The 288,358-nt window shown below is 39.7% G+C and overlaps 2 protein-coding genes across 5 annotated transcripts; one reads left to right on the forward strand and one right to left on the reverse strand.

The window, feature by feature from the left end:
* The first annotated feature begins 3,242 nt into the window (after positions 1-3,242).
* Positions 3,243-18,916, forward strand: IRF4 (interferon regulatory factor 4). The gene is made up of 9 exons (XM_048310251.1): positions 3,243-3,495; positions 5,071-5,365; positions 5,838-6,024; positions 6,781-6,869; positions 7,424-7,565; positions 9,319-9,426; positions 10,727-11,080; positions 15,018-15,130; positions 17,067-18,916. Exons 2-9 carry the CDS (start codon positions 5,162-5,164, stop codon positions 17,208-17,210), a joined length of 1,341 nt encoding a protein of 446 aa, XP_048166208.1. The 5' UTR covers positions 3,243-3,495; positions 5,071-5,161; the 3' UTR covers positions 17,211-18,916.
* A 26,787-nt stretch (positions 18,917-45,703) lies between these two features.
* On the reverse strand, positions 45,704-229,819 carry EXOC2 (exocyst complex component 2). Of its 4 annotated transcripts, XM_048310287.1 has the most exons (35): positions 229,372-229,819; positions 229,143-229,284; positions 204,608-209,320; positions 199,352-199,438; positions 197,429-197,602; positions 194,965-195,086; positions 182,645-182,836; positions 180,965-181,028; positions 159,723-159,878; positions 154,862-155,038; positions 153,304-153,430; positions 142,596-142,709; positions 138,033-138,157; positions 126,361-126,441; positions 122,323-122,468; positions 122,144-122,225; positions 121,538-121,640; positions 118,410-118,528; positions 106,684-106,809; positions 103,398-103,522; positions 100,000-100,068; positions 99,579-99,736; positions 96,387-96,508; positions 92,752-92,813; positions 90,419-90,499; positions 89,445-89,504; positions 88,532-88,593; positions 87,567-87,633; positions 85,440-85,556; positions 81,429-81,570; positions 56,608-56,663; positions 53,433-53,555; positions 51,104-51,165; positions 49,213-49,272; positions 45,704-47,278 (listed from the first exon to the last, which is right to left on the reverse strand). In XM_048310287.1, the coding sequence occupies exons 9-35, from the start codon at positions 159,838-159,840 to the stop codon at positions 47,185-47,187; spliced, it is 2,778 nt and encodes a 925-aa protein (XP_048166244.1). In that variant the 5' UTR covers positions 159,841-159,878; positions 180,965-181,028; positions 182,645-182,836; positions 194,965-195,086; positions 197,429-197,602; positions 199,352-199,438; positions 204,608-209,320; positions 229,143-229,284; positions 229,372-229,819; the 3' UTR covers positions 45,704-47,184. The 4 variants fall into 4 exon arrangements, with proteins under 4 accessions (XP_048166244.1, XP_048166226.1, XP_048166233.1 ...); XM_048310269.1 differs by lacking the exons at positions 204,608-209,320; positions 229,143-229,284; positions 229,372-229,819 and adding an exon at positions 200,710-202,444; XM_048310276.1 differs by lacking the exons at positions 182,645-182,836; positions 204,608-209,320; positions 229,143-229,284; positions 229,372-229,819 and having other exon boundaries at positions 199,352-202,444.
* Between the last annotated feature and the right edge of the window lie 58,539 nt (positions 229,820-288,358).

The raw sequence follows: 288,358 nt of genomic DNA on the forward strand, positions 1-288,358 counted from the left end.
CTTTCTGATGTATAAATGACTTTCGAATTCAACCCCATGCCTCAGAGCTGTTGACTGAAGTGTGGTGTTGGGAGGCTTTAATAGTGCCCCTGTTTGGGGTCTGAGTTGTGCTGCTGCTTTGGGTAGCGGGGGACATCCTTCCACAGGGACTTGCAACTGTGGATTTGCAAGGACTTCTAAGGGAAGAAGACCCTGTGGTAGAAACCTGTGCCACCAGCAACCTCCATCTCAGGAAAGGGGTTTTGGGACAGCTAAAGGTGTAGACAGGTAGCTGTGGGCTTTTCAAAACTATTTTTAGGGGTTTAATGCACTTCTGAAAATGTATTTACCAATGTCATTTGCCAAGGGCTTCAGCACCAAGCTTTGCTGGGTTCCTGAAGAGCCCTGGTCAGGGTCTTCACTCGAGAGGAGAGCTGGGGAAGGAGCTCACTTGCTGCCACGCTCCTGCTCACCTGGGTCTGCTCTGGGCTGCAGCCAGAGTGCAGAGGGCCAGACCTTTACTGAGCACCGGGACCTGCCCCCACGAGCAAACTCCCAGCAGAGCCACAGGCAGATGTGATGCCATGGCAGCCAGGGCAGTCCTCCCACCCCGGGGCGGAGCAGTGCCAGGGAGTGGGCGCCCCTCACTCCCCTCTGTAGGTTCCTCTTCTGCACCGCGGAACTCCCCCTGTGCTGATGCCTGAGGGGATTTCATGGTCTCCAGTGCAGAGAGGGCCCCTGAACAAGCCACAGTCCTCAAAAGGTCTCTGCTGCCAGACATACTGCCTCTGGCATATCTCTAACAGGTCCCCCTGGCTTAGAGACTGAGTTCACTCAGTGATATTTTAGGGAGACAGGAGACCCTTTGTACCCAGAGAGGAAGGAAAAACGTTTCTGAAGAAAAGGAGGAGTGAACTCCTGGGTGCAAGAGCATTTAATATGTGTGCCCTGTGGCTCAGCACTGCCCCTTTCTGTAGGGACCCACTTCAGAGAGCCCTTGGCAGCTGTTTTGAGGTGACATCTGTCTCTCTTTGCCTTTGTACCTTGTGTGCAATTCCCAGGTGAGTCAGCTGGGACTTCAGAGGGGTTTGGTGAAAGCAGAAGCCATCTCTCTGTGCGTTGAGGGCTTGTGAGCGACTGTTGAGAAGAAACAGTCACTTTTCCTGGCATGCCTTTAGTCAGTGTGACCTTAAGAGTGTGAAAAGCAGGGGGCCCGGTGGTGACTGCCGTGGTTAAACAGCAGCAAGAGCATTTTCACAAGAGGACTTCAGTCATTAACTCAGAAAACTTCCATGAAGGCAGCAGGGCTTTTGGGTGAGGTTTGAAGAGTCAGGCACTTGCAATGGTGTGGAAAATGCCAGAAATGAATGAACAGGCTGTGAGCTGCTGGAGTGTTCGTATCACTAGCAAGGCTGGCTGGGGAGGAGTTGTGTCTTAGGATATGCAAAAAGCACCCAGCGATGCAGCATTTAATGGGGACACCACAGCCGTGTTCTTGATCAGAGCTTTCTATTTTGCAGACCAAAATGATGGTCCTACATATTTTTGCCATCTTAAATGGAAATGGTTGATGTCCAGAAACCCTGAGTAACTAAGTCAGCAAAGCTAATGAGATTAGAATGTCTTACTCATGAGAAGACTGATTTGCAAAGGCCGAGTGTGCATGTAGGGGTCTGGCTTTAATCATCTCCTCTAACATTTAGGCAACTGGAGATAGTTTTGTAATAGAGTTCTTGCTGCACAAAGCAACCAACCACTCAGCCAGGTAATTTCCTACATATGTACTCTCTGGGGATTTCATGATTGACTTTATCTTCTCTTAATATGCAACTTATCTACCTCTCCATCTATACATGGATTTCTTTGGGCAAGAGCAACTTTTTTTAAAAAAATATTCTCCAGCATTTGAGAAAGAAGGTTTTTATTTTTCTCCTGAAGGGTTTGACCTAGTATGGATCCAATCTGCATGTTTCACCCTGGCCCAGAATTTGCTGGTTTAAGAACCACAAAGGAGAAGACACGAGAAGTGTTCCTTTTACAGTGATATATTTCAAGATGGTTTTATACTTAGTCAAATTACAGCTGGCACCCTAAATACCACACAGTCTTAACCCTGCAAATTGAAATTGGATTTTTAGAAAGTCTTTCAGATGCCTTTTGGTAAAGCTGTGGTTACTTGTCTTGATTTATGGTAGCAGTCACCTCCCATCTCAAAGATATATTCCAGTGTTTCAAAGGTACCTTGGCTCATGACTGAAAGGATTTTGTACTGGCCCTGCCAATGCTTTTTTTAGAGGATGGATGGTGTTTTGCAAACCCAGTACCTGAAGACGCCTGCACTTCTCACTTCTCCCTCCAAACGTGGTGATAATTACATTTAAATTTCAGAAGATGGCGTTGAAGATTTGCAATTAATATCCTACACCGTGCGTGTGCCCGGCTTGCCGGCGGGCTGCCGGCGCAGCGCGGTGACAGATTCTGCGACCTGAGACGTTGCAGCGGAGAGGATGTGGATGGAGGTGCGCTGGGGACGTTAGAACAGAACAACACCACCAGTGCCGCGGCACGAAACACGTGCTTGAAACCCGAAAAGCGGCAAGAGAGACTTTCATGCAAGCCGGGAGCTTGCTCATTCATCCACCAGCTCCCACCACGCTAGGGCAGGAGGCTCTGAAGGCAGGCGAGAGAGTGGGTTCCAGCCTGGTGCCTCACGATGGGCTTTGCGGAGGCAGCATCCCCTGGGCTCAGCGGGGCGGGAGTCGCTGCCGGCCGGAGCTGGCGGCTGGCCCTGATCCCGCTGCTGCCGCCCCGTCGGGGCTCGCTGCCTGCGGGACCGGCGCCGCTGCTGCCCCCCTACCTTGTCTCCCACTTCACACCTTTCGGGCTGCAAAACACGGTGTGGGCTGGACGGGTAGAGCCCGAGCCCCGGGGGGAAAGGAGGCGGGTGTCTGTCTCATGCCACTCCGCGATCCCGGCTCTGTGCCCCGGGCAAAGTGGGGTTGGGTCGCAGAGGGTGCCGGCAGGGGGTACCGACCCCGGGCAAGGCGTGGGTGGGTGGGCGGATGCCCCCGCGTCTCCCCGAGCATCTCGGGGGCCCGGCCGGCGCCGTCTAGGACGTTTCTGGTGGGTGTAGCGAGCTGGGTCTTTACAGTAAAAGCCGCCCGGCTCTCACTGGTAGGAGTTTCCCCGGGCTATTTATGTATGTCCGTCTGTCTGTAGAGATTAAAAAAAACCCAACCCAGCGGGGACGCGGAGAGGGCGCCGATCTGCACGCCCTCCCGCCCGCACCGTGTTTACCAGCAGCGGTATGTGTCACTGCCTCAGATGTTTTCCAACTCGCCAAGTCCCCGCTCCCCTCCACCGGCTCCACCTCCGGGCCCGCCTTTCCCCGCCCGGCACGACGCCCTCCATCATATAAAGAAACTTCCCGGTGCCACCGGCCCAGTCGCCCTGCGCCCGGTCTCAGCAGCCGCCCGGCACCGGCGGCCCCTGCCCGCTCCCAGCGCTGTGACAGAGGTAAGCGGGGGGCGGCCGAGCCGCCCGGGACCCCCAGCCCGGGCACAGCGCTCCCGCCGCAGCACCCGCGGGCCGGGCAGGGAGGCGGGGTGGGCGGTGCGGGCGTCTCGGCTTCCCCCAGTCGGGGCTTCTCCTGTGGCTGTCGGCACCTGAGCGAGAGCTTTGCCTTTTGGTTTTCTTCTTTTTTTTTTTTTTTATTTCCCCCCCTTATTCTATTTTTTCCTTAATTTAAAGCAAAAAAATAATACCCGCCCGTTACCTGCTCCTGAGGTGACGGCGTGCACCGGCCCCCAGCCCGGCCGGTTTCCGCGACCCTCGGGAGGGTCGCAGGAATGTGTGGAAGGGATCCGCTTCATGCACAGTGAAAGGGGGGGAAGTGACTTTTTTGGGGTCTTCGCAGAGACTCCTGCGGGCTCCGCGCTGGGTAGCCGTGGTCTCGAACCCTTCCCCCCGCAGACGCGCCCATGTGCAAGGGAGATGCTGGAGGACCGGGTTTGGTGTCCGGGGCAATGCTGCCCCTGCGGAGGGGTGTAAGAGGTGCGGAGCGGTGCTGCCCATCTGCCCACAGTAGTGTGCACCTGTCTGGCAAGGGGCTTGGGAAGACTCCTCGTGGGTAGGGGCAAAGATTCCCGGGTGAGGAATCACTTTATTTTGCTAGATGTAATAGGGGGAGGGAGTGAAGTGGGAACCCACGAAACTAAGATTTCGGGCATTCAAGCATTTTTCAGATTGGTGAGACAAACCTGAGGCCAGGTCCCCATCACTGGTGCCGGTGTCCTGGCGTTTGCACCTTCCCAGTGGGCGCCCATCCCTGCAGAGCCACGCCGCTCTCTGTGAGCGCCTGCACCTCTGCGTGCAGCTATAGGGCTCTGCGTGGTGGGCTGCAAGCTCCCACGTCCCTGGGGGCATAAGTGCCCTTATGCCAGGCTCTGTGGGTTGCTGTCTTTCCACTTTTAGGTATATGCAACATATAGATTTGAGCGTTGCTATGTGTGTGTGCTGGGAGCAGTTGGAGGGGTAGATATGTATAGGACATCATGTGTTCAAGTGTGCCTTGCTGAAGTGAGCTTGTGGAAACTAGTGTGATGTTACAGATAGATGCCATATAAGTCATAACTGCATGTGAAGCCCTCGGAATCGTGTGCGTGTGTCTGATATCACATATGTGCACGATCATATGCAAATACATTTTAATGCAACTTTCCTCTTTTGGTTGAAAAGTAAACCCCCAGTTGAACTCTCAGCAGGACAAGGGAGTTGTGCCTTAAGTCACTTGCAATAAAAATTTTAACGACTGATGTATGTTCATGCAAAAGAGTGTCGGGACAGGGGGAAGTCTGTCAAAATCTGCAGCACAGGCAGTGCCTGGGGAGGGCTGTGGGGGGCTGTGCCCAGTTTCCTGAGGCTCTGTACCGTGTTTCCCGGGGCCCCCAGGGCCCCCTGCATGCCGTGGCTGCTGTTTGGTGTGGTGTGTGTGGCATCAGGGACCGGGCACCACTGGTGTGTACTTTGCCCAGCGCTTGACCTGCGGGTTTTCCTCTCCCCACATCCTGCCCATTTCCCCCTCCCCCGCAGCCTCCCAGAGAGCCGGTGCTTGGACGTGTGCAGAGAGGTCAGCTTGGTGGGGCACCCCAAAACTCCCTGCCCAACCTCTGACACAAGTGGCATGAACTTGGAGCCGGGCGAGTGCGGGATGAACTCGGTGAGCTGTGGCAATGGGAAACTCCGCCAGTGGCTGATTGACCAGATAGACAGCGGCAAGTACCCCGGGCTGGTGTGGGAGAACGACGAGAAGAGCATCTTCCGCATCCCCTGGAAGCATGCTGGCAAGCAGGACTACAACCGGGAGGAGGATGCTGCCCTCTTCAAGGTAAGGCTCAGCCTGGGCTTGGGATTGCGGAACACTGGCAGGGCAGGAGGGATGCCCCTCCCCATCCCATCCTTGCCACCTGCCTCTGCAGGCTGGTTCTGCTGGTTGGCTGCTGCTGGATGCTGCCTGGCTGGTGGCGCTGGCTGTGGCCTGGTGTCCCTGTGTTTGAGGGACAGCCCACCCTTCCACGCTTCTCTGCGTGGAGTGAAATGCTTTTGGGACTGCAGCACATCTGTTTCCACACTCATTCCCCTTTCTTATGCCCTCTAAACTGTTTTTGATACCTTACCATGCTGCTTTTTTTTAGCCTAAACCTGTAGGGAGTAAATTCATGCACAGTTCATGCACATGTAAGCACACACACATATGCTGTTTCAAGCATTGTGCCTTGTAGTTGATTCTTTTTTTTTTTCTTTCTTTTTTTTTTTTTTTCCCATTTTCCTGCTCTTTTGATTATCTGAAATGTTTCCAGGCTTGGGCTCTTTTTAAAGGAAAGTTCAGAGAGGGCATTGATAAACCAGATCCCCCTACCTGGAAGACAAGATTAAGGTGTGCTTTGAACAAGAGCAATGACTTTGAAGAACTGGTGGAGAGAAGCCAGCTGGACATCTCAGATCCCTATAAAGTGTACAGAATAGTGCCAGAAGGAGCCAAAAAAGGTAAAGCATCTTAAATTCCCTGTGTAACAGAATGTGAATATGGCTCATTGCAAGCATATGAGGACTGAGGTGTGCTTTTCTGGAATGGCCCTGCAGGCTTTTTAAGTCTTTTAAGGGACAAAAATGAGGGCTCAAGTGCAGCTTGTTCTGATGGCTAGAGAGGCTGTGTCTGTGGGAGGACCGCTGGCGTTTGAGTCGGAGCATTGAAAGGGAGCACTTGCAGGAAGATGCAGACAGGCGTCTGCACATCACTGGAGGAATTGCTCTTTTAGCTGGAGCCTCTCTGCCAGTTCTGTGTAGTGAGAGCCAAGCAGGCGGCTCAAGGGACAGGCAAAAAAAAAAAAAAAAAATTACATGCTGGATCTAGGTTGGGAATACAGGGAAGAGCAATTTTGAGGCAGACAGTAGGTAACTGCCTTGAGGGGGAGGAGCTGGGAGTGAGGGATGCCCAGCCTGCAGCCTGCAGGGCAGGGGCAGGGCAGTGCCTGTTCTCCAAGGAGTCCCTGGTGCCAGGCAGGGCCTGTGGGAGGCAAAGGCTTGGCATCACTGTGCACTAGGCTGGGCACTGCGGGACAGACTGCTTCCCGGAGCTGACTGCGAGGGGGGCCAGGGAATCCAGTCCCAACTGGGCTCTGGAAGGCATTTTGGTCCTCTCTCTGTTCAACAGCAGGTTGTATGGATTTATCTTTAATGTGCCGATTGCAGATTTCCTTAAGATGTGGTTGACATTTATTTTCATCCCTCTGGTGAACACAGGTGCAAAACAGATCAACATGGAGGAGCAACCATTAATGATGAACCATCCCTTTCCAATAACATCTCCTTACACTGCACTACCATCCCAGGTATGGCATTAGTTGAGTGTTTCGCTTGGTGCCTCTACACTGAGCAGGACAATTTCTGCGCTCTGTGCTGTCTGTCCTTGCTGGTGGGGCTCTCAGGTTCTCTCTGTGAAGAAACTTCATTATGAAAAGTGAGAAATTGAGAAGCAACTTTTCTTATGTCAGATGAGGCCACAGGGCAGTTGATTTCCCTTGGTGTTGTTTATCCCAGGGTAATAGCTCTTTTCTGTTGGACGACAGTTCCTAGTGCACTGCCATTCTGTTGATGCCAGAATGCAAGCATCCAATGAAGCCTTGCTCTTTCAAGCAGACATTTAGCAGCAGTGCTTTGACTGCCTTTTGTTATTCCACTCCACTTATTGTTTACACCAGTGGTGAGAAACTCATTTGAAAGCCTCATTGGTGGTGGTGGCGGAGTGCCATCCGTGTAGCCTGGGCTCAGACCTCCATGGGCTTTGGCAGGGAGAATCAAGGAGCTGAGATGAGAAAGCTGATGCAATGCACAGCATTAGTTTTGACAGCTGCCTACTAAAAGAATACCTCGTTAAATTGAATAGGTACCGAACTACATGGTGCCCCATGAACGGAACTGGAGGGAGTTTGCCCCGGAGCAGCCGCATCCTGACATTCCCTACCAGTGCGCCAGTGTCCCCTTCGCCGCTCGCGGTCATCACTGGCAAGGGCCCGGCTGTGAAAACGGTAAGATGCCCCTGTCTAGGGCTGCTTGCTGAGGCTGGCCACCTGGAGGATCCTCAGGTTCCAGGTTTATTATTTGTGGCTTTGACTGGAATTAACAGATGTGGATGGAGAGGAGTGGTGGGTTCCCTTCAAAGACAGCCACCTTTGTCCTGGCTTTTGCATTCACTGCCACTGAATGTGTGGTGTGTGGGCTGTACAGTCCTCTGAATTGATAGAAATTAGCCCCCAAAAGTCCTCAGCTGTCTCAAAAGCCCTGAGCAATAAAGAAGGCAACCAACCCTCACAAAAACCCCAAATGGGAACTTTAGCTTTTCTCTCTGATTTTGGACTTTTTGAGGTACACACCAGTGAGGTTTTCCCTCCAGCCTTGTGGGTTAGACTGGCATTATTCTCCCTATAAGAAAGCTGGAATTATTACTTTATTTTAGTGCTGTGGAAGTGGGACAGCTTGTCATGGATTGAGACTCTCTTGGGGCTGGTACAGCAGAAACAGAATAAAGGGATGTTTCCTTCCCCAAAGATCTCGCAGTACCAGAGCCTAACATAATCATGGCTTTCCAATATCTGCATCCATAAGAAAAAGCCCAAATTGTGAAAATCAGCAGTGCTGAAGCCTTCAGGGAATAAAACATAAGAGAAAGGGAACTGTGTCCTGTAGACCCTTGCAGGATAGCTCACCTGGGGATGCAGGCATTTGCTTTGTGAAGAGAAGCAGCTGGTTCAGTAGGGCAGGAAAGGATGGGAAGTGAGAAAGGACTCCAAAGAAGAGATGCTGTATTTTCAGAGGACAGCTCTCTACTGGTTTTGATGCAGAGAAATCTTTGGATCTGCTAAAAAGTAAATGCTCATTGCACTGCAACTTTTGCTGGCAGTATTTTGGAATTATTAGGCAGAATGCTTTGCTTTTAGTTGAGTTATTTGCTAATAAAAAAATCAAGGTTGCAAGCAGAATGAGGTCTGCCCTGAAGTACATCCTCTGCAGCAGTTAAACACATTTGGATACTTGGCTGAATTTGTAGGCAGTTGTTAGTGGTTGATACTGGGTTTCTCACTGGGCTCTAAAATGTGTCAAGAGATTGAGGGTGTTTTTTATCCGCATTGCTCCAGCTCCTGATTGTGGTGAGTTCTGCCACTGGGAAAGGTAACGCGTGCTTGTCTGCAAGTCACTTGCATCATCCTCCAAAGGCTTTTATTGGCATTAAGAAACAGAGGAAAACATCAATTGCCCGTGGTATAATCCACTTACTGAAAGGCATCTGTTGGAACAGTTTAATAGTAGTTCTGCTAATAAAACCCTAATAATCTCCTGCCATGAATTTTTATTTACCTACATTTAAACAGTGTTAGGCCCAGCTTTATTGTTACACCCGTCATTAGTAAAATTTCTTGTAAAAACAAATTGTTTTATGCTGGTGACTTTTAAGAGCACTGTAGTCTAGTTAAAAATATGAATTATTTCTCTAATGGAATAACATGTTAGGTAAGGAAAAGGACTAGGGGGAATATTGAAGTGCAAAGGGACTATTTCATGCAGACCCAAAGAAAAATACAGTCCAGGTAACATCTGGAGTGACTGGTAGAGTTGGCCTGCCTGGAGGAATTTGGAAATAAGACCTTTTTAAGAAGAAGGGGAAAGAGAGAGAGAGTTCCTGTTGGGGCCCAGGAAAACTCGCTTTTTCATTGCTGTGATCTCTGCCCTAGCTTTTCTCTTAGGATTTAGGCTGCTGTCACTGACTTTTGTTTGTGAAAACAGGTTGTCAGGTGACAGGAACCTTTTATGCTTGTGCTCCTCCTGAGTCCCAGACTCCTGGCATCCCGATTGAGCCAAGCATAAGGTCTGGTGAAGCCCTCGCTCTGTCAGGTAAGGTCCATAACCCCCCAGGCTTCCTGGGGAGCTTGAAAAGAGACTCCCACTTCCGACTTGCCAAGGCACCATCCCTCCTTTCAAATGAAAGGAAAAAAAGAAGCAAAAAAATAAAAGTAACCTCTTTAATGAATGAATTTGGTGTATGGTTTTAAGTCTCTGTTTTCCAGGATACTTAAGCACTTCCAGCCCCAGCTCCAAGGGATGGAGGTGGTTAAAGTTAATGGAAGTGCTTCACTGGCTCATCGTATTAGTGCTGAAGTGCTCTGGTGAGACACCAAATCAGGCCTTCCCAAGGCAAATTAGGAGTATCTGTGACTTAAGGCTTAGGTTTTCATTTAGGGAGGAGCCTAAATGGGTACCTTGTAGTGCTCCTGCTGGTGCCATCTGGCTTTGCTCTGCTTTGTTATTCCTGGTGGAAAAAAAAAAACATTCAGGAAAGGAAAGGGAAGTTATTTCAGCCAGGTTTGCAGATGTCTGGATGCTGGGGAACTTTCTAAGTAACTCTGGGAAAAGGTGTGGGAATGTGCTTTTTACAAAAATAATGGATAGACCTGTAATGTGATACTTGGTGGGTTTCTTAAGTGGGATTGCTCTCCTGAATCAGGGTCAGTGTGTGTGTAGATGTGTGTGCCTTTGTGTGTATGTGAACATATATTGTACACACATGTATATATTTTATATATATATATATATATTCAGTGCTGTGTGAATTCGTAGGAGTCAGCCAAGTTGACCAAATGGCCATTTGAAAGCAAGGCAGGGGATATTGGGTACAGCCCTGTTGGAGCTGGAGCCAGCAGTCACTTCTCTCCAGGCAGCTGAGTGCAAGTTTGCAGGTCCCCTGTGCAGAAGCCTTTTCTATGCAAAGTCTGGGGGGAAACACAGCTACTTCCTTATTAAATCTGAGGAAGTGCACTGAGCCGGTGGGTTTAATTGTGACGTGAACTTGGAAAATGTGACCAACATCAACTTCTTGTGTGCAGATTTTTCCTTTTAAATGGAAATGTGAAGTTTGTGGGATTCTAGTTCCTACCAAATTCCCATGCATCAGTAGCCCTTTCAATAAGATAAGAGAGCATTAATGGTACTGTGCCCCAAAAATTTTAGTATTTATATTGTTTTATATGTTTTTATATTTTTTACTAATATGAGCTTTTGGGTGGTGCTGACCATTGGGATCAGAAATCTCATGCAAACTTGTCTCTTGGCCTTAGCACAGATCTGAAACATAAAACATCCATGCTAGTGCATCACAGTGATTGTTTTTTGTTTGTTTGTTTGTTTCTCCTTGTAGACTGTCGACTCCACATCTGCTTATATTACCGTGAAATACTGGTGAAGGAGGTGACAACTTCCAGTCCTGAAGGCTGTAGGATATCCCATGGCCAAAGCTACGAGGTCAGCAGCCTGGACCAAGTTATCTTCCCTTATCCAGAGGATAATGGCCAGAGGAAGAACATAGAAAAACTGCTGAACCACCTGGAACGAGGAGTAATTCTATGGATGGCACCCGATGGCCTCTATGCTAAGAGACTTTGCCAAAGCAGGATCTACTGGGACGGGCCTCTGGCACTCTGCAGTGACCGGCCCAACAAGCTGGAGCGGGACCAAACATGCAAGCTCTTCGATACTCAGCAGTTTTTAGCAGGTAATTCCCACCATGGCTTTGATACTGTTTTGGAAATGTCACCCTGTGGTCGCTGTCCACATCAGCTCTATGGGAGTGCTCTTTTCATGCTACTTTATGAATTACAGTGAGAATTGCCCTTCAATATTTCTGGGCAAATGCAGCCAAGGAGTACTTGAATCCTGAGTAATCCTATAAATTTCTGTACTCTCTGCACATTCAGTGCCCCTGCACAGACCAGCAGGAGTGAACTGAGGCTCAGCTGGTGACACCCAACCCCCTACATTTCTATACGAAGCATAAAGAGGAACCTAGCAAAATAGTTTCTCCATAAATTGACATAGAAAAGTGGATGCTGATCTTGGATTTGCTAGTCTTAAGTCCTGGATAGGTCTGTGGTCTGCACTCGTGCTCCTCTCAGCTTGACCCATAAAAAGCCTGAGGTCTTGCCCAGAGTATAAAAATTTCAGTAGCAAGCCTTCTTTTCAGACTGTGCCAGTGTCTAAAAGATATCTGGGAATTGAAAAGGATTTCACAAACTCTGGAATTTCAAGAGTGCCTAATATTCTGAGCAAGGAGGTGCGTACCTCACCAGAGCTCTCTGGGAAGGTCTCATTTTGCACAAGGCAGTGCAGAAGGAGCAGGGGAGTGCTTTAGGACAGTGCCTTCCCCTTCCAGCCCATGAAGGGAAGGGACAAAGCCTCAACCCCACTTCCGAGCACACCTGAACAGTTAGAGAGAGGAGAGCTGTCCACCCAGAGGAACTGGTGGGAGATAGTCATTGTTCCAGAGGACAGCTTGGGCAGCAGGAATAGACATTGGCTCTTCTTTGATATTTCTGGCATCGCTTAGAGGTGAACTAAGTGGCTATGATTTGGTGTGTTTTCTTACTAGAACTGGGCATCAACACTGGCATGACACTCTCAGGGGAATAATGCCTTGCAAAATTTAAAAAAAACCCATCAAACTAAATCCAAATCAGCAGCTTTAGCATACTTTATATTCCAAGGTTGATGTACTCTCCTAGAGAAACAGTCAAGAAAAAATGTATTTAAAGAGAGAAATCTTATATAGATGTGAGAATTGACAGTTAGAAAGGGGAATTTGAGGTCAGGGTGTTGGCTTGTGCTTCAATCACATGCTAATTTAAAGATGTATAATTCTGCGCCCAGTGATGGTTTTGGAAATCCCTTTCCCTTTTCTTGGGTGGTTTTTTAGGTGTGCTCTGGGTTCTTCCAAATGGTTGACAGGACATCTCTTTTTAGACACCTAACCCCGAAGATAAGCTCAAGCAATAGTTATTTTTCACCCCTCCTAAATTACTTATGCACCAGTGCCTGTGCAAACCCAAGTGTGTGGTTGCAGTCACAGTCTGTGGCGTGTGCAAAGTGAGTTTTTGCATGTGATGATGCTCAGTGAAGTTTGTAAGTGACTTGCCGTGGGCCTGTCACCTCTGCATATTAATTGAATGTGCTGAGGTCCCAGCCTGCAAGCAAGCTCAGGGATTCCCCTACACTGGGAAACTGGGGCTCCTCTGGGTAGAGAGGCAGGAGATCTCTGCCAGGAGAGGGAATCTTGAACAGCAGAGAAAGGGACAGATGCAGAACTGCTATGGACCAACCACAACTCTTGGGAAACCACTGAGGAGCTGAGCCCTGCAATGAAAACTGCACTGGAGCATCGGGGCCTGTGCTGAGAAGCCTCTGCTGCTGAGAAAGCTAAAATGGGGCAATAAATCAGAAATCAGGGGAATGGTCTCTGTGGAGAGAGATAAATGCATTGTAAATGTTGTAAATTGGGCTGGCTGGAGAGTAGGAGGACAGAGACTTGGAGTTCGAGGGTGGCAGCCAGAGAATGGTTGGTGGGACAGAAGGAGTGGCAGCTGGAGCCAGAGTATCAGGAGATGGGAAAGGTTTGGGGAGGCACATGGGGAGCCCTTTGGTGTTGGAGGATGCACTTGGGCCTGGAAAGGAAGACAGAGCAAGTGGAAGGTTTTGGAGAAGCGCTGGGCTGACCTCAAGCCATGATTACCCTGGTGGTGGGAAAGAAAGGGCTTTCTTCTCCAGGTCTGTGCTATGGGCACTCCCACAGGTATTCAGGACTTGGAGAATTGCTGAGGCCAAGTAAAACAAGGGAAAGAGGAAGTTGAAAGAAGTTGCACATTATCAGTGTGGTTGGATTGGGCTTGGGTGGATCATCCTTCCCTGTCCTGTACCAGCACAGAGGGAAGCAGGGTCCCATGGAAAACATCTCTTCTTTCTTGCCTTATTCCCAGAGAGCTCATGGCACTCTTCAAGGGTTTTTAGGGAGACTTTGGGGAAAGCTATGCTTTACTCCATGTTTTAAGTGAGATGCCCATTGTTCTACTTGTGTAACTGACCCTCTCAGTAAAACTGGTAGTCCAAGCAAGCGTTGGGATGCTGTTGTGGTAGCCACTGAATCCACCTTGGTCTGAACAGCTTGCAGTTAGAGTAGGAATGGCAGGGGTGTATTTTGGGAAAACATGCATTTGTCATGTCAAGTTCAAAGGCTCTCCTTTCCCTCTCTAGCAGGGAGGGTGCTCCATTATAACACATTGGCTTTAATATTAATTTCAGCTTTTTTCAGAAAGCATGAACAGGGTTATAAATGAAAATGATATCTTTATCAATCAGCTGTGTAAAAATACGGCACTTAACACAGACTTTAGCAAGGATATGTTAGATGGAATGTTCTCTTTTCAGGATGGAAATGCAGTGTCTAAACCACAACATTTGGTCCACAGCACTGGAGATTTTGGTTTGAGTGGAAGTACCTTATAAATGCCTGCCCTGCTACCTTTCACAGGGGACACTGACTATTAGAATAATAATATAATTTGACCATTTCACTTTGCACAAGGCTGTGGGTTAGTGAAGAGGGTGCAGGAGCACAGAAGACACAAAAGGCTCTTTTGCTGGCTCAGTACATGGCTGAAGTGCAGCCCTTCCCCTTTCCTTACCTCAGTGTCCTGCACCAGGCACAGTGATGACAATGGCTGGTGGCTAAACTTTGTGCCTGGCAGTGCTTTGTGTCTCTGGCCGCTACCAAGCCATTGGTTTCAGTGCTGCTCTTCTGTGTCTGCTTGGATGGTTCCCAGTTACCACTAGTGTCTGCTCCAGGGGCTCTGCTGGCGGGGTCCCACAGTAGTACTGAGAGACATGTTGGTTTGTGCATATGAAATTAATTGTGAGACAAAGCAAACAGAAAAATTGCAGTGTTGTAACTAGTTCCCCCTGACCCGAGGGAAAGTCTCCGAACTCAGTGTCTTGTGCTTACCTCTTGTCTTTTTCCTGACCTCACTCATCATCCCCTGGAGTTACTTTGTCTTCTCTCACTGTGCTCCAGGGTCGTCCACAAAGTCTATCTTACTGGCCTATACTGGTTTTGACTGGGGCAGGGTTAATTTTCTTCATAGTGGTCCATGTGGTGCTATGGTTTGGATCTGTGACCTAAACAGTGCTGATAACACAGGGACAATTTAGCTGATGTTGAACAGTGCAAGCACAATGCCAAGGCTTTCTCCGTGTCTCACTCTGCCCTCACAGGCCACAGTCTGGGGTGACCAAGAGTCTGGGAAGGAGCACAGCCAGGGCAGCCAACCCCAGCTGAGGGATATTCCATTCCATATGACCTTGTGTTCTGCAGTAAAACAGGGCTTGGGGGAATTTGCCAGAGGTTGCTGTTGCTTGGGCACTGGCTGTGTGTAGGTCAGCTGGTCATGAGTGATTGTTTTTTCCAGTACTTGTTTTTCTTTGTTTTGTCTTCTTTGTTTTTTTCTTTTTACCATTAAACTGTCTTTATCTCAGCCCATAATTTCTTGTCCTTTTGCCATTCTGTTTTTCTCTCCCATGCTGGAGCTGGGAGGGAGTGAGTAGCTGTGTGGTGCTTGCCTGTCGTCCATGATTATTCCACAGCACGGTACTTTCTCTCTTCCCAGAGCTGCAAGCCTTTGCTCACCATGGACGTCCACTGCCAAGATACCAGGTCGCCCTGTGCTTTGGGGAGGAATTTCCAGATCCACAGAGGCAGAGGAAACTAATTACAGCCCATGTAAGTAGGATTTCTGCCTTACCTAAAACAAGCACACTCTTTGGCAGATATGAATCTGCCAGTCAGGCTTTTGTACCTCATGTGTATTATGAGGGAGGTAACAAACTGTTGAAAGTGCAGCACTTTCCAGAACAGGGTTTAATCCCCAGATCTGCCAAGGACTGGTAGCCCTCAGTAGGGCAGAGCACCTGATTTTCCCTCTCTACAGAGTGTGTCATTTGTGATCTGTTGCAAATCCCATCAAACCCTAAAGCTGAAATGTACCGGGAACTGCAGGGCCGTGTTGTTATCACCAGCCCAGATGTGCAGCTCCTTGGACTGCCTGGCCGGTGCAGGATGCGGTGCTTTTACACCCACTGCACCTGCAGGGGCTCCAGAATCCCAGCCTGCATTTCCAGGACCTCAGCCCTTAACGGGACACAGGGGCTGCCTGTGCAGCTTCAGGGCTCAGTAGCTGTCAGGCTCACGGGCTGACTGACCACAGTTCACACACACTCAAAGCTGCTGTTTCGGGATGCTCTCTGAGAGAGGGTGATGACAGAGACTGAGACCAGGTACTTTCTGAATTGGCTCTATTGGTCCATAAAACCACAAGACAGGTGGTAATTCACACATTAGTGGCAGGGCTTAGCTCACTGCATCCTTGATAAGAAAACTGGTGTCTCTTTAAAATTTTTTGAAAGCCCCTTCAGTAGCAGCACAGGTCCCAAGTCAGACTTTTGCCCTAAGCTGTGGCCTCTCCTCAGCTGTGTAGCTTTCATGCTGCCACACTGCTGCCTAGCAGGTCTCTGGGGTGGAAGTTGAGAAGCTCACAAATCCATCCTGAGCTGTACAATGACTAGTTAGAGATAGCTGCCCCTTCCTGACTCTCCTTCAACTCTTTTCCATTCCTCTTTTGGCTTTGCAGCTTTCCATCCCTCCTTCCTAGCATCCTCTCTTCAGTCCCCTATCCATCTCCTGTCCTGGTATCTTCTCTGTGAGCCTGTACCTCCTGGTCTTTCCAGAGCTTTGCTTCCCCTTTACCAACTGCTCAATCTCCTCATCCTCTTGATCTGTCCTGACTTGTGGGCTGGTGGGACTCTACCATCCCACCAAAGAGTTATGCACTGGAAGCTGCCTGGCTTAGCTGTCCCACTGCCTTCCCATCTCCACCATCTCCTCCAAAACAGTGCCTGTGTCTTTTAATATGGAGGGATTGGCTGACCAGCAGGAGAGGATTGTGGACAAGTGTCATCCAGCCTGTCCTCCACTGAGAGTAAGGAGAGCTTCAGGTGTTTGTTCTCAGTGTACAGCTCAAATATTTACAGTCAGAGCCCAAAGCCCTGAGAGGGAGTGATGGTTTCTGAAGAGACAGAAGTGAAGGCATTGTTAACTCATACAAATCCCACTTGGTGGTTGATCAAATTCCTCATCAGAGCTTGAATGAACAGAAACAAGAGTAACCTTGATGTTAGGTTGAAATCTAACTTCAGACACAGTCATTTGGCAACGTATCTCAGCTTACCCAAGGGCTCCAACATTTCAAGTTAAGTCCTCAATGTGCTTTGCAATGCAGACAAGACTCTTGGTGTGTTCAGTATGTGTTTAAACACCTCAAGTGGCTGTGGACATCTGTGTCCTGTGGGCATTGCTCACATCCTGGGGCTGGCTAAGGGACTGCAATTTTTGATACATCATTTGTGTCACTACTACAGTCCCTTTTAAATGAAGGCAGTGAAGGTAAGGAGTGGGAGGCACTTGGCAGGAGAGCTATGCTAGGCTAGGCAAGACCTAGCTTAAAACAGAGATTAGTGAGACTGCTGAAATTGTGTTCCCATTCTGGTAAGCAGAACTGTTTTGTCCTGTCTTGGTCTTAACTTAGAACCACCGTAAATAACTAAGATAAGGAGTGTGAAGTTTTGTCACATGTCTGATTAACATTTTGTCTGTTCTTAAGGTTGAACCCATGTTTGCCAGGCAGCTGTATTACTTTGCTCAACAAAACAGTGGACATCTGCTGAGAGGCTATGATTTACCAGAACTTGTGCCTAGTCCAGAGGATTATCACAGATCTATTCGCCATTCCTCTATTCAAGAGTAAGACCCTCAGAAAGAGTTGTTTTAAAGGCACTGTAAAGATTGTGGAGAGTGGAAGAGCAGATCTGGGTCACGATTTGGAGATCCACAGTCCCAGCTGGATGTGTTCAGGGTTTCAATGATAGGAAAGTGAACAACTAGAACAACTGTATTGTACAATAAAAGTGACGGGTCTTCAACATTTGGATGCTACGTCTCACATAGGGTTCCACTGTTGCTGAGAATAACTCAAAACTGACAAAATGATTGCTGTGTTTACGTTTGCTTTATGTTCTCCTCGGCTTTTGAGGACTGATCCTTACCGAAGACTTAAATCCAGAGTTTACACTGTTACCTTTGCAGGGCTATTTATTTTGGATTACTGATCTCAGGGAAAGTACATAAATTTGTGGTGTTCCCAATTTGAAACTGTAGCTACTGTAGGTGGGTAGCAAATGTAGATGGTTTATTGAGAATAGCTAATACATGTAAGTGGTTATAAATTTAGATTCATAAGTGTGATGCCTATATTCTTGTATAGAATATTTCAGTGTATTTTTTGAAAACAATGCAATTCTTCAGAGACATATTTTTTTAATGCCTGACTGACATTTGTCTTGACAATTAATTCTTTTGCTGCCATTGTTGTTATTGGATTAGCCTCCATGATAGCAGTTTTAAAGTGATGCATTTATGGTACTGTGTTAAGAAAAGTGACCGTTCAACTCATATTACCTGTGAATTTAGTGGATTAACCACTAAAATTCTAGAGTCCCAAAGAACAGGTTTATAAATAAATTGCATTTTTCTTGTAATTGTAAGCTACTATGTATGCATTATACATACATACATATGTATGTGTGTGTGTATGTATGTATGCATTAGAATGAAGTTGGCAGACCTTGCAAATAGCACAGGAATGGTCCCACTGCCCCTTTTTTTGATGCCACATGCATGAGCCAGCTTAAAATAACCACCACCTCTGACTTATACAGAGCCAACTCTGCTGTTTGTGTGCACTCACAGCTTTGTTCCAGTGGTACTGAAATGAATGTGAAGGGAGAGCTCAAGGAGAGCAGCATTTGGCCTCCTGTACTAAGACAGTCAAGGAAATAGTTGTTTGAATGTAGAATTTGATGCAGTTTGTAGCTTTCAGTGATAGGGTGCCGTTAAAAAGACCAAGAGGAGAGGTCTGGTGGGTGTGTGTGTCAATGAAATTTCCTTGCTGGCAGGCAGACCATGTGATCTTAGCAGCTTTCACTCTAGAACGTGATCCCCCTGTACTTAGCAGACATACTTCACTTGACTTCCTAAATGAGGAAGAGAAAACGGTACTTGGTCTGGCAGCAGACTTGTGTTCTAGGGACTTTGAATTTATACATCTTAGAGATGCATCCTCTTTTGGGATATATTATCCCCCTCCTTCTCCACAGTGCCAAGCAGAATGAACAGATCAGTTCTACTTTGTTACTTGAAGGATTTTTTTTCCTGGCTTAAAGATTTTTGTAGGGGAGACCTCTTTCTTAGACATTAAAAGCAATGCTCTAGGTGACCTTCTGAGCTTCGCCTGTGCTTTTGTCCTGCACATACATTTTACTGAAAGGGACTTCTGTGTTCAGACTTAACTGGTACAATACAAATATTTGATGTGTTTTTCACTTTTTTTCTAGTGGTTGTTGCTTCATATGCTCATTGCTTCAGCTCACGTCTTGGAATAAAGTTCTATTTCCCTACCAACTCGGTGCGTATGTGTTGCTTTCAGTAGTGGGACAAATCTAATGTGTGTGGTTCTGCACTGTGAGCCTAGGCAGTGCTGCTGGCTGTCTATGGGGAACTCTGTTCTAAGCCAAAAGTGCAGAGAAAGGTCAAAAGGTAAGGATTTTTGTTTACGGAAATGTCTGCAATATAAGCCACAGGTAGCAGAAAAAGGGAAAATAGGGAGGTTCCCCTTTGGCTGTTGGTTTCCAGGTCCATGGACATGGCAGCAGAGCCCTGAAGCTGGGGATCTGGTGCTGCCATGCTGTGCTCCTGCCCCTCCAGGGCCTCTGGGGCTGGGGACCAGGCTGGTACCCTCCTGCCCAGCCCAGCATGTGGGGATCCTCTGACTGCCACTTAGTTCCTGGTTTGTTACAGTTTCCAGTGCACTTTCAAGTGAGTAAAGCTAGGAAAGGGTGAGAAGGAGGATGGTGAAGTGAACTAAAGTAGTGAAGTTGCAAATAGGAGCGAATTTACCAGGTAGCCTCTCTTTGTTGGAAACCAGCGTCCTGAGAGGGGTTTTCGGGTGCAGATTACAGAGCAAGCAAGGTGTGAAATACAGTTACGAGATCTGTGAAGCGTCTGAAGATGGGGGGGAGAGTATTTTTTCTTTTTGTGCCGACTCCTATTGATAATCTAGGTGCATTATCAGTTTTGGCTTTGGAATAAGCTTTTAATTATTTTCCTTGAAGTAGCATAATTTAGGTCTAGTGGCTGTGGAGAGGGAGGGAGAAGAGCACCATCTAATATCTGGCCAAACACAACTTGCTTAATTTGAATGCAGAGAGAGGCAGGTGAAAGGCTTATTTTAACTGGGCAAAGAGGCTGAGATACTTCCCTTGGAGCGATGGTGCAGGGGGGTGAGTGGAAGGAAAATCAAGCTGTTATTTGTACCATAAATTGTTTTGCATGTGAGGACTTAAAAGCTGCATTTACTTTTGTGATGATTTCTTACTGTTCAAAATAACTATGAATACCTAAAGTGGGGAAGAAACAAAAAACAAACAAACAAAAAAAACCCCCTGGAAACATTTTCTCCTTTTAGTATCTTTTTTACAGTCACTACGTGAAAGCATTTTAGGTACTTCCTACCTCTGTTAAATTCTGTTTATAGTTTCTGAGGTCTACTTCCTTCCTGTTATGATTTCGGTGGCGTAAATGACATGTTTTACTCCTGTCAACACTGAAGGCATAGCTGTTTGGGTTTTTTTTCAAACGTTTCTTGTGTCATTATTGGTTTTTCTGATTTTAATCCAGCCACAGTTGCAACTGTTTCTTGAAAGGGCTTTGTAGCAGAGAAGCACCTATATTCCAAACTTGATTCTTCTGAGTAGTTTTGCCTGATGCTGTAAGCTGTATTAGCCTCAGAGGGGTTGTAGGTTAACCAGAAACAAGGAGATATATTTTAAGCTGAACTACAGTGCAATGGGGTTTGTGGAAAAAACACAGGATTCACGTGAAAACCCCTGTGGCCTTTTAGACGGGGGAATATGCATGGTGTTTACATCAGCATTTGTCAGCAGCGTGGAGGTGGGGAAACACCACCCTCGGCAGAGGGCTTTCAGGAAAAAGTAAAGCATTTTCTCTTGCACGCTCTCAGATCACTGTCTGTATATACTTGTAGAGAGGTGGGGGGGAGGGAGGGGGAAGGAAGAGAGAAAGAAAGAGCACTCATCGAAAAGGCCAAGCAGATTGAAACAATTGTATCTCTTTTCCCAGGCAGAACTCTGTGTCAATTTTAGATTAACTTGGATGGCAAGATATTAAAGGTCTCCAGGGTGGTTTTTATGTGAACTCTGATCTGGCTGGTAGTAGGGTGAGAGTTACTGATTTTTGATTTAATGCTTGTGAGTTTGGCTGGCTCTGAAGAGATGTCAACAGGTCCCTGTGACTCGGAACAGTTGGGAGGTAGCTGGTGTGCAGCCATCCAAGCACTTAACTTCCAAGTGTGTACTCAGGGGGGCAGATCCTTGTTGCATCCCAGGGGAGTGGTCACATCCACTGTGACCCACAAGCAGCTTCACTGCTGAGCTTCAGGAGCCAGCTGGCCCAATGCCTGCAGAATGCTCCATGCCCTGACCATGCTGAAATGACAGTGAAGGAGGAGCTAACTTAGGTGTCTCAGAATAAGACTCTTGGAGCTACAGACGTTAAATAACTTATGAATTGATTGGATGGGTTGTCACTGTCCTTTTGGGAACTGGCAAGAGGAAAATGCAATCACCTGTGCTCAAGTGGAAACTTAAAAACAGGCCAGATGCCTTGGTTCTGGGTTTGGACTTGTTTTTCTGCTTGGCCCTAGCAGAGACTGACTGGAAAGCTGATGTCTGAGTGGCTCTGCACAGGGTGATGTTCTACAAAAAGGCCATTGTCAAGAATGCATAGAGCCCAGTCCAGGTTTTCATCTCTTAGACAGGAGTAGCTTCATGCCCTGGCAAAAAATGGCAATGGAACACAGGACTTCATTTTGCAAATGCACTTTTATTGTTTCTGCACAGCACGGCTGCCTTGCATGTCTTTGCAGGCAGCTGGCAGCCTCCTGCCACTCCAGCTTACAGTGCTGCCAGCTGAGGCCAGACCTGGTGTGCTGGGCACTTCTCTTAGATCAGTCTTCCAGGCTTCAGCTATCGTTTCCTGCTCCCTTCAAAAGATAGGTCATGAATTATGCAAAAATTCTGTATTTTAATCTAAGAGAATGACAGATTCAGGTGACTTTTCACAAACCACAGATAATGCATGTCCTCCATATTCTTGGGAAGCGTTTTCATCTTTGACCCTTGGGATTTCTCTGTTTTGGTTTTGAGACCAGTTTCTGAATTCTTGCTCTAGGAATGTCTGAAATCCAAAAACTTATGGTCTCTGGTTGTCCTGTCTGCTGACCCCAGCCTTTAATTCCTTTCCTGGCCAGGCAGAAATGATGTCCATGTAGTATTGATGAAACCACCTCCCAGAGGAAGTTCTGTGAATGTCCATGTGAGCCTGGTGAGGTTAGAGCAGACACTTGCATCTTACTGGAAATACGCTTTCCAAGCTCTCTCAGCTGCGTCAGTGCAAGCACAGTGTGTACATCACCACATGCATCAAGCACCTTTCATCCCATCCTCACCATATAGTTCATCTTTCTCCTTCTCACTTTCTTTGTGAAGAGCAGATGTTTAAATGTGGATTTAAAGCCCTGATTTCTTCAGGTCTGCAAGATGCAGATTTTCTCTCTAAGCTGGGGATGGCCAGTGCAGCACAGGCAGTGGTCAGATGCTTTTAGGTTCTGCTGCTTGTCCAAAATTCATTAGCCTGTCATTGTCCATGGATAAGTCCTACTCATATATCAGGGACTATTTATGTCATATACATCAGGGATTGTTTATCTCTCTTACGCCTCCTCTTCCTGGTCTAATATGCCTTGGCAAATGGTCATGAGGAAATTTCCTTTTTTCCTAGTGGTTGCAGCCATCTAGTAATGTGCATTGCTAGGTACATTGTTGTGGGTCTAGCTAACCCTTTTGGCTCCCTCTTGGGTCCTCTATCAGTTTTCCTTTGCACTGGCAGTACCTCTTATTTGTGCATGCCAAGCATGCTGGGGCACAACCTTTACAGTTTAGCCTCTAGACAACACCACGATTTCTATAACTGTGAGTAGGCTGTTCTTGTGTCTTCCCAGTTGTGATTCTGACCCTCAGAATCATGAACTGCTCAGCAGAATATAATCATGGCAATCATCTATGCTAGGCTTTCCCGTAGGAAGCTGGTGTGCAGCTTCTCTCCACCCGAGGCACCACATTCAAATTACATTTTCTCGAGGAGGTGATTGAATCAATGGTTTCTCACGCTCCTGTCAGAGCCATTCATAACTGTCTCATAAAAGCAAAGGCTGAGCATTTCTAGTTTCTAGCACAGAGCATATAGACTCCAATAAAATTGCTTTTAGAGCTGGATGTCCTACTTTTTTCCTTTCAAACTTCTGGGTTTCACGATTTTATATCCTCAGAAACCAAAGTTATGGGTCAGGCCCTGTTACATCTGCAATAGCTCATTTTCATTTCCTTTTTTCACACATGATCAAGAGGTTTAGCCCTCTTCATGACTGTCCCCTCCCACAGAAAAAAACCCATGCAAGGAGTAGTGAGACAGAAAGACTTCAAAAACAGGGTGAGTGACCTCATCATGTATCTGCTGTGGAGACGTCAGTCTCCAAGAAATAGGAGAGCAAGGGGGTTTTCACAACTCAGCTGAAAAACCCAGACTGGGTCTGAAGAGTTCTTGGTGCCCTCATCCTTTATCTCATCTTTTCCCAAACTCTTTGGTGACCCTCCATCCAGAGAGGTGGCTGCTCTGCGGTTTTTAACATGGATTACCATCCTATGTTCCATTACTTAACATGGACTTTCCAAAGGAAAGTGGTGAAATAAATGACAGATTTTTGCATGGGAATATTGCAAATCCTTTTTACCCTTTTAAACCAATCACATTGTTTTCTTAGAGCTTCTTCCACCCCAGTATAACTGAACCCTGGAAGTTTTAATTGCATCATCTTAAAAACTTTATTATTTGAACTAATTAGCCGGTTTGGTTGCTGAGGTTTGTGCAGCAGTCTGTGTGGGACAGAGGCGGACAAGCCCTCTCGGTGGTGCTGGCAGGAAGCCGGAGGAGCTGGGAGCTGTCTGTGTCCCTGGTGCCGCGGGCCAGGGACAGGGTTTGCCTGGTGTCACTGCGTGTGGATGCAGGTCACCCGTACCCGCAGACAGCGCCAGCCTGAAGGATGACTCTGAAGTCTCACTTTCCTTTAAAACCATCACTCTACAAATAAAATGGCTTACCTACAATCCCCACACAGTTACAGGCACTGTTTAAATATAGCAAGCATCGATGTCTATCTGTAAATTACAAGGAAATGAATAAATCGAGGCGACATCAACCGCAAAAAGGAAGTTTGAAATCAGCCTGGAGCTGTTATAGGCCGGCGTCTGCCGAGGGACCCGGCCGAACCTGCCCCATCCCCTGCAGTGACGACGCCGCCGCCGGCCCTGGCCGGGCTGTCCCGGCTCCCCGGCACATCCATGTGCTGCCGCTCTCCAGGGAGCTGGCCCGCGCAGCACGGTCTAGACCTGTGTCCCGGCGGCACCTGCACCCCCGCAAAAGCCAAAGGCATCCCGGGCACCTGGGGTCCCTGCGCAGGGAGGGGACGGTGCGGCGTTTTCTGGAAATGAATGAGTTCATTTCTGGGAGGCAGTGGTGGGAGCTGCTCCAGCACGCAGGGGAGTGCAGGGAGGACGAATGCAGGAAGTTGAAGCATGACTTCTGTGCTGCTTACCATCCTGCAGCCTGCTAGCTGCAGATATCTGGCAAAGTTTTTTGGCCTGGCTTCATTTTTTTATTGCGAAGGTTGATTACTTCCTTTGTTTGCAAAATTTATATCAACGCCAGAATCATTAAGTTAAACACAAAGGTATTGCATACAGTGTGTGTGTGTGTGTGTGTGTGTGTGCACGTGCAGCTAGCAAGCCACTCTCACCCCTCTCTAATAATCTTTTACACAATTGGCAGGGTTTATTCCCATGTGACTGAGGTGCTAATGACACCCTAAAAATTTTATGAAAATATTGGGCTGGGGAGAGGAAGAAAGATCAAGTGCAAATCAGCATCTGCTGCAGACTCTCAAAACATATTAGGCACTTAATTTTTCAGACTCCACCAGGAGAGGAGTGTCCTTTGATGCCTTGTGCCTTATTAACTGCTAGAGACTGCACTGCAGGACATGGCCTGCTAATTCTGCTGCTCCAGAACTACATCTTACCTGCAAGGTGTTATGGAAAACAAACCACATACCCCAAGGGCCCAATAAACCCACTTCTCCTCCTTCCACATGCTAGGTGTTCCCAGGATGAAGGTTGTAGCTCTTGGCACCAACAACCCTTTCCCCTGGCCAGCAGCTTGAGAGGTATGTTGACTGTGGGCAGGGGAAGGTGAATGCTCATGTGCAGCCTCTTTTTCCAGCCCCTCTGGCACACCCCTGTGGATGGGGTAGTACTGAAATTAGTCTAGCAGGAAGCAAGGATTATCAGCATTGCTCTCTACCATTCCAGCCAAACCGTGTCTTCCCCAGGAATAACTCTTCATCTTTGGACGGGTAAGGCAGAGGACAGTGGCTGCAGCCATGAACCCAGTGAATGCAAGGAGCAAAGTGTGAGGAGGGCAGTGGGTTGAGGACAGTTCAGTTGCAGGTATAGCTGGGGTTCATTAGGGCCATTTAATGAGTTCTGCCTTTCACAAGGGCCTGATCTGAAGTAGAGAAGTGGGTTTTGGCCAGGAGGAGAAGTCAGCTTGTTCTCAGAAATAAGGCAGCAGGTGCAGCATGGGGAGCAGGGAAGCCATAAAAACATAAAAATAAAAATCAATGCATAAAGACAGGTCTCCCCCTCCAAAAAAAAAAAGAAAAAAAAGAAAAGAGAGAAGCTAAATCTGGCTGGAAAAAGAGGTGGACAGGTATGAGCTGCTGCTTGTGGCCACACCGGGTCAGTTATGGGGGGGGGGTGGGTGGAATGGGAGCTGTTAGGAGGGCAGGTCTGGAAGAGCTCTGTGAGAGTTGAGAGAAGGATACCACAAGGGAGTGGACCAGGAGCAAGCCTGGAGACCATCCTAGGGGAGGATGGAGGAGGGAAAAGGGAGTGAAAGGGCCCTCCAAGGGGCAGCAGTGTGGCCTTGGCTGTGAGGGAAGGTGACAGTGGGGCTGCTAAGTGTGGGTGTAAGTGGAGAGCAAGGGGAAGTTTGAGAAATACAGTATAGCGAGTCATGGTTGGAATAGGGGACGGAGCTTGAGCAAAAGCTTGGAGGGAGAAAAGGAGCAGAAAACCGCACAGCAAGAGGGATGCTGCAGCCACTGGTGCTCTGGCAAGCAGGGGAAAGGAGGCCAGGAAAGAAGAAGAAGATGGAGGATGATGATGGTCAGAAGTAAGGAGCTGGCTGTGTTTAGGGGAGTAAATGTTCGGTGTGTGGCTGGGTCTAAAAGAGCTGGAGGAGAGGGTTATTGGAAGGCTTTGCCAGGAGGCTTTCATCCACTCTTGGATAATGGGGTAAAAGCAGCTCACGAGCTGGGATAGAGACAGCCAGAGTGAACGCAGTGCTACAGAGATAAAATCAGGAGACTCGGAGCTGTTGGAGAGGTCCTGAAGGATCTTTGTGCAGAAGGACAAGGGGATGCTGAAAAAAAGCAGCAAAGCCACAGCCAGTGATACAGCCGAGGTCACAGTAAGGCCAGGTGGAGAGACAAGAAGATGATGCTGAGGGAGAGACAAAGGTGGCCATAGAGAAGGAACTGAGAGCCCAGAGATCAGATAAGGAGCAGAGCATAGCCTGAAGAACATTTTTAAGAGGAGTGAAAGTTAGCAAGTGGTCCTGATGTGGTGAAGCCTTAGTGAAAGTGGGATGTTGCATATTTCCTCAGTTCCTCAACAAAGTCAAGTGAAGCTTCCTTGGCTTCAGGTAAGCATCTTCCCACAGACACCCACGTGCTCCTGCTCCTGCCCAGCCATCTCCAGCTCCATGTTTGAAAGTAGAAAGAGTATTACTTTTGGAACAAAGACAGCAGTTCCTGTGCAGTCCACCAGGGAATCTCATCAAGACTGCCAAGGGTTTAATGGGTCAAGAAGGCTGATTTTAAGTAGTGAATAGTTCAATAAATCATTGATTTTATGGCCGATGATGCGAAAGTACCAGCTGCCATTGCTAGTCAACACTTCTTTTCTTGAAAGCCCAGCTCCTTGGACTGGCAATGCCATGACCATGCTCCCAGCAAGAAGGTGTTGCTGCGAGCTGCACGGGTGCAAGGAAGTGCCATGTTCCCAGAATGCATGGGATTGCTCTGCATCACTCAGTCCAGCAGAGATGTTTCCCTTTCCATGAGCATGCAGCCGAGCCTTACACATCAATTGTCTCCATCTCCCCTCAAGCCTCTTGCACTCCTTCTGTGGGCTGGGCTGGGGGAGACACTGCTCCTCTCCCCCATCCCATGGGTGGAGGGGAGAGGCTAAATGCATCAGGCAAATGTCATTTACTGGATGCTTGAGAAGGATTCGTGCTGACAGCAGTGCCTGTAAAACCTCTTCAGGCTCACAGCCCCTGTGTTCTGGGTCTTGTACAAACATGGGACAAGGTCTTCTGCCTGGCAAGAGGGAAAGTTAACCTGCCCCCAGTGTGTGTGGGGAAACACCTGCTGAGGTTTGCTAAGGGGCAGAGAAAAATCTGGGGTAGGTCCAGTGTAAGCCCATGATTAAAGGCTACCCAAAGCCATCCTTCCACCCCTAAAATAGTCCTGTGCTTTGTGAGAAATCATTTTGGTTTGCTTTTAAACACACTGAAGGCAGATGAGTTTTAAGATAAGTACACAAAGCAAATGGGCCATTTATCACTTCTTACGCTGATGATTAGAGCAAAGGTTTTCTTTTCTCTCCAAGGAATATTGTGAGCTGTGTGCAATCATGTTAATGACAACAGTAACAACAACAGAATAAGCATTATTTTAGTGGAAACTGAGGTGTTGGTGAAACACAATCTAAGAAGCTGGAGCAGGACAGGGCTGGCGTAGAGGCTCAAAATCCTTATTCCACTGACTTTGTGGGGTGAGATGTCACCCCAGAGAGAAAAGTCTGTTTTTTAAAACCAGAGATGACTTCAGTTATTTGGGAGTGGGTCTGTTACCTAACTGTTGAGGACATCCCATGAACCTCACAGCTGCCTGCCTGTGTTTTGATGGCCAATTTGGAACTGAAGCAACTGATGTGGTGGAAATAATTAACTCACCATCTGATTTAGTCACTCCGGCAAGGTGTTTGCAGAACGTAGCTGCTTTGTATAGGATTACAAAAAAGCAATGGGCTGGCTAATTCAATTAAAAGCAAGTAACTACAGTCTAGGCACTGACAGCATGTGGGAGGAAGTGGTGTTGTTTCCACTGTGACTGGCAGCGAGCGACTAGCGAAAACAAGGTGGTTTGAGGAAGGCTTGCGTGTTAATGGCATTTCCCTGTTCTGTTTGTCAAGCAAAGGTGGGAATATAGTCACAATTTACTTGAATCAGTTCCTTTACAAGAATAGTTGGGGCGCTTCCATGGGAAAGGTGCCGACTCACAGGCAGCCCTGAGCTCTCTGCACAGTGCCGTGAGTGTGAGGGGCAGGTACTCGAAGTCGCTGTGGGTGAAACAGAGCAGAAGACACCAGAGCTGTGCACAGGGCAGGCAGGAGATGGTGGTCTGTCTGAGCTGCTTTCTCTCTGACTCTGTGGCAGCAGGCTCCCACCGCCTGCTGTCAGCTGGAGCCTTCTACCTAGAAAAAGTCTGCCTGTGGCGTGGCTGATTCACTTCGTACTTGCAGCAGTCGTAGGCCCACGCTGCAGCCACGGGCTCAGCAGTCTGGCTGTGGTGTTGGATCAGAGTTTTCCAGAAGTGAATCAGACTCTGCCTGATGGCTGTATCAGGTGTGATAACCCAGAAATGTCTAATAGCACCTTCCTCTGTCTCTGCCTGTCTGTGTTCACCTTGCCATCCTTACTAAGATTAAAAGGCTGCCTGTACTGATTCTGGGTGCTCCATCCTATAGGACAGCCTATGGGATGTTAATTCCCTCCTAACCACCTCAGATGACTTTGCATGAGGAGAAAATATTTCCGTATCAAAACTCGCTCTAAAAGAAAATTGCCCATAAATAATTAATTTCAGCCTTTCAGTGGATTACTCTTTCAGGCAGTGTCTTGAGAGAGAGACAGAACTGAGGTGCAGCACAGAGAGGGACAGTTCCTGGGCTCTACCCAGGGAGGGTGGCAGTAAGCAGCGATGGCAGCTCTTGCCCATCACAGGAATGTTTTGGATTCCTGGTGTGCTCCCCTCCTCAGAGAGCTGTCTTCCTCCTTCATTGTCCTGCAGGGACCCCAGCAGCTACCTTTGGTTTGGCAGGAGCGTGGTTCCATGATGCACAAAGACAGCAAGCAGTGATGGAGACGACCCTGATGTGCATGGGAGGGAGCACTAGAGAATGCCCTGAAGGGTGAGCCTTCCTCACCACCCACCTGTAGCAGTGAGGGGACAACAGACAGTGGCTAGCAAGTCCCTCACCCCTTGGCGCCCTGTGGAAGCAGCACATACGGCAGCCAGGGCTGTAGCTTCCTCTGCTACATCTGATGCTAAAGGAGTTACACGTCTCCAGAGAATCGAATGCATGTGTGCAGAGGAGGGGGCAGGAGCTTCTCAGCACAGAGATTTGGCTGTGTTTGACAAGGTACGAGCTCCCAACTACATGATGCCTCTCGCACTGGAGCAGGGTGCTGTGCTCCTACTCACAGTGCTTACTCTGGTCTGAAATCTTACACACCTGGCTGGTACCAAACTCCTCACTGTAGTTCAGGCTCAGCCTTCTAATAGGTCTTGTTTCTCCTCAAATGCGTGACAGCAAAACTAAAAAAATATGTAGCTTCTTCCCCTCCCACACCAGCTAATCTATTTTGTCAACAGAGGGATATGCTCCAGACTTAGCTCTGTGATTTCAAAGTTGTACAGAACAGCGTAAATCTGGAAGAGCTCAGGCTTGAGCTGGCATTACCTCTGGCCCGTCCTGATCTTCCTATGTTGGCTTTGGTGAGTTTTTTGTCTGCGTCTCGTCTTGGTTCAAATCAGACCACAAGCTCTCTGGCACAGTGCATGGGCATTTCTCTGGCACTGAGCACTAAGATGAACTGGTGGCTCCAGCTGGGAGCTCTGCGTGCTGCCACACTACCAAGACCAGGAGAAGGTGGCAGGGTGAATATAACAAATGCAGCCAAGAACTGGCGTTGCAATCACACATCTTACAACACACAAAGCACCAGCACACGCTTGCTGGCATGCTGTAGAGCACAACCATCCTGGGCATGCTGGGTGCCTTGGAAGACAGAGCTTGCAAGCGTGTCCTGCAAAATCCTCTGCCATCAGCCACAGGGGCACCCCCAGGAAAACAGTGAGAGGAGAGGCAAAGAGGCATTGCATCTCTGTGCAATCAGACATGCCTTAATACCACTAAATGAGTGCCCAAACCTCTCCAGGGTGTTAAAAACCCCCATGACAGCATAACCCAAGGATGTGCCCAAAGCAAAGCTGACAAGAGCATGGCTGTGTGATGCACATGTTTACACTACACAGCTCCAGCTGTTCCAGGGCTTTGCAGCCCCGTGTACCCAAACCGTGTCCACAGCTGATGATATTGGATGTTTTGTCTGTCTGAAATGGTTTCCATTTCCAGCTTCCCCTGGGAAGGGCAGCTCCTGATGATCAGTAATGGGGATTGCATGAGCTGGGCACTGCTAGGAGGGACCAGGATGCTTCACCTGCAGGTAAAACTCGTATTACTGTTGGGGGCCTGCCGGAAGAGAGAACAGCTACTTGACCACATTCACTTATACAAAAGGGTAGTTCCTTTTGTTCTGTGGTTGGCACCAGGAACTTCACGCCAGTGATTTTTTTTTAAAAGTTGTTTTTTTCTCTTACCCGGTTTGAATGGGGCTGCCTTCTGCTCTTTGTTCCCCACTACTCGTTTATTCTCACTCACTGCTTCTGCCTCCCTGTAATTCAGCAGCACAGGCCGAGGAGGGAGGCAAGGTGGCTCACTGGTGTTCATTTTTTTGCAGCAGCTACATTGTCTCTGCCTGTGCTGGTTTGGCTTTGACAGACAGCAAAACAAACTCCTTGGCGTTTGCATGGCCTCGTGCTAAACCCCTCTCCAGCCCCATGGCATGTGGGTGATGGGAAAGTCTCTGGCCCCACGCTTCCCAGCACCTCGTGGCTCTGCAGCCTGGGCAGTGCTCACAGCAGCAGTACCTTGGGAATTGAGCTGCATCTCAAGTGGAAGTGTTTGTGGTTTTTCTTTCTTTTTTGCCTTTTTTTTCTTTCCCACTGCTGCAACAGGTCTGTCTGCTTTGCCTCTGCCTGTCAATAAGTTGGGGCTGTGGGACAATAAGAATTCTGTTTTGCAGAAGAAACAGGGAGTTTTTTGACATTTGGAATTTAGGCTTTTGTTTGTTGTCTAGTTTGTTTTTTTTTTTTAAATTCAGCAAGGGATGGGGGGAAAGCAAGATTTTTCCTGGGGAAAAAAGCCTTCAAGAAACAATAAAAATAAAATAAAATATAAAATAAAATAAAGTAAAATAAAATATCAAAGGGAAGCCATTCGAAAGTACTTCACACCAGTAAGAAAGTCTGAAATCAGGAGCGGGGGTCTGGCCCAGTCCGGTGTGGGACTGTGTGCCTGCTCTGGTGTGGACACCCGTGCCATGCATGGATGCAGGTGACTCAGCAGAGATATTGAGATACCCAGACACTTCTGTCCCTGGAGGCAGCAGCCAGGGATGAGCAAAGGAGGCTTGAACTCGATGGAGAAGAGGCTCACTGGTGGGGAGGACACCTCTTCACCCCTGCCAAAGTCACGGGGAGTCCTCCTGGCTCTCCAGAGCTGTGCTCCATAAGTGCCCAGAGAAAGCCCAGCAGAGGGGATGCCTCCCCAGGAGGCGGGGCTGGTCCTGTGTGATTCAGCTGGAGTGTGGTTTTGGGTGCTCGCAGCGAGGCAGGGTCTGGAGCAAAAGCAGCCCCACCGCAGGCGTTCATGGCAGCACAGCGGGGCTGAGTCGCTCAGGGGCTGGGTGTGCAAAGCTGGGCTTCTTCTAAAAACAGGAGACTTACTCAGAAGCAGAATCGAGGTGCCACTTGCCTTTACTTCAGCTCTTTTATATATAGTCCCCGTTTCTCCTGATTTTACTTCAGCAGTCGCTGTATGAATTGCAACTTTGAAGTGTGTGTAGGGGGGATGCAGGGACAACTGAGTGCTACTGGCCAAGCTGGAGCTGCTGGTTTGCTGCTGGATGTGGGGTTCCCTCTGCAAGGGCTGTGCTGGAGAGCAGACTTCATCCTCCAGATGGTTGTTGGGGGCTATGGGGGCTTATGTCACCTTAAATGAAAGTGGGGAGTCTTCTTTTTCCCCAGGGATAGACCAAGAGTATTTTTATTAGTGTTTTCCTTCCCGTTGCTCTTCTCTTCTTTCTTCCCCCCCCCCCCTCCCCCGCCAAACTTTTTAAAGAAACATAGCCAAGCTGCAAAACTAAGAGGTTTGTTTCCGTGCAATGCAGGATGATGCAGAGCACGGATTATTCTTCCAGTCTTTTCAAGGGAGGTGTCCGATGCCAGGAAGCATGTTAGCTCAAAACCTGTGCTCAAAGGGAAGGGAAGAGAGCAGTGGTGGTTTGACCTTACCTCCAGGAACCCTGGTGCTGGAGATGGCAATAGGACTCTCAGTTTGGCTGAAACTCAGAAGATCCCCAGATCCACCAGCCAAATGTCTCGAGGAGCTGCAGCGTTCCTGCTGCCCTTTCCCAGCACACGCCATGGTGATGTGAGCTGGTGCTGCTTTCACTTCAAGGATTCCCAAACCAATTAATCCAGGCCTCGGTTTATGACAGCAATTCCAAACACATAAATGGGAGGCCAGCTCCTTTCTCTCTCGCCACTTTTACAAAGCTATGGCAACAAAACCAGGGGGTCGTACCAGCCAGCAGAGAGCTCAATGGAGCAGTCTGAAGTGTTTTCCTAGAAAAGATTCACATAGACATGAGTCTTTGGCCTACATGATTATAAGCAGAGATAAACAGAAATGTTTATCTCTTTTTAAACATTGAAGCTGCCCTACTTGGATTTAGGGAATTTAAAAGTAAGGGATGTCTTTCCATTCTGGTCACTTTAAAGACTTGAGTTAATTTTCCTTTTTCCAGCAGTAATAGCGCAACTTCCAAAAGAGGAGCATGTCCTGTGTGAAGTTTCCTACTTTGATTAATAGAAACAGGGCACAATGAGCACACATGTATGAAGAAGACACACACAGATCAGGTCATCATGCTGGAGTCAAAACAGACACCAAAAAACCCAAACCCAACAAAAACCCTCAAAAAACTCACAGGTTTGATTTCACCTTGTGGGAAGGTGAGCTTGAGACCATCAAAAAAAAACTTTCAGGCATTTGGTTGCTCAATTTTTATTAATGCTCTCTTCTGCTTTGCTGTCTAGACACCAAACCAAAATGAGGTTGGCAGCTGCAGTAGCTTTTAATGAGTGACATTTCTTGCCCTCAGAAGCTTCCTGTCTAAGTCAATGGGGCAAGTGGCAGAAGAATGGAAACATTACTAACTAAATTCCTCCCCCACCACCTTTAAAAAGTGATACCATGAGCGGTTGATAAGAAAAATATTATGGTTTTGATAGTTGAAAAAAAAATTTAAAAATATGGACAGCATTTTTTGAATGGAGTCATATGCCTACAAGACCTGGAAATCACACCATGGACCCCTTTACAGTCTTAGGCATGGGACCTGTGTCTGCCCTGGGTACTCAGGGCTGCTGCAAGGAACCCTCAGGGTGCCCAGCTCCAGGAAGGCTCCATAACTTGCCCTCATGAGCTCACATCTCAGATATTGCCCTTGCCCAGGTAGTGCTGTCCTAGCTGGTGGTGAAGGGAAAATTTCCAGGAGCTGGTGCTGTTCCCTGTTTCTCCTTGCTCACTGCCAGATGAGAAATGAAGGACCAGGCACAGCTGCAGACAGGGCTGGCAGGAGGCTTTTCCAGCCCTGCTTTGACAGTCAAGGTCTCAACACAGTGTGCAGAGATGTGGTGTTGGTGGGGAGCTTGTGGCATCATTTTACAACCTGTCACTTCCCCAAGGACTCCAAGGTGCTGGCTGGACCAATGGTGGGATGGTGCCTAGTGGCTCTGTGGTGGCAGTGAGAGGCAGCTCTCAGCCCAGGGCCTTGGAAGTTGCTTTTGTCTGGTCAGAGTAACCATCAATACCTACCAAAAGTAAAACCAACCAAACCCAAGCCCTAGCAACCTATTTCTGTGAGCAATTGGATCCATTATCGTAATTAAGAAAGAAATTCCAGGATTCTGAATAAGGATTGGGATTGACTGGAGTGATTACCCACCATCTCCTCCCAGTGGCAGGTGCCTCTGTGGGTGCAAAAGGAGGCTAAAAGAGTTGAATGAAAGCGTAGCACATGAAAGGTCTCTGTCAATCTAGGGAAAAAGAGCAGAGATAAGGGATGGTTTTGGCACAGGTCTCAGAATATAGAAAGGCCTCATGGCCCATGATTCAGAGGTGCTGGTCACCACTGTAGCTGCGTCTGACGTGGTGGGTGTTCAGCTTCTCAGAAAGTCAACCCTTTGTTTACAAACCCATCACTCACAAGTCTGCTTATTTACAAAGCCTTGAACTCTTGAAGGAAATCTCATTAATCACAGAAGTCTCGGATTGCTTCTTTGCTTTGGGTTGGTTTTTCTTTTATTCCTATTTTGCACTTCACTTACAGTATTATGCAGACAGAGGAGAATATTATGAAGGCCACATGGGCAAATTGAGGAGATGTCAGCGTTTGACTTGTCTGTGCGGTGCTGGTGTGCCTGGGTATGTGGTTCCCTTAGCTTAAGGAGACAGAAATGGAAGGGACAGCAAACTTGAGCAACAAGATGGGATTCCATTTTATTGGACCCTTTTTGGCTGTAGCCTGATGCTGCACCTCCTAGAGGTACTCTGAATTGCCATCCTTATGATCAGTCTTCATCCAGTACGTCCCGATATGCTCCAGGCACTTGCCCCTTTACTGCTTCCCTTTCCCATCGCCACCAGCTCTAAGGCACAGTTCTTCCCTCCATCTCTCATCCCTCATCCCACTCCCAGCTCCTGCCTTGCCCCCAGCAGCTCTGGGGCTCAGGCTGCTGCTGCCAGCACTGTCGGTGGTGGGACCTTCCTCCTGGGTGAGACCCCAACAAGACCCACTCCCTGGTGCTGCAACACAAAGTTCCATGCACAGGGACTCAGGAGCAGACCCCAGGGGGCTCATGGGGAGCCCTGAGTCTGGAATAAACTAGGGAGGATTTTTTAGCTGTCCAGCTCTAGAGAGTGCTTGTGAGCAGGATGATTTATTTCTTCAGAGGTTTATAACTTGACAAAATTTGGATGGAGGTTTTTTGCAGGCAAGTAGCACATTCCTGACACACAAGCCAAAACCCTGCCACATTTCAAGTCCTCTTTCCAAAGCCTGGGGACATGAGGAAAAGGTCACCAAGTTTCTTGAAGCATGGAGCAGGGGAGAAAGAGTATATTTTCTTCCAGCTAAATGATCAGCAAATACTTAAAATTTCCAGGCAGAGAAAATATACTGGGGCAGGCTCCAACCTGGGATATTTTAGCCCAAAATTACAGGCAACTGTAACTAGGAAGCAAGAGGCAACTGATGGATTTCCTTGTGCCCCATTTTTATGTTTTTCGAACACTAAAAGTTGCTGTGCAGTGTGTTTGCTATGGTTGGGAAGAATCAGCACCCTGCTTTGCTTCCCCCCCCACCTTCCTTTTTTCTGAATGAAAGTGTTTTACAAATGAAAAATGAGGTTTCCTGAAATGAAAGGTTGCCTTTTATTCTGAGTTGGCTTCCATGAAATATATTTGTGAGCCTTTCGTCCTTGTTTCTGAACTTTCAGGGGGGTGACAAGTGACCATACTGTCCTGGTCAGCTTGGACAGGCAGAGACCAGCGGGGCATTTGAGGAGGTTCCGGGCAGCCCCAGGGAAAGGCTTGTCACTCTTTTTGTTGCCTGTCCCCACATTCAGAGTCAAACCTCGTCTACCTCTGTTTCTCCTCAGGGTGCATTGGACACCTGGGGAGGCACAGGCTGCAGGAGGGCTCTGTCCCTGTCACGCCACGGGGTCACAGTCCCAGCCAGTGCACCCTCCTCATGACATCCTGGGGAAAGGCTTGGCTGCCTGGGTGGCATCACCCACCCCACTTGGTCACCAAAGGGTTCTGGTTCCCCAAACCACAGCAGGGGAAGATGTTCCTGGACTGCTCACCAGGTATGACCTTCACTTGCCCTGAGTGCTGCTGGCTAAGTCGCTCTTCCTTACACTTTCTGTCTCATCTCCATCACTTTTCTCCAGGTCTTTACTCCCTCTATCTCTTCAATGACCTCCCTTTGTGTCCTAGTCCCTCTTTCTCCCTTAATTGCTACTTTCCTAGAGTGCCACGTGGAAGGGTGAGAAGTGGTAAGGAGTCCCATTCCCTGGAATAAGAGAACAGAAGTGTTTCCAGAAATGCAGCCTGACCTGCATGGCCCTCTGGGCAAGTGACGGGGTGAGGAGGCACTGGGTATGTATTGGAGAGTGTGGGCCAAGGCCACTGTGACTGTGCCTAGGAACAGCTGATACTCATGAGGGAAGGCTCCATATGGGAATGGCAGCACCCCAGGACACTTAGAGGTACTCGATAACACAGTGAGCACCAAAACTCTCCCTCCCAAGGAAAAAGCAATGCAACTGTGTGTGATAAACTGTTGCATGGGTTAGGATAATAGTCTAAATGGCACATGAGCACAGGAGTTAAAACTTGTAAAAAATCCCCAAACTTCCTCACTCACTCTAATCTGTGGACTCAGTGCCACAAAGCATTGCTGAGGCCAAAGCTCCACAGGAAAATTAAAATCGTAGTAAGTCAACCCCTTGCCCCTCATCTATATGGCAGCTGGGAAGAGCACAGCAGTACAGCAGAGGAAAAGCCATCTTGGTGCATTCTTGTGCAGGTGGTAAGAGCTGCAGGGATGCTGCAGTGGAACCTTCCACCAGGTATGCAGGAAGGGCAGATGATGGTCCATAGAGCTGGAGCACTTGCTCCTCCTCATGCTCAGGAAGGCATTGTGCTTTTTAGAGCAATCCTAGCTTCAGTTTTCACCCTGTGGGACAAACATAAAAGCAAAAGGATGTGTATTTGTGTCTGTGAGCAGGGGTAGATCTACTGAGGAGACTGAACCTTTGCTCACCCCTATCTAATTCCTGCTGGCCTTGTGCCCACCACACATCCTCTTCTTTCCCAGGGCCAAAATGGAACAATTTCAAATGTGATATAACAGATTGTGTATAACAGATTCTGTTTTGCCAGAGAGAGAACCTTTGTTATGTTGAAGTTAAGCTGAAATAATATATTGGTGAGAAGTGCAAATTTTTTAAAAAAAGGAAAGATACTGCCACTGCAAAATCCCCTTCAAGTAATGCCCTGCTCCAACAAATCAAATACATAAAAAAACCTCTTCCCAATATAAGACCAAGCAAAACACATGAGACACAAACCCCCAAAGGAAGAACCAGCCCCAAGACTCTGACAAAATGGCAGCAAGTGCATTTTATTGGAATACAAGGAACTGAGTAGATGAAAATGCAAACAAAATGCAGATATGGAAAATAGGAAGAAAACACACAAAAAACTCAACAAGATGAAGAATAGAAGGAAATAAACACTTGGGGCATCATTCCAAAAAGCCCACACTTCGTGGTGTGAGTCACTTCAGATGATGCTCCACCAGCCCACTGTGTCTTTGTTCTCCTCCCTGCTCTCTGCAGCATGATAAAAGCACAGGAAGGATGTTCCATGGCAAATTGGCCATCGGCCACTTTCAAAGGGGAGTCATTTAGTGAGATTCACTCATATTTGTATAGGCTGAAACAAAAAAAAAAGATCAACATGTGCAAAGCAACCAGACTGATCTTGCAAATACACTTCATCTTGGATCTGGCTGATGGGAAAAACACTCTGTTAGAGAGAATGTGACACTATGAATACAGAGAACACCTCCCTGCAGGCCTTAAACACCTATTTCTAGATGAGTATTTACCACCATGTGGTCAATCATGGCTGACCATGTCATGTACGAGTCTGGTTATTACAGCCCTAGTGTATTAGTTTTACTTTTCTTAAATATAGGCCTGTATGGGAGAGAGGGGGTGGGTGTTTGACTCGCCCTTCATTTCTGTAGCACAATGGAGCTGTCAAGCTTAGACCAAAATCTGTGAGCTGTTCTTCCCAAAGTGGTCAACCTGATAAAAAGGCTCCCCAGAAAGGTGGAACCATTTTTATCAGTGAGTGTTTATCACTCACTATTGTTGGTAAAAGCTAGCTAGTCAGACTGAAGGTCATAAGAGACAGAGGAAACCCACAACATTTCTTCAGTTATTTGAGTGACATGCTGCTCCCGGAAAGGCTGAGAAAGCTTTTGAAGACTGAGTAGTTTTTCATTCATGCGAACTGAGTTGGTTTTTTTGTTTGTTTGTTTGCGTGTTTTGGGGGGGCTTTTATTTTTTCTTTCTTTTTTTTCCCCCCTTTTAAACCTGTCTTACAGATAAAACTTGACACAATTCACCGCAGGCAGGAAACCCTGGAGGGTGCGGTCTGCTGGGTAGAGGAGAGGCTCAGGGCTTTGAGTATCTCACTTCCATCCCTGCCACTGGCACGGACTCTGGCTGCTGGGGGTGAGTCACCTCCTGGCTCCACATCTCCTAGGGACATGGTGGCACACCTGATGGGACAGCTCTGCTGTTCAGGACAGCCAGTGCCAGGCACATGATTTGGGGGCTGTCGAAGCTGATGGGGTGGTGTCTGTTGGGTTTCACAAATTCTGGTGTTCATTCCTGCAAACTGCACTCGGAGTCAGAGATCAAAGGCCCAGTGTCACAAGAAGCTACGCTGGATTTGTAAATTGAGTTTTCAGTATGTTCACAGATTGCATGTGAGGGTGGCAGAGGAGTGAGAGCACTGCTGCCTTCAGTGTAGCATCAAGCATGTCTTGTCATGTATGAGCCACCCTGACGTACCATGACTTTGCTCCAGGAGGACTTCAGGTTCACGTCTCTGCTCTTGCATCAACGCGTGTGGTCACAGGGGAGGTACCAGGGCTGATCTCATGTCAGGAGAGGAGCCTTGGGCACTTTGTCCCACCTCAGGCAGGGCTGCTCTTGACCCATCCAGCTCTAGACCATGTGTTCCTTGTCCCAGCCCTCTTCTTTGTGCCAGCCCTTGTGTTTGGCAAGCATCTGCTCAGTGATCTGATGCAACTAATGATGAATTCGAGGCAAGGGTGGAGTGCTTGGCCAGGGTGGCAATGCAGTAGCCTCACACTCCTCAGAGCCATGAGGTGAAGTGTTTTTTTCCAGCCTTGCAATTCCTCAGTCCCACAGCAGAATCCACTCTGAACACCATAAGAAAAGCACGAAGAAGTGTCTCAAGAGCACATAAGCTGCATGAAGAGGCACCTACACAAGTTGTTAGAAAGTCAGAAGTTCATGTTTAAACAATCCTTAGCTGTAACACTTCATCAGTCTTCAAAACTGAAATGTTGACCTTCACCTGTCCTCAATTCTTACTTTGAGCACCAAAACATCACTTGGCTCCTTTTTTCTGACCAAAAAAATCTTGAATTCATGGACTCAAACATAGAATGGTTTAGGCTGGACCTTAGGCCTCATCTAGTTTGAACCCCCTGGCCATGGTCAGGGACAGTTTTCACTAGACCACGTTGGTCAAAGCCCCATCCAATCTGGCCTTGAACACTGTCAGGGATGGGGCATCCAAAACCTCTCTGGGCAACCTCTTCCAGTGTCTAACCACCCTCACAGTAAAGAATTTCTTCCTAATATCTAATCTAAATCTCTCCTCTTTCAGTTTTAAGCCATTCCCCCTTGTCCTACCACTATACATCCTTGTAAGAAGTCCCTCTCTGGCTCTCTTGCAGGCCCCCTTTAGGTACTAGGCGGTGTCTCCAGAGCCTTCTTTTCTCCAGGCTGAACAACCCCAACTGTCTGAGCCTGTCTTCATAGAAGAGGTGCTCTCGGAGGAGCCCTCTGATCATCTTTGTGGTCCTCCTCTGGATTTGCTCTAACAGGTCCATGTCTTTCTCACGTTGAGGGCCCCAGAGCTGGATGCAGTGCTCCAGGTGGGGTCTCACCAGAGCAGAGCAGAGGGGCAGAATCCCCTCCCTTGCTCTGCTGCCCACGCTGCTTTGGATGCAGCCCAGGGCACCATTGCCTTTCTGGGCTGCGAGTGCACATTGCTGGAGCTTCTTGTCCACTAGTTCCTTCCTGCACAGCTTAAACCATGGGAATCAGGGCTCCTTACCCTAGCACAACCTACAGCAGCCTACATCCCATCTTAGGCGTCCAAATCTGCTTGTGAAGCTGGGCGCATAAAACGATGGGATCAGTACTGGAAAAGTAAATACAGAAGTTCACATATGCTATGGGGTGGGTTCCCAAGTACATTCAGGAGGCTGGACTGAAGCATGGGTTAACACAACTCAGGTGGGTCTCTGCAATGAGTACTCTCAGGAGCAGAAAACCACACACACACAGAATGTATTGCACTGGCACACAGGCTCCCCAGGGAGTGGAGTTTATCAAGGTTTATAAAGAGATTCAACATCCACACATATGGGACCCTAAGAAAAATTGCATATTTGCCCATGAACTAATCCATGAACCACCTGGGTTCGTAAAGCTGTTGCTGACTACACGAGCTAGAAATCAGTTTTCCCGTTTGACTCAACACTTAAATAATGACCCAAAAAGGTCAACCTGGGCAATGCTGCAGCACAAGGGTAAAATGTGCCTGTGAGAGATGTCTTCCTCACAGATTGTACCAGAACCAGTCCAGTTGTGCTGCTGATTTTGGAAATTTCAAAATGTAGAGTAGGTTTTATCCTTGTGAGACAGAAAATTTTGCTGGGGTTCATTTTATTCAGTTTTGTAGCATTTTTAATTGTTACAAAGAATCTCACCTTCCGCACCAAGATATCACCTTCTCCTGTTCCCCAACACGGGTGGGTGGAGATGTCTGAAGAGACAGCGATGGAGATTCCCTTTCCTGTGCAGGCTGTACCAAAGAGAGCTAGAACAGGTGTCTACCAACATTTTTTACCCAAATGGTTCAGAGCTCTCTCCAAATTTATTTTCAAACCTATGTCTGCCTGTAATTGTACCAGGTTCTAAAAATACGCAGCACCGTTAACATTTTGAATTTTAATTATCTGCTGAATATCTAAAAAGATAAGCTGGAACGGGAAGCCCCTCTGTGAGCAGAAGTACAATCTAGTTAAATGAGTGAAATTTATCAGAAAAAATGAGTAATGAGCAGTGAGAAAGACTGTCTCATTTTGCTAATTTTACTTTATAAATTATCTGATTTGACATTCTGTGCTAAAAATCTGCTTACGAACCAAGAAAAGTGAGGCATGTGCTCCACTTGGTTGAAGCAGAATCTCTGGCTGCAAAAATTCTGCTGCATTAGTACTGCAGCATGAAACCCTGTGCCACCAAAACAAGGCCTCTCGTGCTTGTTTCTAGATCACCGTGTATTTAGAAACAAACACGTACACCGGGCTTCAGGTTTGAGTCTATGCTGAGCCCCCTGGTTATCTGCAGTCACATCAGAACTGCAGTAATTTCACCACACAGGTGTCATCAAAGCACAGAAGCATGCAGCAAAGCTCTCCTTTCCCCTACCTGCACCCCATTTCAGGAATAAAGGAAAAGATAATTCTTAATCCTTAACTTGTATTTAATGCATTTTTCATGAGCTATATTGAGACCATCAGCCCATTCTATTTGTGCACTTTTGCCTGGGAATGGCAGTGAACTTTTAATATTAAAAGTTTTTTCCAGAAGAAAGAGGTGAAAGGCTGCCAGAATAGGCTATAAAACTAAGCATGTGTTAACAGCATCTGTTACAAATAAGGCTGGATTCCACTTTCCATTGTCTTACTCCTTTTTCCTCAAGTTGTTTAAATTTTCCAATTCAAAAGGAATTTGGCTGAAGATTTCCCTTACTTGGTCTTGAGCTCAAGGAGGGCTGCTTGCAGAAGAGTCGTACAAAACCTATTACAAGCCTTTAAATACTGAGGGTATGAGAGGAAACGAATACAGTTGTCTTCTGGGATGTTCAGACTAGAAGTAATTAGGTACAACAAAGAAGCCCACCCAGTCCCCCCATTTGTTCCCCAAAAACTCCCACAGCAGATCTGTCGGTGCTGCTGCTCCAAAAGCTGTTCTGTGCAGTGATAAATGTCGCCAACTGTGGCATTTAAGTTACTCACCAAGGCACATTATTTTAATGGACTTCAAGGTTGCACTGGTGATTCTCCAAAGGAAAGCCCCCTTGGGTTGTCACGTAATACTGAAAGGAGTATATAATTGACATGTATATGTAGTATATAATTTACATGTTCTGAAATAAATATACCATTTTGGACATGCCCTCCTAATACCTTCATTAAAGACAAGGTTTGGATCTCTGCAGCTCAAAACAGCACAGGAGAAATGGAGCTGAATTGCACATATCTCCTCTTTAACCCTTGGCAGTACTATATAAAACCAGAACTTAAAAGAGGTGAAGACAGAAATGGGTACCGTGTTCCTTAATGAAACTGTGTTCCCTGTTACTCCCAGTTTTGCCTTTCATTTCATGCCAAAAAAACTCTAGCAAGCGATGCTAAGTTAGAAAACAGCCTGTCAACCACATGAAGCCAAAATACACTTAACACGTAACACAGCTTGTGCAAAATTATTTTTGCCTATAATTAACCATCTAGCTCCCTTCTTTCTGGCTCTCTTTAAGAATGCTGAAAGAAGCAAAGTGTCCTGTGTTAGCACTGCAGAAGCATTCCTAACTACAGCCAACCTCATGTGTGCACACTTCGAACTAATGTTTGACACAGAAGAACAGCAGAACTGCTAATGAGGACATGGCAGGTAAATTGAACCATGTCTTTATCACTATATGGACGGGCTGGAACGTAACTAGGCATATTTTTATCCTTGAACAGTAAACACACCAAATTCTCTCCTAAAAATCTTTTAATGGAATTTACAAGTTACAATTATTTTTTATCTTCAGGTGTGGGTAGTCACCCAGAACTCCCCTAGTTACACAGCTAGACCAAAAATGCTGGAAGTCCAAAGTTGTATTTGAAGTCTATCACTATGTTTAACAAATTTCCAAATACTTCAATCTATCTGGAAGCGTGACTAATTCAAATAATATTTGCATCTTACTAGTTAAATAATGCATGTGCTATGGCTTGTTTTGACAGTAGTCAGAGTCTATTACTAACTCCTGACTGATGCTAAAATTTTAAGTGTCATGCAGAAACTACAGTTCCTAAAAACCAGAAACAGATTGCAGATACTGTATATCCTCAGGGGTCTCTCCTTCTATCCCTGGATAAGATGCACCTGATCAATCAGATCCATAGAGCCAAAACTTTACAAGGTTAAAGATCCAGACGTGAATTCTGAATCTCAGGCTTCTGCAGGGGCACTGCATTCAATTTTCAGATTCAATGTGTCCTGATGAGATCTTAGATCTTTTCCTTCTAATTTTTATAGATGTTATAGAATGAAAAGAGCAAAATAGCTGTTACGTTTATAGTGTGGAAAACATGTAAACCCCCTCATTTCTAGTGAGTCCAGAAATCTGCTTGGATACAAAGATCAGTATTTGCACCCATTGATACAATCAATATTGTACTATTTAATATCATCAGGAAAAACACAGCTAAGAGTATTTTAGCTGGACATATCCAAAGCTGTTGTCTGGAGTTGACTTAAATATGGTCTGGCAGTAGGTTTGGAAGTATAAATCCCCTGTGCAGGACTATCTCTGATGATCATGGTAACCATGGCAAAGGATTCTTGAAGCTTCCTTCTTCATGAGGCCAAAACTGTATCTAGGAAACTGCAATCTTCTACCTTCTCTTGGATTAGAAACAGAAAATGTCTATCAGTACCTCCAACATTAAGGAGGAGTTGAATTTCAGTACATTCAGTGTTAAAAAGGAGTTGAGTTTGTAAATACCTTTACAATAAATTTCCTAGGGCACTGCTTAGCTAAGTATTAAGACTTTTGCAGAGGAGGGATTTTGTCATTTAGTAGGTTCAGCAAAAAGCTCCACAAAATTCTTCTATCATGATTTAAAAAAAATATTGCCATTATACCTGCCTTTATATCAACAATCAAGACTTACTCTTTTTTTTCCTGAACATACATAAGAGCATTTTTAACTTAAGTAGAATCAGAATAAGCAATAATTGTTTTCCTTTTTTCCCCAGCCTTATGTTCTGTACAGTGTTACACTAGTTTTTATAGGCCTATTTTATCTGCATCAGACTACTTACCAATAGAGCAGGGAAACATGCTGTTGCTTCAGAAATGTTTCCTTGGCTCTGGATGGCAAAAGTCTGCCTGTGTAGAAAACAAAACAAAAATCTCACCTTCACCATAAAGTACTCTCTCTTCAGGGAGACGCAATAGTTTTGGCAAAGGTTGAGAGATTGGACCTGTTTTACAAAGCCAACAGTCACACGTTATTGAGCAGCCATAAGCCCCCTGCAAAGCACAACTGCTTCTTATTTCCTTCTTTGTTGCCATACAGTGAAATTAAACTGGCAGAGTCCTGGGAAGATGCAAGGGGTTTAGCACACAGAATACAACCTGCCTGATCCTCAGTCATCTCATGCCTATTCTCATCCTTAAAATTCAGCACAAGCATGAAAAGTAGCAGGACTGTGGTTCCTTCTATATTACTAAAACAAATGACTTTTAAAAAGCTGTAGGAAGATGTTTAACTTGGACAATGACACACTATGAGCACATTTCATAAACAATTTCTAAAGAACGTCAATGAAAAAAAACATTTTGTGAGACAGAACAGAATTTCTTCTTTCATGCTACTTATTTGAGCTATTCCATTAAGTTAACCCCCAGATATGTAATGATTTTTCCCTATTTTTTTCCCATCACTTTTATGGGGGATTAAAATATTTTTTCCTGTGTTGTTCCCTAATTACACTGATGCAGCATTTGTTTTTTATTTCCTCTTTGCCTACCTCTTGAACTACTCATGACTATTCAAAATACATGTCAAAATACAGTAATAGAAGAATGCCTCATCATCTCCAGAGGCTGAATATTTCAACACAGCATATTATGGTTGAATTTTCTTGTAAGTCTTTACCTATTTTTAGTAAGATACATTTTACAGCCTTATTACTTCCTAAATTTCTCTCTTATATGAGAAATAAAGCTCTCTAGGTTTTTACTTCAATGACAATTTTTTCCAGTTTGTATCTACTTTGGATTTTTCTAGAGGTTCAAAGTTAATGTAATAATTCAATTTATTTTCCTTTGTACTGTTTTCAGCATTTACCTTGCCTTAAATGTCAGAGCCTTTCACTTCTGTTACTTTGATTTCCTTGCAGTACCTCTTCTCTGCAAGCCGTAACTGATGATGTATTCTGGTGTGGTCTCCCCATCTTTTCCCACTTTCAACAACACTTTTTAAACCTAATTGTATCTTCTAACAGTTTTTTATTGCAAAACCCACACTGACCACTTCTTGTTTTTTGTAATCTTCTTGTCAGAGGAACTGCAGCCTGCTGTACATTGGCTATGAAGCCTCAGCAGTCCCAACTCCCCTTCCACGCAAGGGATTCCAATACCTCCTGTTGCAGCATGATGCTCGCTGACTTCCTTAATCCACGAAGTGGATTTATTCAAATGCAGTGCTCTGACTTGACTGATGGAATTCAAGGAATATTTTGATCGATTCCACGTTATTCTCGTTGCCGTCAATGAGATGTTCTGAAGTGTAAGTTACTACAGAGAAGCAACTACACAGAAGTCTGACTTCAGGTTTTAAAGACAAGCAACAAGCTGTTGTAATAAAAGATGAGTAAGAGAATGATCTTACAATAAAGAGATGTCTGAATGTGTGTTAATTCAGTATAGACAATAGAATAGGTTTTCAATACTTAGAACATGTCTGATACGAATACAGAAATGGTAGATTAGCAAAATTCAAAGAAATCACATTATTTTGGGAAGTGAGGGACTCAAGAAGAGCTTATGACCATATTTCTTAATATTTTATTATTCTGAAGTGAAATCTTTTACAGAACTGGATGACTATTTCAGTTAATACCAGCAGCTGGGACCATGACCACCTTAGAAAGGACAACAATTAAAACAACATCGCTCCAGGTGCTTAATGATAATAACATATATTTGAAGTCTCACACTTCCATTCAACATGCTGCTAATACTTACACAGAACTTTTTAACAAGTGACTACATGTGCATCAAACTTTCTCCAAAATTACGTATTATAGGAATTGTACACTGTATTTTTAAAGCACATAACTTAACTGGCAAAAGAAAAGAGCTAACACTAAAAAATTGCTTGAAAACTATGCACTATTCATGAAATGATTTATTCAAAATGACTTTAATTACAGGAAGAATATATTATTACTGCATTATTTAATTCCCAGCCATGATATCGGTTATAAAATTAAACTGACTTGTTACCCCCCAAAACAATGGCAGCCAAACTGTTCTTCTCTCCTGAATCCCTATTTCCCCCCATACAAATCCAATAACTAGTGGTGAACAGAGGAAAAGAGGACTGACTAACAAGAGGAAGACAGTGGTAGTAAGCCTGTAAGAGCAAGAAAAAACAAGAAGAGTAAGAAGGAAGAAGCAAAACAAATTACATATTGTGCTCTCCTTACTACGTGAGAAGCTATTAACTATTCTACTCCTTAACACCAAAGAATATTTTACTTGGACATTTTTTCTACTAATCTTATAAACTCGGAGTGCTTTTCTGCTAATTGCCAATGAAAGTAGAGCTTATTTCAGATGTGATGGTTACCATCAATATTCCAACAGAAGGGAGAAACAAGAGAGGCAGCAACATGTTTAATTAGAAATAAGCAAGAAAATAAAAGCCCCCAAGAAATCAGACTTATAAACACTGAAACTGTAGATGAGAACAGAAAAAAAAAGTTATCATTTTTAAATGCAAAAGAAGCAGTGTACTTAATATGGTATCTGGACAGTTTTTAGTCAGCTCTAGGGGGCAATGCTCATTACATACTTCTCAATAGTTTATAGAATTTAAATCTTCCAGTCACTTCAGTATTACTCTACATCTAGAAATTAAGATTGATACACTGAACAACATGAGTAATACTCAAATTTAAGGTGACATTTGCTAAAAATACATTTCAATGTATTATTAACAAGTGAAACTGAGACTGAAGAACAACGATGAATATTTCTTCATGAACAAGTGTATGTAAACAAAATTGACTTAATTCCCTCCACAAAGCGAAATACAGTAGACAGAAGGCCATTTTATCGAAGTACATAGGAACAGAAGTCTCACTCAGCAGGACATCCCATACCATTACTGAAAAAGTTGTATCTCAATTTATTTTCCAGTGGAATTCCTTTTGTTTTCTTTAGGGTGTTCAAAGGAATTGAAGTAGTCCAGAAAAAATGGACAATGTTTAAGCACATTTGTCTGCATTGTGCTGTTGTCTATGTTTTCATCATGGCTGATGAAGAAGCTTGAAAACAGGTCAGTTGCAAGTGCATGCTGCTTTTGAATTTGTTTAGCAACTCTTCTAGTAACCTGTAAAGGGAAAATAGTTACAACTTTAGGAGATTCTGAAAAGGGAACAATTACTGTGAGTTTTGACTATTCTGTCTGGGACTTCAGGTACACTGTCTGCTTTTCTTCTGTGTAGCTGAATTGCAAATTTCAGTTCTCAGCCTTGTCTTTGGAAGTTATTTTGTAGATTTCTCTTAAGTATCATGACTGAAAGATCAGAGATAGTATCACTGTTCTAGGAGAAACATTAATTCACCCCAATCATGTGGTTTTGTCCCTAATAGATAAACTGTGTACGAGTTCATTTGGAGGCATAAAAATGGTTAATTTAGATCTACTGAGCTGTCAAGAAGGTACCTGGTGCAGTGAATAATATTTATTATAATCCACAAATGACAGGTGTAGGAGCAGTGGTATTGATGGGCCTGTCGTAGAAAATATTTACTGTAACAGTGGAGATGCATTAAGTTATTTTACAGTCTTGGCTGGGTGTTTTATTTTCTCCTTTTTCTAGGGAATAATGTGATCTCTGAACTTTCTGCCCCATTTCAAAAACAAGCCACCTAGGGCAGACATGTATCACCTGAACTCTTTGGCATGCTGCACTACTGAACAGCCAGTAAGAGAGAGAAAAAAAAATTACACTGTGTGGTAAAAAAACCCCAAACTAGCCCAAGAATAACAACTTAAACCAAAAAATCAGTATCTGCTTCCTCAGCGGGTCCTCTGGAAGATGACTGTGTCCACATTCATCACTTAGCATCATAGCAGTGATTGTGAATGAACACACATAAACAGCTCTCAGAGCACAAATGTGTTATTTTACACAAATACATGTAGGTTACAACGAGCTGCCTGGAACAATGACAATTGTCATGTTGTGACCTGGGAAACAGAACAAGTTCTGCACTCTGGGACTCAAAACTCTGAGGCAGATGTAATAATGATGCAGTTCTTGATTCTCATCTGTCTCATGAAGCTCAGATGCTTGTAACTAAGTGAAAAAAAAATTTCTACAGGTGTTTTGGAAAATTTGAGTTAAAAGATCTGTCCTTACTCAAAACTGATGTCTAACAAAGCACAAGAGCTAAGTAAGATGAGGAGGTATCTTTAGACTTGTGGCTAGTGAAGAGTAGGTTTGACTAAACAGACAGAGGACAACTGAAACAAGGCACAGCCCACAGACCATGAGCTGCACAAACAGTCTCTTTATGTGTCGACAAAATATTCTAAATTCTGACTGCTAAGCGCAAACTGATTTGATGCAGGAAAGTGCAATGAAACCAATATCTAATTCAAACCATTTATACTTACACTACTCTGCTCATTACAAATCTGTCCTAGTTTTACCATACTACTCTTTATTAAGCTGTGCTTGTAAAATAGGCTACCAAATACTAGGCTGGATGCAGCAATGGAACCTGTTCGTCAAAGGTTGTTATAGTGGAAAAGGAAGAACCCAAAATTCCTCCTCCTGATGTTAAGAAAGAGCCAAAGACCTTCCTTATTTGTTTTTAAAACAAAACATGCCATTTCTGTGAGTTCTCCATGCATCAGCTTGCAAAAGCCTGACCTTTGTTCTCGGCCATTTTTTTAATTACTGCTAAATTCGGTAATATAATACAATGGAACTCAAAGAAACCTTAAGATTAACAAGGAAGGCTAAAATAGACTGATACTACAAGACAAATACAAAGCTGCACTGAACTGATAAGACTAGGATGGGCAAGCAGGATATGTCACAAAGCCATTGGCTCTTCTGGGTAATTTAATAGCCCATGAACAAGGCAAGGACTGAGCTTATTCTTTACTCTGTCGACAGAGGCCTCTGCTCTGGAATTTGGAGGGGTCAAATACAGTGAAAGTTAACCCTCCTATAACAAAGTTTTCTTACAAGTGTAAAAAGCAATGGCTCCAAAGACCATAAAGGAAACAAGAAGGTGTATTGTACTCACTTTCTGTCAGTTCCACTTGAGAGCTGAGGCAAGGCTTCCAAAGCTTGCTTAAAGCTTGACCTGCAAGGAAGACAAAAATACTCATATTCTGCTAGTAAAAGACTCAGCATTTATGGTTTCCCTCTATAAATTCTACAGAGAAATGCTATATTTTATCCATTAATTTTTTTCAATAAATTGACAGAATATTTACCTGAGACCTGACATTCATGTGCAAATTGAACATGAAGTAGTGATGGGGTCAAGCAAGTATCTTGACATTCCTAATGCGATGTACATCATACATCAACAGGAAATGTTAAAACAGCAGCCGATTTAAGACTGTGCTTGACATCCTGGACTGTTCAAGAGTTAACAGGCAGTGGCCAGCCTGCCTTCTGCCTGAAGTGACCACCAGTGTATGAAGAACAGATAAAACATTGATTTTCTCTTTCTGCGCTTAGTAGGGCCACTGCATTCTGCCTTATAGAAAGGTGCCTACAAAGAGAATTACAGTAGGTTTGCATCAAGGTAACACAGAGTCATAGAACAATTTAGGTTGGAAGGGACTTCAGGTCCAACCCTGATCTCAAAGTAGGGCCGATTTCAAGGTTAGAGGAGATTTCTTTGGGCCATTATCCAGTCAAGTTTTGAGTAACTCCAAAGATGGGGTTACCACCCCACTCTGGGCAACAGATGTGGAACGGAAGTGAGGCAACAATGCAGGACCTGCATAGATAGGTAGAGTCTTGTCAGCAAAAGATTAATATGGTGACCTGTGGCAACTACTACTAGTGACAAGTCCAGGAATAAAAAAACCTCTACAATGCTCCATCTTTCAGGGTTCACTGTGCTTTGCCCTCCGATGATTACAGACAATACAGTTTCCATTTTATCCAACCTGAGCCAGTGCCAAGTAGTGTTCTTTTAGAGGCCTTTGTCACTATCAGACACTTAGAATAGGGAAGTGAGTACTCCGAGTTGGACTGCAGTGACACCACAGGACACCGACACTGTGAAGACACATTAAGACTTGCAAGATCTACAAAACTGTTGATTAGGTAAGATGACCAAATTGCCCCCTGCAGGGACATGTAATGCAAATCTTAAAAGAAGTGAAGGTTATTAAAATAATGAATGAATCTGCCCATATCCAATCCTCACCATAATCACCTAGAAATTTCAGTCAATCAACTTTACTCAAAACTTCTGACAGCTATCATAGCCTGTTTTCACACGCCTTGGCTGCATCAACCACTATTGGTGCTAATGCTTTTCCTTCCCCCTTTATACTAATGTGTGTGTGTACCCCACACTATTTATCTTTGGTCTTGCCTCAGTGAGAAATGACAAATTGCTGAAAGCCTTTTGAAGGTGTTGATTCTAGGAAAGAGTGTGAACCTGAATTCCCTTTCCCTGATTAGGTGTGTGGAGAAGGAGTAGGGTATTATATAAGCCTATGGAGAGCCCTAATTCTCCATATCCCTATAAGGGGACCCTGCCAGTGTCTGGATCTGTAACCTCTCTCATGCCTCTGGGCAGGTTATTTGTTTTATGCTTTATGAGATTGCTGTAAAAAACTGGATAAAACTCATCAACAACATCTGCTTGTGTCTGGCTTTAGCATAATTATCCTCAGCAGCTGTGTACTGCTGTTAAGAAGTTTTACAATTTTTTTTGGTGGCAAATAATAGTTTGTGTCTAAAAGTCCAAGTAAAAAACAACAAAAAAGTAACAATTTTCTTTCAGCTTATAAAATCTTGCTAGTCATCTGTTCTTCGTATATTTACCCAGTAGATCACATATTCTACTTGAAGCAAAATTTCTTCATTCTGAATTTACATTGTGTGTTTTTTGCATGTTTACAAGGATGCCATTACACTGCAAAAAGTGACATTACAGCACATCTTACTTGCTTTCAGGTGTTAGGTATATGGCCACGGTATCCCTCAATGCACAGATTTCAAGTTTTGCCTAAAGACAGAAATACAAAAATTGAAACAATGACACAATGGCCTTTCACCAAGTGTATACCAGTATCCCAGAGCTTCACCTTCTTGAGAGGCAAATACTATTGCACACTGCAGTTGTAAGCAGCCTTGGCTTTTAACAGGTTATTTCCTGTATTATTTGTTGCCATGCTGCTCTGTCAGGAGACTGCTCAAAGGAACAATTTCATACTTTTGATTCAAGCCAAACTGTTTACGTAGTCACTGTGTAGCAGTCAAAAAACACTGGTTTGTCTTTCAGTAACAGCACTAAATCTTCAATTCTGTTCCACCTTCTCTGTACTGTGATAGAAAGACAGAAGGATGCAACTTTTGGGTTTTTTTTGTGAAATACAGTGAGCTTAACTTCTCACAGCACTGCTTAGCCAGGGAGGAAGGAAATACAAAAGTACAAAAATCTGTCAATACACATTTTATGCTTGCTTCTTGTGTTGAATTAATTTTTTTCCATCAGATGAGGAAGTAGAATGATTGTACTTCGTTTCTTGTGTGTAGCCAGGTGGGCACAAAAGTTTGGGGATTTTATTCCTGTACTGTACTGCGTGCTCAAGTATTAATTTTCACTTAGGCAAACTGTGGAGGAGCCTGAACTCAAAGATTAAACAAATTTCATAGATCATCCTTTGGTCTTTGAAGAGCAATCATTATCATAATAACTTTTATATGAAATACAAACATTCTGCAAGAGATCATTAAGTAATTTCATTTAAAAATATAAAGTGAACTTCATAAAAATTCACATTCTGTTCTTTTAAGCAGAAAGATGAAATTTAATCCAGTTAGACATTACAGTAACTGATCTACATTTAGACACAACTAGTGACATTAATCTTCCAAAACAGAACTTTTAACAATGCAACACAGACAACTAATTCCAGTTCTAACGAAAGCCTTTGACTTCTAGGTATTTTCCTCACCTCTCCTCCTAGGTAGGAAGACAGCTAAAAGTAATGGTTTTTTAGAGCCAGAACTTTCTGGCACAAAATATAACATAGCCACCCACCAACTCTATACTCATAACTTTTTGAAACGCAGAATATTTTACCTCTTTTTTATACTGTGCTCCAAGCTCAAGAGTTTTGGACTTTTTAAAGTCCTATACCTAAGATTCTGGAGTCTTTTTTACATTTTAGGAGGTACCAATACCCCATTCTCAAGTACCACAGCCTAAGTAAACCTGGTGGAAGGGCGAGCCTGGCAAAACTGTGGGTCATGGGATGGGAACACAGAGTGAGGCTTGATTGAGAATTTTTTGTTCAGCCTGACAAGGCTCTGGTGACTCTCACACTGCTGCTGTCTGTCAGACAGGATTTTCCATGTTCAGAGGAACAGAAAATGACCATGAGTGACAAACTTACAGTAAGGAGAGAAAATCCTTTCAAATACGGGTTTAGGCAGCAAGTCCCTACAGTGGGTTGTTTAGTCAGACAAAAGGGATGTATTCATAGCTTTGTTGTTATTCATGGATTTGTTTTAAATAGGGAGTCAATCTTACTTGGCTGCAATCTTCCTATACTAATTCTCTGTCCAATGCCATTACTACCAGCAACTGGAAAATAAGGCTTACAACTGGATAACTATTTTCCCATCATAATGCAAGAATGCTGTCATGTACAATGAAAATAGGGAGTTTGCTCTTTTTCTGTTACAACCATAGCAATCTGATTCAAAGGGATTTTTTAAAAAAAGGTGTTTTTCTTGGAGTCCTTTAAAGCTTACTCAACAGCAAATACAACTACCAATCTAGCTGTAAATAAAACAAGCAAAGCTATTCTACCCATGTTACAGCAACAAGGTATTGTAGAGAGAATATAACAAGTGACTAGTTCTGCAAAGTCTTACAAGATCCTACTGCATCATGTTTTCAAGATTTTTAAATCTCAAAATATCACTACATTTTTTCTTTTTTTAAAGTGATTTTTTTATGTCAGGCCAAAGAGAGTATTTAACAACATTTCAAAGAGATACCATTATGATGCTTTTTATCTCATAGGATACAGGTAGCCTTTTAATCCTGTCTGACACAAAGATAACTCTAAAATATAATCAAACCCAAGAACCAGTATCCCAAAGGGTATTCATCCATGAATCTGAAATAGGTTGTAAACTAATCCTTTTTATCTCCTTGCTTTCACTGCTACAATAAATCAAACAAACACCCAGATGATACCTCTATCTGTTATTCTCAGTTTTCTAGATTCAGATGTTTGACAACACAAAGTATTCAGGTACCTGTAAAGCTCCATTTTTGCTGAAGGATGAAACACACTGCATCAGTCGACTCAGTTCTTCAGAGACTGCTTCTACAACCCTTGACATTACCCGAGGAACTAAGTCTTTGGAAATGGTAAACACCTAAGTTTTATGAAAGAAGAACCATGAGCACAACATCTACATTAACAGAAACATTTTCAATACTAACATTTCAATAAAAAACATAAACCTCTTTGACTGAAAGGTCTCCTTCATTTTTATCAATGTACAAAAAAATTTCAAAAGCAACTAGAATATGAAGGATGTCTTTTGATGCTTGCCCTGCACTTGGACCAATCCCCTCTGTTAATAGCAAAGTTGGCTATATGATATGTGATAACCTTCTTGCAACACCAAAAAGCAGCTAAACTTCAAAATATGTGCTCTTGTCTGACGGATGCAGGTAGTCAGGTGGCTGTCTTGACTTGATAGATTGCTGTCTTGTAGATAGCACCTTTAATTCAGAGTTGTGTGACTGACTAACACAATTACACATTCAGCTACTTTTTACCCATATATTTTGCTATTTCTTCTAGACTCCTTTTTATTTGACCACTGTTGAATGGCTAGTGTTGTTATGCTCTGTGGCAGAGATAAACATCTGACAGCCTGTGGGAGTACCTGAGTGTCAATGGATTTTCATTTAGATTCTGCCACTGCTGTCATTTATTAGTTCCCTGGCAAAAAAAATTAAACCTTACTGGCTTTCCCATGCATCAAGGCCACCTTTTTAACTGCTTATTTGTATAACTTTTTAAAGTGGCACTTTCAGAATAGTAACTGCAACACAAAATTATTAGATCTATGCTTGAAGCGAAGTATGAAGAGACCAATCTTCCTTAAAGGGAGCTTTACAGAAGCGAGAAATTGTTGGTGGATTAAAAAAAAAAGGGTATGATTTTTCTACACAGAATTGGGGAAAACGCGGGCCAAGAGGTTGGAATATAGGAGGAAGTGAGATTATAGGTTAGACACACCAAACTTGTGTCAAAGCTTAAAGGTGATGATAAAGCTGCATAAAAGTGCACAGGGCTGGGAGAGAAGATGACACAAGAAGCTGAAGTGATGTATGGAGTGGTGTATGTAAGCTGAAGTGTGTGACTGGAGCAGTGCAAGAAGGAAAATGAACGTATAAAGTTTTGAAACACTTCCCCAGTTTCTGCTTTGAAATGGTCTAAAGAATTAAGTAGTGGAATGATTGTTTTGCTAGAATATGTTTGCTTTTACGCAAAGTTTAGATCTCATGTCTGACAAGGACATTTAGTGACTGACAGAAGATACCAATACATACGTGTAAAAATAAATTAAGGAAAAAAAAACCCGAAGAAAGAAAGATTCCTACAGAGTTTTCAGTGATTAAAATTAAGAATTGTGTACCAGGCATTCCATAAAGCTGACCATTCCAAAAAGCAGGTCTGCACCACAAGCTAAGTACACTGACCACATAAATGTCAGCTACCATCTGTTACCAGTGCTGGAAAGGGGTTATCTTACTCAGCACCAAACACTGCTGACCAATTCAACACAAACATACCAGGAACATGCCCAAAGATCATCTACTGAGAAGAGAATATTTCTGCCTGCAATGAGCACTCTTGAAGTTACTTTACAGAATCCAGGAAAAATAATTCTCAGCAAGGGTGAATCATCACAAATTTGCAATAAGAAGCCCTTATTTTGATTTCAGCTAAATTTGAATTCAGCAGTAGAGAAACAATTTCCTTTCCATTTCAGTCTATCCTTGCTGTTCATCTGATGGTTAATTTTTGCTGTTTCAAACTACAGAAACTTGCAGCCTTGCTAACTAAACTTAAACCTGACCCAGCTTACAGAATTTCACCAGTCGAAATGGGAGTTTCATCTTGACACACGTTCTCATATTTCTGTAATATTTTACATCTAGAAATTTACAAGGCAATGCTATTTAGGCCAGAATCAGTATCGGTCTCAATGAAGAGAGCACAGCAACACACCCTTCTGCTGCAGCATTTTAACAAGTATGAATGTTTACAAGACTAGCTCAGTAAGTCACAAATGCCTCCGAATTTTTTAAAGCAAACTCTCTGATTTCCATTTTAATAAATTTCCACTACCCTGTAAAACAATATTAAAAACTATTACCATGTTGGTATATGTTTTTAGTGTTTCTTATTCCCTCATTTGGAAGTATTTGGTAAAATCACGATGCTTCTGTGTAAGTGCTTCTGCTATAATTTAACACTGAAATTGTATCAAAAACACTGCAAAGCAAATTTGAAGTTCCTGAAATATTTTGCTTTATATGAATCCTTGTAATTTAAGAAGTAATAAGATAAGTAGAATCCTCAAGTGAATCTCATTATATTTTAATTACAGGGAAAAGGTAGAGCAGCCATACTTGTGGTATTTTGGAAGGTAAGAGTAATATTACTACCAATGTTTCTACCAGGAGCAACGGTAATCTGTTAACACTCTTGATGATTAGAAGGAATGATTATGTAAAACACAGGCTCTGATATAAAGAACCATAGAAAATTCCTGCATATTATCACAAAAGGCTAAATAATTGCAGCTCCTCCAAGCTTATTACATTATAAGTAATGTTTTAACATGCACTCCCTAGCCTAGGTATCCATTACCCATCTTAAGTATTTCAAGCACTATTTGTGCTGTACAGAGACTATAAAACTTTCTGGGTTTAGCTTTCCTATTTCCATTGTATGTAGAAGACTGACATATATTGGCTTTTCACTCTGAGTGGCATGTGTTGAACATTTCTTTCAAGATAAAACAGAAGTTCATTTACAGATGTTTTGGAAAATAAAGGTAATCAGAGAAAGAGAGCATCATAACTACCTATATATCTATATATTATCTGCATGGAAAGGGAGAATTTAGCTTTAGAATTTGGCTTTCCTCTTTATCAGATAATGGAAACAAAAAGGTGTAATGGAGTGTTACTGAGGATAAACAGGAACTGCTCATCTCCTTCTGCCCATAAAAAAAAAAGTTATCAGCTGCGTAACAGGCTGGCTAAACCTAATCTAAAACACATCTGTAATGAAGACACTTCAACAAAAGGGTGGAAAACCCTGGTGAAAGGCAGGATTTAGCAGGAAAAATACAATGAAATCATATGAATATAAGCACGAAACAATCTGAAGTTTCTCCTCACCTCTGCATGCACAGCAATGATATTCACTAGTGCTTCTTTCAAATAGTTTCTGACACCTGAAACAAAACAAACAAAATAATTACTTTCATTCTGTTGTCTCAACAATACCATAATATTCTGCTGTTCAATACTGTACTTTTTATTTTCATTTTTTACTACTACTTTTGCAATCAGAGGCAGAAAGAGAAAGTTCCATAGCCACACCACCAGTCTATTTCCTTTTTCAAATCAAATGGAGAAAGGCACATTTCCTTACAGCAGAAGGTTAAAGAAAGTCAGTAGGTTCCTGTTTTAGTATTCTTCTCTAGCAACATAATTTCACCAACTTTGCAATTTAATAAAAAACTAGCATTATTAAAAATATATTCTGGATGTTTTGCCATGGCAGAGAACATGCACCACAATTTGCTAGGTTCTAAAGAACAAAGACAAGGGGCTTTGTTTGTGTAACAGTCTTCAAGATCTTATTACTTTATCAGCTTCTCTATCTGTGAATTATTATAGATAGGAATAACAAGGACTTGTTTCTCTGAATGCGGTTCAGAATATATTACTCATGGCAGTTTATAGGAGATGTCATGCCTTAGTAGAAATTTCCTTTTGGGGAGGGTAGAGAAGTCAAATAAGCATTTTCTTGCCAAGCTTATGAAATGCTTTTCAGTTTATACTAAGAAGTGAATTCTAAACAGAAGAACATCCAGCAGGGTGTGCTTTAGTTAGGACAGGCTCTTAGTACTCTCTGCTGCTGTAATTCTGTAACTTTCCCAGCCCGTACTCCAGTCATCCAAGATTTAAAATAGGCAAAAATCTAAAACTGCCTCACTTGTTTTTATGGCCCCTTCACTTTGTAGGCAAAGGAAAATTAGCAAGCATTTAACTCATTAAAGCATGCTGGAAGTACAAAATAATGAGAAAGGGTTACTGATCCACATGACCTCAACTTCTGATTTTGATTATTCTAGCACAAATCAGAGAAAGTGCAATGACCACATCACTCCCTTCAATATATTCAGTTGACAGTAAAATATGAGAATCATGGACAAAGACTGGTGAAACCACACAGCTTGAAGATCACAGTGTGATTAAGGCTGCTGCTATAAAAATTACAAAGTGAACCTTTAATCAGTTCATCTTACTTACTCCACCTTTCCTCAGATAACACCAATGTAGCAACTTAGTCCTGCTACAAAAAACAGCTTTAAAAGGGGTTACCCAAGATCATCAGAAGGAGTTATTCTGTGAGAAGAGTAATGTCTCACAACTGCCACCTCAGTCATGCTCACATCTTTAACCATTGGTCCCACAACTTGCCTCAAGATCTAAAAAGGTGACACTTCTCTTTGTTAGACAATTACAGACAAACATTTTATAATAGTAGGACTCAAAGACAACAGGACCCTCTTGCATGAGGAACAAACATCTAGGATGTGCAATGGGACATAGCCTGGGCGTTAGAAAAATACAAGCTTTTCTCCACACATTCCAAAACATCTCTAGTGCCTTTTCTCTTTACCTTTATTATTCTCCTTGAAAAATCTCAGTAGTTTTTTTCCATTTAAATTAACCCAAAGACAAGTCAAACAGTATTGTACACTAGGCTGCAAACTTAAAATTTCTTTCATCTTAGCAAGAAAGTGAGGGAGGAATAAAGCAATACCAGAAATTTTATGAAACTGACTTTTTTTCTCCTGCCCTGTAACCTTGCAAAACAAAGCAAGAATGGTACACACCAATACTTGAACCACACCAAAAGATCACAGGTATATGTGGAAATGCAACACCCCCTTCCTTTTTCCTCTTCTACTGTTTTCCTTCTTTTACTTCAATCTGCCCCTGTTTAAGTCCCCTGCATGCTTCATATCACAGAGGGCAAAATTTCTATCACATCCCAGAAGCAAATACAACTTGACCAGACTCTGAACAATGGTATGCAAATCACATCATGAGGTACAGGGTGAATCTGGGAGCTGATTTGCAATTAACCTCAGGGTGCAGAGTGTTGCTTTTGGTCTGTAAACCTATGCGGTATTCAGCTTTTGTCTGCCTACCAGCCTCATCTTGTGACAGTGGGATCTTTCATGTGGAAACTGTGATTTTACTGTTGCACAAATGCTGCACAAAATTAAGACTTTGACAGTCTCCCTTCTCCAGGAGCACTGTCATAACATGTTCCTCAGTCAAACCAAATTTCAGTCATGACCTAAGCAGCATTTCTTTGGCCCAACTGAGTGTTCCCTAATGAAGTATCTCACTCAAACCCTGCTACTGCTGGGGAAAGTACAGAGAAGGGGCTGCCATGTCAAACAAAGAGGGCACGTGTGTCTCCTGCAGAGGTGGGCAGCAGGCTGAGCTGGGAAGAAGTGTTACCAAGGAGGTAAGTGAAAAGCCAGAGTGGATAGAGACTGAAGTGGGTTGTGTAAGAAAGAGGGTGTTGTGATTCCAAGGAAGAATCCTCATTTCCCACTTATCCCACCTAAACCCCCAAGGTAGGGTGCCTCTTCTCATGCATTCACGCAACTTGGCTCAGGGTAGGAGCTGCTAATTCTGTTGGCTGCTGTGAGCACCCAAATTAAACAGCTTTTGGCAGTACTGGTAAAAGTTGGCTATCACTATGTCTGCAGAAACCTTCCATAACATATTTCATAAAGAGTTAGTCACTGAGTTACCATAACTGTTATAACTACATAAGAACTGTTAATTTCTAAAAGCATGACATAATAATATCAGCAACATTAGCTCCAGGTGTTGAATGCCGTTGTCTGATGGTGCACAGCTAAGCTAAAACGGTTATTTATGTCAGAGCTCAGAATGAATAGAGTAAGTGGAATGGAGATGGACGCTATGGTAAAAATGAAGTGACAGTAGCTTAGTATTGCATATTGCTAGCCTATCCCAGCTGCATGATAAAATTGTTAACTTAAACCTCAGTGAAAGGGCATAAGCAGACATATTTTATCTTTCATTCTTGTACCACACACAAGGACAAATGGGTGAACTAAGAATTTAAAGGAGATTAGTGCTACTGGGATTGCAAGAAATAAATAGGGTTTTCCTGACCTTTCATAGAAGGCTCAGTCCTGCAGTGACTTCAGGATCAGGGATCAGTACCAGCACAAACATTGCCTCAGTTTCTTAGACAAGTTTTACAATTTAAGAGCAAATAATTCAGCACAAACAGTGCAAAGCTATGCAGTTTAGAGACAGTCCATGTATACGAAATCGTAGTTGCCTTAATTGCAGCATTTAATAACCTGAAAGACCTTGTCTTGGTAAGCTAAACAAGCCAAAGACAGAAAGAACATGCAACTGCACTCCAAAAATGCCAGTTAGGGGAATCAGACAGGGAAAGAAGGGAGAACTATGCATGTTGAAGAACAAAATAGGCACAAGAAAGAAAGAAAGGTATAAATGAATTGACCATCAGTGGAGTTAGGCTGGAAATTATGTGGTTTTATGACAACCATTGCTGTCGGGGAGTCAGTTTCCTACCATGAATAGAATATAAGCAAAAAGGGTATTTCCCAGCCCTTCTTTTTGTCTTATTTGTGAAGGATTTAATTTTTGGATGTGGAGACAAAGCCAAACATATCAGAATGTCAGGACCTGCAGGCATAGTTAATAACCGTATTATATTTTGAAAAGTTACGATTAAAAAATATCCAATTTCTGATTTATATCACTGCACTGTTTGTGGCAGTCTTTGTTGAAGCAAAGTATTACTTTTCTGGAGTATGATTCACTGGAAATACAAGCAGTGGCATCCAACTGTGAATTTGTTGTGAAATTCGTTTCAAAATGAAAAAATTCTGTCTAGAATAGAATTTTTGTGCAGCTTTCTCTACAACTGTTCAGCAGCCCACGCGATTACAGTTTTTGGGACACCATGCTGCCAGTCCTATTATACAGCACTGAAAGCTAATGCACCATGTAACTGTAGGTAGCAACTATTAGGCTAATCAAGTGAAACATAACATTCTTAAGTCTAAAATACCTCTTATTTAGCATATTGAAGCACAAATACAATGCCTTTCCATTGCTTCTGACAGAAATGTGTTAAAGAAAGTCTCAACAAGCCCTTGCAATTTCTCTGAGGAAAATGTTATTATTCTGTTACAACATAAATGCATTCCACTCCCACTCTATTCTTAATACCAAAGACTGACTTGCTGGAATTCTAGCTGCCACTAACAAAAGCCCCAGCATTGCTCTAAAGAAAAATGGATGAGAAGACTTAAGACATAAAAATGAAGGACAATTTCAGCCATCAGCTATCATAATGGCAGACAGAAACTTCAGAGTAGCATCTTCCAATTCTGGACCTTCCACTGTACTTTTTACTGGAGAGACATATAACAGAATTATACACTAATCTCCAGTTTACACCACCTACTAATTTTATTCCTTTTTTTTTTTTTTCCAACTTAAATATGTCAGTCTACATTTCAAAGCAATTTTAGCAACACTGTAAAGCCGTAGCAAGGATGACTCTGTGAATGATGGGAAAAGCAGAAGGGAAAAAGGTTTGTGGTTCTGAGGAGTAACAGAAACCAAACTTTTAGCTTGCCAATAGAGGAGTATTCAGGAGATCTTCAGATGGTGTAGTGCTACCAGCTGTCCCACTTGTAGTTCTCAGAGATATGTTTCCCCCAAGTACTTATATGACATCTTTATACTACAAAACCCCCAAAGTGATTGAGTAAGCATACAAGAGCTGGGACTCCAATACCACGTGTGTAATTCTAAAACACAGAGAGGCTACAAAAACTTGCATGCAAGAAAAGAGCAAAGCTTGCACACACAGTAAAACGGAACTCATCAGGCTGCTTTTTCTGTGCCAGAAGCTAACATGGGTCTTCAAATGTTCCCAGTCCTTCTACAGTAAATTGATAGTGAGGGAAGATATGAGCTTCAAACATTTTTTTAAGCCTTCTGCAGACTCAAGAGTTCAAAGAATGAACTGAAGTTCAGTGAGGACAACTGAAACACAGGAAATTTTAACCCAGGCATACTGGGTTTGGCATATTTTTAACTCTTGTGAGATTGGAACCTCATTTGAGTTGGGCTACTGGGAATCCAACCTTGCCGCTGCCTCTCACCAAATCAGCCTTTTAGCTTGCCTCTCGTGCAAGAAGGAGAGGAGGATAAATGCACAGAACCATTCAGAAAAAGCAGGTGATGTCAGCAGGTACCTCTGCTTACCAAGCAGTAAACCAGACATGAGGATGAGATGCTATGAAGAGTTAAAAGAAAAGAAGAAAGTCCTGAGGTAACTTTGGTTAAAGAGAAATCATGCAGGATTATTGAAAGCTACTGCTCCTCTGTGGAGGAGCTAGAAAAGCCATCCACAGGAAATTTTACAGTTTGACAGCTGTCACTCTTTCTTTTTTTTTTTTTTTTTAAATAAAGTTGAGAAGATTGAACAGTTCTTAATACATTGACTAAGCTACCAGTCCTGTTTCACAACTGAATTGACTGACTTACTAGAAATCTAAGCTCTGAGGGACTGAAACAGAAATGAGTGTTGGGTAGGCACAGAGCCACCAATTTAGGGAAAAACAGAGAGCATTCTGTAGGAGGTCAGTACTCAACTGGGCAAGCAACTGCTGCTGGTGGTAGCAATATCTCTTAGTGCTTCTGAAAAGATAGCACTAAAATTGTTGGCTTTGAGGCTTGAACATGACTTGGTAGAGATAGGAAAACTGATGCCTGGGAGTTTGAAATTTTGCATTTTAAAACACATCCAATTGTATGCAGTATTTTTTACAATTTATTGTTCTGTTTGGTGGGTTATGCCAGTAACAGTCTGAAACCTCTTTTTTTCATGATTACTTTATAATGAAAACTTTCCTGAAAAAATAATAACATACAGAATTTGGTGATGCAAACAGATTAATATTTTTCATACTCAGCTGCAGAACACCAATACTTGCATTTTCCTGGACATTTCATTTGCTACTCTGATAGTAAATTTAGAGGAGGGTGAATGCAGAAAAGTATTTAATCTGTTCTGTTCTAAAGGAGGAACTGGCTTTATTTTTTTTTTTTTAATATATATTCTTTTCAGTTACATTACATCCTATTGCCAGATTTAAGCAAATCAATATTGGAAATGTTAATTTCCAAGCTTCAGATATATCATGCCAAACTTTACAGCAGCTCACACATGCAGCATTCTGAACTGTATGTCAGTTAAACTCCTGCAGCTCTTCTGTAAGTTTTTAATCTGCTATGTGAAACTGCTGGAAAAAAAAGCTGCACACATCTACTGCAAGTCGTTAATCAGTGCTGCGTAGTGCACATTAAAAAAGAAACTAATGAATGGCATCCACAAAGCCATGTAACTTCTTTAAACAGTCTGATTCTAACTGTTAAATTTCCTCTAGGTTCTGGCTGCATCACAGCTGCAATAGCAGTATTTAATACCTGCTTTAACTAAAATGATCCTGGCACCATTTCTAGTGTGGTCACACTCTTCCTCAACGCACCTCCTGTTACAGAAGCAGTGCTATGGGCTAGCAGGATTCCTTTTGGGATGGCAGACAATTATTTGTATTTCTGCAGCTCTTGAAAAGGCAGACTGTGCTCTGCAACACACCAAGTGAGCACTGTCCTGCCCTATGCAATCCATGTGGGAATTTCAAGCTTAGATGGATGCCTCCTGACAAACCAAGCTGCCCAACACACACCACAGAATTCCACTTTTCAGTATAACCTAAACAATAACTTCCAGCTAAAATCAAGTAATCTCTTTCTGAAAACCCAAAATATAAACAGGTAAGGCAGAAGAGGTGGGAGGGGGAAGAGGTTCTACAGAGTATAACACTAAGGTCACAGCAGGTCAGTACAGCAGTCAGCACTGCCTCCATTCAAAAGCTGCTGGAACAATTTTAAAAAAGGTTATCTGTGCAAATGTGTCTTGGTATAAAAAGTTTAATTTAAGAGATTTACAGATAACTCCAGGCTTCCCATACTTATGGATGAGACACCTCCAGTGCATGGTAAAGATCTATCAACTACCTTATCCCAAGAAATGAACAGGAAGCAGCACAGACTAAAAGTGAAAATTCAAATGAACACCAAAATATTTTTATTTTTAGGGTGCAGGATTCCAAATAAACATGACTTATAATGTACCTTACACGTAAAATATTTCAGGACTCAGGCTACTGGACCGTGAAGTACATATAGCAAAAACCAGTTTACACTGTGTTGGTATTGTGAAGGTATTTATCAAGGAATATTCCTTATATGAAGGAATAAACATATTACTTGAATTCTTCTGAGCACTTAACTTGGATTTGAAAAAAAAAAAGAATACAAGCAATTTGGAAATCAAATCAAGCGCTCAGGATAACATGAAACAGGGTGACATCTGCTATCTATGAGGACCAACAGCACAGCACACCTGAGGCTGCATTAAATGCATTTGAAATAAAGCGTTGGCCCCCAAAACTATTCAGAAACTTAATATTTATAACCAGGGAAAGTTTAATGTGACTGACAGTCTGTTAAATTTTCTATGTTCTCAGAACAACAAACTGTATTTGCCTCATTAGAAAACGCCCTAAATTATTTAATGTTTCTGGAAAATTATTTTAAAAGCTAGCAACTATTTGCAATTACTACAGTAAATGTGATACCTCATTTAGAAAAGTAGTCTTTTAATTTCCAAGCAGCCTACACCTCTCAAGATAGTCCCCGAACCATGGAATAGACAGAAACCTAACTTGTTTGCAGGCATGAGCCTTTCATGAACTACAGCACTGGTACATGAGTATGTCATGCTATTTTACTGAAGTGCCCCCACCCACACAGTGATATCATCTAACCTGACACCCCACAGATGTTAAAAAAAATATATATTAAAAAATGTAGAGACGTGACTTGGAATTTCCCCATGGACATACCAAAGCAGCTCACCTCTGTTCTTTACAGCAACACAAAGGTTTCTCCCTTAAAAGACAGTTGATAGGAAATCAGCTTCAGATAACAGTACTATGAGTGGCATGTTTTCTAAATTAAGGCAGATAGACAAGCCTGCTTGTTTCTTCCTAATTACTAAAAATACATTTGCTATCATGCTTTGTTGTTTGCCCTGGATAAAAACATTTCCAGAAAACTGCTTGCAGGATGCTTAGAGCAGAACATATACCTGGCAGTAGCTCTAAAAATACAGGAGCTCCACCAGGTCACAACCTTTACCACCACCTAAGTGGCTTTATTTGTTTATTATATTCCCTCCTCATTTTGCCTCACTAATATTTTTCAAGTTGATTTAAAAAAAGTTAATAATTAGCAGCTGTCAAAAACGAAATAATAAGCAGTGCAAATAATGACTTTAATTTACTTGTTACTTCTGCTTTGCCCAAAGAAATACAGATACCACCTCTAAGAGAATTAAATGGACATTATCATGTTCAGTAAATTCCTTACTTCACAATAAGATTTATGCAGTCTGATTAATAACATTATTTTTACAACCTTCAAACAGGATTATATGTATTTTTAAAAATGTGTGCATAGTATATTAACAAATAAATACAGCACCATATAAAATAAAAAGGTAAGTTAGAGGAAAGTAATTATTTAAAACCAGTCTAGAACAAGACATAATTACAGCATTCACAGAGTTTTATGGATCCATACGATACACCTGAGCCAAGTTAAATGTCATGCAACTGCTCCATTGTCATTAAAGCAGAAAAAAACCACTTGAAAACAGGGACTCCAGAATCTCACTTCAATTTAAACAAGAATGTAAAATTTCTCACTAGGCCACTTCCTGCTATTGCTGGAAACATTCCCTCCTTTAAACGGAGATGGATTTCAAGGTACTGTACTTAATGTTGTTTTGAAAGTACATTAAGAAGAAAATGTGAATGTGTAGGCAAACTGGAAACTCTCTGGAGAGATTACCCACTTATTTAACCACATTTCCTGTTTTTTAACCCATTTGTCCTAAGTCAGTCCTTAGACTGCTGACAAAAATAGATAAAAGTGTGCTATAAATAGTTCATTAGCAGGTTTTTCTCGGTAAAACTGAATGTTTTGATAAATCTATTGTTCTTACCAGATCCATACTAATTAAACTGTGAATCAGATTAATGTTTTCTTGAAATTCTTGTCTACATAGCTCACAGTAATTATAAATATAGAGTGCCTTAGGAATCTGTGAAGAAGTCCCAAGAACTAATAGTGACCTAAAAAATAGCTATCAGTAATTGAAATTTAATGAAGAAATTACTGTTAACCTATGTGGGGAAGTTCTGAACAACAGTTCTGAAGCAAGGGAAGAGGCTGATCACGCAAAGTCAGAACCTTCCTAAATATTTTGAGATCTGAAGGCCAGAACGTTACATCTTTGAATTAGTCATCTTGCACTTAGTTTCAGCCATGGTACTATGTTGATCTAACACAGTCAATGTCATTAGAAGGACCTGACATAAGTAGCCACAAAACTGATTTCTAAAAATATTAAATGTGAAGGCTTTTCAGACTTATGTTACCTGTAGTCTTTGAACTATTTTAATTCAATCAATAGAAATTATGCCATGACATACAAAGAACCTGAAAGTTTCTGTTTCAGCTGCCTTGGAGTAGCAGGAGCTCTAAAGACTGCCAATACGGTGATTAATACCGGTGCCTATGCATGAACTTCAGTCTACAAGAGCAAAACACTAAGAGAGTAATACTGGTTCTGTGCCTTCTTGCATAGCCCAAACCAAGATGTCTTTAAAATTGAAGCTGCTGAGGCTGTTCTGAACTTTCTGCTACCCCATTCAAACCACACAATGATCTGAGGGACAGCTGAAGAGGTCTGCTGCTTTCCTAAATCCCATGGCTTCTGGGATGCGATAAAATATAATTTCCTTTATTATTAAGAAGGAGCAAAATCTGTAATTGTGAAAGATTGCAACAGAAAATACAAAGCCCAACAGTGCTTCACTTGGGAAGGAGAGTAATGTGTTAGCTAGCATCAAATATTTAAAAGAGGTGCAGGTAGCTGAAGGCCAATTTGATATGTACGCATGTTTTCGGGAGAGTTTTGTTAAGAGATGGATTTATTTTCACTTCTTCCACCAAACAGCAAAAAAACATTTTACCAATTCAGACCTGAAGGTCTTGACCAAAAGATGCTGCATATCATATTTAGAATTGAACCATAAAGACTCTCCAACTACTCAAATTATTGCAGAATCAGCCAAATTTTGACCCACTAACCTGGCAACAAGAAATGTAAATGGTGAAAGAACAACAAACAAAAAGCCTCAAACCCCCTTAAACTAAAAACTCCAATGCACTAATGTAAAAAAAATACCTACTTTAGAGGTTATAGCCATTCACACCTCTTCACCTAAGCATACACAGGTATCAACTCACCCAAATCACCACTGGTAAAGAAATTCATTGATGATCCTTAGATGAACCCAGTACTTGAGATATATGACCCACAGAAATTTGTCTATTTCTTGTTGTCATTTAAGTAATAATAACATGGTCTGGCAGAGCTACAGCCTTTACAATGCTCTACAAGTGCAATTGCCCCACCAATGTGTGGCTGTAACCCATAAAAGCAACCTGGTGTCAGAACAAGAATACAAACACTTCAAAGCCAACAGTGTGCTCCCCTATAGATTTAGCACTACTTAAAAAATACCTTACCATTTCTACTTCAGCATTAACAGCTTTGGGGATGATAAGTCTTTTTTTTCTGTTGTTGAATTAAAGTGGCTATATGCTTGACTTAAGGGGAAACCCAACAGTATAAATTAATTACAACTATCAGATATTAAAATAGGTGGTTTGAGGCAGATGAAAAAAGAATTGCACTACAAGAAAAGCCATTTCACCCAACTAAAACGTAACATCCAAACCAAACCTGAATGGAAAAAAAAAAGGTTCTGAAGAATGAAATACATGCTTGAGACACTAAGATATAACAAACCCTCCTTCTTGACACGAAAATGAATACATCTAAGGATGACTCAGTATTACCTGAACTTTATCAACCAGCAATTCATTCGCTGTAGGATGCAGCTTCATTTTCCAGAAGAAAAATTTTTAACAAATTTCTTCCCTCTGCTCCCTTTGATTTTCAGTATATAATAGTCATAGCATTATGTATCTCAGTTCTACTATCACTAGATTTCCACTGTAAGAATAATTTTAATGCTAAAGGATTTTCTTTTGATAAAACAGAGACTACCAAAAGCTAACAGGTAAGGTGCTGAAAACAGGGCACAGTGCCTGGTATGACTAGGCTCCCCACTGATTTTAGCAGTTTGTGAATTCTGTGTGTATCCAGGAAACGTACCAGAGTAGAAACTTAATGGCTCTTTCCTGGTCACAGAACATTCTTAAGTTTCCAAAGTTTGTGGGCAAAAGAAACAGAGGCAAGACACAATATTGCACATAAGAGGGAACAAACTACTAAGTATATATAAATATTTGCTATGTATTGGACATATTTTCAAATAGCCATGTGCATCAACAGTTTTTCCATGAAATAAATTTAGATTATGCTGATCAAGAAACTGCTCTGCTGCTTAAAAGCTCTCTTCCTATTTTTTTTTTCAGAGTGAAAAAAATGGAGAAACTGCGAAACAGACCAGCTGGTGGGTGGTAGCCAAATGAAGAGCATCATCATCTTTTAAAACTAGTGCCTACATTCTTCTGCAGCTTGGTACTCATATAATTTCCAATACTGTAACCTGTTTCCATTTATTTTCCAAATTCTTCACAAGTGAGCCTCTTAAGAAAAAAGAAACCAATTGTACCCCTTTGATATAGGCTTCCAAAAGTCTGAGTGTGATAACTTATCACACTTGGAAGTCCTTGCCACTCCCAGACCTCTCTCACTTTACAGAAGTGAAGTCACACATACAGTGGTGTCAGTGTGGATCAAAGTCAGCAACATGGATTAACCCCTTCAGACGGCCCCCAGAGGTCCCCATACAGGAAGATTTACATCATGACAAGAATGCCAATTTAAAAAGGTGTTTCACAGACAAAAGAGTGTAGCTGTATGCACCCCATGAAGATACAGGATGACCAATTCAATGGGAAAAGCAAGTCGCTTCCTTAATTGTAAGGTAGACTAAAAATCAACATCTCTATCAAAACTAAGAACAGTTGAATCCAAAAATCTCAAGCAGTATTTCCTTTCATTAACACAAACCAAGCATAGTCTGCAGGAATATTCATTTATTTCTTTCAAACACATCATTTTTAAGGCACCCTGAAGGTGTCCTTTCATGATTTTATAAAACCTAAAATTATTAAAACCTTTCAAAACACAGACTCACTCAGGAAACTATGTGTTCTTCTCATAATTCCTGAAGTCACTGGTACTGTAATAATAGCCTGTCAAATGCAAAATGACAGCAATTTCAAAAATGAAGAATGGGCTTAGAGATATACTATGTTTATGAATTTACTTTGGCTGTCATTCAAATATTATTATCATAAAAAAATGAGAAAACCTAAGTCAATTGATCCAAAAGAGACTAATTTCACAAATAAAGTATTTGGAACAATACAGACACTAGTAATTTTAGTGTCCAGTTTTGCTCTGCATCTCTCTAACCTTCAAGTTACTGAAAAAATTTTAATTACCCATAAAACATATCCTGCATTTATTACAGTGACTTAAGACAGATATACTTGGGTAAGTAAAAGAAAAGGCAAAATTGGCAAGAGAAAGTAGAGTATGGACATTTTAAAAGATTTTTTTTTTAAGTAAGCAACTTCCAAAGTGGTGCTTTGAGAAAAAGCTTATGATCAGCATTAAGATGCACAATTTTCATGTTTTCTACAGTACGTTTTGTAAGTAATAATGATGATTTTTTTGGAAGTTGCTATTTCTATTGAATTATACAAATGTACAAGGATAACAAGCAGGAGGCAATGCATAATAAAAAAACCCCAATACTTCTGGAGCCTGATTCTGCAAAGGTCTGTGATGCTCTTAACTCAAAAAATGCAAGTAGTCACCACACTGAAAGAAAGCACAGAACCAGTTCTAAGTATTTTCAAATACTTTCTTCCATATTGCTTTGTGTACCAATTGTACATGAAATAATGAAAGAGCATGAAATTTTTATTTGTCTTTAGTAACTAAATTCAGCAAATTGGCAACCAAATCAAAGCCACTGTATTAACTTATAAACACTAATAGGGAGCAGTAATTAGCAGGCATGATGGAAGTATCGAGTCATGGGAAAAAGCTGACTGCAGAAAGGGACTGATTTACAGATACCGTGGATTCTTTGGAAGATGTAGTAGGAGGTTGTGCTCTGCTTCATTTCACCAAATTCTCAAACTTGATTTCTATGGTAAAATCTAGTTGTTGTTTGTTTGGATCTTTTTCCACAGACTTTGCAACTTGGGATGACCTTGAAGGGGTAGTCACCATTTTGACTTTCAGCCAGTCCTTACTTCTACCAATGTACGTATTTAAAAATGCAACACGTACTGCAGCCAAATGCATGTAGATCAGCATATCAGGAATAATTACTCACAGAGTATACCTTAAATTTATGGCAAAAATTACTCTAAGTTGAATTTTATGTATAGCTTTATTTACCTGTCTGCTTAAATAACCAGTGAGTTGGAACCAGATAAGAGCAGCTTTTAGATATGTTACTGCAGAAAAAGAAAACAAAACAAAACCCCAGAAACAAAACCCTCCAACAAAATCCCAACAATCAAATAAAACAAAAAACCTTACCCCACCTTACTGGCTTCTAGTCTGCTATGAAAAAGGAGAAAATGAGAGAAAATTGTTGCAAGACACATATAGTATTTGGTGAGATCCCATATTAATCCTATTTATTAGTATGAAGGTGAGAACTTGCACTGACTTCCAGTTTTACTATTTAATTTTTTTCACTTCCAAGCTTTACTGAATCCCTACAGCATTTTGAAAAAGGCATGGATTTGAAATAAAGAATGTTTCTGCATGACCTGAACAATAGATTCTTAAAATTATTTAATCCAAAATCAACATTTGGAAGCTATCTTGACTCAGGAGTGACCCACAATAACTGGAAAGCTTAAGATTTTTCACACTTCAAAGTAAAGGCTTTCAATATTTTTGAATTACTTCAACTGCTGAACAAGCCCAACACTAATTTCATCCACACATCAATAAAGTTTAAGTGTTTCATTAAATTTAAATTGCTATTCGTTGTGTAAAGAAATTTTAAGCTAATGAAATGTTTTTTATTACAATGGATCTGCTGTACTGTTAGAAGCCGATCATATTTTCCCACTTAAAAAGTAAGACTTCAAGAGCTTGATAACTTGGCTACTGAGAGAATATGCTCCAGGCTGAATTTTGTATAGAAGTTTTGTATAGAAAGCTGAGGCTTTCTGTTACACTAGAATTTTTAACTTAAAAACATGCACACACCCCTGGGCAGAAAGTGTTATGAAGTACTGAGGAGACAGCTATTTTCCCACTGTGCTAGTAGGCCTCTGCAAGTCTGTCCAGTGTCAAGGTTCATTTTAGAGACTGTATTTGCATCAATGTTTTTAAAATGTTGAAACGACAGCATCCTTAACTACCGCATACATTCAGCGTTTAGAAAATAATAGCTTTTACTACTCCTCTTTCATCTTGAAATCTGTATTGTTTTATGCTTGACCATAGACCCCTTAGGCAAAACTTCAAAGCATAACCAAGAATGTGAACTGACCAGTGGGTTCACTAAGGGCATCAAGGTTATCAACCTGCAAAGTTGTCTGGGGCAAATTCCAGATGTTTTAAGATGATTGCATCTGCACAGGAGGAAGTATAATACTGTATTTTATATGGCCCTTGAAGAACCTCCACCACAAGACACTAAGCACCTTTATCAGGGGAGATCACTCATGGTTATGGATTGTTTCTAATGAGTACCTACATGCTAAAGGTTATTAAGATGAAACCATTCTCTAAGCACAACACTGTGAATTACAGAAACCACACAGGCAGGTACATGCACAGAAAAGTCTGGTTATTTTGATAGAGCTTAGTTTATTTGGACCAATACCAAAGTTTTAACCTGGGACTTTCCATTTAAATATCACACATAAATCTCCAATCCTTAATAATTCGAGCTAGAGGACTATGACTTAGCTACAAACAGCTGCAAACCAACCTCTACTAGAGATCGACCTTAAATGAGGGCCGCATTCACCTATGAATAGGTAACAACACCACAATTAAATTTCCCAAATATTAATCATGACCAATAGATGCTTCTTGATCTCACAGTGCTACCATGCACACTGCCTTCTGAAACTGTGACGATGACCCCAGTACCATCTGTGTAAAGATTGCCAGAGGGACTTGGAAACAGTTCTGGGTACAAGAAGAGAGCAGTCCCAAGATCTTTTAGCAGCTAACACTACCCAACTGCATATTCTGAGAGAAAGAGAAAAGCATCTACAATTAGCACATCTGTGGAAATAAATCTTTGAAGGAAGAGAATAAATCCAAGCTAAAAAGCCTAACCAGGAACTCCAGAACAGAGCTGATACCACAGTTTGGGACTACAGCCAGTTCTACTTTTCATGTGACTTACCTTCCCCACTCCACTAGTTTCATTACACCTCAGTTTGTTAAAGATTGCCACAGAAACTACCTTGAGAATTACCAAGGTAATAAAAAAATCTGGTTTCTAAGGGTAACAATTGAAGGAGCAGTCTAATACAGCCCACTCAAACACCTCATTCACAGCCAAGGTTTGAATGCATTTTGGCTTATAACCTAACTAGTAATCAAATAAAACCAAATAATAGTAATAGCGACTATTGACTTGGAGTTCTAAGCTTTTTGGCCTATGATCTTCTCATACCTCCCCTCATCTCCCTAGTCTTCAGTTCTGGCTTTCAAACACCCATGTAAACCAACCCCGTTGAGTTCTTCCTCTCACACATGTCCATCTACTCATTTCTGTTCAGTTATCTAACCTGCAAATCCAACCTGCCTGTGCTCCAAAACTGCTCCCTGCATCATTCCGTAACATTGGGGCACCCAAAGTAATCAGTAAACCTCACAGGAAACAAAGGTGCCATTTGTGCCTATCAAATACAAAATAAACATGAGAACATTCACTATGCCAACAAGCTAGAGCACCGAGTATTGTTTTGGTGATGATACAATTTATTACTACTTTTGTTTTATTGAAAGGGTTGAGGCAGTACAAAACCTGTGTGGATATACCCTCATTCATGCTTGTAAATAAAGGGTGCTGGAAGAGGGGGGAAAAAATGCTTGCCCTTTCTCCTGTATGCGTTATCATTGATTCCAATCTCCAATTAGCTTTCCGCTTTGAGCAATGCAGGGATTAGATCCTGTTATCAAAGACAGTCATAAAAATACTAAATGATATTAGAAGATCTTAAGTGTTTCTCAAAGGGTATGCTTCAGGGGCTAAAAAAAGTTTAGGTCTCCTTGTAAAAAAATCAAAACAAAAAAAGATTGTTGACATTAACACATCCTCACAGAGACTGACCGCATAAACTAGAAAATGCTGAACTGATGACAAGTATCATACAACTTCCTACAACTGTCTAGACAACAGAAGAGACTTCTGAGTTGTCAGACATGTCTGATAAATAAATCCTCTGAAGTGGCAATAACTATCATCTCATTCAGGTATTAGAGTGATGTGTAATACCACCAGTTAGAACAGGTATGTGAGCAGACACAATTCTCAAGCTACAAGACTAGGCTGCCATCTGACCAAGGAATCACAGCAATACTTCATTTTAGAGATACAAAGATGTTGCACTCATGCTCTTCCTATCCCTAAAGCAATATAAATGAAGTCTGGTTTAGGTCTTCAAACTTTTCAAATGAGACAAACACTTTTCCCAAATACGTTATTTCCCTTTTTAAAATACACCTTGCTTAAACAGCCAATTTTCAAATTTGCAGACCACTTTTATTTTGTAGTTTGAGAAGAATGCAGATTTTCCAACTTTTATTGAAAAAATACCGAAGATAAAATGTTTTTTGGAGCTTAATTCATGGAGCTTAATAGTTTTTAGCAAAGCACAGACATATAGACAGAAATGCCACAAGGTATCCTATCAGGAAGTCTGACAGATAAAGCCAAAGAGAAGCTGGAAGAGTGATGGACAGCAGTCTAGTAAACAACTACTGATAGACTTAATAACAGAAAATGCCATAAATCAGAACTGTGAGTGAAGGCAGATCTGTGAAAAGCAAGAGGAAGCATAAGGTATAAACCAGTTAAGTTGCAGATAAACTCTACTGCATTCTTGTACATGTGGAGTCTAGAGGCTTCTGAGACCAGCCAACAAAAACTTGAATCAAAATCAGCAGCACAAAATCTTGCATGCAAGAAGTTGGAGAAGCACAAGAAATTGGCAAGCTGAAGGGCCATTGCCTTCTCCTGTTCTCATCTTCTGCAAGGACATAGAGGGTACAACGTGCATTCCATTTCACCACCTAGAATAATCCTTAAAATTTACAATTCAGACACCAATATAATATGACAACACAATGTTGACAGAAGTGAGAAATAGAATGAAACCTGAATGCCTGAAATTGAAATTCAAGAAAAATTTCACGTTAAAATCGAATAACAAAAATGAAGGTATTTTGAAACATGCATTGAAATTTGTGCTTATGTTTCAAGCAGCAAATTAATTTTTTTTTACAAAAAATGGCAAGGCTACAATATGAGGGCCCCTGGCTTTACAATTTTAGTACATGATTCTGCTCTGTGAAGAATTGTGTATAGTAAAACAAATGCAAGAACTGTAGTCATTCAACACATGGATTGTTACACTTGCTGATTGATCGGTCATTTAAGGACGAATGAATTCAACTCATCCTAATACAAATTTAATTGTTATTTGGTTGGTATTTCCTTACCAGAAGCATGAAACATCCATTTACTAATGTATGTTGCATGAGTAGTTAGCTTGAATGAAAAATAACATATTTTAACTGGACTATTTAAAGACTACTATGTGTTAGAATCCTTGTGTCATAAACAAACTACTGGTATTTTGTAACAAAACCCCCCAAACTGACAAGACCTTTAGCAACTTCATTTGCCAGTGCAGAATACTCTTCTTCCTTAAAATTATATGCAACAGACCTGCAAAACATCATTGTTTTCTTTCTGTTCACGTACATAGTATATTATATCCCTGCATCAAAACACCAGAATTTGGCCTTACTAAAGCATAAAAAGTCAGACAATTCCTAAAGAGAGGACACCAACAGTTTGAGGACTATTGGAGTTCAAAATCATCTACTTTATGTAAGTAAGATAATTCTGAAGCCATCCATTTGAACGGTTAGGAGAAATCTAAAGGGTTACAGAGATTTCAAACAAAACTATTTTGCACATTTCAGTCAAAAAGTAATTGCTTATTTCTAACAAAAAAAAAAAAAGGAAGAAAGAAAAAGAAAATGATTTGTACTATATCCAAATGTTTTTAAGATGTAAATGCACTTGTCATCTTTCATGTAAGCAGGGTGCTGGTGCCCCAAATTAAATAAAAGAAGAAAAGTTAGGGTTGACAAGTATGTCACTGCGTAACTACAAATTAAATATGCCTTTTGATATTTAATTTTTAACTGTTGAGTACCTTTTCATCAGGCTATTGCCATTAGAAGTTTTTTATTAGATTAATAAATTAGACAAATAACAGATAAAAGATGTGACAAGTATAACAAATCTGATTTAGCAGATCTGACGCACTTAATCTTTTACTGTAATAGTGGCATTTGATATATTTGAAATGTTTCAAACAATGATCCCTTAACACACCAAAGAAGAAGAAATTCAGATTTAACTCTGCTATATTCAATTTATGCCAAGTACAGAATGAATATCTAAAAACCACAATCAACTTTCAGTTGAAAGTGCAAAATCACCTAAAACTTTCAAAGCTCTGTGAAATTTTATATACTACAACCCCCCTCCCCAACATCCGACAACACAAGCGAAACACAGAAGATACATATTTAAACGAGATTGCTAGAACAGCAGCTGAAAAACTGTATGCTTGTGAACTCTGAGTGAATGCTGGCTAGACTGCACAGCAGCCAGCATTTCAAAATAAGTTATGAAGAGATATTACCGTATCTGAATTCCTCAGAAAAATAAATGAACATCAACCTTTTGTGTGGTAAACAAATCCTCACATACTACAGTCTTTCATAAATTAATATAGTAGTTGCATATGTAAACAACTTAAATACAATCAAGCTTGCCATATTATGAAAAGTAATTTGAGATTTGCATGCAAAAGCTCACATTAATAATCAAAAAGACTGAATGCCTACATACCACAACTACCTTTGCTTGTATTGCACAAACAATACACAAACAAATTTCTTCTATCCAAATTCAGAGCAACCACCTCATTCCTTCTCCAAAAGTCTACAGCTTTGCAAGTAAAAAAAGATCAATTTTTACTATAAAAAAAATTATGTAAAAATATAAACAAAAAGCTGCCTAATTTTGTCACATGAATAAGACATAACTTATGCTTTTTAAGCTAGAAATAAAAAAACCCCAACAAACACAATTTACTATCAAAAAAGAGAAGTATGAACAGGAACAAAAAACCCCCTTGTATGTTAAACTATCAGATTGACCAGTATACACAAAAAACAATCTAAAAACACACTTGGCAACTGATTAACACTATGTTTCCTATTGTTCCTTTCATCTCTTTTAATTATGTTAATAATGTAGAATAAATTAGAACAATGTTTCAAACAAGAGAAAAGAACTAAACTAGATCTCACTGTTGCTGCATGTTAAAATTGAAATCTGTTGTAAAGACTCAGAAGTCTACATTGAAACTAAAATGAAAACTTAAATGAGTTATTTATTAACAATAAATCTAATTAAGCTAATAAAACTGCCTTCTAACACCAGCAGTCACACCTTAGATCAAAATAAAGAGCCAAATATAAAATTACTTTGTGCACAAGCTCTGACATTCAGATCTTTCATACTGAAAAGAGCATGCATGTTGAAAAACTAAACAGTAAAAATTTTAGCACATAGGCTAAATGAAAATTTGCCCCATGCAAACAATTGATCCTTTTTTTATACTTAAAACTGTAACAAAAAGCATATGTATAAGGAAATATCTGATAATTATAGGACAATTGCCTAAATGAGCAAGGCATAAGCTTCTTCCACACTGACAGAAACATGGTACCACACTTGAATAGTATATATTTTTCAAAGCTTCCTCAAAAGACATGCCTCTTAATTTTTTCTAAATTCTCCTTCAGAACTGTTCATTTAATGTTCTTCTCATTCTTGTATTTTCCTATGAATTTTATGATGCAAGGAAGTGTTGTCCTCAGTACTTACAGACTGATCCCTGCAGAGCTGCCAATGATAAATAGTGTCAAGGTTTTGGGATAAGATTTTTCTGAATGTTCTATACCTTACAAGACTTTAGCTAGTCAAATTAACCATGAATGTTCAAACTGACAGGATTCAAAGAAGGCATTTTAAAGATAAAGACAAAAACGCTTGAGTTATTTACATGACATAGCAAACTCTGAGGACAGAAACCTACCTGAACCATTTTTCCCCTCCCAGATTATGCTTTATTCACTTCTCAAATGCTGTAACAGCTCAGGATAGATTTTTGCCTGTATCAGTTCCACATAATATAAAAACCAGCTGTATTTCCAAATCAGCTGTCATTTTATGTAGCAAGTCAAGTGCACTCATGTGGGAAAAAATATTATTTAAAGATGGAATTATAAATTATTGCATTTGTGTAGTTCTTCTTTGTAGATAATTTTTACTGATATGGAAAAGAAAACAAACAAAAAACCAAATTGGAAAACAGGGAATTCCCTTACTGCATTGGTCTACATGGCTAAACAACAATATTGGCAATAAATAGATGTAATTTCTGTACCGGAAATTTATGTGGATTTGATTAATTTTGCTGATGATATAGACCTTGACTTTTGAAGCCTTGATTCTCAAAAAGAAAATGTTGATAGTGCTGTCAAGGCAAAACATTTAGGCTATTGCTACTTAGTGGTATTGCCTATATATAGCATTGCCTGTAGTGATACTCCAAGTATATAATAATTCATACATAACTTCTGTAAGCTGTGCAAAGAAAGTAATCAGTAATACAAATAGGCTGTTATCCCTAAAGGATGAAAGTGCAAGATCGAGGGGATTTCTTCAATTACACAGCAGCCTCTGGTAAGCTCACTTGTCTAGTGAATATCAGATTTCTCTGTCCTTTTATTTGCACTTCAAGCCTGTCTCTTGTTTGAACAGTCCCGTGCAATCCATTAATTTATCTAAATAAAAATGGATTAATTAATTTCATTTCTAAATCCTACCCTAATTTACGTTTTTAACTTGCTCATCCAGTCCCAGTTTCCTACCTTGCTCCACCTCCATTCCTTACTTGATACCAGTCTTCATGACAAGCTTTTTGTTCCAGTCTCTCCCTCTCTTGCAGTTACACTATTTCCTATCTCAGCATTAGCATCCTCCCCTGAATTATTCCATCTACCCAAAAGCATTACTTCCAATAGTCCAGATCAAGTGTCCTCTGCAGACAGCTGTTCAGAAACAGCCATAGTCTTGAAGCTCTGGACTGGACAGCAAATTCATCACCAGAAAATTCTTAATCTTGCTCTTAACCAAATCATGAGTGTTTTCATATGCACATTTTCAAAAATGTCCTTTGCAAAAGATGTATCATGGCATCAACGTGCTCCCATTCTGGTGAGACTTTCAGTGGCCAGATGGGTGCTTGAAAGTTTCCGACTGAATCAGGGAAGTTATTTGTCTTTACCTTACCTTTTAAATATGTGAGAATTGGTGTTTTGACCTCTCCTTTCCCTTCAAAAAAAAACCTGATCTTGTCAAAATTTCTCTTTTTACTATCATTAGTACTATTTGAAAGCTAATGCAGAAACAACACATAAAAAAAATCTTCACTCCAAACTCTAATGTCCCAGCAATCATCCAGTAGGGATGCAACACTACACATCACAGATAGCACTACTCAGGAACACAACTGAGGTCTAAAGAGTTTGCCTTGCCATTCTTTTTTTTAATTCTATTTTTAAAAATTAAGGCTATGAAATTCAAGTTCCAAACCAGGCAAATTAAACAAATCAAATATTTAAATTTTGCAGTTGTAAAGATTACTGAAAACAGGTAATAGTTTCTAATATACGATTTTTTCTTAAGAAATCAATATGACACTCTTTAACAAATCCTTGAGTGAACGATGTGTTTGGCTCAAGTTAGACCCACTCCCAGTCATATGTATGCTATTTCAGTTTAATAAAGTAGGTATTTTTCATGCTCTTGGAGATTAAGTGTAACATAGAGCTTTGTTTGTTTTGGGTTTTTCTAAGAGGAAAATAAAAAAAAGATAGCATGTCTACTGCAGCATTAAATGCATTGTTTAGATTATGTACAAGTATATTTTCTCAATTAAAATCTTACTGTACAATTTAAAGTTGTTTGTGACTATCAGTTTATTGAAAAAATCAATTATATGGCTGTTGGGTGATCTTTTTTCTTTTTTAAGTTGAATACTGGAAAAAGCCTGATTCTCATATGCCTCACAAAGAGGCTTTTTTCTTCCAGTCCTTTTCAATAATGAAATTCCTCTACCTGCATGAAGAGGTCACTTATTACTCACTTACTAACTTTATCTTCAGAGCACCAAATATTTCCAGGGTCAACGAACCATTGCTATAATCAAACAAACTGAAGGTACTCAAAGTAACTCTTTGTCCAGGTTTTGGCTGGGATAGAGTCAATCTTCTTTCTAGTAGCTTGTATAGTACTGTATTTAGTATGAGAATAATGTTGATAACATAACCACGAATCAGGTGCTGCTGAGCAATGCTTACACTAAGTCAAGGACTTTTCAGTTTCTCATGCTGGCCTGCCAACGAGTGGGTGGGGGTCCACGAGAACCTGGGCAGCTTTTCCTGACTGGCTAAAGGATATCCCATGCCATATGATGTCATGCTCAGTATATACACTAGGGGGAAAGCTGGCTGGGGGCAGACTAGGCATCGGTCAGTTGGTGGGAGTGACTATTTTTCATTTGCATCACTTGTCTTTCTTTCTTCTTCCTGGTGGTTTATTTGTTATTTTCCTTTTCATTAAAATTTGTTATTATTATTATTTTATTTCAATTACTAAACTGTCCTTACCTCAACACACTTTTTTTTACTTTTACTGTTCTGATTTTTTCCCTCACTCCACCAGGGCAGGAGGGGAATGAGAGAGCAACTGTGTGGTGCTTAGCTGCTGGTTAATCATGATACTTTCATACCAATAGTCAACAGAGTACATTTGACAGAGGCTAATTAATCAGAAAGGTAGTTCATCAAGGTGGAGAAGCACAGAAGTGTCTATATGTTCCTTTTTAACATGTCTAGCTTGGGGATTAACAAAAAATCCCCAAACAACTTTTCTACTGTTTTGAATTGGCCAACACTATCATATGTAATCCTAAAAGGGTGTCTCTAATATTCACTGTCATCAATTTTTGCTGGGAAGTTCCAGAGAAAGTATGTAAACCAACAATAAACAGGACAATAAGAAGGCTAAGGCCCACCTCTACCAGAAATTCAATATTCCCTTTAAACAAAAAAAAGACTACAAAATAATCCTAAAGGCAATGTGAGCCTAGTAAATACATGCCAATGCACTAGATCAAGAAATGAGAATATAAAAAGCTGGCACAACTTCTTTGTCTTGGTTAGCTGGTGGGAATCCAAACGTGCCAAGTGAAAACATACTTCAAATATGATGATAAGTTATGAATTATTCAGACACATTTTTGAATGTGCAAGATGAGTATCTAAGTTATTTCCACAGTACATTGTATCACAGAGTATATTCTGAGCACAAAAGTACTAACAAGAGATGGAAGAGACTTTTCTCTAAAGCAATAAACTCTAAGATCCTTGTGGTTTTAAGCAAACAAGCACCTGCAGCTCTTGATTCGCAGATTGCCAGTGTGCTTCTTGTAATTACCTCCATATCCAATTTTTAAATACAACAGAATTTTTACTAAGTCTGCCATAGACAACTCTATGAAAAAATCAAAACAAGAATGTACAAATTGATTAAGACAAGATCACCTTCAAAATGCCATGTACTATGTCACTGCAACTAATTTCTACTTGGTATTAACCAGGCATATATGCGATAGGGGATTTAAATGTATCGGTTTTACATAGGACAAATTACATGTTCACAGGACCTAAGTGTGCAAAAAAGGCAGACTTATTTATATTATGCTTCCTCAAAATAGAGGATCTTAAAGAATCTGAATAATGACTAACATCTCAGTCATTTTAAACACCTTATACCTGCCCTTCAATGGCAGTTTGCTGAACTACTGTTATAATGTGCATTTTCTCATAATTTTACCTTTTCAGAACTGTAATTACATCTATTATCAAAGTAGCCAGATTCTATTAGAAAATATCCCAAACTACCTCAATGAATTTCATTAGAAAATAGCAAAGATGGCTTTTATAATTCTTTCTATTATATATAAGCAATGAAGCAAAATAATCACAATAAACAAGTATTAAAGAGATTATCAATAATGAAAGCAGCTTTAATCATTTGGGGGTATTTGAAAAATGATTTAGGAATTAAGTAAAGTCTGTGAGAAAGAACTCATAATGAGAACATGTCAAAAGTTAAAAACACCGACTAGAAAAAAGTTTTTAATTGTACAGTATATTTTAGCTCCTATCAATCACTGTTAAAATCATTTGAGTTTAATAAGCAGGTATTTACCTGTTGGAATGAGACAATCTTTCCAGTCAAAATATCCTGCATAAATGCCAGGTTCTAATGACCCAACTATTGGATCTGCCTTGAATTCAATGTACATTTCAAATAGTCTTTGATCCAGCTCTTTCAAGGATTCCATACTAACCTAAAAGATTAAATGAAAAAAAGGAAAGAGAAAGAACATGGTAAACAGTCATTAACTAAAAGAATTTAATCACACGCCCAAAAAATTTCCTCATGTCTTCTTTAATTTCAGCAAAAGGCAGCAATTATTGACACATTTCAATTCATAATTATGTACATAAAAACTTAAGAACTTCCATATTATCTGTCCATCCTACCCAGTATAATTTTTTTCCTGATTGTATTCAGCAATAGACATTTTCGTGAAAAACACAAGGAATGCCTAAGCAGGCAGATATCTACTGGCATGATTTTTTTTTCCTGCATGTCAGGAGGTCCTTATCTTGCAAAGTAAACAACTGAATTTTGTGAATACTTTAAAATATTTAAAAATAAAAATTTCTGTCATTAAACATTAAGATTTTTATGTAATACTTCAGATCTATAAATTTTAATTTTACAATTTCTCAATGTGTTTAAAAAATACATGATTTATTAGGAGTCTCTGTCTTCTGAAACTGAACATATGGACTTCCCCTCTCTACTTCAACAAATCTCTGTACAATAGAACCATAAGCTGCATCACATTAACATCTACAGAATTCTTCTCTTTGACAGCTCTCCATGCATTTTTTTGTAATTCACAGAACTCAGCCACTCTGAAAGCTGAGGGGATATGGATAGTTTGTTAATTGTATCTGAACAACTTTAAATTTTATACAAGGCTTTTTATTAAACACAGCTTCTACAAAAAAATTCTGTAACGCAATGTAGAACATCAGTACCTAAATACAGTAATGGATGCTATATGCAAATAAAATGAAATTAAAATTAAGATATAAATATCATGTGACTTCTGCTGAAATGTATTTACCTATATAAATAAGAGCTGAAGCAATACAAAAATAAAGCTTTTAAACTAGTGTTCATTTTCCTCAGCAATTAGGGGAAAAGGCACACACGCACACGCACGCATATATATGAACAATAATTTCCAGAAGTAAAGGGGTTCAAAAGTGAGGTCTGCTTTAAAAGCAAGTCTCTAGATCAGACTGGGAATTCAGAAGAAGAAAAGACTCCTTACCATTCCTTTCTAGGGATTTAATACTGCAAACTGCAAAATAAGGGTTGAAACTTATTACTACAGGCATGTCTCTAAATTGTGTTCTATTCTGGCATGCCTACATTATTAAATGAAGAGAAAAAGGAACTGCAATATTTGAGTCAGGAACAGAGGCAGAGAAGTCTTCAGGAATGAGATCACAAGGGTAAGGGAAAACAGTTGTTACTGATGAAAGTTGATGTTAGGAAAGTTGGGATGGTGAAGTAGGTGCTCAGAAACAAGACACACCACAACTTTCCTGCTTTTCTAGGTGATGAACCTTCTTTGATTTGTACACAAGAGGATCTCTATCCCAAGGCAAGCTTTCTATAAGGCATGAGAAGATCAAGGCTATTTTCTTCCTCTTTTCCTTCTACCTGACTGCCATTTTAAAAGAAAAACACATTTTAAAAGGTACAGAAATCTTGCTCTTTTTTCCTCTTACACAGGTTTCAAGACATTTGTCACTTAAATTTCTTATGATTAGGGAGAGTAACAACCCTTAGACCATTCCTATTTAGCTTTGAACTAGGGGGGGAAAATAAGTTTGAGTGCCAAGTCCCTGGAAATATGCACCCATTCAAAGAATCTGTAAAACAACTGCTTCAATGTTCCTTAGCAAAGTGTTTTAGAATTAAGGAATTCCACCGTCCACTTCTGCAGCCATTCACTACAAAAGATCATCTGCACATTCAGTACAGGTTTTTTTGTTTAATACAAGTTATCCTCAACCTGTTTCAGGTTCAATACACAATTAAGATAGTGGTAACCTGGTTTTTCAGCTGGTGGAAAGATTGCAAGAAAGAATGAACAATTAATCTGAAAGTATTTTGAGCCCAGGACTGGGGGAGAGAAGCAGCAGAAGTCCTTAACATCAACCATCTACACCCATTTTCCTGATCCTTAAGTGGGTTTAATGCTCACAAAAATTATACGATTCTCACATTGTTTGTCTTTCTGCTATGAACATTCCTGTGATTACAGTTTTCAATTCTTGCATTAAAGTCATTCTGAGCCTCTATCCTTCTACCTTATCTAATTATCCAGAACTGTGGAAACAATTTTATTCAGAAGCTTAATCAATAAGCTTGGATGAATTTTATGGAATATATCTTTTTTTCCACTTCCTAATTGAATAAACTGATGATAAAAAGTTGAATTAAAGAATCTCCACAGAGAAGTACAAGAGTCATGAGTATGTGCCAAGGTAGCATGTACTAAAAGCACAGTGTAATGTTTGGCTGCTTTATGTAATTTTGTATTTGGAACACGAAGAAAAAAAATTGAAATAACCATATAGAATGTAAGGAAATGTTCTTGGCTACCATTTTATAATTTCTGTACTTCAGAATATTAGATAATAATCACTTCCCTACTAACAAAGGCAACTTTAAAAAGACCAACCCAATGTAAGAATAGATAGTTTTTTCCTAAAACACAGTACAAAATTCACTTTAAAATTAAATTTATAAAGCTGACAGAATTTAAAAGTATAATTTAATTTCAGTCTTCTCAGATAAAAACTAGTCTTTAAAAAAAGTTTGCCAATTCTTTATTACAATTTTTTAATCTAATATTTAAATAAATTAAAAACTTTCAGAAGTTTAGGTGACAGAACAAAAAACTGAAACCATCAACCCACCCCTCTAAACATCTGTGAGCTTCCATTGTCATTAAAAATAAAGGGCTCAAAAATTGCCCTTTTGTGATGACTATCTAATTAATCCAAACCCTCCCAGCTGGCATTACCAACTGATGTGTCCCATACATGCAGTATTGCACCAGTCAGAGCTTTCAAAGGGTTAACAGAGACTGGAAATTAATCTGCCATTTCAACACCTGAATTTGGTAATTTCTAAACATACCAAACTTTTAGTGGCACTACTTTGATGTGGCTGTGCAAGGCAGGGTGTTGAACACATACATAACAGATGTCTTAGCTGCTTATATACACAACACTAACTGTACCGAGCTCAACTCGGTAGCAAAAAATGGCACTATCCAGAGTAATTTTTTATATTGTGCTAACCATACAAATCACAGCAATCCCTTTCAAATGCTATTCAAAACTATTTAGGCTGTAGAAATTCAAGCAACATTCAAGCATAATGGGATTAAGTATGTACTACATAGTTGAACAATCAATTTGAGTGAAATACTGTACTCTGTACTGGAAAAGATAACATTTTACTTCCAATCAACAAATATTTCTGTAAATAAACTAGCTTTATGGTCCTAAGGATTAAGTCACAACATTTCTCATAAGAAGTGATTAATCTTTACAAAAAGGCAGGAAAATGAGACAGCTACTGCCACCCACTTCGACATTTTCATTCTTTGAAAAAGAAAAAACAACAAAAACCCCCCCTAAAACACAACAAAAAACCCGTGAACTAGTTTATGAACAAGAGCTATCAGTAATGCAGATTTCCAGAAGAAATAATTTATCAAGTATATTCCTGAGATAACAATCTTTTACTCTCTGCATTGAGAGAACACAGTGACATTAAACAGCTTTACTAAGAAATCAGATAAGCTCTGCCATTGAACACACAAGTCCTGAACAAGAGCTCACATTTTCTACACCAGCTACTTAAGCCCTGTAAGAACACACAGAACCATATCCTTGTTGTTGTTGTGTCCAACTGATGCTTGGAGCCCCACCCATTTATGGAAGGCTCACCCAAGAGTCATTTTGGATGTCTGGACACTTGCACCTACTTTCCACAGAAAGTAAACCAAATAAAAATCTTCAAGCAATGCTACTTCATTCCAGTGCTCTCACTTACTTGAGTTATTTTATCAACACCTTGGAAGCCATGTTTCTCAAAGTGTTCAGCTATATTTAGGAAGGTATGACGTTCCAGATAACGGCAGTTACTAAGCGCAATTAAAAGTCTCTGCTCCTAAACATTTAAGAGAAGAAAGAGTATACCAGTTAAAAAAAGAAGTATCAGCATAACCAACACTGTAAATGTATACAAAGTACTTTACTGACTCTCTGTGCATAATAAACATCCTCATAAATAAAGTGGGGTATGAAAATACTTTTGTCAATAAACTACTGAGAACTGAATGAGTATCAGGTATGATGACTGAACATGCTTCTTCTTATAGGATCCGGAGCATTCATTGGAACAGTTGTGACTAATACAGAATTGTGGTTAAGACTTCTTTACAAAAATTAGGTTTGGACAGCTTTCCAGGAAGCTGTTTCTGGATTTTACTTTGTTTCAAGAAATACACTAAGAATTATGACCATCATAAAATCAACTGAAGATCATCTTCACTTTCACATGAAGCTGGCTATAACAAGAGAAGCAGGTACTGAACAAATGCACTCAATGACTCTAAAATACTAGAAGGCTCTGAAGTACGTTATATAATTTCAGCAATTGGAAGAAATTCTAGGTGGTTATAACTTAAGTCTGTTCTTCAATGATTTCTTTAACTACAAGGGAGGCAAATACATTCTGGAGTTGAGATATCACAACTGTCTTTCCCTGATCTTGATATAACAAGATACAGTTTCCAAGCAAAGAACCAAACAAGACAGAACAATTTAAATAGGTTGGGTCTTCCCTCTTCCTCTCTCCTTTTGATTGCAAACTATTTTTCTACCTCAGATAAAAGTTAAAAATCAACCGAGAAAATATTTTGAAAACAAAATTATCTGACAATGAAGTCACCATAACAGCACTGATCTGATTAAAAATGGTATTGGTTTTCAGACCCAGAACTCCTGACAGTTTTGTATTTCACTAATATGATGACTAGGACTGAGAGTTGCCTTCTACTCTAAGTTATAATCAGTCAGTATGCAGACTATTCGAAAAATGAGAATTTAAAAAATGCAGTGACCAATCTTACTCCAATCCTTCACTTTCTCTGTTCTCATTCAAGAAAGAGAAGACAAAATGTCTTGTGATTTACATAAGAAAATGATACCATGGAACCATGAAAGCCAGACATTGTCTAAAATGATAATTTCTTTTTTTTTTTAAGTGTTTGTACCTATGACATATGGGAAGAAGCCACAGCCACAAGTTAACAATTAATATCAAATCTTATGTGTTGCAAGAATAAAATGATATAAAGAACTAATTATTATAGTCTACAATTATTATATTATATTATACAATTATTGTATTATTATAGTCTACAATTCAGAAACTTGCCCAAATTTGGCAATCTGTGATTCTTTATTGTAGCAGAAATTCTTATTGCTCTTGTAAATTAGGCACAGTTGGGCTTCTGACAACATTTAAAACCTGTACTAAGGAATATTAATTTCAGAAGAGGTTCTCATAGGTTTCTTGCAGGTGAAACCTACATTTTTTCATCAGCTGCTTAACTGGAAGAAAGTGCATTCACCAAAGTGTCAAGAATATTAAAAATCTTTTTCCAACTTCCTAAAACCCCAAAATAAAACAAGCCAAACAAATAACCAACACTTACTCTCAGTAAATTTTCTGGGGAAAACTGTATTACTGAATATCTGTATCTTCAGGGGTTCTAAAAAGTAACTAGTAATCAGACTGATTCTAATCTAAAACAAGCTCATAAATCAAAAGTCAAATCCTCAGCTGACTTAACGCCAGTGCAATTTTCACTGGTTTCTGTGACACCATTTTAGTTTCTGAGGACTCACTTTCAAATATCATTTTCATGAGTTACCTTAACATAGTACACTAAGATACCATAAAAACCAGTGTTTTCAATATGAACCTTATAGCCTTGTATTTTCTCATGCTGATGTGTCTAGGAAATGCCTATAGAATACAAAATTGTTCTCTATAAAAAAGGAAAACGAAATAAACAATATTTATAAGAGCATAACAATAAAAAAGAGCTACATCCCTGTATCTCTGAGAAATACTTTCACACCAGCTTTTAGAAATAAAAGCCAAACTTACTGAAGAAAGACTTGACTCTTCATGAATGCTTCCAAACAAATCCGGAGACGAAACATCAACTGAAAGACTAGGAATATTGGTTAAAAAGTAAGCAGTATAGTGCTTTTGATTATTTGATACATGGTGGATTCAAATGAACAGGAATGAAATGGAATCTTGTTTCAAACCCCTCTTACAATAGATAACAAAGCAGCCCATGTTCAATTTTTCCAAGATGCCCACAAAGCCTGCAGGAGGAGCTTGGTGGTCTGATAGTACCATTCTAGCTACAGACCTTTCCATTCCTTCCTAAAGCATTTTTCTTTTCTATAATTTCTCTGTTTTGCTACAGATTCTGTTTTTACACCTACCCAGCCAATGGTCATCTGAGTAGGAAGAAAAAGAAATTGCATTAAAACCATAGTTAATTTGCCCTTTCTAATGCATATTGCTCTATTTGCCAAGTCTCTGGCTTTTCACAAACAAATGTTTGTAACTCCTGGAAGCTCAGGCTACTCTGACTTGTTTTGATCTCTAAAGGAAGTGGCACATAAGCATTTATTGAACAAACAACTTTCATGAATTTAGCAGAAATACCAATAGAATCAGTAAAAAAAAACAAGGGAAGAAAAGATAGGCAGGGGATGTTTCACCATGACTGGACGTTACTTAGTGACAAGTGCAACTGGTTCCATGTAAAGTCACGTCAAAACCAACACATCTGCTTCAACAGCTTCTGTCACTGAATAAAATGGTATAAGTACTGTAATACTGATTATCTTGTACAATCTTTATTACATGATGCCACACAACTTTTTTTGACATAAAAAGTACCTGCTCTTATTCCAAAGCATCACTACTCAGAGGCAAAAGCATTCACAAGAAATATGAAATACAGAAAGGATAGAACCACACCCCACTGAAATTAAAGACTTACATCCACAATTTCAGAATACTACACACAAATCCTGTTTCTTTTTACTTACTGTGATGTATCTATGTCACCATCAGGTTTGGTGCTCAGTTGTTCCAAACAGTCTATAAAGCCCTAGGAAATAATAAAGCACGATCTAAATTTTTTGCCAGAACTAAAAAAAGTTCTTAAATTCACTTTTACTACAGTCAATAAAAGCAGAATAATCATCACCACCTTTTTTTGTCTTAAACCTTGCATAAATACAGTAACATTTTAGTTACTACTTTTGAATGCGTATTTTCTATTTTGTATGCATCATAGTTTACTTGTAGGAAAACACAGTAATTTTCAATACTGGTAAGTCATTTTCATGATGCATGTCTAAAATGATGCAGTGATGATCTGCTGATTAGCATGGTTAACAGTTTTCACATGTTCAGTCTGAACAGTGGATCCCAACTAAAAATTGCAGAAGCCTCACTAGAATCCTTTTATTGCTTTGGCTCATGATTTCTTACTTGAGGAGACTATTAAAATGCTTGAGAAACCGAAAGAATGCTATTACCTAATTTCAAATCAATTAAAAAAATCCGATTATGTTACAAAGAACACTGTTTTCTGATACAAAAATTAAAAGCCAGATCTTCAGCTGATGAAAATCAGCATCTCTCCTCTCACTGCAGCATATAGATGTTAGATGGCATCAGGTCAGCACGTGTCAATTGTCAGTAAAATCTTGAACAATCACATTCAGTAAAATACTTGAATATGTCCTTACCCTCAGAGGATTTGCCATCACCAGATTTAGCTAGTAAGCTCTACCTACTTTTAAAGTCAAACATTTCTCAGCATGCCTGAGTGTACCAGAGGAATAACACAGTCATCAACTTAAGATACCTTTCGGGAGGTGGATAAGGTACAACGCACACATTTTTGATGGTCATTTGTTTTGACAATTTCATACTTCAAAGTACTCAAGTTACCTGCATGATCCCAATGCTTAGCTGGCACACATCCTCCTGTGTTTTCTGCTGTTGGAAAACCTGCAGATGCAAGCATATTATTTCAGCAGAACAGCTTCACATGGCATTATTCTCAAGGAAGGCCTGAGTAACTTATCCCTAAAGAGATGACACAATTAAAGGAATGGCTGCTGGGACACTGTTTTCTTATGCATCAATTTCAATTTTTCTCCATCCTAAAGATGGGAGAGAGAATACAAGTCCCAGTAAACAGTTTGATAAGCATGAGGAGATAACACAGTAAAAAGAAGGAAGAGCTTGTACACGTGATATGTGTCATTGTTGGCTAATGGAATTGCAGCAAAAACTCCCAGGATATTTCAAGGTCTTTATGTCCTAAAAAGAAGGATTCATCACGCAGTTAAATTCACTGCAGATTCTTTTCAATAATGTTCATTAAGAAAATAGACAAGCTAGTCATAAAGATTAATGTGAGGAGAGAGAAAAAAAACCAAGAGAGTTTGAAAAAGTGTTAAACTCCCTTACAACACTGAAACCTGAAAGAAAACATCAATGTTTCAATCAATCAGGGCCTCAAGGCACTGAGTAGAAGGGGACAAAAAGTTGAATTTAAGTCCTTCAAGTAATTTGGATCCAATACTGAGTGAAGAGTAACTCCTAGGAATGGCCTCTCCCTTTTTTATTTTAGATTTAATGTCTACTGCTATCTGAAAATAACATGAGTAGCATTTTTTTTCAAAAGAACAGCTTTAAGGATTTAAATATAGCTTCAATATGCCCCATACACACAAATTACCCTTAATAAAGGAAGCACAAACATAAGTCTAAAACCTAGCACAAGTGAAAAGGTGTACATGGGAAAAAAAATAAAGAGGAAAGTTATATCCTTGGATCATTCTCTGAAAGTTCTTTTAATATAAATTACTACTGGTTTCAGAAGAAGGACAAAAATGAAACCATAATTCAAAACTTACACTGGCTTCTCCAGGTTTGCAGTCCAGCACAGTTTTAAGAGATTGCAAGGAATGAATAATGCACTGTTCAAACTGGGATGGCTGAAAGTCAAACAAGTTGTTAGCTGTAGATATGCATGCTAAATATACACTACACAAATACATAAAAACTTAAAAGCTATATGGTAAGCTCTCTATTTCCAAATGATCCCAAATAAGGGGTGGGGGGAAAAAAAAATTCACACTTCATATATTACCAGAGGATCCTTTCATAGTGATACACTTCTGTAAGTAAGTTGTCTACAGAATTATTACCATAGATCAATGTACATTTTTTTATCCGAATGACAGACTTTAACACCAAACAGCCTCATATAAAAGGCTCATGAAAGCTTTTTAGAGCTGTTTGTAGCCTTACAGATGCCTGTTGACACACTCTTTCCTCCACTCCTTGATCTGAGCTGGGACAGAATTTTACCACAGATGTGCAGTATTTCTGCGTTGTATTTCAGCAAAAGGTTTCTAAGAAAATTGGACTGAAGCTGCTTTCAAATGGAACAAAAAATGGTTTGAGGGGCTGTTGTTTACCCTCAGGTTTCCAAACCTGAAATATGAGTGTCTGGATAACATGTATCAATTTCATCCTGAAAGAGCCAACAAGTTCACAGAAGAGTCATCAGTCACTTTTTCCTTGTCTTTCTCTCTTCCCTGATAAGTCACACTTTTTTTTTTTTTAATGCATCTGTCTGCTGGTATTGGGCAGGGACCTGTTGTGCAGGGCAACGTGAAGAAGTCACTGCTCCAGAAGAGAGGCATCATCTTACTGGATTTGGGTCAAAGAAGTGGACAAAAAAGTTTGTAAGTCCTGTGAACTTGCTTTTCATTCACTAGATAGTTTATGGCATGCCACCAACTTCAGGCTTAGGAGTAACTTTTATTTCTGTAAATAAGAGGTGGAGGTGGATTGTGAAACTGATGCTCACATGGCAAAATGAAAACCATGAAAAAAGCCACTAAGACAATCTGTATTTAGTATTTTTGGATCCCTTAAAAGAAAAAGGCCAGTAGTAAAGTGCTGCTCTTGGGTTTTCGCTTCCACACTATAAAATACCACATCTCAAGAGAGGAAAGCTGTTTAGACATGTGATTCCTTGGACATTATGAGGCTGAGAAAACCTGGTTCTGTGTCTCACTGCATCTTTTACCTGGAATATAAATTATAAAGGGGTCCTCAACCAGTATTTCCTGCAAACTTAAAATACAGTTTCTACCTCAAGCCTAAAATGTCCCCAGAGATACTGCCTGGCCCTTTTTTATACTGTTGCTCTATTATTACCACAATGAACTCTACTTTCTTGCTATGACAAAACATAGTCAACTTCCACCTTTAAAATTTGGCATGTTTCAACCATGGCCTCAAAAGGTATCTAGGGAAGTGTTGTATACAAGGAATGAATGGATGATTTCTAAGTAGAAAAAAGTCTTAAGCAGTTTTTTAATAAAGATGGGTCAGGATACAACACAAGCATAAAGAAACAACACTTTTGTGGAAGAACCTTCCCCCTGCCTTCATTCAGCAGATGAACATAGTGAAAAACAGAAAAGTTAAGGGACTTGCCCATGGCAGCAGCAACCGAAATCAAGACCAGAAGCTGTAAATCTGGTTATAGTACTACAATTGACAACAACACTTCTTCCTACAGTATGCATATTGTGACTGCTTAATGTACTCCTACTCAACTTCAAACACATATTTATAGAAGCAAATAAGAAGAACTAAAAAAGTCTGTGGAGCATTCCCTTAGATAACATACACAAAGCAACTCTCCCTCCCACAGGCCTTTTCTGCTTTCACAGATTGTTTTTAAGTCACACCTACAACATACTTGCTGTGTTTTAGGCATTACTCATTACTGTTTATTTCCAGAAAGCATCTCACTAATTTATCTGAATTTGGTTTCAAGTCATCGGTTGTTTGCATGTAGGCAATCTCCTAAATTAGTTGCTTTTCAGTTCAATTTCTCATTATAAGTGACCTATTTATTTAGCTACAGACCAGTTCCATGGTAGTGTGCCTACTAAGTTTTGAAGCATTTTGATGTGAACTGAACTTGTGACCTCAAGTATGATTTTTTACTTTGATAAACCATTCAAATATGTAACCATTCAAACAATTAAAAACATTTTTTTAGCTTCTCATATTTTCATATTTTAATAAAATTACAGACACCAGTCTGCACGCATACAGATGAAGTCCAAAGTAATTTAAATTTCTAAGAATATAGAAATCATTACACATGCAAAAAAAAAAAATCCAGCAAAGAAAGTGCGTACAAGACACGAAATATACCCACCAACGATGTCAAACCTTCGTTGTCAACAACCCAGTCCTCCTTTTCAGCTAATCTCTTTATATCTGTAAAACAGAGTAATAGGGGAAAGATGGGATGGGTGGGTGGGGAGAGAAGGTATAAATTTTCATTATTAAAAACTCCTTGAACTTGAAAAGATAAACCACAGACACTGGGACTGCAATGACTAGGCATACAAGCAAATAGCACTACAAGCTTCAAAGCCTTCAGCATTCTCAAATGACTAAGAATGGAACTCACACATGGTGTGCTGGTGACTCCACACAGAGAAGCACATCTATGATACATGGCAGGACTTGCATGAAGCCCATCATTTACTGGAAAGCTTAGAATTCAAGGAATATTGTGAAGGCTTTGGTTTGTTTTTATTTTGTAAATTTTTAATCACAATATAAAATACTTCATCTAAGAATCCAAGTCTCTAGTCTATTACACTCTAGCTCTTAATTAAAATGAAAGAAAACTGACTAGCATTTTAGTAAAGACAGAAAGGACAGCATATAATTCATATTCAGAACTGTAAAAGAGGCACGGGGTCCCCACGCAGGATCAAAGATCCACAGTGCCAGATTTTCTTCAAAAATACATGAAGAGATATGCAAAAAGCACTCTCTTCCACTACCCAGAAGGTGTTAACTTACATAGGCTTACTATACAACTACTTATTGGGATGTGAATCCAAAACTTATGCACTATAAAAACACAATTCCTTTAGGGATGGCATGCATTGTGCATCATCACTGTATTTTGGGCTTAATTGAAGTGTAAACAGAACAAAGATCAATTGTGTGCAGTTTGTGGGGCTTTGATATACTTTTCCCACACACAAAGTACTCATCAGAAGTGCCTGCACACCATGAAACTCCCTTTTAAATGAGTAAAAATTTCAGTGAATTGTCATCTCTTCTAAAAATCCAAGAAAGGAGGATAACTAATGCATGCTGAAAGGTATCTTCAAAATCTTAGTGCTTTCTGCAGCTAAATTAAGAAGCTTAGTTATAGTGTCATACTCTGCAACTCTCACGGAAGTATAGGCTCAGTGAGGATAAAAGGCATTAAGGAATTGTGCAGAATAATTACACTGCTCACTTTCCTACTTAATTCAACTGATATTCTTCTAAAGGTTTAGATTGTGCTGGTCAGCCTTTACATGCTTGTGTGGCTGCTCAGTTTTGCATTCTGTTCTTAGCTAATACAAATATAAATCCCACCAAATTTCTTTCTCATATTTCACTGCTCATCAAATTCCAGTCAAATACAATCACGTAAACCCCCTGTCTAGTCTGGCATTCACATAATTTCTCTTTCATGACCTTTATGACCAGTGATCACATAACAGGAGGGAAAGAACACAGACTGCCTTCTCAGGGCCAGTGTGTGTATATGGTGTTTATCATAAGACAACAAAAAAACCCGGTGCGTGGGCAGGTTTACTATAGTTGAAAAGCTAAAGTGTTCTATTGAATATTTTAACTACATCTGAATATTTTAACTACAGCTGAATGCCTTTACCAACTTACAACATGCAGCAAAAGATGAGACTGAAGTTTATATTGGCACTTATATTTTGAGATATTTAGAGGGGTGAAATTCAAGTCCAGGAGGAGCTTTTTTGTATTGCAGATAAAGCTATATTTATGTATTGCAGATATAGCTACTTCTGAGATACATTTACATAGCTCCATGAGAATATCCATTACCTGTTCTTTCACTCGTTCTCCAATAATAAGAGTTTTTTCAAGGGCCCAATCAACCTGGTCATGTGCAGAAAAAAATCCCCACTATCTAAATACATTCCAGAAATACAATTTTGCTTCAGTAGGCAAAGAAAAAAAAGCCAGGCCCCAAAGATACCGCATGCAATGCATGGAATGAGAGTTATGATACAAGCAGGTATCTTTCCTCCTGCTTGATGCTATAGCCAACACACAGAACTGCTTCACTGATAGGGGATGGAAGCAGCGCTCGAGGAAGGCTGCTGTTATGGCTAGACAAAAGAGAGCGACATTATCCAGCCAATAACACATACCAGCATCTCTAGGGATCTGATTTCTTTTGATTCAAGAAAGAAAAGTATGAAATGCTTTTATTAAAGACTAAGGTGCAGATTACCATAAGAGTTTTTCTTACACAAAATGTGTAGCCAGCAATCAGAATATACAGAGCAGAAACTCTGCATCCAAACAAAGAACCGGGCTATTGCCATGATGCAACAAGTAGGCAAAACTAGTAAGACAACAGAGTTTTTCATCACTGATCACATATTGGAGCTCTCTGGACTGTGCAAGAGAAACTAGATAGGTAGGTCAGAGACTGGATAAGCTGAGGACTGTCAAGAAAATGGTTGAGAGCTACTTTCTTCCTTTGAAACAGCAGGACATCTGAGGAATCACTCACGGTTCCTGGACAGAGGAATAAGTCAGTCCAATAAGACCATCCTCAAGTCACAATTAAAAGAAAAAAAATCTCTTTCACCTATCATTAAGAAAAAACAAACAATTGAACTCAATTGGGCTAAGGGATGAAAAGCAAAAATGACTTTCTCATACTTTTAGTGACATCTGAAATAGTGGTAATACTTTACAGAGTTTTACAGAGTTTTAAGGAGACGACAACGTATGAACTTATCTGGCTGGCAGGCTTGATATTAATGCAGGAAAAGAATATTAATTGTGAAATGAGATTTAATAAAATAAGAGCCAAGAATGCAATTCAGATCAATATTGTAACAAATAAACCATAAATACCTAATGATTTGTTGTCACCAAAAGTTTAAAGACTTGCTTAATATTGCCACCTATGCTTGGCACACTCAAGTGTAGAGTAAAACCCTTATCTTCGTGTCAGCCTCCATAAAATCATATGTTAAAGATCAAAAGGGACTAAAATATAATACTAAAAAGCCCTAATTTTATTTAACATTGAGGGTAAGTAGTCTTTTGGAAAAAAACCCCACAGCCCTGCTAAGACAGTTAGTAGATCAATCTGCCCTGATTTTAGGAGAGACATTTATTTCTGGAAGATCTACTTCATTCAAATTTAAGTTTCAGAGACAGCAAGAAGAATGGCCCCACATTAGAGTCACATTAGATTTAGAGAATATGTTACTGGCCTTCACAATCCAGACATTTATGGCAAAAGTTGTGTACACAGTAGGAAGCCCTGGAGATTACAATGTTAGTAAAAAGCCCTGGAAACTACCCAACTAATACTTCATAAATGGCTGCAAGATTTTTTTTTTTTTTTGTCCTTGGGGGTAGGACACTGCTTATTTAATTCTTCATGTTATAGAAAAACTCAAGAAAGAAAATAAATTTTATTTCTAACACGGAAAAGCTGCATCATGAAAAAAATCACTTGTGTTGTAGAACTGTCTCAACCCTAAAGAAACAAGTCTAACTTACTCTATTTATTAGACTGAGGTAAGAAAATACTCATAACTTATTTCTGGAAGAAAAATGGAGTATTTGAGTAACTCTTGTGAGAGACTACAGAATCAGATGAGTCCACTGCCACTACAACATCTGTAATAAACACGTTATTTTCCAGAACATGGTTTGGCCTAATTAGGGGCGAAAGAATGACAGTAAGCAAGGAGACCTGCAGCCTTCTATTACCTTCAGCTGTGTGCTGTAAGGTCACGATAATGCAACGTACACGAAGGTCCAGAATAAGATCCTGGATGATCTGAAGCATGTCATTGGGTATCTCGAGTGCAGTAAGAGACTCAGAACTAAGCCTGAAAAACAAATAAAGTTAGATGGAAGTGTAAATCTGAAGGGTTTTTTAAGCTGATATAACTACATTGAATTTTTCAGACATTTTCTGCATATATAAATACAAGAGCTCCATTCTCTGTGTATCTTTGAAAACCAATTATCCCATTCTGAGAAGATCAATTATTTATTTAATTCTGAAGATTGTAAATGCAGATTTTTTTTTTCCTCTAAGTTTACAATAATGTCATCACAGCAACATGCCACCTTTTTCTACCACCTTACACTTCCCTGCTTGTCTTTTTGCATCCATATCCTGTCCTCTGATCCAAGAATAATCCTTTTGGAGCAGAAGTAACTGGTTTTTTTTTTGTTTGTTTGTTTTTTTGTTTGTTTTGTTTTGTTTTTCTTTTTAGGTGAACGCCTAGATCAAATACAAGATCTACAACAGGGTTTATGAGATTTTTTTTATTTGCATGAAAACAGTAACAGTGATTGAACTCCCAGAGATGGTGATGTGGCTGTGCATCAGAGTGCTAAGAATATACACATTCAAGGAGCCAAAATACAGCCTACTGCACCATAAGCAGAATTAATTCACTGTTTTGCTTCCAACTCCGACCAGGTACAAATCACTGGTACTACAGGTAAGGATGGAGACACTAATTTCTGTTTTTCCTTTAGAAATAGTAACACAGCAGCTGCTTGCAAGAATTAGCATTTCAGCTTTTAACGAAGAGGCTGCTGTTGTGCTCAGACTTAGTCAGGGGCACAGAGGGAGGTTCACTGCTTTTATCCAACTCCTGGATATATAAGCAAGGACAATTCAAAGGCAGTCACTGCCATCTGCCCTAATGATACTACTGAGGAAAGCACAGGTAATAGAAAGTGCCAAGGTGGAGGAATAGGAAGGTACAAGCAAACAAGTGGAACATTTCCAGTCATCCACCTGTAGGCTCCAGTTCCATACCCCCGGTATTGGGCAAAAACCACCAAACACCCACCATTAGCCAGACTGCTCTCCACCCAGGACAACTACTGAATTAGTAGATTAGAGAAACCTATACTATCTCAGCCAGTCAGGAAACAGAATGTAAATACCCACCTGTGAGGAGTTTAAGTTACTTTAGACTGCACAGAAGACCTGTACTTTAGAGTTGATTCCATTGAGCACAGAGCTGTCACATCCCTAAAATCATCCTTTTTCTCATATAACACACCCTAACAAATGCGTACCTTTACACCTCTATAGTAAGGCAAAAGTCTTGCAGCAATGGCTCACTTGATTGCATAGTTCCAACTTATTCTCTGGAACCTATTCATACTGGGCTGTGACAGGATGGGGTACAAGAGAAAGACTGTGCTACCACCTGTGTGATACATACAAATATGTATGTGTGACATCAGCTGTGTGACACATACAAACAAGCAGAAAAATTAAGATCACACAGATGTAACGGCAACTCCTTATTACCTAATATTGTGAGCTTTATCACTCTTAAACACAAGCAGAAAGCAGTAAACCATTTGTGAACTGACAGAAAAGAGTAAAATTCTGTCATGCGCTTCACAATGACTTTTAGCTACAAACTATGAAAATAAGGCTTAAGCTATTACATAACTTTGCAACAGATAAAGGCCTTAGGCAATGTGTAGACTCTTCTTGGGAACAGCCCACCTTCATAATTAGTGTGAGTCACAAAATTTTTGTCAGACTGTCAAAGTGTGGGGGCTTGAAAATTAACGTACTTGCAGCATTTGCATAAACTTCTGACCCGGTCATCACCGATCAGGACCCTACGATAGCATGTTCCATTCCTCTTCTCCAGATGTCCCTTTTCTTCTCTACTTTTGATCACTTTGCAGTAAAGTCTAGCCCACTTTACTCAAGTGCCATTGCTACAAAAACAAGGTGGGGAAAGGAGTAGGAGGGAGAGAGGATTTCCCCAGATCTAAGTTCAGTTGTTCATTACAAGGGTAGTGCCCGGAAAGCAAAAGGAGATTCTCTGAAAGAGAGTCTTCTGTAACCTCAGCCTGGATCTTATCTCGGAAGGCAGGAGCATGGCTAACCTTTAGAGAATCTGTTGGTTACATTTCCAAGCCAGTATTACACATGTGCAAGTGCTAAAGTCTATAATTCTATAATTTGAGTGAAACTCATGGCTTGCTTCCCATAAAAGGGCAACACTGGTGCCCCTTCATATCCTTTCATCAAGTAGCAAGTCAGTTCCATCTTAAATTGAGAGCATTCCACAAAATTCAGCCAGAACAACAAACTTCACATGGAAATATTTTTCTACGTGGTTACAGTACAGAAAATTTAAGTGACAACAGACTGAGAGAAAGTGTTAAACAGACTTGACAACAGGTGTGTATCACCCCATCCACACTAAAAATATCTATACATGATTATACCCCCCCTTTCTTTTCTTCATCCATGCTTTGCTTGTTTCCTGCCTTGAAAACTCGAGATAAAAAGTACAGTATCATACCCAGGTACTACTCAGAAAGAGTAGTTACTTTCAGAAGATAGTGACAATTCCTGTAGTCCCCACAGACAAATGCAAGCAAATTCTTCATATTAGTGAGTCATTTTGCAATTAATGAAATTTGCATTATTAATTCTATAAAAAAATATAAGCAGAGTGACATTATAAGCAGGAGTATCACCTTCCATTAAACAACTGTAATGATACTAGAGTAAGAAACATGATATTTTCACCCATTTTGGCAAAGATGGGAAGACATGTAGCAAATGCAGCAAATAATTGCTTTCTACCCTAAAGAATCAAATCCTGTTTCATTCACAGAGTGTCTATGCTGTGCCAGGCAAATATTTTATTCAAACTTTTTAATAAGATGCTATGGGAAAAAAAATGAATATATTATTATGTAATAAGACTATATCATGAGACATCAATAATTGCACATAGAATCCTAAATGTGACATAAGCAATTTTTTTGCAATCTTATTTTTGAAAATGTTAACATTCTCAAAACTTAGGGTACTTAATGAAATGAACAAAACTTTTTGTCTTATAGCACACAGATTGCAGGAATAGGAGGATTTTACAGGTCCAGAGACCCATTTACCTTACAGTCTGGATAATATGTGTTAGCCACTGGCCAGAAAGTTCAGATTTCATTTCCCAGCCACCATACTGTCTTAATTCTCCTTCTCTGAGGCTGAATGGAAGCAAGGCTCCACGGATAAGTTTTACCAGAGAGTGCATCACTTCCTGAATCATCTTCTGCATCAGAAGAAGGGAAAGAAAAATCAAGGAAAGAGCTCTTCCAAGATGCTTAAGCAGCCGTGTACTTGCTACATACAACAGGCAGCAATGTTAGATTTACAGGTAGCTCCATATGGTAGAGAAGAGAGGACAAAAAGGTATGAGGGTACACAAATGATTTAAGAAATTTTATTTTTCAAGGTGACACTAAAGAATCTTGCCATGAAGGACAAATGAAAGAAATTAAGGTTCTGCCCACCATATCTCCCCCAGCTACTTACCTTGAAATCATTTTGTCTTTGCCTAGCATTTTTCTTCGATCTTTCCATTTGGCCAGATTTTTCAGCAGTCTTGTGAAAATGAGAAAATTGAAAAGTGTAAGTATCTTATAACCACTGTTAAAATAATTCTGAAAAAGGGGGTTTCAAAGTGAAGAAGTGAAAACTGATGAGTTTATGATGTAATTACAAAAACTAACTCAGGGCATTTTACTAAGCAAAGAACATATACATATATCAATAAACTCTACTTACTGTAGGTAAGTACCCTAATGTTTAATTCTGAGGAAAAAATGTATGCTTAAGACAAAGTCAGAGACAAGCGTAAGAGTAGCTCAAGCAGTACAAACTTCCTGAGGTCAAAGTTTTCTCACTGCAGTGTTAGTGAGATCTAAAACATATAAAATATAGTCTAATTGTGCATCAAGTTTACACAAAGAAACTATTTTTTCAGCATGGAAGCTGACCAGAGAAAGACGCTAATGTGAAGTGGGAGACAATTTTTGGAACGACAATTTGGAAATGCAAGATGTGAGGGGGAGGGTTGCGGGGTTTTTGTTTGGTTTTAGGAACAGTATTTTGTTACAATGCTCTTTAAATAATTCAACTAATTGTAAAAGAGACTCTGCAAAATAAGCAGCATCTTCTTTTTCACTTATTTGAGAACAGAGGAACGTGAGTACACTTTGCATGAGACAGTTACAGTTGAAGAAAAACATGGTTTGACTAATAGTTTTCCTGTTTATAGTTCTACCCTTCTGTGGAGACTACTGAGATCTCAGTAGAGCAAATTATATTGAAAAAGTTATTTCAAATCCTATGTGAAGTGCAGACGTTGAATTTTATACTTAGAAAATCTCCTATTCTATGTTTGTACAGCAACATCTACTGGACAAGAAGCGCAATAACATGACAGGAGTGCTCTCAAAGAGAATCAGTTTACTTTCAAATAACTCATTTGAAATGCTGTGTTTTTCAAAATCCCTATTTAGTTAAAGCATTTAAGATTTCTGAGATAAAATAAATAATTTGAAGTGAGCAAAAACTGCAGAAAAATAAAACTGCTTAACAGTTTTGGAAAATGCATAGCCATAAAACTCTTGTACGTTAAAGCTCTGAATTATACCATTGCAGACAAGGAGAACAACCTTCAAATTATTGCTGCATTTAATTTCCACTTCTCTCTTCCAAGGAATTAAAAAGAAAATAAGTTGTATTCCTTGAAACTTCAGATAGCAACTTTAAATTCACATTGGCTTACAGCTGGATTAAACAGAGCAATTCATAGATCTCTGATTTTTTTTTTTTTTAGTGGTTTTGCCGAAGACCAATCTTAAACCTTTCCTGCACAGACAGACCAAAACTATCTTGTGGTAAGATCAACGGTTACTACTCACATTTGTGACTTCACCTAGAGTGATTCAAAGAACTCAACTTTTCAAACTGTTGAAATACCACACACATTTTTAACTGACAATGTTTTAAGGCATATAGCTAACCTTTCAAAACTAAAAAGAACCCCCTCCCCACCAAAACCCTACAAACTGAACAGTAAAATACAATCTTGAAATGCATATGTGGAGATTTTCTTTCTACATTTCTAAAACGTAGAAGACTTGAATAAGCTAACTGGAATAACCCTCTATATCATTTTTCATAGGATATTTCTTAAAAAATGTAGCAATTGCCTTGCTTCCTGAATGATGATAAATAGCACGCACCCATGGTAAAAGAATTTTCTTAGTGGACAATTAAAATCTGTACTGTTTCTGACAGAAAAACACAAACTTTCAGTCTTGAATGCACTGTGATGACAGATATTCTTAGGTCTTCTAGACATCTTCTAGCTTATGTCACCCCTTTCTCTCGCTCATCCTCAATTGACTGTGGCATGCACAACATACAGGAGGAGCAGAGGATACTGACCTTCCTATCTCCCCAAGAATTTGTGGGGCTTCTGTAAGGACCAAAGGAGCAGAAGAAATCAAATGTATAGGGATTAATCTCTCAGTAGTTCAGAATTAGGCCCAAAAAAAGAAGAGCATATGCACCTTACAGACTAACAACAAAACTACCTCTTTTGTTTTAATACATTTAAACAATGTTTTGTTCAGGCAGGACAGAAGATCACTACATTTTCCACTTGCAGTCATTTTCATGAGCAGGATTTCTTCACCTTGTTTACAGTTCAAGTCTCCATTTCTCTAGAAATTGCTTTCTTTTTTATTGTACACAGGAAAAAAAAAATCACAGTAACTTTACAGGTGAGTTTGTAAGGTTTAATTTTCAACAGTACTGGTGTCAAAAAGAAAGGTTGTTATTTCCCTTACGAAATTAATTATTTTTGTTGAAGTCAACAGTACTAAGGTTTATTCTTGATTTTACTTTCTTCACTGAACATTATGAGTAAATGTCCTATCTTTTGATTTTTATCATGTAAAACAAGGATCACACATATCATCTATTTCACTTAAGCTATAATGCTCTGTACATTGTATTCAACATCTAAAGGGCTATAGTACCTATTAGTATCATCATATGAAAACAGTATATTGATTTATAAACAGTGGCAATAAATAGATAAATTAATTCTTTAGTTAGAGAAATAGAAAATGAGAACATAAGCTTCCAAATGTTCTGTTTTGAATGCTTTTGTTTTTTCTACTAAAGCTGCAAAGAATAGTAGATAGACGTGCTGACTTCAGAATTTAAACACAGCACAACATTGTATACTACAAATTAATTAATTTATCAAAAACTAATTTTCAAAATCTGTTAAGACTGTGCATATAAAACCAGCATGGGTCATAAATAATTACTTTTGTTTTTCCCCTTCTTCTTGGATTATCAAGATTATATTTGCATGATTTGGAACAATCAGATCATCTAAGCAAGAAGGAGTACCAGCACAAATAGTTGCAGCTGACTAACCTTCCAGACTAGACTCCCTATAATGTGTCTGTGAATTCTGCTCTGTGCCTTGGTTATTTTGCAGTTCTGGTCTTGAACCTAACCTCACTTCCAAATACTTAGAACTGAAGAAATGAGCACTCCTTTTCCAAAGAAAGGAAACAATATTTTTTCTGTATGACTCTGTCTTTTACGGATCTCTACCCTTCATGCAATGTGCTATTTCTTCAGATCACCAGTGAAGGGCCAGCTATGAGTAAGAGGTGAAAGTACACAGATATTATTGAGTCCAGCAACTGGAACACAGACACAGACACACACACAATCCCCACTGTCAGAATTTGAAGTTATTCTACTGTATGCTTATGGTCTTTTAAAAGAAAAATTTCTTACTAAAATGTCGTTACTTCTACCAGGGAAATACAATACTTCAGATATAATTATTACAGACCTTTGTTACTTATAAGTCCTTTATATAGAAGAATCCATACCTCACTGAATAAACTTCCATTTACATAAGAAACCCAGAGCTTCCAGAAGTTGGGCAGCTGACTTACAACAAGTTTTGTCAACTTTTCAACAAATACAACTTGCTGAGGAGCTTTGTATCGCCAGGCTAAAAGGGAAAGAAGGGATGGAAAAAGCAACATCAACATTTTTAAAAATAACAATAGGAATGTACTACTAGGTTGCTGCTACTTTGTATTACACAGGTGACTATTGAGTATATATAAAACTTTTTGGATAGAAATAAAAAATTTAAAGCCCAGTCCATACATGTGTACACCATTTGTACACATACAAGCTCCTTCTTCTCCTCTCATATGCTTACAAGGTGACAGCACCATGACAGCATCTACAGAATTGTTCCCCTTGCAGGGGTATCTAAGGCAATCCACCTAAAAATCCATTCAGACAGTCTTCTGTCTTCAAACCACTCTAAAAAGTAAGGTAACATGAAAGCAATCAAGACATTAGAAAAGTTTCAAATGAAATCTTGGCAACAGGTAACTTTTTGCAGTTTCCTCTGTAATGGGTGAAAGGGGGCAAAGAGAAAGCTGAACAGAGGCAGAAGTACTCATTAACATAGAAAATAAAGGAAACTTGTGAAATACTCTTCCATAACCATTTAAGTTCTCTGTTGAAACCTTCATGATTACAACGGTTTAACAAAACAGGGTATCCGCATAGCAGTGAAAAGAGACTTGTATTTGACTTCAAGAACTAGTCTACTTTGGAACACTTGGACAAAGAAATCATATAGTTTTTGAAAAACCACAAAATAAATAGCCAAAGCCCCCAAAAACCAAAATAAAACCACTTCAAAATGGCATGTTTGTTAGTGTGGTGGTTTTTTATGTATAAACTCAGGTCTTGTACAAATGATAAATTTAAAAATATTATATCATCCTATATAACACTGCGGAAATGCATAAAAACATTGCATGAAATAACACTTTTTCTATCTACTTTACTACAGAATGTTGCCTACACATGACAGGATTTCACCAGTTAGGCAAAAAATAGCTGCCTAATAGCACATTACACACTAGTAGGCTTCACCAGAGCCTCACTATTTTACTGTGTTGGTAGACAACCTTGAATCTTCATGCCTTCAGCAGCATCCATTTGTTGAGGTGTGGATCAAGTATTGGGCCATTTCTTTATTGGAGAATTGAATGTCTGTACTACCCACTTTTTCTCGTGGCCGAAAAGTTTAGGCAGTTTGGATTAGTATTTGAAAATAAAATCATAATGGAAGTCCAAAATTTGGAAAGAGGCTCTGACATAACACAAGTGCAACTGTGCTGAGAGTGATGTATCTGTTTAGGAGGCATGAAAACGTCAAAGCTCAACTGGAAAAGCTCCTAGTGTGGACACAGATAAGATACTTTCACCAGCTTGGTTTGTGACTGTCATCATAAAGACCTGGTCTAGACCCAGTGGCAGAAAAACTCTTACTAACAAGCTGTGACTGTCAGGAAGCTGTGCCAACACTGCTATAGCAGCAGAGGCTCTGTAACTTCTACAAACCCCATCTTCTAACAAAAAACAATTCAGTTCCTTTGAGAAACCATTTCATCTTTGCCAAAAGCTCCAGCACAAATCCAAGGTTATAACCAGGGATGTCTGCTGGCTACTGGAAACATACTAGCAAGATTTACTTGTCTATGAAATTCTTTTCCCCTTGAGGAAGCATACTTCAGGCTTAGTCCCAAGCCTGCAGACAGCAGATACTTCTTAGAAAAAGCTACTGCACATCATATCAAAAGGTTATGGCCACAAATTCAGGATATTTTTACTTTGTTGCTAGAGAAAGCTCTATATTTTATTCCATTGATTCTATTATAATCTCTGCAATACCATTCTAAAGATGAAACTAGAGCTATTGTCTATTGTTTACATATTCTCATGAACATATGCTCAAAGAGCTGAAAGTTATTTGAATGCTGCAATTTTGAATTCATAGTAATTTCTTTAAACAGTATCTTGGACAATCACTGTCAAACATATTGGAGAAAAGAAACCCCAAACACACTAAATCACCAAAAAACCCCAGAGGTGCCATTCCTTAAATTTACCAAAAACCAAAAAGATCCACAAGCAAACTGAAAACAGAACGCATCATGGCACAATTGGAACGGCAGCCCTTGCAGGCATCCTAAATGGTAGGTTTGCTTCGTCTGTCCACTCAAAGTAGAACAAAGATGGCAGAGCTATCAGTGGTCACGTGCACCTAAGTACCAAGGAACTCAACTCAGAGGCAACTCATTCTAACTCTAGGATATTGGGACGGATTATTATACTGCTCCAATTCCCCAGTTTTCCTTTGAATCTTGGTTTAAATTGGTGTCTACAGAATATGCAAAACTTGCTGAAAACTTACCTTTTTCAGTTTGTAAAAAATAACAGATCCATAACTAAGACTCTAAAAGCAAAATAACTGGTTGAAGTGGAATTGCCTGCCATATATGCAATTAAGTCCCTGCACATGCAAAAGAATTCAAACAAGTTAAAAAACCCCTGGATTTTGGATGTTGCTTGCTGCAATAAGTGTGGCATTTGTATTGTTAGTGGATGGCATTCAAAAACAACCAGCAATTTACTGTTTTGCTTTGTAATGCTTGTTAATCAACTCCATGCAAGGCTTTGGGCTGAGAAATGACAAGGGTAACAGTAAGACAGTTACTGCAGTAAGAAATTATCTATTCTGTGAAAAACATGTTTTCTGTCTCCTGTGATATCGCCATTGAAAGGCTCCCGAGAAGAAGTTGTTTGGACAAGGGTACTGAGGAGACTTACAACACAGGAGGTCTCAGCTGGCTGTGGACAGACGGACTGCTTGAGCTTAGTCAAACATTTTGTTTCCCTTTCTGGGTTTAGGGAATCAGAGATCCAGATATGTGAAGTCACAGAAGGTGCAAATGCAAGGAGAAGCATCTTAGCAAAAACACACAAAAGGTGTAACAAGCAAAAGGTAGTAGGTCGCTATGCATACAAGAAAAAAGGTCTGGTTTTGTTGAAAAAAAGACTTTAACTACATTCTAAGAAGCAAATTTTGAACTTGAATTTAAATTTTATGAACTGCTCTTTACTTGCAGAAAAAAGAGGAGTTCTTTAGTAAGCAACATTGACGTATGAGAAGAAAGATTTGTAATTCGTAACAATACAAAACAAACACACGGAATGTGGGTTTTTGTTTGGGTTTTTTGACTACATCACACACTGGTCACTGGCAGCTGCAACTTTGTGTTTTCAAATAAAACAGATGCCTACCATCATCACGGCCACACTGAAAGCTGCTGCCCCTTTTCAGTGAAGCAGTTTGACTGAGATGACCAATCGGCGATGGACGCACATCACTGTCCAGGTCTAGCATGGGGCTGTGGAGCAATGCATTGCCTGGAGAGAGGGGGAAAAAACCCAAAAGTTAGAATAATTTTGCACATCAGTTGACATGGAACAGCATGCTGCATGTGGAATTCTAACTTAATTCAGTGATACAAATGTTATCTTACAAAAACATTCTTAATATTGCTTTATTTAGACTGTTCCTCTGTATCAATACTATTCAATACCACCACTATGGACTCCTGTAGCAAAGCCAAAACCACAAGAACCATGGGGAAAATGCCATTCTTCGGTCTGTATGTTTCTCTGTTTATAATTAATGCCCTAAAATCAGTTGCTTGAAAGCCATGGATAAACATGTATTTATGCCATTAGTGACATTGCCCATGCTTTTTTCCTGGTGTATGTCCTAAATACACTTTTCAACAGCAAAAGCTTTTTTTTGTGTCCAGCTGAAGCAGTTAAGGGCAGAGTGCTCAACTATTACTCAGCTGTTTGACCTCAACAGAGTTCAGGTAGAGAGAATCCATCCATCAGGAATCAGACGAACTAATGGCACCTTTCCTTTGTAAATGTCCTTATTTACACGTAACTACAAACCCACAAAATTTTTTCCAGTGTATCAAACAATTATTTTTCACCTTGGGTGCCTGTCCACATGTAGGTCACTGTTCACATGTCTAAGCAAGGGTCCAATCTGAAGAAGGGGGATACTTGGAGTCTAATGTGAATTTTGAAAAACAATCATATAGGAATAAGAGGACTATGATGTTTTTTTAATATACTGGGACACACTACCAATATATTTTTTAAAGTCTAAATTGCTGCTTTATGCATTTCACCTTATAGATACATTTCTGAAAGTAGTCGTCAAAAATTATTTCAGCATTGCTCAACTGAGCTGTAACAATTAACTTAAGTGAATCACAATTAACAGAATTATAGAACAGCCCAGGCTGGAAAGGATGTCAGAAGACCATCTAGTCCAACCTTTCATGGGAAAGGGAGCCAGGGTGAGATTATCTAGCACCCTGTCCAGTTCAATCTTGAAAATCTCTAGTGATGGGAACTTTACAACATCACTGGGGAGGTTACATCAGTGACTGATTGTTCACAATGCAAAAAAAAAAAAAAAAAAAAAAAAAAAAAAAAAAAAAAAAAGTCTTATATTGAGATGAAATATCCCCTGGAAATTCATGCTGAATTTTATACTAAGAATCTCAGCATTTCAGTTTATATTGTTGATCTTTTCCATTGATACCTACATTCACTTAAAATAACAGGAAGGTCACATAGGACAACCACCAGCTGTAACACTGAAATACTCAGATTCAGGAGTAACACAAAGCAAAAATGATTCAAAGCACATTTGCTCTGGTGTTAGAGCAGCATGGCAGAAAGATATACCTAATCCTTTTAATTAAACAGCTGGGGCTTAAAGAGCAATATAAAGTATTGTGAAACTTATCACAAACTTCCAATAGGTGACAGTATTGGGTTTTATTTCATTTTGAAAGTAGTTTTTTCTCCTATAATTTTTTAAAGGCTTTTAAAGAAATTTCCTGTGGCCTTTCACTGCAGCATTATCATTACCAAAATACCTGTCAGTTCTTCTGTTCATCTTATTAGTGTTCATAGTATAAGACACATAAGTAAACAGATCCAATTTGCTACATCATTCACAATTGTGATTGACACACTCTATTAACTGACTTGGTGAACTCATCCCTCCCATCTTTAGGCTGTATTAGGATTCTGTTCACTATTTAACTCCTACACCACTTACTAAACACATCTTTATGACACCTTTAAAACTGGTGAGTTTTCAGCAACATAGAATCTGCTCAACGATTTACGTGTATTATTCACTGTCACCACAAACAAGATCTACAGTGAGTTTGAACAAGTGTTTGTGGAAAGACTTTGCCTTTTGAAAGAATTAAAAATGCACAATAATAAGAAAGCAAAAAACTAATGCTTTGCAGTAATCAGCATCCAGGAAAACAATCCGGTCATCTTACAGAATGAAGTAAAACCAAAACAAATTAATTCCCCTCCAAATTAAACAAAATAATATATTCAGTATCTTACAGAAATTTTTTTAATTCTACACAGAATTAAAAAAAAAAAAATTGTTGAAGGCCCTGAGAAATTTTAAGTGTCTCACATAGTTCCTGGGATTTCAGGAGCACTTGAGTGAGATTCAACATATTTGCACTTTATTTGGGGAAAAAAAGGTATGCCAAGAAGGCTAAGTCAAAATTGCCACAGGTACTGCTATTTAAAACATAATTTATTAAAAAATCACCAGCAAGAGTATAGCAATGTTATTTTCACAACTACTACAACAACTACAAAAAAATCCCTCTGATCTCTCTGCATAGAATTAAGACAGAATGTTAATAATTTGAGACAGAATGTTAATATAAAGAATGTCTTGTAAACAGATGGTCTCTAAAAATGACAGTGCCAATTAAAGCTCAGAATTAAGAAAAACAGACACACTTACCAAAACACCTTAATGTGAATTAGTTCAATTAAAACACTTGCTCGAGGTAGCTGTATTGCTGCTGATGCACTAACCCCATGCATCCCAAATAGTTTATATGTTCACCAGTAACAGAAAACATGTAAAGAACACTCTCTTGTTCCACCAGGAAAACCACATCATCAGTTTGCTGGCATACCAGGAAAAGAAAGTTTAACATGAACTAATTTCTTAATTGGTTGTCTAGCATTACAAGCAAGTATAACACAGCAGCAGGGAACTACAACAGCACATATACCCTCAGGACTAATAAACATCTGGACTACATTAGCAAAGCTGATCTTGCTTTCACCCTACCAGAAGATAGCGCTTGAAGACTGCACACTAACGCATAAATCTTGGAAAAAAAGTGGGAGTTAACTTACAAACAATTTTTTTTCTATCCCAACTTGTTCCCTTTCTGGAGCCAGCAGCTTAAATTTAGCAGCATAATGTAATACAGTGAATTAATAGTAGTATGGACTGGAGACAATAATATTTATAAACCTAAATAAACTAACCAAATAATAATTTACTGCCCACTCAGTATTTGATTTGTGTACTATTTTTACATTCCTAGATCCTGAATGTAGGACAGCAAGAATCTAAAGTTTCAAGAAATTAACTTTTTACTGGGCTAACAGGTTTTAAGATGTATAAACAATATAAAAAAAATACTCCTGGTAGATCTTTACTTTTAAAAAATACACTGCATCTTTGAAGCCACACAAGTATTTTTTTCCAAAATACAGCATCTACATGGAGCATATCTGTAAATGACTCTAGTGCCAAGTGTATATTTAACCAAGGTAACACAGGAAAAATAAATGTACTACATTCTCTTCTTCTATCCAACAGTAATGACAAAACAAAAGTACAATTAACATCTTATTACATTTACAACTGTACAATCATGAGAAGATCAAATGCAAAGTTTTAAGGATCTCAATACTGCTTTAGTTTTTTTTTTAAGGATTTTACTGGCTTTCAACTTTTTCTGCACAGGTATTTTGAAGGTGCATATTCAGATGCTGTGTGAAATAAAAATATTTCGGTGGTTTTGTTCACACCTCTTCTGTTCTAGCGCAGTAAGATCTCACCAAAATAAGAATCTAAAGAACACAGTAAAAAGCACAATTCTTGTTGATATTATTTCTCTAATTTGTGCTTCCACTTTCTCTAAATCAAAAGCCACCTGTGCTGAACCCTAACTGCAGGTTTATCATACTATAGAGTACTTCAGTTCCTACGGTGCCTATAGCTCATGTCAAAATCCCAACCCCATATTTTGGATTGTTACCTGCAAGCTCTTGGCATACAGTGAATTACAACCTCCATTAAAAAGACAGCTGACGTGAAATCTGCCTAAAATAGATTTTCCCATGATATACAAACCACTCAATGATTTAAACTTTTAAAAGTTGCATTACTTTCATATTCCTAAACTACTACCAAACTGAGTGTAAAAATTGTTCTGCAATTTCCATTGCTACACAACTGCCTGGGTTTTTCTCCCCTCTGAGGGCTGGTAAGTGGAGGTTTCTCGAGGGAGTCACACATCTCTCGCCTCCCTCAATAGTCCAGCCTCAGCCACCCTGCAATTCTGCCAGCCTGGTGCATCAATTACATGACTTCCAGTAAAGATTTTTACAAAAGCTGCTGGTGATTAGGGGATAATATAGTGACAGTACTTCTGCAGAGACAAAGAAAATTTTTAACAAGTGACCAACCTTAGGCTAAGCAACTTTTCAGTGAGATTTTCTACGTTAAGTCAAATGTCAGTCATTACACAGACTTGCTCATATACAACAAGCACACGTACACACAGTGTATACATCATGTATATAAGCAAGATTAATTAAAAAAAAAAAAAAAAAGAGACCGTGCAAGATGTGCAACCAGGTGAATACAGTTACTGTATTTTCTCATCCATTATGTATCTTACAGTTAATTTTCTCACAGGCTACCATAGCGAGGGAAGGCTGATCTACAGCCTCCTGACTCTCTGAAGGGCGGCAGACTTCCTTACCAGCCTTAAACACCTTTGAACATTTTTTCCTGTGCACAGCAGGCCCTTGTCCTGTGCTACAGCCTGACCACCCACTGTTGCTTGTTGACCAAACACACAGTGCCTGGAGCCCGCACCGACACAACCAGGATAAGATTCCTTTCAAGGACACCGCATTGAGAATTTCAATTTGTCTAGGCAAGAAATTAGGCAAGCGGGAGAAATTACTGAAAAATTAACCTGCTCAGCAGACGAATTAACTGCATTTTATTCTTTTTCTTAAGTACTTTTTCCTTCTAACCTTATATTTTACAGTGATCAAGAAGAAAATGGGTTGTTTTTCTAGAAAAGACATGAGCGTGCAATATTTAAATTGATAGAAAAAATGGTTTTGGGAGACATTTAAAAATGAATGCTTTTTTAAATCTTAAAGCTAGTCTTCATTATTGCAAATAATGTATTAATAATGAAACTATTTTTCAGTTTACTACAAAAAGGGTAACTGGGCCTATTCTAGTGGTATTCTAAGTATTTCACAGCCTAGGGCCTTATTGTCAGCCCTTCAGGCCAAAAAATTCTGAAACAAGAGCCAAGCATTCAAGTCCAGCACATAAATAAAAATTACTTCATTTTACTAGCACTAGCTCCAGCGGACGTTAAGATCATCAGCACTTTTGGAAAAACTCACTTTAACTCAATTGCCCAAATAAGGACTAAAAAGACGGGAGCAAACACAAAGGTAAAATTCTGGCCACTGTAGAGTTTCACTCTATCTACAGTCATACTAATCTTTTAAATTTTGATTGTAAGCTAGCTGTGTTGCTTTTTAATCCCAATAGTTACTCTCTTTATATTATATTTACATTATATTATTTAAATTATTATATAAAATAAGAATGCCCCCTGAACTTCTGAACATGCTGGATTCTACTAGAAATTCTAAATTACAGCTAAGTTACAAATACAGGTAATAAAAGAGGAAAATGAATCTGCTATCAGTTTTTGTACTGATCAATTTTTATTCTCTGTCTCACTTTTTTTTTTTAAATTAATAACCCATTAAGGGTTTGCTTGACATCTGCTGTCAAAAGGGTATTTCTGCTATGGACAGGGGATGTGGTTTAGACATGAAATGGCTCCCAGCTGCAAGAATTCTTCTTCCAGATGTACAGTAAGCAAAGGCAATGGAAGAGAACCAGCTGCTAGGATAACAAATTGAAAAGGCCCTTTTGACACAAGCCTTGCCGGCCTGTCTGATCTAACAAAGATGGATCATTCATTGCAAGGTGAATAGAATCTCAGTGTGGCACAGAAGAAAGAGCAACATGGTCTAAGCATCCATTTCTCTCTTTCACACTAAGTACAGCTGCTGTTACTCTGGCACAGAAAAGCCCGGCAGAGTTTTTAGCAGTATGTGGAGAGCTGTGCGTCATACTCAGCGCTGCAAAAATTATACTTTTTTCCAGCATTAAGAACTAAAATAATAATAATTTAAAAAAATATCACAGTGACTGTACTAGCATGCTTCTGTTTGAAGAGCTGGCTCCACACTGGGAACTTTAATAGGTTGTATATTGCATATTTCGCAAGCCAAAGGGCAGCAGAAAGATCACACTACAACCATGTCAGTGTTTTCATTTACAGCTGTAGTTTTTAAACAGGTTAGCTATTAACAGGTAACTTATTTGCAATAATATTACACAATATCTCAAAGATTTGCATTACAGATGAGTGATTTAGGTTGCTCAAAGAAGACAGGCAAAAGTGGTTTTAAATAAGAATTTGTAGGAGTGAGACTTGACAACGTTCACAACAACCTGTTAAAGAGCTACGGCTTTCTCAGCCAGTTTGATGATAACTGGATGGGAGTCCCTACCCATTTTAGTTCAAAGGATCATGAAACCTACTAAGCCACTATTAAAGTCTAAGCAAATAACCACTGGCCACACAGAAAACAGTCTTAACCTCCACAGCTTCTATCCCTGATACTTGCATTAAGAATCCCATTGCTTAACTCCTTTTGGCTATCTGCCCAGTGCCTCAGGCAAATTTTAAACTAAACCTCATTTATTTACATTTATTTTCACGTCATTTTATGTCATTATGTTCTCCATGTTTCCTGCACTCCAACAAATCTGGGAAGCATAAACCATAATGAAAAACTACAATTATGCTTTAATAATAGAGGAATTACCAAGTATAGTTACAATTAAAAAATACGTAAAATCTTAACTGAAGGAAACCATTTAGTATACAGGTACCAGAACTGAAAGTCCCTAGATGTCTACAAATCACAAGATCAAGGGTCAAAAGCAGCAATTCTGGCTTCAGCCAATACAAGGCATAAAATGCCAACACAATTCAGTTTACCATTCAAATATTTATTTTTAGAGATCTAATAAATACTGTTTTGAGGGAGCATACGTTCTTCCATGGTAACCTTTATATTCATGGCTTGGAAAAACACTCTTTTTCCATTTTTTTCTGTCTCACGCATCTCCTTTTTAACATATCTACATACTAAGTAACAGCAGCAAACTGGCTTTACCTACTTCAGGTCCTCCCAGTGGATAAAAACAGTGGGATATGACCAGATAGATAATACTAATTCATCTATGCATCAGGAAAACTTCGTAAGCATAAAAAAAAGTTTCAAAAACAATAAAAGAGCACAACTGCCTATTCCATGAATAAGACAGATAGCATTTGAAGTTTTCTATTTAATGCAATAAATCCCTATATTTACAAGCACTACTACATAAGCAGAGCTAGAGCTCCGGCCAGTTGCACATGGGTCCCACATCTACAGCTGCACCTTTAATGAAAGAATCTGAACAGCAGAGAAACAGGAGAATGACGTAAAACAAGGACAGGAGCAAGGGAACTCTGTGCTTCAGGTATCCCCCTGTACTGCCTCACTATGACTTTGGCTATGCTGTTTGGTCTCTTTGTGCTGGCTCTTTATACTTCTGTGCAGGAGAAATTCTGATCTGCACTTTCATTCACTCCTTAAAACATGTGGGCTTGGATTCAAACAGTTTCTCATAATATGAGCATCACATGCCTGCATTTTTTTTGCCTCATAAATGAGGAAGGTCTGCTACAGCAAGAAATAGATAGGCTAAAGGCAATGATGGGTGAGTAACAATAGCCATATCTTAGCACATAATGAAACATTAATCTGCATAATACAAAATTAATCAGCCAACCAACAGGGTTTTTTAGACTGAGGGGAAACACTACATTCATACACATACAGAGTTATTGCTCAAGGGAAATAATACACTCCTGAATGCTGCTGTGAAGTACTTCATACACAGGAGTTGAGAGAATTTCCCGTCCTACTTGCACCCATTGAAATAAATGCAACCAATTAACTAATGATCAGATTACTGTATCTGTTATGATTAATGTCTATAAAAATCAAAGGAAAGATTCAATTAAACAATTTGCTGTTGGCAGTTGAGAGCTTTTTAAGTCACAACGCTAAATTATTTGACAGAGTTTAGCACAGCTTGATATACCCTTTCAGGTTTTGGAAACAATACTAACACAAGTTGGATTAACTGGAAACAGACAGTATTGGAAACACACAGGATTTCTGCTGACCCCTGAAATAAATTCTGAGAAAGAACTCCAAGATCATTACAGTCCTGTAAACTTGGCCATGGTTTCTTCTTTCAGGTTGCATCAGAGACTGCCCCATGCTGTGATACTAAATGATACTTTGCACATCTAGAACATCATTCCAATTGCTGAGTATTTCTTACAAAATAGAGTTCATCTCTGATAATATACAAGCCCAGAGCTTTTTTAAAAAAAGTTCTTGTGATACTGCTGAAGGATTAACACTTAGATCAAAAATACATACTTAGATATCAACCTAAAACAAACATGTATTTAAATATATCTCTAATACAAAAATTTGTGATAGCACCTTCCAATACCTTGGCATCTAAATTAGCTCACTCTTCTCTTTCAATCTGCAGACCCTTGGAAGTGCAGCTATTAACAAGAGGGCAATCATCAGGTGAAGACCCTAGAGAGGATGTTAGAAAACTAGACTTAACTTCTTGTCAGTATTGGGAATTTTCCTGACTGCCATTACTATTGGCCTGGATGACATAAGTCACAACCTCTTACAGACAGTAGGAGAAGATGTTATTTCTATATAAGCAAATGAAATTATTTCAGTTGTAATGACTAATGGGTCAGCCTTCTAGTTGTGTGGAGACAACTGGAACAATTTTATCCCATATAATATACTGTTGACTTATACTAGTGACTAAATTTGGAGTAAGTTCTCCTTAGAATTCACTTAGGATTGTGTTTTTGCTTGTTTAGCAAATAATTGCAGAGTTAATCTTCCCTTCCTGAATACATCATAGCCAGCAAATAAGTTCTTTGAGAATATTTGCAGTTTGACAACCAGCTGCAAAAATCCTATCCAGAATGTCTAATGGTTTAAAGAAACCCAACCTTATTCAGGTAAGAAAAGCAGAGACTTTGCCTAATTCCAAATCCATTTCAAGTAGTAAAAGTCATGTGTAATGACTCAGAGCACAGTTCTCTTTTCAAAACTAATAAAATAGCAGCAAAAGGCTTTGGCACAAGCTCAGCTGAAAGGCGAAAAATTTTGCAGAAATGTAAAAATAGATACAATCTGCTAACTAAGGTTTAAGTTTACTATGCTGAAAAGTTTTGACTCAATCAGTTTGAACCCACAGATTCAGTTAGCAAAAGAATTATGGTAAGAACAGCCAGAAATAGCTGGTATGCTCAAGGTGGAGCTACAATTACTGTCCGCTTGTTCCAGCATTCATAATATGAAGACTGCCATCTGCTAGAAACAATGGAAACCTAGAAAAACTTTCATGCCTTTTTTATTGGAATATCAGTCTTATGAGCCATCTCTTCCTACAAATTCTTGATAAACAAACAGAAAAAAATCTTTTTTTGAAGCACGTGTTACGTGGAAGACTTAAATGTTTGAAAATTTATTATTATTTTATCTTAAAAAGAGCTTATGAATTTATGAACATATAAATAACATTTCTAACTTGTTTAAGTTGATTAGATTCCAGAGTCTTGCATAACCAAACTGAGTAAAACTCCACACTTTCCCTGTTTGAAAAGCATACACCTATTAAAGTAGATTAAAATATATGCCATGTCTCCGATCACAACCAGCATTGTTCTACGTGGCAGTTAAAATCAATCCTTCTGCGTTTTCTTTTTTCTTTCTCCCACCTGGTGTATGCCAAAATTAAAGATCTATGGAAAGCAAAAACCATGCTTAGCAACTTTCCTTTGTCCTACTAGATACTAAGTGAGAAATTCAATCAGCTAGGATTGATTCTTGAGTATTTTAAAACCTGTGCAAAAAACTATAATCAATAGAACACCACACAGAAGGCTGGAAGAAAACAATTGGAATTCGATGAGCTGTTAGCATTTCTTTCATACGTGCACAAAATATTAACTATCGATACATGCATTTGCTGGGCATTCAAGTTATTTAAATTCTTCTGTGAGCCAAACAAAGCTGTAACATAACAGCCCCTTTGATATTAAGGCTGAGGTAAGCAGTTTTTTGTTGCAAGAAAATACCAAACAGGCTGAGATTCTTCAAGACAAATCTAGGAATTTAGATGCATTTTCCACTTATTCACTGGAGCCTGCACATCAAGATTTCATAGACCACTAAAACGTTTCAAGCACTAAGTATCTTTGTCTCTATTTCTCTTGCTAAAAAGCTGAAAAATGGCCATACAAAATTTTGCAAGTGAGAGAAGAAGGAAGCTTAGAATTATTAACCATGGCTGTTTTCACAAGTGAGTTTTGCTCCTGGTAACTGAATGTTGTGAGGCTGGTGGCGACGTCTCATGAGGGGCTTTGACAAGGAAAGAAGATGGGGAGGTTTTGGAAATGTTCTGATTTTTGACCAAGATGCCAGGAAAACAATTTGGCATTCCAACCAGTTCCACAGCACACTGTGTAGCGGAACAAAGATGGTCTGCGCACACTTTTAAGCTAAAACTTACTGACATCGCTGTCACAATTGATGTACCCAGTGAACTCCATACCTCATGTCACAACCTCTGCAACAGAGAGTTAAAGCCTCCTGCAGAAAATTTACAGCACATTTCTGCAGCAGCTCCAACTCAGAAAAACCTTTGTGGTTTCTCAGAATACACCACCGTATTTGGCTGGGGATATGCATGCACTAACACTAAACATGGGAGTTACCTATAAGCCAAGGGATGCCAGATTCCAATATGCCTATTCATTTCAGAACTGGCAGCAAACTCTGTAAGACTTCTTGAGAAACAAGGCACTGCTTCTGTTTCCTAATTTGAAAATCCAGTTTTCAGATTTTACTACTAGAAATGTCAGGCCAGCTGCCTTCCACCTACTGGAAGGCTTTTTATATGTGGGCTAATGTGATAGATCATGTTAATTTGTAGCTAAGTTGCTGCCACACCTGCAATACTTACACTTCTCCTTGAGGAGCAATGTTGGCAAAGACAGAATACAACTATGTATTCATATTGGTCTTAATAATAACTTTGCCTAAATATCCCCTTTGTGCAGATTTAGTGTAACCTGAATTTTGAAACTGCACACAAACAAGGAACAAGAGGACTCCATAATATCACTCACTACATATCAAGGAATTAAGCATTATCCCACTGTGCCCCAATGTCCTGTGTATTCATATACTAATAGAATATCTTGAGACAAAGAAATCTAACCGGCAGATTCAGATAACAGTTCAAACTTGATATGACCTCAAAGAAATGTTTCAAGAGGACAGTAAACCATAGATAAATGACTGAAACTTAATGCTTTTCCCATGTAAAGAGCTTAAAAGTTATAAGTTAAACAAAAAGAAAACTCCAACTGCTGTTTCATTTTTATAATAAAGAAAAAATATAAGTCAGTATTCAACTTTGTAAAAAGCTATCTAAATTGATGGGGAATAACTAAAATATCCTCTGTAGACTAGAACTTGTCAAATAAAAGGCAATGCCAAATTCCTAAATGTCAAATATACATATATATATATATATATAAAAATATATATATAAAGGTAAAATAAAAATGTATCCTTGCCTTTTTGTTCTTTAACATAGCTCTCCTTACAGTTGTGCATGAGCTGCAGAATCCACTGATGTTGAGCACCAATGCACTGCCAAGCTGGGTCCCCAGGCGCATGAAGATCAGAAAGATATCTGTAAAATCCAGTCCAAAAATCACAGCTCTGACTTGACACACTGAAGGCCTCATTAAAACAGACCAAGGATGTAGTAAGAAACACTTTTTCTTTTTTCCACATAATTTTAAAAATTCAAGAATAGGTATTAAGATACACTCCCATCCACTGCAAACAGAAGTTTTGCATTCTCCCTTTTTCAATTAGTGAGGCAAAATTCCACCAAAAAATTTTTACAGAAATAAAAACCCACCTGTATCTTTAATATCATATTAATGTATTTCCAGTTGTGCCTCTAGTAAAGTATGCAGGAAACCAAACTCTTTATCTGCATGGTTGCAGTTTAGTGCTTCAGATTTGAGTGGAACCAGTGGCATCTCAAGCACATAAAAGATGGTATTTTTCTTCCTACTGTATATGTCCTGATTGTATCATCATGTAATCTTAACAAGCAATTACAGAAAGAATTAATTTCTGGTAGTTCATTAATTTCAGCACATGCACGCACAAACATATGTAAACCAAGTTCCTGGGTTGGCTTTTTGTTTGTTTGTTTTGGTCTGGTGGTTTTTTGTGCACACAGTGTCTGAAAAAAAAGAGCAGGGAGAGAACAAAAAGGATTGGGGTGTCTAATCTGCAGAAGCAAAACACTGTCTTTAGGGAGAGAGGAGTATTAGAAGCCAGCTGTTGTGATTTTGAAGAGAACACAAAAGAAATGTAGTCTCATGTACAGCACTCAAGACTGTCTGACAAAGTACTTTCAAAAGGGTATTTTCAAGAAGTAGTAGCTGCTCTACTGTTTAAGGCACTCTGTTATATTCTGCATTAATGAGACTTGGGATGGACTAAAAAATTCAAGATGCTTAAGGTGAACTATACTGATATGTTATCTCAAGCAGCGCAGAGAATGTTTAACTCCCTCACAAAAGCTGTTTTACTACAATAATACCTAATGTTAATTAGGACTGTGTTGAATTCTGTCTTCTTTGACAAACGTCTGCAGCACTTGAATGAAAAATAAACTGTCAAAGTAGGATTGGTTGGATGGACAAGAAAATTACACAACCAGCCATTTTGACAGGGTGACATTTATAAATTACGAGCTCAAGTCCTTCTCAGTGTTATGGGGGGCTTCAGTCTTTTCTTAGACACAAAACTAAAAAAAAAATTACCACTGGTCATGAAATACATACATCTACTTGGCTGCTAAGTGCTACGGTAAACTACTTCTGAACAGTGTAAAATAATTAACAGTGTAAATATCCTAATAAAATGAGAGGAAAATATGAATTGAAGCCTAATCATAAACATTAAATATCTGAAGGAGAAAATGACAGTATTTTAGGTTTTGGTCAGCCTTCAACTTCAGAGGTCATAACAAAACAAATGTATTAAGGAAGAAAAAACCCTCATAAAAATCGCAGGGTTTATGCAAACTATTTTACAATTCGTATTTTGTTAATTTCATTTTTGCTGAAGTCCTCTGAAGAAAATTTACTTCATACCTTGCCTTCAGAAAATTTACACTAATATAACCATGTATATTTAGAGTATTGAAACTAATGTAACAATTTTGTAGGCTGGGATTCTGTTGATTCATTAGAACTAAATTATTCCACATTCATCCACTCCCTGCTCTTCTTCATTATACTTTCTACATGTGGAATACATTTGGTTACATTAACACAGTCTGCTTTATCATAGGCTGGGCTATTTTTAAAGATTCAACAGTTCAAGGTAAGGGGCTAGAATAAAAACCCACCTTAAAAGCAACCAAACAAAACAGCCAACCCCAAAAACCCAACCAAGAAACAATAAAACACAGTCCAAACCAAAAAAACCCACAAAAACTCCCAAACAAAACTCGACCAGAATCAAGCACATGTACAACTATGAGTCTTTCAAAGAATCCTTGGAAAAGGTCATACAACCTGGCTTAGGCTAAGCAGCTGCTCTTTAAAGTTTTCAAGTGCTGCAGAGAAAAGGACTAGCCAGTGCTGCCTTCACAGACACAAAATGCTTAACTATTAAACTTAAAAAACAGTTCCAATTAATAGGCAATATTTATGTACCATCCAGAAGAATGAGAAGCACTCTACATAAATGCACACAAGTCACTGTACTCATAAACTCTCATGATGCAAAGGGACCTAAGACCCCAATACCGCACTTGGGCCCGCGTGGCTGGGCCTGGTGCACACACAAAACACTCAAGACCTTGTGCAGGTGTCTGAATTTTACAAATGCTTCCCGCACAGCACATTTGGTCTGCTTCTTTTAAGATAACTGATAAAAACACTGAGATTGTCAAGACACACTAGGAGCCCTAGTAGCAGCCAAATCTCAAAAGCTTTCTAAACAAAGCCATCAAATGTTCCAGAGCACTCTAAAGTTTGGCACCAAGGTCTCAAAGGTTAAAGTCTACATCAACTGGCCTCAGTAGCCCTACAGCAGACACTAGCTTTGTGAAAAACAGCAAATCTATAAATGTTAATGAAAACTGGGGAACTGGTTCATATTCATGAAATACAAAGGAACTACATTGTTTAGCCAGAGCAGTAAAAGAGCCAATTCCACTTTCAAACAACAGAACAGTCTGGATTAAAACCTCCCTGTTATCTGACTCAGGATGATTCCATTTCAACATCAAGTCAAGCTGAAGTGTAAGAAAAGTTAATAAGGAATCTATTTTGAGGTATGCAAACTAGGAGTGATCATTTCAAACACAGCTTGCAATATGTTGGTTTAGAGAAAGCAACAGAATCTCAACATGCCTTAAAGATTTAAAAAAATTAAATTCAAATCTTAATTATGGTTCATGAAATTGTTCTCATTCAAGAACTGTTTTTCAGTCATTCAATAAACAATCCAGTTTGCCATTATTTATATAATCATAAAGTCTCAAAATACTCACAGCTTTAAAATCACTACTTAGACCACATTAAAACTAGTCACTACCCCATTTAGGAAACATTTAAATACACATTTAACACCATATGTCTTATGAAGGCACTAGTCAAATGATTACCTTATATAACGTTTCTGATCATGCAATGTTGACGGAGTTTCAAGCAACTTATCCAACAAAAGTTCTCGTAAAGCTTCAATTCTGGTTTCAACTTCAGCATAATCTAGGAATAGGGAGCAGAAATAAATCCAACGTGTCCTTCAGCAGTGTTATGAACTGAAAATTACGTTATTTTTCTAGGGTATCAGACACTTCTGGAGTTAATGTGGAAATCAATATAAAGCATTTTATAACAAGCCACATCTGAAAATATTATACATGACAGCTTTACAAAACCAGAGAATTAGACTTTAAAGTCTTTCCAACAATATATGAGAAAGATACTCAAAGTCACATTTTAATTACTGTAATCTTTTTTTATGTCCAGTAATACCAAGCCTGAATAAATAAATAAAATTGGCTGTGATTTCACATTTTGTAGTAAATACCTCACTCAGAAAACTTGCCAGAAATAGTGCCTAGAGTAATTGGCTCCTATAAATCCATAATTTGTATGGATGAAAATCTGTATCAAACCCACATAAAACTCTTTGGTCTCCTGTGTGCATTTTAGCCTTTAAGTCAAAAAACCCCCAAAACCACTAAATAACAGAACCCATATCTTACATTTTTTGAACACTTGAACCTCTGTCTTTCCAAAGAGGGACTTGGCTTTTTCGTAGTCATTAATAACCACATCGTAATCGCCCTTAAAAACAAAACAAAGCATTTTCATTTGTTAAGAGAAAGACTAATGTCAACAGGCTACTTTCAGCAAATAGAAAATTATTTTTAAAGGATTATACCTTCTGGATATTTCTTTCAATATTTAAGGGAAGATTGAAAAGAAATTTAAAGCGCTGAAGAACATTAAGCGCATTTCTCGTTGAATCGGCTTTGTCCTTGCGACCCAGCACTTCTTGAAACAAGGTATCTGCTGTGTTACTGGCTCCTATTTCAAAAAGCATGACAGTAAGAAAAAGTAGAGTCAGTAATCAGTTGAAATCACAAACAGATTTTCTTTATTTTAATGAGTTATTCAAGGTTTTTTTGAGAGCAAATGAGTAATTATTGCTGATTTTCATACTTTTTTTTTTCAACTGTGTTAACGTTTTACAACTGCTGAAATTCTATTTCAAAGTGAACCACTTAGCATTTTAATGTGGTAAGACCCCTGTGAGATTAAAAACAATCACTCTTTCCTATTTCAAATGCTTAGCTTTGCTGCAGATATCTTATAGTTTGCTTTGGCTCCAGATGTACATTTTACAACCAAATTATGCATCTCAGGATATAGAAAAAGTCATAGAAAGTTTTATTTTTTAAAAAAGTATAATTTCGTTTTGGTAATTAATGTCAGAGCTTCTAAGTTATCACTGGGTTTTGCAAACATTTTTTTTATATTTTCAAGTCAAGTTTTAAAAATGATTAACAATATTTGAGCCACTTGAAAGTACCAAGGGTTAAGACAAAGACAGTATCATGACTAAAAAAGTCTAACTAGCTGGTCACTGTAACAGAATGAATACCAGTTGTCTTCATATCGCATTAAAAGTCTTACCAGCTTCATCACACACAGGATGAAGCCTTGGTCAACAATTTCATATATTTAAGTTTCTATACCATCTACGAATACTATTCAATAAATACATTAAATATAGCCCTAAAACTTTTTCTATCCAAACTAAAAAGCATTCTACTTTCTAATAAAGATTTCTTCCTAACACAGAACAATAAAATTTCACGTATTGTAGAGAAGACTTACACTGCATGTGAATATTTGCATTTTTCAACTTATGACTTACTTTTAATTAACCAGGAAAAAAAAAAAAAAAGTGGAACTGTTTTAGCCTTTTTGATCGTTGTGTGTAGAAGTTTCTACATTATCTGGTCTAGTGACTATACTTTAAGCAAAGATGAAAAAAATTACATCAGTCTCGCTGGGTGGCTTGCATGCCATTTTCTCTAGTCAACACTGTGGGTGGCCTGCTCATGTTAAAAGTAGTCTTTGTAAAATAATTGTTATATCTAAATAATGTTTAAACTTTGTTGAAATTTTGAAGCCTTGATGTAAAAAAAGTTTTGTCAGGACATCTATTTCCACCACATACTATGCAGCATAGAAGACTTTAATCCACTAAGGAGAAATGCACAATGAAAACAGTTAGCTGGACATTTAAATAAAGATCACTGTTAAAGTATGATTTTTCTCAAGGTTGTAAGAAATTATTGTTTTGTAAATAGTAAGTAACATTTTGTTTGTTTGAATTCATATGTTTCTTGTCCATTCTTTTAACAGCCCAGAAGCAATGTGCTGTACCTGGGAATTGAAGTTATATTCACGAAGTTGTTATTTTTTATTCAATGCAAACCTTTGTTAAAAGGTAATTGACAACTGCAGGAAGAGCACAGTGACTTCTACCTTCATCTCTTTATGAACTAGTTTGCTGTACAAATCTTCAATTCAGGTAAATGATTCTATTTTTTTTTCCCCTAAGGGTACTTTTCTGTTTTATAAGAAATTGAAATATATCAAATTACTTATTAATGTCTTAATGAAATTCAATACTTCATGCAAAACAGGTCTATCTTTTTAGAATTAAAATATTGTAATATTTCTTCCCTCCTCATCTCTCCAAGTCCTTTCTACAATAACCTTTAATAATAATCTTTATCTCTTGACTACTGATGAACCATCCATGGAAAAAGTTTCAGCTCTTATATGGACGAACTATGTTTTCAAAATGGATGATTCATCTACAGTGCGTGAGTTTTTTTACTTCAAAATAAATGTCTAGTTATCCAACAGTTGTCTGTCATAGAGCCTGACAAAAAAACTACATAAAGGAATTTGATTGATCTCCTTTAATGTACAATTCTTCATTAAATTCATTATAAGACACTGTATATTTTTAATAATATAAATTTAACAGCTAGTTTAGCAATTCAATTTAGCAAAAACTCCAAACATCTATAATTCCAGCTAAAACACCAAACTGTTCTTCTACTATCCCATGCCATTTCAATTCAATAATTTGGAACCCTCTTAACATACATTCAGATGCTGTGGAAAACATCCTCATTGTTAAGGGTTTGTAACCAAGCTCACGCAACAGCAGTTGTCTCTCAAAACATGCACCTACAGTCCATAAAACTCAAAATTCAACTAAAGAATTGAAGTCATTTTTGAAAGCAGTCCTTGTTACTCATGGATTATGGAAGCTTTTCAATGGTCAGACAAGAAACAAAGCTTTGATCCTAAACTATTTTGCATAATATTATTTACTCTTTTTACATCCTTGTATTCCTACTTCCCTGCCTCCCACCCATCGTGACTTGCAAAGTATTGTGAGGAAAAGCAGCCAATTCTTTTCATAGCAGAGCCAAACTTAAAACCACTCTGAAGTATCTGGCACAAGCTCCTCTACAGATACAGTTTGAAAAAGACAGTTTGCATTGTCTACATATGGAGTTCAGCCACCATTTATCAAATGGAACAGTAATTATATATTATAGGTAAATTTCTCTTATATTAGTGTATATAGGAAAATATCACAAACCTAAATTTTTGCTTTTTCATTTAAAATCTGTCACACGATTTAGTACAAGGGAAAGTGCTCTCCAAGGAATCTGTGCTTGGTGCATGACATGGCATAAATACAGAGTACTAAGGATTGCACTGGAAAATTTCAGCAAATGCTTCTTTTTCTCCTACCCTAGATGTACCAAATATTGTGCACACGTAGAAAGACGCTATAGTCTTTATATAGAGGTGTGAGGTTTTATGTGGTGTTTTTTGGTGATTTTTAAATTTTTTGGCAGTTTGTTTTTTTTCATTTCAGGCATCAAGATGAGGGAATTACAATGTTCAAACTACAACTTTATTGCGAGCATTAAAGAATCCCTAATGAAAAGAGCTAGAGCTGTTCACAAAACCCCCTGCTTTCTTTGTGCTCCCCACAGAAACACACATACAGTCACTGCTTTCTTCATACAAGACAAGAAAAACAGTGAACTTCCATGTCACTTTCTTGATTTCATAAAACACACTCAGACTTTCCAACACTGAGTCAGCTATCTGCATGTCATTCCTGCTTATTGATACAGCACTAAGGGAAACATCCCTTCCTCTGTGAAAAAAATCACAATGAAACAAAGTAAAATTATCTTGGCAGAACTCCCAGAATTAAAAAAAAAGAAAAAAAAAAAAGAAAAAAAAAAGAGTAACTTTTTTGATCTTATGAAACACATACCGAACTGCAGCACATTCAAGCCATCTCTCTCAATTGCAACCTTACAGCTAATACAGAGAAAGAGAAAACAAAGTACTGACAGCTTTTCAAGGTTTCTACAAAGAATGCTCATGCCAAATAGTCTAAATGCCAGCACATTAAGTGAAAAAGATCCTGTCAATAGACCTTGTTATTGCAAACAGCTTATAATTGGGTTTTTTTCTGCTTTTACTTGAACATCTTACAGTAATCTTACTGGTAATTAGGTCAGCTCATCCTTCCACAGTTCTGTCTATCCATGTAGTTCTTCTGTTTTCCTTGTCCACTCAACATTGAGATGCCACCAACATTAATCTAAAGTAAATACTTTAGAACATCTTTATTTTGATATTTATTTGCTTTGTTATCACAAACACTGCCAAAGGTCATGGTAAACACTGCCACTTATTTCAAAAGATGCATTATCACACCCTGGAACCACTATCACCAAACAGGGAAGGGCACAAGAGACTGTACTGTTTTCTACTTTCTACAATATTCCTAGGAAAATATTAAAGCCTGTTAGAAAGTCTAAAGTCCATAAATAGTTGCTGCTGGAAGGACAAAACTTACTGTTCAGTACATTCTCCAGTTTTTGCGTCATGGATCCTTCTACTTTTTCCGTTCCATCCGCTTCCAGTTTTTGATGGATTGCTGGAATAAAGTGTCTAGTTAAAATGCAGAACATTTTAATAGGTGGGAACACATTACATCAAAGTGACACTTTTAAACATTTTTAAAATTAAAAATAAAGTGTTATTTTTCTTTTTAGACACAAAAAAATACAAACATGCCTCATGGCAGCAGAGTCTAGTGGAGGACAGGGCTTAGAGCCAGACATTGCAGAATTTTAACCATTACTTGGACATAGACTTCCTTTATCTTCTTGAACGAGACAGTAATGCTTAAGAAAAAAAACCCACAAATATGTGGACAAAATAATCTGTTGGCTATTATAATCTAAGTTAGCCACTTTGTACAGGTATTAATTAAAATTTGTATTTTGAAAAGTACCATTTAAACACAATACTTCTGCTTTGTAAGTCACAGATGTCACCAAAAAGAAATTACCAATAATTAAAGGGTAGAGAGTCACTGGGAATTAGGATGATCCCAAAATCAAGTGCTAGAACACTCCCCAATTACTTCTTTTCATCTATAAAAAGGCACTCCTAAAATACAGTTTAAGAGTTTCTTGGAGCATTAACCATCATCATGATGTTTCTCTGTAATTTTGCTCAAAACAACAGGAAAACAGAGGGGAGGTTGCTTTATTTTTTTTTTTAAGATGCTATTTTTCTCCTGTCCTAAAATGCCAAAATCCTGAATTCTTATTTCTATATGGTATTACTAATGGATGTGGAAATGCCTAGTATGAGCACTAATTTGTTCTTTTACTATAATTTACTCTGATTTCTTTTTCAGGGAGGGGGAGATTTAACAGCACGGCCTGATGACACTATCTCACTCTGAAAATATGAACAGTGGATGTAGTGTAGATAGTCCTCTTTTCTACATCCCCTATCTCATGCAGCCCTCCTTCCCTCTTGTACTGTTCAGCACAACCAGCACAAACCAGTATTTCTCTTTTTTTTTTTTTTAAGCATTATTCCTGCATATTTGCAGCACATATAAAGTATGATTTTCCTTTCAAATTTTTAATTTGTTAACATGTGTAAAATCTACTCTATGAAACAGCCATCAGCTATTTCAGCTTTATATATATTTCAGCTTTAGATAAATTTGAGGCTTAAAAAAAGTCCTACTGCTTTCTGCTGGTTCTCAGTAGAATGGAGAGAAGCTAAGCTACCCTTGAAAACAGTGATACCTGGTGCTTTGAAAAAAGCAAGTAATGATATATTTTAGTTCAAAACACAGATACAGTTCTGAAACCAGCCTCTCAATTGCCGCAGCTTATCTTGCTCTGGTTTGTATGGTAGAGCAACATAAGCTCCTCAACTGGATTCTTTTAAAGTGAAACAACATTAGAAGAAGCACTCCAAGACTACACCTGATGTGCTGAAAGAGATATCTGGAATTCAATCCACCGGGTGAGACTTGAACTAGGTCTGAAATATTGCCATAAACTGCACATACCGTGCACACAGAGATGCCATTGCCAACTGGTTTCCTCTACAGTGCCTACTTGCCCATGCCACGGAGATGCAAGCTAAGAAGTGAACAAGGACAGGAACTACCTTTAGGAAAGGCAGCCCTGTGGCCTCAGCCTTACTGCAAGGAGTGAGTGAGGGTGGCTAGCCCATGCCACGGAGATGCAAGCTAAGAAGTGAACAAGGACAGGAACTACCTTTAGGAAAGGCAGCCCTGTGGCCTCAGCCTTACTGCAAGGAGTGAGTGAGGGTGGCTATTCTGAAACAGGATGGCCCTTTATAGTCTCTAGCCTCTTTCAAAGGAGGAATTTTCATTGGAGGGGGGGGGGGGGAAGGAGATAAAGGTGACAGGTGAGTAATGCCAGTGTGTAATTTAAAAAAAAAAAAAAAAAAAGAAAGAAAATTACATTATTCTCAGACATCTAAATTTGACCCTTCAATCCCTTGATCCCACATAAAGAATTACAGGAAGCTTTGCTTTCTTGAAAATACAAGAGCAACTCTATTTTTGTTCTTGAAGTCATCAGAGGGGGAAAAAATCTAACTAGGACACCATAATCTTAAGACAATCAACCCTTAAATGAAATGAACTAAAACTAACAGATTCTTGCATATTTTAAGGACAGAGGTCTATCTTAAAGATGGTGTGTTAATTGTCACACATATTTTGTGTACAATGTGGACAGCACTTAACAACAAGAATACCTCTAAAATTTTATAGCAAAAACATTAGTGGCTCTAATAACATTATTCCATTTGTATATGTCAGTTTCAAACAGAGGCAGCCAATTACTGTAGTGCAATTAATGTTACATACTGAAAAGCAAGTTCAGCACAACAGCAACCACAACATACACATTTTAAAGCCAAATGTTGCAAGTACTATTGGAAACACATCAAATTGTAATGATTTTAATTTACATATTTTGAAATCACTCTATGAAACATACTTTTGGAAAGATACTTCAAAAATAGATATAGACAAAAATCTGAGTTACCTACTACCTCAGAGATTTTTAAAATTCAGCATTTTGGAACCATTAATTACTGACCATTAATTGCTGACCACTTCAATATCACATAGCTTCTGAAGGGGGCACACCTACGCATTTCCAAAAGTGACCTGTAATATCTAAACGTCTATCAACGCATATATATTAGCAACAGAAGGTAAACACATGATGAGGAATTCCTTTTTGTACATAAGCTTTGAAAGGGCATTATTTACCATGTTACAACTTTCAAAAAGTCTTGAAATGTAGCTTCTTATTATGAAGGCAGCTTATTTAGAAATTTTATTATGATCTTTAACTAGTTGCTGAAAGCTAAAATACATCTTCTCTAAAGCACTTCTCTTTGTCATCTTGTTCAGAAAAGAACATACAATAGCAATATACTCTTCCCTCCTCTTCCTTTAAGAAGGCAGAAAACAATTTTTTTTCACACTGGTAGCATTTGTGCATAGTAATCTGGAACAAAGTATTCAAGAATCTTAGTTTGAAAGTTTTGATGTTGGAAACCCAGAAGAATGGTTCCACTAAATCAATTCATAATGCATATTCAGACAGAGAAAAATATGTCAGTGGGGCAAAAAACCCCCAAGGTGTTAAGTTTCAGAAAGGTGGCAAGCACTGCAGAGTATAGATAAAGGCATATTAAGCATATGTAACTAGGAGTGTAAACCAAAAGGCATTTTTGAACCATTGTCTGAAATAAGGTATTTTAGGACATTCTGTAAAGTCTGACGATAAATTTGTTATATTTCCTTCTTCATGTTTAAGCTACTTTGTGTACTGAAGCTATTTTTACACATTATATTCAGATTTAGCAACAGGTACATTCATTGTGTTCCAAGGCTGAGTTACAAAAGAATAAAAACATCTTAAGCTTTCATAGTGAAAAATTTTATGAAAAATGCTTTCTAATAAAGTCTGAGCTTACTTTGTTTGCATCAAATGATTTTGAAAAAGCTAAGTGCATGTCCCTTCCACGGGGACCAGACAAAAAGTCCTGGAATTAGAAGTTTAGACAAGCAGAACTATATGCAGTCAAGAAAAGTGTCTGTAGACCTCATCTGTTTGGAAGGAATCTAGAGATACTCAAGTTATTTTTTTCTACTAAAGTGCTAAACCCATCTAAGAGTGGAATGACACTGTTTGGGACAACCCCTGTTCTCCTGCACCCACGTGCTTCCTTCTGCTGGATCTGGCAATCACACAGCTGCAGGGCAGCTGCAATGAGGCAATTTGGTGGAAAATTAACTCACTAAGGAAGAAATATTTCTTTACTGATCAGTGAGCTTGTCTAAACCTTGCCCCAGTTGCAGCACTGCAGTATAAGGAACGAGAAAGGAGCATATGGCCAAGGGAAAGTGGAAAGCCATCCTACTCTTCCCACACTACCCAGTATTTAAGATTACCTTCAACTTCTTACTCTCAACTCATCACTGGCTACAATAAGAAGAGTAAGGAGAAAATTTAGGGTCTTTGAATGCTTGGAGTAAAGGATGGATGGGATTTTTCTCAAACTGCCAGTTACCGTGGATTTACCTGACACAAACTATACAAGTTGGAAAAGCAGCTGGAAACCTAGCAGAATCTGTTCCTCATTTTTTGGAGCTTTACTGTAAGAAGCATAAAATAAATAAAAATGAGGAAAGGCTAGGTCTAGATGCTTCAACTAAGGCCAGATAATTAACTGTATTTTGTATCATCTTTGCCAGTAAGTGTTCACATTTCCCAGCTAAGTCAAAATATTTAAAGGCTTGCAAACTTCACAGCTGCAGGCAGATACTGATTAGTAATAGCAAAGAAACTAAGTTCAAAACTCACAACCACTAGGCTGTGACTAAATACACCAGAACACATGCAAAGTTCAATATGGCAAATAAGCCATAATACAGGCCTTGTAGTAAAATAAATAGCAATTAATTCATTGCTACTTGTGTTGAAAACAATTTTATTTAATCTAAGAAAGGATATGGAATTTTTTGGTAGATTTATGAAAACCATAAATCTAGTAAATTAAACCACACTTGCCAGGATCATGCAGCTTTTGCTTGACTTGCAAATTTCATACTTGATTTCCTCATCAGATGTTTTTAAAATGTGTTTTGAGATGGGTACCAAGAGTGGCATTCCCAAAAGCTCCTCAGCCTAACTCAGCTCAAAATGACACAGATGAACATTTTCTACCATTTTCTGACTAAAAGATGTCTAGAAATGCATTGGCATATCTCAAAATCTCATTCATTTTCAAAGAAATGTAGTTAAAGACAAAAAGTACCTGAAATAAATCGCATCCTTTTAGTCAGATGCAGAAAACAGGAGTGGAAAAAACACAAAAAGGGCAGGGCTGACTCAGCAAAGTATTTCTGAAGATCTGATGTGGTAACTGTAAGAACCTGGCACCAAAGAATAGCAATGGAGGAATGAAGAACAATGCATGAATAAAAATGCCTTTGGTTTCCTTTATTGGAAGAGGAAAGCTGTCGTGAACAGAGCTCTTAAGACATTACTCTATGAAAACCTAAAAAAAAAAAAAAAAAAAAAAAAAAAAAAAAAAAAAAAAGCTGTTTGTTTCCTATGGCCACTAGTTAATAGCACTAAGTCTAGTTTGGTTTGGTCATTCCTGCAGTGTCCCTTGAGAATTCTAGATATTTTTGTACTGGCATAGCAAACTTGGCTTTGTTTTGGTTAACATTAATCCTAGCAAAAATGACAAAATACTGAACTAAATGCAGTATTGTCTTAAGTTGCCTTTTTGAGATTTGCTTCTCTAGCATTTACTTCTTCAAGCTTGTTTACCCAACACAGTGGCAAAAATCAAAGAAAATAGACAGCCTTAACATGATAATTTAAGCTAATTAAAGCACAGTGCTAGGAATGGAGGCTTTATTGATATATGAACCCCAAAAATTTTAGTCTAAAAACATTGTGAGACCAGACAACTTGTTCTCACTTGGGCTTCTATTAAAGCAAGTCTGTTATCTCTGGGCAAATGTCTTGGAAATAGACAGGAAAATGTGGCTTATTATTCTGCCTATGGATGCACTAAAAATTCTAGGACTAGACCCAGGCCTTTGCCAGAACACTTCAGAATGAAAGAGTACAGAACATGCTGTTCTCTCTTTACTGGTGCTAACTTTCTGCATCTGTGAAAGGTAATAGTAAAAATAAAAGTAGCTTTTAAACGTTGCATTTAAAAGGTGGTATGGAAATGGAATAATGTAGCATGAAATTAAGGTGGTTTTAAGGCTTGCAGGATAAGTCTGGGTCAAATTTAATCATAGGTAACTCTTTTGCACACTTGCAATCAATTGCAGAATTTGTTGCTTGAAAATTGCAATTGCAAAATTTATTTCTCTTTCTACATTCTTTACTATTTTTCAAATTCAAACAAAATAGTTAACTTACCTGAAAAAAAACCAAGTTCATAAAATATGACAGCCACACAGTAACTATATGCTGCCAAAACTGCATTCCTTTGGAGAAATTCTGCTAGAAATTAGCAGAAAATCTCTGAAACAATAACTGATGGAGAAGCTACATGAGCAATCAGCATAAAAGCAGGTACAGGCTCGGGCAGAGAATTTTCACTACATCCTGTGACAATTCCTGTCAATGTCCAAATGTTCTCTGATCAGATTTTCTCTTGCTTGAGACAAAAAAACCCCAACTCCCTACACAATGACATGCTAGAACTTGCACGAAGGAAAGTTTGAGCCTTTTATCAGTCATGATAACTTTTGCTTTTATAAAGTTGCATTAAGATAACAACTGGTTTACTACAAAAATTGACCATAGGCATTGTATGAAGAGGAAGCATTCACCCGAAACTAAATTATCTACTGTCACTTAGATACTTTATGGCACTCTTTGTCAGGTCATCTTTCTCTCATAATACATTTCTCATTTTAATGTCCCTCTTGTTATTTAGCGCTGCAAGATCAGAACACAAGTTTTCAATAAGCAAACTTCAATTAAGTTTAATTTAGCACACCTATTTTTAGACTGCCTAATTTAGCATGCTATTTTTTCATTGTGCATGCTGAGAAGGCCTGTAAATGTAAGGACAAAATATGAAGCAACGATAGTACTTATTCTTCTCATTCAGCTTTTGTCTGTAAGTGTAGCACAAAGATGATTCAAGTATTCAGACAGGAGCACCCACTTGGAAAGACAGTGAGCAGAGAGGACATCAGCTATTGCTTCATGATGACTACATGGAGGCATGATACTAATTCTTAACCTGAAAGAATCTAACTTTCACCTACTATGGTGCACACACATGCAGGGGAACTGCTACTCTGAAGTGACCGACACGCTCTCAGATATGTGCCTGATACAGGCAGCATCATTTTTTTATTCTTGCCAGTTTGTTTCCATGACCCTGTTCTTTCTTATCCTCTACAAATTATCTTTAAAATCACTAGCTGTAACAGCAGACTGTTCTTACCCTGCAAAGACAACACTCTATCACTTCAAGTGGGATGAGGAAGGTAACATTAATAGACACACACCACACAGAGGATTAGACACAGAGCTATTCCAGACATTTCAAGTCACCTGCACAACATTTAGGTAGCAATCATACATTTGAATTTGATTTACCCAAATCCATATGTTTAACAAAAATCTTTACTATTTGAAATCACATACACCAGTGAAGTAAAGCAAAAGTGTGAATTAGATTTGTTACAAAACAGTGATGTGACAACAGCAAAACCTGGTATACCATCCGAAAAACACGCTACCAAGCAAAAACAGCCAAGCGCTAGCATTGAATTGGACAAAAGAAAGCCATTTCAAAATTAATCATCAGTTTAGCTTGCAAGCAGAATCACTAATGAAAAATTGGGTTGGCTCTCCATAATCTCTTTAAATTCAAATGTAACAAAACTCCTCAAAAGTCATAAGTGAAGGGACACATTTATGACAGACAAGCATCAGTTTTTAGCTTCTCAAATTCCCAGTCTGACTCAGAATTGAATATAGCTCAGGTGGTATTTTTTGTTTTACTTTCAGAGAAAATGAATTTAACAGACATAATGGCAGCAGCACAGACTTATTCAGCCTGAATCCAATCCTGGAACACTAACATGCTCATTCTAGACTAAGCCTTAGGGGATGAACTGTAAAAATAGTCTGTAGGAAGAAAAAAACCAAACCCAAATGAAAAAAACAGCCATTGCCCAGATTAGGATCATTTCAGCCAGGTAATTTCAACCAGACTATCCTATTTTATGTATCAAGAAAGGTAGTAGACAAAAGGGCAACCATAGTCCAAGGTCCCTATCATGCAGGTATTCCTACAGGCCACATATCTGAACAGGAGTGGGAAAGGGCAAAAAGGAACAGTCCTGTAAAAGCCAGCAGTGCTTCTTTTGTACAGACATATTCCTGAAAATCATGTAGAATATATTTTAGTTGTAACTGCAAAAAAACCTGTTGCCATGGTGAACTAGAGAGCCAAATCTAAATCTCAAATTTATTCCCAATATCTGTGTTTTAAAGACATCCCAGCATCTTCTTTACCTGCCAACAGAGATCTCATACTTACATGTTTTTGTGTGAGAGACTGAATTTCCCTATTTTTTTCCTTTAATTCAAATAAGAAGAAACTGCAGCCTTAGGTTCATTGCAAAGAGCATTTCAGAAAAAAATATATTGTAAGAAAACTAATTTGCTAACTTTCCAATGACTTCTGCGTGGGACCTGATTTGCTCATGATGATAAAATACGCCTTAACTACAAACATATAAACAGCCACCCTTTTAGGAATGCTACTTTCTAGGTTGCAATTAGAATTACAGGAAATGAACCAGCTGAACTCTCTGATGCTGACAAGTGGGTCAAGTTGAGATAAACCCTGCTCCCTGCAGCTCAGTTTACAGCTCCCTTCAGCTGACGAAACAAACTTCCCGTTGAACATCTCCTCTGCAGAGTCACTGTCAAACTGTCAGCCAAGCTAACAGGCAGAGAGACATGGGGATCTGATAAGGCTATTCTATTTTCCCAGAAATTAAACCAAACAAGGATGGGTTCTGGTCTATTTGAGCTCTTATTTTCTTAGTAAACAGCCTCTAAATCACAAAATACAATAAATACCTTAGGACTGCTTTTTATGCTTTCTATTGATTATTTATGAAAATATTAACACTTATTTAAATGTGTAATAGAGTCTGACAATATAATTAAGATCAGACTGTACTTACTGGTCCCAACTAATAAAAAAAGCTGCAAAATAATTAGTAATTCAGGGTTTCCTAAATCAAGGTAACATATTTGAAACAAACATTCTTAAATGTCTGTGAGTTAAAAAAAGGATGTATAAAAGCTGTAGAGGAGTATGAAGTACCTGGAAAAGCAAGTGTTATACCTCCTAATGTGATCCTCCTATGAAAAGTTATCCTGTACTAATTTAGGGAGACTTAAGAGAAATAACTGCTCAAAAGTAGCTCTGTTCTATAACAACAATGCAACAGACCTGCAGTTTATGAAGCATAACCACTGGGGTTAGAAAATGTGTTCTAAGATATCTGAAGGGGAAAATTGAGAGTCTAAATAAAAGTTTGCAGAACAATGGCTATGTCCCTAAGAGTTTGTGCTGAATTGTTCAGCTTTCAAATATAAACTATTCCTCATGTAGCTTTGTTGAAATGCATACAAATTCTAGTTGCACTTTTTTAAAGGAGAAAATAAGACATAAAAATTCACCCTTGCATGTGTAAGGGCAGAAAAGTGCCACCATATCATCTTGCACAATCACTGTCTAGCCAGATGATATTTTTAATTTTCTTCTGTTAAACAGCTTGAATTTCATAACTGCATGCTGAAGAATTAATGAGGGGTTTGTTTGCTTGGGGGTTTTTGTTTGGTGGTTTGTTGTTGGTTTTTTAAAATCTGTATCTGAGCTCTTTCTCTAGAACAATGCTAATAATGCTTACTCTTAATTCTCAGCATCTTTCACTTGAGAATACTGTAGTAATCAAATGTTCTGGAAAAACCTTTGACATCTGGGCAGGAGTGCTAGACGATGGCACCAAAGAAGACCTTTTTTCTTCTTACTACTGTAAGCCACATCCGACTTAACAGTTGATTGTACCCATCACAAGTCCAAGTCTTTAAAAAGTTATGCAATTTTTCCAGCTACACTCTCACAAAAGTATCCTGCATTAAGGAGGAAGAATGAGCAAATAAGTATTTCTGCATGCAAAACTGAAATTCATAAGCAATAAGAGTGGGTTTATTGACTGAAAAGAAGCAAAAACCCTTTTGCTCATGCATTTAATATGAAATTTCAACAGAGAAATGTGTATTAAAATGCTACAGAAGGCAGCTGTGACCTGTACTTCATCCTCATTAAGAATTTGGGTTTGGAATTTAAAAACCAAATATTACATTGATGATGCCCTTGAACTTCAGGGTTACAGTTTTGAATTTATAAGATATTGAGGCTTTAAGTCTCTAATTTTCTTTTACAACAGCATCAAGGCCATTCTTCCATTGTACCACTTTAACTCACTGTATAAGAACATAAGATGAAAGTGTGCTTCCTTTTGAGCACTAAAGGGAGATCACTGAGGGGAAGACAAAACCAAGCCATTTTGGTTACAGACAAAATGTGACATCAAGAACCACTTGAGTCATCCCAAGTCTAAGTTCATAATTTAGCTAAAGGACTGCACTGATAAACCCTGATTTTAGGTAAAAATAACACTAATAAAGGTAAAAGATGAAAAACAATATTACAGCTACTACATATATTTTTTAAATTAAGACCTTAGTAGTTAATAAAATAAATGAGGTTGCTTTCCCTACCATTCCTTTATTAATATTTCTCACATTTCTACTTGTGTGCTGACCTCCTCATTTATCAGAACATCAGTCTCCAAAGGCAAAAAGCCTATCTATACTAAGAGGTGGAACAAGAGAAAATTACTCAGTTGTGCTCAGCTTTTTTAAAACCTCACAACATTTATAGTTTGCCTTATCTTTCTTAAAATCCAACTAAATATTTGCTGATCCAAAAAATAATCTTACAAGGTAACACTGTTAGCACTGCTTTGTATCCAGAGCAGTAACTTCTTGAAAACAGAACTCTAAATCTTTTAGAGTATTTAATATTCCATATGTAAAGCAGATTTGGTTGTGAAAAACAAGCCACATTTCAATATTTATTTGGGATTATGTTTCAGATTATTTGGGATTCTGAACTATTCAAGAAAAAATAGCATTTCCATATTTTCAAGACGTGTAAGAATTACAAAGAAATAGCCTATTATTTTTCCTAGCATTTAATAAAAACTCAGCTCAAAAAAGGGTTAAAGAATGCCAAATAACCGTTTTTCTTAATGTCTTTTTTTATGAGCTTCACCACATTCTCCAGGTTTTCCGCTAAATTCTTTAATACTTTTGTTATTGAACCTAGTTATATTTTGGCCAAAGGGGTCAATGACCAGGACAGGTAATCAGCCTCGTGGTAAATGACAAACCTATTGGGGATGGTTTCCTGGGCACTGTTACTTTCTTATCCAGAGCAAAGCCTCACTAGACAGGACTACAGCGGCCCACAACGAGATTTGACCTGAGAGACACTTCATGCTCTAAGACTGTGTCTGTGTGTGTCTATATACAATAAATAGATACATAAAAATGGCAACTACGATAATCTCACTGGTGTGCTGCATTCTCCCAAAGGCAAGCAGAACAGAAAGGCTCTCTGATTGCCCAAAGTAAGAGGTATATTCAATACTCATGTAAATAGTACTGTCTGACTATTGAATAATAAGGCATCATAAAATCAAGTTTTTTCTGTTGCTCCCGTTTGCAAGTCATCTTAACATTAGCTCCAGCTTAACACTACTTCTCTTTCCTGCATTTGTGGTCTAAGCAATTTAATCTAATTCCTCCAATTCTTGTGAGATACATTTTGTGACGTCTTTTGCAAATATACCACAACAATCAGCTAGTCAGTTCTAGCTTGTGACCAGCATAACACAGATTCTGGGCTCATGATACAATTTTAGTACAGACTGTGAAGAGAAACAATATTTTTAGTATTAAATTCAAGCATACATGCATATAAGTCTTTTCTTTTATACTGTACTTAGTAAGTGCAAAGCATCTTTACCTGACAGAGCATCTTGTGCTTCAAAAAATGTGCTGAGACCTCCTTTCACATAAGCTAGACTCCCTTCATTTTTCTTGTTGGCTTGTTTCTTCAAATTCACAACAGCCGTTTTGAGCTGATCAAAACTGAAAACAAACAAGAAAACCTCAGTGATGTTCAAACAATAAAGTCAGCTAATGAATAAACAGAACAAAGTACTTGGAAAAGAAAGCATATTACTTTCAGAACAACTACTAAGGGACAGTTAATTGCTAATGAGTGTGCTTTTCAATAATGACAACTCATTCTTAGTCCAAAGATCTTGGTTTTTTAGTTCCAACCCTAAATGGAGCTGCTATCACTTGTGATGGAAGTGATTTCTTTATAATACAAACTAGTCAAGAAGTTCTTCTGAACATGCAATATTGCTTTTACTTAACTGTCTGTACTATATTAAATACGTGACAGTACAATTCACTACACTTAGTACACAGTAGATTAACTACTGAGGTGTTAGAAGTCTCTTTAGTAATGATATTTAGCTCTGCAGCTTCGCTCGTAACTCTTTCTCACTTTTGTTTCTGAATTCATTAAATATTTTTACGTTGGTTTGGACATACAGTTCAAAATTGAATACTGTATTAGTGCAAAATAAAGAAAAGCTAAACAGATTCCTGCTTTATGGAAGTATGGTTTCTATACGCAATCTACGGAAATATTTGTGAAAGACACTTCATAGAGCAATATTAATTGCCAACTCATCATTGTTGATTGTATGGTAGCTTTCTTTTTATCTTAGATTTGTAATACTTCTCAATTTTTGCCATTTTACATTTGATTTCACATCTGTATTTTCTGCAAGCACCTGCAATTAATTGAAAAGTCTTAAGTTGTGAATAAATTTTCATTAATTGTATATAATTATTTTTTGTTGATGATGATCAATATGATCTCAGTAGTTATATTACTGAGTAAACTATAAAAACAACACCATGAACAAGTTCAGAACTACAAATACAGCACATGATTTTCAACCTTAAAGTCTTTCCTCCTACCTGCATGCCAAAGCCATCTCCCCAACACAACAGAATTAAACAACAAACTGCGCTACACCGATGCGAGGAGAGGGATCAATGAAGTAGAAAATTAAGACATAATACAATTCCATGAATATTCTGCCCATTTCAAAAAGAGCTGGTAGAAAAAGGCACATTAAGAGTACAAAACAAAGTTTAGCCCTGGCAGTGAGAAGGCTATCACCACCTGCTGGGAGACAAAGAACACTGGTGTACTTAGAAGCACGTCTCTTTTCATACTGATGATGACACAACATTTGCCTAATTTTCTGTTTCCATCTGCTGGACAGAAATCACATTACTCACCACCTGGACTGGTCCACTTGGGCATATGAGAAGTACTTACCAGCAGCATTTTCAAAGTAATAAAAATCTGTACAGTTCTCCTTTTAAGCACTGTTTTCTGTTATCTGATGATTGAACAGTGTGTCAAAATAGTTTATTTATATTTGTCAGGATACTGCCAGGATTAAAAGAATTAGTAAAAAGGATGTTATACTGATTTCTTAAAAAGAATGTCCTTCATGGAAAAAACAGACATAAGCTAACCAAAATGTCAGTGCACCACACATTTACCATTTCTGATAGCTAAGGTTATGTAGAGGACAAGAACTAAACCATTGCTGTGTTTCTGGAAAAACAGAACAAATTATATGGGACAGATAATTATACAATTCCAGAATATTTTTTAGACTACACATTTTGAAATGGGAAAGAAAAAAAAAACCCAATCAAAACAGTTTTGCTGCTTCTTTACTTAAAGAGATGCTTATAATTAGATTCAAAATATGGCTGGATTCACCCTGCCCTTTGAGCATTTATTCCTGTTGAGTTTTACACTGCTCTTGAACCTTCAACACTAAGATTTGGACTTCATAAACCAACATAAATGGAGCTAATATGCAAAAACCTCCAGATTTCATTTAAAAGTACAATTTAACACTCTTTATTCCATTGGATGGAGGAGATCATTACTTCAAACTGTTGACATGCAAGGACGTAAATCTATGGAATTTTTTTCAGCAGGAACGATGAAGTACTTAAGCTGATAGTGGACAAAGTGTTAAATATGTTTTCTCTTTTCTAAAAGCACTTAACTCATTCAAGCTGTGTAGCCATCGACATTTATACACTCGTGGGCTTGTGGCTCAGCTCTCACATCTTTCCTTTAGCAGTGGCCATAGCTGGGCAGAGCACTTCAACTGCAGCTTTACCAATGCCAAGCAGAAAAATTATCTCCATATCTCACCTAACACATTGCTGCTGAAGATGATCACCCCAAAAGATGACTTGCACCAGACAGTCAACTGTTACAAACACTGGATTGTCTTCTGTATGGCTGCTTTCCAATCCCAGGTGTGTGCTCCTCCTGCTTGCCTTCCCCACACCCCTCTGAGTCTTGAATTCAACTACTTCACAATTGCTACAGCCACGGCTGCCACTGGTTATCACATCCCCTGCCTTGCCTGCAAGAATCAGATTTAGAATGTAGCACCCCTGAAGGCCCACACTGTCGCTATGTTAGAAGTCATTCCCAGAACGCCTCACAAGCCTCCTGGGATTGCTGCCCCTCCTGTAAATATGAAGGACATTAAAGTCTTGTACAAGAACCAAGGTCTGCTCTCTGGAAACTTCCCCAAGTTGCTTAAGGAAGACTTTCTTCACTTCCTCATGCCACTGCAATGTCACCCGTTCCAGACTCCTGAGAAAGAGCTCAACCATCCTGCTCCATAACAGGGACCATATATTTATTCCAGCTGTTATTCACATGAAGGTCAAGTCCCTCTCTTCTTTCCTGGGTATCTTTTTCAGGTGGCCTCTTGCTATCCATCACAAAATACTAGGTACATGAGCTATCCCACTTTATTCCAGTAGTATATTTGTCTAATCCCACATGGAGCCCTGTCTCTTACTTTTTTCTCAGGCAGCACAAGAGTGTGTAAAAGCACTTGAGGTTAGACACTTCCAGCTAGTTTTGTAACTACCTATAGCGCTCTTAATGCCATCGTTGAACCCACAGGTAGCACTCTGTCCATTTAACTGCAGGCTGTTATCACCATCCCTTGGTATGCCAAATTTGAAGTTTTTGTCACCGAAGCGCAAACCTGCTGACAAAGATGCTCTCACACTCCCACCCAGCTTTTTCAAAAGAATTCCATTTCTCACTGGTAGTGTTTGTCCTTTAGTCATGGATCTGGCTACGGAAGTAAAAAGTGCTTCCTTTGAAACCAGGGGTACAGCCATGTGTCCCTATCACCTGACGCTTTCCCCTTCATGTGTAAATCAAAGGGAAGACCTAGGCTCCCACATTCTCCACTGTTGTCCCCAGTCTGCAATCTGCCTGCAATCACTCGTGATCTGTTCTACATCTTTCTTGGCAGTGTCACTGGTGCCCACATCAATGAGCATCAAAGTGGCAACAGTCCAACAACCAAACATCAAGAAAATTTTTTACGAACAGCTACATCAAAAGCTGTTTGCTCTTTACCACTTAATTATCCCCTCATTTAAAGAAAAAAATTAATGATCCCCAAAGTTATCATATTCTGACAGACAGAATCAATTTGGAATAACTCCTCTTAGGTATTTGATTTCAAAAGATGCTGTCACTATACGAGTATTAGGTAATAATGTTCTCTTGCTGTTGTTCTGGCTCTTTAAAGTACCATCATTTTGAGAGGAAATTTAAGTATTTCCCAAGTAGAGTAATGGTTATTTCTGGAGCTCCAAAACCCACATATCCTCCCACCCCCAAAACCAAGAAGCAACCCATACCTTTTTCCACCAGTAGTAAACAAAATTAAATCAATTTGTAAAGTAGTATTTCCCTTTAAAATACTAATTGGAATACCCAGCTGAAAACAACAAGAAAACCTCATTTTCTCTATTAAAAATGGCTTCCAGTATTATCTGAACACAAGCAGATAGAAGTTTTGGAACTCAGTTATACATGCAAAAATACATTTATATAATGCGTTCCTGTAACTACATACTATGAACTATATTTCTGAATCAAGATCTTAATTGTCAAGATTTTAAGGGATTTACCTCAAAGATCCTACTTGCTTGTCCAACTTCTGCTACTACAGCATTTTCCACAAGTGTTAACTACAACCTAATTGATACTAACAGTTTCAGTCATCTGTTCAGCGCCCATAACCTGTGTCTCTGTTCATGACTTAACACCTGGAGTTTCCGCTCGAGGCCATACTAACTTCTTGATTCCTAAAGCTTGAAGAAAGACAGCTTCCATCTGACATGGGGGGACAAGGATAAACAACCCCCCACTGCCCATCATAAATTAGGTCTGGTTAAAAACAAGGTCTTTCTCAGAAGCACATTAAGCAAACTGGTTGATTAAAGCTGCAAGCCAAGCAGAAACACCAGAGACAATCGTGACTACAGTTCTAGTGCTGTAAATGCAAACCACCATTGACACATCTTCTGCATAATGAAATACCATCAGTGACTTGCATTTAAAACAATTGCTTATATGATAGCAACAAACCTTGTTGTCGAATGATTCTCAATCAGGTACCAGGCAGCAGAAAAGTTTTCACTTGTGAAATCAGCGCTCATCCCAGGAAAGAGTGACTCTAAATCTTTTTGAGGAAATCTGCCCCTGAAAATGAATATTCATTTCTTCAGTGAAACATAGTCTTGTGAACAGTTTACAATTAAAAGAGTCACAAAAAACCCCAAACTAACAAAGCCCAAATCATTTCCCTCTAAGATGGAAACATTAACTTGTATCTCACCTTGAAATTAAAGCTGCTATTACAGACACATGTAACATGACTGGGAAAGACTGAAATCTAATCTAAGTAAAACTAATTTTACCATTTTGATTTCACCACTACACATAAGACAGAAATGTTGTCTGTACAAAATATTTCGATTTAACTTTAAAGTGGCAGGACATCAAAAGTTTGACAGCTTGTAAGTGATCTCACACAATTTTTGTCTATTAGCTCCTGAGCAGCAGAAGTCACACAGAAACATGAAAGGGAGATACACAGAATACACTTCCATTACATACAAACACTGAAAGAAATACTGAGTTAAAATAATTCTCTTGCAAAGCAGAATACACTGTTCACCATACACAAAACAAAGGAAAAACAGGCTTATCTCAAGTGACAGCCAGCAGGTTTTGTTAGTTTTTATTAAGTCTTACAAATGCATAAAGAAAGCATGCGAGCCAATTCCTTGTGAAAACAGATTCTCTACAACAGCATTTTAAAACTACAAGTAGTTTCTAAGATACTCATCTAGAAAATGTATTCCATTTACTTTAAGTCTGTGTAATAAAAATATTTAAAGCACTTTTTGATGAAAACATGACAACCTTCATCCCTCAGTCCAGACACACACAAAACACTTGGCCAAATTTGTCCCACCATGCACTCAGTACACCACCAGGTGCACTCCCTCCTCTCATCTTCACCACCAGCTGCATCCTATCTTCAGAGACTAATTGTGGCAAAAAAATTCACTTTTTGTCAGCCTTAAATGGGTCAGTCAGTTGGACTAGATGGCCTTATGTCCCTTCCAGCTAAAATATTCTCATCTATTTCAAAAATTTACTATGTCGCTTTTGGATCACAACATCCAACTCAAAAGACAATGAGGTCCCTCTCTGATGCTCACAAGCGAGGTGAGTGCTGCTATACAAAGTATACTGTATGCAAATGAAAATCTGCCATACTTTGCATTTGACAGCAAACTTGGGTGGGAGTAGAAATCCAGAGTCAGTTCTAAGAACTACATTTAACACATATGAAAAGCCATTTAAATGGACACAAAAGCAGTGATTTGTTAGTTTTAGTTTTTTTCTGTAATCTAAACATGTTTCAAGATAGCTGTTTTTATTACAAAAAGCAAACAGCAGATTAAGTGAAACAAATCTAAAGGCGGGCACATTAAAAAGTACAATTATATAGAGAGGAGTTGTTTCCTGGAAGTTTCTTTTCATATCCAAATGGCCATTAGCACAAGCAGGTACAAAGGACCTACGTACATAATGACATGGTACAGAAGTCTTTCATCAGTAGCACCTGATTACAGCAGAGGCATGAAACAATACTTTCTACAAACCAGAAAAAAATCAAATGAGAGGCATGGAAAAGTGATGACAGATATGAAAAGTAGAGATACGGGGAAAATAGTGTGAGAAACAAATGTAGCCAGCAAAAATGAGGGTCCCAACATTTGTCTGTGTTCAATGAAAAAGTGATGATATTAAAATAAAACTTTAAGACATAAGTACTGAGATTCAGGTTTTTCAATGACCTTAAATTTCATGAATGACAGTAAGCAGAAAATGCTGACAGATGTAAGAAGAAGAAGAAAGTTTCAATTTATTCTTCATTTAAAGACAATTTAGGATACCTCATTTTACCCTCAAATTAGTCAAATTAGTGCCCAGTAGGCAAATGAACTTGAAGGATAGTACTTCACATGTGATACACAGTACAACTGTACAAAAAAGCATTTATATTAGATCCACACATGGTGACATCTTTGTGGACGACTGCACTTTTAATGCTACAAAATAAAACCAAGAAAACAAATTTGAGTTTTCAAAAGAGACTTGGACATTCTGTGCAAGCACTTTAAGTGAATGCAATCCATACAGAAGCAAAATTTCGCTCATATTTTCTGAATTTCCATGTATGTTCTCCGAAACCAAAAGAAACAGATGTAACACAAAAAGCACACACACTCAAATATACCATTACCAAATGCTACTCATTACTGCAGGTTTGTAAGAGATATGCATGACAGTTTAAGCTTGTGCATGAGCTATACAATTCCTACGGGAAAAAAACGAAATTATTTTGTAATATATATATAGAGAAAGACCAAGATAGACATGTAATCAATTACTGCAAATGAATCTTGTCCACAGACAGCAGGACAGAAATGAAGGAATTTTTTTTCAGTTTGATGTTTGACTGCCTTGAAAAGTTATTAGGAGCTTTTTTCCAACAGATGTATTTGTGTAGAACCATAAATTAACAATGCTTTTATCTGTGCAGACATGTTTTAGACATAGTCACAACAGACCAGAAACATGAATGTGAACGTGTGAGGTATGTTAACAATATGTTATACTCTATGGTTTCATATCCTTATTTTTATCATACATTTTACCAGTAGTTTTTCCACTAACAGATATGCTACAGCTTGCTACATAGAGACTTGCTACAGCTGTCTTCAAAACAAAGTGCTCACTAAAATGCTCAAACTGAAAGCAACTGTATTTCTAGAATGTCTGGCCAGATGCATCTAAAAAGAGACTGACTCCACATACACACAAGTTTGTTTCATTAACTTCCATTAGTAAATTAAATAAGTCAGTTTTTAGAAGTTGTTCTCATGAAAACTTGCTTACCGTTTACTTATAAACAAGCCCATATGTGACTTGAGAGAGTATTTCTGGCTTATTCTTTTCAACATTACAGGGTGAAGATGAACTAGTAGCAAAAGCTTAGATCATGATGACATGCAATTAAACTGTAAATCATTTTTCTGTTGACTTGCTTATTATACAAGAATCACTTCATGAAGAATACTTAATCATTATTAAAAAGTAATCACTGTAAAAGAAACTGGGAACCACAAATTGAATCCACAAAACCTCAGAAAAAGAACAGTGAAGCTTACCACCCTTGACAACCCTAAGTATTACACTAACTTTACAATTTTAGCAAAGGTAGACATACTGGATTTGTATAGTAGTACTTTCTGCTAGGCACACTATTTTACCTAAAACAGAACTAGATATGATACTAGATCTATAGTTAACATTTTAAAATAGTCTTTTTCATCCTTCAGCAACAATTTTAAATACAAAAGAAACCGAGATTTCACATAGTGGTTATATTAATGAGAAGTATAATAAAAATACATTTGGTTACAAGCCACTATACACTTTCACTTCCCTCAAACACATTTTGAGTATAGCTAACACAATCATACAACATTTGATGTGGTGGTCCTTGCTTCCCTGTAAAGGCCACGCACATTGACTTCGGATTCAAAACGTGGAGTACAATCAATTCAGTTGTGCCACAAGTGCCCATCAATAGAAGTCCCTCTTTGCACTACCCCACGCTCTAGGTTCTGTATAGCCTAATAGCAATAAACCTAATTTAACAGCACAGGATATGTGGACCCTTACAGATTCTTCTACAGAACTTGTGCCCATACAAAGCATTTATACTCTCCAGAGATTTGTTGAAAATCTCCATGGGGAAATCACAGCCTCCAAGCAGTCACAACCAACTGAGAGCAACAGGATACAACAGATACTAATTAACAAAGCCTGACAAGAAATGCAGCTTAGCAAGTTGTAATTTTTTTGTAAAAATTGTTTTCCTCACAGAACTTCAGAATCTCACAGTAATAGTTTCAGCATATATGACAATATTTGCAGTTTAAAGGTGGGTCCCAAAGCAAGATCCAGCCACCACAAGGTAACTTGAAGCTCAGTTCCACAGAAGTACACAGGGCAAAAGGAGCAACTTTAAATAAACACAGATTCTGAACAGCAACCAGCATAAACAAGCTCCAGCTAGAGCTGCTGTATACCCCCCCCCTCTGTCTGGTACCATTCAGACTCCTTGAAGCTGGCTTTGTACCAGCTGTACTGTGTTAATAATGCATGCAAAAAGACCAGCATAAGGGACACTGGTGTAGACTAAACACGACAAATCAGAAGGTGTTAACAAAGGTCTCTCCAACAGCAACAGGACAAGGGTGCACTCTGGCGATTCCTCCCTGGTAGCACTGGGTTCATTAGAAATATGAAAACAAAGTGGCAACTGTATTTTAGAGCTGGCAGAACGTGGTAAGAGAAATCCACTAAGAGATTATAGGCTGGCAGCTGCAGCTGATGCATCAGCCTAACAAACAGTAAGTGCTACTTTATTTTTTAAAGTCATAAACTAGGACTATACTGCAACTCTCTTCTGCAGCTTTCAGAATTTTTTTGCATGCATCTCTGTGATCAAGTTTCCATGCACCCATCACATTCAATGATGAAATTTACTGCATTTCCATACAAGCCATTTAAAAAGAAACATCGCGGCCTCCAGAAAGTGTTTTCTTATCTCATGTATTAAGCTGACGTTTACCATTAGGTGGCAGCGTAAGATCATCTGCTTCCTTCTCTCAGATGAACTGTTTTGGAAGCTGGCGTGGGAAGAGGGAAGCATCTGTATTGAGTGGGTGGATACAGAAGTATGTGGAATGTACTTAGCATGTCAGCCTTTGCTTTCATGTACGAGATGGATCCACCAAAGTGACCTCTGCTACATGCAAAACAACAAACACTATTCAAAAATTTTCTAACCACCACTAGGTCTGACTGATGTTACTGTTCTGCAGAGAATGAATTTTCTTAGTCTGACAGAGTAGTAAGAGGAGTCAGGGAACCCTTGGTTAAACAAGCACTTGCCATGCAGGAGGGAGAAGTATGCGATGCATCAGAACAAGCAATTCATTCACAAATCTCACGGAGATCTAAATTTTCCATCAACATATTTCAGCCAGTGTCTACAAGACACAATCTCTCCTAGAATGATCTTGTGTTACCAACCTGCTTTGGTAACAGCTCTAAACTGCTAAAACCAACCCAAGTACTGCCACATGGCTGCTAAGGTCAGAATTTTCATACCAAGTTCCACATTTCTCTGACTGAGACAACTACTCTGCACACTCTTTTTCTTCCTGCAACCTATTTCAGACTTCTCCTGGAAAAGCTGGCAGCCAAATGCTTGGACAGGTGTATTCTTCGCTGGATTAAAAACTGCATGGCCACGCCTAGAGAGTGGTGGTGAATGGAGTTACCTCCAGCTGTTGGATGGTCACTACTGGGATTCCCCAAGGGTCAGTACTGGGACCAGTCCTGTTCAATACCTTCATCAATCGAATGTACTCTAAAAAAGTGTGCAGATGACACCAAGCTGGGTAGGAGTATTGATCTGCCGGAGGGTGGGGAGGCTCTGCAGAGGGATCTGGACATGCTGGATTGATGGGCTGAAGCCAGCTGTATGAGGTTCAACAAAGCTGAATCCTGCTTGTGTCACAACAACCCCAGGCAGCGCTACAGGCTGGGGACAGAATGGCTGGACACCAGCCAGGCAGAAAAGGACCTGGGCGTGCTGGCTGACAGTGGCTGAACATGAGCCAGTGCGTGCCCATGTGGGCAAGAAGGCCAGTGGCATCCTGGCCCGTATCAGGAATGGCGTGGCCAGCAGGAGCAGGACACTGACTGTTCCCCTGTACTCAGCACTGCTGAGGCCACACCTCTAGTGCTGTGTCCAGTTCTGGGCCCCTCAATTCAGGAAGAAGACTGAGGTGGCGATACGAGTCCAAAGAATGGCAGCGGAGCTGGTGAAGAGTCTAGAGAGTCAGCTTTGTGAGGAGTGGCTGAGGGAGCTGGGGCTGTTTACCCTGGAGTAAAGGAGGTTCAGGGGTGACCTTACTGCTCTCTACAGCTGCCTGGAAGGAGGTTGTAGCCACATAGGGGACGGCCTCTTCTCCCAAGCAACCAGCGACAGGACAAGAGGACACAGCCTCAAGCTCTGCCACGTGAGGTTCAGGTTGGACATCAGGAAGAATTTCTTCCCTAAAAGGGTTGTCAGGCATTAGAATCGAGGTGGTGGAGTCACTGTCCCTGGAAGTGTTCAAGAAATGGCTGAATGGCACTTGAGGATGTGGCTCAGTTGACAAGGTGAGGATTGGTCAAAGGTTGGACTTGATGACTTTGAAAATCTTCAACTGTAACAATTCCGTGATTCTATTTTATGATTCAATGTTTCTGTAAGTGTTCCTGGCTACATCTGCATAACACAGTCAGGAATACTCCCTGGGGAGGAAGGTGGCATAGACCTACTTTCCACTGAAAGTCAGCATACAGATAGTGATAGGACGCTAAAGCTTTGTATCAGTCTTTACCCCATACCGAAAATTAAAAACTAGAACTCAAAGATTTTAAATAACTATTTTCTGGTGGGAACTGAACACCTCACAGCATACACACAATAGGCACTAAGTTATAGCAATGCCAAAAAACCCTTATCTGATTGGATGAGCTCTGTGTTTCAGAAGATGAATGAACAACTGCTAGGAAGGCAAGAGAACAAACATGTGCAAACACCCTTCTACAAATACATTTGTGACTTCAAGGGTCACAACCACTGAAACACAAGAACCAGCATGTTCAAATTTCATTACAATATAAATTACTTTTTTTATTAGCAAGTGAGATTCTTAGTTATATGACACAAGAAATGCAATTAATTATTAGAAAATATCAAGAACTTATCAGCCAGCAAAATACTTACTACTTGCTAAATTTGCAGGCTGAAAGATGATGGCCTGAACATTATGTATACATGTAACACTTAAAATATCTTGACTACACATGTAACATTTAAAATATCTTGATTATGTAAAAGAACAGCCAGGAGGATGACTGCATATACATAGTTGCTTTTTTTGTATCCTTGCAACATTTGAAGATGAATATGAAAAGACAATTCCAGTGTGTATTTTGAGTATATATATGTTACTCCTACAATATATCTATAGGCAGTATTCTAATTATTAACAGAATGTCAGACCCACTATTACATATTTCCCTTAATTCACAGTTCAAACCTTTCTTCACTTAAATCTCAGTCATTCCCAATTAAACTCCAATCTTCAATCTACTGAGCTGAATAACTTTTTTTTGTCCCTGTGCATGCCTAATAATTTAACAAAATGCTGTACTGAAGCTCTTCTGTTCATTACTTACAAGGCCTTTTTTCTATTATTTCAAGGTCTCATTTGCAGCAGCTTGAAAGCATCGACCTGAATGGTTTGCAAGCTACAATCAATTTTTAAACACATTTTAATTGGACAAAGTACCATAAAAAAAGGTTTAAAAATCCACAAAAGGAACTTTTAAAACCAAGCATAATCCATATTAAAAAAAAAAACCAAAACAACAAAACCCCTCCAAAAAACAATGAACTCATTCCCATGCTGCAGCTTGTCTTTTCTGTATCATTTGCTAATGCCTGATGACCACTTTTTACAGGGACGGCTTCTTTCTCTTTCAGTCTGTAGTCTAACCACCTTCCTCTGCCTTCTCTTCAGTGTGCTCCTATATAGTTTATTCATATTCCATTTTATCACATCTATTTTTCACTGCTTTTCTCCCTGAGCTTCTTGATTAATGTTTCTTTTGTTTACCACTATTTGCATAATACAAGGTGCTCCTTTCTCTTCTGTGTCAGCCATCATGCTGCAAAGACTGTAAATCCCACCAAGTCAGACCAGTGCCAAATGCTTCAGCTTCAAAATTAAAATACATCCCAATTTGTACATGTTTAAAGAAAAAGTTCAAAGAAGCCAAAGGTATGAAAAAAAGAGAGATCCATAATGTTGCAGGGTCCCATCTGCATACACAACAGTATTATTAGGATCATATTAGGATGTCTTTCATTTTAAAGCACCCTAACAATTTTTATCACTTCTAGTGACAAATTATTCCCATATCTAGTAATGGTTATTGCTACTTTTTTGCTTATTCACTCTCTTTCTTGGTTTACAATTGCCTTCTTTCACTACTTTGTACAACTTCTCAATATACACCCATCACATACATAAAGTATTTGCAAACATGTGAGTTTAGTTAAACTATATGGTATTACAGCGTTTTTTATGGAAGTAAACATCACATTGCTCCAGTTTATCAAGAAAATGATGAAAGATTTTCCATTGAGAAGGCACTCTTTAATTAAACCCAGAATGTTCATCTATAGTCAGAACTATTAACACTGTGCTGTCAACCATAGCACGAGGGCAGACCAGGCTTTTCCTCTCTTTCCCCTCTCCACAATTTAACCCCTCAATTCCTCCACACAACTACTTGTTATACTGATCACTGTTCCATCTCTCAAACTGGTGCTTGCCATAATCTTCCTGCTTCACCTGCAATGAACCTGGGAGTTCAAGAACAATGAACTAGGCTTGATATGCTTGCCCAAAGATTTCCTAATTCCCTCCTTCTCCAAAAGGTTATTTCCTAGCTGTATTTACATGTTTCTGATTATTTCTTTTCACACAAAACCAGACGTTTCAGTAATACATTTTCTAATGCTTTCAGAAGAAACATTTAAAATATAACATGGTTGGTTTTCTATTTAACAAACATCCAAATAGATAACTCTAAATTAAGCAAATCCTAAACTAATGCTGCTTAAGTTTCTATACGATAATTCTTAATCTATCATATTGACAATGTCTTAACTATAAGAAATATTAATTTTGGCTATGAAGTCAAATACGGCATTAGAAGTTTTGTTAAAATCAGAACAAATTAAAAGTAGCTGTGTCATAACCTCTGTATTTATAGAAAGACATATGGTGAGAAGACTATGGAGTGAGGACTATACAACAGAACAAATTTTCTTGACTTAAATCCCAGATAAAATATTGCAAAAGTTGTTGCAGGGTTCAAGAAATACAGAATTAAAGCAGAGAAAATTAGTTTTAATGTCAGCCAGTCACACTGCTTCTTACAATGTGTGAGAACATATATAAGTTTTGAGACTAAGTGTTTCACTGGAAAAAGTAACAAGACAAAATTAACATATCACCATTAACATATCATTTCAAAGGAGACTTGCTACAATAAGATTGATTAAAACTCAGCTTTATGCAATAGAATACATCAAATGGATTAAAGAACAAGTTACAAAAAAAACCAGAACCCAAAACAAATCTATGGAGAAGGAAATGTGAAAACATTGGTAGGTAAAGTTTTACCAGAGCCCAAATTACTCTTTCATCAGTATTTGTATCATCACCAATAACAGCTTTATCACTAGTAATTTTTTATAAATAATTGGTAGGAAACAAAGACTGTCATCTAGAATGAGAAGACAGACTTGTCAAGGAAGGAACAAACAGAGAAATACAGGCAAATGCAAAAAGATACAGTTAGAATAAAGGAATCCTGGCCATGCCTACAGAATAATGACCAACCACGCCAGCAGCCAAAGTAGTGACTCAAAGAAAATCAGCTAACAAAGTACTCAATGCTAGTTGCCTGTGCAGCACAGTGGTAAAAAGGATTATTAGGTTTTTAATTTACAAACAGGGGAGGGAGAGTGGAAGAGTGACAGAAAGTCTTCTAGTAACACACTGGAATATTGTCCATAGTATGAAGGTCTGCATTTTTCACGGATTGGAAAACTGAGGAACATGAAAGAATTATCTGCCAGAAGTTACACCAAAGGCTAAAGAAAAAAAGAGATAAAATCTCCATTTTATTGCAAAAAAATGGCTTAGGACTTTGAAAAGAAAGAAAAATATCTATTCAAGCTAGGAAAGAAATGCCAGAGGCTAGAAGGTGACATGGATCCACTAGAAATTCCATACAGATTTTGGGAAAGTGCAGCTTTCTCATCAGAATAATTTAACAATGGACATTGCAGATTTTTTCCAATGCACTGCCCCTCACAAACAAGAGTATTCAGCAGATGACACCTTAGTAATAGTTTAATTTTAAATCATCTTTTGTTTTGGAGAGCTGACAGATGTACTCCTAATACTATTTCTACGAGTTGGGCAGGTTTAAAGAGTGTCCCATTTAAAGATACCTAATTCCATTTATCATTCACTATAAAGTTTCTATTTCAGGAAAAAAAAGTCATAAATTCCACCATACTTAAGAACTAAAGTAAAGACGACTGTGGGCTGGAAAACAGTATTAGTATTTCAATAAAATAAACTAGCTGATGTGGCATAATAAATCACATTTTACAGTGCAATTTTAGCAACAGATAGCAATCTAACATCCTTAAAAGCCCCATGAAACTCAAATGCAACAGTAGGTATTCCATAACTACAAAATATAAATCTGAAGCCTTAGGTTATTTAGCAATCCTCAAAATCTAAACATCACTGGGGTTCAATATATCAGGCTTTTAGATTATCTACAGTTCTAATTGATGATCCAAAATAGAGGATTATGGAGCAGGATACAATGTACACTAACAACTCCAAGTACCAAATAGAATACTAGCAGCTACTAGATGTATGAGTTTTTACATCCTTCCCTGCCCTGAAAACCATTAAACTTTCTTGGCATTCACAAAGACACATATAGAGAAAACCACTAAAAAAGTGGATTAAAGGCATTTGGTACTCACTTGTCTATCTCAATACCAAGCGGATTAGCCGGACGTAGGGACAAGGGGGGAATCCCTTTGTTCCTGTCAGTGCGCATGTCATAATAGTTCATTTCATCCACCCAGACAGCAGACTGATCCAAGATACCTAGAGAAAACAAAGCACAGATCCTTAAAACAACAAGGGCAGTCCAGCACCATCAACTTCTAACATACTGAATTAATTTGAAAAATCCTGATAAATATAAAATGCATGGCTAGGTAATATATTGAAAGATAAATGGCAAAACAACCTGGATGCAATTATGCTAAATTATTTTATTATAGCTGCTGAAAAGGTATTCATGGCTGGGCATCAAACATTACCCTCTTGCAGAGTGCACAGTTTCACGTACATTAGGAGCACTTGCCTGACCACAAAGTATTAATATTTTCATTCCTGCAAGTATTTTGGTATCTATCCAAATCTTGTTATCTGCTACTTTCAAAAGAGCAATTAATTGAAAGTGTTCTCATTTGCATATTTTAGGGAAGATTCCTCTTCTGCCCCATTTGCTATCCAAAAGGTAACTGAACTTCGGCCACACACCAAGATAAATGACTTCAAGGACACAGAACTGGCTTTGTTTCCAATGCCTTAGCACAGACAATGCATAAAGGTGAGGCACAATATGTCCTGGAATCTCAGCTGAAAATGGAGCCAGTCATACCCTTGGCCTTACCCACCTTTAACATACCCATCAGATACTCAACACCAGAAATCACTCCATCCCCCCACTTCCCCATATTTTCAAATATGAATTCTCCTCTCTCATCACCAAAAGCTTCACTGTATAACATTTGCACTTACACATTTCACCTTTCTATTATTAAGATATTAGTGCACCTTGGGAGAAATTACATGTTATTTAACTGTCACTGAAAGGCTGAGAATAAAAACCTAAAACAGTTCTTGTGGGAACTCCGGCGTTAGAAAAGATAACTATCCAACTTCACCAATGAGGGGTTCTGAGAGAAAAATTTTCAATCCACAGGGTATTTAGACTGGATTCTAGGTTAAGCAGAGGTCCTAGACTGCTTGGCAAAATAATTTCAATGGTTAAGCATCTCATGAGAAATACTTAAGACTTTTTGTTTTGCAGGATGGTTTGAATTACAAATAAGAAATGGCACTGAGGACTCAACTTTCTTTAAACTGCTAGCTCAGGATTTAGGTGTAAAGCTCATGAGCTGGCTCAGATTTTGTATTTATCTAGTATACTTAAGAGTAATTACTGGATCTGTTATTACGTTTTTAAAAATTTTAGAAGTTTAGTACTATTCCTTAAAGAAAGGGCTACTTTTCATTCATCACTGAGGGTTTTATCAAGACATTGAGAAAGGATTCATTTTACATATACCCTGAGTTTCTCTATATATATATATACTTGCACATTTTATTGATATACACTGCATTTTCTAAACAACTGAAAATTTTCCTAGGTGGATCCATTTCAAATATACGTTTTATAGAAAGAGGCATTCAGTCATGTATTTGCTTAGCAAAGAAAATAGACATGGATTTGAACAAGAAATATACCTATTTTTTCAGGTTTAAGCAGTTTGAAAGAAACAGTTGAAGTTCCTTTGCCACCAGACTTTGTAGTAACAATAATGTCTCCCTTGTCATTTTTAGCCTGTCCAACTCGACACACGATTTTACTGGCAGACATCCATTCTGCAGTGAGGAGACAGTTGTGCCCACAGATTGTTAAGCCTGGGAAAAAGGAAAAAAAAAAAAAAAAAGAAATATACTACTGTGAATAGAAGTGTCTTTTGAAATTCTGCAATGCAAATTCATTTATGATGCTTCATGTATTTTATGTAAATATATAACCCTTCACCAGTCCCCTACAGTCAGTTATAGTCAAGGAGTCACAAATACATTTTTCAGATGTTTCCTAGGTGACTGCAGGTATTTTGTCCCAGCAACAATTCACGAGACATAAGCAGTGCTGTTTGAAATTTATTTTAATCTCTTCCACCACTTTTGGGCTACTGTGACTTTTACTTAATGTAGTACAATAGATTTTCTGTCTGCAAGACACTAGAGAACTGCTGCTCAGTATTGTATTTCTGTGAAACTTCCTCTAAAAGCTGCACGCAGCAAATCTTTCACAAGTTCAGTCTGTATGACTTGGCACCGAAAAAAAAAAAAGAAGATGCTGTAAAATATTCACAAGGAACAATGTTTCTTCAACTTTATTTGTTTAGCAGTACTTCTGTGGACATAGAAGGCTGTTTGGGTTGAAGTAGTATTAATTCACAAATATTCTGTCCAAATCCCTTCTGTACAAAATCCACAATGCAAGACTGATTCTGATGAATAAACTGCCCTTGTTACATGGAAGAATGATCATGTAATGCTCATCTATTCCCTCTTCTACACTTTCTCACAAGAAGGATGACAGGAAGGTCTTTTTTCACAGAAAAAGACTGTGACAAAATATGTCAAGCTTTAGTGTTCAAGAACACCTCTTACAATTTTAAGAGTCAAGGTGCACCTTAATATAAGGTCCAAGACTTTCTGAGATTTCACATCAAATTGGTCTGATCAAGCCAAGAAATCACCAACCAGCTGATTGGTTCTGGTCAGATCAGGACTCTGGATGCTGGAATAGATGGATTGTTTTCTCAGATCTAGAAGAACAATTTCCATATTCCTAGCTGGAGTTTTGATGTCCTGAAGAACTGGCAAGATCCTAACTGCTCTAGTATCTAATTTGGAGAACAAATTCATTACATTCTTCTTAAATTTAACACCCTTAGCTAGAAACATTTTACCTTATGTCCGAAAGGACAAGGCTGTACTAGTGTGCTGGCTGAACTGGAGCATAAATTTGTCAGGCAGAGCAGTTTCCCCCCCGTTGGCTTGCCTTTTGTTTTTAATTTCTAGAAAGCTCTGACCAATTTAGAAAATACTTAGAGACAGAAAAGGGTCAGCATATGTGGCTCAGTATCAAAGCTTCACACTTATTTTTTCTCACAATTTAAGTCTCTGACATGACACAGCAGACAAATTTGGCAGTTTTCATGGCTGTCAGACATAAAAATGCATTACTCCCTGCCAAAAACTATCTTGAAAACGAAATAAAAAAAATAAAAAAAATGGAAAGGCACTGAATCTTATTACAACTGAAATTAATTTTACTTGAGAAAGGACAGTAGATTTGTTTCTTAAATATTCTTTCTGAATTAAAGGGGGGAGTGGCATGAAATAGGATATACAGACAAAAAGACTTAAAATAAAAACAGTACTTTGGTTATTTAGTCATAAAATTTTAACCAGGTCAGGTTTTAGTTTAAAGAGGGAAAGGAAAAAGCCCATACATTATGATGCATATTACATATATGCAATAATATAACCTTACATTATATTGTTATAATTTTACATCTCTTACTATTTTATGCTAGCATCTTCTCTAAAGGAAGAAAGATTGTGATAGGAGCTAACAGAAATACTTTGCCCAAATGATTCATACAGACGTTTTCACCACATATTTTCTGAATTCATGGTTAAATTAAGTAATACTTTAAAATCCAGAACTAAGCTATAGCAATTTAGTAGGGTAAAAAATTTTGAACAACTGTTTGAAGATCCTTGTATCAATTATTGTCTACTCATCAGAGGTTCCAAAAGCTCTCAACAGAGCAAGATCACAAGGTCCAATACTTCTGAAATGGCAGGAAATGGCCTTTGCCTGTATCTTAAAAAATGCAAAAGAAAGTTAAGTCTCTATCAACATTTTATATACCACATGAAACACAGTAATGGCACAACACAATTTCTAAAACAAATAAAGGCATGTTGAGGGAGAAGTTTTGATAGCACAGTTACCACATTTCTTTCTCCAGAAATAGGAAACTTCCCTTTAAATAATATTTAATTTGAATCTGTTGCATGGTACAAAGAGCTCAGAGAACATCATTCTCAGCTTCTAGTTTTTATGTGCCTTTCTATAAATAGGCATAAGTAATACTCCTATCGAGACTTTCCGATTTTGGTTAAGCTTATGTATCGACAATTTTACAATGTCTGAAAAATATAGCTGCAAATGTCTTAAAAGACAAACTAAACCTTGAAAACACAAATGTTACAGGTACCTCCTGGATTTGACATTTTGTACCATGAGCTATAAAATTACAAATAAAAAGTTTATTTGGTTTCAAAGATACAAAGAGATTACCAGAAGGCTCTCTCCTAAATGAAACCAAAAGAATATTCCTCTATTATGTGATACTCTGTTTATATATAGAAAAAAGTTTCTTGCTTTTCATTTTATACTAATGCATCTCAAACTTTATAAACTTTATAAAGACCTCACTCAAACTCTCATGCCTACAAAGAAAGCCTCACTTTCACAAGTATTTCCATTCAAGTCACAGGGAGTATTTACACGCCTAATTTAACCATTAAAGAAATCTTTACATATCTGGGGCCTTAGTTACTTACTGGAGAAATCTGACAACTGAGCTAAGGAAAAAATAAGGCAATGCATTATTTATTTTTACCTCAAAGCCTAAAATTATTAGCAGCTGTGTGTTACCAATGTTATTCTGAAAGAAATATAAGTAGAAATATTAGCAGTTGGTCAGCTGAAATACTGAGGTACAGTTCAGGACATGTCTTCCTTCCAAGAACGTAGCACTGATCATTTCTAAGAGGATCATACCAATGAACTAATGAGGCTATTGAAATACATCAGCCACACAAATACACAGACATATACTCACCCCTAACATCATCAGTTATTTGAGGATTTCTCAATATGGATTCTATAGTGCACTGCAACCTCATCTAGCAGCTCAGGAAAATACTACTTCCCCTTTTGAGAGACAGCAAACTGAAGTGAAAAACTGTAGTAGCTGATGCTTGGCCATAAAGCTCATTGTGGTGGCCATGAATGGAATTTGTGAATCTTGGTTTACAGCCATGAAGTGAAATATTTTTCCTAGCAAAGCCAAACAAAATTCCAATGGCCTTCAGAGGAGTCGTGATTCCACAACAAATTAGACAAATTGTCTCTAACATGACTACTGAAGTACACATAGGCATAACTTAAAAAAGAAATAAGGGAAATTCCAGTAGTTATAGTTAACTTGGATTTCCAGAAGATTTTATGGAGTCATTCTCGAAAGGCTTAAGAAAATGAACCAGCTATAGGATACGAACCTCTAATGGATAAATAGCTCAGCAAGATAGAAACAGGGTTACAGTAAATGAGGTGTTTGAGGAAAGTTTCCACAGGGTTTATGACGGGATCACTTATGTTCAGTACATTTATCAACTACAAGATAAAGAGGTTATAAAGCTGGCTGATGATACTAATTTATTCAGTGTGAAGACCATAAACTGCAGAAAAATGCAAGCCAGAACTTATTAGACTGAGTGGATGCACTATAATGCAGATGCTATAATACAACAGCTGAAATTCAATGAACAAAGACAAGATGCATGCAGGCAAAACCTTAAATTCACAGATGGCAAGCTCAAACTAACAACTAATCCTCGTGCATTTAATTATGGAACTATAGTAGGCAGAACAACAAAAACATTAGTTTGATTCTTAGTAGGAGTTATACAGAAAACAGAACTCTACGGACAAAATACAAACCAAAAGTGAAAGTACAGTATTATGCCACAGGGCATTCACATCCTGAACACTGCATGCAACCAAGATGTGTCACCCATGACTGGTAGTGAAACGAAAAGAAATTTGCTGAAGAGTAAGAAGAAGGGCCAAGGACACATGCAGAAAATTTAAATAAGCTATGATGTTTCAGCCTGAAGAGGAAGCAACAGAGCAGCAATGGACAAGCTCTGTGACCAGGAGAATCAGTGAAGAGGTCTTGTCCCCTCCTTCAACGAAAGAGCTATGATAATTCAAATGAAATTACCATGTTAAAAATCAAAACAGAAATGAAAAGGGTTCTTCACCTATTTTGTAGCGAAATCACTGAACCTGCTTTGTCGTAACTGCTACAGATACACAAACTGACTTTACACTAATGCAAGGAATAGCAATCCCCAGGGACTTTCTGAATACACTGAAAACACTTCTGACATGAAAATTTCAATGCAGAAATTCTCAGTTCCTGAGAAAGTAACAAAGGAGCATCTGTCTACCCTCTTCTAGTACACTGCACTAAGCATTCACTCTTCATGTTCATGTTCAGCACCAGATGCTGAGTCAGATCAAGGGTTCATCTAAAAAGGTACAGTCAGTTTGTTTAGCTGCACACTGGGCAGCACCCCTGAATTTCGTGGATTCCAGTGCATATTTGTGTAAAGGGCATTCCTCATAGCATCCAACATAGATTCTACCATGCAAAAAATTTATCTCTAATCATATCCAAAATGTTACCTTCTGCAGTACCAAAAGGCTGGTTTTTTGACTTACCTATGAGGTCTGTAGGTCCAGTCCCCAAATTTTCTCCTCTAATTGTCACTTTTGTCCATGAGATGCCTTCATTGGGAGAGATGCCAGTTACAAGTGGGGGCTGTCGTGCTCGAGACATGATGGCTGTTCACTTACTGCAATCTGAGCTGCTTTTATCTGTTCATCAAGAAATAGCAAATTAAAAACCCACTAATTATATTATGTAAAAAATTATTAAAACCATTTCAATCTGTTCTTCTAAATCGGTAGGGAAATATAAATGTAAATATGGAACACCACTCTGAAAGCCTCTTTTGACACACAGTCATAAAACAATAAAGAACAATTATACCTTCTTTGCACTTCTAAAAAAATTAAATATAGCTTTCTGAAAGAAAGCGAACATATATTCAGAAAAATATTAAACCTTCAGAATGCTTAATGAAGCTATATACACAGACTTCAAATTACATTTGTCAGAATTCAAATGAGTCTATTCCAACATCTATTTAAAAGTTATTATTGTATTCCTTAGAAAGTTCAGAACTGGTAATCTGGAAAGATAAGTAATAGACTATGATTACACATTTGGATAACTTCTCCATCAAAGTAAGACTTACTGGCATAGACAGTCCCATGTGAAGAAGCCTTCAGCACTTATTTGTATAAAGCATCTATGTTAACATGCACTGAGAAAATTAGAACATGACTTGCAAACACTACACTAGCAGAGATCAACAAAACAAACAATATCCCAACATATTAACAAAAATGTACATAAAATTATCAAAGAACCATTTCCAGAAGAGTATTCCTTTGTGCCTGAAATTGAGTCAACTCAGACCAGTTAAATTAGCTCTGTCATTAATAAGCTCTGCAGCTCAAACACAAATATGGTACCCATGTTACGTGGTCTACATTTAGTTTACTACGCAACTGATCACAAAATCCTGCTGTTTATTAGCAGTTTCCTTTGTGCAGCTCTGCTGTAAACTGCTATAAGAAGCTGAGTACATATATATGATGATACATATGATGTATAACCTGAAGGATATCCCACGAACTTCTCCATATTTACACTTACTAAATACCATCACCATTCCAAACCTCAGTTACACATATACAACACTCCAGTGTAAACCATTTCCGAAGTTCAGGTTGATAAAAAATATGTGGAATATAAGCCAAGCTTCCTAAGGTTGCTCTTAGCTATTGCTTTTTGAATTGAGATGTATTTTCTACTTTTACTTGGAAACAGTCAGGTCCATGAAACCCAGAAACTCTTTAAACCATCTCTAACAACAAATTGCAGCAAAACTGCAGTCTCCAAGCACCTGCAGTTAAGAAATACTAGAATTAAGACATACTTGTTTCAGCTGCTTCTGCATATAAAAAATACTTTTCATTGTACCAACATAGCCCATGCTTTTACACAGCCTCCCCACATTTTTCAGTGGTAGTAGCTAGATCTGACATGAGAATCAAAGAATCTGACTAGATCTGACTGGTTTCTTTTGTCACATTCCAAAGTTGGAACACACACTGAAAATGAAGATGGAAATAGAAAAGGCAGGAATTGGGCGGGAGATCTCATGCTAAAAGTAAAAATACACTGCCCTCAGAACAGGATCTCCTGTCTCTGTCTGTCCATACCACAGATGCATAGGTCACCTACAATAAAACTGCATTTTTTTCTGATCCAGCTTCAGAGCCCACAGCCACACCTGAAGTCAGTGTGAAATGCATCCTGAATAGGAGAATACTGCACAATGCCCTGAAATATTGAGGTCCTAAACAATGTCAATTCTCTAAATACGTCTGATTTTAAATGTCTGTTTCTTAGTGTCACATATTTAAAATAGAAATGCTATCACTCATCTCCAAAGCTATTTTTGAAAACAAATTCATTAACATAGAAAAGGCATTTAGATACTTTGAACACAACAGAACTATTAATATCTTCAGAGAACTTTTCAGACTGAACAGTGTGCAATTAGTAAGAGATGCAAATTCATGTTGAACAAGCAAGAGCATAGTAAGCTGCAGGATGTGAGCCATGTCCAGTGTATGAAGGAAGGCTGATAAGGGCCCATGATAACACACACAATGTATATCTAGTTTGCCTTTGTATCTTTACCTGGCAAACCTCGTAATATTTTTTGACATTAAGAACTACACAGTGTGTTTAATAAAGCACTGGTTTATCTTTTTTTTTGCAAACAACAATCTAATGAAAAAGGAATTAAGTTATACAGCAGTATATGGGTACTCTTAATAGTCTTATATGTAAAATACTGGAACCTTTTACATGAGGCTGGAGAAGCAAGTAGTCAACAGATGCAGACTATAACCATGTGGACAGAACAGCACTGAAGGAAAGAACTGTATCAGCAGATTACAAAGAAATCAGATGACTGAATCTCCAGCTATGGAAAAGAGGGTTGTGCTCTGTGCTTGTGCCCTACTCCTATTTCTTTCACAGAACTGCCTTCTCCTCCTCCTCACACAGAGATTGTCCTGGCCTCACTTCAAAACTGAGGCCAGGTCCCCATCCTGCAGACAAACTGTCTCCTGCCCCTATCCCGTCGATTGTCCCTCTGACTTTTTACCCGTAAGTTCAAGCAGGGAGGGAAGAAGGATGTTACCATTCCATCCTCCTTCCAAATCCCGACACTGCAGTAATTCCTCTTACCCCGCATTCCCTACTCCAAGCCTTCTCATGCAGATACCCCCCCATCTGCACTACTATTGAGCCACTTCCTCACCACTGGTGAAAATTATAGACCTCATCTTCTGTCAACATCCCTAATCCTAGAGTCATAAGGTTTGCTCAGCTTTCCTTTCATCTGTGCTGCATTCAAAACTACATCACCACACCACTGCCTGACAAAACAGTGGGCAGCACAACAGAAATAAGCTTCCCAGCTCTCGTTGCCAAACCTAAGAGTGCCTGGAGGAAACAGAACACGAAATTACAAGGGAAGTCTTGTTTATTCCTGTACAAGATGCATACACACAGAAGTTCAGACCTTTCAGAATTTGAAGTTTCCTCTGGAGTTCTGGGCATAAATGATACTAGAGAAGAATCAGGTCCCTAATTTTACCAAGAGGGAGGAGAACAAACTGCATCTATTCCTCATAATCTTATCTTGCAACTTTTCTCACAGATCCTCAGCAGAGCTCAAAAAACCACAACAGCTGTAAAGGAACAGTGGTGTTATGTCCTCCCATGCACACAAACACCTTCTGCAGGAAGCAACATGTGTCTAGACACCAGTTAGTCAACATAAAACACCTCTTTTATTTTTGAGCAATTTTTGGTAAACATTTATGTGGAACATTAATCAGTAACATTGACGTAGAAAAGCCATATTCAGGAACATCAGGTAATACAGAGAGGAAAAAACCTTGAGAAACACAAGTAAAATAGAAGCTACTGTAGTAGCCACATTACTTGTGTGGTATTATTTGGTTGATCCCTCCTCCCCCGCCCCCATGTTATAGTTCCCTTGCATCGCTGCTATTGTTGCTTTCAAAATACCTAGGCACACAGGTAATTGGCTTGTTTCAATACCAAAACTCAAAAGTAATATTACAACATATTTTACTGGATTTCAGAAATTGACACTAGATCCCCCTTCACGATGAGCTAAATAAATGTAATAAAAATGCTGAGCCTCCTGAGATCTAGTATTTCTTCTAAAGTATTTCCATACTTACTGCAGAATTGCTTTAAAATACCTCACCGGAATGAGAATACCACAGTAAAGCTGTGCAAAGCACTACTGCACTGAGATGCTCTATTATTATTATTTTTGAACAGTAATTGTATTCATTTATTTCAAAGAGTGGAACTCTTTGTAATATGTCATTACTATAAATATCAAGCAAATGCTTGGGAGCCTTCAATTCATTCATAATATTTCCTCTCCTTCTTAGGACAGATGTCAATAGCTAACATGACTGAGGTGCTTACTGGGAAGCCTAGCCACTATACTGCTGTGGCAAGTTCCTAAATTTATTTTAAAAATAGTTAAGGCAAATCTGACAAAAAATTACTTTTTCATTTCACAAAACAAGACAACCACCTAAGTAAAAGCTTTTGTTGCAATTCTGTATGTTTCCCTAAAGATAAAATCTATTCTTTACAAAATACGTATTACACATAAAATAGTATTTTATTTAATAACAGCGCTCCTCCTGAAAGACTGATTCTCATGCAGACAAGCAGAGATTGCAGAAAGACAGTTTTCTATACAAGATCCTTCCTCTGAGGAGCCAGACTCACAAAGAGGTTTCAACAAGACTGTTTTTTACAATGGACAATCTTCTACATTAGCAGAGGTCTCCTTCCCTCTTTATTTCTCTCCACCCTTTATTTTAAACTTAATTTCCTCACAGTATCTCCCTAACAATTTAATATGGATATCTGACTGACCGCTCCCACGATCTTGTCCATACTATTCTATTATTCTGTCATAATTCTTGTCATAAAAGCACAAGAAGTTAGAAAATGTCTGTAAAGACCACCTACTACAAAGTCCTCTTGAAAAATGCCTTTCATAAACAACATCTTTGTCTCTACACCAGCTTCTCAAATGAACTGTCCTCTCACAAGGTTTGGTTAAAAATAAAAAAATCCAGACAATTCTGAGCATTACAAGCTTGCTAAAGAGAAGACATCTTCTCTCTTTATCCTAAGAAAAGCCACTTTAAAATAAATAATAAAGCAATGAAATATGGCCCAGCATAAGGGAAAGCACAAATCTATTTGTTTTGGGGTTTTTTTAGTTCTGTAAGCCTTCAGTTTAAAGTTGGTTTGAAATGAGAGTTTTTACATAGGTTTCCTCATTCAACTTTCAATGGCAAAGAGAGCAGAAACCCAAAGTAAAATGCCAATAGCTGCCATACCTGTTCTGTAAAGCAAAGTACTACTTTCTACATTTAACTACATTCTGGAAGTACCACCAAAATACGAAATACATGAACAACCAACGTTCAGGATTGACTTATATTAAACTGGCTGGTAATTTCAAATCCCAAAAGAAAACTACAAACATCCTGAAGGCATGGAACTTTGGAAGATGAGTAACAATATGCTGCCACCTTACAAATTTTACCAGTGGGAAAAATTAGCAGTTGAAGTGTTTTAAAACAAAGTTTCTGACTTCTAAAACAAAATAGCAAGATAGTTCCAGTGACTGAAAAGTCAGTTTAATTAAAGTTTCAGTGATGCTTTGTCACAGACACTGAACTTAAAAGATTCTCTTGGAGGAAGGCAGACTCAAGGTCAATTCAAGTGCCATAGTCATCTAGCAAAGGGAATCAAAGCTGTCAAGAAGGGAGGGAAGAAAAACCCAATTTGTCATCATCGAGAAAGTCTAAGTTACAAGGAAGCATTTAAGCTGTCAGGTATCAGATATTTATTTGTTCTCACTCATACATATGTGACAGAATACAATTTAAAAAGTTTTGAGGCAGGAACAGCAAAGCATTACCCATGTGCAAATCACAGTATGCCTCAGCTGTTGTTTACTTTAAAAAAAACCCACAAGAAAACCAACCTGAAAACAATAAGTGAGTTACACTAACATCACGGAATTAAATGATTCCCAAATGAAAAGATTTATGACATGCCTTTTTAAACAAGCAATAAATACTCACATTCCAGAATGTAGGTGATGGCCTTTTCACCTTAAACTACACAAACTTGTGCTTCTAGTACATAAATCTAATAATTTGTTTTCACTAGAAAACCCAGAGAGTCCTGAGTACAACACACTATGACAGTCAGTGAAGGGACACAGCAAATGACCCCAAGAAGAACGACAAAGCAAAATGTTTCCTAGATGTTTGTACTCAAAACCATTACAAAAGGATGAAAAACACTGTTACAACCTTTTCTGTGCTTTATCTTCCCAACAATATAAATTCAGACAGACAATCTACATAAACCAAGAATTAAAAGCATCCAAAAAGCAGCACTGTGAAAATAACTGACATTTATTAACCCCTCTGGAGATCTTCAGTGCCCTAGAATTTCCACAGCCTTCAACACTGCATTAATAATATAAAGTCCATTCCTGCAAGCCTGCCAGAAAAGACTGGGAAGTGAATAAGCTAAACAATGCTGAAATTCCAAGTGATATTAAGAATCTATGCATGTTTATTTAAATAATAAAAGAAGACTTGTCAATTTAAACAAGAAGTGCTCACGAATCTTACATTTAGGGGGAAAGAAACTCTTCATAACACCACTAAGCTACTTATAATGAAAAGATGAACAAACATAAAAAAGTGGGTAATTTCACCATCACACAGAAAAAACAAAGCCTCATTTGTCTGCCCTGTCATATCCGGCATGTTGATTCAAGCCAATATTAACACTGACAAACATGTTAACCTACAGGACATCATTACATGCCAAAAATCAATTCCAATTTGGGAAGATGTGCAAATTTTGCGACAGAGAGGGCAAACAACAAAAAAGAAAAGACTTGGAGTATTAAATGACATGTGATATCCTGTGCTTTTTCAAAAGGCTCCTGAATATTCCAATCAGCCACAAAGGGCACACTAGACAGTTTTAGGGTGACCAAGGAATGAGCGCAGCAGTTTTGCTTTCACAACAGCCGTCCTCGCATAGTCCCTTCAGTATCTCAGAGGTCCCACTTTCCTTAACCCAGCAAGGTACATCTTCATGGCGATGCATCTTGACAGAGTGAAAACAAAATAATCACAGCACTCAGCGATGCCATTAACATTTCTGAGTCACAAGGGATTAAAAGACTTGGACCCGGGGCAGATGCTGGGAGAGCCCTCGGCAGAGGAGTTCAGCGCCCGCCGCAGCCTGGGCTGCAGCTGCGAGGGATTGACACCGCTGACGGTGGAACCCGGCTCGGGAGAAACTCCGGGCACAGTTCCGGCATCCGAAATAAATTAAAGTAAACAGTGTTGCTCTCTCTCATCCACCCTGTTAGCAGCCTCTCGGTTGAGCTGGAGACCACACACCCAGACCACACAGCACCAGCTGAACTCACTCGCACGCAACATCTAGAAGCTGTCACTCTGCTGAGGTATGAGAAGGAAAGAGGGGGGCCGGAGTGCGAGAGTGTGTGTGTGTGTGTGTGTGTGTTTAGAAAAGCTGCTTGCTCTCTCCTCCTATCATTACAGCTGGTTATGTTTTGTGCGGTTGGAAAGGAGGGAAAGAAGGGAGGGATAAGAAAAAAGACCTATAAAGCTCACTAAGAAAACATACTGGCCTTGGCCTTTTGTAGTAATGATTTGCACTCCTCCTGTACTAGTTTAGTAGCTGATGAAGGGCTAACAAAGCATCCATTTAACATCAATTAACCTTCTATCTATCACATGTCAAAAAAAAAAAAAATCTAGACTAGTATAAATTCATTTCCTTGCACATTTTAAATGACAGCATACTGTCAGTTACAACATGAAAAATACCTATATATTGATCTATTTTTACATCAGGAGTTCTGAGATGTTATTTATTTGGAGAGGGGAGAGATTCCCCACAAAGAACAATCAACCACACAGATGCCACTATGATATCAAAACACTGAATTTTCTCCAAAAACTTTCCATTGTAAAATGAAGTTTTGTTCATTAGCATCATATACCATAAACAATCTGAAGGAAGTTAATGAGGCAACATTCAGTTTGTAACTCATCAGCAAGAAGTAAAAATAGGAAAACACTAAAAATAGATTAAACCCAACAATAACCTATAATACAGATGAACAGAGACTTTTAAAAGGGGGGGGAGTTCTTTGTTTCTTTTAGCTCAGAAAATCATTTCATCTACCAATTATGTCACCTGTTCAAACAGAGAAAGCTGAATAAAACGTTTGAAGACTAATAAAATCTATTTCAGTGAGTCTACTTTAAAAAAGATTTACACATACCTCCCCCATCAAGCTCACCAGTGCACAAATTTAATTTAATACATACACGTCTGGACAGCCCAGAACCACAGTCACATTTTCACCTCAGTTCAAAATCTTTTTACCTAAGTGACAATGACAATATCCAAATGCCACTATTAAACAAAACCATCAAAACTACAATAATCCAAATGTCAGTAACAGTCTTATAAACTTGAAGGAATATATTTTTGGTTTTGTGAAAACGCTGAGAAAAAAAATCCAAAAAAAATATTTCATTTTATCAAATACATTTTAAAAAATGTTAGCTTCAAAGTTCTGTAATTTCACACTGAAGATAATTTATTCCCCCCAATTTATTAATTAAGTCAACCTGCTGGTTTATACCAGTTTTTGAATGTACACTTTTGCTGATACAGTCAATGTTACAGCACCTATTCATTACCAAGACTCAAATCAAACCAATTTAACTTTTCTGAATGTCTATTTTGGTCATACTGACTTGCCTAGAAAAGGGCAATAGAATACAAGAAAATATAATTAAAGAAAGTTTGAACACAGACGTTTCTCCCCAAAATTTCTGCTACTTTCATTATAAATTACATTGCAACTCTCAAGAAATTAATTCATCTACTGTTTAAAAGCTTCTGTATTTATTACGTGACACATCACTATAATCTAGCAACATTGTAAAGAGAAGTCCTAAACATCTACATATAAACATATATGTAAAAAAGTCAACTCAGCTTTATACAAAACCATATCACAGATGGCCATAAATCTCCCATTATTTTCTAAATTCTCACAAAGCACATCTTCCTACATCTGCTTCTACCTCCAGCATTCAGCAATGTTTGCTTCATCCAGAAGTCATTATCCTACTCTCCTCCAGTTAAGCCATTCATCCGTCTTTTGTTCTAAAGTTATGATTAATTTTTTGTGCATTATTTTAGTTAATAGGAAAATGGTAAAAAATCTTCATACCTCATTATCCTTCAATCTTATGTTATTCACAGGCAGAAATTAGAAAACAATACTTCAAGCATCAAAAACTTTCAAATGTGTTTATGCAAATGCATTCAGAAAGATCCAGAAGTTCAGAAAAATAAACTAAATGAATCCCAAAGGGATGAAATTTTTCTAGAGAAAAGAAACAAGACACCACAGATTTTTTTTTCTAAGCCCTGTAACTATACACAATATTCTTTATAAAAACTATACAACCACTGCAATTACACAGTTCACATGGTTAAAGTTTTAACTTGGATGCTTGTAGGTAGGACTGCAACACTAACATTTACTGTGTGACTTTTTTGGCAGTTCCTTTTGTTTCAAAAATATTTAAAAGATGAGACATACACTTGTGTTACTGAGATTCTTGTAGTTTTCATGTTGTCTCCCCAACACCTCTTTTTGGCCTTTGCTCAGGAAAGTACTCAAGCCATACACTACACCATTTTTCTCACTTTGCATGGTCCAACACGCACTCAAGTACTTCCCCGACAGACTGTATGCACAGGTATTTTTCTAGCAAAAGCCTGTCTTTGCCTTACATACTCTAAGTCTTCATTTCCACTCATCCACCTAAAATTCCATCTCCTGTATGGAGGTATCATGCTTACAGAGTAGTGTGGTTGTCTTGTGAGAAACCCAATCTCTCCTGCCGTCTCGGCTAAGGAAACATGAGAAGAACTCATCTGCTATATACATAACTTCTTAATTTTTTGCCAAAAATCCAATGTACAGTTTTCCAGCAAGAAGCAAAGTACACCTGTTAAAATCACAGTGAAATTCCAAATTTCACAAGACTCACAGAATTCTTAAATAGAAAACTGAAAGTAATTGCTTTTTTAATTGAGACATTTTATGAGTATCTCAAAAAATCAGTTTAGTTTGTCCTCAATTAAAAGGGGCTATTTAAAAAGGAACTTTTGCTTAGCATAGCCTTAAATCTCTAACTAATGCAGGCTTTTTGATGAACTTCCAAATACGGGATATATCGCTTTTGGGTTAACAACAATGTCAAAGGGAAAAAAACCCCTAAGTCTAAATATACCTAAAAATCCTTGATTTATACTGTAATCTGATCCACAGACACTTTTACACTGCCAGAGACCCCACTGGTTTCTGCACAATATAGCCTAAGCTCTGCCTTTGAGAATAAAACTGAAAATCTGGGAATCTGCAGTTCCGTTAAGGTCAAGGGAAAACCAGACCCATTAAGGACTTGGTGTCTCAGAAACTTTGTTTTCCTTAAAAACAAAGCAAACAAAATTAGAAAGGAAACATGGGCTTTCCCACTCACCAAAGGGCTCTCACAGTCATCACCAGGCGTAATAACAGTATTTTCTAATGAAAATGCGCAACATACTTTCTGCAGATTAATAACGTCTGTAGTCAAGAAAAGGCTACACAGACCAAGTTCTTTTTGGAGAAAAAGCACTAAATACTTCCAAAATAATATAAAAAGTGCAATTACAAAGAATTTCTCCAGAGGAGTGAGGTGTATGACTTGGTGTTGTTTAAAATACTAAATATGTAGCTTACCCTTCCCTATGCAAAGCCTGTAACATGGCAATCACACAACTAATAGTTATTTGCAGGCACTTCTGTCATTACTTGGTTTCTAGGGAAGTTGCTTTAGGGGGTTTTTTGAGGTTTTTTTTCCCTCCAGGATATCACAAAAATGATTTTTTTCTCCCTCCTGCCTTTCCATTCTCCTTATAACTTCTGACACTGGGAGAATAATCCAAATGCTTTTCAACTGAAATGCTGATTGAAATTCCTTAAAATAATTTTCAGGATAAGGTACAAAAATTTTTATCAGCCAGATTTTTGAACTCATACTTTGCAAGCTGTAAACACAGACCTTTGCTTTCATGTTCAGCACAAAAGATGAAACATGAATCTGACGAGACTGTGTTGTGCATGTGCTGTCTCATCATCCCTCATCGTCCAAGCACCTTTACAAACAAGATTCCCTCCATTACCAAACACCATATTTCTCCCCTGGGAAAAGTAATTTGAAAGACAATGTTGCACAGCCCAGATTTACAGAATGTAGGTGGTCCAAGACAGAAGGTCAAAGTTAAGCTGAAGAGCTAACATCTGACTTCTGCTAAAAGATACTAATTCAGCTGTTTTTGGATTTTGAACCTTCAGCTGGCTTTTAAGTACGGCAGTAGGTTCCACTCTGTCTGAAAAACTGACATAGAAAATAAATTCACTGTAACGTGTACAGTCTTCTGAGTACTATTTTCAAGTCCATGACTGTAAAATGAAGTACTTCTGACTTCTCCTGCAGAAGGTTTTCTTTGACTGTTTGCACAAATAAATAGTGACCTACAGGCATTCAAAATACATGCAGGTAGTATCTGTATGTGCTTCACAGGCTTTTGTCCTGGTGTACAAAACTTTAACTGTGTATTATTTCATGGATACTTTCCCTAGTTGTCAGAATCTGTGTTTTTAAGAACACCTTTTATATTCAGTCTTCTGTCACCATCCTATCAAGATAAATACTTTTTTATTTTCATTCCTGGTTGGTTTCATTTTTTTTTTTTTAAGTTAAGTCAGAAAGCCGAAAAGCGCAGAAAAAACAGAATTAAAATAACTCAAAACTGATGTTTAGTTTCAAGTACAGTGATTAAGACTTACTGAATTTACAGCTAAACATACCACTACATTGAAAGAAATGGATTAAGTATGGTTTAACATATCTGAAAGTTTTGATTAATAAAAGTGGTCAGTGGCCTCTGCCTTTCTAGTCAACCTACTTATTTTGCTTTAGTCCAGCTTCTGTGGGAAGAGCAGCATAATAAAGAATGGACTGTATCAGAGGATACAGTTTCTTTCTAATAGGACCTCAGGAAGACAATTGGTGAATTACAGATTTTAATGTCTTCATTGTCTGATTTTGCCTCAAATGCTTTAACAGCTAGCATAAAACCCTTGATGATACTCACAAGAAATCCTACAATTTAAATTTTTTTACTGTTCATGACTTAGAAATTTACTTTTTTTTTTATTAATTCATTTGGAATTTCAATAACCTAGACTGCTACTCAGCTCTAAAATATGAAGAAGCAATTATAGCATTAAAAAAACACTCAACTATCAAGTCTGTAGAAATATTTTCATTTATTGAATGAAGACCATAAAAACACAGGACAACTTTACATTTTTTTTTAAGAAAAGCCAGCATAAGTTTGATGGATAACAAGCTTTTAATTAAATTGCTTCACCTCTGACACATCCTAAAAAATTATGTTTTCCATAAAGAAAACTGCCCTTACCATTACAACTTAATTTTCACCGAGATAAGTCCAACCGGTATAATGAAAATAACTGCATCTGTTTTAAATGATGTTGCAGACAACAGAAATCCCATCTAAGCAAAAACACTGTTGTCCAAGGAGTGGGCATAAACCACAAGAACTGTAAACTAAGCTATCCATAGGAAAGAAATCAGCAACAAGATATGCCTCTTGCTGCTTCTTGCTGGGTCAGTGCAAGCTGTGATAAGATACTGTAAAAATAGGGAAGTAAGATTATAGAGTATTCCTTCTTCAGGTGAGCAAAATGTAAAGGAAGAAAACAGACCTGTTTTTCTAAGCCACAAGTTTGTTTATTTACAGTCCTTTAACTGTTCTGACAAGTTTATCATAAGCAAAAACAAACTGTCAAAAGCAAAAACAAAACAAAGTTTATAGCAATGAAACGCAGAGAAATCACTAAAGGAGAAAAGAAACTGTTTACTTGTTATAAGAATGTTCAGAAAACCTGGAAAACTGAAATGAGATTATGATTTTAGCTACATTTGAAATAATGAATACTTGGAGCTTAGATTCAATCTGATACCCTGTCAGAGCTAGGATGGCTTAATATTTTACTGGCTTTTGACTCAGAGCTTTTGAGTCTATGGCTAGAAGCAGTTAGCCTGCAATGAGCGAGGAAACTGCAGAAGGAAGACTGTTTTAAAAACCAGTAAAACTGGACAGAATAGAAAACGCCCTTTTGGAAACAAGATCATCCCAGATTTCAGACATCTACCCCTTGCTAAGAGATAATTTTCAGGTTCCTAATTAGGATATTGAAGAGGCAAGGAGGAATGTTTGGTCACCGAGCTCATGGACACTTGTGGACTGCAAGACAGTCCAAATGAGGCAGAAATGTAAAACTGGGTACGAAGTTAAAAAAAAATTAAGTCCCAGAGAAGTGTAATACTTCCAGACAGATATGAATGAAAGTCACCATCTCTTAACCAGCATGTTATTTCAATTCCTTCCACATTCCTTTCCCTGTTATTTTCTTATTGCACTTGTCTAGATACCCAGTCATTTTGGGAAATTGTATCTGAAACTGGACGGCACCACTAAAGGTGAAGTTAAAAAGAAAAAAGCTAAAAAAAAAAAAACCAAAAAAAAGCCCCAAACCAAAAAAACCCAACAACCCAGTCTTGCCCAGCTTTTCAGCAAGTCCTGCAAGCAACCAGCTTTGACTCACCTCTCTACCCTGCTTATTTCCTCTATCCCCCACCCAGCACACCCACACTTCATTGAGCCTTACGACTCCATCATTTCACATGGGTCGGACTGGATGATGTCAGCAGCAGTTTTTGCCAACCTAACTGACTCGGGGACTTCGCACAGCTCTGGCCCAGCCCGTGCAGCCCAGCGGGCCCCGGAGCCCCCGCAGGCCCCTGTCAGACGTGTGAGACGGAGGCTAAGGCCACGGAGCTGCTGCTGCCGGGCCCTGGCTCGCAGGGACGACGCCACCAGCGCTGGGGAGGGCTCCCCGGCCCGGGCCCGACCTCGCACGGGACCGTCACCCAGCAGGACGCCGTGCGCCCCCGGGGGAAGTCGCAGGTGGCAGGAACCCCTCGCCCTGCCGGCAGTGCCCCGCCTCCTGGCAGAGGACCGGGGAGGAGGAAGAGCTGCTGCAGCCAGGAAGTCACCGGGGGGCAGACGGCCGGAGCCCAGCGACGCCCCCTGCGCCCCGAGAGCCATCGCAGACAACTCCGTCCCCACGGGGCCGGGGCGGGGACGCGACGCTCGACCCCGCCCGGGGAGCGGAAGGCGGGGGGAGGCCGAAGGGAGGGGAACGGCCTCCGCCCCGGGAAGGCCAGAGAGGGGGGAAAGGGAGGGGGCCGGAGCTGCCCCGCAGCGCCCGGCGGGGCCGCGCGGGGCGGGGGCCGGGCCCGGGGCCGGTCACTCACCGCCCGCCGCCGCCGCGATCGCATCCGGCACCTGCGGCCGCCCCGCTCCCGGCAGCGCCCCGCGCCCGCCGCCTGCAGGCGCCGCCAGCCGCCGCCCGAGCAAATCGATGGAGCGCCGAGCCACCGAGGCGGGCGGCAGAGGCCGCGGGCGGCAGCCGCCGTGCCCCGAGCTCCGCCCCACGGGGAGCTCCGCCTCCTCCCGGAGCCCCCGCCTTTTCCCCGCCTTCCTTTCCCGCTGTTTCCCTCCTTCCCTCGCTCCCAACATTAAGCGGGAGATCCTAAAGGCGTCGGGGGAACCGGAAGTTGGTCCTCCCGTGGATGAGGAGCAAGGGAAAAAATAGAAACATTATAATAACAGCGTTGACTACGGACAACAACGACAGGACCCGAGGAAACGGCCTGAAGTTGTGCCAGGGAAGGTTTAAGTTGGGTATTAGGAAAAAGTACTTCACCCAGAGGGTGTTTGGGCACTGGAACAGGCTCCCCAGGGCAGTGATCACAGCACCAAGCCTGAGAGAGTTCAAGAAGCATTTGGACAATGCTCTCAGGCACATGGTGTGACTCTTGGGGACGGTCCTGTGCAGGGCCGGGAGTTGGACTTGATAATCCTTGTGGGTCCCTTCCAACTCTGCAGGTTCTGTGATTCTGTGAACGACAGTAATAAATTATAAAAGAACCACTCCTGAGCACTGTCCCTCTGGGCAGAAACTCACCCAGCAGTAGTGTGGAGACTCCCAGCCTGGGGTGTGAGGAAGGCTGCCATAGAGTCATAGAGTTTCCCTCTCTGGAGTAATTCCGAACCCACGTGTTCCCGTGTCACCTGCTCCAGGTGACCCTGCCTTGGCAGGGGGGTTGGACTGAATGGACTCCAGAGGTCCCCTCCAACCCCAACCATTCTGTGATCCTGTGAGGGGAGGTGCAGAAGAAAGAGTGGTAGACAAAAGCCCAGGCACAAATACTCAGGCAGTGCTGTCAGCCCCGAGTAACACAAATCCGTCCTCCTTTAGCGATAAACCAGTAAAAATGTTTTTTACCAAACTTGTTGTCTGCCTGGGGGGACTCTGAAAACAGGTTCTTTTCCTTATGGAAAGAGTCAGGAGATCTCCTTTTTCACTTTTTGCTGGTATTGTTCGATACTTGGTTGCAAAAGCAAAATTCAGACAAAATCTTACTGGGAAGGAGAGGAAAAGTAATGAGAGGAAAAAAAAACCAGAAAGGAAGAATCCATTCCTCAGTTTTGCCAACCCAGCCCAAAGCAGGACGTTAATGGGAAAACAAATTACCTTCCATAAAACCTTAAAGCACCATAAAAAGCATTATGGCCAAACCCCACAAATTTCCTCACTGTTTTTTCATAGGTTAAAGCTGCTCAGGTTAAATTAATAGAGTGGAATACGTCATCACATGAATAAGCAATACTTTTCTGACTCTTTCCTCTTCTCTGTAAAACATTACACAGTATCTCTCTGGGGAAAAAGCAGACGGTACCTATCTTTGCTATAATTATTTCCAAAGTTGTAACTAGTAACTCTGCAGTTTTCTGCTGTGATCCAATGCAGAAAATGACCTCCTTGGTTCTCCAAGAAAAGTAAAGTTGGCATCAGATTTAAAAAAAAGGGCAACTTTTTGCCACCCATTTCAAGATTATATTTTTCCTCCATGACATCTTGTTTGAATTTTCTCCTTGAACGCCTGTCATCAGATGTGCCAAATAAAACCACTCTTTGAAAGGTTTGGTGGATGCAGAAGGCCCCACCTAGCACACTTCATACCTGGGCCCCAGCCCAGTGCCCTCTGAGAGTGGATACCTGCGCCAAGAAAGCCCATTGACTTTTGTGGGAGTCCATAAAGGGAGCTGTCTCTCCAGAAGGTTTCATAATAAACAACCATGAGTTCAGATTTAGTTCAAGTGACAAATTTCAGCGCCAAACTGAAGTTTGGTTGCAGATTTGATTGAATATTCACCTCTGTTGTAAGTGAAAAGACCCTAAATAGGTGAACCATTAAGAAGAGGGAATCTGAACTTGAAAGGAGTCAACCTCCCTGACGTTAACCCCCCAAGTGAGGACAAGGTGACAGATCTTTTGCTTGTGAAAACATCACCTAGCTTTTGGAGACTTTAAGCTGCTGTTTCTAAAAGGCTGCTGAGCAGTGTTTTTATGCAGATTGTGGTCCTTGGGAGTTTGTCAGAACCAGGCTAAACTCTACAGGAACAGAAGCCCTATAAAAGCCATATGTAGTTTCTTCACAGGCATCCACGCAGGCAAATCCTCCTATTTCTACAAGCAGCATCTAGGAGTCTTATGATCTATAGGGGCAGTGGATAATACTGTCAATGAAGAACTTCCTGTGTGGTGCACTTTGTTAAATCTGCTGTGGGTGGTTTCCCCAGCTGATGTTTAGTGACCATCACCTACCCCTCCAGTGACTCCAGAACAAAGCTGACAGTGACTGACTGCAGACATGACCCTCTGGAGAAAAGAAACACACCCCACATATCTCTTTAGAACAAAAGGAAGAAAACTGGTGCGGTTAAAATATATATATATCTGTCATATATATATAACTTATGATGTATATACCATAATATATAGTATATATTTGCTGTCATATATAATGCTGCTAATATAAATATATTACTCTATGGAACTCCAGATGGTGTTAAAGAGATTAATCTATGCAGTTAAAACTGAGGAAAGAAGTGACAATTTGTAATGTAATGACCTGGTAAATAGTAAGTGTTATACCTCATAGAGGTCACAAGAGTAATTGCTCATTCATGCCTTTTTCTAATCCATTTATGCAGATTTGACAGTGATCTGTAAACATTACATCTCTCTACAAAGTTGGGTAAACAGATTTGAAAGCCAGAGAGATTATTATGATCATCTTGTCTAACCTGAATATTGAACACTATAGAATTTCCTCCAGCCATTCCCACACCAAGGTCTTTCTGTAGTTGTTTTTTTAAAAGGCATCTTAATTTTATTTCAAAGAATAAAATTTATTATTTATTTCTTTTAGAGAAATGGCAAATCCATCATTGCACTTTTGAAGATTTATCAGTAGTTGCCTTAACACATACCACGCTACCTTAATGTGTAAAAAAACACTGATAGAAATATAAATGTTGTTTGAAAAGGTAAATTCATCTAGCTGCAGCATCTGTCCATTGCAAGCCTGGTTTTTGTTAACTGAAATATCTTCCTTTTGAAGATGTTTGTAAAATGCAGCAGATTTACTCCTTCACCTTCTCTTGACAAACTGTATGGATTAACTTTGATTCTTCACTGTATAAGTGCTTTTCCAGAACTGTTTTCTGAATGCCTTCAAGCTTACAGCTATTGCCTGATTTTTTTTGACATGTGGATATTCAAACCAGATCTCTTCCTACTTCTGTTTAAATTTGTGAGGTGAATATTATAACCAGGGAAATCCGAGGAACAGAAAAAAGCTAAGAAGCATAAGGTTGAAAATGACCTTAAGAAATCACCCTTTCTAGTCCTTTTCCTTGCCCCAAGACAGGATCAACTCCTGTTTTGTTGTAACATAACTGTTTTTTCAATCTTGTTCTCAAAGGCTTCCCAGTATGGTGCTTTTGCCATCTCCTCAGGCAATCTTTCCCAGTGTTTCTCTACCCTTATCACTAGAGGTCTTTTTTTCTAATGTATGCTCTGACTATATCCCCTACTGCAATTTCAGTCCATTAGTGAAAGGTCTGTCTTTGCTGGCCCAGGGAATTGACTCTTTGCTTCCTCCCTGTAGCAGTCTTTCCCATATTTAAAGGCCCTGTATCTTCTTTTCCTCATTATTCCAAACAGTCCCATTAATATCCTGATATTTAATCTTTTCTGGACTGGTAATCAAGTTTGAACTCTCCTGCAGTCTTCTGCAGACACCCAGTGTTATTCTGGAAATGCAATTCCCCAAGCCAAGAACTATTCAGGTGAAAAAGTTCTGAAAAAACCCCCAAACACTAAAATTTAAGCTGTACCATGGAGTAGCAGAGCAAAGTAATTGCTTTGCCTATTTTTCAGGCTCTTTTCCTGTTTCTACCCCATTTGTATGGCATTTTCCTTTTTACAACAGCATAACAGTTGGTGACTCGTGCTTAGCCTGTGATTCACTCTACATTTTTTCTAGGCAACTGTAATCCTGTTTACTTTTCCCCTTCCTGTATCTGGGGAACTGATGATGCTATGTCTATTGCACCTATTGAATATGATCTTTTGTGGTTTTCTTAAAAAAAACCAACCCAACACCAATTTGACAAATTCCCTCTGAATTCTAATTCTGTTCTCTGACACTCTTTTATCTGCTCTCTTCTTCATGTCCTTTTCAAATACATTAAGCTTAGTGTCTACTCTGTTCTTTGGATGTTTTGTAAGGAGTATCAGACACAGGATATCTTGAGAAACCTTTTTCAATACATCTCTCCATTTGATAATAGCCTCATTTTGCTAATTCCTCCCCAGCCCTGCCTTTTCTGACACCATGGGGTTTTCAGTTTGGACCATATTGTCTTCGCTTATTAGCAAGAAACATTGTCTAAAGCTTTACTAAAATGAAGATATATGACTTTTTAATACTTCTCTCCTTTGTATAACATCTATTACCTTATTGTAAAAGGAGGTCTTATTGGTTTAATAGGATTTGTTCTTGACAAATCCATGTTCATCATTATTTGTCTGTCTTGTAATGCATACAGATGGTTTGCTTCCTAATTGCCACAAACTGAGTCTACCTGATCTGTAACTCACCAGCTTCTCCTATTTTTCTATGTGTAAGTAATTTTAAGCGTGTTTGAAATTAAGGGGGATGCTTCCATGACCATGTTGTGTCTTCTGAGCTGGAGATCGGTAACCTGCCAAAGCCATGGCAGTAGAACCAGGAGCAGAGCCAAGAAGCCCAATCCATCCTTGCCTGCGCTAATAAATCTATAATTACTGCACAACCTGTCTTCATCTCATTGGTTCCACTTCCCTTTATTTTCTTGATCTGTCAATGGAACATCCCTGTAGATGTTGGTTTCTAGCAGTTGCCATAGATTTTCTGAAAAATTCATGCAGATACTTCAGTTTCCAAGAAGATTTCCTGCATTATATTTTGCTCCCAAGACCAGCTGCTTTCTGCTTCCTCCTAAATTGAAAATCACCTGGATCTGTGTTGTCAAACCAACATCCAGGAACTGATCTACTTAAATCTTATGGTTCTATTTCTTTTTTTAATACCTGGGTACAGAAATAAATTCTTTGACCTTGGCAGCATTTTGACCATTATCTAGGAGTTTAAGCCAGAGACTTTCATTACGAAGTGAAATATATTTATCTTCACTGAAAGGCGAGAGAGAAAGAAACAACTTACTGATCAGTGTTTTCTCCCAGATGATTTCTAGTATGCTCCAAGAGAAACAATATAAAAATTAATGCACACAATATTTTGAGTTTTCTTCCAGAACATGTACAGTCACTTTTTCCACATCAAACAAAAAATATAGTCTTTGCACTTTCAACCATTTCCAACAGTACACAAAATTCTCTCACTCTTTTACTTTCTTGGCTAACACCACCCTAATTCTTCCCTGTCAAGACTTATCCAAGGAATCTGTGCACTACTGACCCAGAGGCATTATTTCTCTAAACAGCACCAATGAAACAAATTACTAAATTACTTTGTGCTGCTAAAAATACTTAATGCTATATACCACAGCTCTGTCAAGGGTGTCACTACGAAGTTGCATCAGTTTAAATACATCTTGGGACCAACCTTTCTGTACTATGTGTATTTTAAAACAATAGACAGGGAGAAGTTGAAATCTAAACCAGCTTAAAATTTTCCCACATTTCTTTCTCAAAGGAAAAAAAATATCCCACTTCAAAGGCTATTTGGCAGGTTTCGTCCCTCAAATTCCAGGTGAGATTCTGTTTCTCTTTTTCACAAGAACAAAGTCTGGCACAACTGCTTTAATTTCCATACTTTTGGGAATAAGCAGGGGAAAGCTATTCATCAGAAATTTTTTTCAGACTTCTGAAATCATGTTTAGTGAGGGCAGAGATGAGATCGCCTGTTCTGACTTGGACTGTACCCATGGGACCATTCATTGCTGCCTGAGCACTCCACTTCCCCTCCACTGGAAGGGAGTGTATCTCTGCTCCAATAGCAGCCAACACTTCCTAATGTGTCCAAGTAAAAACCGACCGGAGTAACAAAGAACTGTTACTTAACTATCAGCTGGGCTCATTTTGATGTAACCAAGTTGTTTCCCTCAAATTCAGTGGCTCTGCAAAACTGCATTTATTTTAAAGGAAAAGATACAGGAATTCTTGTGTTAATGTTACAAATGAAGATTCCATTTATTACTAAATACCTTCTTGTTTGCTTTTCTGTGGTGATGCGATGCTTTTACTGTATTTTTTTATGTTCTTTGTACCCTAATGGTTCGTCCCTACCTCTCCCCACTTCCACTCCCAGTTGGCCTGTCCCAGATCCAAGCCTCTCCCGCGGTGCTCCCAAAAATGGTTATCCCCTCCCCTTGTTCTGGCACCTTCCCTATCAATCGCCCAAGCCCCTCCCGGAGTTCCGGACTGTTCTGTGCCTGTCACCAAAGCCCTCCCTAATCACCCTTATATGGTCCCTGTCAATCCCCTGAGACCCTGCCCCCTCGGATTCCTCCCCTCTTGGAAATCCCCTAAACCTCGACGCCCCATTGGAGCATGTGACCCCTTTCCCTCCACCCCTCGAGACTATTGGTCCGCGTAAATGTCTATCCCTGTCCATATCCCTCCCCCAAAGACCCCTATTGGTCCCCTGTCAGGCCATCCCCGTTGTAACACCTCTCTTTATAAGTTGTTGCACGGCTCTGATCTGTGCTTGTGCTCCTTGCAGTCCCTTCGCGAAGTGAATCTGGGCCTGTATCCAAAGGCAAGCCTCCCCGCAACTTTCTATCCTCTCCCTCGTAGAGGCTGCTGACAGCCACAGCGCCTGGAGCTTCAGCTCCCCTGGGCAGAGCTGAATTCCAGAGGAGCAGCTTTAAAGCCTCGAGTCTTCGGCTGCTCTCTGCTCCTGCCGCACACTGCAGGTGCTGGCCGGGCTGAAGAGAGTGGTCACTGCGACACTTTTCTTTTTTTCTTTATGAATAATTTTACCTATCTGTGTCTCTCTTCTTCTTTGCTCTTCTCTTTCTTCCAACCACCTGATCTCTTAAGTCTCCTAGGGTGAAAAAGAAAAGGAAAATTACAAAATAGGGCTCAGAAAAGGGGGACAAGAATGGTAAAAGGCATATTGATAAATTATGTAATCTAGGCCAAGTATAATTGGTTTTTCAAAACTTAACATTTTAGATAGTTTACATTCAAATTAGTATCACAACTATGCTGTTAACAAGAGATTGCATTTTGCATCAATTAGATATAGCTATGAAGTTCCTTTTAGAGACAAGAAATATTTCAGTATCTCAGACAAGCAACATTAAAGTGTGAATCTTGATCTGTGCCTTAAATATATGATCAAATGTACTAGATCAGATAGCTTCGTCTGAAACCTGTTAAACACATGACAATATTTGATTTTAATGAACTATAGTTACAGTCTGTAGTGTTTAAGTGACATTTGTTCTTAGATGCAGAAGTCTTAAGAGGTGTTTGGCCTTGACTTCAGATCTTCAGCAATTTCCACAGAAATTCTGAGAAGAATGTTAGCCAGAGTTTTAAAACACAGAGGCCTAAATTTAGACTGTTAAATCTGTATTTAGCCCTGCAATGTGCTGAGCTCTTGGGCTGTCATCCAAGAAAGCACTTACGAGTTCCCATTAACTTGAAAACACTTTCAGGTCTATTATTCACTTTACTGAACTCAATTACTTAAATTCATGCATGCACATTAAGTAGCCTGTTGGACTTAGCCTTATACAGTCCCCAGTTCAGTTCAGCTCGTACCTGAGACCCTGACTCACTTTATGCTTTGAGACACACATTTTAAAATACGGTCAATATCTGAATACATTTAGAATTAATATTCTGTCCTGTTTCTACATGACTATTATATAATAATAATAGTGTTTTGCATGCCAAAATCCTGCTTGTGGGAAATATTTAACCACTTCTGAAAGCATGATAAAAGTTGCACCACAGTGGTTAAGAGGGACAGGGTGATGAATAGGAGACACTATAGCAAAGGCATTAGGAAGAACTGTAACACTGAAGACAATGAAATATTGGTATAGATTGTTTAGGGAGTCCACTGAACCTTGTTCATTGGAAGCCTTTAAGAAGTGGCTAAAGCACCTCCAGGAACAATGCTATTCCTGGAGCTATAGTCAGTCTTTCCTTAAGAGGCAGGATGTAGTAGGCACATTCATAAGGTGCCTTATAGGTCTGTGCAACTTCTAAGTTTCAACATCCCGCTTGTGTTTGCTCTTGCTATGTACTGGCTAGCCTTCTACACTCATATCCATACATCTGCCCACTTAGGACCTGTGTCATGATTCAGTCATGAGCAAGCAGCAGCATTAAACAATTTATTTTTTGATTGTGTAAGTATTTCTAGTCACACAAAAAAAAAGATGGCATCTGAAGACTGGCTAGAATAATTTCCTTTCCATTTGTCCATTTCCCAAAGCTATCAGCTGCGGTGAAACACAACATCAGTCAGACAGAAATCCTAGTGTTTTCTTTAAAGGCATTTGCAGAAAAAGAAATACAAAATCAGAATTAGAGGAGTTAGTAGTGGTCATTTGTGTATGTGACAATTGCTAGTTGTTCAGCATTGTAGGAGATCCAACCTCTATGTGCAGCAAACTCACTTCTAGAAGTGCCCCATGTGCCTACCACATGATCCCTCCTGTTCTGTGCTGTGTCTCAGTTGTGCCAAATGCCAAGCTGATGGTGTGACTGTATCCTCAACAAGGTAGAGAAACGCTCATGTGGGAGAGACAGGGCTGGAGGAGCACCGTCTTCTTCCATTTCAACCCATCTTTCCCAATCAATTACTGCTCTCATTCACAAAGCAAAATTAACCAGCTGTAAAGAAAAAAACAAAGTGCTCAATTACTCACTTGTGTTACCCTTCATAGAATTGTGGAATGATTAGGGTTGGAAGGGACCTTAAATATCACCTAGTTTCAGCTCTCCAGCCAAGGCCAGGGACATCTTCAACTAGACCAGGTTGCACAGAGCCCCATGCAACCTGGCCTTGAACACTTCCAGGTATAGGGCATCTATAACTTCCCTGGGCAACCTGTTCCAGGGCCTTACCACTCCCACTGTAAAGAATTTTTTCCTACTATCTAATCTAAACATTTTAATTTGAACCCATTCCCTGTTGTCCTGTCACTACATGCTCTTGTAAAGAGTGTTGCCACATCTTTCCTGTAAGTTCTTTTCAGATACTGGAAGGCTGCAATTAGATTGCCCCCAAGCCTTCTTTTTCACAGGCAGAACAATCCCAATTCTCTCAGCCCTTTGCCTCAGGGAATTTGTAATGTCCAGATGAACCAGAACTCACTGTTAATTGTAACGAGGCACAATATGCACGTGCGAGATACACTTTGATCGATTGCTACACAACCCTTAGCTTGGGGCACTTTTTAACTGCCAAAATCAGCTTTCTCACTGGAAAATGCATCATGAGGGAGTTTGGAAATAGGATTCAGAACAGGCTGGAAAGGTCCAGTTAAAATCTGAGCTTTCCCAGTGGGGAGATCTTGACTTTTCAAAGAAAGAAATGGACGTGTGGATGAATGCTTGGGCTGACATTTTGATTTGAGGTTGCTTATGCTAAAAAATCAAAACCCCCCCAAAACCCCAACAACAAAACAACAAAATCCCAAAATAAAACCCCACAAAAAACCCCACAACAAACCAACCAAACAAAAAACCCCACCCTGCTTATTTTGTCACTTTGCTAAATTACAAGAAATTCTTGGTGCTTGACTAAAAAGTCTCCAAATGTCATCCCGAAAACTCAGAAATAGGGGAGACATTGTGTTTTTTCAAATTTCTTTTCCTTTCAACATCCGGTTTTATCTCCATTCTGAAACATCTATAAACTCAAATAGTTGGGTAATCCTAAAGATGTGTGCCTGTAGGTAAAAATAGACTCCATCTTCACTTCACTCTTCCTCCAAATAATTTCTGAGATACACATCAGCACCTTAATTGCATATTTATTGTTAAACATTTCCTTATGCCTGAATTCTGGGAACAAAACATAATTCCCAAAAGACTTCAATAGTTGCACTTAGTGTATTAAGAAAAAAAAATGAACAGGATTGCGCCAACCTTTAGTTTTTGCACACACAATAAAAAATCACCATAAAACAAAATAATCAGGCATGAAGAGAAAATGTAGACTTGAAATTTTGCTAAGGGATTGGTGGATTTTTTTTTAATCAGAACTTGAAATTTACAGCAGGTACTCATGCCCAAGCACATGCGTCTTCAAGCGTGGAGGTAACAGTGACATATTAAGCCTGTCTGCTGTGGAATTACATTCCTGCAGAAATCCAGGGAGGCAAAGCACAACGCTAGTGCCAATGGCACATCCAGACATAGTTGGAATTTTCCTAGAGAGTGCAGGGGGGCTGTTTCTCTTTTCCCTCCACACACGTTATGTAGCTATTGAACTCTGCAAGACTTGCAAAGAACACACTTTATATTATCTTTTCATTTCCATGGCATCTGTACATTTAAAGTTTCATGCCTCATTGTGTCTGCATGTGATCATCTTGTACATGCATTTAAATTGCTTCTCTTGCCTCTGATCTGGAGAGACAAAAGCAACATTGAATTCTTTTTCCATTATATATTTTTACAAAAGAACTACTGTAAAAATTAATCAAAGATATGCTGCTTTTTATTGTTATTTTTTCAATTTTGGGGGTTACTTTTCCTCATATTGCAGTGGTTTTGAAATTGAAACGTTGCACTGCTGAGAAAGTGCCATGAAAATATAACCCACTACATTCCAGGAAAATAAATAAGCAAGGCCACCCAAATTTTCAATTAGTGCTAGTGCAGTATGCAGGAAATGGCTGGAGAACCGTCAAAGGCAGCCTTAGGCTGGGTCGTGGATACGGAACAGTGACAGGAAGGTTTGAAGCAGGAATACAGGCTCAGTGTGAAGATGGCTCTTCTCCAAGGAAAACTGCATACTAATAGGTTAATACTGATTTCCTGAAACATACAGCCTGGGTATTACATGCTGGAATTTACATTCTGACAAAGGCAATTGCTGAGCCTCAAGACTTTGCTTTTTTGGTGATGAAATAACACTAGAAAGTTCAAGCTGCATTATATATTTCATGTTTTAAGCTTATTAAACATTCAAAGTACAAACTGTGCACATATTTTTAAGCCACCTGAAATAGCAACAGCCTCACTAGTTTGGGAAACTAGTATGAGAAACATTACATTTCAACAGGTCAAGCTTGTTTGGAGTAATCCCAGCAAAACATATCGACCAAGGTGGAGTGATGCCACTTTTAGAAAAAATCTGCCTGGAATCCAAAATTACTGCCCAATCAAGCAGATACACACAGGATCAGGAATCACTTTTCCTTTAGCACAGCCTTTATGGACAAAGTGATATTTTGAAGGTATCTGGAGACTGAGTTGGACAAAGCACTTCAGAAAATAAAGAACTGAAAATCACAAGTGAAGGTGCTATCTCTTTCTGAAAATCAGAGGAAGGGTTGACAGAAGATGCTGTGCCAGACCTTCATCCTGACAGTAACCATGTAAAACAAGAACAAAATTCATAAAGCAAAGAAACTTAACAAGAAAGACCTTTCCAGGTAAAGAATCCCTACAAGTGTCCTCCTATTTCACTCTATCCAGCTGATGTTGCAAGTGTCAGCTGAGGGTGGCACTGCAGCATCACAGGAGACCCTCATCCCCTCAGCCAGACCCATGTACTACCTCAGCTATCTTTATAGAGGGTGGTTGGCACAGGAGCACAAAAAACACGTGCAGCCATCCGTGGAAGTGGGGAAGAGATGGTGGGTTCTTCACCGGCATCAGCAGGGCCTAAATTTTTCTGTTTATCCATCTTAATATCAGCAGGTATGATATTTTGAGTCATGTTTTTACCATAATACTATTGCAGGCATGATCCCATGTCACAGCAAGCAGCCAGCAGTGTCCAGCTGTGCACCCACTTAAATCACAGGCTATGCCTCTAGTGGTTGATCATATTTATTTATGAGGTACACACCATTTTCATTGTGTTTCACTGTACAGAAAACGAAAGGAAGCCATCCTGCAAGTCTTTTTAACAGTTCTAATTGCCTTAAAGTCACTGGGAAATCTGCCCGGATAGAGCCTGAAAAAACTGGGCCACAAAAAGAGACCCTAATTATTTGCAGTAGGAGGCAGAAACAATCCCTTTTCAGTCCCTGCCTCTCCCTTGGAAATGTTCTGTGGGATTGAATTTGCTGAAAACTATGTGGGGTCCATTGAATGATGCACTTTCTACTTCTTCTCAGGGAAACTGTTTTAAATAAGCTTTATAAAAATTTTAATCAGCACATACTATTTTAAGTTCTGAGTACCATCCCTACCCTGGAACCTTTTTAGTTTAACGTCAGTAATTGTGCCACTTGCCTCTGAAAGAGAAATTAACAGAGCAAGGGAGGAAGTGGAGGGAATTTGGGGACTTTACATTTGTGTTCACACATAATGGTACATTTTTTGGTCGTATGTGATAATTATTTAATCAAATGGAATTTTCCCTGTGGTGCTTTACATGGCACTGCTGCCAATCACCCCAAAGCAAATAAATCTTTCAGGTGGTGAAGGGAGCATTTACTCGCCTGTCTTCTGGAGAGCTGCATGCTGTGAATGCCAAATAGCACATCTAATACTACTGAAATGATCTGTGGGCAGCTATGTGGAATAGGCACTAATTCAGGGCAGACTTTATGCATTTTGGGGAGTCTAGACAACTTTTACAGAAACTTGGATATCTGTGTAAGGCTGGATGTATTCTCAATAATTGTCCTGAACAAGATGCTCTGCTGAACTGAGGACACACATTTTAAGAAAAGGTACTTCTTCCCTATAGGAGAAAGTGCCCCATTTTTTTTCCACATGAACACTCAGTCCATGATAAATGTTTATAAATTTCCCCTTCACCAAGTTTCTTAGCTGCTGAAGGATAAATATTTAAAGAATCACAAATGCTATAATCAAAACCACGTAAGATGCTACGAGAGTGCTCCCTTTTTGTACGAAAAACAAAGGAGCTCAAACGTGCAGAAAACTTCTTTTGCCTGGTTTGAAAACTGATACACTGTACAATACAGCTTGTTTTATCTTTGTGCAGTATTTTTATAACAATACCTTAAATGCCATTGGCTTAATTCTTACCATATTACTATAACAAATCTGTGGAAGCTCTGCAGAAGACCAGTGGAGAGGAGGCTTGGGGGTCGCATCTGCAGGGTACTGAGGTCTTTAGCCTCTGTTTGGTGAAGTCCTGGGGATTAGACCCATGTTTGAGATTAAGGACATGCCTAAGTGCCTTGCTGGATGGGAACTTGAAGGACTGAGCCCTTTTCTGGCACTCAGGACAGAGACTTTTGACGCTGAACAAAATCCTTTGGTGGAATAAGTTATTATTAATAAAAATAAATTTTAAAAACCCCAGAAAACCACATTTACTAATTGTAATAGGTAAGTAACACCAGTAACATTCTGAGAAAAAGGGGGCCACCTGATGGAATCTACCAACTGATTTCAGAATTATAATTATATACATAAAGTTGAACAATAAGACTTTTAGTTAACTCACTTGGGTAAAAATCCTGGTTCTGTGGAAAAAAATGGGATCATTGCCATTTTTGACATGGGGGCAGGATTTTGCACATCCCTTTTACATGACACAGGCTGATTTGGAGCCTTCTTCTGACTCTGAATTTGACTCTAATATTAAGTTAAATGGCAATTTCCTATGGCCAGTGACCAAATTATCCAATAATATCTACCTAATACAATCAAAATAAAAAAGGTGGAAGTCATGTTATTTTAATGCAACTGATTTGCTTCCTGAATTTTAATCAAATGGGACAGAAGGATCAAGTTAGTCATCCAAGAATTTACAATAATTTAGAGGTATTTTGAACACAACCACACACTTTTGCCCAGGTAGACCTTTCTCAATTCTATGTCTTTGTCCCTTCTTTCCTTCCCTACAAGTATTAGGGGGAAAAAAGGAGGCAAGAAAAGCTCTTCTATTTAGGAAGGCCGGAAAATCTAAAGGAAGTATAACCACAATACCTCTGGACTCCTGGAGATCAAAGGTAGTTTCCTGCTTTCCTGTCCAGACCATCATACAATTGCTCTGGGAAAAAAAAGCCAACCAAAAAGAAAGTGTAGATAATAAAAGGTGAGTGGACTGTCCTGGAGACATTCCTGTGCTCTTGCAGTCACCTGACTGCCCACGCACTCCTGCAGCAGTCACACAGCAGATGCATGACCAGCACCCGAGCATCCCAGCTCAGAGTTTGGGCCATAGCCCCCATGCATACACCTGCACTGAAATCCTAGCCCACTGCCAGGCTGCTTGCAAACAGCGCTGACTTTGGCAGAAGCAGAGCATGATCAGGAGCAGTTTTCACCTTGCATGTTCTGTATGTTTGTAATTTACTGTGCATTAATGCCAAACATTTCTGTACAAGTTCTCTTTTCACCAGCAAGAGGCATACCCCATGTATTTGAGTCTGGGGAGAAAGAGAATCCTGTTGTTGAGGTCAATGTTTTATTATTTTTGTTTCACTTTCAGCCTGCAGGCATAAATGCTACATTGAGAAAATGAAAATTTGAGAATGGGGTCTGACTCTCCATCTTTGCTATCCTTAATTTTCACAGTAGCCACCAAAAATGAAATAATTTAACCATATTTTTTTCACAATAAATGGCTATGGATTAATTTCAAATCCAATGCAGGAGCTGAAGAACTAGTAGGAGAAATAGGTGAAAAACTAACAGACATATGCAGGTTTTGTTTGTGAAACCACTAATGAAAACACAGGCCCCCAGCTGATTTACCTACTTTGTTGCTCTCTGATACATCACTTTGCATTTCTCCTCTCTCAAGATAAATCACCAAAGTAAAAGACTTCTATTAAAAAAACTAGCTCAAAAATAAGCGTGGTAAAAAACAGAGGAGGAATTAGGCATGCGGCCTTGTGCAAATTATAACAACTTCTTATGTACAAAACTATTGTTTATTTGATTTATGTTCTGTTCAATCTTTCTGGTTTTCAAAAACCACCAGAGGGTGCCCCAAACCTCTCATAAATATAAGTAAAGGCCTGTTGGAGTAGGCAATGAAAAAAAATAGAGTAAGAATTAAGATGTCTTTGGGTTTCAAGGAAGTACACTTATTGCTTATTCACCAAGATCTGCATAGATGCAAAAGTTCTGGACAGTGATGGGTGAATCACATAGAACTATATTAGAAGAGTCTTTTAAACTTGGGCCTGACAATTATCAATACAACCCAGAATAGTCTGAGCATGCCAAAAGATACACGTTTAGAGGTGAGGATGAAATTATGTAGGCAGCCATATACCATCCACTACATAATCATTTAGGAATGTACTTTTGAGCTCCACTTCTGCATCTGTTCAACACTATGCATTAACAGTAAGTGACGTTGTTTATGAGACAGCCTCAGGGGTTGCTTCTCATGATTGCTGGTGTTTGCTCCCTTATAAGTGCTGGTGGCTAAGGTAATCACTGGGGAGCCCCCTGGTCTAGTGCAAGGTGTCCCTGCCCATGGCAGCGCTGTTGAGACTAGATGATCTTTAAGGTCCTTTCCAAGTCAAACCACGCTATGATTCTGTGATACTGTATACATCTTTCTCTTGATGAAAAGTCACATGTTTGAATTGCAACATTTTTCAAAACAAAGTTCAGCCCTGGTTCTGGAGGTGCACGAGAATGTAATTGCCTACAGCTTTTACAGACGTAAATGTAGGGCATTATTTTCATCTTTTACAGCAAATATTACCACTTGTCTCACTCCTATGTCCTCAGCAATTGAGGAAACAGTCCGTTCCCAGTTCTAGCTCTGTAGTGTTCTGGGGAAGGAGTTGCTTTAAACAATGCCTGAAGTGCTCGACTAATATGCAGTTCTGTTTACATGCATATTACAAATAGACGGGTCAATGCCACAAAGCAAAAGCCAGTAAAACTTGGATTGGCAATATTCCTGCAGTGCCCATCTCAGCTACACCAGTGAGTTCTGTAACGCTACAGATCTCAACAATAAAAGGGTCTAGTTCAACAATAAAATGAACACTCTATCTGATCTACCATACTTGGTCCATAGGATAACTCATCAAAGATACTTAAATAAAAAATAAATAGAAGGAACAAAAGGTAACGTCATGTTATCTCTGGTTCGCTTCCTTTTAGGAGACACAGCACAGAATTGCAGCCAGTTTATTATTTGAGTACTCTGCACGTGAGGGATCAGTTAATTAAAAAAAAGGAGGATATTATTAGAACATCATCATTAAAGGGGGAAATTGTTTGAAAGCCAGGAAATTCCTCGTTTAGTGTTCACAAAGTCCTGACTGATACAGCTTCCTCATTAGGAGAGAAAACTCACTCTACCAGAGGGCACACAGATTGCAAGGTGCAGAAGAAGATGAAGGAAAAAAGTTCACTCCTACATCAGGTAAAAAAAGGCATCCCATCACTGGAAACTAAGTCCACCCTGACAAACTTTTCTGCAAGGGACCAGTGCAAAACCCCCAAACATGACTCTCATGTCACATCTCTGATGAAACCCCATAAAAACCAATCTACATCTGCTCTTACTTCTTTAATGTGACAAAAGATAGCTATTTGCAAAATGGAAAAACAGGGGAAAAATCTATGTTCTTCACCCAAATTGCAGAGACCCTTCCTCCCCTGAGACCATCCCCAGACGGGCTGCATCCAGGGCTGGAATGCCGCGGTAGGTCGCGGTGTGCCCATGCAGGTGGGGAAGGCAGGGTGGCCATGCCAGGGGCTACTGGCACAGTGGCTGGCACTCCAAGGGGCCTGACAGAGCTCTGCTGTCTGGGATAGCAGCTGGAGTCACCTCCAAGGCACAGGCATAGTGCAGTCAGGCCTGTTGTTAAGCCTCAGAGCTGTCTGTGGTGGGATGCATTAAAAATCCTATGCCCAGGAGGCAAGCGTAGGACTGTAGCTGTTCCTGAAACTCAGTGAAAACGCCAACATCCAGCCTCAGGCTCCTTCCTCACCCCCATTCCCACGACTCAGCACAGTTGGGGATCGCTTCTGCTGCCTCGGCCGGCTGTCACTCCCTGCCCATCTCTCTTTGAGCCCATGAGTCACTTCCTCTCCTCAGATCCCACCTTTCAAAACTTCCTTTTTCCTTTTTGGGGGTATGTGTCTGAAAGCCTTTTCTGAAAGAGGGCATTGGGCTTACCATGGACAAAAGCACTTCTGGGAGGCAGCATGTTCTCCCGTCTGATGACACACAGCCAAGACCTTACAGTCCCATTCGTGTGGTGTCCATGATGCCGGCACACACAGCTCTGCACTCACCTCCTCCAGTCCTCTACCCTGACACGCTGCAGCTGTGGGGTCTGTCAGAGGGCTTCTTGCCCCATACCCTGCCTGGAGGCATGGATAGACAGAGGGAAGAGGAGAGAAAGGAGAGGCCCAGCTCACCCCAGTTTCCCTTGCTGGCCCCAGCTGCTGCCTCTTGCTCAGAGAGCAGCAGGCCCTGGAGTTTAGTCACAACTGGAGAAAAAGCAAGAAAGTAAAACCAAAAAAACCCTTTGACTTAAAAAATGGGGTTTCTTTCTTTTATCCTTTTTTGTTTTGAGCTATTGCGAATTCAGACTTAATGTTTTTTCTACATCCAAAAAGGTTAGAGACCTGTTTCTTGGAGAGCAGTAGTGAACCCTCCCAAAATCAGTGACAGCGTAAAGAGGTCCTCCACCAAGCTAGTAGTGCCATACCCTGGGAGGCTCCCACATCTTTGTGATACTCCCTTGTGTGCAATGAAGAGTCCATGTATTCCTGTCCCTCACAGGCCATGAGTACAGGGAAAGTGAAAGAGGAAAGAGAGTGGGGATGTGAGTGGAGAGGTGTGTGTGGGGGAACCTGTCAAGGTTTGCGTGGTGGTTCAGGCACAACTTGTTCCCTGGGAGATTTCTATGCTATCAGACAGATAATCATATTGGCTAACAACTTAATCTGCTGCTACAGAGGCCAAATCTGCCTGCACTCAACAATTCAGCATGAAACTGTTAGTTTACTGTCGTATTTGTCACTGTATTTTCAGGATTATGCTGTCGGATGAGGGTCCTTTGGCATCTTTAGCCTTCAAACTATTTGAAAGAATGGGTTTTTTTTTGCTGCAGGACCTCTGAGGCCTGATGTTTTGCCTACCTGTCAGGCTGTTATTTCTTCTTTACCCTGTGGCACTATTAGGACAGGAAGCATAAAGTTATCTGGGCCACATCTCAGCTGGTGTAAAGCCACATCTGGAACAGGGGGCTATGCAGGTTCATGCTGGCTGAGAATTCAAACTAATTTATAACAAGTATTTGCAGTGGAAGAGATCCTACGTTTGAGTTTCTTTACAGCAGGGACTCACAGTTTTCATGCTGATTTCATGCCATGTTAATTAAGTTACTGGGCAGACAACTGCAGTATTTAAATTAAGCATGCAAATGGATGTGGTGTTAAAAGATACTGTTTTGTTAGTATCTTCCATTCTCAAACATTATGATGCTTTTCATTGCCAAATACACCCACACTGAGAAGGAACATGAAGACAATAAACTGTGTATAGATCCCCATGTGTTGCCATGCTGGTGTTACAGAGCTGCATCACTCCTGGTCAGGAGGTTTTGACCCTGGCCAGTCTGCCATGTCTGCCCCAACCTGACACTGTGACTGAGGACTTGATGGGCCTTTCTAGGCAGGAATAAAAAAGTAGGAATAATCAATGCTTTTTACTTACATTGGGTGGACAACACTAATACAGATAGGAGAAAAATTTTCCAGGGAAAGAAGTGCCAATTTTACATTGAAAGATTAATAAATGACCATAAAGTCAAAATAGGAATGCACCCCCTCCACAAATGCTTCTAAAATATTATTATATTTGCAAGGTTTTTAAAACACAAAACCCACAAAACTCATCATAGTCCTAAGTCTAAATAAAAATTTAGTTTTCAGATGAAATTTTTTCCAACACAGTGTTGCTGTAAATTCCTTATCAAGAAATAAAAAAGAAACGGATTTCTCTTTTTGGATCAAGAGAGCAGCTTTGGTAATGGCTGTATTCATTCATCCTTCCATTCCAAACATCATCCATCATACCTTACTTCCCTTACACTGGACTGCAGAAAACATACCACCCATTCTGCTTGGAATAGCAATGGATCTTGAACAAAGCTGACTAAACTCAAAATTAAGTTTTCAACAACTGCATGTTAAAAAGAAAATCAATGAAAGAAAAACAGCAAACTCTACTGAACAAACATCCCACAGTTAAAAAAAATATGTTTTGATTGATGACGGAAAAAGCCATGATGTTTTAGGTGGCTTAAAAGAAATTTCAAGGATCATATTAAGAAGAAAATTGGCATTCTATTAAAATATAGTTATCCCAAGAGATAACTGGAATATACTGGGACACGAGGACAAAGTCTGGCTTTTCCCATTTCTCAAAGCAGTTCATTCAATTTTCTTCATCTCATGTCTCCTGTTGAGGGAGTTTACCTTCAGGATCATCAACTTTCTTGGTTGTGGAGCAGCTCTAATCCACTTACTTGATCCTCCTGCAATCAATTAATGCCAGGCTAATCCTGTGCTGGCCAGGCACAATGTGGAAAACTAAATGTATCACATTATCTACAAGAAAAGTATTCAGGAATCTAGATCTGAATCCAAGACACTTTTACCTCTACAGAAAGGTCAGGATAAAACACTCAATAGGATTTATGATATCTATGAAAACAGCAAGGTAGGCTCTAAGGAGAAGCAATATCTTTCATCAGATCAACTGATCCAGCTGGAAAAAACAGACAACATTTCAGGCACAGAGACCCAGTGCAACTATGGGCAACATCTGAAGTTTAGTTTAGATTAGCCCTGCAGTGAAAACAAGTCTTTTAGCATTGGGCACTTACACAAATAACCCTTACTAAGATAATATTTTATCCTCTTTATGAAAAACATTTTCACGGTGTAATTAGAAATAAATGTTCAGCTTTTATTTTTATTAGAGCAACCCGTAGGAATTTTTATGCTAGAACTAATAATGCAGATGCATTTGTCAAAACTAGTTATATTTGTAGTATTGGAAGCCTCTGTCCAGTCTCACAGATTTTTAAACTGAGTACATTGATTCCAGAGGGTTGATGGTCCTTTTCCAATGACTTAATTTCTATTCTTACAGACAGTATGAATCACATTCTTTCATGAGAAAGTGTAGGTCAAAGGAATTACTATGAAAAATGCAACTTCCTCTTGAGTGAACTTTCCAAGTGAATGTCTTCACTTATAGTACTTTGGATACTAGTCTAAGGGCATCTCTGCAAAGCAGTACCTCTTTGGGAGAAGCAACCTGCTGCTATTCTTTCTTGTATGTGCCTGAGCTTGTTTGTCTACTTCCAGTCCATTATGCAGGCAACAAGATGGCACAAGTGCTCCCATGGGACTATGATGCTTGTGTATGTCATCCTCCCTGAATTTTTTCCTGAATTTCCTCTACTCCTGTGCATTATCAGTGGGTTTCTTGAATATTTATGCAGTCCTAGTTGTCTACAGCTGGAAAAACCCATGGCAGGTTCCTCCCCTGTGTGTATTAGCTACCATTGCTGTACTCTATCCTATTTTATTTCTCTTTCAGATATAGAAAGAGGGGTGCAGTGTAAAATCACGGAGACAAAAAAAAAAAAAAGAAGCCATAAAAACACTGAGCAACTCAATGCAATGGTATTGTTTTGTTCACAGACAGCCTTGCCAGCATGAAGGAAGTGAGGTGTGCTCACACTGAAAAGAAACAGACCCCTTCTGCACGGCCAGGGCCCCAAGGCTTCTGCTTGTGAGGCTGCTGGTGCTCATGGCTTGGGCTCTGGAAGAAAACTGCTGGGACCTTCTTGTCTTACCTCCCTCCTGGGCAAGCACAGCTTCCTCCTCTCTGGGTGGTCTTTCCAGCAATGGAGGTCTTGTCCTTCTGCTCTGGTGTGACCCAGGAGTGAACTGAGCTCATTAAATGTACTTGCCTTTCCTTTGAAAAAGAAAGGGTGGAAATAGATAGATCCAAGTTATGACGATAATGCATTTATATTAAAAGAATAAAGACAGTGCACTTGTTTGTAGAAAACAACAGCATTTCATGTCTGTGATACTTCTTTCTTGAGAGGCCACAATTGTCAGATGAAGCATTTCAAGACACGTCATTTCCAGAAGAGAAGAGTTAGACACACTCTTGATCGTGTGCTTCTGTTTATTCTGCGCAAGGGATCTAGGACACCTGTGTTAGTTTTAAAGCTACTACATGTACAGCACTTGACTGCTATATTTTGGCAAGTCCCAGCTGTTATTTCACATGTGTGAACTAAGAAAATACCCAAGGTAAACACAGACTTAGAAGAAGTACCAAAAACATTTACAATAAAGTGCAAGTATAGCCCAGTATGTTAACCTGCTAATATATACAGTGTGCTGGCCCTGATCTATTTCCCTTTAGAGAGAGCCAAAGGAAAAGAGATGTAACAAAGCCTGTATGAAGCACCACAACCAGTTACCGGTTATTTCTCCTAAAGCAACAGCACCAATATGAATTGCTTTTCTTTATCTTTACTTACGGTTGTTACCAGCCAAACTTACTCAAATGCGGGCAATGCAGAATAGAAACATTTTTTTTCTGTTCATTTTGTGCATCTGACAGCATTTAATTTAAAAATCAGTTTAAATCCAGATTACTTACATGTGTGCACATGCTCACACTCCCCCTTTACAAACACAGTGTTAAAAGGACATTACTGATGATCATTTATTTTTCTCTGCTCTTGCTGCATTTCATAATATCCCTTCTCTCTTGAAATACTGCCAGAGAAGATTGTCTTTAATAGACTTCAATGGTGTCAAAAGAACCTCAGGAAATGAGGACTGAGGTGAACCTAAGGTCCACTGTGTGCCACCAGGACTCTGATTTATACATACTGCTTTGTACAGGAGGCAAAGATCTGCATCCCTGATGTCTTGCCCCCAAAATCCAATATTCTGTCTGCTTTCTGTCTCCTCTTATTAAAGCCAATTTTTTTGACCTGCTTGGTTTCTTCTCCAGAAGTGATGTTCTTTTACAACCTCCTCTTGCTCACACTGAGTTTTGAGTTATGTCTCAGAAACTCCTAGATATCATTAGAAATGAGTTTTACTAGAAAAACAGGGCTACTTTATCTCCGTGATTTCCTGTATATGGGTCACATCCTTTTAAGTACAATCATCAGCTCTGTAAATACTATCCATAGAGGTAAGCTTTCCAGCTGCCTCCTGACATGTCCTGACGTAATCACCCTGTGAGCCTGTGAGCCAAATCTTCTATGGGGCAAACAAATTTAAAAAAATGAGCTATTGATTCAAATTAAATGAGTCAAACAAGGAATTTCCAGGCAGCTTGAACCCAGAGTAATGTTTGCTGAGGTATTTCAGACAGGAGCCTAGCAGGTATGAGAAGCTGTAGTAAAAAAGGTTAACTCTTCATTAGTGACAAGACTAAAATTTTTTAATGTGATCGCAGCATTTTGTGTATCCAGGGTCAGCTCAAGATCCAAAGGAACGTTTCCCAGTGTTTTAGCTGTCACTTGCTAAATTAGTTCCTGAGGTAAATGAGACCTGTTCTGATGCAGTTATGCAAGCTTGCTGTGTAATAACCACATGCCATTTTGTGATTAACTAATTTCTTGCTCAAAAGCTTTCAGGAGTAAAAGATAAGTATTGTATTTGTCCCATGTTTGACATGGCAACTTTCAATTGAAATATCATGTCCTTCTAATTATAGGTGCTTCAAACTCAGTAATGTTTTGCTTACATCAGTCACTGATCATTCACTACTTCCATTCATCATAATCCAGGATTGCTCTAGTTCACTCAGCAGTAATTCTAGCTGGCTTTCATCATTCCCATGGAAAACATATACGAACAATTAAATCTCTCAGCAGAAGGAATCAACCTCATCTGGAGATTTATGAAAGCGTTGCAGAAAAAAGATCATGTATATATTTATGTGAACAATAGCAGTGAATAATTATGTAAATGTCTGATAACAATATGGCTCATTTTGTCAATGGTGAAATGCTAATTTGATTTGATTCTTGAGAACTTCCTGGATGACCTGAAAAGAAGGAGAGGTGGGGAAAAGACAAGGAAAAAGCACATGTGGTTATCTCTAGAAGTTCATAGAAAGACCCGGTGCAATCTAGAAAACATTCATTTACAATAGTGATATAACCATGAAATATTTAAATATAGTATCTAGAAACAGCAAAGTACATCCCATTACTTTAAGGCAAGGAGAGCAGGTGCTCAAGGCAGAGAAAATTTTACCTCATTTCACTCATTTCTTACCCTTGCAGGTTTGTACATGCTGGCCTCTGATCAACAATCTGCACTGTCCATTCTGTTGCACCTGCTCTGGTGACTTGTTTGAAGTCCTGCAGAAAATCTGTGTGAGGGCAGGCAATGAAGAAAGGTCTTCCTGTCCCATGCTGTTACCATGAGACCACCCTCCTATGTCAGAGCCTGAAAACATCACAATATCAGGTGAAAGGCACTTTTATAGCTTTCCATAGATTTTAGTGAACACAGCTTTGCAATAATAGAGAACAAGCAGTAAGCATAATGGTTTGAGGGCTGATAGTTTTCATGAAATAGTTACATCATGTTAATACTGGCCTAATGTTGTCTTTACAAGCTCCCATTGCAATGATTTATGCCCTTCCAAGCCTCGAAAGAAAGAAATGAGGCTTAGTTAGCTTCCTAAAGGCTACAGTTGTGCTTCTATAAAGAAGGAATGTAACTGGTGGGTAACTGTCTACGTGTAGATAATGTTAGTGATGAAGAATTGTAAGTGGTGCTCATTTTGTGTATGCATGGACAGCATGTAGTAAAGGAGCAAGAGAAAGGAGGAGATGCAAAGCTACAGAAAGAAATTGGCTTGGTTGCAAGATGTCCAAAAACCACTCTACAGTACAGAGCATGCACAATAAAATAGCAAAATAGGATTTGATGAAGCTAGTGCACAGGCCTCTGTCCTATAGACTACTGTGCAAAACCAATCCTTGTGATGTAGATTTCCCTCAGGATGGAAAGTTTTGTAACTCACCAGCAAGAGACACTTTGATGTAAAAAGATACTTAGAATCACAGAATGATTTAAACCTTCAGAGGCAGGGCTAATGTTAGGTCAGATTTAGTATGCACACCTGAAGTTCCTAAACCAAGGAACCCAGATTTATTTTAATTCTATCCTTAGATAATCTCTCAGTACTTCAACTACAGCATATACAAAACAACTGAAAATGGATAAACAGCTTAGCCCTCTTTGGGCTCCCAGTGGTCCTTCCATTGACTTCAAGGATTGTGTATCATTTGCTCTTTCTAATACTACAATGTTCATATAGTTAATGATACATCATCCATGCCTTGATCCTTCTAGCTTGCAGACATAATGGCTGAGAAAGAGGAATTGACTTTAATTTTCTGCTTTGCATGACATGAAAAAAAGATTCTTCCAAGAACAAGTAGGTACTAAGAGAAAGCTGTTTTGGAGATACAAAGCCTTATAAGGACTTTTCAAGAAGTGAGATCCATGTACAAGTATCAGTGTTATGAGAGATTAGCACTGAGTAGAGCAGAGCAGGGATTATGAGTTAGGAAAAGAAAGTGCCGAGTCTTAAAAGAAACAATCTATCTTTATTGCCTTTTAAATCAATTAGGGATCAGACCACCAGCATTTCTACGTCCTGCTTTTGCTCATGGCACTCACAGATTACAAAAATGTTGACATTTCACATGCACTTGATAAGTTGTCTTTTTTTTAAAAATAAGGACATTATTTTTTAGATACATTGTTTTTTATAAGTAGTGTTGTAACAGTGATGATCTAAGGGTAAAACCAAGACCAGATGTAGAGAGAGGTATTGTCTTTTATTACAGTAACTAAAATAGTTGAAAAAATAGACAAGATTTAGAACATGACATCACTCTGCAAGTCAAAGTAATAAAACATCCTCAATTGCATCAAGCTAAACTGTGGAAAGAGATGAACTATAAGGTGACAGTCAATGACCTTGTTGTTCAGGCTTACTGGGAGAAAGAGGCATGAAACCTGTCTGTCATCTGCCCTGTTCAAGAGGAGTCCCTCTTTATGATTCCTGATTCTGAAGGCATTTGGGGATTGTTGTCCCCAGAGACTGTAAGGGACAGGACTATTTTTTTCTCTTTTCTGAGTCTCATGCATGACAGGCTGCTTTTGACAGTACTTTTATACCTGCAGTGGGAAGTTAGGAGGCAGACAGACATCCTGTTGGTTGATGCACACATTCAGGATGGATTTAAGTCTTTGAAGGAAGGAGACCTGGAAGAACAGAATCACCATCTTTATAAAGCCTGCAGATGGCATTGCTCAGGCAAGCATGTTTGAATTCTGCATGAAAAGAAAAACATTTCTGAATAAAAACTATCCAAGCAAAAAAGCTCCTAACAGTTGGCATCTTCTGCTTTCTAGTATGTTTTGCCTTGGATTCAGCTATACTTAGTAACTGTATATAAAACAAAGCTTTGTGTCCTGAAACCTAACTTTGTATCCTTGCTCTGTTAAAGTCAATAAATAAATAGGAACACTAACAAAATGTTAGAATTTGGATGAGGAAGCAGTGATTTAATAAACGGTACTTAATTCCAGTCTTAAAAATAAATGCTCACTGTTCGGAGACTATTGTGTTCCCATTCTAGTGTAATTAACAGAGATGTGATCACGAATATTTCACAAGGACACTAATCCAGCCAGGCAATAGAAACAGTGCTCTCAGTGGGCCAGCAACAATGACTGAAAAAGAAGGTAATGGCAAGTGCTGTGCATTAGAAATCAAAGCACAAATATTTCAAAGTTCTGCAAAATTACATGCCAACAGTGATCAGCCTGAAAAAAACAATGATTTTTTTTACTCAAAGATTACAAATTAACTTCTTTTTTTCCTTTTCCTCTTTAAACCTTTTTAGGTAGATAATATTAGCAATGTTTTTCTGTTTATCTTTCTGTATATATTTTACACATCTATAGAGTGTGTGAATGTGAGTGTTTATGAACATAGTTATAACTTAGAAAAATATGAATGCATTATAGTACAGTAATTGTTATAATGTTTAATAATGATATGCAGTGTTAAATTATAAATAACCAGCATTTCATGTTCCTCTAAGAGAGAGGGAAAAAAAAGGATGAACAGCCAACATGTCAGGCCTGTTGCTGTTGGTGGTACCTCAAGACAAATTTTGCTATTTCTGAGGCTGAGGCTCTTTCCAGAAGCCAGCAGGAGACTCGCACTGAGCCTGCCAGGGCACCCAATAATGACTGCAAAAGCCCAGCTGCCACAGGGGCTCCCAGCCTCAGGTGAAACCATACAACCCTGAAAGGGGATGTGGAGCAGCACAGCAAGTGATGGAGACAGGCTTCAGTCCTCACTGGCTGCTACCTTTTCTATGGAATCCTTTTCCCTGGGTCATTTCTGTTAGCCTTCAGTGATGTATTGCAATGCCAGTATATACAAATCACTACAGAATAAGTCACAACTCTTTGGCATCCTGATCCTGATCAGGACCAGGTTTAAACTCCACCCATTCACATACCTGAAATAATGTGGGCATTTGGTTGCCTGCAATGCAAGTTTTGTCCTCAGTTTGATTCGCAAGAAACCCTTGCAGTGAAAATACATGTGCAAGCTAGGTCATGGTGTTGTTCTGGGGGAAATGGAGAATCTGAAAACAAAAACACCTTTTGCAAGCTAGGAATGATTCCATTGATATATAAAATTATCTTAGTGCTGGTTTGTCTCTGTGAGCTGTTTGTATGTGTGTGCACATGATACCTTGGCATGATATTTACTGAGCCCAAACACATTTTTAACATATGCTTAGCTTCTGGTGATTTATTTTCTGGATGTCATGGTGTCATTAACAGGTTAATGCTGGGGGTGGCCAAAAAAGGGGGTCATGATGTGCTCTCCTAATTAATTGCCTCCTTTCCAAAACCTTCTCAAGTCTGGCAAAGTCACAGGATTGCAAGGAGAAAGGTAAGCTTAATAACCAATGAGGCAACGGAATGTCCAGCCCCAGGGCAAAAGTGTGCACATTCATCCTGTATCACATGAGTCTGGGAGGGAACAGTGCCAGACCCTCAAGTCATTCTGCAGTACAGCAGGCAGATTACTCTTAATACAAAAAATGTAAACCACGATAAATGGGAGCAGATTTTAGCTATGATAGTCCATGTAGCCTTCAATGCATGAGTTAGTTCTGTGATGGAAGTCTGAGCTATTTGCATTGTTGACAGATACATTTCTGTTCATATGGGTGGTTTTATAAAAAGTGATGCTCTAAATAAGAAAGTATAGCTTCTCCAATTCAGATTCCTGGAAATGAAACATGTAATTTTAACAGGTCAGAAGATTGCATTCTGCTTTAAAACTGTTGCTATTTTCAGTTCCAGCTGGAAAAAAGGTAGCTCAGGTCTATGAGGTTTAACATATATGAATTTTATTCTGTTTATTTCTTCTTTAAAAAGATGTAAAGCAAAAGAAAACTCAAATACCCTAAGTCAGAAAATCCAAAAACCTAGCCAAAAGAAATGTATCTGTCCACTTCTTAGTGAATTAACGCATTATCCAAAAAACATGTGCTTTGAACATACATAGGTCCTTCTTGCAGTGGTTCCAGCTGTGCAGTGTAGGACCACCTGGAATAACAATGGAGCCACTAGAATTACTTTTTATGCATATACAGCAGCCAGGATCGGGCCCTATCTACATATGAGAAAACTTCTGCTTTTGAAGATGTTCCCAGCCAGCAACACCTTTTTGAATAGCAAAAGTTGCAATTTAAATACTTGAGTTGTGTCTCACATCTGTTTGGGTCCAGCACACTGTAATTGGTTCTCTTGATTAAATCTATGGCATGACAGGGAAACCCTATGAAAGAAAGTCTGTCTTTAACATTCCTGTTAGATGGTAGAATTTTATATGTATTCCTTACTCTAGCCTCCAGTGGAAATCACATTCTTTGAGTTATGGATAGGTCCCAGGGCTGACGGGAGCCAAATTTCTGTCTTCCATTACCCAATAGGAAATGGGAAAAATTAAATGTACGTGGAGTGGTGCAGTTAGTCAACATCACATCTGAACCCTTCCCAGTAATTAAACAGAAAGAGTTAGAGGAGGGAATTAATAGGGAAATTACTGTGCTACAAAGCGTTTTGCAAGAGTTTTGCAAGAGCATAGTCCATTAAGTGATGATAAGAATCTTGACTGGCAGCCGGCAGGAATATTAAGTGCATTTGTTTTAATACTTGTGTACTTCTAAAATATACCAAACCCCACTCCCCCCTTTTTCCCCTTGCACTCATTATAGTGACAAAGCCACCTCTTATATTAAAAAAAAAAAAAAAAAAAAAAAAAAAATTAAATGTCTGTTTCATGCCTTCCAGAGTAAGGGGTTTTTTTTCTACTTTTTAATATGATTAATAACTCTAACAGGTATTTTCAAAGCCAAACAGCTGGGTTATTGCTCAAGAAACAGCTGTTTCATTGCTAAATATATCCTTATTTAACCAGCCATCAGCTTGGTGAAGCTTTGCTGGTTACTTGCCTTTAAACATTTGCTGATAGTGAGAAAGTCCTGGTACTTAATCATAGCTGGTGCTACAAAAGCCGGAGCTACTTTGAAAAAATAATACATGAAGAAAAACATTGGCAGAACACTTTTTTCTTTGAGGGTGGGGAGGGTTTTTTTTTGTTTCAATGCCACACATTAGGTTGCAACCAGATGTTCATGTTATAGATCCTGCCTGGATTAAAAAAAAACCCCCCACACACAAAAAAACCCCCTTTTTATTCAAAAATGTCAATATCGTTTAACAGCAAATGCAATATAATTACAGTATTCAATAAACATTTAACAAGACACAGACATTTTCTGCAAGAAAATATTACTAGAGTGAGCCTTTTAGCAGTTTAGCAGTTAAATTAGTAATTTCTTTTATAACATCTGGTGAGCAGTCTCTAATTTCTGAAGTTTTGGAACAAAGAGACATCGGGCATATTTAGAGTTATGAATAATTTGCCAGTTGTTTACCTTTATGCCAATCTAATTCTCCATTGCATAGATGCAATTGAATACATTACAAATGTGTTTTCCATAAAAATCCCTAAAATGCAGGAGGGGGAAGGTAGAGAACAAGTTCAAGGCACTCTTCACAGGCACTGCCACGCCTGTCGCCATCCTCCTTGCCTCTCTCAACATGTGATGGAGCCTCAGGACCCCACTTTGAACTCCCAAAATTCAGGATTGCCTCTGTGCACTGACTCAAACCAAAGCAGTTGACCTTAGTAGAAACCTTTCCATAAACTGTGTGGATTTGGGATCAAGTCCAATGGGAAGCCCTCATGGCAGGAGGAGTCTCTCAGGAAGCGGGAGAGAGGCAAGGGGCCATCTGGGTGGAGGAGAACGGCCCCAGCCACCTGCTAATGTGCTTCTGGGGACATGACCCATGGAGTAGGAAGGCTTCTTCCACAAGGAGATGCTGCCAAGCCACTAAACCCTTTTCTGTGCTGAGAGATTTCCCTGGGTACAGTTACTCCCTAATATCCCAATACTTCTTGTTCTGTGTTTTTCCTGACTTGGCTGAAGATCTTGGATGAGTTTGTGGTGGTTGCCCTCCCCCTTGCAGCTCAATGCTTGCCTGCACTGCAACTGCAGTGGCTGCAGTGATACCTCCTCTGAAGGACTTAGGTCAGCTCACCACATCTACTGTGCCCACTTCTGTCCACCACAGGAGCTGGATCCATCCTGCATTACAGCCTCTGCAATCCTGTGTGTTGGGCGAAGAGTGCCAGCCCGAGTAACTGACTTGCACCCAGCGCTCTACAAACCACATGCTGGAAATGGTGTGATAAACCTTTCTCTAAGTTGTGGATTTCCAGAACACAGTTAATTTATTGCCCCTTATCTTGAATAGATGATAATAAGAAGTTAATAAAAATTACTCTTTGTCATCATGTCCATCCATCAAAGATACAAGAGTTTTGTATATTTTTGATGAAAGGCTAATAATTAAACCTATTTCTAAGAGCCATAATTTTTATTCTTTAATCCCAAAAATTAAACCTGCAAGATTTTTTAATGTATGTGTTCCATACATGCTCATAAAACTTCTGAAAAAGTTTTGTCCATAAAGATGGTCTTCTAAAATATGCCTCCTGTTTCTTAAAGTATCAATGTTGAAAGCCCAGAAAAAAATCTCTTCTTGTGGGCGCTTTTGTTGTGTGCTGTGGCAAAGCATGGCTGGATCTCATTTGCCTTGTGTTGTCCATTCAGTGACATCAGCTGAGACTGGTGCAAATATAGGCCAGAATGTTATCTGATGTAAAGCACAATAGTGAATTTTTAACCCATCAGATCCTTTCCTTTTTCTGCCTGCTTTTTTTTTTTCCCCAAAAAAAGTTCAGAGGAGGCACAAATAAAGCACACATACTTGTGGAAGTTTTGTGCTTTGCTAGATCATCTAGTGCACTTCCAGTTCCCCTGCAGGTCATGCAAACATAAACAGACCTTAAAGAGGAAAGAGAGAGAAAAGAAGAAACAGAAGCTTAAGCTAGGCTTTGTTTTGCTCAGTAACTCACTTCCACATGTGAGAAGTGAACAATATTTTCTTCTATAGCCTTAAACCCCAAAGCAAAGCTACGTAGCAGAAAGAAATAACATGTTTGCAAACACCAAGCAGCATCTGAAATGAGAGGCAGTACAAACCATCTTCTCTGTGGAGAACAAAAACACTTTGGATCAGTAGGGAAGGGCACCCCGAATCCAAAATCTGCTAAAGCACAGAAGGACTGAAGAGCATTTCATGCCCTTGATGGTAGAGGATCAGCTGTTTGCAATGATAAAAGTGCACAGTCTGTCCAAATTCTGTGCTGCCTTCACTGACAATGGTTCTTGCTCTAATGACTGTGAACAGTCCTTGTGACCACTGCAGGTAACAGGACTCAGCCTTCTCATGCCTGTAGGAGCGCACCTCGCCGCTACCTGCTAGGCCAAGAAACAGGAATGCAAATGGAAATAGGCAGAGTTTAGGATAATTAATTCAGTGAGATAATTTTAATGGTGATTTTTTTGGGGTGGTGGTAGTTGTGTGGGATCTTTTTTTTTTCTTCATGATTTGGCATTTCTCTGCTGCAGAGCAGCAGAGCATATCTGGGATGTGACGCTCTGTGGTAAGTGCTCCATCCAGCTGCAATATAAACAGAGCTTTTCACGGCACATTCTAAAGCTGTAACATTAAGGAGAATAATGGACGATGCCTTTTGATATCTTTGTGTAAACGAAGAATTTTATTACAGTGAATTACCATGTTAATTTATGAAAAGTAAACAAAACCAAGTGCAAAACTGATTCAATGTATAACCTAACTTTCCTGGTGCCTAATGAGGTGACAGTGATGGAATCAAAACAAATATCTTTATGTTTCATAAATGTAGGGAAAAATACTTCTGTGTTTAATCACCGCCTGGAGTCACTGACAATGCTGGCACACCAACACCACAGGTTTTAAAGTAACTAAAAGTCACTTTATCTAGTGGCTGAGGATACAGGCAAACTCACTGTGGACCACCATGGGTTGTAAGATAACAAGGATGCAGGGAAATGGCAGATAAGGTTCAGAAGCAGTTGGAACATTCTACACATAAGTAATACACTTTGCCCCTGTCATTGTTCCCCCATTCATCTATAAACTATTGCAGAAGTAAAACTGCATAACGCTTCATACAGAGCACCTCTCTCAGGCCAGAACTTTCCTTTGACTTCCAAGGTTTTTTTTTTTGAAGAAGGCATTGAAACCTGGGCCCATGGAAGACAAAGTGCTACCACTACCCCTAACACATTATCCATCTCGAGTTGGCAAGTTTCTTCCTGTGATGGTATTAACTAGGTGCAGGTCCCCTGATGGGCCATTTCTCCAGAAAAGTGTGATCATGGGAAAAGATACAGCCCAGGCTGAACCTTCAATAGGAACATTGTCCAGACCTGTCTGGGGCAATTGGTATGGATTTTTAGCTCTTTACATGTATGCTCTCAGATGCCCAAGAGGTGTATACATATTTGCTGTCTGCAGACATTTGGGATTGAAGTGTCCACAAGGACAGAATCAACAGGTTATGGTGTGTTGATATATTCCCTGCCTGAGGATGAGACTCCACAACAGCTGCACACTGAAGAGTGTTTCTGTGCACAGATAGGAATTGACAAACTTGGTTCTTCAGAACCGTTTCCATTCCAGTTACATAAACTGCCATGCAATGCAATAGAAAAATCAATACCCTACCAATAGTGAACAACATCTGGCTAAATTTATCGTGGGTCCAAGAGATGTGACATAAAATTAGCTTAATTCTTATGTCTGTGGATTGGACCTTTATGCTCTTAAAAACCATCGGAGAGTAGCCATTTGTGTCCCCTATACCTTATGAGCTTTTCCTGGGAAAAAAGACAGAAGGCACAGCCTCCTAGCAACACTCTTTCCCCCTCTCTTGTTTCACATCAGAAATATTTGCAGTGAAAGTAACTTTTTTAATATGGAAACTTAACAGAGAATTTGGGGATCCCTGGCAGAGCTCAGCATGGCAATTTCAATTGCTCTCTACACAGCCAAAGATTAATATCGTACCAAAAGCTGTCAGGCTGGCAGCAATGACAAAAATAGAGCTGGGAAAGAGTCCACTTGTCACTGTCCATACATTTCTTAATCTGATCACGGGAATCCATGGTGTTGGCAAGATGCTAACAAACAGTCAGGGCCTTGGACTCAGCCTCTTCTTGAGCTGCCAAGACATAATCACTCTAACATCCTGGACAGCCTAAGCCTGCCTTCTTTTTAATAAGCTCCTATATAGGGAACCATTTATAGATAAAATAAAGGAAAATTATTGTGCTCACTTTATATTCCTGAGAAGGAAATAGAAGCAAAGTAAATTAAGTCCGATTTGCATGGACTTTTGAACATGCACAGTTTTGGATATAAGCTATGGAGCAGACATAGAATGTTGTAGCCTTTATAGTCAATATTTTATTAAATTTTTCCTTGTAAATTTTGCTGTGTCTTTATTGCATTCATTCAATAATGGGAGAACTTTCCTGTAGCTAATTCTGTGCCTTGAAATTTCCCTTCTTGTTAACCTGTGACTGCAGTCTAATGCAAAGAGTGTCTGCCATGCAATACAATAAGGGTAGATTCAGGTACCAAGGTGACTGTATTTTTTATTAAAATACCATTTTATATGCTCAGTTTCAAACTGATGACTGCATCCGCAACACCTAATTGCCACCAGTATCTACAAATACTTTGTATTTAATGAAAATATCAAGCTACATTTCTTATTTCAGTTGAAGCAGTAGGTTGTATTATGCAGTGTAAAATCCCATTTTATGAAATTTCATAGAAATACAGATGTAACTTTGCACTCTCCATTCTTTTTTAAACTTTATACTCTCCATATTGCAAGGCTTTAATAATTTTTTCATGGTAAGTTTCAAAATATTCCTGTTGCATCAGGGAACTAAGCAGTTCCATTGTGGCTAATTTAACACCTGCAAATTGCCATGGCTACCAACAAAAAAACTTTCTAGCTTTATAAGGTAAGTATCTATTTCATATTTTAAATCAGTAGTAGATTTGGATCCACTAGTTGCATCTTATATTAAAAATTCTATTAACTTTATTTGTCAGCACACCATCAGGGAGCGTACAACTTCTCACACTTTTTAAGGCCAGGAAGTAAACATCTTCATCAGCCAAGGCTGAACTTCCTCATACTCTGCTACATAGATCCTCACCTAATAATGGCTGAATTGGAATTTTTTTAAAGATCCAAGATGCTTTTGCTGCTTACAAGAGCGAGCAAGAAAAAAAGTTGAGCTATTTGAAGATTTTATTTGAAGACCTGGTTAAAACAGAGATCTGTGTCATCTTTAGTTCTGTCTGTCACTCCACAGCTGCATCAGACATGAGTTTTGGTAAGACCCAGCAAGGATCTGGAGGTCGTCTTATGTGCAGCCACATCCTCTATCCCTCAGCTATCCTGTTAATGCAGCTTTGGACTTTGAGGCAAAGAGCCTTGTCTGCATCAGGTATGAAATGGCCTGGTGTTCCCAGCCATGTCATCCATGCCTAATGGAAGGCATGACGCATGGACTTTAGTGTGCCTTATAAAGCAAAATCAATTCACAGCAATACAAACCAAAGATTATAATTCTTCAAAACTCACAGGACAGGCAGATGCCATAAAACTAGGATTTTTAGTGCCCAAAGATATCCTTCATATATCTGCAATGTGAGTATGACGTTGCATAAGTGATACCTGGCGTAAGAGCCTACCCACTTTACAGAGACAAAGCTGGAACCCAGCAGCTGGAATACCTGCAGAGGTGAACCCAAAGGGTCTCAGTTTCATCCTTATTCCATATGAATTACACCTCAAGAAGACAATGAAGCTCCATAATTTGCAGGGAGAGAGAGCCTGCCTCCATCTCTTAAGCAAAGATTTAAAAAACAGTAAGGGTACAGCTGCCAATAAAAAAGCTCCATAATTCAGTGATTTAGTTCTGGGCCAAATTCTGGATTATGTTTATGTGACATGACTGGTTGAGTTCGTTACTGCAGAGGCACTTGGTATGAAGAGAAGTGTCGAGAGGGCACGAAGAATGACTGAAAAGGCAAAACAAACTGTGTCAAACTCTCTAACCTCTGCTTTGTGCTTTGGCTGCTTCTCTTGGACAATCTTACATCTCTGTGGGTATGTGTACAGAGTCCTCCTTTCAAAGGCTGCAAACATTTTGCAAATGGCCCACTAGGAGAAGGCTGTAACATAGCCAGATATATTCACTTCACCCTTCTGATTTAGTGGGAATTGGTCAGAAAGGTCTCATGAAAAATATACAACACTTTCAGACTGAAAACAAGAAAAAGGAAAAGAGCTTGGAATACATTGAAAGGAGAAATGAGAATACAACTGCACTGATCTCTTTGATAATGAATCCAGTAGGAATGTTACTTATCTTTGTATGTGTGACAAGATTGTGGGATTTCCTTTGTAGCAAGTCCCTTCAAAAATAGGAGATTGCGACATAAACTGGTGCTGCTGATTCAGATGAGGAAGGCTGCCTTACATGTACTGGATGTATCTTGGCAATCCTGAATGGAAATATAAAAAAAAAAGGAATGGTGAGATGCTTTTTGCAGGACACATAAATGCAAGTCTACCATTCCACTGGGTTTGGTTTAGTTCTACAGATTTTCTCTATTAAAATCAAACCCAAACAAAAGACCTAATTCTTCTTTCATTTATACACACATCATGTAAGTCATATGGCAAATCCACTGAAACTAGTGTTTGTGAGACTGAAACCAAGTGTTATACACACAAAAGATGTGCTTAGGTCCTGTATACCAAGGCAGGACTGGATCTGGACATATTTGTATAATATCAACTCTACATAACACCCATTCATTCCTGCCTCAGAAAAAAAGCCCTGGCCCCTCAAAAAAAGATAATAAAATCCTTTCTTTAGGATTGCACAGAATTCATCCCTAGAACAAACCTTGGTATTAAGGTGTATTAGTCATCTTACTTTGTTCTATATTTCCTCTCTCTTTTTATTTCTTCTTCCTCTCTATAACTATTTCTCTGCCTTCTCCTTTTCCAGGCACCAAGTGTCCGTCTGCTTCAATGAACTTGCATTGATTTCAACTTCTCACAAATCAGTTTCTTTTGAAGAATTTACACTGACAGAGTTTCTTTTGTGGTCTTATAAAAAGCCAAACCAAACACCTGTTGAAAATCTGAAAAGCTTTGGGTATGGAAAGTCAAAAAGGTTAGGTGTGCTGAAAGGCAATAAATACGTCTTTCTGCTCTACTTTTTCCAAGAAAACCTGAGAGAAGGTGTAGATATATTTTATGCAATAGGGATTCTTAAAAGTGGCCATGTAGTTGCATTGCTACCTTTTCTGTGACAGTTTGGAGACACGCGTTTCTTTTAAACATTAAATATATAGAAATATATAGAAACCTTTTAGTTTTAAGTATTAAAAAAATAACAAAACCAAAGGAACAAAGATGCCATCAGGACGACAAAAAGCTGCACAAGGATTCTGAGTCGCCTTTCATGCAGGGGGAGCCTGAGATCTAAAACGGCCGAAGCTGATGGAGCGGGGAAGTGGAAGCAGATGCCCAGAGCAGCTGCAGGGATGCAGGGGAGGGCAGGAGGGGCGGGGGCAGCCCGGCGGCCACCAGGGGTCAGCCGAGACCTCCCCAAAACGCCGCCGCGGCGCTCGGTGCCCGGAGCAGCCGTGACAAACCATCCCCAGACCGGGGGATGTGGTACCCTGTTCTGGCAGGGATTTCTCGGGCTGCTGCCGGCACGGAGCGCACTGACGCATCCTTTTATTTCCATGTGCATTTATGACGCAATTCCACTCGCAACTGTTGCACTCGCAATATCCACTCTCAAGGGTTTCAGTTTGTGCTGATACAGCACGGCAAGGTTTATTTTTTTACTTTGGTTTTTTCATACTCCCAAGAGAGATGTATTTCGGGCTGCAACTTCGGGGTTCAGTGAGAAGCAAAGCAATCCCAGCGGCCAGCAAACTGATTGTGGGAAATGTGTCTCTATGTCCCATAACTTAGCCAGAAGTTATGGATATAGCAGGTCAAAAACATTTTCCAGAAATTATGGATATAGTCATACCAGGTGCCAAATTTGTGCTTTTAAAAAAATTCAGTTCATATATAGCTCACTTTGTTTCAGATCAAATGCTTCACTGAGCTAAAACTAAAAAAGAAACACAGCTAGCCAAACAGCCCAAGATCACAACGCTACAATAACAACCCAGGACACACACACAATAGAAAAGCAAAGCTTCTGCAGCAGCAAGGAAACAGACTTCAGTCTCAAGCTTCCAGGGGGGTTAAAACAACAGTGAGTTAAACGTGCAACTTTGCATAATAGGAAAATATCTCAGTCTTATATTCCATGAGTCAGGAGTTGCAGAATCAGAGCACAAGAACTGTGTGCTGTAACTGAACCTGCATTACAAACCCCGTGTTTGTCTGCGTGTGCAGACCAGGTTTTGCCAATGCCAATTCAAGGAGAGGACCTGAAATTGGGAAGAATGCTTATGCACACATACTAGAACCTAGGAAACTCTCTGAGACAGAAATATATAAAGCAGCATGTATTTAAACACTTTCCTGAATGAGGGCCAGTGTCTGTGGTAATGATTAGAGGACTTTAATGATCAAGCTATTTTAATTAATATTCAGATGGTTTTATTTTTCATGGAAAGAAAATATAAGCTTACAAATATCCCCCAACATAAACTTTTTTTCCTTACATAAATAATTGGGTTTTTGAAGAATGATTTCTTTCCTAACAATTTTTTATCAGAACAAAAAATAAAATAATACTAACAGCGCCTCTGATAATCAAGCAAATTGAAAAAATAAATCAAATGCAACAAAAAAATAATATTATTTTCTTATTTTCTGACTGACTCTAGAATTGCGTGCGCTTGGAAAAAACAATTCACTTGCACATTTTGACCACAATTTAGAACACTTATATATTCCCTCCTGCTGGGATAGAAACTGTTCTTATTATTAAATACAATGTAAATATAATAACACACTTTTAGTATAATGAACTTCTCCACATTCAGCCTTTTTTCCTGCTCTCAGTTATAATGACTACTTACTCTGAATAAAACATTGCTTGCTATACAGCTTGTTTGTACAGGATAAAGTAACATCATTTTTATCTAAAACACAATTATAGCTTTATTCTTTCTCAACTAGAAAACCAGTCATATAATTGTTTTAAAACTGTTTATTTCAGTGTTGGAGACAACAAAAGATGACCTCAGCTTACAAAGCTCTGTCTCTGTAAGTGCTCATAAAATGATGTAATTCAGAAACATTTCTGCCTGTTCCTCAGGAGGGGTGGTTGGGATCTAAATTAGAGTCACACCATGCTATATCCAGAATTTCTCAACAGAAGATCGGGAAAGAATCACAGCCATTATTCTATCAAGGTAGCAATGGCCAACGTAAAGGCAGGATTAGATGGACCAGGCATTGACCTGCCAAGACTGGACATAAATTCAAAGCTTATGACACTAAGTAGATTAAAGAGTGAGGCAACACTACATGTGAAAGTTACAGTGAACTGAATGTAATATTTGCAAATTCAGATTTCTTCCAAAAGCCATTCCCCATTTGACACACATGTATGTGTAGATGTTTATGTGCTACACATCTGTAGAAGTAAAGGCAGTGAATTTCTGCGGTATTTTCCTATAACAAACTGAGCCAGCTCAATGGGGTTGTACCGATTAATACCGGCATGTGGGTTCACTCAAATACGTTCCAAATCAGACACTGCCTTTTTCCATCAAAGGCAAGGGACATGACCAGAATACTTTTAGAAGGATGTGTTTCATGGGAAGTTTCAAAACTTTATTGGGAAACATTGTTTGCATAAGAAATGGCTCAGAATTGAGGAACTTTTCAAATAAAATAAAGCAGACTTTAGGAGTTTTGGAGGACTTAAGACAGAGGAGAAACTTGTGTCAGAGCAAGATTTCAACAAGGCTGCTGTGCACAGGATTTGTAACAGGGTTCAGAGGCAGCTGAATGGTTGAAGAAGGAAGTTTGTTTTTCTTGTTTTAACCGCTTGGGCACAGCAGCACTGCTGGGGTAGAGCCCGTCCTATCTGCTGCCTGCGATGTGCCTCTCTTCCCAAACACGGTGCAAAACACGTCAGTCGTTACTGGCAAAAATTATGACTTTTTTCTTCTACTGGAGAATTCTGTTGGCTCTTCTCCACACTGCTCTGCTTCCAACTCCCTTACACCTTCCCCTGCAGACCTCAGCTCTCTTAACCCTTCCTTCAGCACCCAGAAGTGCCTCTGGTCCTTGTACTAATCCCCTCTCATTATAGCTCATTGCAAACAAGAGGTGGTGAGGAAAGAGGAATTGGAAACACACCTCTGAAGCTTTCAAAGATAAAAAATCCAGTAGAGGTCTGAAGTGGAAAATTTCAGCCAATTCTACTTCCTTTTTTGCTCAACACAACAGCTCAACTGACCCAAAGCTTTTAGGAAGCGTGAGAAGTGCACAGTTCAACGACAGCAATGCCTGCACACACAAATATAAATATACATACATACTGGTGTGTGTGGATCTTTTCAAAAAAGCTGCTGCCACCCTTCCTTTGCTGCTGTCAGTGCTTCTAGCTGTGTTCCCAGACAAGCCCTGTTTCAGACTGACCTCTGCTTCCCAGCATCCCAACAAAGACTACCCAGGTGGCTACCCAGGGCTGGGGTAAGGAGTTGTGCCTCTCTCCAGACAATGTGGATGTTAGGAAAGGAAGCTGGCACTAGTGTTTAGAGACACCATTGGTAGGGCTGAGGCAGAGGTCCCTAACAAAGAGGATACGCCAGCCTGTACCTGGTGACTGCTGGAACGTGTCCTACATTACAATTGGTGCCCAAGAATCCCAGCAAAGGATCTATACTTCTACAGCCAGAAAACGACCAAGAGCTAAACTACAAGGATCCAAGGCATACAGCATCCATGTGAACATAGTTATTCAGACAGACAGCAAAGCCACGCTGCTACTGGAGCATGAAGCAACTCCAAGGGACTTAACAGCTGTCAGTGCAACAAGTTGGGAGGTTCTGCCAGGCAGCCAGATGCTGTTGGGGAAATGTATCCAGTACAGCTCAACATCTGCCACTGAAATGTAGGAAAGCACTGTAATATGGTGGACAAAATGCTTTTGGGGCTGTACCCCACCCTTTTTTCCAATTAATTGGGAAAAATTCTTGTAAAGGTGGGCTGCTGTAAAGGACAAGTCTTGTAACACAATTGAAGAGGAACTTAAGCATGTTATTTATATATTTACAAAAACATATGTCTCTTATTAGGGCTTTTTATTATAAGACCATTGTTTGAGAGCTGGGAAATATATACTGAAATTAAACCACACAATATTAATATTATATTTATAGTATGATAGATATGTGGGAGGGAGGGAGTTTTCCTATAGGTGGTAACTCTGTGTCTGAACCTGCTCCCAGTTACATCCAGGCAAAACTCTCATTAACATTAATGAGAGGTGAATCTGACCTGGTGAGAGTCAGCTGGACTTCCTCTGAACTCAGCAGGTCCTGAGTAAAGTCCAAAGGATGATTCGGCTCATGGAAGCTCATTCAAACCCACTTTTCCTGAATATAATAATAAATCACTTTCTCTCCTAGGTCAGCTTCAAGGAAATTTGTATCCTCTCATGCTTATTTGTGCCTGGATGAAACCAGAGATACCCTGTTGGTACATTAGGAGTAGAGTTTGCTACATTTCTTTTTTCCAGTTTCTGTTTTATTCATTAAGGACACTAGCATCCATAAGTGCCAGTACTTTTTTGCTGTTTTCTGGGAAAGGTCTGATTTTTGAAAGCATCCTGCATTTGCTGCTCCTATTGAATTTTCTTGCAATGAGTGCTCAGCAGCTCTAAAGGTCTCTCGGGCTCACAGAGAGACACAGTACATAGAAAACAACAACCTGATTCAAAAAAGCCCACAACCCCATCTAAAATCTTAATATTTTTTCCCTGTTCACCCAATGCTTCAGAACATGCTGAAGTGCTTTGCTGGGAATTGGATGTGTCTAGTGCCAAGTACTTCTCACAGTGCTTTGGTGGTGGATGCTGAAGCTGAGCTCCCAGAAGGCAGAGCCCACGTCTCCAAGGGGGGCATGGCACCACACCTCATGTCCCAGCCTCAGTCCCTGAATGATCTTGCAAAGACCACTGGAACCATATGAACCCAGACAAACTAAAACAATACCAAAATGCCCTCTTCTCCTCTGATTTGCACTTTGAATGGCTCTCTGCAGCACTGCTAAACAGATGAGCAGCATTATTAACAGCAACAGGAGAGAACTACGCTGTGCCAGCATTTCCAACTCTTTCTTACATGGGGGGCACTATGGCACAGCCTGCGACAGTTCCTTATCAACAACTGACAGGCAGAGATTTACTGTGGAGAGGGGAAGGGGCAGAAGGAAAGAGCCTCTGCCCTGTTCAGGTGGAGTCAGCCAGAGCAAAGTTCACTCCATACAACACAGTTGTCTGCCCAGCGCCTGTTAAAATGGGAAACCTGAGCTTGCAAGTGCCACTGTGGGGAATTCTGCAGCACAAGAACAGGACAGCAAGCTGTCTGCCCTGCAACAATTTGATTTTGTATTAACTTAAACAAACTAGGGGCCTATGTATAAGTAAATAAATAAACAAATAGAGACTGTGTGAGAAAAAAATGTCAATTTGTATTAATTCAAATTGCCTGGGTTATTATCATTTGAGAGCTGAAATTAAAACAAGCAGAACCCTAAGAATAATTTTAGAGGGTTAGACCTTAAACAGGAAATAGGTAAGTAGCACTGAATAAGTTATTTGGCACAAATATTTAGACAGCGGCTCACAAACCATGGGCAGGTAGAAATTCTTGCTGGTGGAAGACCTGTCAAGCTCAAAATTTTGTGTTATAGCTCCTTAACTGTTAGGTTTTTTAGAAGCTCCATGTGTTCTAAGAGGTATTCTGGGATAAAATACTGGTGTTTCATGAAGAGATATCTTAAATGCTATGGTTAGGCTAGAGACTACCATATAGGATGCATATTTCACCTGCACAGCCCTGGACACAGTAAAGACCTTCAATGGATCCTCCTTTGTAACTGCAACTAGAGAGGCAAACACTCTAATCAAAATTATAAGTAATAATTTAAAAACTAATCATAGTTTCCATTCATTATTTCAACATTTTTCTCAAGCTGGCACATTGGAAATTTCTGCCTCATGTCTTATTTTAGCTAGCAACATGTCTTACATGCCCATTCTTCTAGATTACATTTACATATTTATGATTACATTTCCAGGCTCTCCAAAATTGGTGCTCTGACTCATAAGTTTCGAGGAAAGCTTGAGTAGCAAGAAAAAGAATTTTAAAATAGTCTCCTTCAGAAATGTTCAAACACCTTAGAATGGAAAAAAAAGGGCAGTGAGCTTTCCAAGTTGCACCTCTAGACCTCAATGCATTTCAGCCCCTCAGATGGTTTTCACACAGTGTTTTTCAGGGTTTCAAATTATTAGAATCTGAATTGAGAGCAACTCTAAAGCATGGTGTGTAAAAGGCTCTATAAAGTAGGTTAGCCTATTTTTTTTTAATCCAAAATTGTTTTGGCCTCCATAACCTGTGCTTGGAAAACATTCTGGGCAAGATGGAGTTGGCTGACTCTATAGCCATGTATTGTACAAGCAGGCATCACACAAGCCAGTCATGTATAGCCAGGACTCCTAATAGTCTTCAGCTTTCAAAACACTAACCTCTACTGAAGGAGTGAAAGGAGCTGCCCTGCTTGTGTGGAGGGAACCTAACAAACACACTTTGATACTTTCCAGTTTATGGACATCAAAAAAACCCCACAGCTTAAGAAAAAAAAAAAGCATTGAAACGTTACTCGCAGTGTAGCCCTGATTTTGAGAACCTTATTGATGAGGATGGAAGGTAGTACATGCACTTTTGCTTTGCTTTCTGTGAATGGAGGATGAGCACTGACATCTGATGCTTGTTAAATGCGGGGAATAGCACCCTTGCTCTTCAGGAGTGATGTTTGCATCAGAACTTCATGATATTAAATTCCAGAACATGCTTAATTTTTGACCCATACTCGTTCATGGGAAACTCTGAGCATACACAGCAACGAAGCAGCTGGCCTTGGTGCTCACCTATGCCTTCCATTGACTGGGGATATGTTTGAAGCCAACACAAAGAAATATTGCTTTTGTTCTTGTTTTCAAACACTTCCAAGGGGTCTTGACGCACAACAGTACCATGCAGGCACGAAGATGAATGCATGAGGGCATGAGGTATAATGAACCATATAACTGGGCAATGGCTTCAGGAAAAGTTTTGTTGGTATGAGCAGTAGCCATTATCTTAAAAGTTCTGTTTAACAAACGACAAAAGCAAAGCAATGCAGTTGGTACAGCACTTTTTGTTTTGAAGTATGCCAGAATATTCCCCAAAATAAGCAGCCTTTAGACTGCTGACAGACAACTCAGAGTATGACAGCCAGTTCTCACCAAAGGCAGAAAGGTTAGACCTGTTACAGAATACAGCTACTGCCTTAAGATCAGTCCACCAGAAGCCATCTCTGTTGACCTAATTATTCTGCCTCCACTGAAACTGTTGGAAGTCTCTGATAGACTTCAGAGTCACCAGAATAAAGCTAAACATAGTTTTACTTCTGAAAATCACATCCATTGTGACCACATTTCACAAAAAGGATTTTGCTCTTTATGCCAAGACATCTGCACAGAGCTTAGGGAATCCAATACTGGGCAAGCTGAAACATATTTATTTTATTTACATTAAATCTACTACATAACATCTGGGCTTAATGTAGAAGTACATCATAGCAGACAAAAGCATTGCAATCAGAAAACAGCCCCTAATCTACCCTAGCACCTTCCTTACACATAAATAAATTTGCCATTTACAAAAAGGCCAGGTCAGAGAAATGAGTGTAAATGTCCTAGGCTGGGTTTGTCAAGCTGAAACTTTTCAAACCTTTGAAAATTTGTGGCCAGAAGGCAACACCATGATCAGCCACAGTGCTTTCCTGAAAAACAGCAACCCTAGGATTTTACTCCACAATTTTTGTAGGAAATGTAATAACTTGTGGTAGAAAAAGAGAGTTTAAGAGTTTGCAGTGAGTAATTGCACTGTTATAAAAATATTTATATTTATCTTGAAATGAAGCTACAAAGCAAAGAATTTCTGCATTAAAGGTTGGAAAGAGCCTTAACACTCCCTCTTCTTTTTTCAACTGGCCACCTTTAGGATACTTGGTATTGACCCATTCAAAAAGTTAATCAACAAAGAACACACCTGCTGTGCCAGAGGTTTTTGAAACATGTACAAACTCTTTCCTACCTGATTTTTTTTAATGTTCATATTTAAAGGAAAAAAAATCCAAAATGAGAAATAGTTTGCCATTTCACTTCTCATTTCAAAATTCTTGTCTCCATAAGAGAAATTCATTTTCCTGCACATTTTCTTTGGCAGAAAAATAAAATATTTCTTATTCATATTCCACAGATGTTAAACTGTGATTGCTAGTATTGTTCATTGTAGAATTACAGACTGCTTTTAATGCTTAATGTGATTTAGCAGTCTTGACCTAAGCATGCTCCTGTCTGTGAAATACGTTAGCATTGAACTGATTTAGTGTAAAAAGATCTAGTGTTGTGCTTTTTTGAACTGATTTGTCTGAGCTTTTTGTTTGTGTGTTTCTTTTTGAAACAATAATTAATAGAAATAGCAATAACAAAACCAAAAAAATCCAAACAGAAACCCCACCTGAACAACTAAAAGTAATCAAAACAACTGAAATTTACACACTGATTCATGTCAGGAGGTTTACCTCAGAGATAACGAGCTTCTCATTATTTCAAATAGATTTCAAGACTGAATTGTGTAGAATTGGAATCTTTGGTGGTATGACCCAGACTTTCACTTACTTTTATTCCCTTATAAATTTCTACAGTTGATTAAAGTATATTTCAGGCTTCCCAAACATTTCCATCAAAGTTTCTTTGTGTTCATGAAATGTTCTTTATGAGAATGCCAAACCTCAAAGTATATCCTGAATCGCTGGTTCGGGCAGCTTTTAACATTTCTTTGGGCTCAGGTCTATGAAGTCCCCAGCATTTATCTGCAGCTCACTCAAAGGCCTCATTAACCAGATGTTGTGGGCACCAAAAGATTGAGCAGTCAAACCTATATTTCTGGTACAGCAGTGGAATGGGAGGCACAGTTTAAACCCCAAATGGTGAAAACTTGTTTCAGGAAGTTACAGGGCTATTTTGGGCAAAAGGACAAGAAAATACTGTAACACCAGCCTATTTTACAAAGTCCCATTAGATCATGAAAACTTTTTGGCTCCTAAGAACAAACCCTCAGAAAAGAATCTCAATTACCTTCAGATGCACATGAGTAACTCATTGGTTCCAATAAGGACCAAGCCTGTGCATGCGCTTTTTGGATATTTATGGACATACTACCAGGTGAAGATGCCAGCAGATTTACATGCTGGATGCAGTTCTGCTTTTTGGTAGAAGGTGAAGAAGAGCACCTCTCATTGTGGAAACAGCAACTATTCCATGAGCACAGGAACAGCTTTTCTCAAGGTGCATTCTGGCTAACAGGAGGAAACCTCAGATCCGCAACACTCCTAGTTTTCTATAAGACAATGTGCATTCATTGCAACCTTTAAATCAATGGCAGAACAGCTTTGCTTTGCCTGAATGATGAACAAAGATTGTTATTTCTAAATTACATGCTAAGAAAATGAAATTGCTATATGCTTTCCTGAGGTTTCAATATATTTCTGAACTGAGATTTTACACTGGAAATGCCAGAAAAAAATTAAAGAGAGAAAAATTTTAAAATATTTTGAATATTTTCTCATTCTACCACAAGAGAAATTAAGTTTGACTCTTTGTTATTTAAATATTTGAAAAATATTAACTAAATATTTAATATTGAATAAAGTTTTACAATAACGTTGTAATAATACTACTGTTGTTTTACTTTAAATCTGGCTAATTTTCCCCCAGATTTCTATGAAGGTCTGCTGGCATGATGCAGAGGGATTTTAGGTCTAAAGAAATCAGAAAAAAAAGGATTAGCAATTGCTACAGTAAAACTATAAAGCAGGAAGAACTTATTTGTGCTGGATTCTAATGCTATGTTAAGCCTACTAAATAAATCAGACCCAGGGAATATTCCTGGCCTGGTGGACAATCTGATTGAATCTGCAGTATTTGGCCTTGGCTCTTTCTACCACCCCACCTTTGTGCTTTGCACTGTGCAATGGTGGCCCTAAGACGTAGATCCTATTTTAGTGGGGTTTTTCATCCAGTATGCCTGAAATAATGTGCAGGCCCACCAAAATGGTACTTCAGTCTTGTGAGTCTGATGCATGTGTTTCATGAGGACACAGAGATGCTGGAGGGTGCAGAGTCTGCTGAACCTCAAAGGTCTGTCCTGGCAAGAGGCATTTAGATTTGCTTCAGGCTTATCTGTATTCCCTATTGAAACTGATTTCTGCTCCCTGCTTTCCCAGTGCCAGGAGTAGGTATTGCCTTAGAGAGCACCATACAGCATAGGTCAAAACAACCAGGGAACATACTCAAAGTTAGGCAGCACGGATGCTCAGCAGGCATTGCGCAAACACTCCCTGGACAAATTTTATTTAGCAACAGAAACCAAGCCCAAATATTTAAAGGAGCTTTACCATGCCCACAAGAACTGTGGGTTGTGATAAAGGCCAAAATACCATTTATGGAAGCCCACTTGGCTTTTTCAGCAATCTTGTTAGAGTTACAGCCCAGCTCTAAGGAACACACAACCCGCTGTGTGTGAAGGAGACCCTGTGCTCTGGGGTGAGGAGAAGGAAAGGGGCCACCCAGCCAGGACACCTTCCTGGCATTGTCCTGCCCTCCTCCAACACAGCTTCTGCCACAACTTCTCCACCTCTAAATTCAGGTGATCATCCTGTCTAAAGGGATTGGAGCAGGGGTTGGGACTGTTTCATGATGTAAAGATTAACATAAAAAAGAAGGTGCTAGTAGTTTTGAACATTAAAATGGTATTTGCTGTCAGTGATAAAACTAAAATGGATCGTAATTTGCTTTCTACAAGTGCTGTAATTAGGATTCTATTTGCTTTTGTGTTCATGTATGGAACAACATTTTATCTTTTGAGGAAGGGGCGAGAAGGTGCATTTTCCATTTTTATATGCATATATCTGTATCTATCTTGTAACATTTACACTTTTTTTCTTTATAGAATACCAGGTGAGCCAGTAGTGCCTCACCTAAAAAGGCATTCTTTGCTTTTTTGTTAGACTTCTTTAGTGTGAAAATGCCTGCATAGCCATCAATTAGTGTTTAAACGTTAGGAGAAAGGTTTGAAAGCTCAGATAGGAAGATACCAACATAAGAAAATGATCCAGGGCCATCCTCAGGGCTGATTCTAACTCTGTGACTTAAAGCATATCACATTGACTCACAGTTTTGAAAGGTATTTAAACTCATAGCTCCAATCAAAAGCAGTAACTTCAAAATAAATTGTTAAAATAGGAAAAAGTTAGGACTTTCACTCAGCTAAACTTAGATCTCAAATCCAGATATGAGTTCTAAAATGTCTTGATTTCTTTTCCATATTAACTGAGGTTAGTATGAGTTATGCTACTGTAAACAAAGGAAGAATTTCACAAAAAAATTCTGTATGTTGTGGTTACATACACAGTTATTCCCTAAAATTAGGGGTAATTCCTCACAATAAATAACACCCTAAAGTAATAGAAAGGCAGAAGCTTCTTAAAATAAGTCCGAGGTGAATTGTATGGAGTACTGTTAAAGTATAATGGTAGGAGTCCTTTGTTCCATTCATAATATATCTTTTCAGCTTAAAAATGAATAATGAAAGAACTATTATATTGAAAAACTGTAACGCTTACAGCAGATGTGATACATTTTCACTGTGGTCAGAAAATGGTCTGCAGATAAATTGTCTGAAAGCACCTTTGGCTGCTATTATATCTTTTTTTTTTTGGTTTGAAATATCTTTTATTCCAATAATTTATAAATAAGTTTGTCCTGTCAGGTTTTGGGGTTTTTTTTTTCCGAGAAGTCTGAGGTGTGCTTCAGCAGTTTTATCCCCTTAAACTGAAGGGAGCTGAAAAGAGGTACAAAAAAATTTTCTCCTGAAAATGGATTAGGTAGCACCTTCTGCCTACTTTTCTTCTTGTCAGTCTCTCTGAAGTGGTTTGACCTTCGAATTTTCTGGGACTCCAAATGTTGAACTCCCTGAGCTCCTTCCTTGGAAGCACTAAGGTCTATGGAGGCACCATAAATGTTGCAAAATACACCTTCTGGGAGCTTCCACCACAATGCAGTTAGGGGGATTCAGACACCACTTCTGATGGTCGAGTGGGAGGAAAGAGGACCTGAAGACTTGTGAAGTCAGAACAAGCTGCTGCAGGCAAAGCTGTTCCCTCTTTCTACCTCAATGATCTGTAATTTCTCAGAGAAACTTTCCACCACCCCACAAGCTGGAACATGAGCCAGACTGGGCCCTTTGGGCAGTCTCGGTGCCATGTTTGGTAAGGGTTTCTGGGACCCTGAACACTTGGGCTGCCCCTTGATGCACCTCTGGCATATCCTGCCAACCTACGAGAAGGGAGAGGCAGACACACATAGCAACTGATGGGATATGCCTTGCTTTAGCCTGTTTCACGTCCCAGACTATCCCAGCTGATGAGAGCTGTTGAGATGAGCCTCATACATCACCTTCTTCCCAGCTACCTCCCTCCAACAGGTTTATCCATAATGATCAGAGGCTTTCTTCAAAGAAATTGTTGCCAAAGCCCTGTCCAAACATCTCAGCAGATAATGTCTGACTCATAACATATCCAACCCATTACTTTTGCTTTTAAATGGTGTGACCATCTCTAAGAGTACACTAACTGCTGTCTCACAGTTCAGTGGTAAGACAACCTAATAGGGCTTTATTTTCAAAATGTAGTTTTTGTATTTCATTTAAAAGAACCAACACAAAGTCTTCTAGCTGTTCAAACTTCTTGCATTTCATGGCTGTGTTCTCTAATCCTCCTGTTATGAATGATCCAACAGGAGAACTAGACTTAAATTCTTTCTAACTCTTGTTATTTTATATACCTTTAACTTCTCTCCTTTAAAACTTTGAAGACAATCTTCTCACTGTCCCTTGTCCCTTTCCATGTGGAAGATAATGCAGGTCCGAGAACATCTTGGCAGGATCGGGGTTATCCATGTACAAAGTTTGCCAAGAAATATGTAGCAGAACATATTCTGACAATACAGTGAAAAATTTTTGAAACTTTGTTGAGCTGAACCAGAAAAAAACCCCAATCTCCTTTCATTACTGTGTGTCACAGGACAGCTGTTCCAAAATCTTTTGCCCTTTAACATCCTATTTTGTTCTGGGACAACATCCATATTTCATTAACTTCTATTTCTCATTTGCATCATGTGCACATTAAGATACACAGTACATCACAAAATATTTCTTTGTTGACAGGCAGCTTATTTATGGCATTATGATACCGACAGTGTGGCACATTTCATGGCACATATTTTTAGTACTTAGACATAGGTAATATTTAAAACATCTATTTTGCTATTATTGAATCTTCCCACTCCAGAAGATTGAAAATTACCAGAGAATTCACGTTTACAAGTCTGACTTTCTACAGCTACATTTAAAACAACAGTGTTGGTTTCACTTACTTCTGCATAAATTTCTACCTGTTTCCTTGTGTAACTAAAATTCCAATCAAGAGAACCAAACCTTTAATATGAGCGTTCACTAACATTCTTAGTAGCCAAAGCCATTATTTTAGACACTTTAAAAAGTGATATATTCCAGGGAATGGTGAAACATTACATGCAGAAAAACATGCTGGGTTTTAAAGTTCCTTTAATTTCAGGGTTTTACTGAGGTTTCTGGTTCTCTGTGTTACAAAATTTACAATAGTGACAATACTAAACTCTTTTAAAATTTTCTAGTTACATTCAGATGTTTACCAGTTCACAAAAAGTTTCCTCAGAGTGAAATGTAAGCTTTTAAGAAAGTACTTCAAAAGAATAAAACAAATACATTGTGGCTGGCCATCGTTATCCAGATAACAAAGAAATTAATTCATTGTTTTGACAGGTCAGTGAGTAAAAAGTAACCGAATTTTTGGGGAAGATCAAGTACTTAATACAACATGTGATTGGTATTGGCTTTAATTTGTGGGAAACATATAGTGAATCCAAAATAATTTCAAAGTAAATCTATTAGAAAGCTTATGGAGATTGTCAAAAGCGTTTTTTTTTTAAAAAAGACTGCATAGCTACTCTTGCTTCCAAACATCATATGAAATATTTTTCTACTGCAAGCGCACAAAACATTGAAAGCAAAAAATGTTCTTTATGGAATAAAGCACAATAAATTCTGTAAAGACCTAGAGACTGTGCCACTTAGGGAAAAATTGAGTACAGAGGTTGCAGTTTTATTGTTAGTCTGCACAGAACTGTATTTTACTTTAGACAAAGTTCAACTGTGCAGTGAGGGAGAAATAAACAAAAGCAGCCCATTTAATGTGCACTCTAACAGCTTCCACATAAGAGAAGAGGAAAGATTGAGGACTAAAGGAAAGAGCACTTTGTGAGGTGTGTGGCACTTGGGGAGACTGCACTGTTCCTGGGGAGGAGGTGACACCTCTGTCAGCTTCTGCTTCAAAGAGTTGACTAGGACTGGCCTTGCTAAGAGCCCTCAAATGTCCCCTCAGAAACCTCCCTTTGCCCTTCGACCTTTGTGTTTGCCTTCCCCACCCATGGAAGAGGCAGATGTGGTGGTGCCTCTATTTTCTCAGCTCAGAGTTAGGTGGAGGTTCCAGCCATGTCTCTGGGCTGAAATTGCCATTTTTACCTCCTCTTGGGCTTCAAGCTGTTCTGGGTGGACTCAGAATTTAGGAAGACTGGTGGAACGGGGGCTGGTGCCCTGCTACATAACTGGAAGAGCAATGCTGCCATACAGTCGTACCCATGCATGGAACTCCCTGGGCAGAATTGCTACCAACCAGACTAGCCAACCTGTGCTGTAGAGGGAAATTTGAATCATCTTTCCAGGATGTCAGTTTATAGAGGAAATGGGAAATTACTCTGACTTGTGGCAAAATTGAAGCTCTAACTTCAAAAAAATACCAGTCAACCCAAGAAGCACCAAGGAAGCTAACTGCAACAAGCTGGTGCACAAAGCATAAATGCAGCAATTTCAAATAGAAAACACTAACAAATTTGAGTTAGTACAGTTAGAATCACCACCAGCAATCAATATTGATATGTCACAGCTCTTTCCACATGACAGCATTGTGTATTTAGCTAAAACTGTAATTGTTCTCATATGAGGAAACTCAAAGTGAGGATGAATGAGAATATAAAATCTGCAGAATGCTTTCAAGAGATGCCAAACAGATCAATGTCATAAGAAGAGATTGATTTAGACAACAAGATTAGCACCCAGAACTAGGAAGCACTATATCTCATATCCGAATAAAGAAATGGAAGCAAATAACTGGAGAAAGCGACACTTACTGACCAAGTTAACATATACAAGAGAAGGTAATTGATATGAGCAAAATTTGGTATTATGATTCAGTTTACCAGATAAAGAAATGCAGCACAGACCTCATTGTCAAACTAGAACACCTTCTCTTGTTGCTCTTGTTTGGCTTTGCCATCCATGTCACTATTAAGACAAAGTACAGATGAACACAACACAAGTATCACATGATTTGTCATTACACCAGGAGACTCACAGAAATAGTGAGTATAATATGTAGCTCACATGCTTGACAATTTGGTGTACAGGCAAGTACAGACAAAGATTTTGGCCAGGGCTGCAAAAGAGAAGCAAACATATATTTTTGGAAAAGAAATGATCTGCTACAACTGTCACACCCCCTCACCCTAAAGGAAGAATCCTCACAGATCTCAACTCCAGCTTAAGTCTAAATGCATGAATCTTGAAATATTGAAGGGATCTCAAAATACGAAAGGAATTTTATTGTCACAACAGGCAACAACTAAATTTACCTCAATAAACTGCATTTGTTCATCAAAAGTCTGTATTTTAAGAGCTAAATTACAGATTTTCAACTTGATTAGCATTTCCATGTGGATATATGGATCTGAAGGCCGGAAATGCATCAAAGCTAAAAACAGGTGTCTGTACACTTCTGAAAGCAAATAGACATCTTAGGGAACAAAACCTTGGCAAATGTAAGGATGAATCTTAACTTGGCTTAACAACCAAAAGTTATTCAGAAGAGTAGGAGGAAATTTCCAGGATATACATTAAGAATGAATATAGAACATCTGCTAGGAGAGGGATGTACAGAGGAGCAGGGCCAAATACTATTATTCAGCACAAGAAAAATTCATGGGGCTTCATAATAGAAAGGACAGAGAGCAGTCAGTAACAGACTGGACTGTCAGGGGCCATGCTTGTGCCTGTAGCACATCGAAAAAGAAAGCTTCACCCGTGATGTAGGCTCAGATGAACTCTGACTGGACAGGACTCTAGTAATTCAAAACTGCTTGCTGGCATATTTGTTTCCAAATGAAAGGAGAAAGTAAAAGCCCTTTGATAGGGCAGTGGCTGTAATTGTGGTCCTTATGATTTTACTGACCAGCGCTGTGAAGTTCTTCCTCTATGTTAACTCATAGCCAGGAGTAACTCCAGATAACCAACACCTCCAATCACCAAGAACTGCAGCTCTCCCCTTTGTCCAGCCCTTTATTTGTACCTCTTGCCTGTGCTGTTGCCATCTGGACTATCAGATGGACTACCAGACTCCACAGCCAGGAGTAGGTGGTGGAAAAGCTCATCTCCTCTCCCTTCCTCGGAGGGAATGGGAGCCTGTGAATGAGTAATAAACTAAACAACTGTATCTCTCATTAACCACACTGCTGGACAGCAACAGCCCCTCCCATTGTACCAGCTAACACTCATGGTCACTGGTTAATTTTCCAAGCAAAAATGTTTAATGCAATCTGACCATCCCTGAAGCTGTTCTGGCAGGACTTGTATTATGCAGTATAGGAAGGATGAGTATGTTCATTTAAAGCCCCTTTGGAAAAGCAGCTTCAGTTCTACTTCTTCGGAGGGTAACAGAAGGAACAAACTCTCACTGCCTCAGGGAAACGTTCCCAGGCTGTTCTTTATGCACTGGCCACTGCTGCCCAGGGGTGTCCTAAGTTTGTAACTCTTGACCTCAGCTTCATTCTAACTTCACCGTAATATGGTGGTGTGATTACATAAAATATATCCTGGAGTTCCCCAAGGCAACACAAATGACAAACCTGCTCTAGTCTTCCCATTTGGAAGAGTCTGATTGCATTAGATGAAGCAATTTGATATTCCAACTAATTTCTAAAATTATGCCTGGAGACTTTTGTTTGAGTGACTACTCCCTCATTTACCTGAAAATTCAGGACAACCAAAAGAAAATGAGGTCATAAAACATGCAACAGATTTGCTCCTCCCTAAGAGAGAAACTTGCCAGTATGATTGCAAAAGAATAACCTGCCATAATTTGTCTTTCAAGAATCTACACCCTTGTTATGGTCTGAAAAGTAAGACAACCAAGACAAACTTAAGGTGTTTGTCAGTTTGAAAGGGTCTCCCCTCAATACAATCGAGTGAAAGTCTCTCTCTGTGGGTACTTTTCAGATTCCTGCCCATGTTCTTCACATGCTAACTTGGGATTATCACTTGTACACTTATACGTTGAGAGACCAAGTAAATCCCCCTACTATCTTATTTTTACTGGGACTGACCTCCAAACAGAACAGGAAATCTCTTTGTAAGCAAATTCCCATAACCAGTCCCCTTGCTGTTTAGTCTGCATTGGATTAAGCAGTGACTTGCTTGCTTCTTTGATTGGCAACTATAGTACTATAAAAACAAATGTACAGAGCAAATCTCACCAGAAAAGCCTCCCAATCTACAGATCCTTTCAGCTTTATTTGGACTGAAACTTGATGATAGCTCCACTAGACAGGAAACACTCTCCCCTCCTTTCTAATACGGCACTACCAGGAGGACACATTTTCTCACAGACCAAGAAGCAGAGCTGAGAGCAGGAGAGAGAGCAGCAACACCAGAGACCTCCTATAATACATGCCTCAAATTCAAGCTGTTGTAAGACAGCAGAAGCTGACAACACTATTTATTTAACCTGCATTTAATTCTTTGACTGAGAAAAAACATGGTTTACACCATGCTTGAAATTGGGTGAGATACGGAGGAAGCAAAGCAAAAGCATGCCAGGCATTTTAAGCCCATCACATGGCAGAAGCTGGAGGGAGCAGACACTTGAACAGCAAACCATTTTGTTTGTTTTCTCACTGGACATAACACACTGCTTGTTAATGATGCTTTGCAATTCTGTATCACCAGGAAGCTCCTCCTTGTGGCTAGGACTCTGCCTTTGGTGATGTAAGAATTCACAGATATGCAGAAGGGGTTGGTTGTACAGCACTCAACACTAACATAAAATCTTAAGGTAAACACACATGTGACAGAAAAGGAATTAAGTGCATTATCCTGCTGTTCTGTAGCATATCTATCAGGTCATGATATTCATACGAAGTGACCACATACTGAAAAATCAAAGAACTGAAACACTTACTTTTGAGACCAAATAAGAGATGCCACATAGTTGAGCTAGCATTAAACAACGGAGCCACCAGCAGGTGAGAAGTGCAAGCCCTGCCCTTCTTACACTTGTATCATGTCATTTGTCTCTGCTCTCAAACCTCACCAGACATGCCAGCCAACTATCCCAGTTGCTTAGAATCCTAGAACATCCTGAGTTGGAAGGGACTTACAAGGATCATTGAAGTCCAACTCCTGGCCCTGCACAGGATATCCCAAGAATGACACCATGTGCCTGAGAGCATTGCCCAAACGCTTCTTGAACTCTGGCAGGCTTGGTGCTGTGACCACTGCCCTGGGGACCCCATTCCAGTGATCAACCACTCTCTGATCCAAACATAACCTCTGCTACCTATTTGACATTGGGCTATCTGTTGGGAAGTTGTGGATTCACCTCCTGCTGCTACCAGTACAACCATGGTCAAAGAATACACCCAACAACTGGAAACTGTACAGGCAGGTGTATGTGTGTGTGTGTGCACAATTCATCCAAATCTGGATGGCCACAGAAAAAATTTCTTCTGCTCTTTCTTCACCAATATAAAAGATGGATCAGTAACAGGTTTGAAATTATGTAGTCACCCACCTGTGTATAGCAACTTGAATCCAAGGAGTCCTAGCACTGTGAGAAAGGCAAATTGCAGCTGCATGCCTGTGTCATTTGCACTCCACCTGGGAATGTTAAATGCTGGTGCCCAGCGATACCCAACCAGGGTGAGGCCTCCTTCCTAAAAGCCCAACAGGAAGGACACAAATAAAACTTCTGTGAGATTCTCAAGCTTTTTTTAACTGAAGAAGTGGACATGGCCACTTACTGTGAAGCAGCAGGGTGCTAAATCCAGGAAACACCAGGAAAGCCATGGACTCTTCCTTCTTCCTCCCAACCCCAGCTATATTCTGACTTTTTATCTCACTTTCCTTCTGCTGACTCTCTTAGCTGCTCCATTTGGCATTTGCTTTATTGTTGATCTCCAAGATCTCATTTGACGGGGTGAAAAGCAGGAAGGGGTGAATGCCTCCATCACATTCACCTGATTCATTTTACTCTGGAGCACATTTCCACACCTGCTCTCATACAATCCATCTGAAGGCAGTTAAAAAGACACTAGGAGAAGTATCTTGCTGGCAAAAAAGTAGTGGTCTCATGGTGGCCTGCACCTTCCTTTGGTGTAGGGGACCTACATTAGCCACTTCTTGTGAACATCAGCTCCTGTGCAAGATGGCCACAGGCTGATTTTGCAGATCACCCACTGAACTTCTTCCCTGAAAAAGCAAGGAAAAAAGTTAGGCTTCTTAGTTAGTTTTCTGGGATGCCTGAAGAAAGCCTTTGCTGGAGCTGGCACCAGCCCATCCCCACCAGCAGGGCTGCTTACAAGGCTTTCTCCCAGCCAGCTCTGAAGGTGGCTGGATCCCTCACAGGATGACTTAACTCACTAAACCTGCAGAAGGCTACACCTGCCAAGGGTGTGAGGGGGAATCTTGCTGGCATTTTAGGAAGTTGAATTGCCTCAGCAGAGGCCAGTGATGCCAGAACTGCCACAAGAGAGGGCAGGGCTCGTGACTGTGGGGTGAGGGAGAAGGGCCTCCCCCTTCTTGGCATCAGGGATGGGTGGTTTGGCCATCCGGAAGCACAGCCTGAGACTCCTGCCAAATGCCTGGATCACCAGGCTGGAGGCAGAAAGCTGCAGTGCTCCCAGGCCCTCCCTGCTGAAACTGGCACTGTGCCTGGCACCCCAGGGTGTTAACTGGGACAGGGAAACAGAACTGCTGGCTGGACAGCAGGGCACAGGGACACTTGCCAGCTGGGCAGAGCTCCAGGGACGTCCCTCATGCAGCCAAGAGAGGCAGGTCTACACCCTGCAAAAGAGCATCAGCCTTATCTGGGGAAACCCTCATGATGCCCTAGACTAGGTAACAATCCTTGCCTTTAGCTTGGAGCACAGCAATAAGGAGGGGTGTCCCCTCTCTGGCAGAGAAAGGACCTAATGTTGGGTGTCCTGTCACTGTGGAGAGCTTAGACTGAGGTCAAAACACTGTTTCCAGCAGCTGCACCGCTTTTTGGGGTTGTGGGCTATTTGGGGGGGGCTTTTTTGATGTCAAGGGACAATTGGAGCTTCTCAAAGGACATTTGTCAGAGCTCTCATTGGTGGATGCCGTCAGGGGTTAAACATGAGCTGAATATCTACTTACTTAGCTCAGGAAGGGAAGAGGAAAATAAAAAATAAGAAACTAAAAGCAGAGGCAGTCCCAGGCATGCCCAGGAGCAGACCTTTGGGCACCTCAGGAATTTTACTGGCAGGGACGTAGGCACTTGCAGACTTCAGACGCCTCTAGGGTTAGGCAGTAGCTGAACAGGGGTTTTGAGGATCTAAATATTGACCACAAATGCCTACGAGGCAGTTAGGCAGAGCTTACATGCCTAAACCTTTTTTGTGGCTCTAGCCCTAAACTAATATTATGGAAAATACCAGCAATTATTAGGGACTTCTTATCAGATTGGATACATAATTCCTTTGCATAACTTTACCATGGCCTCATTTATGTGGTGCTTAGAGAGGATGAATACCTGTTCTGCATGAGTAATTATGCCAAAGGCTCGTGTGAGGGAGGTAGTTTATGACCGCTGAGTAAGGCCAGCTATGTTTACCTACACATCTACAGCACTCCAGCTAAAAATTGGTCTTACCGCTAAATCTCCCTTGTTGCTTCGTTTGCCTGATTGCAAACAGATCCCAGAATATGCAGTTGCACTGAGATGATTGATGCCATGATGCTGCAGAGAAAAGGAAGTATTCTTTTAAGTGTTATCAAGTCCATGAGCATAAGCAAAGCCATGTCACATGACAAAATGTAAATAGAGCGTTTCTTAGAAAAGCCATTTATTTGCCTCCATGATTTATTATTCAATGACATGTAGGCTATTTTTTCTTTGTTACTGGCACTCATGTTCATAATAACAAGGTACTTGACTTGAAGGTATTTGGCCAACCTTTCCAAAGTGCTATGTAAGCAGTAATCAGAGAGAGTTAGGTTCGTGAGTCAACAAATTGCTCTCCCATGCTGATCAAACAGTCTTGGCATCTCTATAAAAAAAATACAAAAGCAGATTTTGGGCTGGCTTACCCAGTTTTCTCTCTGAAATTATTTATTGTATTTGCATTTGGCAGAGTTCAGGCTTAAAATAACCAAAAGTGACAGTTGTTTTAATAATAAAATTTTACATGTGATTTTCATTTACGTTTAGAAGGATAAATGAGACAGCAAGTTAGCCTCCAAAGTTTTTGTTGCCATAAATTGGGTTTCACTTGCTCAACCTAAAGGCAAATGATGCTCTCATTTTACACTGTACCCCCACAGCCTGCAGGAGAAAGCAGTCTAATACTTGTGTCAAAGCTAGTCAGATATCAGATCAGTAGAGCTGAGGTTTATTGTGAAAAGCTTTTATTCCAGCCTACACCAGGTTATTACTAATAAGGCAAGTAACAATCAGATACACTGCACAAGCTGCAGACTTTACCAGGAGAAGGAATTCAAATCTAAGTGGGATTTGTACTCGATTTCGATCATATGTGTTCACAAACCGTGGTCCTGAATCCAAAATACATATTCCCATTCTCAATCTTCCTACTTCCCTGTGTAAATGAATGTCTTAAAATGAAATATCTTTAGTTGTGAATCAGCTCTCTGCTTCCATGTGCGAAGTGGGTAGATCTGCGTGAATAATTGCATTTATTTTCACTGTGACTGCTGAACTCAAAATATTTTGGAAGCTTGCATTAAACAGATGCAACTTCCCTCTCTCCCCGTGCTCCTAATTTTTTTTCCATTAAATGAAAAGAGGACAGCCTCACGTGCACTGAAAAACTCCTCCTGACCCCCAAAAGGAAACACTTCATTTCTGGACACATGTAGTAAAGGCAAAGGAAATTAAAAGGCTAGATTTCATAAAGGAAGAAACGGTGCTCTGCCCCTTCTTATTCAGTAGCCAGTATGAAAGAGACAAATACTTTGGTTTCCTGAGGTCTTTGAAGCTGCCACGTCCTGTCCCTGGAGATGCCACTCACCATGCCTCAGCTTAAGGGGGGACCACTGGGCTGTGGCTTTCCATGCAGCCAGTCTGCTGTGGAGCTTTTCTCCATGCTGCCTGTTTTGTGGTGCCCCAGCCATGGAAGCCACTCACAGGAAAATGAGGTGAGCTGTCACCACCTGAACCAGCTGCCTCCACAGCAGCAGCTTATCCTGCTGCAGACAAGATGCTCCCCCAAGGTACAGCTCTGCAGGTGGAAGCTCTTCCAAGCACCCTCCTTTTGGTTCTGTTTTGATTTGTCTGTGTAGTAAGCTGTTCCCTGAACCCAGAGGCTCCTTTATTCTCCGTGAGGGAGCCCTTCCCATCAGGCTACACAGCTATGCTGCTTTTTAACCAAAGGGTTACTTCAGCATTTGGTTTCTACCAAAGTGCTGTTAAAATATTTTCACTTATTGCAGGACCACAAACATCTGTTAATTATGGGTCTGGGGTTTATTTATTTATTTATTTTAATAGCTAGGTTTTATTGACCTTCACTTAAGCACTTTTGAATATTTTACCCCATATAAAGACTGCTGTGTTGAAAAGTGCTAACAATTACCATCATGGGAGTCTTGGATTCAATGACAGTTTGCAGACCTCATTAAGCCAAGGAGTTTGCCAAGTCCAGTCTTTTCAGTTCAATGGAAGCAACACTTAAGTCCCTTCATGTAGCTAAGCAGCTGCAAGCAATGGAGGCTGCCTGGCATGGGCAGAGAGAGCTGAGCTCACCCAGGGAGACTGGTTGGCCTTGGTACCAGAAGACAGGGACTCACACTGGAAACAAAGGGAGCTGTGAGAAGAGCCTTAAAAAGCAGCAGGATGGCAGGGCTTTTTTTGATATCAGTTTTGAGATCAGTGAAGCAGAGTCAAGATCTCTGAGCTAGACAAAAGCCTCCTTACTGGTTGTTTCGCATCAGGGGAAACAACTTCTGTATAGTCTCTGTCAAGAAGTGTAGTTTCAGTGATAAATCTTGACCAATGCAGAGCAAGACTGCCAAGGTCTTCCAAGCCAGCTAGTGATGGGTTAGCCTGCTAGGAGGTCTGCATTATGCCATTGAGAATTCTTGTCTCGTATGCAGGAGAAAAGCAGATATTTGAGAAGCTTCGAAAAAGTAAGATAAGCAAAATCAACTCTTCAAAGAGAAGTAAGATGCTTTAGGCATTCAACAGATCGAAAAGCCAGACTCCATATTTGCATACTAAACATGGAGGTAGGAGAATGCCTCGGGTTAGACAACAGTGTTTCTATGCTTTTCAGCTCTGTGTGTGAAGGATTGACAACAGGCACTCAACTACATCAGTCTGAGCGAGGCAGATCAATCCTACATTGTCATAGGAATATGCACAGGGCAAGAGCAGTTTAGAAGCTTTCAGTCTAAAGAAGTGAGAAGCATAGTGGCATTGGTATTCTATCAGGGAACTCAAAAATAAGAACGAAATGCACAGATCCACAAAAGAACTGAGGCTTCTGAATACAGCACTATTTAGGCACCTTTTACCTGTGAGGGAAAGGAGAAGCTGTGAAAACACATGACAGGTATCCTGATTGCCAGGCCAGTGCTGTCCACAAAGTCCATCCTTCATTCATTGCATCATTCTCAGCTCAGGATGTTTTCAAATGAGTATTTTCAAAGGACAAGTCCTCTTTCCCCTCTACTTGAGGTGAAGTTACAGAGAAGAACCCTTATATTAGCTCAGCACAATTCCTCAAAATTTGTTTGCCCAAAACCACTCTATCATAGTAAGGATGCTCCCTACATCTGTATTCAACCACACATCCTTCCAAGCAATAATCCAGTATGAAAACCAGAAGGTGCCCAAACACAATTTCCAAGTGCGATGTAAGTGAATACCTCACTGTGGCATGGCTATTAACAAGTTTTATAGAAATAAGAGAATAATACAAGATTTTCTATGGAACAAAAATGAATGATAAAATCCCTTAGTGAACATTTGAGACATTGTTTTTGCCTTTAATTTACAGCCTCCTAGTTTTTATCTCCTCAGGTGGGATTTTACAAATTAACCATAGGTAGAACACACCCCACTTCATAATTCCCTTATCTTACTTAAATAGGAGACAGATAACAACTTCTATACATGCTCACTCCTTCTAATAGAAAACAGTGATATAATGAAAATTTTCTTATCACCTCCAGTTCCCACACAGGTGTTCTCGGTGATAAACTACTGAATGATATAAACAGTGATTTAAGGTCAAAAGTAGCAATTAGTCAAAAGGAAAGGGAAAAACCCCCCAAAATGCAAATTAAACCACATTTCTTGAGTAGGATTTGGAACTGAAAATACTCAAATACAAGAGTGTAAGAGTGATTTTTTTCAGTGAGGCACATAATCCCTTGGACTTCCCTTTAGTAATGCTTGCTCTCACCTCTCACAACCCATAGGCAACTTCTCTTCCATTTTGAGATGATCTTGATGGGCTATTTGGAGATATGATAAGGAACTGTATGATATTCCCTTTGGTTTTAGCCAATGCAGGCTTGTCTCCAGTGGGTGCTATCACAAAACAGCTGTTTTACAGCTATTCCTGAACAACAGTGCTGCCAGAGTAATTCTGGAAGGAGGATTACTGAGTAAGGTCTCTTCATTTTAGTTCTCCCGGGATTGTTTCTTCAGATGTAATAGAGAGCATTTAAATGTATTTAAACCAACTAAATTGTGTTGCTACTATTGTGCAATGAGTGTATTGAATACCTCAGGTTCACAGAAAATTGTTTAAGTTTGTGTTCTACATTGCCTTTGATTATTTTCATTTTTGTATTCCAAAGAAAATCTGTATTTTCTAGCCATTGCTAATTCCTTCCAAACAGACCACTGGAGACCCAAAAAAAAAATGCACACCTGTTGTTGTAGAAGTGCATGGCCAAGTCTTCGCTCCTGAAGGCCACAGCTTTCTGGACAGTGTCATTAGGGACAAAACTGGAAACCTCAGTATGTGATGATATTTTCGAAAATCCACCCTCTCCCAATTTTCCACCATCTGCATCAATCTGTGAGGGAGCATGCCACTGCCCAGCTGAACAGCATCTTTACCATATCTACTTAGCAAATATTGCTTTCTCAAACCCTCAAGGCAGATGGGAGTAGGAATTTAGACCAAAAGTGCCACTGGCAGAACAGCTATTCCAAGGGCAATTGTACAGGATATCAAATATATGTTGATTATTCCTAAGCATTCTTGATAACCGTCACATATGCTTAACACTTCTCAAGATATCTTTTCATAGGAGCAGGACCCCATAGGTATAATTTAATATGCATTAAAGAAAATAGCATAAAGCTCTTGAAGCATCTTTGCATTCTTGAGATTTGTTGCATTATTTTTATCTGGAGTAGCCACAAGCAATCACAGAAGTATTTTTCATTCTTGCTGCAGTTCTTGTAATGTGAGTGTTGCCTGTGGATTTTGCCTCACACTCCAGCACCACTAGTACTGTCTCATGTCATGTCTTCCTTACTGTGCTCAGTCAGGGTCCAGTTGGATGCCACCATCTGTCACAGTCCACAAGGAGACATGGGGTCTGAGAGTGGATTCTCATGAGAAAGACAGTAATGTGAACAGGAAATGTCCCATCAGGAATCCTTTCTTGGGACAGGCTCCTGTGGAAAAGAACAAACCCTTATTGTCACTATTGCAGCTTTAGCTTTATATTCTTGTGCTCATCCTTTGATTCATTCTCTCTCCCCCCACTCTATTCCCATCTGATGGGTGGGAAACAGGATATTTTGTGAAATTCTTTCCTTCCTGTGTGGGTCTACATGACATCTTTAATTAGCAACTCTCTGCAATGGAAGTGAACAATTAAAAAGCACAACTATCCTGCTGATGAGATCATAATACAGTTGCTTTTTGAACAGGTATTTAAGGCATCACTTTCTGTCATTTACAAAGATCATTGATGTTATTATTTAAAAATACCACACACCAAAAAAAGTCTTAAAACACTTCCCTACAGAATGAGTGGTCAGGAAGAGCTTTACAAACATTGTCTGTCTTTGTGTCCCCCTGAAGATTTTTTTTGTGTTGCAAAAGAGTGATGGGAAGGAGACCTCTGCCTTCTTCCATGGACAGAGCTTCAGCCAGCTGGTGTCTGACATTTCACCTGGAATGAGTAGGAATACTTGTTTCTTCAATAATCTTAACTCAGGAGCCAATCAGAGTGATGTGTCCTTCTACAGAAAACCACAGTGGTTGAAAAGATTTTTCTGAGGGTGGGATTTGACACTATGGAGGCACAGAGAGCAGCACTGCTTTGGAAGAAGACCAAAATAGAGGCAAGCCTGGCATGCTCAGAGGACCTGGAACTGATCCTTCCTTGCCTTGTTCTGTAGACTGGTAGGTGTAAATGCTATTAAGCCTCATCTGGCAGGACTGCCCTTAAATACCAGCAGTCCAAGTGATAGCCCTCAACTTCTGGATGTCCTACAGGGTTGGCCTATCCCTCTCTCCCAGACCCACCATGATGACATTTTCTTTTCCCACTGCTGACACTGTACAGCCCCAGGGGACATTAAAACGATCCTGCTTTCTGTTTTTCTTTCTATTTTTCCTTTGCTTCTTTTTATTAGTTTGAATCTCTGATGTTTTACCTGGCACCTGAGAAAACTAATTCACACCACTGCAGAGCAGTGTATGCTCATTTTGTGAAAACAAACAGTAACTACACAAGAAGATGGATCAGGGAAATACCAGGATGTCTGAGCCAGCATGGCATTCCAAAATTTGGGTCTGTGAACTATGAAAACAGCAGAATGAGATGTACAGGGTTGTGTTTTTGCTAAAATATCTGTCATTTCCCAAAGGTGTCTGAAGGTCGGTGTGCAAACCCATGTGGGATCTCACCAGGCTCTACGTCACATCTGAGAAGACACAGACAGGAATAAGAATTTTTTTCATGCTGAGCTTGTGCGCCAAATCTCCCAGCTGCTATCTCACTTGTCACAGCAACAGGTTTGTCCACAGCTGCTTCACAATACAAAGCAGCTGCAGGCACTGCCTCCTCATTTTCATACAGATCTAATCATGAAACAAGAATGTGCTTGGTCATATTTGTGCTGGGACTGCATGTCCTCAGCAAAGTTTGCACACCCCGATAAATTGGCTTGCAGTTGAAAATAGAAACTACTACTGCTAATGACTGAACATATAATTCTGAGCAAAGATTACCAGTGTGTGAATATTGCTAATGGCATTAAGTGTCTTTATCGCATCATGTAAAGTGTTATCAATCAAACTACAGGTGTTAAACAGGTAAAGGCTGTAGTTTGAGGCAATAGATAAGAACTTTTCCCTTGGATCTTAAGCACTGTTTCCTACTAGACCTTTCCTGAGAGAAAGTGTCAGGATATCAAAGGGGAAAATAAAGATATATTTTTAGGCCTTGGGGCAAAAGAGGGAGGGGGTTTTGTAGACAGTTTCAGGAGAAGCATTATCAGCCTCTCAGAATGACTCCAAATAGCAATCTCTTCCCCAATCATAACCAGATGTTTATTATATTTACCAAAGAATTTGCCTTTTTTTTTCCTTAAATAAAAATTTACTAATAATATTAAAGCTATGTCTTGTGAACTTGTGAGGTATATGTGGAAAGAGAGGCAAGCATATTTGAGCCATATAGCTTACCATATACCATAGACACCCAAAATAAATGGGTGGCAACATTACACTGGGGCTCGTTTGATGTATTGGGATCTAATGCACATCACTTGATTTGCTCCCAGCAAGTGTTATGCATATTTAATACACAGAAGGTAAAGAAATCAATTTCAAGGCTATAACCAAAAGCCACTATAAAATTCCACTATTACTGCCATGCTGTAAATTACATATGTTATTGATTGCTCTGGCCTCTTTTACATGTGAGGTGACTTGGTGGGTTGGGGCCTCAGCCTTTTACCTGAATTCAGACCCTGCCCGAGGAATCTGTTGGCCTTACTCTGAGTCTCCTTTTGGAGTACAGAAATAGCTGCACTTACAGAAAGGGAAAAGAAGATACTTATGCCTAGTTCTAGTTTGAATTACAAGTTTGTATTTTTGGGAGCTGAAAATCTGTAATTCAGAGCAACAAGGTTTTTTTTCTGAAACAAATAATTTTTTCATAAACAACTGTATTCTTTCTTCCTGGTCCAAAAAAGAGAGGGAATTACCAAAAGGAAAGATAGATGTAAGAGTTACATGTCCTAAACAGCTTAAAACCAGGGGGACAAGTAAAAGCCCTTTTCCCTGTGCAGTTGGTCAGAGGCTTCAACTCATTTTTAAGGCAGGGAAACCCTTTGATAGTGATTTTACAGTCTGGGATGTACCCAGGGACCTTACTTGGGGTGGGCACCAAAAAGCAGAGGCCAGAAACCTGGCCCCACATTTCCAGTTTTGAGTTCCAGCTGCCCAACCTGAACTCTAAACCATGGGAACTGCAAGCCAAAACCAATCATGAAAAGAGAAGAGAAAAAGAAAGCCCTCCTAGGAAAAAGATCTGCAAAATACTGTGCATATGACCTGATATCTGATAAGCTGATATCTACCTTCTAACACAAACCACTGCAGATGAACAGCCAATCTCCTCACACACAGGTATGTTTTTAAATGAGCTGATTTTGTCTGGATTTCAGCCAGAATTTTAGTGTACTATGGGTTCAGTTAAAGCATTTTTAATAATTATCTCATATTGCAGTGGTCATCTCCTATGGCCACTCAGTTTTCACAGAGAGTGTTAACAGTATTTTTTTATCTAATGGTCTAAGTCTATTAAGAAACACAATGCTCCTGGAAAGGTGAGAATTTTTTTGTGCCTAAACTGACAGTATATTAAAACTCAAATGCCCACTCTGAGCCCTTTGTATGCTGGAGACAATAGACCTGGACTTGTGAACCCAAGCTGTGTCTGTGCTGTGGTGTGGTCCATAAGTGGAGGAGCTATCTTTCCAGATGCCCATCTGCAGCATTAAGAAATACATGCCAGTTAATTTACCCCATTTATTACCCGAATCCAACAGCAGTTGATCAGCCTCTGAACTGAAGAACTCAATCTCAGTTACCAAGACTGACTGATTGGAGTAATTGAAGCAATCTTATTTAACATTTGCCTTAAATGATCTGGCAGTCTGATTCAGATAAGATTTCAAACAGTCTCTGTGCTTTTGATCTCAAATTAGCTTCAAGATTAACTCAAGTTTGGTTCAGACACAGTAAAAAAATCTCTCAAGTGTATCTTACACCATGCTCAAGCCCTCTTCCCGATTCCACCAGATTAATTAAAATCTCATTGCAATCCAGTTGTGCTAGTGATGGTCTGAACTGTAGGACAGTGCAGGGAAGCTGAGGGGGGAAGCAGAACAGCACTTACAGAAACTCCTGTGGCTGAAGAGTGGTTGCAGGAGGGAGAATCCTTGCTGCCGCTTTCTTTTAAATGCTGTGATTTCTTGTCTCTCTGGTACACAAAGAAAAGTGTCTGTGAGCAATAAGATCAAGAGACAACATGCCCTTCCAGCACAAGTGACATTCAATTAATTTATACAAGACAGCAGTCAAAACCCATTTCTACCAGGGAAAGCTCAAAGTGAGCCTGAGCCTTTAGGTGGCTTTCCTTCTGCCTTCTGTTCACTTCACAGGACTGCTTGAGACAGAAATGCTTCTAACATTTTGAAGGCACACTACACGAGAGGTAGGATTTCTTTTAACATAAAAAGACCTATTTTGTTATAAGTACCTGCTTTTAACAGCTCTGTTCCTTTGTGCATTCCTTTCCCAGGTAAAGTATAGGTGCTCCAGGGCAACTCTAAAGACAATTTTCAACAGTGGCTTAGGAGCCTAACTACGGGTTTGCTAAACAACATAGCTAAGCAGACAGACAGATGCCTGTTAGAATCAAGTTACTTCTCTAACTAAACTCATTTAATAAACTCTTCCAGGCAGCTTATTTACAATTTGAGAGGAAAACATACCTTTGAAAATTGTTTTCTGAAGGTATTCTGGCTCACATTTCTCTGTTCGTGATTAGGCTTTGTGGTATTAATTCCCATGGTTTTTTTAAGTTAGGGAGGTATCTAGGCTCAGGTTTCTAGAAGTACATAGGTGTGAATGGCTGCAGACATTTGCACTGGTACCTCAGGCTTGCTGAAATACGTACCTATGACTTGCAGCTCTCTATTTATCATTTACCCTTTGCTACTGTTGAAAGGGGCAATAAACACTTAGAAAAAGTGGCTCCTAAGTAGCAAGACTGCTTCAGAAGGTGAGTTTGAGGTTCTTAATTCCCTTAGGAATGCTCCACATTTTTTACCTCAGGTCTACAGAAGTGTTTGTGTATCACCTAAAACCACAAAGCCTGATTTTGATTAGGCTGTGGGTACCACTGCTAGGTTATTGTTTTAAGATAGCATCGTGGAAAAACTTCAGTTATAACTTAATTAATTCAAACACTATCGTTAGTTTTGAATGGAAGCATTTTATCCAAGCAAAGGATCACCCCTGAATGACTGTATTTGTACTGCAGAACCACCAGGGCTCTAGGGTTCAGCTAAGGTCTGCATTCAAAGTTATTGCATTAACACTTATGTTATACTGCTGCCTATAGGTCCATATTTAAAATTAGGGTGTTATGCTAACTTATGTTTAAACAAGGCTCCTGTTCCAAAGCTTAGGGAACAAGTAAGATAAGAAAGGTATGGGAGAAGCTGAACCCATTTTAACTTTCCATGGTTATGTTTATGTATGTAATTGAATGCATTTCTTCCACTGCCCTGAAGCCACCACAGAGGAGCTGGTTTCGTTGTAGAGCTAAATATGGGAATGTAATTCAAAAGGAAGACAGGGATTATGGCAGTGCATGTATTAGAGGTGCTGTGGAGGAAAGCACAGTGATACCTGGAATGGCAGCCCTCCACATGACAGATGGGTAGGTATCTGATGATCTCTCCTGTGTTGTTTGTTGCAAACTGTGATTTCCACTTGTGGAAACTGCACATTTTTTAAAGCAAATGTATATGTGTTTTGAGGTTGGACACAGAATATAAGGACTGTCTTTTCCTAATTAGTAGTTTAAAGATCCCTTACAAGTAGCCTATAAATCTTAAGATCTTGTCATGTTGCATCTCACTACGGTATTGGGAAAAAAAATTACATGTGCAACATGTCTCACCAAAATAGAAACATCATTCTTGCAGAGGCTGGAGTGAGGAGGGGTAGTTTTCCTTTCCAGTTCATGTGCATAGTTCTTCTTTGGGTAACCAACTTAAATTGCTACACACATATTTTGAATTTCAAAATATTTTCTGAACACAGGAAGAAGAAATTTCAACTTAGTGCCTGTAGGGGAGCCAGACACTTCTGCAAGCACTTCCTCTTCTCCCTAAGCAACTGATTGATTTTGGCAACTCAAGATGCTGGTGGTTTCAGCTAAATCTAACAGCAGCTGAAATTATTTTCTTCCATGTTCTGTAAACTATGCTATTTTTACAAAAGGAGACTCCTTTATTTGAACAATTAGCAAACTGATATTTCCTAAGGTCATGTAAATTAACAGAAATGTTACCATTTAGTACTCAAAATCCTCTGCACCCTGGAGGCTGGGTAACGTATTAGTCATCTCTAATTAAAGTTGTCTAATGCCAGGCAGTCCCTGGTGACTGCCACAATACTGTTTCCTATGTAACTGTTGGTCAATTTGTTGCAATATATCATCAGGATTACTGAATTATTAGTTATAATTACAACTTCAGAGTCAATAGCAGTGTCACAGCAAGGGTAAGTAAACGCTAGAAAATTATGAGGGATGGAAATACCTTTCTAACAGCTACATCATATCAGTAGTACAGAGACCACCCACTGTAACAGCTAGGCACAATGATAAATTTCTACTTGGAGAAGGTGGAGTTGGATGTTTTTGCCTTAAAGTTCTTCATTCATCTCAGTGACATCCCCTGTAATCTCCTCTTTGATTCCTGCCCACCAGCTGCAGAGCGCACATGTGAGGTAGTTTAGACTGGCTAAAACCCATAGAATCTGCCAGACTAAATTTTATAGCTAGCAATGTCAAACCATTTGCACAGACCATCCCCAAGGATACATCTCCCAAAGTTCTGCAGGTCATTTTCCTATGGCACTTCGGTCACCCCAAGTCCCATTTTTGCAAGCGGTCTGGGGGATCAGGAGCCTGTCAGACAGGTACCAGTGCTCCATTCTCCAAAGGCCACCTCTCCAAGCACCATTTACTTTTGATTCCTGATATGGTTGGTGGGTTATGGCCTCTTGGAGAATTTGCCCCTTGTGTATTTCTGAGAATGGCAACAGGAGGTCCTCTATGGAAGAAGTGTGATAGAAGCGTCTACTGCTTTTCAAAGAAGAACATAGTATTTGCTGTTACTACTTTGACTAACACGAGAGACACTTTTCAGAACTATTCACAATTTCAAAGGATGCATTAATTTTGTGAGAAAAGAAAAGGGGAAAAAAAAAAAGAAGTATTTTTCTGCAGGTCAAGTCCAGGACTTCCAGGAAATCCAAAGAAAAAATATTTCTGATAAGACATTTCAAGTTTTACTCTAAGTTCAAGGTGTGTTGGGAAATGGACTGAGAGTTCAGTGTGTGGAAACATGACCCATAAAGTTCAGCATATACTGCAAGAACCAAAATCTAATTAGGGGAGTTGGTCAAGCTTTTAACTTATCTACCTAATCTCCAACCACAGCCTCAAAGGTTGAAAATGTGACTCCATCTTTTAAACCAAGAAACAGGTCATTAAAATTCAGGCTGTACAACTAACATTGCACTCATTTAACAAAACAAGAGTTCAAAACATAAGAAGTTTAACTCCACATCAGAGACATTTCTGGAAACCGCAGACTTAACGAACTATCTTCCCTCCATTGGTTTCAAATGAAACAGGCACAGAGGCTTTCTTTGGCACAGCCTAACCCTGTTCAACCAGGTGTGGGTTTCAATTAAGTTACCCTTGTGCAGGAATTTGAAGGCAAACATTTGTAAACTCTTTTCGGTTTGTTTGTTTGTGTTTAAAAAATGTGCCCACAGTGGTTGCCCTGCTGAAACCAGCCAGGATGGCTGGAACAGCAACCCAGAGCCAACCAGCCAAGTCACAGCCCTGGCTGCGTGTGAGCTTGTGGTCTGCTCTCACAGCCCTTAGCCTGACTCAGTGGAAAAAAAGAAGTCTGTGGAAGCTCAAGCTACAGTGAGATGACAGGTGACTTCTGGGGAAAAAAAACCTACAGCTGTAGCTCTACACCCATCTCTGGAAACCTGGCACAAGTCATTTGTGGGAGAGAAGGTGTCGAGAAGAGCTGGCTCGGTGATAGTGGAATAAGTCCATTCCAAAACTGTGCAGGTTTTCCAAGTTTTTCGTATGGTCTTGAAATGAAAACAAAAACTTTTAAAATGGAAGGGTGTGGAATTGTGTTGAAACATCTATTTCTGAGTTAGAGAGATCGAGTTTACAGATCAGACATAACAGGAGACCTCAACCTGGGATACAGAAATCTCCCCATTCATCAACACCAGCACCTCTGCAAAATGTTTTGGCATCCAAGAAGCAGCATATTTTCATTAAATATATTTCATCAAATGTGTTCTGACGAATTCCAATCTTGAAATGTCATTGTGTCACCAGTTTGTGGAAAGATCAGTATTTGAAAAAACCTCATAAAAATAAAGGACTGGAAAAGAAGCTGAGGTACAGTCATTCACTCAAAAGACATTTGTCAGCAAAATTAAATATAAGTTCAGGCATATTCTGTTTCATCACATACTGTTCCTTTTAGGGGTGAGGCACTTAAGTAATTTCTCTATTTTGGAATGAGACTGCAAGACAAACAGTTTATCTTCAGTTTGGCAAAAGAAAGTTACATTAACGTCTATCAAGATGAAAGTGGCGCAAACCAGAATATTTTACAGCTTAAATAGTGACTCTGTTCTTCAGCTATGCGTAAACTATTCGTCTCACAGGATGCAATCAAATGTCAGTGTCTCGATATGAGTTCCCAGTACTCTGGAAAACACAAACCCATGTATTTTCTATATGTACACCTATATATACACACACACATGTCTATATAGTGCCTATATATATATGTATACATGCACATAAATATAATGTTTGCATGTACACACACACACACACACAGATGCAAACCACATCTGGAGTTCCATTAAAATCTTTCTCCTACCTCCTCAATAACCGCAGCTACAGTAATCCCTAGAAGGAACAGAGTAGGGCTAAGGTCAGCCGTCTCTGATCACCAGTGTTTGTACAAAGTGATTTTATGTTTCATTTGCACTAGAGATTGATATGGAGTTAGAATTTTGGCTCAAAAGAATTTTTATGGAAGAAAAATGTTAGGAAGGTTGAAAGATGTTCCCAAAGGAAGGTTCAGGGAATAAATGAGAGCTTATTTATCTTTCTCAAGACTTTTTCAAGTTGGGAAACAGGGAGAAAATTCCCAACCTCGCTCCTCACACCACTGCATTATCAGGTACACAAGAGAGTCTGTATTGTATTTTTTCTGCTGAAATTAACATAATTAAAAAAACAAAAAAGAAGGAAAGCATAATTTGTAAAAGTCAGTCTGCTCTTCAGTGAACATATTATAATTTTTTCATTTTAAGAGTGTTACCATCTTTTCACCAAGATGATTCCAAACATGATGTACATTTTCCATCAATTTTGAAAGAGTATTTAATAAACACCTTCATTTCCATGAGAGTTCATAGTTAGGGTTTTTCTTTATTTTTTTACCCAAAATGTTTTTATTTAAACAAATTTCAGCCTGTTCAAGCTTGAATTTCGGATACTCTCAAAATTCAGATTCAAAACTTCAAAGCAAGCCATCTCCACAACCATTACTTTTGCAGGATTTTGATCAAAGCCATGGAAATTCCTGGTTCCACCCCACAATAATGAACCAGCCTAGGTTTCATTTGAAATCCAGCTCTGAGGAGCTGACTTACCTATCTGGTTTGCAACAATCCTGCTGTCTGCACCTGACCCGAGAGCATCTCTGCATAGCAAAGCTCTCCTCCAACTGGAATGCATCCATGTAACACAGTCCCCATTCCCTCGATGTGGGGGGGCACCAATGTTTGGCTGTCAACCTCCTGTTTACCAACCTTCTCCCAGTTCAGAAAGCTCTTTCTTTCTGCATCCTGAAGATCAAGGTTTTTTTTTTTCTTTAGCAGTTCACTAGATAGCTGTGTTTGCCTAAAGAGACCCTCCCACTGCTCTTTTATCCTCTGAAGGCAGGCCAATTTTCAACTACAGCCTGATGGTTGCCTGGATTAACCTCTCCCTTGTTTCATGAGGCTTAGAAACCCCAATACACCTTTCAAATGGCGTGTCTGATCACACTGCTCTGGCAGATAAGCAGAAAATTAGAATGAGCTTCTCCAGGTAAGTGCCGGCATGAAGGTACCATCATCTTCCAGGGGGGAATGCCTGGCAGGCAGGCATGCAGGCAGGCAGGTTTGGAGATCAGTTATGATGGGGACACAGAAAAGGCAGCTGTGTAATAGCACAGTAACAACACTCTTTCCTTGCTTCTGCCAGGCAAGGCTGTGGTGCCTCCTTCTACAGGGAATTCTGGACAAATATATTGACAGCACTTTTAGCCCTTAAATATTGTACGTAAGACATTTAGGTGGCTGTTGAAGATGAAGTTACCCCCACCTTGTTCTATATAGCTTATATTCAAGTATTTTATATTTGAATCCTCATGTTTCAATTCAAGGCCTTTATCCTGTAAGTTTTCCTACAATTTATAGGATTTTTTCCATCATGCTGCTAGCTTCTTCCTCCTCTCTCACCAACCATGACTGCATGCCACAGTCCTGTGCAATAGCACAGTCAAAAAACATGGGTTATTGCAACTTGTTTTTTAGTTTCCATCCTTTATGTTTGTACAGGTCCAAATGCAAACTTCACTGCACAGAAAAATTTGGGTCAACTGGTCCAGACTGCTGTCACCAACTAAATTGTCCTTTGAGTGAGGGGTGACATCCAGAACAGCCATCTGAACTTTCCAAACTGAGTCTGAGGATCTAATTTCTCCTCTGGATACCTGGCTTTCCTGAGGCACAAGTTGTCTTTCCTAAATCAGGATGTGTTAAAAATAAGTACAATTGAGAGGAAAAAAAAGGAAAAACCCAAACCCAAAAAATACAAAACAGAAAAAACCCCAACAACTTTCATTTTGGCATTTAAGGTGATTTTTTTTTAACTACGAAAACATAGGAGTTCAGAATTTACCACCAAATCCCCACTCTTTAGGTCTCCATTCTCTTGTGTGCCTTTCACAGCTTTCCCCCAAACCTTAACCAGACATTTAACCATCTCCTGCTGAGGTCAATGGGATTTAGGCAGATCCATGCCCCTGCAGCATGCAGGAACTCAGCTCCTCTGCACTGACAGCAACTCAGCTGCTCAGATTCATTCCACAGTGTGGCCTGCAAAAGAAATTGTTTCAAGGTGTACGAAGCTTTTGCTGCTTGCTGCTGTTGGCAGGCTAAAACTGCCATGGAGCTGTTGCCAGGGGAAGGAAGAAATAAAATCCCCTCAGGAAAGAAAAGAACACACAGGTAGAGAAGGGGGAGTGGGGTGGGAGGCGTGGGGTCCCCCCCTGGGACCCAGCCCTCATTTGGAAATAAGATGAGCTTGCTGTTGGCACAGGGTTTGGCCAAGCTTGCTGATCCTCCTGTGTGCACCTGAGCATCCCTGTACACGGATGGCTGTCACACGCTGAGGAGTGTTCTTGCCCCTCTGAGCCTTCGGTGTGAGGCCTCCTCGTGAAGGTCTTTTGAAAGCAGTGACTCTTACTCCACTTCCTGGCAACTTGTTGTCTAACAGCACTTCGAGAAGGGCACCCAAAATTCCTCACTGTTTGGGAATACGAGTGACTGTGCGGAAGCACAGCCCTTCTGCTAATACCTGGGTGGCAGGCGAGAAGTCTTCCCTAGGTTTGCCCCTTTTTCCCAACCCAAAACACACTGAAGTGCTTTCTCACCCACAGTGATTTTCTGATACCCATTTATGGTACAAGAAACTGGACTACAGACCATGAGGCAACAATTTTAATATCTATAAACCCCCTTCTTATCCCCATGCAGCCAAATCTGCCTGGATTGTGATGAAACAGCTTTGAAAGGGAGGGAAGCCACACTGGGGCAATAAGCTGAGAGATGAGGAGCAAAAGCCATAGGAAAGGTCTGGAGCCTGATACTCCCTCCCTTCATCTCAAGTCTTAAATTTTCTGTTGTACCTATGGTTTCCCCAGAATATTTTTCTCCAGCTAACACAGCAGGTATATCCATGCTCGCATTATGGTATCAGGAATAAAATGAAAATCCAAATTTAAGAGCTTTAAATGTTAATGAAATAAAATGGCTAGATACACAATCTTATTTTCCTTCATTCATTTTGAGGTCATGCATATATCAAACTTCCTCTTCTGTAACTTCTCTCACAGTCTCACACAGAGCCCTCCTGCAGATAATCCCAGCAGTAACAAAACAATGCTGTCCTTGCTGAATGACAGCACCAATTCTTGTCACTCTACTGAGTGGGTGCCTAAAACAGGCACTTTGGCTCTCAATTCATTGTTTTCTCATCACTCCCTGAAAAAACATTACACCTCCCAAAGAATGAGACTGAGTTTCAAAAAGGGATATTCCCTAACAGAAGATTTTACAATTCACGTCAGTATACCATAGATTAAAAAATACAGTTTTTCTTACCTATCTTATTGAATAGACTTTTTCAAACTATTTCAATGGATTATTTGCCCCAGAGTTAGGTCCAAACCACAGTTTTATGCAACAAAGCTCACTAAAAGACAGAAGAATTACATGAAGTTTACAGCTGGTTTATACACTAGGCATATTTTCCAACTAAATTCTCTTTGATCTCATAATGCAATGTTTCATTTTGAAGCAAGTTCTACTACTACTACGACTCAAAAAGTGTTGCCCAATGTCACACAGAGACTGTATTTTTCAAATATTAATTCACAGCATTCATTTTAAGGACATGTTTATAGAGGTTGAAAGGAAGTTCAGATAAAGTTGTTGCATTGTGGCAATATATGAAATGAATTGTTTTAATAGGAAAGAAGTTTAAGATAATCTCTCAGCCCTGTTTCCTTTACTGGTTTAACCCCTTTGGTCACGTCTGTGAGAGCAGTGCTGGCCACTTTTGTTTATTTTTCTTTTACTGAAAATTTTTAACCCTGAAAGTAAAGTTAAGGAGAAAAAATTAGTCCAAGGGGATGCTATGCCAGTGTGAGTCCTTTTCCAGTTGCAGATGACTCAGTAAGCAAGTGAAGTGATGATTTTTGCCTTTCTCCCTGAATTTCTGTGTTCCATTTGTTGTACCTACCATCTGCAAAGAGAAGATTGGCATTGCCATATGCCAACTCCAGAGACACATAAATGGAGGATCTAACTGTAGCCAACCAGAAAAATTGTAAAGCTGATGGAAACACGACAGACCTGACAAGAAGAGAGGAAATCCTCAAAGGAGCTGTCAGGCAGAAAACTAGAAGTGAGGAGATTATACAGCACCAGCACAAGTACAACACTACCTTCTTAAACCATAACATAAATATTTGGATTTTGGTGGTGAAATCAGAGCAGAGGTCTGAAATCCAGAGGCTGCTTTCAATCAAGATTTCCATGGTTTCTATGTCTTACGCAGATAAGAAGAGAGGTTCCATTCCTGGATGACTGCCAAATTGTCCTTCCCCATTGGTTCCTTTTTTCCAGCAGAGAGGGCTAGACAATTAGATATACAGTTACTTACGATTTTTTTTCAAATGCTAGAAATTGAAAATAAGAGGCAGACTAGCCAGACAACACCAAGTTTCTGCTGGTCCCTTATCTAACAGACCCGAAACCTGTTTTCAGTAATGTCATCTATGTTTGTCTAGATTTTACCTCTCTCAGGTCCAGGACAGAGGCCTGGATCAAAGGTCCCCATTTCCCACACAAGTGCTCCGCATGGCTGAGGAATCTGAGAGTGCAGTGCTGCATCTGGGGTCTGAGGCGGCTAAATCAGCAGCCTTGGAGCTCACCCAGGTGGCTGCTTTGTGCAGACATGTCACCAGTATGTCCTACACCCATCTCTACAGAAAGGGTCTGGCAACATTCACATCTGTCCTCCTGCTCATCAGGTACAACGGGTCCCCCCCAGGTTCGTGAGAGATCCCTGCAGAGGCTAAGGACTTCCACGAGGCACTTGGACCATGTAGGTACAAAACCTTTCCTCAGAGACTGCTTCTTATCTCTAACATTGTTAGCTCAGCTACAGGTAGTCAAACCTGACTGGAAGGCTTTCTGTCAGTTTGCTTGTACCTGGCAGCCTCTGCCAGACCACTCACAATGACACGCTGCAACCACAAAGTATACAAGTCATAATGCACAATGCACTTGAGCATTAACAGAGGTGTTACAACATGGATTTAGTTATGTCCATCGCACTCTCAAGGAACCCTTGCAGACGTCAATGGGCTCTTAAAGATTTACAGTAATACTAAGGAACAAACAAAAAACCCACAGCTTCATTTCCCAGTATCAAAGAGAGAATTTGCTGATAGCACAGCAGCAAGTCACACTGACTGTGAGCAAACAAGCTCATTTCTGCATTGCCTGTAACTGACTTTTGTTGAGGTACCTAACTTTGATCTTTGATAAATGAAAATGTCGGCAGGTAGCTTCTTTTTATGCTGTTTCTGGAAATCCTGCACATTTGAAAATTTGCTGAGCTAGCCTGACTAATATATTCATGAATGCTGACATTTAGTTCACAGTTACTGCTGAGGTATAACCTGAGTTATTTTTCTCAAGACAGCAGTCACATCCAGTTCTGCAACTGAATTGATTTTAACATAAGTCAAAATTTTTTTGTGTTTAGATACAACAGAGCATTAATTGTAGGTATACCTTTTTCCAGCAACAGGACAGTTTATGTCTCCAAAATTGAGAGCAAATGTTCTGTGGTGTCTGTCTCCAAAGTACCTACGTGCGAAAGCAGACACTTCAGTTGTGTTAGCCCGCACAAAAAGGCAGCTGCCAGGACCTACAGTATCACTGCTGCGTTGGCTTATTCATTAGAACCTTTCCAGTTCATTTTTGAAAGTGCTGTAGAAATAAAGTGAAGCAGCCATGCCAGGGGACACCTTTGCAAGGGTACAACTTATACAACTTCCTTGTTTTAATTATCTAAGTGGTAGGTGGGTGGAGCACCTTCATAATTTGCTTTTCTCTTTCATTGCTGAAATAAAATATCTGAAATATCCGAGGGTGCTGGGAGAGAGGTCGCTCTTATTGCATTCCTTTGCAGGCAGCATGGCTTTTTCAGGGACACCTGTCTGCACGAAACTCTGTAAACGCTTTTTAACAGGTCCCCAGGTAGTAGAAAGAACACAGCTGCTAAAGAGCGTTAATGGCAGCACAGCTGCTTGGCTGACAGAATTGGAACCAGCATGGTGCATGTGCTGGGACTGTAAACAGGAATGAATTTTCCTAAAAGCTTTATAAGTAAAAATGTTTATTTTTGGAATATTAGCAAAATAAAAGGAGTTACGATGTTCCTTTAATTTTAAGTCAAAACATAATGACATGCAGCTTTTAAGGAGGTTTGTTTTATAGCAAAATCTCAAATTAAAACAAGGTTGCTCCGAAACAACTTCAGAAATACCATGGATTTCTTCCTGGATGTATATATAAAACATGCTTGGGCATTTATTTTTTGTCTTTAACATGTAGTAAAATTGATCATGAAATTTTGCTTTCCACAAACCACGCATGAGGTATTGGGAACACCATTCTGTCTGCCAAGCTGGTCACTGACAGGTGTGTGGTGTGAGAAGGCACAACAAGGTATCTGGAACAGGTTATTCACATGCTAAAAAGATGAAATAGAGATCTTGTTTCAACGACAGGCACCAAGATGAAGACCCCTGACTCCCAGCCTTCCCCCAGCCATAGTCTTCCTCTCTGAGTCAGAGCCATCCAGTCCCAACAAAGTGCCCTCTTGAGACAACCTCAGTGCAGGCTCAGAGATGAAATTTTGAACCCAGACAAACACCAGTATCAGACTAGTTGCAAACAAATTCTTTTTGGAGTGCTAGTAAAGCAACACATCCTCTTTGGGAAGTTCACCTAAGGACAGCAGAACACAAAACACTTGCTACTCCCCCCAGAGCACATGCAGTGCAGCATGCCAGCCTGGAGGATGAGCAGTACTTGCCTTGCCCTCTTGAAATGCCATCCCTACCTTTTTAGGAGCAACAGAGACATTCTAAAATCCATCTAGACTTTATCATGTTTCTCAAAGTCTCAGAAAGGTATTTTCTGCTCTACGTGCCTCACCAGCATCTCATCAAGGGATGAAAACAGTGGGTCTGTCACTTGTACATAGCTCTTCACAGCTTCCCTTCTTGAGTCTGAAGCTACGCTTGGTTTAAAGTTATTAATTGCCTTTTTCACAGCTGGCACCAGCAGCCTTGCATGTTGACTCAAAGTGTGATGTGATAATTAGGCAGGGTGAGGAATCTTTGTTAAATTTTGTTCTTTGGCACTATTTTGCCTTTGATCTTCGCTGCTCTCCTTTCCAGAAGAGTTACACCGTTCCAGCAGAAGCCAAGGGTGGGCCTTTCATCAACCTGAGGGAAAAGCTTTGTCCTGTGCCCCACGGCACTCTGCTCTCAGTCTTAAACATCCCATTTGGATGACTGCTATGTGCTTGCTGGAGCGCCTGTGAGGTGCCTACAGTTGGAAAAGCACGTACGGTGCAGCCTCCACCAAAACACAAATTAAAAGAGAAGCAGGAACAGAGTTCAGTAATGAAATAAACAAGTAAGCAGGCTTTTAACAATGGCATTTCTCCATTAACTTCATTGAAACTTTGTATTTTACTCTACAGGTTAGGAAGGCCATGGCACGATAAATGTAACATCCTGTAAAACCTATGTCCACTTCTCTCTTGGGCTCCAGAGCTGCCCATATTCCAGAGTCATGCAGGCAGTTAACTTGAACATTCTGGTGAATTTATTGGCCAATTACAAATCACTTAACAGATGGTGTAGAAATAGTTATAAAAATTCAGGAATAAATCCTAGAGCATTTATACACCTATGAATTAATCACTTTCCCAAAGGTTAATTCTTGGGCTTTTGTCACTTATCATTTGTTTGAGATCGAGCCTTTCTACTTGCCACAGCCTATTCCTCTCCAGACCTGGGATGGCATGAAATTCAGGGAGACAGTGGGCACACCTGAATCTCATGAATCTTGTCCCTGCCATATTGTTAACAACACTGGGCTTTCAGCAACACATAAACACAAGTCAAAGTAAAGCATCTGCCCCAGCAGATGTAATTGGTAGGATTTTTGCAATATTCATCGAGCAAATAAATGAGAGAAGACTGTGTAGCAATTCACTTTTTCCACCCCAGGAGGAATATGATTGCCTGTTACACTGTGATGTGTGTTGAACTATGTCCCAGAGCTATTTTGGTACTAGAAGTTAGGCATGGGTAGGACACCTGCAACACAAGCGTGTAACTATGCACACGACAATGAAGTTAATGTTGAAGTGGTCATATGTGAAGAAATGAACTGTGTGATGTGTCATACATAAAGAGTTACTCTTCAAAGATGCTCTCCCCAAGCCACTCTCCTCACTGTCCCTTGGTCTTCCAGACTGGGGAGGCTGAATATTAACTGCCTGTTTTGCTTGCTGCCACAGCTCTTTTAATGGTGGTAATCAACAGAGCTTGTGCACATCATCTTCAGTTTCTTCTGGGCAAATGTGCGAAAATTCCAGTAGGAGATTTCACGTGACTGCTGGGAGGCTGACGCTGGTGCAGGAGCAGGTATCTGGCTGCTCCATCTCTTATCTGATGGCTAGCATGTTGCTGCTCTTACCCCAGAGAGAGTTCAAAAGAGTAATTCCCTTCAGGAGTATTAGACCTCCCTTTCACACACAACGGGCTGAGCCACAGAACTTTTTTGCCCTCTTATGCCAGTCTGCTTTCCCCCTCTTCCACACTGCACTCCTGGCTGCAGCCAGCCATATCCAAAATTCAAGAACTAGGATGAAAAACAGCAGCTCACAGGTTGTTATGAAACAGCCACAGCAACAGAAGTACAGAAGTGGAAAGAGGCAACGAAGCCCCTTTCTTCTCCTCAGCACCTAAGGATTATGCAGGATACATGATCAGGGCAGGTTTTTTTTGTGGATTGGGTCAAAGCGGTAACCTTGTCCCAAGAAGCAACAAAGACAACGCAGTGCTGGGTCACATTGACACTGGGCTGTCCACAGACAGGAACAAGTCAGTCCTTCCTGTTCTTCTGTGGCTTAAGCTTCTGCAGTAATTTTAAAGGATGCTTCTTACAGAGAGTGTCCCCATGGCAGTGAGACAGGCAATGTACTGCACTAGGTAAGACCCAGCAGCACTCTAAGATAATCATTGTTTTCCAGTGAAGTTAATTTAAATACATTTTCCTAAAGAGTGGCTCCATTGTAACTGAGACACCATACATCCATAGCACATACGTGCTAACTGCATGTCTTCCAGGCTCACCATTGTGGGGGTTTTTATGACATCTCCAAATTACTTCTACTCCACAGGTACCACCAATGGTTGGACTGATTGCCGTGACTTCAGTGAATGGAGCTCAAATAATTTCTTTTCCTACTGGGGCTTTTGTCTTTGTGCTTTTAGTTTTCTATGAGGGTGTCTTCAAGCTTCTGTCAAATTCCTGTTACAGGCAGCCAGATAGAACCAGACATAGAATAAAGGGCTCATCTGTTCCATGTTCTAATTTAAGCACCTATGTTCACTGGACTTTGAGTGCTATACACATGAAAGAGAGAAGACAATTCGATGGTAGGAAAATGGCCCACCAGAGGCTCCACTGGGGCTGAGCCTCTCTGAGATTATTCTGAACTGGAAAAGGTATAAAAACTTCTTTGAATCTGAGAGGGGAAAAAAAGCAATCAGAATCTCTTCTTACTTCTGACAACAGTGAAGCCGCTGGTAGATTTTCAGATTTCAATTAATCCAGACAGCAAGAAGTGAGATCACATCACAAAAACATGAAGCCTGCTGTACGCCAGTGGGAAAATGAGATGTGAGACACGACAATTCTTGAACGGAGAATACAAATAGAAGGGAAAAGAAATGCCTGTCTGCAACTGAACCCAGGCTGTGGCTATCCTGTGGCAGAACACTAGACAGCACATAAACAGACCTTGAAAATGTGCTCAGATTTACCCAAACAAGAGAACCCAGTGGACCTACCTGAGAAAATTGATAGATGACAAAAGAGTGGGAGCAAAAGGCAGCAAGGCTGTTTAAGTTGGAACCCAGCAAGAGATGGCCCCTGTAACTTGAGACACTCTGCCAGCTAGTGGTTACCATGATCCTGCCCAACAGCTCTGGGCATATGTAGCACTTCCTATGACAGGATTTCCTCAAGCTGCACTTGGGTTAATTACAGGACACAAGAATTATACCGGAACATGCAAGGGTTTAGATTGCCTGTATCTACAATAGGCACTAAGTTCGACAGAGACAGCATTCTTTGACTATGGGAAAACCAGTCAAAGAACATGATTTGAGCCTGGAGGAAATTTTGGGGAAAAGAAGAGGGGTGCTAGATTGACAATAACAAGAGTCTGTGTAAGGCAGGGTGAGGGGGTTGCTTTAGTTGAGTTCTGCCTCTGACAGACAAAGGAGACATAAAAATATTGCTCAGAGTAATGAAATATGTATTGGGAAATTTGTTCCTCGTTGGTCTGATGGAGCAGGGATGGTGTAAAAAGTTGAAGTGCTGGAAGAATTAAGATGTTCCAGAACTGCTTATATATCAGAAAGCATAACATTTAAATTGTTCAAGGAAGTTACTCATTCAAGTTCTGACAGCAAAATACAGTCACAACTGACAACTGATGGCTTGAGACATCAGGAGCTCTAGCAGTGAAAGAAGACTGCTGCAATTTTAAGCCATGGTTTGAAATATATTTGATATTTTTACTGATAGGAACCTTATGAACTTCAAATTGACTGTAAACTCTTTACTATCTTTGCCAGACACACATTTTGAAAAAAGCACAACTATATTTACTTTTTCCCAGCTACCAAAAAATGATCTGCAAGGCAAATTTAAGTGATGTTGATAGTGCAGGCATATGCATTTCAGCCTTCAAGGAAAGTCTGGGGTAACAAACTAAATTTGGTGGGAGCCAATCTAACTTTAAAAGCCTTGTCTAGATGAAATACGGACCATGAAATGTGTTCTTGCTGGAACAACTGCTCAGGATGTGACCCCACGGAGAGAGTGTAACAGCCTGTGGGTTGTGTTACAGCTATTGGGTTGCCGGGGTTTTAAGTGCTGTTACTCCATTGAAAAGAAGTCATGGGACTGAGAACTGTGCTTTAAAGGCTTAAGCCACTCAGGCAGAGACTCCAGGTCTGGGTTGGGACCCTGAGGCTGTCGTCAACACTAAGCACAGCCACTTGAAAATGCATATGGGAGAAAGTAGTTATTTTATAAATGCCTTCAGAGCCTATAGTCTGTAGGCCAAAGTCGAGTGATGAGATGCTGCTGCTGTTCAGAATCTCATCACTGACATACAAACATGTCCTCGGGCAAGTGCCTCCACTTTCAGTATGCTTCAGGCTCAACATCTGGAAAACTGAGAAAATTTGATGGCTTCCATGGAGATGCCACATGAAGCTACTGATAGCTGTCAATGGCTCTGATTTTTCTGAGTGTGAAGTTCACTAAATGCAGAGAGTGGCTGACAACAACAAGTTTTGGATCAGGCTTTAAATAAAACCTGTATTACTACTGAGTCCCGAAATGAAACTTTTTTAAGCAGCTCTCTAATGTGTACTAGTCTAAACTGATAAGTTTGTAAAGAAGCCACTTGGGAATTCCTTCATGCAACTTTCCCAGTCAGAAAACACTAATTTGACAAAAATAAATCAGTTATTGGTTTGGGTTTTGGTTGTTGTTTTTTTTCTCAAGAAGCAGTCACTTCAGATAAATGTCACAATGTAGAAAATATTAACGAAAATGCTTCCAGAGCAACAAAATAATTTGTTTTTAAGAAAAGTTCACACAATAATTTCAGTTAAAAATTATTTTTTCTTTGAGAAATCTTCACACCTACCTTGTAGTTATACTAGAAAAGTAAGTCCACAGCCCAAGGGAAAAATTTCTGACTGACTGCAATCAGGATGAAAGCCATGGTTACAAAACCAAACTGGGGGACAGGAAAGCAGTTCCTGGTCCAGTACTAGCCATGGTAATATCAAGCAAGCTGCTGCATAAGCACAGAACCACCCTTTTTTAACTCTTAATATGCTGTGTTCAGAAAGAGTAGGACTATTCATGTTGGGAAACTGAAGACATGTTGAGCATCTATGGAATGGCATGGATAAGTAATTGCTTATTCTCATAAAGTTAAAGAATCTGCTAGTGATAGTGAGGTAAGGAAAAAGAAGGAAAACAGCAAATTTAGAAATTGTGAGCCCATAACTGCTTTCTGAATTGATTCCTTTTTTTTAAGAGTTTGAATGGGACAAAGGAAGGAAAGTTACATACTGCTGTGGGTAACAAAGCCAGCAGGAAGTATGGTTAGCAGTCAAAAGAACGTACACGATAACACTTACCCAAGTTCACACGCAAGAACAAAATTTATCTCCTCTTCCCACCACTGTCAGAAAAATATAAGGTCCAAAGAAGAGTGTCTGCAAAGTGCTCATATAGCAAGGGTTTAGAAAAAGTATTACAGCACATCAAAATCTGAAGGACCAGAGGCAGATGTGTACCTTGATTCCAAAGAAGAAAGTGAACTTGAGATGAAAAAGAGAGATTTGCCTCATATCAGTCAAATAGAGAGGGGTACAAGCCTCAGCATTAAAATCCATGTTTCAGACACCTATTCTGATCTACAGGTTCCACTCAGCAGTTATAAAGGCAGAGGCTGGGCTGTGTGTATGGTGTCTGAGGGCAGCACATCTGTATCTAGTACAGGCAGTCTCTGAGTCCTGGTTTCACCAAGACGATGCTCTCCAGAGTCACCTTTCTCAGGTACTACAGTGCTTCCAAATTGTGGTGTACTTTTAGTGAGAATTGCCTTTAGATGAACTGTATGCTCTCAATATATGGAAAATATGGTGAGGATGCAGGTTCCAAAGAGCCTTTAAGTTTAAAAATACTTAGGGGCAGGGATCTGCTTTGGAGCCATGTATATTAAATAAAGATGAGCCATAGCTTGCAAAGGAGTGGCCTGCTTGAGTCTTCATTCATGTCATAGATTTTATGAAAACCCCATTACTCTTAAAAAAAAGAAATCTAATTATCCCATTTCTATTGTGTCAGTTACTGTAGTTTTGGAATTAGGCTTCAATCCCCTTCTCTTTTAAAATTATTATATCTACACTTCCTGGCTTTAACTGGATGAAGAAATGCTGAAATAGAATGAAAAATTGCTTCTTTTGAAATGTTTCCAATCCAGCTAAAAGTTGTCTGTATGAGAAATCTTTCAAGAAAATCTGTCCTCGTCTTATATCCAGCTGGGCTGTATCCAGTTCCAAAAGTACTTGCTGATGGTGGGAGAAAAGTATCTGGATACGGACAGTTATGTTATTTGAGCCTCTGAATTTTGGTTTGTGAATACAAACAACTCTAGAAACACCAGAGAGATGCATTAAGGCCAATAACAGAAGGGAGAGGTGAATTGAGACAGCTTCTTCTCCTGAGGAAAGGCCACCCAGCCTCTCCAGTCCTGCTGTTACCACCCTTGCCACTTCCTGCACTTCCCAACCTTGCTTTTCCCTCACCTCTGCTCTTCTCATAGGCAGCAGCTCATAATCCCCTACAGGCTTTCTAGGTGTTTCATACACCTTTCTCTTTTCTTCATGTTTTGAAAGTGAAATCTGTCATTGCCAGCACAGAGCTAGTCTGTGTCGTTCAAAGCACCTCCTAAAACTCTCCTCTGCCATCACACCCAGAAAAACCTGGGAAGAGGCTCCCAAGGCGCTGCTCCACAGCCCAACATACAACAACCATTGGTGTAGATGTACTGTTTTCCCATGTTCCCTCACCTCTTGGTAAGCACTTACTTGGCAAGCCTGAAGGAGGCTCTGTTTTCTTTCTCTGTTTATACAACACTGAGGTTCTTATCTGTGGCTAAGTCTCCTTGATCCTATCATCACACAAACAACAACAGGTAATGATTTTTAAAAAAAGCCAAGCAAAACCACAAAGCTTAGCTGTTTGAATTGCTTTCACGCAGTGCTGAAAAGTCATTATTTGATAGTACCAGAAGTGACAGAATCTTATTATTATTTTTTTACATTGCTGTGTTGTTCCAGGGTTTTTTTCAACAATCACTGTCAGTTCTAATTCTCCAAACAGGCAAAAATTTGGGTGGAAATCCTGTCTGCACTGAAGTCAAGAGACGGATTTCCATTGGCCTCAATGGGCCTGGAATTCACCCGGTCACAACCTAGAGAAAGAATATTTGTAGTAGCAAACCAAATAAATATATCAGTGTTTTTCTGTGAAAAATCAATTTGAGACCCCTTTTTCCTGGCAAGAGTTATGCATAGCGATATAATATGAGATACAGCAGTACTTGGAACAGGAAATGACTGTGGACACATTGTCAGGGCAGTGCTGTGCTATGCCAATGGCTGAAGCAGAGAAAACTCATAAGAATTCGTTAAAATACTCCAGGAAATAAAATAAAACAAAATAAAAAACAAACCCAGAAATAAAACAGAGTGCACAATGAAAATACCAGAGTTTAAATTTCTGTGAGCTTGAGAGGAAGCAAAGAGATGGGAAACTATAATGAAAGAAAAACAGTACTGCGTGTTGGGTGCCAGTGAGGTGCCAGGTGTTGCCCTTTGCAAAGGAAAGAAAGCATCTTGACAGAGATTGTCAAGAACTAGAATAGCAACACAGCAGAGTACCTGAGGGAACAACAACCCTACAAAAATATCTTAATATAGAAATTGGGTTCAGGATGTAACAGCTTTGTTAGGCATCCAAAGATTTTCCTATTCTACGGAATTAATATCAACTGAAGCATACGCGTGTGTACTCAACAGATCACATGAAACAGAAAAGGACTGGATTATTAATTACGTGTTTGTTGTCTAAACATGGGCAACTAACCCTTAAAAGTGGGAGGCCTATGCCAGAAGTACTAGAAGCAGAACATTCCTGTGAATCAAAGGACATAAAAGATGTTCTCTACATCAGATATCCATGACTTTTTCAGGTATTTAAAAACCTTGTTTAAAGAAACAACTACTCATTATGTTAAGTCAGAGCATTATATACGAGTGGGTAGTTAGTGAGTAGTAGAAGTGAGAAATAGCCCAGAAACATGAAATATCTGTGTACAAAACCAGTGACTTTGTGCCCGAGTGTGACTGGAGGCACTATGCTTGTATACATGTGACAGTCACATCAGTTCAGGATTTTGAGGGAAGTGACTGACCACTTTCTCTCCTGCTCACTGATAATTCAATCAAAACATTTCTCTCACTCTTTCCCCATTTGCTTGTTGTTTGTTTAATCAGAAGATTAATATACTTTTCCCACTGAAAATCGTAACTTTTTGCAAGAGTTCTAAAAGCCATACAGACAAAAAATATTTCAGGTGAATAATTTTATGATTACATGTGAGAGAATTACTACACTGGCTTCCAACGGAAATGTTGAATTCCCATGACAATTTAAAGTAATTATTGGAGCATGAGACACATTCTTGTAACATGAGCTACAACAATGCATAGTTTATATCATATAATAGGGGATATATTTGTACAGTATAAGAACATCATCAGAATCCAGTGTTTCATCCAAAGTGTAACAGGCAAGGTTCCAAATTGCATTCAAACTGATGATCATTTATGTCATATCAGTCACATTCAGTTTGTAATATGCTTCTTCACTGCAGTGCATGTTGCACAATTCTAAATGTTCCTCATTCCAATGTATTGTATAATGAGTTTTCATCTTTTAATACTTCCTTACTTCTTCTGGATGAGATACTACTAAATAGTTTCTGTATATATGCTTCTAACTTTTAAGAAAATTTTTTGTGCATTTGATGTGTACTTGATATGAACATTCTAGCAGAGGGTTTTTGCTGGCAGAAACTCAATCTCTGGGCACAGAGTCTGTGAACAGATGTGTGTTATCTTGCACACAGACCAGATCTGTTGGGGAAGCAAGCAGTACTCATGTGCACTCCACTCTTATATAACAGTCCAAGTCATCAGCCCAAAATGGACTTTGAGGGCAAATGGACATGCCACATAAAAGAATATATTTTTTAGCCCAACTGCAATCTTTTTACTGAAGTTTTGCTCCATTTCTTAAGATGTGGCTCATATACCTGGGTTTTCACAGTTGTTCAAACTCCTGAAGATTCAAGCTTCCTTGCTATCCAAAGAGTGACTTCTATTTTCTTTAGCTTTTAACATACACTTTGACATAAGAATATTTTTCTTCAAAATTTTTTTGTAAAAATACAGAATTTTTCATGAAAGTGAGTGACTTCTGACTATCAGATCCGGAACACCAGCTGCAATGCATATCATGGCATTAGACCTTAATTTTGTTTCCTTTCTTATGTCAAATCTCCCCTTCAGCTCTCCCTCATAGTCCCCAGCTCTACAGATTGTACAACATGGGTAGACCCTACATATGCAACTTCCACCCAATAGATGAATGCACATTGACCGTTGTATCCCAATTCTTTCTATTTTAAATACTTCTGATTTTATTTTTGCAACTATTTTCTTTTTTTCCTCTCCTTAACCAGATCAAGTGGAGGAAAAAACCTAACGTTGACTTTTTTTAAATATTAGGAAAAATAATTTTAGAATTAAATAGGATAATTGAATAAGAGCTTGTCCTTTTCCTCCTTCCTTGCAGTCCTTTTTATCTTCACACCACAATTTTCCTTGATTCAGACTGTTGTTATATCACAAGCTTAGCTGACGTCCTGGTAGCAACAAGGGTTGTGAAGAGATACAACCAATGAGAAAGAGAGCTGTGCTGTTGCCTTTGTGACACAGAGGTTGCTTTATTTGCAAATTGAGAGAGTCATCTTCTTTTAATTTGTGAGAGGAAACAGGAGAAAGAATAAATGATACAAATAAAAATGCCATGTTGCTACTATGTGCGTAGTCATATCATAAGGAAAAGCTCCTCTGGCGATGAAATTTCCAGGGTTACTTCACACCAGTGAAAGCAGGAAGATAACCTTAGACAGCAAATTAATTTGTTTTTATTAATGCAGCTGTTCCTCAGTTCCTATATAAAAAATTAGTGCTATATATTAGCTGTAGTGCTTGCAGTAGGAGGAGTGCTTGCAGTAAGAATTAGTACCAGAAATTTTGTAAGCGCATGCTCCCATCTTCTAGGTTTTTATTCCACAGCACATGGAGTGTGTGGTTACTCTATCATGTGAAGAGTAGAACCAAGATCTCACAGCAATGACCTGCGTGATACCCACTGAGCAGGCAGCACCAGCACAGCTCTTGTTAAAATGAATGCAGACAGAAGAATTCCCGTGAGGAGCAAGACCAAAGCAACAGAAGCAGAAGAGAGCTTAATTCCACAAAAATAAACCTCAGGATATTGGTACACTTTAGGACTTTCTACACTTGGTGTGAAACTGGCAGAGAGCATGAGGAAAGCTGTTTGAGGAATAATGACAGACCTGTGTTAGAAGCAGGACATATGCCAAAATAGCTTTGTGGGAGAAAACAATGCACATTGTGCAAGCCTGTAAAGGCAGATGAGACTTTGCAGGTCTATAAAACACAACAAAGTAGTCCACACTAGTGGGTATGGAGATTAGAACCCAGATGTCTCACTGATTAGAGCCTTTGTTTCGGTTGAAAGAAAGGGAAGTATGAAAGTATTTTATATTTGAAGGACCTGAGTACACAACTTCATAGATACTCTGCTATCAAAATTATTTATTTCAGTGAGCAGAACCAAGGAGGGAAACATAACAGAAATGTGAGCTTATGAGGAATAGCTGAATTAAAGAAACCCACAATCTTAAAAAACTTTGTAATAGCCTAATGTTAGAAGAGACACTGTTAGGTGGGTTTATCTCTTTCTCTTATTCACTTAGATATTTTACTTTCAGTTCAGTTATTTTATTTTCTTTCATTATTCCCTGTGGAGCAATAAAAGCACATTCCTGGCAACCGAGGTTTTTGCAGGATAAATAGATGAGCAAAGCCGTTTCCTTACACAATCCTAACCACCCTTTGTATGGTCTTTTTCAGATACTGTTCATGAGAAACTGTATTTACAACAGAGGAAAAAGTCTCAACTGATGAGCAAATAAAGACACTCTTAGTATCACCAGTCCTTATGCTGAGATCTCTCAGCCCTGCATACACCAACAAAACTTCCATAATCATCAGGCTATTTTAATTAACATACTATTTAAGTTTACGTATCAGTGAAAGACGAGAGTTGTGATACACAGCAAAGTAGAACTCCTGCCACATGGCACCAGAGTAGATCTAGCAAAGTCAGACCATTTATGAAGTCTTTGTAGCAAATGTAAAATAAATCATCCTAAACTAACACATCATTCTTGAATTTAGCTCAAGGTGTGTGTTAAGAACATACCCAATAGCTTTCTCTTAGAGCCTCTGCAGATTCAAAAATGGTGACTCATTTTCAACAGTGATCATGCTGTGATTGCATGCAAAGAGTACCACAATATAATAGATGACTACATTAATCTGTAACATAGAAGGCAATGGGGAAAAAAAAAAAAAAAGAGGACTGCTGACCAAACAGGGTTTTGAGAACATTTTTTGATATCAGATACAATAGTGATAGGCAGGTTAACAATATATGACGAACAGGGAGTTAGTGTCTTAGAAGCACCAATACTTTGTTAAGCTATAGATTAGATAACAGCTTGGTCTCAATTGGTTTGTTTGTCCCAGTATTATCACCTGCAAGCCATGGCAGAGGGAGCATGAAGACCTTGTGAAGAGCTTGGTTACCTAAATATTCTATTGTTCCACTCCAAGAAATACTTGTCCTGGTCATTTTTTTTTTTTTTTATGATTGATACAAATGCCACACAGCAACATGGCCATGATAGTGCTTTTGAAGGAGATGGAAGTCCTTTGCACAGCTGTTGTCTTTTTTGGAGTACCTTTGAGTTTAGAAGACAGGATTACTTGGCAACACAGTCCAATTTCTATTCAGATTCAAGGTAATTTCTTACCTGTAGAATGCTGACAAGATAAAGAAGATAAAAGAGAGTAAAACTAGAAGTAGAAATAAAATAAGATCTTTTATTGAATATGTTGAATGGGAAGCCTCTAGCTAGAACAAATCAATGCCTCAGTTCTAACTCCAACTGTTATTATCTTTCATAGGCACAAAGAAATTCACCTCATCCACAGACATGAAGACAGAAAAAACACACATTTTCTAAGTAAGAGGGGGTGGAAAGCAGCCCAAACCCCTCATTTTCCTCCTCATCCTACAGACTACAGAGCTACAAATGTCCCTGTGTCGTCCTGTCAATACTGATGCCAGTGTGTACACAAACACATCTGTCTTCTTTATTTATTCAGTCATCAAAATTCCAAGTCTGCAAGCTAGTCATAATTATGCCTTCCAAAGAGGCAGGCACCTGCCATTTACTCTACCTTTTTCAATTACATCTAATTGAAGACTTGAGCTCAAATAGAGGAAGGGAGACAAGAGTTCTTCAAATTGTCTAAACACTCTCTGTTGAGTAGAAAAAGAGGTATTTCCTACCACAGCTCAAAAGAAGTCCTCCAACATGACTGGCATAATAAAGAACTGGAATATGAGATGCATTTCCTTCCTCTAAACACCCTACCCCATGAGGATGTTTTTTACACAGGTGATGGCTCACAGCCAGAAGAAAACACCCCTCACCCCTACCCTCATCCCCCACCCCCTATCACTGCTGAAGTTAAGCCATTAGAGAATTTTTTTGAGTATAAGAACTTATCCTTGACAACTTCCAGTAATTTTCTCCTTTCAAGAGCACCCATATGGTGAAGGACAGCCTGTCAGGAATGAAAGAAAAAAAAAATTAAAAGAAGAAACCAAGTTTGCATGTAATGATACAGATGAGATGACTGAGAGTATATTATCCTCTATGAGCACAGCTGTGAACCCCTTGGCAACAGTAACCTGATAGTCCCTGTGCTAGAGTAACCTTCTAGGAATTGAAGAAGCTAGAAAAAAACCTCCAGCTGGCTCCACTTATATAAGGGATGTAATTAAGCTTAAAAGAGAGGATGATTTCAGCCTGTGTGATCTGCATTAAGAACAGGTCCCTGAGAGCTTTCTTGAAAAGGTACTTGTGGTACTTGCGTTTGTACACACACGTGTCTTGGGATTTTCCCTTTCCTCAGACAGTGATACAGAAGTTTCCATCGAGAGAGTAGGAGGGTGTCATTTGGAGAGAAGATGGGAAGAGGCAAAGAAAGAAATCCTTCTATCATGTGATGAAAAAGGTTGACCATGTTGGTTCGCCCCTCAAAGTCATAGACACGAAACTACATATTGTAGAAACTAACATAGTGTTAGTAAATGAGACTACTTATGCTAAAACCAAAATGGCCAAGTGGAAAATCTCTTGCATTTGTTAAGGGAGAACCAGTGGTAAGTTGTGTAAGAGGAAAAGCAGAGTAGTTAAAAAATAACAACCCATCTTCAAATTAGTGATACATCCACAAAGATGCCCCAGTATAACCCTTTAGTTCATTTATAATCAAAGCTAAAAAGCTATTTGTAATCTAAACAGAGGATATTACTATATCAGAACTTCCTAGCCCCATTACCACATTTCTAAGTGCAGAGTGAACCTGTAGTGATCATATGTTTAATTTTAAGATAATGGATGATGAGAGACATTTAGCTACTGAGGACTCTGTACATAAAAATCTAAGCTAGATAAATGAAATAGAAATGTTATCATGAAGTTGTCCTGGCTGTCAGAAAGCCTAAAGGAGTTAATGCTGTTGAGTAAAAGCAAGGAAGAACTCAGCTATTTTCTACTATTTGTATCATCTGCTGGAAAATGCAAAGAACTCTATCAAGGGAAGAAGAATGGACGATTCCCTTCTTCTGCCTTTCCACCCATTTTTTTTTGCTTTCTACAGAGAAATGTAGGCTGATGAAGTCATCATTAAACAGTCTCACAAAATCATGGTGATTCTTTCAGACTTTCCTAGACATTCCAGAATACCATTCATCAATGGGTTTTGTGCAGAATGCAATGTCATGGGCAGGAACCTCAGGGGCAAACACACTGCACTAACTCCACCAGCAACTAGCTAAGCTGTATGCACCTGCTTCTTTTATCTCCTGCTTTGAGGGGCAAGAAACAGAAAAGAATAGTTAATTTTTTTTCCTAGCTAGATGCTTCAGTAGAAGAGATACCTGCCAGGCCACAAAAGCTCAGTAAGAAAAGAAGACATATTCTGTGGGTTGTAAGTGTATACTTTCAATTTTACTGTGTAGCCTCTTTTTGTAATATATAAAGAGGATGAGAAGAACTTGATTTGTCAGTGTCACTTGAATAGCTCTCCTTATGTTCATCTCTAGTATTTCTTTTTGTAGCTCTGCATATTTCTTCTCATTCTTGTTTATTTCTCCTAGTATCTCCATCTTTCATTAGTGTTTCCAAGCAGCTCCTGAGCAGATGACACTGCCTCTCAGACAAGGCGACAGACATTCAACTAATTATTTTCATATGTGGGTACATATTGTCAGTGATGGGGGTTGCCAGATTTGATGATACAAAACATGCAAAGAATCATGCTCAGTTCTTCAGGATTACTTAAATGCTTTAAAGCAGGTGAAAGACCTGGTCTTGGTTTTTATAAATTAAATAGAAGCACAAATTTGTTTGAGAGACCACTCTACTGGCCAAGAAATGCAAAACTGGTGAGTGACCTTAATGGAGTGACTTGAAATATTCACTTGGCTTATTGGCTGCCCTGCCAATTCATTCATTCATGCCCCTAGGAAACTGAAGCACGATTTCACTAAATACATGTCATGGTTTGTGTGCAGGTGTAAGGGGATACATGCATGCAGTAAGCCTGCACTCTTTCCTTTACCTTGCTAGCATCACCCTCCCTTTCTGTTGCATTTTATCAGCCTGATGTCAAGAATAAAGGCACTTACTTCACCCTCTTTCACTGACATGAGCAAAAAGCCTTGTTGTTTGACAGCACAGGTTAACCATGTCCACAATGATGACCAAATCCAGGGAGAAGCTGAGAAACTGTACTCAAGTCTTTCTCTCTCCACCAAAGGTCTGAGCACTAGTCCAGTTTAAGATGGGGGGCAGGGGCACAGAGAAGCAAAACTAAAACAAGCTGAAGTGTGCTTACGTAGATAGCAAGTGATGCCAGTGAGTTAACCAAGATGATGTGGCACATTACTGTTGCAGTGACTGAGAAATACGAGATTGCTGTGGTGGGTTCAGGACTCTGCAGGTGTATTTCTCTTACAAGACTGAAAACAGAATTCAGACCTGTTATGCACAAATGTTATACAGAGCTAATTCTTACCTTTGCAACGAGAAACACTGCGAGTAAATTATCTATTATGTTCATGTCCATTATTAGACCCTCTTTCATCCATGCACCACAAATGTAGAGCCCAACAACACACACTGAGCAATAAGAAAAGCCAGAACTCTTTCTATATCTCTTGTATTAATATATTTAACACATTGCTATTTACTGCACTTTACCCTAAGCTGGCATTCACTGCTTCACTATTCCTTTTATTTCATAGTCACTGTTATTTCAATGTTAAAGTAGTTTGTTGGTCACATGCTTCAAATAATTAGGATAATTAACAACATTTGTTGTTTGCCTCCTACATGACTTGGCTTTTTCATTGCTTATTTTCAAGAGAAGAACCCTGTTCATTCTTTTTCTACATATAAGATCTATAGTTCAATTTTTTTAAATTCAACATAGCACAATTAACAGAGCTTTTGTAAAAGCCTCAACAGCCTCACAGACCCACAGTCTGTGAGTTAGACGGCATTTAATACAGTGCAAGCAGAATAAATAAAAGGTAGGCAGGGTAAACTGAACTTTAGCCTCCAAAGCATGTTTTTACTCTTAGAATGGGACAATCCCCATTCATTTATGTGGAAAGGGGAAAGGAAAGCACGGTATGTTCCTTGGTGCAGAATGAGGCTGCTCCAGAACTCAGCGGGACTCCTGTTGAGGGCTGCCCTCAAAGGGAGCAGGGAGCCAGGGACACTTGCATCTCCTGGACAAGAGAGACTGGATTCACAGGCAGCCTGAATGTGTCACTTCCCATCAAAAACAACACTGAGCTATTGAAACATCTAAAAGAAAGATGTGGCAGGACAAACACCGCACAAGCTCCATGCGAGACAGAGGACTGCTATGATGATGCCAAACTGCATTGCCACTGAGCTCTGACAAGCAAACACCTGTCATATGGAGGTAGTTTAAGGAGTTACCTCATGTTGTTACTTCCAAATGTACAGTGCTGCTTAGGAATATTAATGTGCTGGCTCTGTGCAGCATTGTACTATGTTGACATAACCTTTCTTTTTCCCTTGCTTGATGTGTTCTCTCTTCCCTCTTTAGCCTGTTTCATGTTGCTTCAGATTCAATTTGTTTCCCGAGCATTTGTTTAAGGAGCTGAACAAAATGGGGTGGCACAAACTTTCCCAAGGCAGTATTGACATTCCAAGTGTGGTGAAATGGTGTAATGTGCAAGAGAACAGACTCCAGATATTCACTACAGCAAAAGGCAGGTTTGTTTTTTTTAGAAATGTTTCATTTGTTCTAGCAGGTGTGTCTGATACCTTTTGCATAATGATAAACCCACACACATTCTTCATGCAAATAGTGACCCAAGAGTTGCTCTGAGTTGCTTCAAGTAGTAAGTGCGTGTAACAACCTGCACTTACATACACACTGTATGTTTATAGAGCGTTCATACAGTGCAAGGTAAACAGAGCCCATTGTGCCAGGGCAGGGACACACAGGGCTGCTGGAACAGAGGTGTCATACCACGGCCAGTGCAGTCAGGATCAGCCAAAATGCCCAGAAAATCTCTTCAGAGGTACTGGGAGAGTCATACATCTTATCTTTCTCCTCCCTTCTGCAGCCAGAAAATACGTTTCTCTCACATGTGTTATTTGAAATGCCTCACCTATATCAACTGTTCCTGTTCCAAAAGGTATGGGAGCAAATGTGGAGGCTCACCAATCTGGACCTTACATGCTGTGACCACTGCTCACTTGGGTACCTCCATGTGCTCCATTGACCTGCCTTGGAAACTCAGCCTTGGTCAGCAGAGAGTTTTTCTCACCCTATCTCACATTTGCTTGCTTTCTCTTTCCTTAAATCTTCCAGGTGCTGCGCCTCAAAAATCAGCAGAGTACTTCTTATATCAGCTCTCACCATTAATTAGGTCAGATTATTACTAGGAGCTTCTTCTTTTCTTATTAGTGATTTGAACCCAGTCCTGATATGTTGATAGACATTTTCTTAATAGGAAAAGATAAATAAGAATGTTTGTCCAAAGGGTTATTCTGGCAAACTTGTCTGTGAGCTAGCTTGTTGACAATGCTTTAATCTGCTGCACTTGAAGGAAAGTGGAAAGGAAAGAAATAAAAAAAGAGGCATTTCAGTTTGTGGCAATGCCCTAATGCACCTAAGTCTGCTTTTTCAACACAGAATTATCACTCTAGATGTAACTCTGATGCACTAAAGCATTAAAGTATCTGAACTTTCTACCTTGAGCCAGGAGGTCAAATCAGTACCCATGTTTGATGAAGAACCTTCACAACATCACGGCACCTGTCTGAGCTTAGAGATTGTGAATTAAAACAGATGAGAGGCAGATATTTGTTTGCATCTCTGTTTTACCTGCTCTTTGGTGTCTACAAACTGAGTTTGACAGTAAATAGTTTAGCTTCACCCATTTGATCTTGCACTGAAATGAACTCAAGTGCTGACATCACTCACCTTGGAGTGTTAACTGGAGCTGTAACCACCCAAGGACCAAGATCCTGATATGCTTTTCAGACCACATGGCCCACCTCAGTGTTTTTAATGCTTTCAGGACAGTCAAACATATATCTTTAAACAGTGTAAGTCATCTACAGTGGCAGTTTAAGTTTCCAGGTTTGACTTTGCACAGGAACATGCAGGGAGTGCCCAGTCAGCAGAAATGTGTTTGCAGAGGCTGGCACCCCTGCATGGAGACACGGCGTCTGTGTGAGCGCCCAGCCTAGCAGCAACAGCCCTGGTCCTCCCTGCCTCTGCTCTGCTCCTGTGCTTCCAGGAACCAGGGAGGATATGGAAAATGGGCTGTATCTGCAGGACTTTAGGAGGCTCTGAATGGAAGGTTCCCCACCAGGACTGAGGTATGGTCCCTTGGGAGATTGACTTTGTTTTCAATGGGGTCAGGATTTCATCTGATAATATACTTACCACTCTAAAATCTGCTAAACTGCACAGACATTTGATAACTGGATAATTAATAGTGTTCATGCACAGAGTTCCTGTGAAACATTGGACTCCCACTACAAGTCAATAAATATTTATGCCCATTTATGCCAGCTACAACATGCCATAGTAAGCAGGGTGAGTAAACCCAGAAAATTCACACGGGTTGCCTGGGACAGATTCTGACCTCTACATCTTCTAATCCCTCAAATATGTGATGAGTTTTGTCTTTCCCTGTGAGCAGTTTCATTCATTTCATAGTATTTGGTTTTAGTAAAAGCACTAGAATTTGTCTCAGTATGACTAAGAAAAGTAGCTAATAATTGTCATCAAGCTTATCTCTTTGGCATTTTAGCTTGAGTTCCTACTAATAAAGAACTATTTGAGATTTTAACAGAAATGTAAATGTTGAAGTTTCACAGGTCATTGAGTTTTATAATATTGAGTCATTGGGCTATTATACATTGATCGAGCAAATAGCAAATGGTGTGACTTGCCAAAGAGCATTATTCAAATATTGACCAGGAATTGATGACAGTCGGCTACTCTCCAAGGACTACAAAAGTTAACAGGAAATTTCTACCTGAGGCAACTGCAAGCTTCTGCCGTAGGACAGGCAGCTTTTCTGGTTCCTTTTTGTTGGCATCTTTTTTAGTCTCCTCTGCTACATCCAGACTCTCTTGTCATGAACAGAACTGTACTTGGAGTAAATGCTTTCATTTATGTAAATTTTCTTAGTTCAGTTTCTCAGTCATCTCTTATTTCCAATGATCTGTATTGATTTCTTTAGTTAATCATATCTACTCTTCTTCTTATATTTCAATATTATTTTATTATCATGATATACATTTTTGGTTAGTTATACATACATATGCTTCCACCTATAAAGAGTGGACGCAAGGACAGGTAGCCTGGGAGGAATAGAGAGATATTATCCAGCATCATGTAAGGAAAGCTAAAGCTCTGATAAAATTAAATTTGGCCAGGGACATTAAGGTCAACAAGAAAAGCTCCTATAGGTACATAAAAAGGAGATTTCGGAAAATGTGGTCCCTCTCCAGAGGGAAACAGAAGACGTGGTTACCCAGGATATGGAAATGGCCTCTGTCTTGACCAGCAAGTGATCCAGACACACTGCCCAAATTGAAGAACCTGAAGGCAGGGACTGGGAGAACAAAAAATTGTCCACTTTAGAAGATCAGATTTGAGGGCATCTAATAAACCTTAAGGTGCACAAGTCCATGGGACTTGTGACAAGATGCATCCACAGTTCTTGAAGGAACTGGCCAAGAAAGTGGTTAAGCCAGTACCCATCATATTTGAGATGTTGTGGCAGTCCAGTGAACTTCCCACTGATTGGAAAAGGGGAAACGTTGTCATCAGTTTTCAAAAGAGAAAAATGAAAGACTCAGGGAACCACAGGCTGGTCAGTCTCCCCTCTGTGCCTGGCAAGATCATGGAGCAGATCTGCCTGGAAACCATGCTAAGGCATGAGGGAAATAAGGAGATGGTTGGTGACAGCCAGCAAGAGCAGATCAAGCCTGACAAATCTGGTGGCCTTCTAAGATGGGGTTACAGAGCTGGTGGATAAGGGAAGAGTGACAGACATGATGTACCTGTGCTTGTGCAAAGCATTTGACTCTGTCCCACGTCAGCCTTGTCTCTAAACTGGAGAGACATGGATTTAACAGATGGACCACTCAGTGGATAAGGAATTGGCTGGATGGTCGCACTCAAGGAGTTGTTTTCAGGGGCTCACTGGTCCAAGTGGAGATCTGTGACAACTGGAGTTCCTTGGGGTTGGTGCTGGGACCAGTGCTGTTCAACATCTTTGTCAGTGACACGGACGGGGGATCAAGGGCACCCTCAGCAAGTTTGCCAATCATGCCAAGCTGTGTGGTGCAGTACCTAAAGGAGACCTACAGGAGAGATGGAGAGGGACTTTTGACACGGGCTTGTAGTGATGGGACAAGAGAGAATGGGTTTAAACTGGAGGAGGGTGGGTTTAGATTAGATAATAAGAAGAAATTCTCTGCTGTGAGGGTGGTGAGACACTGGAACAGGTTGCCCACAGAAACTGTGGATGCCCATCGCTGGAAGTGTTCAAGGCCAGGCTGGATGGGACTTTGAGTGGCCTGTTCTAGAGGAAGGTGTTCCTGTCTGTTGCAGGGAAGTTGAAACTAGATGATTTTTAGGGTCCCTCCCAACCCATTCCATTAATATTAAAAATCCAGGAATGCCAATATATGCAGTGTACTGCTCCATTCTAAAAGGTGATTTGTATACAGTACAGTGCATCTTATCTTGAACAAAGAATGCTAAAGTACAAACTTCTAATATGGCCTTATTTGATTTTACTTCTCCAGAGTCATAAGCCTGATCCCAATGACAACATTTCAGCTCAGATAGGAGAAACTGCTGTTGAGAAGACCTGGTCTTAAATCCTACCTTTTCCTAGGAAACAGGACACCTTGCAGAAGTTTCAAAACCTGGTGCTTAAGTAAGACTCTGATGCAGTTGGGGGTAGGAGCTCATTCTGTTTTTCAAAATATACAGCAAGAGAAGGTTACTTCTGGTTTGTCCACCTGGCTCTGAACCAATGACCTCACCCATAGCCACAGAGGAATGGGCTTCGTTCTCCTCCATGCTGTAAAAGAATTTGAATTAATTCCCTGAAGAGCCCATAAGGCAGTTTGGGAACAATGTTCTTTCCTATGAAAGCTATTCCACACTACTTGGAACAACCAGATATTGTCTTGGCCAGAGAGAGAGCTCTTGGACATTCAGCTGGACAGAGGTAACCAGTGGGTCAGTCTCTACTGCCTATTTCACACTTTTGTACTGTATGTTTAATAAAACAGGAACTGACATCAAAGTATCTTCTCTCCCATGTGAGTTATTAACATGAGATCATAGAATCACATTCAATCTCCTTCTTTAGTTTAATTTCCTTCCTTTTTAGTCTTATGGATGTTGAACTAGTCCATAAAAATCAGCCCAATTTCAGCAGAACAGCTGTGAGGATGAGAAGACACTGCAAGAGCTCACCCAGAGAAGAGCTGTGGATGCCCCATCCCTGAAAGTGTTTCAGGGCAGGTTAGATGGGCTTTGAGCAACTTCCAGTATCACTGAACGAGACACAGGGTCCAGGTTCCCTGTGGCAGAGGAAGAACCTGAGCTCAAACAGTCACGTTTGTACCAGGGGTCCCTGCATTGAACACATGCCTGTTAAGCAACCTCTCCACACAGACTGTGGCCAATTAGGCATTTGGAGAGCAAGCCACTGGATCAGGTCCTGCCCACCATGAGATGAAGAGAGCAGCTTATTCATGAACACACAAGTGGTTTAAGCACAAGACAAGAACCAATTTGCCAGTTACTCTGACTGTGCTGGAGGCCCTCAGCCAAAGCCAGGTCTTTGTCACAGACCAGCAATCAAGGTAAGCCTCTGGACTTCCCATTACACTAAAAGAGGGCAGCCTGGCCACACTCGAATCTGCCCTGCTGCTCTCCCCAGCTGCTGCCACACCACCAGGTAAACAAAAGGATCACCTCCAGAGTGAGCTACACCAACATACCTCAAGAAGTGTTCAGTCACCACCAAGCACACAGAGTCACAGAGCAACTGCAAATAAATACCTGTCAACACCTGAGCTGTGAATATCACATTGCTATCCTTTGTGTAAAATGCCAAAACCTTTCCTTTGTATTTTTAGAGATTTGCATAATTCTTTTCCAGCTTTCCTTGGAGTTCTAAGCCACCATCTAGAAGGGTTGATATTCTACTCCTGGTTTGGGAGCAGAAGTGTCTCTGGAATAGCTTTTGCAGTTTTCTGCCAGCAGAGGATACCCAGGACCAAAGCTTCCCACAGCCTTGAATGCAGATCCTGCTTTGAGGCTACGTGTACTCACTTCCGCTGTCTTTGAACTAGGAGCACACAAGACCTGATGCCTCACTTCAGTCATCTCTATAATATGGGGAAAACACATAAAGCTACTTTTGAAACTTTACCATTTTCATTCAGGCTTGCAATGTTTTCCAGCAGCAGGAATTTTGCACTGCCAGTCTTTGAGGTTTTAGGAATTACTGCACCTTGCCAAGAGCATTTCTCATGACACAAGCTCATGATGGATAGATCAATAGATTCTTGAATCCTCATATCCTTTTCAAATTACTACCCGAGATATCTACCTGAGTAGGCCATCTTATCAGATAACTTAAACAAGCAACCTGTCTACATTTTAATTGTTATTGAGGATTAATGTTGTTTATAAAATGAAATCAATACAATCTCTATTGCTTATTAACTGAAACATTCTAGGCTCTGCTCTGTTTGCTTTGCTTTTCAATTAGTTTCTATTATTTTCCCTATTGGCTTTTAACAAATAGCTGTAGAAATAAACTTAATGGTTGTGAAACTGTTATCAGAGTCAACAAAGTCCCTTAATGGAAAGTCTTGTATATTTAAATGTAAAAAAGAATCCACTGTTTAATCATTTGACATTATGAGATAAGTTTATTACTATACATCTGTTCTGTGCTGGGCCTTGGCTTTTTTTTAAGCTAAGCAATAAAGAGTTCTTAGGGGTTCTCTAAAGTTCAGATGTCAGAACTGTTAAGTTGGTTGCTACATTTAAGATGAACAAGCTCCACAGTCTAATAACTTTTGTTAAAATATTGCAAAACTGAAAATGGGCCACAAACAATGGGATTCCTAGGAACACAATAAATATCATCCATTTACACTGCGAAAGTCTTCTCAACACTGTGCAACAATTAAGTATCTGAAACATCTTACAGACACTGCTCATGCGTCCTCTGTGACCTCAACATGCAAGTGGACTGGGTTGCAGATGCCAGGGTTTGTTCCTCCCCCTCAGAATGGAAGAAGAGCAAGAAGGGTTGAAGGATGGTTTCTCAACTCAGGAGTAGATGTACTCCTGAGTCTGAAGTAGGACCCAGACGGTCAGCAGGTGAATGTGAAGGATAGATGGACAGTTAGAGTAGTTTTGAGGGTACTGAGGGGATGATGTAGGTGACAAGTCCCACTATATAGCGTGACAGTAGCATATCTCATTCCAGCTAGCATCAAGATGGTAAAAATCTGTTTTCTCAGCCATTACTTTTTGCACTTTGTATGAAGAAAACTTTTCTTCCACATTACTCACCATGTATGTGGCAGAAGTGTGTTTGCTGATGGCCTTTCAAGCAGAAAGTCTCAGTCTATGGGAATAGAGTTCCACCACGCTCGCTGAAAGTTGTACCTTTATGGATCTTTCCTGCACTGCAGTTTCACACTTCACTAGTCATAGCCAGAGACACCTGCAACCCACACGCTCTTGGCACACTGTTTGTGGGCTCTCAGCAGTTTAGCTGGACGTGGTCATGAAGCAAGCAAAGTTACAGGAGAGTGTTACATAACGAAGTGACGAGTTCACACAGGCCGGCAGCTTTGCCTGCTGCTGCTCAAACCACAGGCACTGAAAACAAGTGGCACAATTTCTGCACTTCTCTACAAAACTATTCTGCTTTGGCAGCGTCACCTCCACTTTGTGTTCAGTGACATAAACGAAGAGCTGGTAAAAATGCAAGACATGGCTGAATCAAGCTCCGGAAACACAGAAACTTTAGGATGCAAGTGTATGACCCCCAGCACAGGTTACTATTTTGCTTCTGGGAGCGTTCTCAGAACTACACACAAGTAAGGAGTTCTAAAATCTACTACAAGTGGTGTGTGAGCTATCCAGTGCAACCTATCTCAGGAAAAGCCTGCGCTCCCCCAGCTTCAAATGACTCTGCTTGCAATCACCAGAACTGTTCCTAGCCTTCACACAGCACAGACACATTCCAGGGTAGGGCGAGGCAAATGGTTATGAAGCTTACTCAGGTGTCATTTATTTCATGAAAGTTTGCTGGTTATTATAATCAAATGTCAATTGTCTGTAATTGTGGCATGCAATGGAAAATCCCTACTTAGGACATGTTCTGCCACTTGCTGGTGAAGTACACTAACCCTCAACAATGAAGCAATACTGAAAAAATAGTTTTGACATGTAAGCAGGTCTAGGAGTATAATTAACACATATTTATTTTGATTTTTTTTCTTATGGTTTTGCTGTAAGGAAACCATCCTATATTTTAAAAGAAAGCTTCCATGCAGAATTAAAGAATTGTTTCTACTCAGTTCATTTATTAATCTAATTACTAATTAATAAAACTTTCTGCTTTAATGGCCTTTGTTTTGACTTATCTTCACAAACATAGATGAAATGTGCAGTGACCTTGCAATACACAAATATATCAGTGGCTTGTAAGTAAGGATCAGAGCGTAGAGCATAACTTGATTAACCCCAGATGCTGTTAGAAGACATTCTCTGACAGGGAGCTTGCATTCAGAGCTTCAGAATTAAGTAATAAATAATTTTAAGGGATTCTACTTGAGAGGAGTAAAATTTGGTGTCAGAACTGTGACTGACCATTGACACTGGGCTGCATGGGGCAGGGAAGATCACTCAGTATTTTAATTCCTTTTTTTCTTTCCTTTTGAATGAGGCAAACTAATGGATTTTTACACATGTGTACTAACCATATTATTCTGAGGAGTTACAAAAGTGTGGAAATGGCTTGACAATGCTAAAATTGATGAAGTGAGCTCTTAAAACTTAAAAAAATTTCCAGTAGCAAACATCTTTTCAGCATTAGAGGCTCTAAAAAATAAAAGCACAACGACAGTTTGCATTTTGAAACTGAGGATGAAGAAATTCATATCAGAATCTAACCTCTGGGTCAGCTTGCACATAGATGCAGTAGACTTGCCATCACTTGCAGATTGAAGTTGAGGCTGATCTACTTCCTGAAAAGATGGTACAGTTCAAATAGTCACGCTGGGCTTGATGCAGAAATCACATCACATGCACATTGTGCCGTTTTATGGGTTGTTCTATGCATATGGAAAAATATTATCTGTATCTACCCTTAAACTCTTGGAATCTTGTGGAAAGAAGAGAAATTAATAGTGTCTCAGCAGTCAAGTAATCAGTGTAGATTATGAGAAGATGTACTTGAAAAATTAAGAGGGGAAAGGAAAGGGAGGAATTTCCGCAAGGATTACATTAGCATGCCAAGTTGGTCTAATATTCCTCATTAGTTTTTGTATTCTCTGTGCACTGTACTTTTTTTATAGCTGGCCTACTGTAGATGAAAATACACACAAAGAAAATGTGTAAAGATTCCTTGAGCCTGTGCCTGAAGAATTCTTACAATTCTGAAATTATCTGCACTGATTTTAACTGGCACACTTATGATAAACACCCAGATTTTATGCAGGTTTTCTAGAAAAGCTGAATTAGGCTGATTTGTAGTAGTCACTCCGGTGATCACATCAGCACTTTTAAACACATGTACTGTCACTTCCCGTAATGAGAAGTGACATGAACATGAGACCCAGTGGGACTTCTAATTTTTTTCCAACCACTGACTGTATGTATCACCCATGTATACAGTGAAGAATAGAAATCATGGAACAAAACTAATTAAAGTTTTACTGGGAATAAAGGTCCGTAACTCTTAAAGAAAGTGTATATGTGTATGTGCCTCTATAAAAATACAATTATACATGCTGGTCATTTTGAGAAACCACTTAATTTGCAAAATTATTTAATTCTGGGTATTCAAATCATTAGCAAAAGAGGACTTATTATTGTGTTGGCATAATAATGCACTTTTTTATGTGGAACTGTACAACAATAGTACAAACGTTCTGAGGATTAATTATTCTGAGGATTAATATTTTCACAGCTTGAACTAACATGATTTTAGCTATTATTGTATTACAGCTCTCCTCTTTACCATCTGCATCTATTCACTTCTTTGGACTCCTGTGACTACATTTTAAACAACCCTGACCTTCGTTAAATTACTTAGTTAAGGCTGATGTAGGGGCACAACTTTATTATTATTAATATGCACGCCAGTAGGAAAATTGGAGAAATGCTCTGCAAAACCAGCATTTTATTTAGTAGAGAGAAGAACAAAGTATTATGGTTTTGGCACAAATATGCAACTCTTCACTCATAGGATGGAGAATAATTGGTTAGCAGCTCTTCAAAAAAAGGATTGCAGAGTTATAAACTGCAAGATGAACTTGAAATTACAGTGCTGGACCTGTGAGCAAGATTAAACATGGTCTGAAATTTTCAGAGAAGACATTTCAAGAAAGCTTCTTATAATGATATACTTCATACACAGAACACAAAAGGGGTTGAAGTTCAGCACCTAACTGGCAAACCTGCAAATTATTTTTCAGAGAGTACTAATGGCAGTGGTTAACAGTTACTGCAAATATATAGGAATAAAATAACATGAGAACTCAACAGAATATACCCCTAAGTACAGTTAGAGACACTAAGTGACCATAAATGCAAGGTATACTACCAAACTTACAGGCAAAATATATTTTACTACAAAATGGCCAGAGTTCCGTATTGGCTTGCACAGAACCATAAGGATCACATCCCTGCTGGTGTCCTTGCAGGGCAGACACACCTCCCTCTCTAATCAGCTTTTGCAGTCTTGGCAAACAAAAAAAACTCACTACAGTCACACAACCTGCAGTAGAGAGGTGTAGGCACAGCAGCTCCAGGGATCACACAGAGCAGAAAGTATCATTCAGATGTCTAGGGCACATACAAATATGAATTTTTGGGCTTATTCTCTTGAATGGTATGTGTCTCTATGCTTAAAATAAATCATGTATTCCAATTAATTTTTTATATAACATGAATAATTGTACTTGATGTATTTTTTATGTAAAAAGAACTCAACGAAATTTAGAAAAAGATCACTTGGCCCATGTTTAGACTGACAACCCAAATATCACATTCCCCCTCTGGATCCAAGCTTGCTCAAAATGTTCTCAGTATTATTTTATTTGGTTTGATTTCTGTCCCACTCTCCTAAAGAAAAGCAAGTAAAATGGGATCTCACAACACACACTCAGAGACACCAAGTCCAGTTGCAGTAAGTCAGCCCTCTTTGAAAATATCAGAAATGCCTGCTAATAGTTAACCAAAAAGTTACATAAAGTGCCAGTATGCACAATTAAAAACTCTACTGAATGCTTGCCAAAACAGTGGCCATTTCTCACAAAAAGCTATAAATAGAAAGAATATTGAAAAAAAAACCAACTAAACCTACCCAGAATGTCTCTTTAAATGGCTTATTTTCATCTGAAGCTTTATTTATTTGAAACAGAATACAAAAGGATACAAAACATACCTTACAAAGCTGATTAAACTTCACCATGGGTCACACACCCAGATGAAGGGGTATTTTTCTTTTACCTCCCAGATCAGTTCTTGTGAATATTACTTTGCAATAACAACCCTGGAAATGACCTAGGAGCCAAAGAACCCTGCAGCAAGAATGGAAAGGGTAATATCCTCTCCAAGCAGACCCAAGGATCCTTTGGTGAGATGCCAGTTCTCTGGTGGAAAGTACCCACATTTTTCTGGATTGGCCTGCATCTCCAACCCCTTCTCTTTTCCTACCCTCTGGCTCAGCAAACCACTTTCTCCCCAGTCCTCCCTCCACAATACCGCCTGTGCCAACACAACTTCAGAGCCTCCTGGGGGAGTGTTTTGGCTGTGCTCTTGGAGGCTCAGTGTTGAGCCATGGAGAAAATAGCTCAGGAGCAACTTCTTGGAGAGTGACTGCCATGCTCAGCACTACAAGGGCACCTTGAGTTCTGCACTGAAGGGCAAAATTGTCTTCTGTGTGGGAACAGTGAAGAGTTGGTACCCTGCTCCAAACCCTCAAGCTCTGTGATGGCTGACCATTCAAGGCCATTCCTGATGGACCAGATGGAGAGGGACCCATGCAGGTGTTTGGTTTCATTATTAAAAAAGCCCTGTATGAACCAATGTAACTTTTCCCTTACAGCATGCTCTTGTATGCCCCCCTGAACACTGCTTAGGACACTGCAGGACTGGATCCTAAGAGAGTGAATGCAATTTATGACCTATCACAGGAAATAATCTGTGTATTACATATATTGTTGGCTCTAGCCTGGAAAGAACATGAAACAGGGAAGACTCACTGAAAAAGACAGTGAGAGCACTGGAAGATATGAAAGTCTGAAAGAAAAATGGCAAGCACCAATAGCAGAAGTGAGCTTGAAGTGAGAGAGGACAACAAACTACATGAGTATTTGTGATGTACCGTGGCTCAGAGAAAAAGATCCAGTACAGTTTTATGGTGTGCATACTGAAATAGTACAGCCCAGAACAGACACAAAATAGTATGGGCAAAAGGAACCTGAGTATAGCATTTATCTGGGAACTGCTGCCTCGTGGACAAAGAGGGACAAGTTTAAAGAAGCCTATCTTCTATGTGTTTGCCTGACACAATTTAAAATGACTGAATCCAAAGTCTAATACTTGGACCTGCCTAGCTCCAAATTCGATCAAAATTCCTATGATGTGTGCTTACTTTCAAGTGCCCCTCTGATCTCACTGAGATTTATTGTATTGTTGAGGTCAAATGCACATTGCTGTGCTGTACTAAGACAGGGCCTGAGATATGAAAAGACATGGAAGTTTCCTGAAGAATACATATGAAACCTTTACTGTGACTTAAGAAATTGTTTCCACCTGCTGGATTTCTTTTCCAATGCCTCCAGCTAAATTAAAAGCAGAAAGCAGACAATTTTTCAGCAGCTCTTTCAGCACATTATAATTAGAGCTCATTTCATCATCTTAAACATCCTTTAGTCAAATAAATGCTGATTTGAGCTGCAGCATCAACAACTGCAATGAACTGAAGTTATGCAGAAATCCTCATGCATGTTGCTTGCACGCTAAAATTGTGTATATTCCCATGGCCAGGACCAGGGCTGTGACCTCAGGGTCTGGACTGTCACCCCAGCACCTGCTGTGTCTGCTGGCTGGGTCACCACAATGCACACAAGTTTTTTTTATTAACATTCTCACACACACTTCTGTACCAAGTAAGTCTCACATAAGTCTCTTGAGTGATGATAATTAATTATGGTTACTCCAGCTAAACTTTTTTTTTAACTTTTTTTGATACTCTCTAAAAATGTTGGCATAGTAAGCTACTAAATGTACATTATTTCCAATTTGCTGACACAGTATGCAACCTAGAGATACCAAGATCAGAGCTAAAACCATTCCCCAACTTTTAGGTCCCTCCATACTGTAGGCTTTTAGAATAAACTTGGACAGACAAACCCTTGTTGCCGTTGTGTAGAGAATTACTATTGCAGTGAGGAACACGTTGGTGCAATTGCCAGCTTGACAGACTGTTTATGTCAAACCTGATCCTGTAAAGGGTTTCTACAACAAACTCCTCCTGAATACCTTGGAAATTCACATAAAGAACTCCTGCAGGATTTGAGCTCTTACTGATTTCCCTTCTTTTAAATACCTCTGCCGTACTCTGTGTCGATGTTGGAAACAGAGCAAAACCATATGAGAGGAGAACAGCAAAAAAGAAAAAAAAGTGAAAGGTGGAATTTGATGGCCCCTACAGACCTGTAAGTCTGACTGCTGTTGTATGCAAACACATGGAAGTAGACAGAAAATAGCACAAAATACAGCTTGGGTTGATTAAATGGGGCCACGACTTTTAATCTTTCTCTCAGAACTGATTTTCTTGGAAATGTGGCAGATTTATGGCAAGTCCTGTAAGACATCTGATATAGTGGCATATAGGAGCTTGCTGTTTTAAATGAGAGAAGATGTGGATTAGCAGAATTATAAGGCAGGTAAGGAGATACAGGGGATATAGGAGTATCCAATGCTGAAAGGGAATATTGAGAGAACTCAGTAACATAAAGGAAATTGGAGAGGCTGTAAGACTTGAGAGAGAGGCTTGATAACTGGAATAAAATTAGCGAGAATAATATTTAGTGGTTCAAAGCAGAAGAATCTCCACTTGTCAGGTGACAAGTATTTCTGCTGTAAAGAGATTTAGTTGAGTCTGCACCTACACTGGGGTGCAGGAGATTTGCTTGGAGCATCCCATCATTTGCTGCTTTCATATGGCCTATGCACCTAGATTTTTCCAAGGGGCAATGGCTGTAAACTGGAAGAGGGCAGGTTTAGATTAGATTTTAGGAAGAAATGATTTACAGTGAGGGTGGTGAGGCACTGGAACAGGTTGCCCAGAAGAGTTGTGGATGCCCCATCCCTGGCAGTGTTCAAGGCCAGGTTAGATAGGGACTTTAGCAACCTGGTCCAATGAAAGGTGTCCCTGCTCATAGCAGGGGGGCTGGAACTAGATGATTTTTAAGGTCCTTTCCAACCCAAACGATTCTATAATTCTATGATTTCCACCCCAAAGAAACAAGTTGAAGGCTCTGGAGGTATGAAAGGATGCATATTTGGGTGTCTCTGGACATAAAGGTAGAATGCTGAGAAGCACTCCCTTTGCCTTCCTTTATATTTACACAGGTAGAATGGCAGTGAGCTGCCAGCATGAATGACCACGCGTTCCACTGCTGCAATATGAACACGAACTTTCTGATCAATCTGCTCCAAAACCATATAGTGCATTCACAGTAATTTGGACTTGCAACTCCAGCTTGAAATAAAATACATGAAAGTGTGTTGTTCCAGACATCAAAGTTAATTGGAAGCATTCTGGATTTTGAATGGTAGGCTGTAAGAAATGATCTTAGTACAGGTTCCTAAGAGCTGCTGCTGCAATCCAACAGGGCACCATGCTCCAGCCAGACTCCATAGGGCTTCAATCTGGCTCCCTGAAAACTGCTTTCTGGGGTTCACATGCATTTCCATGGACTTTTATGGACCAGCTCTGACACTGAACTTCAGTGTTCAGGATTCTCTATGTAAGTAAGTGGCTGTTGCATGAGCAAAGGGATCGCTGGAGCTGCCAGGCAGGTTACCTGTGCGTACAGCTGTGAGGTGTTGTGCAAGTACCACTGGCATGGGTATTTGCCTATGCAAATGTAGACACTTTATGGGGTTCATCTAAACACAGACAGCTCTAACAGTTTGTCAAGTCCTAGGAAAACTGTACAGTGGGTGCAGTGCAATCCTTGGTGGGAACAGGACTATTCCTTTCCAAACACTGACGGAACAACTACGTCTTCAGTTAACAAAGCTTAATACAACAAGAAAAAAAAGCCCATATAAACTAAGAGAAGATGTGAGTCTGCATAAAATTTCCCCATCTATTTCTTCCCAAGCTAATCTCTGATAGGTATCTACACATTGGCCACACGCCAGAATGGGCAACATTGTGAAAGACATGCATGCTTTACATACATTGCGTTGCTATATATGGAAAACAAGTTTCATGCCCTGACTGCTAGAGGACAGAAAACAACATTTTTTTTTTCCTAAAAGATCATGAAATGCAAGAAAAGGTATCCTCTTTCAGAACGTGGGGAACAAAAAACCTCAACAAGTTTCTGAATTAGTAAGCCGAAGGGAAGGGGGGGGCAAGTGCAAAACATCATTGCCCCCAGTTCAAAATATTTGTATTTCCTCTTTTTTTTTTTTTTTTTTTTTTTTTTTTTGTTGGTTTAGGTAGAAGGGAGACAATTTAAATTCACAATTACATTTTTTTCCTGAAAATATTCTAAGGAGTCATTTAACAAGATCAGAAATTTCCCAAAACATTCATTGAGTAAGAAATCAAATCTGACGATTTCACAAAAGTTACACTAGTTTTGACAAGCAAGAACTTATCCATCCCCCAGAGAAGAAGCTGTCCCAGTTTGTCATCCCAAGGAAAAGGTAGTTTCCTGAAGAAATTCCACCCCACATTATCAATTATGCAAGTCCTGTGCTTTTGCAATGTCCATCTCAGTAGACTGAATCTAGGTGGTGAGTAACTCCTGACATGTAATCTTGATCTAACGATTTTGTCTCCATAGGAAACTATACCTAAAACTACACATGTAAACATCACTTCAGTCTATTAATACAATCTGAAATATTTCATTGGATAAATTGAATAAATTGCTGTCATTACCTTTATGCCTGAAACCTTCTTCTAAAAACGAAGTGAAATTACTGAATAAAACACATCCAATTACAATTTTTTTCTCTCCTAATCTGTCTCTCTGTGACTAAGCTAACACTTGCCTACAAAGGTTAGCCTTGGGCTCTGTTGTACAGTCACTTCTTCTGTGTTTCAACATGCTGAGAACATTTTTAAACTGGAAAAAAAAAGTCTTGAGCCAGAAGAAGTTACTAGGGTTACTGTTTCTTGACTACTGTTGATATCAAAAGGAGATTTAGATATTTGTTAGGGTAAAACTATTCAGAGTAACAGACGGAAGAAGCTGTGGATGAGCCTATCTAATCCTTCCTCTGTATAAGAGCATGTTAGACTTTATTACTGATGTACTGAACTTACCCTCAGTGGCATAGGGGTAGCTAACAATTCCAACTAAAGTGCAAAGGAAGGGTGAGCCAAGCATGCCAGAAACAATTGCTAGCAGGACTGCACATAGAATAAAACACTTTCCTCAGAAAACTGATGTGTCAAAAAAATCTAGCTGATGGTCAGCACAAGAAATGCTTTTTCAAAAGTCAGGACTACAAAAGAACTTCTGGGTGTCCATGACCTTCTTAGTATTTCTCCATGCCAACCTCTTTTTGATGCAGGCCTTTCTCTTATATCCTTTAATTCCTTTCAGTCTCTTGCTCCTTCCTAGTCTTTGGCCTAATACGTACTGTTCTCTGACCTGAATTCCTAGATGGACCCTTTCTTTTTGTTTTTTCTTTCCTTCCCATGCCCTTTACCATAATTTTTATTTCCTTTAAAAAAATTAACAATTCTGGTTATTTATGAACCCTGGAGTATCAAAATTTCTTGAAATTGTGGTTGGGCATTAGCTTCATTAGCAGGATACTGTTCTGAAGACTGAGAAATCAACATCCTTTGAGTATTAATTAATTCTATTTTTTCGTGGCTACTTAAGATAATTTTCTGAGAAAAAGAAGAAAGGGTAAGATTGCATGGTCAAAACTATTAAATTACATGACCCAGATGCTTCACCTCACGACAGCTGGCTATAAAGTGATGTCCTCACTTTAAAAGCAAAAGCTCCAGGTCAGGAATTCACTAAAATTAGACACTAACCATTGCTTTTGAATGCTTTCCAAATATCTGTGATAATTGGACTACCTCTCTTAATAAATTTAGAGGCCTGATGGATTGGAGCTAGAAATGCAAAAGCTTTCCTGGGCAGACACAAAGTCGGTCTTCAGCATCACTGAGTACAATGAAACAGCAGCTTGCAAAAGTGTCTTTGATCCAGGAGCTTAGGCTAAACTGCAGCAGGGAGGGTGTATATCATGTTAAGGAACATGCAGCAGAAGAAGACCAAGGCCAGTTCTGGACTGGGATATTTTATCTTTACCAGAATCTAGTGATGGAATTGTAATCCTCTTCAGGAGCCAAAAACACAGTCCTGAACCACTTCTGCCACTCATAGTTGGTAACTTTCATCTGTTTTTGTCTTCAGCTCCTAGAGAGCAGCATCTCGCATGCATTCCTGTCAATACAGACACAGAAACTTTTGAATTATGGGTACCTAAAATTATGGGTTCCTAAAGAAAATAGTGATCGCTTAGAAGTGGTGAACCAGACTAACACACTTGATTGAATCAGGAGTTATTAATCTGCAATTCTTAGTGTTTTTATTTATTTCTTCTAACTATTTTCAGCCTTTTCTGAACAGTGCTGGGTATTTTTTTCTCCATTTGAAGAAGCTCCTTTAGCAGTGTTACAAGCTTCTCCCACTGTTTACATCTTCCATAATTTTTAGCTAAACCTGTGCTGCTGCTTCTTGTGCTGTTTTACTAGACACAAATATCTGGAGTTTTGAGCATCATGATCATGGTGCCTTTTGTTATTACAGAACAGAGAATCACACAGGAATGGAAATCAGACACGGACCTCCCCTTTTCCAGCGTGCTTCATGATGATACCCATGAGTTTTTACCCCTTTAACAGCAGGAGTAGGAAACCACTCTCCATCTGTATTTGATACAAACTATTGCAAAGATCACACAGTAGAAAAGATCATATATAGCCTGGGTCAATGTAGGTTTTGTATTCAGCTTGTGCACATCATATCCACCACGGATGTAATGCGTATTTGGTTGACTCTACTGTACCTTGTGAAGGCTTAGAGTTAAGAAACCCTGCCCTTGAGATTGTGTGTTGGAAGGCCTACATCTGAAAACATGTTTAAAGCTAAAAGGACAGCATAAATGTCCAAGCCAGGCAGATATGTTAGAAAAAATTGCTACAGCTGTCTCTTTAGCAGCCCAGAACATAATAAATGTTCCAAAGGACATGATGCAGGTCCAGACCACAGCTGTGCATCCCTCCCCTCTGCAGCATGGATGATGGCTGCTGTAGAAAAGCAAGGGGGCCTTAGCTCCTCAGAGAAGCAGTTGCATTTTGACAATAGGACACAACCTGCTTACACATATCCTACAGGAAAAGAATTGCAGGCCAGGGAAACCACTGCACAACTAACTATGCTTTCCCTACAAGAGTAGTCATCTCCAGTCCATGCACCCACTTTTAGAAAGTCAACAAATGCCAACATCTCAAGGAAAGAGTGAAGCGGTGTTTTTGCAGAGGATTAGGAATAATGACCAAGCAGTCAATAGGACTGAAATATTTGCACATGCCCAGGACCACTCCGCAGAGGCAAGCACATCTTCATCTTTTATCACGTGGGCTTCAGTGGAAATTCTCCTGGTTTTGTCAATCACAGCTTCATAATGAACAAGGGAGAGGATGAATGTGCCAAATATTCTGGCCCCATTCATACTGGTCTTGCTAGATCTGGCCCATACAGAACGCTATCAAGATGTCCTATATTTATGTGTATGTAGACTGAGCAATGTGGTGGTAACAAGTGCTGACAAAACATCCTTACTCCAGTCCAGTCCATCAGCCCTCCCTCTGTATTTGGCTCTCTCTGTGGCTACTTCTTAGTAAAACAGTTCTGGAGAGCAAGATCTTCTTTTATTTTTGGAAAATAGTTTTATAATAATATTTCAGTAATCAAGGACAGAATTCAGTTAATAGCTGGAGAAGGCATTTTAATTTATTCAATCTGCTTTTAAATGTCAGCAGTGACTGCACATTTGAAGTTCTGTGGGGCAACTGATTCCATAACCGCTAGTGGTAATTAACCTGCAATCAGGGTAAGACAAGTCAAGTAACCTACCAAGGTGGATCTTAACAAATGATCAGAAACATTAAGCAAAAAACTAATGGTGGCTAACAGTCACACAACTCTAAAAGAAAATAAAAATTCATTAATAGGAATGAACTAGTTCCACTACAGCTTTGTTCTTTGACATTTAGCTTTTACTAAGCAGAATATACTGGAAAGGACACTTGGGCTCACCATGAGCTTAGAAGTAGGAGCCAGACCTCAGAATTTTGCCAGTGGGAATTGAAAACCAAAAGCAGCAACAGGCAGAAAAAAAGAATTTCAACTCCTTTGCCCTCAATGGACAAAAATGTTTCTTCCTTGTTTACTTTTTCTATCCAGAAAAACAAATAAATAAAAAAATAAACCCAACCCAAACTCAGCCACAGTGTTCTGCAGGTGACCTTCATGTGCTATTTGCAATGTAGGAGGAGGCTGGAGGGAGGGGGAAGGGAAGCAGTAACTTTCATGTGCCTTTTTGTGGTAATCATCTATGTTAACCCCACTGTAAGTTCTGTAATGCCTATTTCATCTTCACATCATGCAAGATGTCTGGAGTCCTTTGAAACAGAGATAAGTCACTTGCACCTCAAGGGCGCTATGCTGTTAGTTGTATCTAGCTGCATTTAAACACTGGAACTTCTTTTTCATCCAAAGGGAGAACAACAAAATGGCTTTTTGAATCCTGACTCACAAGGGAGAGCCACTTTCTGAATCAGTGCTACCACCTTTGGGCACTTACCTGACTCTTCCTGGCAAGTGCTGCTTCTCTATAACCACTTTGAGTGCCCCAACACTGAACACTTCTGAGCAGGGAGGATCAGATCACTGAGGAACAAGAAATTAAAAAAGCAAGAAAAAGCAAAAATAAAAATTAAAAAATCATAGTTT

Source organism: Corvus hawaiiensis, chromosome 1, assembly GCF_020740725.1.
Source record: "Corvus hawaiiensis isolate bCorHaw1 chromosome 1, bCorHaw1.pri.cur, whole genome shotgun sequence".
Lineage (NCBI taxonomy): Eukaryota > Metazoa > Chordata > Aves > Passeriformes > Corvidae > Corvus > Corvus hawaiiensis.

Excerpts from the sequence above, each read along its gene's own strand:
- EXOC2 (XM_048310287.1), bottom strand. The coding sequence starts at position 159,840 with ATGTCTCGAGCACGACAGCCCCCACTTGTAACTGGCATCTCTCCCAAT. Across the intron at positions 88,594-89,444 it reads TAAGCATTGGGATCATGCAG|GGCTTTATAGACTGTTTGGA; the intron begins GTAACTTGAGTA and ends ATTATTTCCTAG. Across the intron at positions 87,634-88,531 it reads GGTGACATAGATACATCACA|TCTTTCAGTTGATGTTTCGT; the intron begins GTAAGTAAAAAG and ends CAATATTCCTAG.
- IRF4 (XM_048310251.1), top strand. The coding sequence starts at position 5,162 with ATGAACTTGGAGCCGGGCGAGTGCGGGATGAACTCGGTGAGCTGTGGC. Across the intron at positions 6,025-6,780 it reads GCCAGAAGGAGCCAAAAAAG|GTGCAAAACAGATCAACATG; the intron begins GTAAAGCATCTT and ends TGGTGAACACAG. Across the intron at positions 6,870-7,423 it reads ACACTGCACTACCATCCCAG|GTACCGAACTACATGGTGCC; the intron begins GTATGGCATTAG and ends TAAATTGAATAG.